This window comes from Lampetra fluviatilis, chromosome 28, assembly GCF_964198595.1.
Source record: "Lampetra fluviatilis chromosome 28, kcLamFluv1.1, whole genome shotgun sequence".
NCBI classification, from domain to species: Eukaryota; Metazoa; Chordata; class Hyperoartia; order Petromyzontiformes; family Petromyzontidae; genus Lampetra; species Lampetra fluviatilis.
In genome coordinates, this window is record NC_136302.1 from 13,006,916 (window position 1) to 13,226,144 (window position 219,229).

General features: G+C 48.0%; 4 protein-coding genes across 16 annotated transcripts; 1 reads left to right on the top strand and 3 right to left on the bottom strand.

The window, feature by feature from the left end:
• Nucleotides 1–39,368: 39,368 nt before the first annotated feature.
• LOC144942674 (uncharacterized) lies at nt 39,369–49,490 on the top strand. Its single transcript, XM_078869473.1, has 15 exons — nt 39,369–39,390; nt 39,997–40,184; nt 40,496–40,676; nt 40,798–41,019; nt 41,368–41,514; nt 42,303–42,487; nt 43,069–43,249; nt 44,042–44,263; nt 45,031–45,177; nt 45,974–46,158; nt 46,517–46,697; nt 47,298–47,513; nt 48,408–48,590; nt 49,000–49,115; nt 49,482–49,490. Exons 1-15 carry the CDS (start codon nt 39,369–39,371, stop codon nt 49,488–49,490), a joined length of 2,385 nt encoding a protein of 794 aa, XP_078725599.1.
• An 18,646-nt stretch (nt 49,491–68,136) lies between these two features.
• PGD (phosphogluconate dehydrogenase) lies at nt 68,137–77,832 on the bottom strand. The gene is made up of 13 exons (XM_078869801.1): nt 77,692–77,832; nt 74,799–74,874; nt 73,789–73,968; nt 73,267–73,332; nt 72,951–73,069; nt 72,783–72,852; nt 72,502–72,636; nt 71,217–71,406; nt 70,630–70,760; nt 70,177–70,310; nt 69,894–69,993; nt 69,590–69,712; nt 68,137–68,874 (listed from the first exon to the last, which is right to left on the bottom strand). The coding sequence occupies exons 1-13, from the start codon at nt 77,697–77,699 to the stop codon at nt 68,755–68,757; spliced, it is 1,452 nt and encodes a 483-aa protein (XP_078725927.1). The 5' UTR covers nt 77,700–77,832; the 3' UTR covers nt 68,137–68,754.
• Nucleotides 77,833–83,032: 5,200 nt separating this feature from the next.
• KIF1B (kinesin family member 1B) lies at nt 83,033–192,901 on the bottom strand. 13 transcript variants are annotated; one of them, XM_078869803.1, is made up of 50 exons: nt 192,732–192,895; nt 188,893–189,090; nt 140,460–140,536; nt 139,944–140,123; nt 139,282–139,347; nt 136,548–136,726; nt 136,016–136,127; nt 135,501–135,578; nt 134,900–134,965; nt 133,831–133,848; nt 133,120–133,198; nt 132,544–132,622; nt 131,515–131,657; nt 129,839–129,877; nt 128,665–128,948; nt 128,060–128,139; nt 127,234–127,309; nt 125,207–125,286; nt 124,756–124,862; nt 124,320–124,403; nt 123,600–123,780; nt 123,152–123,224; nt 114,629–114,731; nt 111,759–111,907; nt 110,864–111,061; nt 109,894–110,027; nt 108,561–108,959; nt 106,898–107,016; nt 105,215–105,300; nt 102,543–102,699; nt 101,958–102,120; nt 100,631–100,724; nt 100,228–100,346; nt 99,023–99,078; nt 97,589–97,697; nt 96,191–96,257; nt 95,329–95,413; nt 94,098–94,206; nt 93,658–93,684; nt 93,164–93,278; nt 92,553–92,686; nt 92,078–92,139; nt 90,965–91,110; nt 90,214–90,522; nt 89,438–89,509; nt 89,189–89,313; nt 88,487–88,651; nt 88,092–88,284; nt 86,941–87,059; nt 83,033–86,217 (listed from the first exon to the last, which is right to left on the bottom strand). In XM_078869803.1, the coding sequence occupies exons 2-50, from the start codon at nt 188,996–188,998 to the stop codon at nt 86,175–86,177; spliced, it is 5,844 nt and encodes a 1,947-aa protein (XP_078725929.1). In that variant the 5' UTR covers nt 188,999–189,090; nt 192,732–192,895; the 3' UTR covers nt 83,033–86,174. The 13 variants fall into 13 exon arrangements, with proteins under 13 accessions (XP_078725929.1, XP_078725928.1, XP_078725939.1 ...); XM_078869802.1 differs by having other exon boundaries at nt 109,894–110,031; nt 110,868–111,061; nt 192,732–192,894; XM_078869807.1 differs by having other exon boundaries at nt 83,034–86,217; nt 109,894–110,031; nt 110,868–111,061; nt 128,665–128,846; nt 192,732–192,894.
• Nucleotides 192,902–195,795: 2,894 nt separating this feature from the next.
• Nucleotides 195,796–218,711, bottom strand: LOC144942824 (endothelin-converting enzyme 2-like). Its single transcript, XM_078869817.1, has 18 exons — nt 218,463–218,711; nt 214,244–214,364; nt 213,687–213,914; nt 212,195–212,316; nt 211,468–211,617; nt 210,965–211,033; nt 210,329–210,496; nt 207,016–207,158; nt 205,115–205,229; nt 204,561–204,674; nt 204,245–204,343; nt 203,621–203,701; nt 202,098–202,201; nt 201,225–201,335; nt 200,698–200,765; nt 199,855–200,045; nt 198,190–198,285; nt 195,796–197,698 (listed from the first exon to the last, which is right to left on the bottom strand). The coding sequence occupies exons 1-18, from the start codon at nt 218,547–218,549 to the stop codon at nt 197,522–197,524; spliced, it is 2,244 nt and encodes a 747-aa protein (XP_078725943.1). The 5' UTR covers nt 218,550–218,711; the 3' UTR covers nt 195,796–197,521.
• Nucleotides 218,712–219,229: the final 518 nt, after the last annotated feature.

Genomic DNA, 219,229 nt, shown 5'->3' on the forward strand with positions numbered 1-219,229 from the left:
GACGGAACAAACGGAAGTCCCCGATTCAACAAATTACGACAGCACTTCGACACAAGGTCTGCGGCACAAAACAGCTGATACTCCATACACGCCCATATTTAAGGCCATGAGTGTTCTCAGTCGCGTAAAAAAATGCGGTTTCGCGGGTTGGGATGAGTGTTGAGAATTCTGCGGAATATTCAAGAGTTGTTTATATTTGGTGACATTCAGCATTCCACTATTTCATTCTTTAAATATACCCAACGAACACACAGACTTCCACCTCTTCCACAGTGAAGAACCCACCACACTCGTTTCTCCTGAATATATATGTAACCTCATCGCCGGTGGGTACACGCGTTGTTAGGAAGGCAGCTGCCGCTATAACGGCCAGGGATACATTGCATCGATGTGTAGCGCCATCCAAGGACCTTCGCGTGTTTTCAGAACTACACAACCTCAACACCAAATCTACGACGACGCTTATAAATCCCATCGCCCACACCTCTATACGTCTTTTGTGTGCAAAATTGAAAATTACATATTTGTAATGAGTGTTGCCTTGGTATTTGGCATGCTAGGGCAATTGGTGAGCGTGTGTTTGTACGCTCGCAAATTGAATTGGACATTGCCCACTCCTCACCCAGACGCGCGAACGAGACCAACCTCCCCTTAAAGCTCCGATCCCTCCACTGGCTCCAAAGAGAGTCTCAGATCAAGATGAAGATCGCCCCTACTATCTTCAAAACCTTCCAGGGAATTAGCCTTTCCCACCACTGCCATCCATCTTCTCCCCTCCATGCCCTCTCCACTCCATCAATCATGGCTTTACGTCAAACCCCCCAAGTTAAGATTCACTCGGTTGGGAGGTTGCCAATTCTCCTCTGCTATGACCGCAGTGTGGAACTCCCTCCCCCCGGCCATCCGTTCTACCGATTCCCCTTGCCCGTGTGCAAGTGGAGGGCCCAATGACTGAATGTCTGAATCCAAATTGTGCGTTACTGTGTGGTTCGGTTGTGCGCACACACCTCGGGATGTTCCCACACGAGCAATGGCAAAGACTGCCTGGTCTGCTACCACGTGTAGGTGGTTCGTGTTTGTACACAAGACTCGGCCGGCCAACGTGTTCCATGACGAATATTATCACCTTTAGTTAGTGAACAAGCATATCGTGCTTGCTTTTTCATGTGTATGTGACTAAAACTGGTGTGATGAAATCTCACGAATGGACTTGTAAATGCCTGTCTGGAAACATACGAAAATATTCTGCTTACAGCACTACCACTAAAATCTGATGCAAAAAAGCAACTTAAATTTATTATTTATTTTTGTTCGTATTTTTCCCCGTCACATTTATTACAAATGTTCTATCCGCTTCGTGAGATGCAGAATCCATTCGTAAATCTCACCAAGCAGTGCAGATCCCCGTGTATCAGAGAATGAACACAGCAAGTTATTTTGCAAAGAAATTTTCCTGAAAAATCCCTCAAGCGACATTTTTCAATTGTATTCGGTAGGGGGCGCATGACAGTCAAATTGATATTGTCTCAAAGCTGGAAATTGAGCCAAATTAAGAAACAATTCAAACTTTAAGCAGTTTTTTTGTGCAGTCATTGGTGATTTGGCAGAGCATATCAACTGACTACGCGTAAGAGCCCGGTTGAATCGTGATTATTCGCCTGGATTTGAACCCAGGATCTCAGCGAAACTGGCTCAGTGCTCTGAAATCCAATTCTCTGGGCCACCGATTTTTTTCGTTTTTGTGGACTAACATTTAGTTAATAGGTAGCGACTTGATCATGCATTGCTCTCTGGAACCAACAGACACAAAACTGACACCTTTCCTTTTGAAGGCATGACCTGAAGATGTACAGGAATATCTCTAAAACCCAGACTCATTGCGGAGAGACCCTTTCTAGTTATGAACGATGTCAACGACATGACAAACTAAGTAATTGAAACACATTCAATGTTAATTAATAGATTAATAATTAAAACCTTGTATATCTAATTAACACTTAATAAACGAGGAACAATTAGGTAATCGAGTTGGCCTGTGGCTGCATTTGCAGAAATAAACATTTGTGAACTTCTGCACTCATTTTATTCTACGTATTAATTTCCTTAAATCAACAGGAAAATTCGTAGTTCAAGCACTTCTGTATGCGGAATTGGGGTGGGGAAGGTTGACAAGTCACTGGTGCTTGTTTGAATAACTTGAAACAAGTTGTGAGTTAGCGGTTGTTTATCCCAGTTTTAAAAATTAAACACTGACAAGGCCATGACAACGTATAAGAAGATAGTGTTTGACGAGCAGGAATCCGCGGAACTTCCGTGAGGGTTTTCTGATGAGGAGCAGAGTGCTACTTATCAGTAAACTCTTCCACGCGCACACACAAAGACAAGTCCCCCGTAGAGCCGTTAACAGACTGTTGGGGCAAGTGATGTTAGCGAGTACCGATGAAGGACGGCACGGCACACGAGGAGGCGGGTGGCCAACACCACGCCCGGCCGCGTCTGTCTCCCTAGTGGCGATGCTTACACACCGCACTAGGTACTCATTTGAGGCGGAATCGACCTACGGGAGGCCCATGCCCGATTCAGCTATCATCACTGGTGTTGGCCGTGCGGGAATCGAATGTTCGTAGCGTAGCGCTAACCGCTACACTACCGCTCCCCACACAGACACACACCCGCGTACACACACTCTCAACACACACTCCTAGCGTTGACGTTAGGACTTATTACAGCCGGCTGAGGATGGCTCCGCCAAACCAAATAGTTCGACGGTTCGATTCGCCAGTGCGAGTAGGCGTATTATTATATAAGAAGATAAGATGATACGAGATATTATATAGATAAGAGAGATGTTTCCTCAGAGCCAACAAACACAGACTTCTCAACATTACAAACAGGTCCTAGCCCTACAGAAGATATAACTACATCACCAGCTATGATTATATTGTATTTTGAATAAATTTGACCAACTATCCGAACACATTTTCAATATTTCCCTAGAACCAACAGACACAGATGTCCCAACATTACCTACTGATGAACCTGGTCCGACTCCCACAGACGATTTAATATTATCACCAGGTATGAGCATCATGTTATTCATAACACATTTGATCAACTATCTGAACGCATAAAATATTTTAATAATTTTGAAATGTTTCCCCAGAACCAACAAATACAGACTTCACAATATTACCTACAGATGAACCTAGCCCTACGCCTATGGAAGATATAACATCACCAGGTATGATTATCACGTTGCTTTTATCCATGAATTTGACCAATTATCTGAAACTATAAAGTATTAAAACTATTTTCAATGTTTCCCTAGAACCAACAAATACAGACTTCACAACATTACCTACAGATGAACCTAGTTCTACCCCCACGGAAGATATAATATCACCAGGTATGATTATCATGTAGTTTATATCCATGAATTTGACCAATTATCTGAAACTATAAAGTATTCAAACAATTTTCAATGTTTCCCTAGAACCATCGGACACAGACTTCACAACATTACCTACAGATGAACCTAGTCCTACTCCTACAGAAGAATTAACATCCTCACCAGGTAGGATTATCATATTTGTATTATAAATACATTTGAGAAACTATCCGAACATACAAGATATTTCAATAATTTTCACTGTTTCCCTAGAAGCATCAGATACAGACTTCCCAACATCACCTACAGATGAACCTGAATCTACTCCTACAGAAGATGTAACATCACCAGGTATGATTATAAAGTTGTTTTCATCCATACATTTGACATTATCTGAACGTATAAGATATAAAAAAAAATGGTAAATGTTTCCCTAGAACCAACAAATACAGACTTCACAACATTACCTACAGATGAACCTAGTTCTACCCCCACGGAAGATATAATATCACCAGGTATGATTATCATGTAGTTTATATCCATGAATTTGACCAATTATCTGAAACTATAAAGTATTCAAACAATTTTCAATGTTTCCCTAGAACCATCGGACACAGACTTCACAACATTACCTACAGATGAACCTAGTCCTACTCCTACAGAAGAATTAACATCCTCACCAGGTAGGATTATCATATTTGTATTCTAAATACATTTGAGAAACTATCCGAACATACAAGATATTTCAATAATTTTCACTGTTTCCCTAGAAGCATCAGATACAGACTTCCCAACATCACCTACAGATGAACCTGAATCTACTCCTACAGAAGATGTTACATCACCAGGTATGATTATGAAGTTGTTTTCATCCATACATTTGACATTATCTGAACGTATAAGATATAAAAAAAATGGTAAATGTTTCCTCAGAACCAACAATCACAGAATTCCCAACATCACCTACAGATGAACCTGAATCTACTACTACAGAAGATATAATATCATCAACAGGTATGATTATCATGTTACTTTTATCCATGAATTTGACCAATTATCTGAAACTATAAAGTATTCAAACAATTTTCAATGTTTCCCTAGAACCATCGGACACAGACTTCACAACATTACCTACAGATGAACCTAGTCCTACCCCTACAGAAGAATTAACATCATCACCAGGTATCATTATCATATTTATATTCTTAATACATTTGAGAAACTATCCGAACATATAAGATATTTCAATAATTTTCACTGTTCCCTAGAACCATCAGACACAGACTTCCCAACATCACCTACAGATGAACCTGAATCTACTCCTACAGAAGATGTAACATCACCAGGTATGATTATGAAGTTGTTTTCATCCATACATTTGACATTATCTGAACGTATAAGATATATAATAATGGTAAATGTTTCCTCAGAACCGACAATCACAGAGTTCCCAACATCACCTACAGATGAACCTGAATCTACTACTACAGAAGATATAATATCATCAACAGGTATGATTATCATGTTACTTTTATCCATGAATTTGACCAATTATCTGAAACTATAAAGTATTACAACTATTTTCAATGTTTCCCTAGAAGCATCAGATACAGACTTCCCAACATCACCTACAGATGAACCTGAATCTACTCCTACAGAAGATGTAACATCATCACCAGGTATGATTATAAAGTTGTTTTCATCCATACATTTGACATTATCTGAACGTATAAGATATAAAAAAAATGGTAAATGTTTCCTCAGAACCAACAATCACAGAATTCCCAACATCACCTACAGATGAACCTGAATCTACTACTACAGAAGATATAATATCATCAACAGGTATGATTATCATGTTACTTTTATCCATGAATTTGACCAATTATCTGAAACTATAAAGTATTCAAACAATTTTCAATGTTTCCCTAGAACCATCGGACACAGACTTCACAACATTACCTACAGATGAACCTAGTCCTACCCCTACAGAAGAATTAACATCATCACCAGGTATCATTATCATATTTTTATTCTTAATACATTTGAGAAACTATCCGAACATATAAGATATTTCAATAATTTTCACTGTTCCCTAGAACCATCAGACACAGACTTCCCAACATCACCTACAGATGAACCTGAATCTACTCCTACAGAAGATGTAACATCACCAGGTATGATTATGAAGTTGTTTTCATCCATACATTTGACATTATCTGAACGTATAAGATATATAATAATGGTAAATGTTTCCTCAGAACCGACAATCACAGAGTTCCCAACATCACCTACAGATGAACCTGAATCTACTACTACAGAAGATATAATATCATCAACAGGTATGATTATCATGTTACTTTTATCCATGAATTTGACCAATTATCTGAAACTATAAAGTATTACAACTATTTTCAATGTTTCCCTAGAAGCATCAGATACAGACTTCCCAACATCACCTACAGATGAACCTGAATCTACTCCTACAGAAGATGTAACATCATCACCAGGTATGATTATAAAGTTGTTTTCATCCATACATTTGACATTATCTGAACGTATAAGATATAAAAAAAAATGGTAAATGTTTCCTCAGAACCAACAATCACAGAATTCCCAACATCACCTACAGATGAACCTGAATCTACTACTACAGAAGATATAATATCATCAACAGGTATGATTATCATGTTACTTTTATCCATGAATTTGACCAATTATCTGAAACTATAAAGTATTCAAACAATTTTCAATGTTTCCCTAGAACCATCGGACACAGACTTCACAACATTACCTACAGATGAACCTAGTCCTACCCCTACAGAAGAATTAACATCATCACCAGGTATCATTATCATATTTTTATTCTTAATACATTTGAGAAACTATCCGAACATATAAGATATTTCAATAATTTTCACTGTTCCCTAGAACCATCAGACACAGACTTCCCAACATCACCTACAGATGAACCTGAATCTACTCCTACAGAAGATGTAACATCACCAGGTATGATTATGAAGTTGTTTTCATCCATACATTTGACATTATCTGAACGTATAAGATATATAATAATGGTAAATGTTTCCTCAGAACCGACAATCACAGAGTTCCCAACATCACCTACAGATGAACCTGAATCTACTACTACAGAAGATATAATATCATCAACAGGTATGATTATCATGTTACTTTTATCCATGAATTTGACCAATTATCTGAAACTATAAAGTATTACAACTATTTTCAATGTTTCCCTAGAACCAACAAATACAGACTTCACAACATTACCTACAGATGAACCTAGTCCTACCCCTACAGAAGAATTAACATCTTCATCAGGTATGATTATCATATTTTTATTCTTAATACATTTGTAGTGAGTCAAACTGAGTCGCAGACGTTGTTCCTTTTAGAGGCAACACATTTATTGTAACACCGTAACACAAAGCGATAACAGCCTCTTTACCCGATACAGCCTAGGGTGGTGACCACCCAACTAACTAGGCTATAAAGAGGGGTTACTGCTACGAAGGGTCGGACCCTCACTCTGGTCTCCGACCACGTGGTTGCCTCGTAAGACGAAGAGCTTCCAGCATGAGACGTAGAACTTCCCGCTTGTAGGTGTTGAGCTTCCAGCTTGTAGAATGCAGCGACCCCGGTCCCTCCCAGGGACCCGCCTTATATCCCCCTACGGTCGGGGCCGCTCCGCCCTCGGCCCCGCCCGCCTTCTCGAGCATTCTCGTTCCCTCTCGATCCTTCTCAAGAGCTCTCCCTGGACACGTGATCACCCACTAGCCCACCCACCTGGGGCCCCTTGTGTGGACAATCTGGATCACGTGTCAACGGTGTCAACCAGAGTGCCATGGCCCGGGGCAACCTTGCCCCTGGGCTGACGCTCACCCACTCCCCCTCGTGGGAGCCCCCACCACACGATGTGCGTGGTGCCCGTACTATCCCAGTGCTCACCAAGCCCTAGTAGCGCTGGTATTATACACAGCCACCCACACGGTGCTGTCCACAATGTAGGAACATCAAACGGCATGGCCCTTCTGGGTGGTCACCATACAGTGACATCCCCCCAATGTCACTACACACTTGATAAACTATCCGAACATTTTAGATATTTCAATAATTTTCACTGTGTCCATAGAACCATCAGACACGGACTTCCCAACATCACCTACAGATGAACCTGAATCTACTCCTACCGAACATATAATATCATCAACAGGTATGATTATCACATTGCTTTTATCCAAGAATTTGACCAATTATCTGAATCTATAAGGTGTTAAAACTATTTTCAATGTTTTCCTAGAACCAACAAATACAGACTTCTCAACATTACCTACAGATGAACCTAGTCCTACTCCTACAGAAGAATTAACATCATCACCAGGTAGGATTATCATATTTTTATTCTTAATACATTTGATAAACTATCCGAACATATAAGATATTTCAATAATTTTCACTGTTTCCCTAGAACCATCAGACACAGACTTCCCAACATCACCTACAGATGAACCTGAATCTACTCCTACAGAAGATGTAACATCAACAGGTATGATTTTAAAGTTGTTTTCATCCATACATTTGACATTATCTGAACGTATAAGATATCAAAATAATAGTAAATGTTTCCTCAGAACCGACAATCACAGAGTTCCCAATATCACCTACAGATGAACCTGAATCTACTACTACAGAAGATATAATATCATCAACAGGTGTGATTATCATATTACTTTTATCCATGAATTTGACCAATTATCTGAAACTATAAAGTATTACAACTATTTTCAATGTTTCCCTAGAACCAACAAATACAGACTTCACAACAGTACCTACAGATGAACCTAGTCCTACCCCTACAGAAGAATTAACATCATCATCAGGTATGATTATCATATATTTATTCTTAATACATTTGTAGTGAGTCAAACTGAGTCGCAGACGTTGTTCCTTTTAGAGGCAACACATTTATTGTAACACCGTAACACAAAGCGATAACAGCCTCTTTACCCGATACAGCCTAGGGTGGTGACCACCCAACTAACTAGGCTATAAAGAGGGGTTACTGCTACGAAGGGTCGGACCCTCACTCTGGTCTCCGACCACGTGGTTGCCTCGTAAGACGAAGAGCTTCCAGCATGAGACGTAGAGCTTCCCGCTTGTAGGTGTTGAGCTTCCAGCTTGTAGAATGCAGCGACCCCGGTCCCTCCCAGGGACCCGCCTTATATCCCCCTACGGTCGGGTCCGCTCCACCGTCGGCCCTGCCCACCTTTTCGAGCATTCTCTCTCAATCCTTCTCTAGAGCTCTCCCTGGACACGTGGTCACCCACTAGCCCCCCCACCTGGGGCACCTTGTGTGGACTCTCCGGATCACGTGTCTATGGGGTCAACCAGAGTGCCATGGCCAGGGGCAACCCTGCCCCTGGGCTGACGCTCACCCACTCCCCCTCGTAGGAGCCCCCACCACATGCTGTGCGTGGTACCCGCACTATCCCAGTGCTCACTACACATTTGAGAAACTATCCGAACATATAAGATATTTCAATAATTTTCACTGTTTCCCTAGAACCATCAGACACAGACTTCCCAACATCACCTACAGATGAACCTGAATCTACTCCTACAGAAGATATAATATCATCAACAGGTATGATTATCATGTTACTTTTATCCATGAATTTGACCAATTATCTGAAACTATAAAGTATTACAACTATTTTCAATGTTTCCCTAGAACCAACAAATACATTCTTCACAACATTACCTACAGATGAACCTAGTCCTACCCCTACAGAAGAATTAACATCATCATCAGGTATGATTATCATATATTTATTCTTAATACATTTGTAGTGAGTCAAACTGAGTCGCAGACGTTGTTCCTTTTAGAGGCAACACATTTATTGTAACACCGTAACACAAAGCGATAACAGCCTCTTTACCCGATACAGCCTAGGGTGGTGACCACCCAACTAACTAGGCTATAAAGAGGGGTTACTGCTACGAAGGGTCGGACCCTCACTCTGGTCTCCGACCACGTGGTTGCCTCGTAAGACGAAGAGCTTCCAGCATGAGACGTAGAGCTTCCCGCTTGTAGGTGTTGAGCTTCCAGCTTGTAGAATGCAGCGACCCCGGTCCCTCCCAGGGACCCGCCTTATATCCCCCTACGGTCGGGGCCGCTCCGCCCTCGGCCCCGCCCGCCTTCTCGAGCATTCTCGTTCCCTCTCGATCCTTCTCAAGAGCTCTCCCTGGACACGTGATCACCCACTAGCCCACCCACCTGGGGCCCCTTGTGTGGACAATCTGGATCACGTGTCAACGGTGTCAACCAGAGTGCCATGGCCCGGGGCAACCTTGCCCCTGGGCTGACGCTCACCCACTCCCCCTCGTGGGAGCCCCCACCACACGATGTGTGTGGTGCCCGTACTATCCCAGTGCTCACCAAGCCCTAGTAGCGCTGGTATTATACACAGCCACCCACACGATGCTGTCCACAATGTAGGAACATCAAACGGCATGGCCCTTCTGGGCGGTCACCATATAGTGACATCCTCCCAATGTCACTACACACTTGATAAACTATCCGAACATTTTAGATATTTCAATAATTTTCACTTTCCACTAGAACCATCAGACACAGACTTCCCAACATTACCTACAGATGAACCTGAATCTACTCCTACAGAACATATAATATCATCAACAGGTATGATTATCACATTGCTTTTATCCATGAATTTTACCAATTATCTGAATCTATAAGGTGTTAAAACTATTTTCAATGTTTCCCTAGAACCAACAAATACAGACTTCTCAACATTACCTACAGATGAACCTAGTCCTACCCCTACGGAAGAATTAACATCATCACCAGGTAAGATTATCATATTTTTATTCTTAATACATTTGAGAAACTATCCGAACATATAAGATATTTCAATAATTTTCACTGTTCACTAGAACCATCAGACACAGACTTCCCAACATCACCTACAGATGAACCTGAATCTACTCCTACAGAAGATATAACATCAACAGGTATGATTATAAAGTTGTTTTCATCCATACATTTGACATTATCTGAACGTATAAGATATCAAAATAATGGTAAATGTTTCCTCAGAACCGACAATCACAGAGTTCCCAACATCACCTACAGATGAACCTGAATCTACTCCTACAGAAGATATAATATCATCAACAGGTATGATTATCATGTTACTTTTATCCATGAATTTGACCAATTATCTGAAACTATAAAGTATTACAACTATTTTCAATGTTTCCCTAGAACCAACAAATACAGACTTCACAACAGTACCTACAGATGAACCTAGTCCTACCCCTACAGAAGAATTAACATCATCATCAGGTATGATTATCATATATTTATTCTTAATACATTTCTAGTGAGTCAAACTGAGTCGCAGACGTTGTTCCTTTTAGAGGCAACACATTTATTGTAACACCGTAACACAAAGCGATAACAGCCTCTTTACCCGATACAGCCTAGGGTGGTGACCACCCAACTAACTAGGCTATAAAGAGGGGTTACTGCTACGAAGGGTCGGACCCTCACTCTGGTCTCCGACCACGTGGTTGCCTCGTAAGACGAAGAGCTTCCAGCATGAGACGTAGAGCTTCCCGCTTGTAGGTGTTGAGCTTCCAGCTTGTAGAATGCAGCGACCCCGGTCCCTCCCAGGGACCCGCCTTATATCCCCCTACGGTCGGGGCCGCTCCGCCCTCGGCCCCGCCCGCCTTCTCGAGCATTCTCGTTCCCTCTCGATCCTTCTCAAGAGCTCTCCCTGGACACGTGATCACCCACTAGCCCACCCACCTGGGGCCCCTTGTGTGGACAATCTGGATCACGTGTCAACGGTGTCAACCAGAGTGCCATGGCCCGGGGCAACCTTGCCCCTGGGCTGACGCTCACCCACTCCCCCTCGTGGGAGCCCCCACCACACGATGTGTGTGGTGCCCGTACTATCCCAGTGCTCACCAAGCCCTAGTAGCGCTGGTATTATACACAGCCACCCACACGATGCTGTCCACAATGTAGGAACATCAAACGGCATGGCCCTTCTGGGCGGTCACCATATAGTGACATCCTCCCAATGTCACTACACACTTGATAAACTATCCGAACATTTTAGATATTTCAATAATTTTCACTTTCCACTAGAACCATCAGACACAGACTTCCCAACATTACCTACAGATGAACCTGAATCTACTCCTACAGAACATATAATATCATCAACAGGTATGATTATCACATTGCTTTTATCCATGAATTTTACCAATTATCTGAATCTATAAGGTGTTAAAACTATTTTCAATGTTTTCCTAGAACCAACAAATACAGACTTCTCAACATTACCTACAGATGAACCTAGTCCTACCCCTACGGAAGAATTAACATCATCACCAGGTAAGATTATCATATTTTTATTCTTAATACATTTGAGAAACTATCCGAACATATAAGATATTTCAATAATTTTCACTGTTCACTAGAACCATCAGACACAGACTTCCCAACATCACCTACAGATGAACCTGAATCTACTCCTACAGAAGATATAACATCAACAGGTATGATTATAAAGTTGTTTTCATCCATACATTTGACATTATCTGAACGTATAAGATATCAAAATAATGGTAAATGTTTCCTCAGAACCGACAATCACAGAGTTCCCAACATCACCTACAGATGAACCTGAATCTACTCCTACAGAAGATATAATATCATCAACAGGTATGATTATCATGTTACTTTTATCCATGAATTTGACCAATTATCTGAAACTATAAAGTATTACAACTATTTTCAATGTTTCCCTAGAACCAACAAATACAGACTTCACAACAGTACCTACAGATGAACCTAGTCCTACCCCTACAGAAGAATTAACATCATCATCAGGTATGATTATCATATATTTATTCTTAATACATTTGTAGTGAGTCAAACTGAGTCGCAGACGTTGTTCCTTTTAGAGGCAACACATTTATTGTAACACCGTAACACAAAGCGATAACAGCCTCTTTACCCGATACAGCCTAGGGTGGTGACCACCCAACTAACTAGGCTATAAAGAGGGGTTACTGCTACGAAGGGTCGGACCCTCACTCTGGTCTCCGACCACGTGGTTGCCTCGTAAGACGAAGAGCTTCCAGCATGAGACGTAGAGCTTCCCGCTTGTAGGTGTTGAGCTTCCAGCTTGTAGAATGCAGCGACCCCGGTCCCTCCCAGGGACCCGCCTTATATCCCCCTACGGTCGGGGCCGCTCCGCCCTCGGCCCCGCCCGCCTTCTCGAGCATTCTCGTTCCCTCTCGATCCTTCTCAAGAGCTCTCCCTGGACACGTGATCACCCACTAGCCCACCCACCTGGGGCCCCTTGTGTGGACAATCTGGATCACGTGTCAACGGTGTCAACCAGAGTGCCATGGCCCGGGGCAACCTTGCCCCTGGGCTGACGCTCACCCACTCCCCCTCGTGGGAGCCTCCACCACACGATGTGCGTGGTGCCCGTACTATCCCAGTGCTCACCAAGCCCTAGTAGCGCTGGTATTATACACAGCCACCCACACGGTGCTGTCCACAATGTAGGAACATCAAACGGCATGGCCCTTCTGGGCGGTCACCATACAGTGACATCCCCCCAATGTCACTACACACTTGATAAACTATCCGAACATTTTAGATATTTCAATAATTTTCACTTTCCACTAGAACCATCAGACACAGACTTCCCAACATCACCTACAGATGAACCTGAATCTACTCCTACAGAACATATAATATCATCAACAGGTATGATTATCACATTGCTTTTATCCATGAATTTTACCAATTATCTGAATCTATAAGGTGTTAAAACTATTTTCAATGTTTCCCTAGAACCAACAAATACAGACTTCACAACATTACCTACAGATGAACCTAGTCCTACCCCTACGGAAGAATTAACATCATCATCAGGTATGATTATCATATTTTTATTCTTGATACATTTGTAGTGAGTCCAACTGAGTCGCAGACGTTGTTCCTTTTAGAGGCAACACATTTATTGTAACACCGTAACACAAAGCGATAACAGCCTCTTTACCCGATACAGCCTAGGGTGGTGACCACCCAACTAACTAGGCTATAAAGAGGGGTTACTGCTACGAAGGGTCGGACCCTCACTCTGGTCTCCGACCACGTGGTTGCCTCGTAAGACGAAGAGCTTCCAGCATGAGACGTAGAGCTTCCCGCTTGTAGGTGTTGAGCTTCCAGCTTGTAGAATGCAGCGACCCCGGTCCCTCCCAGGGACCCGCCTTATATCCCCCTACGGTCGGGGCCGCTCCGCCCTCGGCCCCGCCCGCCTTCTCGAGCATTCTCGTTCCCTCTCGATCCTTCTCAAGAGCTCTCCCTGGACACGTGATCACCCACTAGCCCACCCACCTGGGGCCCCTTGTGTGGACAATCTGGATCACGTGTCAACGGTGTCAACCAGAGTGCCATGGCCCGGGGCAACCTTGCCCCTGGGCTGACGCTCACCCACTCCCCCTCGTGGGAGCCTCCACCACACGATGTGCGTGGTGCCCGTACTATCCCAGTGCTCACCAAGCCCTAGTAGCGCTGGTATTATACACAGCCACCCACACGGTGCTGTCCACAATGTAGGAACATCAAACGGCATGGCCCTTCTGGGCGGTCACCATACAGTGACATCCCCCCAATGTCACTACACACTTGATAAACTATCCGAACATTTTAGATATTTCAATAATTTTCACTTTCCACTAGAACCATCAGACACAGACTTCCCAACATCACCTACAGATGAACCTGAATCTACTCCTACAGAACATATAATATCATCAACAGGTATGATTATCACATTGCTTTTATCCATGAATTTTACCAATTATCTGAATCTATAAGGTGTTAAAACTATTTTCAATGTTTCCCTAGAACCAACAAATACAGACTTCACAACATTACCTACAGATGAACCTAGTCCTACCCCTACGGAAGAATTAACATCATCATCAGGTATGATTATCATATTTTTATTCTTGATACATTTGTAGTGAGTCCAACTGAGTCGCAGACGTTGTTCCTTTTAGAGGCAACACTTTTATTGTAACACCGTAACACAAAGCGATAACAGCTTCTTTACCCGATACAGCCTAGGGTGGTGACCACCCAACTAACTAGGCTATAAAGAGGGGTTACTGCTACGAAGGGTCGGACCCTCACTCTGGTCTCTGACCACGTGGTTGCCTCGTAAGACAAAGAGCTTCCAGCATGAGACGTAGAGCTTCCCGCTTGTAGGTGTTGAGCTTCCAGCTTGTAGAATGCAGCGACCCCGGTCCCTCCCAGGGACCCGCCTTATATCCCCCTACGGTCGGGGCCGCTCCGCCCTCGGCCCCGCCCGCCTTCTCGAGCATTCTCGTTCCCTCTCGATCCTTCTCAAGAGCTCTCCCTGGACACGTGATCACCCACTAGCCCACCCACCTGGGGCCCCTTGTGTGGACAATCTGGATCACGTGTCAACGGTGTCAACCAGAGTGCCATGGCCCGGGGCAACCTTGCCCCTGGGCTGACGCTCACCCACTCCCCCTCGTGGGAGCCTCCACCACACGATGTGCGTGGTGCCCGTACTATCCCAGTGCTCACCAAGCCCTAGTAGCGCTGGTATTATACACAGCCACCCACACGGTGCTGTCCACAATGTAGGAACATCAAACGGCATGGCCCTTCTGGGCGGTCACCATACAGTGACATCCCCCCAATGTCACTACACACTTGATAAACTATCCGAACATTTTAGATATTTCAATAATTTTCACTTTCCACTAGAACCATCAGACACAGACTTCCCAACATCACCTACAGATGAACCTGAATCTACTCCTACAGAACATATAATATCATCAACAGGTATGATTATCACATTGCTTTTATCCATGAATTTTACCAATTATCTGAATCTATAAGGTGTTAAAACTATTTTCAATGTTTCCCTAGAACCAACAAATACAGACTTCACAACATTACCTACAGATGAACCTAGTCCTACCCCTACGGAAGAATTAACATCATCATCAGGTATGATTATCATATTTTTATTCTTGATACATTTGTAGTGAGTCCAACTGAGTCGCAGACGTTGTTCCTTTTAGAGGCAACACTTTTATTGTAACACCGTAACACAAAGCGATAACAGCTTCTTTACCCGATACAGCCTAGGGTTGTGACCACCCAGCTAATTAGGCTATACAGAGGAGTTACTGCTACGAAGGGTCGGACCCTCACTCTGGTCTCTGACCACGTGGTTGCCTCGTAAGACAAAGAGCTTCCAGCATGAGACGTAGAGCTTCCCGCTTGTAGGTGTTGAGCTTCCAGCTTGTAGAATGCAGCGACCCCGGTCCCTCCCAGGGACCCGCCTTATATCCCCCTACGGTCGGGTCCGCTCCACCGTCGGCCCTGCCCACCTTTTCGAGCATTCTCTCTCAATCCTTCTCTAGAGCTCTCCCTGGACACGTGATCACCCACTAGCCCCCCACCTGGGGCACCTTGTGTGGACTCTCCGGATCACGTGTCTATGGGGTCAACCAGAGTGCCATGGCCAGGGGCAACCCTGCCCCTGGGCTGACGCTCACCCACTCCCCCTCGTAGGAACCCCCACCACATGCTGTGCGTGGTACCCGCACTATCCCAGTGCTCACTACACATTTGATAAACTATCCGAACATATAACATATTTCAATAATTTTCACTGTTTCCCTAGAACCATCAGACACAGACTTCCCAACATCACCTACAGATGAACCTGAATCTACTCCTACAGAAGATGTAACATCAACAGGTATGATTATAAAGTTGTTTTCATCCATACATTTGACATTATCTGAACGTATAAGATATCAAAATAATGATAAATGTTTCCTCAGAACCGACAATCACAGAGTTCCCAACATCACCTCCAAATGAACCTGAATCTACTCCTACAGAAGATATAATATCATCAACAGGTATGATTATCACGTGGCTTTTATCCATGAATTTGACCAATTATCTGAAACTATAAAGTATTCAAACAATTTTCAATGTTTCTTTAGAACCAACAAATACAGACTTCACAACATTACTTACAGATGAACCTAGTCCTACCCCTACGGAACATATAACATCACCAGTTATGATTATAAAGTTGTTTTCATCCATACATTTGACATTATCTGAACGTATAAGATATTAAAATAATGGTAAATGTTTCCTCAGAACCGACAATCACAGAGTTCCCAACATCCCCTCCAGATGAACCTGAATCTACTCCTGCAGAAGATATGTCATCACCAGGTATGATTATCATGTTGCTTTTATCCATGGATTTGACCAATTATCTAAAACTATAAGGTATTAGAACAATTTTCAATGTAACACTGGCATAGACTAACTGTGAGTACTGTTTCATTACGCTATCATTTTAGTATCATTGGCATCATCACCTGCAACAACTGCCCAAGCTACAGCTACACAAACTACAGCTACCCCATCCACAGCTACAGCCGTGTCAACTACATTGCCGTCATCATCACCACGTGTAACAGCAGCACCAACTACAGCAGCACCATCTACAGCTGCACAATCAACAGCAACAGCTGTGTCAACTCCATCGCCGTCATCATCACCACGTGTAACAGCAGCACCAACTACAGCAGCACCAACTACAGCTGCACAATCAACAGCTGCACAATCCACAGCTGCACAATCCACAGCTACAATTCTGTCAACTCCAGATGAACCGAGTTCTACCCCTACGGAAGATGTAACATCACCAGGTATGATTATCATATTGGTTTTATCCGTGAATTTGACTAATCATCTGAAACTATAAGATATTAAAACAATTTTAAATGTAACACTGGCATAGACTAACTGTGAGTACTGTTTCATTACGCTATCATTTTAGTATCATTGGCATCATCACCTGCAACAACTGCTCAAGCTACGGCTACACAAACTACAGCTACCCCATCCACAGCTGCAGCTGTGTCAACTCCATTGCCACCATCATCACCACGTGTAACAGCAGCACTAACTACAGCAGCACCAACTACAGCTGCACAATCAACAGCTGTGTCAACTACATTGCCGTCATCATCACCACGTGTAACAGCAGCACTAACTACAGCAGCACCAACTACAGCTGCACAATCAACAGCTACAGCCGTGTCAACTCCATTGCCTTCATCATCACCACGTGTAACAGCAGCACCAACTGCAACTGCACAATCCACAGCTGCACAATCAACAGCCACAATTGTGTCAACTACATTGACAACATCATCACCAAGTGTAACAGCAGCACTAACTACAGCTGCACAATCAACAGCTGCAGCCGTGTCAACTACATTGACAACATCATCACCACGTACAACAGCTATGCAAACGACAGCTACCCCATCCACAGCTACAGCCGTGTCAACTCCATCGCCGTCATCATCACCACCTGTAACAGCAGCACTAACTACAGCCGTGTCCTCCGCTTTGCCATCGCTTCCGTCTACAACAGCTGCTAAATCCACAGCTGCCACAGCGGCAGCAGTGCCACCAGCTTCATCAGCCGTGGCACAGCCGACTAATACTCCCCTTGTACACAGCAGCGACAGCAGCACCGCGGTCTCAGGTAGGGGATGTATCTTGATTCGTTTTCGTGTTGTTCATCTCCTTCATTTATTCAAAATCCGAAGATTAATCCATTTAAGTTAAGATCATTACCGGTGAGTGTACAACACGTTTACTAAACAAAACAAATATAAGAGGGACATCTCTGTAAAATACAGTAGGGTATGGACACCGTGAGCAATTACTGAAGAAGGATCAGGAACAAAATGATGACTAAAAGTCACACAGAGCAGCTCGCAGTCATTTTAGAAAAGGACATTTGATGAAGATGTAACATACCACAGTACCTCAAGAAGAACGTTTTCAATCACTGTGTTGTACCCACTATGACCTAACGAATCAAACACGTGGACAACGTTAAAGTTATACACAAGTTCAACAATTATGACAAGTTGAAGCAGGCATATTTGCATGCTCGGAATTATACTGAGACAAAAATAAAGGCACGGGGATAAGGCAACAAACACGACTCATTTAAAGTGAGATACCTGAAAATTTGGGAACGTTTGAGAGCAGGTCACAGGCGGGCCTCTCTCGAGTCCATGCTCCACTCATCAGCTTCATATTGTAAGCGCTTAAGAGCTGGAAGCACAAATGACAGCAGCGCTCCAGTAATGTGATTGCTATTAAATTGGAGCGATCGTATTGAACGTGAAGGAGAGTGCGGGCTTAGGCAGGATGCGCCGTAGCTCGGAGAGACGATGGACGAGACTGGTGACGGAATGGCAGGAATCTGAGAACGCACCGGAGAGAGAGAGAGGAGGGCCACGGTGGAGATGGAGCGCTGAGATCCGCTCGTGTGCAAGCAGTGAAATGGATTGCAGCGTCGCAAGGCCATGGGGAGTCCTTATTTCAGCAGTTGATAGACAAATGGCTGATGATGATGATGATTAGATAAACACACACTGGTTGATGTCAATGAACTACTGTGTTTACACTGTGATGTAGGGGCGTACATTGACGAACCTTTAAACATTCCCATAAATTGTCCCTGAAATAGCGAATACCACAGTGTCACATCCATCATCATGATCACCAGCCTCGTCTTCCAAGGCCCTTCCATCTCACGCACTCTGTATCCAACGCCACTGGATTAACAGGAGGTGCTCCATCGGAGAGCACTCCTCGCACCTCCTGCCAATAGCTCGCGTGTGACCCATGACATTGGATACTGTGGCACGGTGGTTCGAGCAATGCGCTATGAACACAGCGTACTTGAGTTTGATTCCTGGCTTGGGCTAACATCTGTGGAGAGCCATATCTGTACTGGTCCTGGGTGCACGCCCTTCATCAGCCCACACTGGCCAACGTGATGAAGTATGGTCAAACAACCCCCATGGCCATAAGGAATGGGAAAGCCTTCACCGAGTAGTAGATTGAAAATTGTAATTTTCCATTATTATACTCTTTGGGTCTTTCGGTAAAGTCACGTAGATAGAAAAAAAAAGTTGTGTTTGTGTTTATATATCTGGATGGCTTCATGGACAAATCTTTGATGATAGGCAGTGGGTTTGCATAGTACTTTCGTGCCCATAGCGTTAAAACAATGGTCAGCCACGGCCGAGGTATTGGTCCTACCGTGTTTCAGATCTGCGTTATGTTCACGAACACGGTCCGAGACGTGTCGCTTAGTTTCCCCAATGTAACTACTGCCGCAGACACAGCTTAGTTTGTAGACACCGGGGTATTGCATGTCAGGGATCACATCCTTCACAGATGGGATCAGATCACGAATTTTATGTACTGTGTTGAATCGAACCTGGATCCTGTGTTTATTCATGATTTTGGAAATCTTTTTGGTAACCTCTATGGACGTGACTTTACCGAAAGACACAAAGAGTATGAATTCCTGCAGTCACGAAAGCTTTAAATCAAGATTTACCCATTATTATATTATACAGATGATGCAAAATGTCCTTAAGACGTTGCACCAACATTCCGATGATACCTCATGAAAACGGGGAGCCCAAAAACCGGTTCAGATATCACTCGCCACTGCTGTTAGCCATGACCAGGTATAGAACTGAGATATATATTAATAGCGCAAGGGCGCTAACCACTGCGCCCCCGCTTTATGACTACTTTGTTCCATTTCCGTGGCTGCGAGCATCTGTGCCCCACCTACCCAGCAGCAGCATCTGAGAACCCAGATAGTGGTGTCAGGTAACCGTGGCCTCGACCTTCTCGACTTCTGAAACCTCTTGAATGTTAAACAAATGCGGGGCACTTGGCGCCACATCCATTGTCACACTCACCTGTGCATACCTGTGCCCACCTGCGCACTCCGGCTCGTGTGAGGCAGCCAAGGCTGCAGACGAGTTCTGCATTGCTGGGACAGGTGCGGCTTGATGTGGCGCAAGCCACTCCAAGCCCAGTTGTGGCATCAGCAAAATCAGCAATGCGCACAATTCCAGCACAGCATTTATCAGCAAGAATTTTAATCCAGGAGCTTATTTCGTTTTCATTTTGTTCTGCACGAGAGTGGTCACAATATCTTGATTATCAGCCATCGTGGAAAAATGGGTGTTTTGTTGCCCCGGAGAGATTACAGATAACCAATACATAGTAAACAAAAGCGTTTCAAACAAAGAATTGTTCCGGCAATGAAAGTGTTACAAGAGTCGCTTCAAACTTTATTTACTTGTGATGCCTAGATTGCGATGGTGGGTCAGTCACAACAGTTAGAATGTTATCATGAGTACGAATTTGAATAAAAGTTTAAAACAACGCTCTGAAAAATTGGCCGAATGCCACACTTCATGGCATTTTAGTGACGCTTTCAACCTCATCATCAAATTCATCGATATCACCCCCATCGTCATCATTTTCTGCCACACAACCTTCAACTACAGCCACAGCCCCATCTTGGTCTCCCACAGCCGCCGTCAATTTGATGGGCGAAGTTGGTCCAGTGGACCATTGTCAACCATCAAAACATGTTCACAGACTACCATGCACCATTGACATGTTTATAAATTAAAGCCACTCTAAAATCACTGTAAAAGTGAATTCAGAGGCCACAAAAATGATTGGCTGGCTTTAAGGGCGCCGCGGTGGCGAGGTGTTAACTACCTTACCTGGTGTGCAGGAGGTCGTGGGTTCGTGCCACACCCTGACGCCTCCTGCTGTCTATTTGGGGTTTGCGTGTCTGTCTCCCCGTGGTGGCATGGATTTTTCTCCAGGTCCTCCGATTTCTCCTCCACATTTAGAAACATGCGATGATAATATTTGAGCTATGATTTGTGGCCAGGTCGCTTCTGAAAAAGAGCTAATAGCTCAGTGGACTTTACCTAGGGGAAAAAAAAAGTTTAGTTTTAGCTTATATTGACAATTGTTAATAGTTGCACGATGGGCATTTATAAAACATGGTGTTTGTGAAAAAACTGTGGTGCCTCAGCATTTTCATAGTCCACTTCCCACAGCGCTGCAGAGCGCAAAAGCGTGGACCACTGGCTTGGAGCCCCTACTCTAGCGATTCTAAAGCACCGCTCGGTACAAATCTAAATCTGCATCAACTACTGGACTTGTGGCATACAAAGTTACGCATCGTCGGCTCTTTAAAACCAATATTGCCTTCACCATCTAATCCAGCATTTAAATGACACGGCAACTGATATGTGTATTTAGCATTTATCATCCTGCATGGCCAGATTATTATAAAAAGCTATCAATCTCAAAAGTCTCAAAACCTCTTCCACAAATGCCCAATCTCATGTCTTCATATTGTGCATGCATGCCTTGTAGCAACCGAGTCTAAAGCTGCATGAACCAGACTCTTTCACGGCACTGCTGAGGTATGGGGTTTATCGTCTCTCGCGATCAAGGGAGGGCATTTGAGAGAAAGCATTTTCCCTTCCTGGCAAGGGTTGCTAAGAAATTAGAATCGAAACTCACAAGGGCAGTGCAGTGAAACGCTCAGGTTTCTAAAGCTGCCTTTGTATACCTCAAGAAAAACGCATATTTGTCTTGTGTCAAGTTGACCTTAAACATTGGACGCAATATTATTTTTGGAAATTGTGAAACACAGTAAATCCCATGTTGTGCTTGCTCATCTATACTAGTTTAGCTGGGCTGAACTGGATGGAGATATGCTACTCATAAGAGGTGACAATCTCAGAAAATATGTAACAATCTAACAACAAAAATTCGCCTGCTTTGCAACTCCGGTGAACGCGGTTGGCCACGTACGGTGAAAAATAAGTTCAACGTACGTACATACATACATACTTACACGCGTACTTACATGCATACAGACTTATCCCTGCAGATAAATCAACCACTCGGCCGTCTTGAGAGTGAAAAATTTCAACAGCATTAGATTAATACCAGTTTAATACTCGTGTCATATAGTAAACTGTGGACCCATATTACCATTTAGTGTCTCAAGAAAGACAGGCTAAACTTTTGACTTGAAACTTTCGTGACTGCAGGAATTCATATTCTTTGTTTGTTTTGGTAAAGTCACGTAGATGGAAAATAATAAGATAAAAATAATAACATTTATTCATGAAAACCAAAAACCCACAACGTTTCGGTCGCAGTCGTCGAAAAGGGGACCGACCTTTTTCTCTCCGCCTGATGACGACCGCCTGTGTTGCCATCGAAACGTCGTGAGTTTTTGGTTTTTATTATGATTATTTTAGTTATATTTTTCCTTTTTTTTCCATCTACGTGACTTTACCGAAAGAACCAAAGAAGATAAAGGCAGGCTTGTTTAAACAAATACAGGTGAAATACCAGAAGTGGATAGACAAGGACTCGCTTCGTTAGATATGGGCCTTAGTCCACTCTGGTCAATGCCAGGGCTACTGAAAGACAAGAAGGTGCCAAGCCATGTACTGTATTATTATAAAATACTTTTTACATTATGGTTTAATATTTTTGCTTAATGTCAATTTCGTATTCCAATGCCTCTCACTTGACTAAATGAAACGTGTTATTTTATATGTTTCTTTTTTATTTCAGTTACACAAGGAGTGACCAGTATCGCAAACCCCACCAACGAATCTAGCACTCTCCCCATAGCAACTGCCCCCATCACCAACACAACTACCCCTATCACCATGGTAACTGCCCCGATCACCAACACAACTACCCCTATCACCATGGTAACTGCCCCGATCACCAACACAACTACCCCTATCACCATGGTAACTGCCCCGATCAACACAACTACCCCTATCACCATGGTAACTGCCCCTATCACCATAACAACTACCCCTATCCCCATCGTAACTGCCCCAATGACCAATACAACTTCTCCTATCACCATGGAAACTGACCCTATCACCAACACAACTACTCCTATCACCATGGTAACTGCCCCAATCACCAACACAACTACTCCTATCACCATGGTAACTACCCCAATCACCAACACAACTACTCCTATCACCATGGTAACTGCCCCTATCACCAACACAACTTCTCCTGTCCACATTGTAACTGCCCCAATCACCAACACAACTACTCCTATCACCATGGTAACTACCCCAATCACCAACACAACTACTCTTATCACCATGGTAACTGCCCCTATCACCAACACAACTACTATCACTATGGTAACGGCCCCTATCACCAACACAACTACTCCTATCACCATGGTAACTACCCCAATCACCAACACAACTTCTCCTATCCCCATGGTAACTGTCCCTATCACAAACACAACTACTCCTATCAACATGGTAACTGCCCCAATCACCAACACAACTACTCTTATCACCATGGTAACTGCCCCTATCACCAACACAACCACTCCTATCAACATGGTAACTGCCCCTATCACCAATTCAACTTCTCCTGTCCCCATGGTAACTGCCCCTATCACCAACACAACTACTCTTATCACCATGGTAACTGCTCCTATCACCAACACAACTACTCCTATCAACATGGTAACTGCCCCAATCACCAACACAACTACTCTTATCACCATGGTAACTGCCCCTATCACCAACACAACCACTCCTATCACCATGGTAACTGCCCCTATCACCAACACAACCACTCCTATCAACATGGTAACTGCCCCTATCACCAATTCAACTTCTCCTGTCCCCAAGGTAACTGCCCCTATCACCAACACAACTACTCTTATCACCATGGTAACTGCTCCTATCACCAACACAACTTCTCCTGTCCCCATGGTAACTGCCCCAATCACCAACACAACTTCTCCTATTACCATGGTAACTGCCCCAATCACCAATACAACTTCTCCTATCCCCATGGTAACTGCCCCTATCACCAACACAACTTCTCCTATCAACATGGTAACTGCCCCTATCACCAACACAACTACTCCTATCCCCATGGTAACTGCCCCAATCACCAACACAACTTCTCCTATACCCATGGTAACTGCCCCTATCACCAACACAACTACTCCTATCACCATGGTAACTGCCCTAATCACCAATACAACTTCTCCTATCGCCATGGTAACTACCCCTATCACCAACACAACCACTCCTATCAACATGGTAACTGCCCCTATCACCAATACAACTACTCCTATTACCATGGTAACTGCCCCAATCACCAATACAACTTCTATCCCCATGGTAACTACCCCTATCACCAACACAACTACTCCTATCACCATGGTAACTGCCCCTATCACCAATTCAACTTCTCCTGTCGCCATGGTAACTGCCCCTATCACCAACACAACTACTCCTATCACCATGGTAACTGCCCCTATGACCAACACAACTTCTCCTGTCCCCATGGTAACTGCCCCAATCACCAACACAACTTCTATCACCATGGTAACTGCCCCAATCACCAATACAACTTCTCCTATCCCCATGGTAACTGCCCCTATCACCAATACAACTTCTGCTATCCCCATGGTAACTACCCCTATCACCAACACAACCACTCATATCAACATGGTAACTGCCCCTATCACCAATTCAACTTCTCCTGTCCCCATGGTAACTGCCCCTATCACCAACACAACCACTCCTACCATCATGGTCACTGCCCCTATGACCAACACAACTTCTCCTGTCCCCATGGTTACTGCCCCAATCACCAACACAACTTCTCCTATCATCATGGTAACTGCCCCTATCACCAATACAACTTCTCCTATCCCCATGGTAACTGCCCCAATCAACAACACAACTTCTCCTATCACCATGGTAACTGCCCCTATCACCAATACAACTTCTCCTATCACCATGGTAACTGCCCCAATCACCAATACAACTGCCCCTATCACCATCACAACTACCCCTATCACCAACACAGCTACCCCTGTCCCCAACACAACTACTCCTATCACCATGGTAACTGCCCCAATCACCAACACAACTATTACGACAGCCACTACTTCCGCGGAAATCTCTACCACAAGAAACTCTACGACAGCCACAAGCACCACGACTCCCTTGACAACGAATGCAACTGCGGCACAAGGTATTGAACATGTCCAGTTGAACACGTCACACTCATCAGCTGGAACATTCGCACCAATCCATCAGGCTCACAGCCTTCCACACTGCTCCACTCACTCGCTCGCAGTTGCATGCTGGGAAAAAGCAGTCACGGTTGCAGTCAGCGCTCCAGATATTGTGTTGGGTTTCTGGGTCATTCACCCTGCAATTTTAACTCTCAAAGTAATTTCCCTCTCAAATGAGATTAGAGGTGGTGCTTATCCCCTATTAGCTCTGAGCCAGTGGTGGAAATTCCACATTCCTATGGTGGGGGTGAGTCTATGCATAAGACGACCACTGTTAACTTCCCCCACATAGTGGTACTCGCTGGAGTGACCCCCGAGGGATGATGGGCTGAGTCATCACCCAACCAGGATTTGAACACGCAACCTTCCGTCGATTGCGAGCGGCTCGGTCTGCCACTGAGCCACCCAGCCAATGCGACACTTTGTGGGCGCGATGTAAAATATTCCGAGGTGAAACATGGCCTTGCCTGGCAGTCATGAATAACTTCAGGCACTAAGTCTGAACATTTTTTATCGCACACTCTCATGAGTCCAGTCCATTTTGATAAACGCCGTACAATCCGGTCGCGTAGCTAACGAGTGTGCAGCCGTTGTGACACACACAGAGAAGAGATGAATGCTCCTCACCATGCTGCTGTGAGGTGTTAGGAGTGGATTCGTGGCTAAATCTGCTTCTCATAGAACTGGCTGAAGCCATCAATGCCACATTATCTCCATGCAAGACATTGGATGGTATCTACTTATATGGCAGATTAGGAGACCAACACATGTGATGTGTCATTGAGCAATACACATTTCTGTGATACAAAAACCCACACCCTACCGCTAAAACATTCAGTCTGACAAATCAAAAGGATCAGAAACAAGCCCTCGGGTTTAACATTTTCCGGAATTGGCATTGTGTATCACCCCGAGACTCAAAGCTGAGCCGTTGATGGAATTGCGAGCAGAAGCTGTGTGTGCAGGGCGTTACCCAGTGGGGGTTAAATGTTTTCCTGTGTCCATCCATGCGTTCCAGACCAGGAATTGGCCGTGTTATGACGCATACAAATTCCTGCGGCTATGCATTGTGCCCCATGCCCTCTGAAGGCTCTCTAAGCCTGCACGCAGGCATCGTCATCATCAGCAGCCATGGTCTATCCACAGCTGGATGAATCCCTCCCTGCTTAGTATCACGGTTTTATGACACCAGAATCCATCTCACTCCTGCACGTGAGCTGATGTCATCGCCTTTTCTCTGTTGTGGTCGTCCTCTTGGGAGCGTTCTCGACTTTGACTGCCATTCTGTTACCAGTCTCATCCATCGGCCATCATCACTTCCAGCAATGTGTCCGAGCCAATCCCACTTATTCTCCTCAACAATGTGACATATCTGATTTGCGGTTGTTCCCTGGTCCACAAGTTCCGAAGTCTGTCTCTCGATTCCAAGCATGCATCTCTCCATGTTTTTTTACACCTTTCAGCTTTTATTCCATTTTCTTCATCTAATCTCAACACTTCTGATGCACATTGCGGTGGGTATTTTCTATGTATATATGTTAAACGTCTTTCGCGCGATACATAGCCAATAGGGCTAATCGGAGGTGCACTGATTGAAAAACTTCATTTTCAGCCATATTACTGTGTTACTTTTCATTGTGAAGTTCAGTTCTGTGATTTGAAAGGACACAAAACAAATCACATGACTCTTACAAATGTAAGCGCAACACTTAGGGAATGCGTAGTAACCCGTGCTTCTGTGGATGCTGCTCATGCATTGTTTCCTGCAGTGGAAAACCGGCTCTTTGCCTATGGATCACAAGTCGGAGATGTCCAGATGTCCCATGAAGGAAATGACTTTGTCTCACCGACTTTTAATATTCCATATGGATTTCCATTCGGACAAACATCCTACAATTACCTCTATGTGAGTTTTTTTTTCCAAACAAATCACGTTTCTCCTTTGTAAAACAAGTTTTACACATATGTCTGTGTTAAGGTAATTCTTACAGAATCATCGACTAAATTATCCTGAATGTGCCTGATATAGTCAGATCCCAGAAGCCAAGCAGAGTTGAACCTGGTTAGTACTTGGATGGGATACTGACCTCTATCTCTTGGTGAACAGGAAAAGTCAGTACAACAATGGATTCTAGTTTTCTATGGGTCTTTCGGTAAAGCCACGTAGATATAAAAATAATAATAAAAATATCACGACGTTTCGATCACAACACAAGCAATCGTCTTCAGGTGTGAGACAGAGAGGAAGCTGCTGAGACAAGGTCTCATATAGGCCTGAGATGGGTGCATCAATGTAGGTGGGTGGAGCTAGAGATGGTCCAACCACAGAGGCTAGGGCAGTGGCCTTTGTATTGTGAGAGATTAGCCTGTAAGGTTATTTTTCTATCTACGTGGCTTTACCGACAGACCTATAGAATATGTATTCCTGCAGTCACGAAAGCTTTAAGTCAAGATTTAATGTACTCTAGATTCAATCTTCGTGGAACTCTGCGGGTTATCTTCCTGCATCAGTGGGTTTACTCCTCACATGAAGCCAAACTCTCATTCATTGCATTGGCCAAACATTCCAATGTAGCATCACCCTCCTTAAACATTCTTAAGACTCAGCGAGGATTTCCTGGAATTTTAAAGGGTATTATTATTATTAATTCATGCACTGAGCTTTCAACCCACTGACCTAAGTTCAGTTTCTGGTGGTGGCTGACATCACCAGCGAGGGATATCTGGGCCGGTGCTGGACCCTCCACCTGTCTCGCAGAGCACTGACCAAAGTGGTGAAGTACGGCGGTGACAACCCTGACTGACACAACAAGGACAGTCCTTCATCCAGCAGTGGATTGACAAAGAGCTATAAATTACGGTTGTTAATTTACGATTTGATTGCTTAGGTTTATTCCGATGCTTTGTGATATTCGCACATGTCTGCTGCCAGGAGCGCGTTGCTCAACGTCTCGTTCTCATCCACAGTTCACGGACAATGGGGCCTTCATACTCCAGGACAAACGCCACGCTCCAAAGTTCCCCTTCCCCAACCCACCGTCCAGCGGCTTCCGAAGCAACAGCGCCAGCGCAATAATCGCGGTGTTTTGGGACGACGCAGACTTGTCCGCAGGGATTGGGAAAATCTACTACCAGGTACGGCAGCGGAACAATGCCTTGCATTGCGGTTGCGACCTTGGCAGCCCACGCTGAGCTCACGCACACACACAGCTCACAGACAACACAGCCTGCATTGCGTAAACACTTACACTTTTTTTGTACATTACATTATTACTTTAGAGTGTTCTTGCTACAGCAATCACAGTGTACGGATGTGTGTCTTTTTTGTTAATGTCAACAGGAATACAACTTAGACGGTTCTCAGAATCTAGTGCCGGACATAGTGACCACACTGAAAAATGTAATCGCGCGCGATTACAGTGCAGTAAACGCGTTTCAACCATCCTGGATCCTCAAAGTAACGTGGGATAATGTGCCGGCCGTGACAGAAAACGACAACTCGCAACACGTGCGTACACTCCTCGCGAAACATTCCACACTTTTGTGTCTGCGGCAATGAGTGTGTCACGAGTGGACTGAGCGGAGGATCACAGGTAAAGCGTCTCCCAGCAGGCCACCTGCAGGAGGAGGCCAGGTGGGTGAGGGGTCATTGCGCGCGACGAGCCCCGGCCCCGCCAAGATCGCGGGTTCGAGCCGCCCCTCATTAAACTGGCTTCGCGCGTCCAACGAGCTGATGGTGCTCTCAAAATGGGAAAGCGTGGCTGCACGAAAAAATGAAATCACATTTATTTACACTTTCACTTGATTTAGTTTTAGCGTTAAGGAATTGTCATATCAGCATTATTGACATGAAATGAACACTTCTTGAGAGGTGTGTAATAGGTGTGCCCCTACTGTGGAAAAAGAGCTCAATTGTAGGTCAGACGTTCTTTAACACATGGTGATGCACTGCTCGCTGCAAGAGTTCTCACAAGGGAAGTACGATGTGGTGTCAGTAGCACAATTGGAATATAATTCGGGATGAGAGAGAGCCCCTTGCTGGCACCTAGTGCTGTAGACTTGTCAGAGGACGGTGCCCTGGCGGGAGCGCGAGCAGACTGCTCGCTGTTCACTTACAAACATTGAAGGAAGCCTCTGATGGCACTTACACTCCTGTGATGGCACTTACACTCCTGTGGTGGCTATTACAGCACTGCAGGTTAAATTGTTCTGAGTTTATCGTTGATATTGCATGCACTATTGTTTGCCTTGGATATACACAGCACATTGTTTTTTTTTAACACAAAACAATAATTATATTTACAATTCACTAAATAATCCATTAACGTGATTGGCAGTTCACCTGCATTGGTGAGATACTGCGTGTCAAAACCGGTCCATATTTTGCTCGATTTAAACCAATGCGGCTAAAAACATTCACTTGCAGAAGGCCGTGTGGCTGGTGAAATGGGGACAGAAATACTTTTGTTTTTAATGCGGAGAGATGTCTATTGCGAGGTGTAATGTCAGCTTGTTTAGATTGTTTACAGTATTCGTAACGATGTCAAGTAAAATATTTGTGCAACTTCACGTGGCATCGAGTGTTGGTTGTGATGGAGTGGTGGCTCAGTGGTCTATGAACGTTGGTGTCTTGAGTTTGAGTCCTGACCACGACTCACATCAGTGGAGAGCGATATCTGAGCCAGTCTGGGGCCCCTCTTCCACGAACCTGCAATGACCAGGACGGTGAAGTATGATCAAACCATATCCATGGCTGACATGGCATGAGAGACCTTCATTTGGAATTGTATTGAGTTGTAAGTTCATTATTATTATTTATTACATATATCAATACATTAAATTAAAAATAAAGTTTCAGTTATACAGTTCGAACCTTTTAAGTTGTTTAATTTGTTTGAATTCTAATTACAGTATCATTCTCTGTTGTCATTTCCATACGATACACCTGCCAATTTAAACGTGAACTTAATATTTAAAGAGGAAAAAACTGCTTTTATATAATGCCTTAGTCACTGGAATGTAAAACACAGGCCATGACAGAGGCTGTTGGTCTGGAGAGGTAGTCCACGTGTGACGTGTCAGTGTAGTGCATCGACAATAAACGTCCCTTTGGCTGCATAGTTCTGAGCTGTGCATACGAAGGCAGAGAGAGAATGTTTCAAGAGCACAGGCAGATGCACGCAATAACAATAACTTTCAGCCCTTTGTCAATCCACTGCTGGATGAAGGCATCTCCTCGCTGCGTAAGTCATGACGGTTGTTTGACCACAGCTCACCATCGTGGTCAGTGCAGGATAGCGAGGTGGGGTGCATAGGGCCGCTTCGCCACTGATGCCAACCGGGGGCAGGAATCAAACTCAGGTTGCCTGACTCTTAGCGCAGTGCGCTGGCCATTACTGTCGGACGTATTCACCCCCTAGATTAGTGGATGTATCACTGCTGGTTCGGTAGACCCCCAAGCAAGGCCACTGGGTCCCCGTGCTCCCAGCCCCCCATGCCCCCCTCCGCAGGCTGTGAAACCACAATGCACACACGGATCACGTGTCCACGCCCCTTGTCAACGCGGTGTTAGTTAGGCATTCGTTTCATGTTGCGTGTCAGTGTGTTCTGTGTTAGAAAGGCATTCGTTTCATGTTGTGTTATGTTTGTGTTCATCGACCCCACAGACCAACACGTTTCAGGCCATTCTTGCAACAGATGGAGTGTTCTCTTTCTGCCTAAGCATCTTCCAGCACAACAGCATGAAGTGGCAACCGCTGAACAGGGACCCGAACCTGAACAAGGTTCTCATGGGTTACCACACGTGAGTAGTGCATACGGGCCTGGCGAGCGCGCCACGGTCATCTCGTGCGACAGCAACAAGCGACGGCTGCCACCGCTGCTGCTGCTGCTGCAGCACAGACGGGCACAGCAGCGTGGGGGCTAGACACCATGACACTCCCGATGACGACGACTATCATTGTTGTTTTGACGACCATCTGCTTGCCGCAGTTGAACCTCATTAAATGAAGCAAATTATTTGTCACTGGTGCATTGGCAGTGGCGCACAAAAGACACTAGCTCCACACATTCATCCATGGCACACCGTTCAAAGGAAAAGCGATGCGATGGGCATTGACCCTTCCTCATAGCATCTACATGAATGTTTAAAGAGGCCGGAGTGGTGCCGCCTCGTCTTGTTGTCTCGAGATGTCGTCACGTGGCAGTAACTTTTGGGGTTGCACTATCCTCTAAGCTGAGCTTCCTCTTTGCTGAATTTTAACGAGCCATCTGACTTTCTATGTTGTTACGCTTGACTTCATCGAGCTTGTCCTGATGATGTTTGATATCGTTTAAAGTGCAGCGCCACGTATCTAATTGCTACACAAGTTGATTTTAGAAATGTGTTCTTCAACTTCCTGGTGAGCTGAGTATCAATTGTCGTGTTGTTCAACACTCGTTCAGATGACCATTAATTAGTTTGGCTGTGTCGGGTGTACGTATGTACGTTGAACTTCTTTCGCACCATACATAGCGAACGGATTTGCTCCGATTAATTAATCTATCCTACGTTTTACTCACCCTCCCTCACCTCTCTCTCACCCATCTCTCACCCATCCTCACCGATCCTCACCCAAGGGGAATATACAACGTGTTCTACAACGACCCGATCATGACGAAGAGTGTTGCAGTGCGCTACAGCCCGGACAGCGTGGTGGGCAACACAGGTGGGTCGCCCTCGCTGAGCCTTCGGCTCGCCGCGCGTCATCAAAATCTGAAAGTGGCCCGGCTCAAATTAGCATTGAGCACAGCGGTGCTCTTCTCCAGCTCAGTACCCTGAGCCAGCGGTGGAAATTCTACATGCCTATGGCAGGGACGAGTCAATAAGTAAGACAGCCACTGTTGGCTTCCCCACAAATTGGTATATATTTTATTGACCTTGAATGGATGATGGGCCGAGTCAACCCCCAACCAGGATTTGAGCTCGAGGCCTTGTGATTGGGAGCTGCTCACTCTGCCGCTCACGCCAAGGTGCGGGTAAAACGGCCATGACTTACAGTATGTTGAATATTATTTGGGTCTTTCGGTAAAGCCACGTAGATAGAATCATGATCAATGTAGAGCGTTGTGGGATGTCATTAGTATGAATGGCACCGTATACAGTGAAATTGTTATTATTGACAAGACAAAACAGCCACAACCGATGCAAACGGTTTTCACAAGACCATGGCTTTGTGTCTTTTTCCTCTGGCAGGCCAAATGGGCACGTGGTTGTACCGACTGGAGACCAACAGCATGACCAACGTGAACAGCAAGCGGGATTGTCTGCGCTGGGTCAACACAGAGCAGAAGAGTAACCTTTGGTTCTGGAATCCATGTCCCTGCTCATACTGGCAAGGAAGGCTCGACTCTACGTTCATCAATGGGGACTTCATTCAAAACTATAACTTTCCCACCAAGCAGTTTGATGGTAATTAACGCAGTCAAATTATCTTCACCTCATTCCCATCAAGACTGATTTTTACGATTAATTTATTTTGTTTGATTGTTTTAGTCTCTTCTTCTTTAGCAATCCCTCAGAGTGTTGAGGTCGACAGTGTTCCATCGGTGTCTGCGGGTCTGAAGATTGGCGATCGTCAGACTCTGTCATCGCAGTGCTGGTGCCCCACGTGTTTCCCCGCAGGACGCGTGGCCCTGGCTCGCTCGCGTGGCCCTGGCACGCTCGCGTGGCCCTGGCTCGCTCGCGTGGCCCTGGCTCGCTCGCGTGGCCCTGGCTCGCTCGCGTCGCCCTGGCTCGCTCGCGTGGCCTGCGACGCGCTGCAGCTGCGCCTGCAGCTGCGCCTGCAGCACCCGTTTTTCCTCCTCCTGTTGTCGTCTTAAGAGTTTCGGTTTTGCTGAGATCCTGGGCAGTATTCTCTCACGAGCCAGTGTCATTGTTGCACTTCTTCACATTGGCCTTGAGGACGTCCTTAAAGCGCTTTTTCTGCCCTCCTCTTCCCCAATCTATCATTGTATAACTGGGGTGCAGCGGCGATTGTACGAGTGAGCGCACTGCGCTACGAACCTGGCGACCTGTGTTTGATTGCCAGCCATGGCTAACATCAGTTGTTGAGTGATAGCTGGCATCCCCAGAGCCCTCACCAACCCACACTCACCGGCGTGGTGAAGGACGCCGGAGCAACTCCCCCAACCGACGTCGCGGCACAGGGGAAGCCATCTAATAGGCGTTCACAATTCCTGCGAAGCCCAACGCTTTGGAGGTTTGCGTTTGAGATGACACGGGCGATCCGTTGGCCTTGAGATGATTTGGTGAGGTCGTCCGGTGAACCGCCGTGCTTTCCCCTCGTTGTCAGGCGCGGCGTACACGCTGCAGAGCGTGTGGCAGAACCCTGACGGATCGGGCGTGCGCTGTTACTACGATGTTCGTGGCTCCCTCATCACGGGCCAGCACGAGCGCTTACTGCCAACGCCCTGGGACCCGCCCAACAACCCCTGGTGGTTCTCCGACTACAGCTTGTTCTACTACTACTACAATGTGTACATCAGCCAGTGGCTGCCGCGCGAAGCCAACAAATACAAACGTAAGCTTCTCTTTTAGCGCAGCCACTGAGCGCAGCGCCAAGGGAACAATGTGTCACGTGGCCACCAACAGACGGAACTAGCAAGGTTGTGATAGGCAATGGTTAGAATGTTTCTTGAATTCAGCATGCTAATTATGAGGACTTGGGAAAAGAGATGATGGGAGGGATATCCAAAGTGCAGCTGTGTGAAGTGTAGTAGTGGGGTGGGTGAGTGAGTGAGTGGGTGAGTGGTGGATGAATGAATTAGTTGTGACCTTAAGTGTGGTGGTTGGGTGGGTGGGTGAGTGGGTGGATCAGTGAGTGTGTTGTTGTGACCTGCAGTGTGGTGGTTGAACACAGAGCACTTGAGGAAAAACAGTATGGTAGAGCGAGTCCCCAACATGGGTTGAGGAATCAATGAGTGAGGTTTACAGACACAAACAGGAACCATCGTAGTAGCAATAGAAGAGTGATGATTACGCTACTGACCGCCCTTGACTGTAGTAAATCAGCTACCGGTGGTGGCAGTGTGGGGTGGTGTTTATGAAGAAGCGGATTTACCGTGGCCGACGGCGATGATTCATATATTTTACAATCTCGCAACTAATGCACAGAAACGTATAACGTATATGTTGTTTTGTGTTCACTTAACGATTCTGTGAGCCCACACATTCAGCCGAACGTTGTTCACTGCTGCGCGACAGTCCAGGAGGTGCAGCCATATACCGACTGCTGCGTGAACTCGGGAGACAGCTCCTACTGCTCGCTCTACTACGAGAAGCGGCCTGCCGACTCCTGCTGGGGGTACAGGCCCCCCCGGTTTGGTGAGTGCTGCAAAAGCAGCCGGCCGTGTGGCTGACGGGACGTGTGGCTGACGGGACGTGTGGCTCACGGGACGTGTGGCTCACGGGATGTGAAATACACTCGAATTATTTTGGTGCGGGGCCAGCTGTGCGTGAGGCTTGCGGTCTTTACGTGTCATTTTTATTTTATTTGTGTTGTGTAGTTCTTGCCGTATGGGAAGTTCACCTTCACTGGTTTGGGCTGGCCTGGCTCTGCTGATAAGACATTGGGTGTCGAGACCGGTCCAGAGCTTTCCTTGTATTGAATCAATGTTGCCAAAATGTATGCACTAGTAGAAGGTCATGCTGCTAATGGGATGTGTAAAAAAATGTGGCAAGGCTGCACCGTTACCTTTGTTTTTGGACTTGCTGCTCAATGCCCGTTTCGTGTGAACGCTCGCGCCGCTGCGAAGGCTGGATGTATGGCGACCCGCACATCACGACCATGGATGGCGTGGGCTACACGTTCAACGGACTGGGCGAGTACGATCTTCTCATCGCCGACAATGGAAACGGGACCAAGTTCAGGATCCAGGGGCGCACGCAGCGCGCCGGCTTCAACCACACGTCCATGGCCACGAGCTTCGTGGCGCTGGTGGTGTGGCAGTTGGGCAGCCCCGCGGTGAGCGCCGAGCGCAGTGTTCCCGCGTGCTCCTTCACCCACGTTGAGGAATTTTCGCCACCTCAGCAACTCGACAAACTTGTTGGGGGGTTTTTTACGTTAAAAAAAACTTGACAAAGGCATTTTTTTTCATGTTGAAACGTGAGAACAGCACAATTGTCTGGCTGACTTGGCTCAGCTGAAGCCAGTCGTGCCTGCTCTTCAAGGTCCACATTGTGCCCAACCACCATTCACGCACCCACCTACTCAATTCCATAACTCACTCACCTGCAAAGACAAACATCCCCCGTGTAGCTTTCTCACAGATTGTCGGGGCAAGTGCTGTTACCGAGCACATATGAAGGCCGGCACAGCACACGAGGCGGTGGGTGGCTAGCTACATTTTTGCTGATGTTTACTACTTATTTGAGGCTGAGTCGACCTAGGGGAGGCCCAGGAACGGTTCAGATCATTGTCACCGTTGTTGGCCATGAGCAGGAATCGAACTCGAGTCGCCGGGTTCGTAGTGCAGTACGCTAACCAACGCCCCACCACTCCTCACACTCATTCACAAACCCACTCGCTCACCCCCTCAATCACCCCCTCGCGCACCCCCTCACCACACTGCAGGTCACAACTCTTCTCTTCCTGTTTCTTCCATCGCACTGCTCCACTTTGGAATGTTCTCATTTCCCAAAAAAATATATCATCTTGTCAATTGAAGAAACGTGTTCAGTCTTTTCTATTACAACTTTGCTGGGGCTGTTTGTTTCTGGCCGCTTAATGTGTTGGGCCTGTGGGTCCGTGCTCCGGTGGTGAGTTGAACAAAAGTAGATTTTTCTGCCCCCGCTGCTTCCACAATATCCACTGTAGGGTCGCGTTGCAGATTTAAGCATTCTGACAATCAGATTGAGGACAATTTAGGATCTCTTTTCAGATTGTGCGTGTACTCATGCAACAAGTCCTCGTGCTAACAAGAGAGACGTCGCCCAATGCCGCACGATATTTATTTCTGGAGGATAAAAGTGATTTCTACAGGATAAAAGTTTTTAGCTAAAATTGAGATCTTCCAAAATGTTGCGTCTTGGTCTAACTTGTGGATCTCTGCCTGCACCTAAAACCAGAGCCTACCCCAACAGCTCTGCACCTCACAGTCACAGTCAATTGTGTCTGTTAAATATTACAAGCTTTATAAAGTGCATAATTATTGTTACATATAATAGTTTACAGATACCTTCATCCATCCACTGCTGGATGAAAGCATCTCCAAGCTATGTTGATTGTATGACCATACTTCACCATACTGGTCAGTGCCCAGGACTGGTTCAGATCTCACTGGTCACTACTATTCGCCGTGACTGGGAATCAGACACAGGTCCGCGAGGTTTATATCCCTTGATTTAGCCCTAATACTAATAATCAATGATTTTAAATGGCAAAAAAGTTTCAATAATAATATTTTAGGCGCAATAACAATGTTCTTCATTGTTATTATGATTGCTTCCTTGCCCCCGCCAAATTTAGCAAGATATAAAATGCCCTTCAGCATTCTTCACCATGGCCACAGCTGCAGCAACCCCCAGTCTGCGTTGTCGAAAAAGCGCCATTGTGCAAATCGCTACATTGAGCGGCCGGATTCTTACTTGAGATGCCAATCCGCATGCTTTACGTTGTCAGGACAAGTCTCAGCTTGACAACCAGCTTCCTTTTAATCAACAGGTTGAATGGAAGTTGAATGTGGACAACACGACTTCCCTTTACCTGAATGGCGTTGTCTTCAACGTGACAGGTAAGTTTCCCTCTAACCACTTTTCCTGTAGCAAAGCAATTAGCCAACGGCAGAACACCAAGCCCGGCTGCCTTTGTCTTCCTCGTATCGATGTTTTACACCAGGTACTGTGCAAACATCTGTCAAAATTGTGTATAGATATACAAAGACAAAGATCTCCCATATAGCCTGAACAGACAGTAGGAGCAAGTGCTGTTACATATACACACAGCGGTGTCAATGTGTCTACCCCCGTAGGGAATCCCACGTCGATAAACGGGACCACGTTGATGGCGACCAACGGGAGCCTCCTGGCCTCGTTCTCGTCGGGCGCGTCCGTGACGGTCACGGCCACGGTCGGGGCCCTGCAGTTCCTCGTCTCCCTGCCGGAGGCCATGCGCGGCAGGACCACGGGGCTGCTCGGTGAGGAAAGCCGTCGCGATGGCAACGAGAGGATGCTGCGTTGAGAAAGGCCCCGGCAAGCGCGTGACAATCCAACACCCCCCTCCTTGCCGCGTGAAACCTTCTAGGAGTGTTCAACGGAAACAAGACCGATGACTTCCAGGCTTCCGACGGAACCATCCTGCCCTTCGACGGAACCACTCTTCCTTCAGAATCCAAGATATTTTACGAGTTTGGATCAACGTGTAAGTCCGTCTACGGTTTCGGGATCTTCAGACGCATGTTCATACGATTATTCGAGAAACCCCTTCATAAATCGGACCCTTATTTTCTCATAGACAGTTGAAACAGTAGAAACATCACTTGCCGATGTGTGTTTTTCGTTTATCAGCAATATTTAAAAGGGTTTAATCGGTAAAATTACACAAAACACTTGATCATACAAAAGCTCCACGCCAAGTCACATTGGAAACCAGACCGACTCTGTTCAAATTTGTTCAGAGTTGTGTCGATGATGCATCGTAAATCAATCCAGGGTGGCACTGTATAAAAGTTGTAAATGTGGATCATCGTAAATCAGACGGCGTGAATTAGAGGCCGCCTGTATATATATCCATGCCTGTCCCAGTAAGTCTAAGTGATTTGCTGCTCAAATGAGCATGTAGGGAGTGCTCACCTCCTGATAACATCACTGAGACAGGGGTGCAAATTCCACATTCCTATAGTGGGGTGAATCTGTCCATAGGACAACCACTTTTTACTTGATCTCGCAACCTTCCAATTGCGAGCCACCTGGTCTGAGGCATTTTAATTCGCTACAGCTCTCCAGATTCACACCACATTTGTCAATGCAAGCATCTGTCTGGTCAACTTTAATCAGCACCTGACGTTCATTTCCTCAGGGAAAGTGACTCCAAGCAGCTCCCTGTTTCAGTATGGAAGTGGAGAAAGCTGGGACATCTTCAACAACAACAACTTTGTTCCAACCTTCTACGAGCAGCTTCTCAGCGAGAGCAAAAACCTCGACACAATTGCAAGCACCTGCAAAGGCAACCAGGACTGCATATTCGACGTTCTAAGTACCGGCGACCTTGATTTCGGCAAAGCAACTGTACAAGCCTCGGATGCTTTTATAAGCGAAAACAAAATCATCAGTAAGTGCCCAACCTCCGTAGCATTGTCATTGTTTTAACGTTAAAGTGTATTGAGATAAACTCGTGGGCTTCATATGCAACATTGTGTTTGCCAGCAACAACAATAAAATCGCATTTGTCTGACGATGGCATTGGTTCTCTCGACAGGCAACTCGCCACCCAACATCACGGGACGCAACGTCATCCAAACGCGTCTGAACGAGGCCAGCAGCGTTCAGTTGACCGTCACGGACCCAAACGGGGATAATGTCAACATCAGTATTACCCCAACGTCTGCAGATCTCAATATATCAAGTACGAAAAGCACACACAAACAGGTTTTTCTACATCACACCCTAAGGGTGGGTGACTTATCACAAGCACGTGCAATTAATAGCCCATTATTTGCAAGTTAATTTGCATGTGTAATCTTATATGACGTTTACACAATGTGTTTACACGACCTGTGGCAATGGCCAAGTCTCAGACAAGAAAGATGTCTTTGTTATCCTCATGTCGCCCTTGCAAAAGAAATGTGACGTTTCAAAACGTCGTTGAACAAAGTCTGTGGTGGAATTCGATCATGTAATTATCACTCAGAAATTGTAGCCCACGGTCACAAATCTGTTCTTGGCAGCTGCTTGCTAGTGGTTCCACAAATGGCGATTGTGAAATCGTGGGAAGATAAACAAATGCTCTTGAATCCACCAACGATGCTGTTGACCACGACTCCCACGATGGCGCAGTGGTGACACTTGTGCCTCACAACAAGGGCCTGGGTTCAATTCCTGACTCGAGCCCGTGTTCTCTCCCCCTGTTATGCAGTTTGTCTGGTTTCTCTCATTTCCTCTCACAGAAATCACCATACCGTGCATTTAGCTGAGAGCTTCTATACATTCAATGCACACCTTTGCGTGTTGTTATGTCTGTTTGTTTCCCGGCCTGCGCACATTTTTCTGTCATGGGGTTTTTCGTCATTTACAGATTTGCATATTTTTTGGTGGTTTGCCAATTTATTGAAATGTAGATGCGCCCTCCTGAAAAATAGTATTCGGTCTCAGCATGGCTTACCTGGATATACGCATAATGATTATGACTATGACCGTCCTTATTTTACGTTGATGGTCGTGTGTCTCGCCAGGCGATGGCTTGGTGACGTGGCGGCCCACCTCGTCCAAAGAGGTGTTCGCTAGGGTCGTGGCCACGGATGGCGGCCTGGCCCCGACACTGATGGCGCTCAGCCTCACGCTGTGCAACTGCAGCGCCAAAAGCACCTGCCTCTACTCGGAACCACTGTACAGCGTGCAACACAACCAGTCCACCTTCCAAGTGAGAGCAGTATATTGTACAGCAGTCAGCGTTGTCTGATTGAGTTACGACAAGGAGTGACTTGTTAGTTACATAGACTACCGCTGTTGAAACCACATAGTTCGATTCTTGATTATAGTATTTGGCAATTACAGTACTTTGGCATTTTCAGTCAAAGACAAACACAAATAGCATACCATTAATCAGTCTTAATACAATAAGCAGTGTGTGTATGTGAATCAACTGCGTATTTTATTTGGAGGTGCACACAGCTCCGTTACTGAGGCCACGCGTTCTGCTGTCACGCTTGCTCCGTCTGGTCGACATGTCAGGTCGCCGGCTGCAACTGCTCGGACGGCTACGCTGGGCAGTTCTGTGAAGTGGACGTGGACGCCTGTGTGACCAACCCCTGCTACCCGGGCATCAACTGCACAGACCTGCCCCCTCCGTCTTTGGGCTACAAATGTGGTCCCTGCCCTGCGGGCTACACTGGCGATGGGGAGAAGTGTCTTGGCAAGTCGACAGAGAAGTCCCTTGTGGCCTGGCCTCTGATATCCACGAATGTGCAGGAGTGGTGTTGGATCTTTAAGTGACCGAATGTGACCCCGGGTTTTTTCTCTATGTATTTCGCCAGACATTGATGAGTGCAACGTCACGTCCCCTTGCGGTGGTCATGGAAGCTGCACCAACAGCCCAGGATCCTTCAACTGCAGCTGCTTCCCCGGCTACAGAGACCCTCCAACCTGCCGGGACATCGACGAGTGTGCGGAGAACACATCCATCTGCAACAACGCCACCGAAAACTGTCGCAACAAAGAAGGGAATTACAGCTGCTTCCCCAGGCCAGGCCTCCCAGGTACGGCTGCAGTACTCGCAACTGACAGGGAATCCTGAAGCACAACGTGAGCATAAGGGCAGCTATCGATGGAAACAGCACAATCCATCAGTAGCCTTGTGATCTGATGAAAGCGATTTGTTTTTTATGGAGCACCCTTTACATTTGTACTGATAAACACTTTAACTGCACTTTTTTATACGGTCCATTCTTGACACAACACTCTCACTGTCAAACGTTCAAACTCGACCAAATATGTTGCACTAAAGTAAAAATGTATTGTCTCATACATATGACGTGCATTGAAAGTCATGTCTAGCTCCCCATAAAAATACTGCTCTTCATCACGCTCCATCTTCTTCTAAACAGGCAACAAGCCGCCAACTATCAACGGAAGTACCGAGGTTCAAGCGCGGTTGAATGAGTCGACGATTCTACAGATCACGGTCGTGGATCCCGAGTCAGACCCCATCACCCTTACGATCACTCCAATCTCTTCAGACTTCACAATTTATGGTAAATATATCATTGTCATAAAACGTTTATCCACCGTGTTAGACAAACCTTCGTGGCAGAAAGAGTCGGAACTGTACTCTGGGTAACTGCTTCCCAGCCACGATGCATGTCTTCTTTTGTGTAATCACCATTGCCTGTTACCGGCTATGACATATGAATCATATAGATGAAAACTGACTAAGAAAATGGAACTAAAAGCTGATAGTTGCATAAATAAGTGTGGAGGGGTGTATGCTCAGGATTACACTAAGAAACAGTAAGTGGAACACACGGATAAGGGGCCAAATACAAATTAAAGAAATTAAAATGTTCAGCAAAATAAGTGGGTTGAGCAGGACCCATCATGGCTAGGAGGGACGATGGCCAAGAGATAAGACTGGTGATGGACGTGAGAAAGAGACCACCACGGAGATGGAGCAATGAGATCAGTGCAAGCGCAGTAGTGAGTGGGATTGTGGCATTGCAGAGCTGTGTGAGGTGGCAATGGCAGGTGAAGGCCTTCATCCGACAATGGAATGGTCGTGGTCAATGGATTTACTTGTTGATATAGATGTCTTCTTTGCAGTTGGGGCAGTCGTGAAAATAAAACCGACATATACCTATCAGTGTCTATACATTGTGTAAATATAAGATGTTCGTACATTAATTTAAAGGAAGCCCTACGTGGGCACAATTGCCAGTGCATGCGTACTGCAATCAGAACCCTGCCGCTGCCGTGCGTGAGGGACAGACCGCTAAACGATCGCCCTGACCACTCTCACCCTCCACGTGCGGTCGCTCTCCCCCAGCCAACGGCTCGGTGGGGTGGCGGCCCAGCTCCACGCGGGAGGCGTTGGTGTGGCTGGTGGCCTCGGACGGAGGGAGTTCATCGCGGGTGGCGCTCTCGCTCACCATGTGCAACTGCAGCCGGAACGCCGTTTGCAACTCATCGCAGCCACTGCTCAGCGGCTCCAACGACTCGCCATCGTTTCAGGTGCTGAGGCACCCCGAGGATGGTTGTTGATATTCTCACGTGGCCGTAGCGTACTCTCGTAAAGCCAACCACGTGCACTGTGAGATGTTGTTCTGCATTCACAGCGATCGTACCACTGACATGATGGGAATAACAAAAAACGATTACAGCTAAAGTGCATTCGATATGCACTGGTCGGTATAGGCTACTTATTTATATATATATACATGCCTTTATGCGTGTGACTGGGCGTGTTCTTCACTGTAGAAATGCATAGAATATACGTGCTAGATTTAGAATAAGTGTATGTACTCGCGTTGTTACGTGTGTGCTGTGTATGGGACAATCGACACCCGTGATAGCCTTGCGAACGATATGTTCGACCCCAAGTGATGATTACCCAGGTGAAATATTTTAATGAATAAAAACAAATACAATTACATAAAAATGAGAAACCACATTCACGTTTCCGAGAGGAGGCAGACAGACAACTGAAACGATGGAAAAAAAACATTCTCCCATTTCCAACCGGCCCTTGCACATCGGAGGTATATCAACATGTTCCCAATGGATGTGGCCTCTCTGCGCGCCCGTGGGTGTAGGTCGCGAGCTGCCTGTGCTCGAGCGGCTACGTTGGAACCTACTGTGACCAGGACTACGACGCCTGCGTGAAGAGCCCGTGTTTCTCCGGGGTGACCTGCACGGACCTGCCCGCGCCATCGCTGAACTTCACGTGCGGACCTTGTCCTGTCGGGTACAGCGGCAACGGGAGGTCCTGTCTGGGTAAGCAACATCACGTCGGCCTTGTGACGCGTCCCGGCGGGAGCGCATTCACCGCTTGTTGTAGAGGTTTGCGGCTCGAGCCCAGCGACCGCCCTGGTTAATACTGCGGTGTGCTTATTAAGCATAAAATGCTACATGCACCATCTGCTTCACAGTGGATGTTAAAGTTCCCCTCACATAATTCGAAATGAGTATGACATCGTGTGCCAACGTCATGGTCCAAATTGACCAAGTTAAAAAAATGACCTGCAAATGACTCAATTTGGATTACACGTAGCAAACGTGGCACCCTACTGGCAGGCAAATGCCTGTTTGCAGGCCAGGTGCTCAGTCACCTTATGCCCACATTGACCGCTGCCACTGGGGGTGCCCTTTTGAATGTTTGAGATGAGATGTGCTGTAACACGCTCTGGGTTGCCGCAGTGTAAAGGGCACTGGGTACAAAAATGAATATTAACGAAACCATATCGGCTGAAGTTCTTGGTAAAATAAATGATCTTACTCTCGCTGACGCACATATAGATTTGCAGATATACCAGATTCATAATAAATTGACACTGCCGGTAATAAATAGGTGCAGCATTTTATTTTGAAGGACATCTTCACGTACGAATCATGAAACACTTGTTATGGGGTTGACTTTAAAATCAATGATCGTTGATCTCAATTACGAGTCCAGCAGTTCACCTGCTTTGTGGCCTGGCCTCTGATATCCACGAATGTGCAGGAGTGGTGTTGGATATTTAAGTAACCGAATGTGACCCCGGGTATTTTCTCTATGTATTTTGTCAGACATTGATGAGTGCAACGTCACGTCCCCTTGCGGTGGTCATGGAAGCTGTACCAACAGCCCAGGATCCTTCAACTGCAGCTGCTTCCCCGGCTACAGAGACCCTCCCACCTGCCGGGACATCGACGAGTGTGCGGAGAACACGTTCATCTGCAACAACGTCACCGAAAACTGTCGCAACAATGAAGGGAATTACAGCTGCTTCCCCAGGCCAGGCCTCCCAGGTACGGCTGCAGTACTCGCAACTGACAGGGAATCCTGCAGCACAACGTGAGCATGAGGGCAGCTTTCGATGAAAACAGCACAATCCATCAGTGGCCTTGTGATCTGATCGCAGCGATTTGTTTTTGATGGAGCACCCTTCACACCGCAGCGTCTCAGAGCACCTTACACGCCATAAGTGGCTTGCATCTCATCTCCAACTTTTGTAAGGGCACCCCAAGTGGCAGCTGCTCATGTGGGCAGAAGATGACTGACCACCTGGTCTACAAACCGGCGTTGGTCTGCCAGTAGGATGGCGATGATTGCTATTTGTAATCCCATTTTAGTCATTTGGTAAATTTGAACCATGACGCCGGCACACAATGGTTGATTGACATCCGGCGATCTTAAACATTCACTGTGCAGCAGACAACTTGCCTTTTATGGTTCATACCACCGCATTAATAACCAGGGTGGCCTGTTGGAATCGAACCGTGAACCTCTGCAACAAGCAGTGAACGCGCTACCACTGAGCGACGTCATTGTCCCATGATATTTACATTAAACGTGCACGTAATTACAACATTTGTACTGATAAACGCTTTAACTGCACATATTTATATAGTCCATTCTTGAGACAACACTCTCACTGTCAAACGTTCAAAACCGATCAAATATGTTGCACTGAAGTAAAAATGTATTGTCTAACACATCAGACATGCGTTGTATGTCATGTCTAGCTCCCCATAAAAATACTGCTCTTCATCATGCTCCATCCTCTACTAAACAGGCAACAAGCCGCCAACTATCAACGGAAGTACCGAGGTTCAAGCGCGGTTGAATGAGTCGACGATTCTACAGATCACGGTCGTGGATCCCGAGTCAGACCCCATCACCCTGACGATCACTCCGAATTCTTCAGACTTCACAATTTACGGTAAATATATCATTGTCATAAAACGTTTATCCACCGTGTGTTAGACAAACCTTCGTGGTTGGAAGAGTCGGAACTGTACTCTGGGTAACTGCTTCCCAGCCATGATGCATGTCTTCTTTTGTGTAATCACCATTGCCTGTTACCGGCTATGACATATGAATCATAAAGATGAAAACTGACTAAGAAAATGAAACAAAAAGCTGATAGTTGCATAAATACGTGCGGAGGGGTGTATGCTCAGGAAGACACTAAGAGACGGGAAGTGGAACAAACAGATCAGGGGCCAAATACAAATTAAATACATCATATTTGATGTTCAGAAAAATAAGTGGGTTGAGCAGGACCCATCATGGCTAGGAGGGACGATGGCCAAGAGATAAGACTGGTGATGGACGTGAGAAAGAGACCACCACGGAGATGGAGCAATGAGATCAGTGCAAGCGCAGTAGTGAGTGGGATTGTGGCATTGCAGAGCTGTGTGAGGTGGCAATGGCAGGTGAAGGCCTTCATCCGACAATGGAATGGTCGTGGTTAATGAAATTACTTGTTGATGTAGATGTCTTCTTTGCAGTTGCGGCAGTCGTTAAATTAAACCGACATATATTTATCAGTGTCTATACATTGTGTAAATATAAGGTGTTCATAAATTAATTTAAAGGAAGCCCTACGTGGGCACAATTGCCAGTGCATGCGTACTGCAATCAGAACCCTGCCGCTGCCGTGCGTGAGGGACAGACAGCAGCTAAACGATCGCCCTGACCACTCTCACTCTCCACGTGCGGTCGCTCTCCCCCAGCCAACGGCTCGGTGGGGTGGCGGCCCAGCTCCACGCGGGAGGCGTTGGTGTGGCTGGTGGCCTCGGACGGAGGGAGTTCATCGCGGGTGGCGCTCTCGCTCACCGTGTGCAACTGCAGCCGGAACGCCGCTTGCAACTTCTCGCAGCCGCTGCTCAGCAGCTCCAACGACTCGGCATCGTTTCAGGTGCCACAGGACCTCGAGGATGGGTGTTGATATTCTCACGCGTGCTAGATTTAGAATAAGTGTGTGTACTCGCGTTGTTACGCGTGTGCTGTGTATGGGACAATCGACACCTGGGGATCGCCTTGCTAACGAGATGTTCGACCCCAAGTGATGATTACCCAGGTGAAATATTTTCATGAATTGAAACAAATACAATTACATAAAAATGAGAAACCACATTCACGTTTCCGAGAGGAGGCAGACAGACAACTGAAACGATGGAAAAAACATTTTCCCATTTCCAACCGGCCCTTGCACGTCGGAGGTATATCAACATGTTCCCAATGGATGTGGCCTCTCTGCGCGCCCGTGGGTGTAGGTCGCGAGCTGCCTGTGCTCGAGCGGCTACGTTGGAACCTACTGTGACCAGGACTACGACGCCTGCGTGAAGAGCCCGTGTTTCTCCGGGGTGACCTGCACGGACCTGCCCGCGCCATCGCTGAACTTCACGTGCGGACCTTGTCCTGTCGGGTACAGCGGCAACGGGAGGTCCTGTCTGGGTAAGCAACATCACGTCGGCCTTGTGAATGAGTTCTCAGCACTGCTTTTGGGCGCTCTGAGCCGGCGCAAGGAACTGGTGGATCCTACAGGGGAGCTGATTTGGACACCGGAATTTCCCTGATGTCGGGAGTTCAAGTGTTTACTTTTACCCCAACTGCTTCGCGCCGTGTTGACCGCGTACCCTGGATCGTGTTTGAGTTGTATCTTTGGCGTTTTCTTTGGTTCGTGTCATGTTCACCGCCAACCGTGGACCGTATGTGTATGTTGAACTTCTTTAGCACTGCACATAGCCAACCGTGCTAATGCTGGAGGGACAACTAAACACAAAAAGCATTTCTGAATGTTAGTGTGGCGGCGCTCTTTTCTCTCAAATGATGCTAAAATGTTGCTCTCAATGTTCAGCATTTTGAGGTGCAATTTGAATGTATGACACACCATCAAATAAACATCACAACATGTGCGCACTCCCAGAAGGATGTGTGGCGGATGGCATGTGTAAAACACCTTATTTTTGTCGATGCGGAGACACATGCGTGTGACGGAGGGGTTTGGTCTGCTCGAACGTGGCCCTCGCATCTTTCCTCTTCTCTTTGTGCCAGACGTTGACGAGTGCGACGGCACTTCGCTTTGTGGCGGAGGCGGAAGCTGCACCAACAGCCCGGGCTCCTTCACCTGCAGCTGCTTGCCCGGCTACAGGGGCCACTTGTGCATGGACGTGGACGAGTGTGTGGAGAGCCCAAATGTCTGCAACAGCAGCCAAAACTGCATGAACACGCTCGGCAGTTTCCTGTGCACCTGCAAGCTGGGCACATCAGGTCAGGCCCATGCGTTGATATCTTAAGTCTTACATTCATAAGTGCGCAACTCTTATAAGCCAGGTCATAACGAGTGTGCAATTGCAGCAAAATCATATCAGTGAGTCCTAACAACAACAACAACAACTTGTAATTGTAGAGCATCCATAAGGTAACAGGAGTCTCGGAGAACACAATCGCACAGGGAGATCGGAAGAAAATGGGAGGGAGCGAGCAAGAGCAAGGGAAGAAAGTTGCTTGCTCACCCACTCATTAATCCACTCACCCACACATTTACTCATCCACTCATTCGCTCACCTACTCGCGAATCCACTCACCCACCCACTCACCACTCACTCACCCACCCAATCACGAATCCACTCACCCACCCACTCACTCACCACTCACTTGCTCACTTACTCATCCACTCACTCGCTCACTCACCCACTCACGAATCCACTCACCCACCCACTCACTCGCTCACTCACTCACTAATCCACTTACTCATTCACCCGCTCACTTATCTACCCACTCGCTCGCTCACAAATTCACGAATCCACTTACTCACCCTCCCACTTGCTCATCAACCCACTCGCTCACTCACGAATCCACTTACTCGCCCACCTACTCGCTCATCCACCCACTCGCTCACTCAGCCATTCACTCAAAAACAGGAAGCAATTAAGGGAGTGTGACGGCTCGGGGTGAGAAAGAGGGTTTGAGGAGAGACGTGAATGCAGAGAGAGAGAGGGGGGGGGGCTGCATTGTTTACTGATAATGATGTTCCAGACGGCGACTTTCGTTAAAAGAGAACATAAATTACGAAGCGCTGTTGATGTGATTTTGCAATAACATAAAAATGTTGAGTCTGTTTGCAATTTCAATCCACGTGTGTGTTTTGTTTGTGTGGAGCAGGTAGCGACTGTACAGAGTCGCCGTGCCCCGGGCTGAGCTGCCCTGAGAGCTACTGCGATAACAACGGCACGTGCAGCGTCAACACGGCCACGTGCAGGCTGCAGTGCTCTTGTGGAGACAGCTACAGGGGAGACAGCTGCCAGAACGGCAAGGAGATCATTCAGGCCACGTTAAGATACACAGGTGACCGTGCGCACGCTGTACACTGCACGTGGGCAGAAAGGCGTCTGCGCTGGGCACGTACGATTCAGCCGTTTATACCGATTCTTATTCTCATGATACGTGCTACGAATGGTACCCAGAAGGATCGACCGGTTACCGTCTATGTCAGGGGTCCCCAACCCCCGGTCCGCGGACCGGTACCGGTCCGTGGCCTGTTAGGAACCGGGCGGCACAGCAGGAGGTGAGCGGTGGGCAAGCGAGCGAAGCTACATCATCTGCATTGACAGATGAAGCTTCATCATCTGCATTGACAGATGAAGCTTCATCATCTGTGTTGACAGCCGGTGATGAGGTCACAAGCAGTGGGGTTGGTGTGCTGTGGATGAACATGAACACGTTGCCAAAGTTCATCTCCTCCTCTTGCCCGCAGATCTGAAAGCGAAATACCGGCTTTTCTTGGAGTTCTTAAATAAAAATTACAGGAATGAGTTAAATGATACCACAAGTGATTACTACACAGTGCATGCCAAGAACCACACCAAGGCTGTGAGTATATTTCTGTGTAGTCTATGTTTCTGTAGCTTAGTTCTGAATGTGTTCTGTTCAATCTGCAGGATATTTGCTTGAGGCAATTTGCACTTATGGAATTAAGCTTTAATGATGAGACTGCATCCAGATCTTCAATGATATCTGTAAGCTGCTCACACAATCAACACAATTAACCCAAAAAAATCTCTATTATGGATCACACAATCATGTCTGGTTAAACCCAGGATGGGCTGTAGGCAGGTCAGCCTGAATGTTTTAAACTGGCACAGATGTTCCTTTAAAGGGCTTCACATTTCACAAGCATAGAGAAGTGAGGGCATAACTTTGGATGAGAACACCCTGGAGCTTCATTCGGACTGACAGGCCAAGTAGCTTCCACACAGCGTTACACGACTGATGAAATATAATGTCACTCAATCGATTCAGAGTGATGTTTCACAGGGGGGAACTGCTTCCTCAGAATGTTGACGTACGGCAGCCCCAATAGGGTCAACCTTGCCTTGCCCCGTGATGTGGCCACACGGAGCACACACGGAGCACACAAACCACCAGGCCCACCTTGCATGTTTACTCATTGCTACCTTCAGGAATGAAATGCACTATCTAGTAATTATCCTGTCCTGAAGATGCTTGGCAGAGTTTCAAGTGAAATGTCATATCGAATTGCAAAATACATATTCTAGCAAAGTAAATATTTGTCAATAGTATGATGGAGATGTTTCCCAAATTACAGCTGTGTCCATGTCGAAGAAAATATATGTGTTTAAACATCACTTGTCATCTACATTTGCATTGTTGCTGTTCAAAATGAAACGTGGCGAGTAAGTAAACCTTTCTTTCTGCAGGTTGCAGACAAACTGAGTGCAATTGAGATCTATGACAGCACAGCTCTCGCAGGCTTTAGGTAAGTGCTTTAAGCAAATACTTTGAGTACGATGTTTTACTTCCTGTCCTGAAGGCGAGCTTAAAATAATCTCATGATTTAACTTCTGGTTCTGCATGGATTTCATCCGGGTTCTCATAGCCAAAACATCCCGATGCTGAAAAAGTACTCAATTGCGATAACACATCGTAACATCGCCCCATATCGTGAAACTGCTGCAGACTGTGAAATGGAGCGCCTTCCTCCATGGACAGCCTTGCGCTATAAGAATGTCGCATCCACCACATGAACTCAGTTACTATTATTATTATTCTTGTTGTTCTGCTGTGCGTGTGAAACTGACTGCTGCGTTGTGTTTTTGTCCACACCAGTGGAACCAGTGGCTCGCAGCTGACAACCGTGATCATAGCCAGTTTCAAATATACGTCCCAAGCAAATGTGTTAACGATCTACAACGGCACACTCGAGCAACGCATTAATGCCTCGTTTAGCAAAAATAGAGTACTGGAACCCATCCACCTGAAAAATCTTACAGTGGAATCAATCGGTGAGTAGGGCTGTGTGACGTTGATATTCATGAAAAATTCAATCACTGACTTAGCAACAACAGTGTTATGAAACACATCGGCTTTCACAGTCAATGTTACGATTCACAGTGGATTTGTGAGTTAGGCAACGAAATTAACCAGCCACATTTGCATCGTTAAGACCCTCCACCACCTGAAATAGACAACCAGAATCAAATGGCTCACCGGCAAGTTGAGAGAACAATTCTCAAAACCATATTCAGCGATTAGATATGACGTTCGCTTGAGAATAGATTCGGGAAGTCGGAGTAGAGTTCTAAAATAGTCTGACATCCTGGATGTTTATTCTGACTTCCTGGATGTTTTAGTGAGGACGTTTGATGCATCCTCAAATGAAACGTCCTGTCTAGTTTCCAAATTAGGTTATGAAGATTGTTCTCCAACTTAGCGGTTGGTGAGCTGAAACACAACGACACGGCACGTTGAATGCTTGTACACATGACAATCTAATCTTGTTTGGTTATATCAGGTGGTGGAGGTCGCAACAACACAAATTTGGTCAGATCATCGCATGGCCTATGAATCATAATCATAAGGAACTCAACATCTAAATAAACTGTTCTTGGAGGATACATATTTTTTTTTAGTTTTCAGAGAACACACAAAAAAGTGAAAACAAATCAGATTTTTAGAAACATCTGTATTTACCGAAATGAATGGACCTTTGTGTACTGAACGGGACATGCCATTTCCTTAACGAACACAGCATGCAATTTAGAGAGTCTGTATTTACAAACATGAATGCAAAGTTGTGTTTCTATACTCATCATGAGTGCAGCCAACACGTCCCCCCAAATTAACCTGTCCCTCCCACCTCTCCTTTGCCACAGTTCCCAGAGACGTCCTCCTCAACTACTACAGCTGCGACACAGTCTTCAAAGGCTACGTTTTAATCTTAGACAGCGCACAGGGAGTCATCTGCAAGTCCCCGTGCAGCGACACCAACTACTGCAAAAACGGTGGCACCTGCCAGCACCTGGCAGCTGGAGTCCAGTGCACGTGAGTTATGGAATTCAGCATCATCAGCCATAATCAATCCACTGCTGGATGGAGACCTCCCCATTTCTTTACTGCAATGCAATGATCCATCTGCACACCAACCGATCTCATCGCTCCATATCCTCGGTAGACCTCTTCTCATACGTGCGTCCATTCGGATTGGAATTTGCGATGGAATTGTGCACATTTTTTTATGATAACGTTGTTGAATGCTGGTATGAAGGTTTATAACACAAAGTGTCCAGCAACATCGAGCACAATAGACAGTAAAGCAGATATATTTCTCGTGCGTTTATTGAAATAAGCTATATTATCGGCACTTGGGAAAAGAGAGGATGAGAGAGAGTTCCAAAGCTACCAACCAAGAGCATGGGTGATACAACAGCAGAAGAGGACATGTACATTTCTTAAACACAGTACAGATGAAAGGAAACAACCTAGGTCCTAGTGTCCATGAATTCCAGGCGTTAGACAAAGTGAGACACCTGTTATGCTGACAATCACATTGACATTAAGCAACACCGTTGGTTTGTTGTTGTTCTTCTTCTGACAGATGTCCTGCAAACTTCAACGGACAGTTTTGTGAGAATGATGTGACCGGAGTGAGCCGTGGAGTGTTCTTTGGCGTGCTGTTTGGAGTGCTGGGAGGACTGCTGCTGCTGCTACTGCTGGGGCTGCTGGCCTTCTGTCTCTGCAAGAAGCAAAAGGATTCACTCAACTCTGACAAGTAGGAACTCTTTTTGACGTCTCCAAAAGAACGTGTGCGAGCCTCCGTAACCCTCACAGGGCCTGCGTCGTTGGCACGACTCGCATCAATTGCGCGTCTATGCACGCCCCATTATTAAACAATTGTATTCGCCAAATATTTTTGTTTGCCGAGGCCATAAAATAATGCAAACATTCATTTTTTTACTTCAACGGAGCGGTATTTGCCCTAAAATATCAGCGCAGGGCAATGGTTTGAGCAAAGATGAAACTAAAATGGCCCCCTTGAGTGTCCTCTGCTTAAGCTGGCCCTACAGCCACACTGACAACCAAACACAATCGCTTTTGTTGCAGGTGCTGACTATTTCCATTGTGCATTGTTTCCAAACATGTTTGTTTCCTTTTTTACAGGCATGGCATTTTGAGGTCCTCTTCAAGAAGCTCCTACGTGCCCTGTGAGTATTATTTACCACGCCCTTGAAGAATGTGAATTCCGCATGACGTTTACATTTAGTTTGTTATTATTCACAACGTTGGTTGCACAGCTTGAGTTCTCATCACTTTCGTTTCCCCTGTAATAAAGCTTGGTGATTTTTTTTCTTCTTCTCCAGGGTTAACATCAATTAGCAACACCAATCTTGGCAGCAAACATCCGGTCATCCTCAAAAGCTGGAAAGCCAAACAAGAGCCCATCGATATCACCAAGAAGGTGAGTACTGCTGCATTCCGTGCTGACGACGAACATGAATTTATATCGAGTTCGTTTCATTCCAGCAGTGGGCACCTGTCCTAAACATAATACCATAGAGTGCAACAACAAGGCGTTCATGGGGAGGAAATCGAAGCTCCCAACAGGACGCAGGTGAACACTTTCCACTTAGCAAGACGATCGCACGTAGAGTAGAACTACATATTCAGCCTCAACTTGTGAAAATCTCTCAGTAAAACTCACTCGCACAATGTCTGCAACTGGTACAGCTGAAGTACATTCCATATGAACCGGTGGTGTGCGCCATTAAATGCTGTACATGTGTGTTGACTGGCTTTGATATTCACGCCCGGGACAGCCTTGCAAACGGGATGTGGCACCTCAAGGGATAATTACTCAAGTGAAATATTTTTTTTGCTAAACACAAATAAAGCATAACGCAATCCCTCTCGTGGTGTTCCCGCTGCGCAGATTGTCATCAAGCGGCCAACAGCAGTGCATCCCGAGCCAGTGTACAAGTCCTTCTGAGATCCGCGGGGAGTGTGCTGGGGGCGTCTCGAGATCTGGGCGGATCCGCAGTGATGCTACAGCTGCTGATCTCTGACGGCGATAATATTTTAAGAATTTGAACGCATTGAGACGCAACCGGCTCGCGTTTCTTAAACAAACCTGAGAGTAATACTTTGATCCATGCATCTTTGACAGCATCCTTGGTGACCTTGTTATCTTCAGCAAGACCACTATCAACCTTTGTATCACTTACGATTTACCGTTGCTTTGCATCATTTTATACATGTACACGTACGGCCCTTTGCCTTTTTATTTTACTGCTGGATGATGGCCTCCCCACGCCATACGGGTCGTGGGGGTTGTTTGAGCATTCTTCACCACGCTGGTTAAGGCAGGTTGCTGAAGCTGGAGAGAGAGAAGTGGAAGTATCGAGGTACAGTCTAAAATTTATTTTGGAATGGAATTTGGATCGTTGTACACACTCCCGAAGCTCCAGAACAACTCGTGCAGTTTTCAACATTGCGTCAGCTCAGACTTGTCACAACTCCAGCACCATTACTCAGATGCCGATTGTCAAAGTCAATCGATAATAAGTAAAATAACATAGTTACTGCTGACATAAGTATTAATAACACATTTATAACAAATGTAATCAACATTAAAACATTATTACCGCAGCCACAGCGTTGCAAAAGTGCGTGGAGCGACGACGTCACGCCGGACGCGTTGCACGGCGTTGTCTTCCTGACAGCTGATTGGCTGGTGGGAGTGACGACATTTCCCATGGCCACCTCTGGCGTGTCCACAGCATTGCCCTCTGACTCGGACTCGCTTAGTCACTTACATTTTGTCTGTACGTTTCCACTAACGGCATTACGGATCTTACTACAATCGCTGCCTGCCCAGATTGTATGAGCATTTTCTAAACTCGTGCCCCAGGTGACGAAGACTTGTTAACCTGACTATGCAACTATTATATTGATGCCTTGGAAGTACTGCACTTTAAGATAACACTGTTGCGCCGATGTTGAATACGGTAACCGTCAAATGTATGTTCATGTAATTCCGGTATATGTAAATGTACACATATATATGCTGAGACAGGCAGCCGATACGACACTGCACAGTTGTTGAGTGTATCCACTTTGTGATGGTGGTGGTGACATCACCACTGCATCTGTGGCAGGGTTTGTGTACAGCGGAATCACAAGTTGTGGTTCGAGGTCTCTGCCAGGTGGCAGATGAACTGGCGAAAAATAGTGGAGTGTTTGTATGTGTGGTTGCAGTGTACTGCGCGTCTTGTATGAATATGGTATACAGCCTATATAGTTTATGAGAAAAGAATACATAACACCATATTGTACTTTACCGCACTGGTCATTGCGAGTTGGAGAAGTGGGAAGGCCCAGGACGGGTTCTTGATATGATCGGCCAAGGATGTTGGCCAGTGGCTGGGAATCAAACTCAGGTTGCCGGGTTCAACGCACAGTGCACTAACCACTGTTCCACCACTCCACCCCCTCCCCAATGGTGACGCTTACACAGTGAACATACACACAAACATCGGTCACCTTTATTCCCAGTGCAACCAGCTAGATTCAAAACATAGTTCGCTCTGCAAGACCACCTCGGCTCCTCTGCTCGTGGAATACCCTTCAAACCCAGCCATCTTTAACCAGGAAAGTCTCGGTCACCTTTGAAGCGAGAGACACCTGCTGCTGAACTTTTCCTTTGCAGGTTCAAAGGCAAATTGCAGTCCATTTGCTCGATGGCAGGTGCAGCATCCTCCCGCTGGTATTCAAACAACCCCCATGTTATCCACTCATAAAACCAAACGTATACAATGCACATCCTGCACATATCTGTCCCTCTACATATACAACAACAGTATTTTTTGCACATTCCATAAGCCAGCCTTCTGGGAGTACATCATATTAGCAGCATTTGGCAACACAAGAAAACTCTAGACCTCTCCGCGCCATGACATGGGAGTTAGTTGACCATACTTCACCGTGCTGGTCAGTGCAGGTGGACAGGATGGTCGTAGAACAGTGGATGTGCTGCTTTGGCACCCACGTAGACACGAAGCTGCCGAGAACAACCCGGCATGCTTAGTGGTCAACCGATCCAAGCACTATCCAGGCTCAAGGCTGCTGAGCCTCTGGGGTCTGACGAGATTGGGAACATTCCTGGAGGTTTAGTCCGAGGCCCTTTGCCGTGATTCGGCAAATGCCAAACATGCAACTGGCACTTTTTAATTGGGGAAAGCATGTCAACCAATTATAACTGCAATTCAGATGAAAAACACTTGCTCACCTTTCTTGAAAAGGGATGCTATTTAATCGACACTGGGATGGTGATGGGAAATTCAGTTTCACTTCTTTGATGTAGTACATAATTAAGCTATATTTATGAAACCAATCAATAACAACCCTTAACATAAACACAGAATGTCTTTTTTTCGATTTTTATTTTGACTGAGATTTCCTAACTTGTGCAACAGCCTACATCATATAAAATTGGAGATTCAAAACAGTGAACTCGTTGGGTAGACTGATAATAATTCAACAATAACGTTCACAATCGACATTCGCTCTTTTCCTGGAAATCATGCCGCCTTGGATAATGATCACAAATGAATTATAGTCAACTGGGACAAGGGAAAAAGCAGTCCACGTGTCAGATTCAACACGATTTAACAACTTTAACACATGCCATTACAGTTAAAAACGTCAGTTGGTTTATATTCTAAATATTAACGTTGTAATTATCTGTCTATACCTTCATCGAGTCGGTGAAGTCTTCCTTGTGTCTCCATGCTTGCATCTGGTTCAGAAATACCGGCCTCGTTGCAGTTTTGGGATACAGTTTATCTACAATTAAGAACCAAAAGAAGTGATTGTGATGATGTGTTTTATTTCCAATTAAAAAGGGCTCGAGAAACATTTTAAACATGCGTAATCTTTTCTGAAACGTGCTTTCATATATCATCCATCATGCTCAATGTTACGCAACCGAATAAATTTGCAGATACAAATGCAAAACATAATTTTACCTTACAAAAACAATGGGTAAGTTGTGTAGCTCAGATACAGTTTGTTTTGTAAAATTGTGTAACCTCCACGAGCTTCGGCCAACAAGTTTAAGCACTCGCTGAACACATAACAAGGCACTGCGATGTGGATTCATTGTCAGAATAAGGGCAAGCTGGTCCCCACGCTCGGAAGTCGTTGTTGGACTCCAATTCTTAACATATACAACACAAATAAGTCACCATAATTTACGGGGTCTATTAAAATTTTTCTTGGAATGTACCACGGTCTGTACTCGTTTACCAAGAATAAAAAAAAATATTAGTTCCTTTCAAAGCAGTCGCCTCCCACACTGATTCTTCATCATCGCCACTGCCAGTGATGACGCCGTTTCGGGGAGCAGTGGTGGACGCGTTCAGCCAGAGTCTCTCTCGGTGGCCTCGCCACGTTTGCTATTAACCTTCTCGATATCTTCACAGCGATGTCCTGTCGGCACTTGCAAACGCACGGCGCGTTTGCAACATAGGCTGGGGTAACAATGGTGAGTTTCGGGGAGAGGGGGACTTCCAAAATGTAATGCGAATGCTGTCACCTGGTTCCTCTTTCTCCACGATGACTGCTACCGAACGCATACCGAGAGGGCTGGCTTTGTATCACACCGTGCAAACGTACGTTACGCTATTGCATAGGGAAATGCTGAGGGGGTACGGATGACTTGCCACATTCCATTCCTATCATATCTTCACTCGTCAAAATATCCCGGGAACCTTTGACTTGACCCCATCATCAATGACGTCCATATTACATCCACGGCTGTATGAAGCACTGCCCACATAATTTCCAACTCTCATGGCACAGTGCATCTCCCCGTGTGCGTGGGCTGATCTCACATCGCCAATTCTGCAGTGGTGGCTTCCCTCTTGGGCTTGTTATCGACTCCCAATCCGTCTCCAGTCTCATCGATCTTGGCACGTGTCCTGGTCAAGCCACCTTATCAATGGCAGAGCCAGAATTATCAGGTAGGGGGGGGCAACCCCTCCAGCAATGAAAAATGATAGGAGTTATTAGTAAGTAAGGACTTGTCCCTTGCTTCTTATTCGATGCGTGTGCGGCGATGGCACAGCCATCGATCGAGGGTCGAATTCGAACCGTGTGTGATCTGCATCGCGCTCACTGAAGGTGAATGCCTTCAGGGAAGTCGTGGACTGTATACGCAACGGCGCACAATTCTGAGTCACTTGTAACCGCTTAGCCGTTACTTATTGGCAATTATGGACTCAGACTATTGTCCTATCATCTCATAGAGTCCCTGGCACAATAATATGCTACACAGTAGCAGTGGGGGTCGCAAAATGCCGATTTATTACACCTCCGGTGACTGGGACCGTCTCACATTGACATGCTAATCTCTCACATTTACATTTCCGTACAAATTATCTAGCTCCGCCCACTTACCCTTGGGTTGAGCCCACCAACATCCTATATGAACTCTTGTTGCAGCAGCTCTTTCTCCTACGTCAGCAGTTCTCCTGTTGTATCTGTTCCACCTGATGACGGTCGCTTGTATTGCGATCGAAACGTCGTGATTTATTTTATTTTATACCTACGTGACTTTACCGAAAGAACCAAAGAGTATACTAAATATAGTAGTCAATTAAAATAACCCCCCTCCTCTGCCTCTGATCTCTGCGCCTGATGGGTTTAGTGATTACGTCATCTTTCTATATTTAAAACCGAAAGCAGGTGGATTGCTTCACTATTCTGGCACGCTGCCCGATGATGCTGGATGTAATTACCAGCGAAACGTCATATTCAAATTGTAAATGTTGTAAATTAACTCTCCAACACACCGGTGGGCTGAAGTAGTACACTACACTATATACTACACCACTGTACACTACACTATACACGACTATATACTATGCTATACACTACAGTATACACTACTATACACTATACTAGTAACTAATTGCCATTGTTTACGTGACAAACCTTACTGGCTGTGTCGGGTGGTGGAGGGTTACGACACATTTATACTTCCGCGATCTCACCCAAAAACCTTTATTATGAAAATAAAGTCAACTTCGTAACCAGAAAAATGAAGCGTGATACATCACAGATATCGGTAGGCTGCAGCGGGCTGCGCTATGAACCCGGCCAGTTTGATTCCCGGACATGACTAACATTGGTGGTGAACAATATCTGAACCGATTCCGAGCCTCCCCCCTCCTTCCCTTCAACAATCCACCTGATATCTGACACGGCACGGGCAGACCTTCACGAAGCTGTGGACTGACAAAGGGATGTCAAGCTGCGATGATCTCTTGATCTCGCTTGCCTCCTCTCCCCACTCTGGCTGTAGCTGCCCACGCAGTTCACGGGGTGCAGAGCCGCTGACATTCACGGGCGCTCGCCCGGTCCCAATTGTGACGGGACGCCGTTGTGACGTCACACCATTGTTGTGATGTGGCCAACGGCACGGTTGAGTTCCCGTGCGGCACCTTCAAGCAGCTGTTGGCCGGATGTGACGACCCCGTGCGTCTGTGGCCAAAGCGCAAGTGACGGAAGGGCAGTTTTTGTTTGCCACAACTGACGCATCAATGCAATCAATCACTCTACCAAACACACCTTTGTGATACCACAAAGCCTACGAATAAAGCTAAAACCCATAACAAAACCTAAATTACGTCAATCCCCATCTATTTTTTTTGGTTCAGCATTTGCTTTGGTGTATTTTATTATAATTTAGTTCCTCGCCTTTTTGCTCTTTACCTTCTTGGCATTTCGAGTTTCGTGTTGTATTGTTGTGCTTTGTCTTTTTTCCACTGCGTCCCAAAACATAAAAAATACAGCACTGCCCTCGGTGTCATTCACAGTGGAAATCCGCAATTAAAAATAAACATGACAGATACATCATTGCTTCTTGGTAGTAGAACAACAACATTTAGACAAGTTACATTCACCTCAACCCGTGTTGAATGCAGTCCATTTAAATGCATTCTCTAGATTGGGATGTTGGTAGATTTGTGTCGTGATAAACGACCCAGAGACAAAGCTACAATTCCAATCTTATAGGTGTAACCATTGCCACACTGGTGTTTACGCGTCTTTCTCTCAAGCTAAATAGTTGCCCCATGTCATCAAAGTCCATGAATTCATCACACATTTTAACTGGTATTTATATTAAATCAATGGAAGTATTATTTCACAAATAACGATATCCAATTTGATATCCATATCAATACCTCAATCTTTATGTGCTGCAGTGAAAGAATATTAGTTGAAATTATTTGTGTCTTTCGGTAAAGTCACGTAGATAGGTTAAATAAAATGTTTCTTTTATTTTTATTAATTTGAACCTATCTACGTGACTTTACCGAAAGACCCAAATAATATGAATTCCTGCAGTCACGAAAGCTTTAAGTCAAGATTTAATATTAGTTTATGTCCCAATGTATGCTCATGTCCAGAGGCGACAGGTGACATTGCGAATTAAATACAACTCCTATTCGTCTTCACTACCATTTTTGAAAACAGGAAGCAAGTTGCTTCTGACAGCGCTACTTAAAAAGAAACACTGAGAAATATGAGCAGGGGAAGAATGCGAAAGAAATGTCCCTTAAATAGACAGGTGAAATTCAAGACCAGAAACAAAAAAAGATTATTTTGACAGCCTGAAAATATATTTGGGAAAGCACGCGCAGGCACAAACTATGACAATCAACGATTCCTCTCATTCAATAATTTGCCACATTGATATTGATTACAGATACTGTTTGTGTGTCGGAGCACCACCAGAAAATAAACATAACTTTCTTACTGCTCATTAACCTACTCTTCATCTTTAACCATGCTCTCATTATTCATCGATAAAACTAAATCTAGAAACGTGATTTGTTGATGCTTAAAATGAAAAAGATATAACAGGCGACATTTTGGGCAATGGTCCTTCATATCACGAACATGGCGAGGCTAAGAGAGCCGGAGTGTGCGATGATGTGGAGAGCAGGTCGGAGTCTGAGTATGTTGGTTTGTATGACACAGATGTGGCTAGATTATCCCCTTGGATGGACAGTCTGTTGTCCATAAAGTAGACGCTGTCTTCTCCTATTAACCAAGTTTATTTTATTGCCAATGAACAATTGTGAACAACCATAATAGTGGTTTTTGGGTTAGATCGCGTAAATATATAATTGTGTCGTTAAACCCGCCACCACCCGACACAGCCAACTAGTAAGGGTTGTCACGTAAACAGAACGTGCCAATTCGTCACTAGTACAGCACACCGGTGTGTTGGAGAGCAAAGCTACGACATTTACAATCTGAGTACGACGTTTCGCCAGTAATTACAACTAGCTTCATCAGGCGACCGCTAGCTCCACGATCAATGTGGCAAGAGAGAGCACTGTTATCAGATATTATTATTATTATTACGTGTTTACCCACAGTTATCCGTAGATACACGTAGAGAACAAGACGATGCCTTTACAGCCACTTTCAGGTGACTCCTATTGCCTGCAAAACACAACAGTAGGACTCCTATTGCCTGCAGAACACAACAGTAGGACTCCTATTAGCTACAGAACACAACAGTAGGAATCCTATTGTCTACAGAACACAGCAGTAGGACTCCTATTGCCTACAGCACACAACAGTAGGACTCCTATTGCCTACAGCACACAACAGTAGGACTCCTATTGCCTGCAGAACACAACAGTAGGACTCCTTCCAGAGACGACAAGACCCCCCCATCCACCCCCATGGATAGATTGGAGGTAAGCAGCAGATATTAGGGGGTAACAGATATTCGAGCCACGGATAAGAGGAATGATGATGATGATGGTCGTGAGTTGTTTGATAGAGCGGCCCTCCAACACGCCACGGACTCTCAGAGCGCTTTACAACATCCCAGCACATTTGAAAGGGCACCCCCAGTGCCAGTTGTCCCTGTGTGCACAAGATTGCTCACCAAATGGCATGCAAATGAACATTAGTCTGCCAGTCAGGGCGCGGGGGGGGGGTTGCCTTGTGTGATTCCAATGGAGTAATTTGCGTTGTCGTCTTCAAATTTGGCAAATGTGGAGTCCATGCTACTGGCACACAATGGTCTATTATTATCAAAAGTCAGGGGACCTTTAACGTCCACTTGTGAAGCATAGACAAGTGATGTGTAAATACCTCCATGGTTAACACATACATCGTCACCACCGTAGGTCTACACCTATTTGTTTGCTTGGTTGTTATCGTGGCATTGCCCTTCGCGTGGCGCGTCACGTCCATTGGCCGAGGGGCGCAGACATCGACTGGCAGGCGGCTGTAACTTTGCGATGTTTGGTACACGCCTCCACACCGGTTCGGTGATGCTTATCTGAGACGCCTTTAAGGCAGTGAACTTTTACGATAATTCCCTGTGTTGCAATGACCGTGATCTTATCTCGGTTGAAAATAAATAAATAAATTATGTATGCATGCTACAAAAATCGGAACAATCTTCTCACTCTGTCTGCAGTAAGCATTGCTCTCCCCGTGTTGTGGACGGGAATTACATAAACACGTACACACGTGTGTTAAGAGTTCATTACAAACACGTGTTAACAATTAGTTATATACACGTGTGTTAAATATATGTAGTGACATCACTGGATGTCAACAGGCTGTAAGTGCCGTGCCGGCCCTACAGGACAGGGTGTGTGGGTGCCAACTGATTGTGTGAGGCCATGGCACTCTGGTTGACCCGGGACGACACGTAACCGGTTAAGTTGACAGAAGGGCCCCAAGAGGGGGCTGGGGGGTTTGTCACGTGATTGGGACCCAGATCCTTCCCGAGGATTCTGGAAGGTGGGCGTGGCCAAGGGCAGAGCCAGCCACGCCGCAGAGAATATCAGCCGGGTCCCGAGAGGGACCAGGGTTGTTGTTCATCCTGGAAGAAACCCTTCGTCTACGATCTTCATTCAAAGAGTCTCCAACACGTGGACCCGGGCCGAAGTCGTTGGTCCTGGTCCGTAGTAGCAGTTACGTTGTAACGAGTGTAGTTAGCCTGGTGGTCACCACCTTGGGTTAAATTTAGATTTGAAGTTTCCGTGACTGCAAGGATCCATACTCTTTGGTTCTTTCGGTAAAGTCATGTGGGTATAAAAAAAAATCACGACGTTTCGATCGCAACACAAGCAATCGTCAACAGGTGAGACAACTACAGCAAAAAAAACTGCTGAAGTAGGCGAGATAGCTGCCGTGACACGCGGTTATATTGGTATCGGCGGTGGGGGGGGGCAGAAAGTGGGGTTGTGGAGCTGAGAATTTCAACCGAGGAGATGGATGCAAATTTAGCAATATTGCGTTAGCCGACTCTCTGAGTTGCATTACATTTATGAATTTTATTTAGTCTGTTATCTAAGCTTCCTTGTCACATTTCTTTTCTCTCTCACCCAAGCCCTCTTTGAATGTTATCCCCACCCTCTCGCCCATTACGGCCTCCCCCCTCCTATATAATGCCTCGTCACAGAGGCAAGTTTATATCTTTCACCTGAGGACGATCGCTTGTTGTTGCGATCGAAACGTCGTGAGCTATTTATTTATTTTTCTATCTACGTTACTTTACCGAAATAACCTAAGAATATGAAATCCTGCAGTCACAAACGCTTATAATCAAGACACATTGCAATTCCTTACAGGTGAATCGCGTGCCAAGTGGCTGATTACTGATCTATTACATAATTGCATACACCCCCGCCTCTGATTTCGAAACCTGATGGGGTACAACGATGATGGCGTCATCCTGCACGATTTAAGACCGAAGCAGCTTCACTATTGTTAACACACGTGTGTTAACAATTGATTACATACACACGTGTGTTAACAATTGATTACATACACACGCGTGTTAACAATTGATTACATACACACGTGTGTTAACAATTGATTACATACACACGCGTGTTAACAATTGATTACATACACACGCGTGTTAACAATTGATTACATACACACGTGTGTTAACAATTGATTACATACACACGCGTGTTAACAATTGATTACATACACACGTGTGTTAACAATTGATTACATACACACGTGTGTTAACAATTGATTACATACACACGCGTGTTAACAATTGATTACATACACACGTGTGTTAACAATTGATTACATACACACGTGTGTTAACAATTGATTACATACACACGCGTGTTAACAATTGATTACATACACACGTGTGTTAACAATTGATTACATACACACGCGTGTTAACAATTGATTACATACACACGTGTGTTAACAATTGATTACATACACACGTGTGTTAACAATTGATTACATACACACGCGTGTTAACAATTGATTACATACACACGTGTGTTAACAATTGATTACATACACACGCGTGTTAACAATTGATTACATACACACGTGTGTTAACAATTGATTACATACACACGCGTGTTAACAATTGATTACATACACACGTGTGTTAACAATTGATTACATACACACGCGTGTTAACAATTGATTACATACACACGCGTGTTAACAATTGATTACATACACACGCGTGTTAACAATTGATTACATACACACGTGTGTTAACAATTGATTACATACACACGCGTGTTAACAATTGATTACATACACACGCGTGTTAACAATTGATTACATACACACGTGTTAATTGCCAATGGACATGGCGCGTCACGTCCTTTGGCCGAGGGGCGCAGACATCGACTGGCAGGCGGCTGTAACTTGGCGATGTTTGGCACACGCCTCCACACCGCTTCGAAGATGCTTATCTGAGACGCTTTTAAAGCAGTGAACTTTTGCGATAATTCCCTGTGTTGCAATGACCGTGATCTTATCTCGGTTGAAAATAAATAAATATGCATGCAAATAAAATCGGAACAATCTTCTCACTCTCCAGAAAGCATTGCTCTCCCCGTGTTGTGGACGGGCATTGCATAAGCACGTGTTAACAATTCGTTACATGCACACGCGTGTTAACAATTCATTACATGCACACGTGTGTTAACAATTCATTACATACACACGTGTGTATGTAATAGTTTATTACATACACACGTGTGTTAACAATTCGTTACATATACGTGTGTTAACCATTCATCACACACACACATGTGTTAACATTTCTGATAACAATATCCAAAACTACGTCTCGGAGGTGTTCTCACGATATTTTAGTAACTAGTGCCGTGTGTGACCAATTCCAACATTTAGGAAAGGCAATACAATAACAATGTACCGTACTTTTTCTATCGACTGCTGGGTGGAGGCCTTCCGACAACCCTCTCCCTGTTCCAGTCGAAGTGTGGTCACTCGTTGTGAACTCAAGTGTTCCTCTCACACGAGTACCGGCGTTGGTAGAAGATCGGGTTCATTGTCGTTCACTCGAACCGGTAGGAGCTCGTCTTGATGAACTATCTATTTTACGATGATATTACTGGTAACGCCACTTGTAAGGCGATTGAAGTTTTCTATTTGCTTGGAGGTGTTTTTTTTCTTCATTTTAGAGGCGCGCACACTGCTCCGTTGTTGTGACTTCGCTTAACTTAACTGTGTGATCGTCTTTCTCTCAAGCTAAATAGTTTCCCCATGTCCTCAAAGTGGCTAAATTCATCACACGAGTATTTATTTAAATGAAGTCAATGACTTGTATCTTGGTGACACTGATTTAAACGTTTTTGCGTCGGAAAATTGGTAATAAACCTTATACACTTTACAGAAGAAAAAAACCAAGATTTTCAACATTTCGTAGATACTTGTAGTGTTGATCTTAACTCTACTGGCATAATGAAATTCACAATGCACGTGGGTACAGGTTTGTGTACTTCATTGCATTGCGAAATAATTTCAACACGTTGTGTAAGTTTTCATTTTGCGTGCTTTGGGTTTGAAAGCAAACGTTGTGGGTGTGCCGTATGATGGTGACGCCGCTGCGTGTTTGAGGGTGGCGCTGCTACGTTGTGTGTGGTCGGGAATCACCATTGTCAACATCAGCCATGCTCTTTCCGCTGTTGGATTTGAAGGCTTCCCGAAGCCGTCGCTACTGAAGAATCCATCGAGCTTCCGCACACGAGACGATTTCATCGCTCCATCTCCACAATGGGCGGCCTCTCGGGCGCATTCTCTCCTTTGGCTGCCTACTCCTCTCGAGGAGAGGTCATCGTCACGCCTCGGCCTCTCACAGCCACGTCTCCTGGTCGAGCTCACCTTTGTTCAGTCTAAGTTGTGATGGCTTGAATTTCCTCGGGTGTGATATATACACGTTGTTGGATCTTCACTCTATTACAAAATAAAACCCTGTAGAAAGGAATGGTTGAATTTCGGAAGTGATCCATGGAGCCTGTGCCAGGTGACTGAGGCACACCGGCTCTCGGCTCTCACGATAACAGGTACTACAGGGCACGTACCAGCCCTTGCACAATCTCTGGAGGAGGTAGTCAAATACCGCTTCTGAAATCTATCCCGTGGGGTTTCACGTCCATTTTACAGACGCCAGGTGCCCTAACCGGGAATTTCCATTTCAAGTTCGACGCAGAAGCCGTGATTCGGCGGCGAGGAATGTAAAGGCAGTGGCATCTCGTCGCGCAGAGCTCGAACCCAGACAATGCCCCCTTCACCTGCCTGCCTCTCCAAACAAAAGTAAATATCCAAATCTATTTTTGGAAAACCCAGACGGCGTTCTAGGAGAACAGGTTCCTGGGAGAGGTCGGCAGGACTCTCCCAGGTCCTTGTGGCTGCGTCACGTGCCACAGATTCAGTCGCGCGTTCCGCAAACAGCGCGGAAAGCTGCAGAGATGGATTTTGTTGGCTTCACAAATTCACAAGCATCGGCAGCAAAATCAATCCCTTCTGGCTCTCGTGGCGCAGCTGCTCCTCTGCAGTTGTGACCTGGGCGCAGACAACCTGCAATGCGCTCGGGGGAGTCCTTTTAATTTGAGACGTTAGACCAGAGGCGCACACAATGGTCGTTGTGTGACTTTGTGCAATACCAACAGGCAACAACCGCACGTCCTTCGGAAATGACCATGCTTCGGTTCGTCCCCTCCCTGCAACCAGCCAGCCAGCAACACTTGCCACGCCGTATATACAATGCCTTTTTGAAATAATTGTGTAGGGCAGGGTCTCTACAACTGTTGCATACTTTACATTTTGCGTGCTTCAAGTTGTAAAGAAACACTCCGTATGTTTGCTCACCTGGGCGTGCGGGCTGCGATGATGCTGGCGAACGATATGTGCAATTATAGAGTGCCGGTATATTGTGTCTGCGTCCTAGCTACTATGTTGGTACACGAAGAAATGGAAACGTTTCTGGGAGTCAAGAGAACGACATGTTCTCGACATTGCATGCTCCGTATGCACGGGATGCCATTGAGAGTTCGGCTTGGGAGGGCGGCACCACCAAGGTGGTGAGGACAGAGCGACCACCACGGGAGGGTCTGGAAACACGAGGGGGAGCGGGTGAAGAGGTCTGCACCTTCATTGGGGGTCGGCATTAATAAATCTCGACTGCGATGTTTGTGTGGCATGTGATGTTCATGCATATGACTACAATGTGCCGTTCATGCGTTATTTTCACAGTTTAAAGCTACTTTTCATCCGCAACCCATTGTATTTCTTCTGTTCTACTCGTGGAAAGAGCAATTGAAGCTGAGTTTAAGGCTGGAGTTAGCAGATAAGTGCTGTCCTCTGCTGTTCCCATCGCGTCACTGCAGCTCGAACATTAAATCTGCGGTAAAAAAAATTTGACTTAACTTTCGTGACTGCAGGAATTCATATTCTTTGGTTCTTTCGATAAAGTCACGTAGAATTAAACATAAAATAACCACGACGTTTCGATCGCAACACAAGCGGCTGAAACGTCGTGGTTATTTTTATTCAACGTGACTTTACCGAAAGAACCAAATAATATTAAAACTGCGGTTAGCGTTGCTGGCTTCAATAATGTAGCCACACGTTGCCTGTTTCTGGTACGGCTTGTTCATGTGTGACTGATGTTTGAGTGACGTTTGATGTTCGTGTGACATGCGACGTTCATTCGTGGTCAAAGCGATTGGCGCTGGGTTTCAGGCTGGAGTTGGCGGACATGTGCTGCCCTCTGCCGTTCCCATCGCGTCATCTCAGCTGGGACATTAAAACTGCGTCCTCTTTGGTTCTTTCGGTAAAGGTACGTAGACAGCAAACTAACAATACAAATATTTAAAAAACCACTAATGTAGTACTCACCCAGCTTAATAACCATTGCTACAGTCTACATTATAGACTGCCAGTACTCACCCAGCTTAATAACCAGGCTACAATCCACATTATACAGTCAGTACACTCACCCAGTTTAATAACCAGGCTACAGTCTACATTATAGACTGCCACTACTCACCCAGCTTAATAACCAGGCTACAATCCACATTAGAGATTGCCAGTACACTCACTCCGGTTAAGAACCAGGCTACAGTCTGCATGAGTGGTTTTTATTATTTTTATTCACTTTTTTATTATTAGTTTTCTACATGACTTTACCGAAAGAACCAAAGAGTGATTTATACACATTGTGGGAGACCAGTCCATCAACCTTCCACAAATGAAGAGCGGTGCATTTTAAATTTATTGAGAGGAATGAGATGTAGAATATCCTTCACGTGAAATCAGTGCAATTAAACAGCAGTTCTGAAGCTCAAGTACTCGCACCCCTTGTTTTAAGCGTTCACCAGCCTACTCGGTGCAGGATGAGCATTAGACTCGTATCACGCTCCGATTGCCTAAATCAAGGCTGTAAAACTCAAGTGCTGTCGTGTTGTGACCCTCACCCTATCAATAACCAAACACTACAAACATCAAAAAACGCATCACACACATGTCAACACTTAACCAATGTAACTAAAAATATTCCTTGATTGTACGCACATTACAAATCACTTAATCCCATCCGTTTCCACCGTTTCCATTATGTTCAGAGAACCTTTATATTTGAGCAATTAAAACAAATGGGACCAACAAGAGGCTTACACTTGAGGCCAATGTGTGGCGGCTACCTTTGCTCATTCACCTCGTCACAGTTATATCCCTGGACAATGAAATGGTTTACGCAAGACTGCACATGGAACAAATTTACGAGAAGCCATCTAAGAAAATGAGAATTCTGCGCATGTTCTCCACAACTGCCGTCTCCACCAGACCGCTCGAGCAGCACGAGTGGCAGGAGGCCTCAAGCGTTGTACGCGGACGAAGAGACGGAGCCACCGTGGCCCGTCCAGTTGGTGTGCACGAAGCTTCCCGGTTTGCTCAGAAGTTCGTAGGTGTGGGCGCCAAAGTAGTCCCTCTGTGCCTGGGGAGATTACAAATTAAAACAAGATTTAGGAAACGCCAAGTCAAAATCAAACCATTGGCACATTTGGAAACTCGCGCCGTTCCTACAGCGCAAGGCTACCATGGAGGCTCTGTGCTTCAGTCGGCAGCAGTTGTGGGGCAGGAAGCAATGGAGCTGTGTCATCACAATCGAGTAGTGTGTGGGTACATTTAGAAATTTTGGGAAGTTTGGAACATGATGCTGACACAGAACGGCCCATTCTTTTCGAATGACATCACAGGAGTCTTTTTAACCCTTCACTATGAAGTAGATGTTGCATATTATTTACGGTGAATACACCCACAATATTACCAGGGCAGCCCATTGGGTTGAAACTGCAAACCACTAACAAACGGCGAATGTGTTACCACTGGCCCGCATCACCGCGCCATTCATTACTAAGCAGTGGATGTCAATTAAATAATGTTAATGGATATCCACCATTAAAAGGCTTCCCGATTATCATCTGCATTTGCAACAGTTGATCTGTGTTTACAAAACCAATTAAGTTTCTTTTGCATATTTTTATACTTTACGCGAGAATTTGCCCATTCACTTCTTACCCGTTATTGTTGAATAACTATCATGCACAACAATATCAATGAAAATGTAACGGTTCCAATGCAGAAAATAAATCATGTTATTGCAATGCTGCACAGCTTGTACAGCCGCACGCCTGTGAGGTGGGGACCACCTGAATGAGGTTGGCCGGCAGCACGCCCTGCCTGTAGCCGTCGTAAAACGCCAGGGCGGTGCTGAAGCAAGGCATTGGAATGCCAAGTTGAACCCCTGTTCCTACCACCCTGCGCCAAGACTCCTGCAGCACACGTACACATGTTCACACTTTCACATATACACGCGCACATACACACGATTGCGACCACAAGACTGCATCAGCAAGGCTCTCCAGATCACCTTGCTTAAGATTGTAAACAATTATATCGAAGGCATCAGGTTTTGATTGACTGCACCAATTATGATCTGCACACGAAACTAACCTGACAATCTTTAATAGCATCCTTGAAGAAGTCATCCAACAAGAGATTCTGTAATTTGGGGTTTCTGTCAAAAGCTTCCTTGATTTTCCCCAGGAACACGCTGTAGAAACACAATGAGGCCACAATCTTTACACTCAAACAAAAAAACAACAACCGCAAACTAACGTTAATGTTGCCAGCGTCACTCAACACAATCGCTGAAAAGACACAGAGTTTTACACAATCGCACAATGTTGTACAAAGGTCACCGTGTGTTCATTGTCCGTGGGGGTGAGTGGGTCACCTGCGAATAATGCATCCTCCACGCCACATGAGAGCAATGCCCCCATAGTTCAAAGACCAGCCAAATTCAACGGCAGCCTGCCGGAACAGCATGAAGCCCTGGGCATACGAGATGATCTTGGATGCATACAGGGCCTGCGAGACACACAAGAAACGTTTACTCTTAAAAAGAAGCAATGTATGTGTTAGTCAACTTGGCAGATATCATACGTGCTTGTCAAGCTACTGATTCTCGTTTGACAAGACACCAGTGATAAATGAAGATCACATTGAGCATGAAACAACATGTAAAGTGGTCTCTACTTTTGAAACCAATGCATATCATATAACCCGATTTTAAAACGCATACAAATTACTTGGGTTAAGGTGACCTCCAAATCCTTCAGAATGGCAGACACCGCGACCGATCTTGGAATCGGTGAAAGTGAGTCATGCTAAACGAGAGCGTACAGACCTTGCGGACGTCTTCAAGAAACTTCTTCTTGTCTCCCTTGAACTCCGTGCTCTTGGGGCCAGGGAGCAGCTGGCTGGCCACAACTCGCTCGTCCTTGAGGGCCGAGAGGCAGCGCGCAAACACCGACTCCCCTGCAATGGCGAGCGCACACGCGAAATGTAACGTTGCCGGCAGGCGGCGAATACAGAATAGTATCGTGAATACATGGAGGAGCTGGGCGTGCATGATATGGGCCAGTAATCCAGCGCTGTGTATAGAGGCAGCAGCGAGGGTTGCTGGATTGCACGCTGATGTTGTCAAACTCTTCCTGTGGGTGTCGCACATGTGCCCGGCTCGCCAGGGGAAGCCAGTACAGCAAGTGAACTAATCGCGATCTGTTTCCATCTGTACAGGGAAAGACTTTTGCCCCCTCACTTGTGTGGGTTTTCTCTGGGTGCATAAATATTCACCATTTAATGAGCTGAAAGCATCTTAAAATAAAAATTCAATGCAGGACAGTTCTGAAAGAAAGTCCTCCGACTCGTTCCGGACAGACGTACAGAGATAACGCTTTCGACCCCGGATGGAGAGCGTGAGTAGCCACTGACCGATGAGCGTGACGGGCACCCCGAACTCCAGCGAGGAGATCGCGGTCCACTTCCCAGTGCCCTTCTGCCCGGCTGAGTCGCGGATCTTGGGGACCAGCGGTTTCCCATCCGTATCACGGTACTTGAGAATGTTGGCGGTGATTTCAATTAGGAAGCTGTCCAACTCTGTTTTGTTCCACTCTTCGAATGCCTGTAAAAGACATCTCACTGCATTTTTTGGCTACTAACACTTGTTCACGGTTAAATTATTTTATTACAGTAGACTATTTTACTACAGCAGCAGTGTACAAAACTGTGAAAATATGTAAACACGGTAATAGAAAACCTTTGGTTGTAGAAAATCCAACATGTAGGGAATTTAGGTTATCACTCGAATTTGTGATCAGGAGCAAATGCCTGTCCACTGCTGGATCAAAGCCTCCCCAAGCCGTCCATTCCTCGTGGTCCTCATCACATGATGAGTCCTGTGCCCAGGGGGACCTTACTTTTCTTAACATATGGCGTTGCTGGTTCGCATTCGTTCACTGATCCTAGTGTAAATCTTTCTGTCTCTTGGTGTCATTTATCTAGAATCTAAATCTACTGGGAAATAAAGAACCTGCATAAATGCAATGAGTATTCTTGGATGCAACGGCCCCGAGATGGGATTACAAAATGAGCTGTGTATATAACCATTAAGCACTCCTCCCTTCATGGGTTCTAGGCCTACTTAAGCCCATTGTGACAGCGAGGAAATCCATGTCATTCCCAGCACGCACCTCTCCACAGTTGTCCGTGTGCAATCTCCTAAACATTCATACAATACAGATACTGACAATAAACCCAGGATGTCTTTTGGTTCATGAAATTCATTGTAATACAGAGGATTCACATTAAGAACTGTGGGATGTTTTTGTACAATTGACTGCGGTCAAAAAAATACAAAAATCCCCCGTATAGCCTTTAACAGACTGTTGGGGTAAGTGCTGTAAGCGAACATCTATTAAGGCCGGTATGGCACACGGAGGCAGGTGGCCAACACCATTCCAGGCCACCTTTGTCTCCCCAGTGCTGATGTTACAGACTGGACCAGGTACTCATTTCAGGCGTAAGCCGGGAACCGGTTCAAATATTCGCCACCGTTTATCGATCGTGAGCGTGAATTGAACTCGGGTCGCCAGCTCCCCACACGCACGTGTACGTACACACACACACACTTTGCAAAAAGGCAGAACTTCAAGATGCAGCGCATGGGAGGCGCGGTATAAATAATGAATGATAACTTATGATGGTGATGACATCGCACCTCCGCCATTTCATCGTGGTTCATCCCCAGCACGTCCTTCATCAGGTGGTAGGCCTCACAGATGAGCTGCATGTCACCGTACTCGATGCCGTTATGAACCATCTTCACAAAGTGGCCGGCCCCATCCTCCCCAACCTAAACAAAGGACGAGAGGCTCAGAAAACTAAAATAAAAACGCACTCTAGTTAACAAAACGTATGCAACTGAAATATGCCAATTGGTGTCTGTCCTGTATCGAGTGAGCTATCGATGGCTTCCTGTGGCGTCTTGAAGCTGCTCACCCAATCGCAGCAGGGCTCGCCCGTCCCGACTTTCGCTGCAATGCTCTGAAAGATGTCCTTAATGTGAGGCCTGGTGGGTAGACAAACGGCCGTCAGTTCCCAAGCGCCATCGCCTTGGGTGGCAACGCACGCAGTGCGCACCACCGTGTTCCAAGTGCACCACATTACCAGGCCTCGGCGCACCCTCCAGGCATGAGCGAGGGGCCGTAGCGAGCTCCCTCCTCGCCGCCGCTCACCCCGCTGCCCACGAACAGGAAGCCTTTGGACTTGAGGGCTTTGCACCTCCTCTGCGAGCGAAAGAAACCCACAGCGGTATGTTCAGCATCTCCTCGTGAAGTAACACGTTTAGGTGAAGCAAAATCTAAGTGAAGAATAAGGCATGACTCTGGATTTGGAGATTGTTACGCAACCGATAGATTCACAAATCAGGCACAATACAGAGGCTCATTCGACACCAAGCATGAAAAATGAAAATAATTCTTACATTGGTGTCGTTGTACTCGGAGTTCCCTCCGTCAATGATGATGTCACCTTTTTCCAACAGAGGTGTCTGCATAAAACAGTGAGAGTTATCAATCTGTCATGCATGTTCTTGTTTTCTGTGATTATCCAATTTTTTATCCCCAAATCTGCTATCAGCACCACATCACGAAACAAATATCCATTCAGATCTCTTACAGAGTAGTGTAACCCTTCGTGTTGGAGAAGGGCCCACAGACGTGGATATCACAGAGCTCTGGGTCACACACAACGGAGGCGAGTATTTCCCACCCAACTTGCGTAACGGTGATATTCGTGGCATGACCATCAAACCGTTTTGTTAACTCTGAGTTCTGGAAATTAGCTAAATTAAGTGCAGAATGAAATTAAACGATATAGATTTTTAGGCAGACATTGGAGAACACCAACTCAGTCCACGTTTTGCAATCAGCGTTTTTGTTTTTAATTTCCAGCTGATGTATCATACAAAGGGCGCGTTTGCTGAAGCGGCACCTCAGGAGCATACCAGCTTGTCAATGAAGTCATCCACGGCCTGCCCAGCCTTCACAAGCAGCACAATGCGACGCGGCTTCTTCAGTTTAGCCACCATCTCCTCCAGCGAGTGGGCACCCACCACCTTCGTGCCCTTAGCTTCATTGGCCAGGAACTCGTCCACTTTTGAAACTGTGCGGTTGAACGCACACACCTGTGGATGTCAGGCACACACAATGTCATCATCATCGCATCAGCAATGTCAAACGCTTGGTGTGTGGTCAACTGCCATGTGCAAGTAATTTGTGTTTGTACAAAGGGCTCCACCAACCAACTTGTCCAATGACTGTTTTTATATGCGTTACTGAACAAGCATTTGATGCTGAAAAAACTTGCGTGAAAAAAATCTCAAGGAAAGAGAGAATCTCTTATCCGTGGCTTCTCCATCACATCATTACTCGACTAATGCAACTTCTCCACTTAACACTCACTATCTTCAAGACCATCCATAGACTTGACCATCCTTAACCTCTCTCATCTCACTCTACTCCATGATATCTCCGCTCACACAATCAAGGATTTTTGTTGAAGCCCCCAGTCAACTCCGCTCAATGACAGAAGGTTGCTCATTCTCGTTTGCCTTCCATATTCCAGAACTCCTTTCTCCCATACTCTTTGGTTCTTTCGGTAAAGTCACGTAGGTAGAAAAATAATAGATCACGACGTTTCGATCCCAACACAAGCAATCGTCATCAGGTTGGACAACTACAGCAAGTAGGCGAGAGATCTGCCATGGCACGAGGTTATATAGACCTCAAGATGTAATTTTTTCCCGCTATGACCACCTTGCCCCTCTATAAAACAAACATCCACTATTTTTGCAGTGTCTTACTATATACGATTGAATTTAAATGCTAAATCCAAATTATATTGTATTTTATTTTACATTTAAAATCATCGTTGACCAAGTTGCAATAAAAATAAATAAATAAAAACGGATTACTGTCAAACACATGCGCTTCTCAATTGGCCCAGGCTGCTCACCACAAAGCCATGGTCGTTCATGTTCAGGACAATATTCTGGCCCATGACGGCCAGTCCAATCAGGGCTATATCAGCTCTGTAAAAGATAAACACAAGCCCACATTAACAAAATAGTGACAAGGAACATTTAACATAACAATTCCTTATTATAAGAAACCATGTGATGGAGATTACTGCCATTTCCAATTACTGTAATTCAAAATCATTCCCATTTCGGTGATAATAATTTTGGACGGCAGGCGCACAAACACTGCGTTAGCAGATCCACGTGATTAACTTCCATTGTCGCTGTGCAGTCAACTGCATGTGGGACGTGATGTCACCACTCATCGGATGTCCCCAGGGCTGATATTATTCAATTTAATTTGTAAAACTTTAATATCTGAATTCTATATATGAAGGTAAAGAACCATAAGCTGTCACCACAAAGACAAAGATCCCCCGTATAGCCTTAAGATACTGCTGGGGTAAGTGCTGTCCGTAAGTACCTACGAAGGCCGACAATATACGAGGGGGTGGTGTGTCGACGTTTCCCCAGCAGTAATGTTTCTCGCACCACACCAGGTACTAATTTAGCTCAGGACTAATTACAATCTTCGCCATTGTTTATTTTCCATGAACGGTAATTAAACTCGGGTCGCCGGGTTCCCTCCTACACCACCACACAAATACACACATTTGACTTTGCATGAGGTCCCACCTGTATGACCCTATCTGTACAGGACCGTGAATCACGTCAGGTCATCAGCAACGTGGGAGGGAGGAGCCAGGCTTGCCTCAAGGTTTTGTTTACAGAGTGGGGAGAAGGTGCAAAGGCACATGACCGACCGGCCAGTCACACCATCAAGCGGCCCCTGCTGCTGCTTTATCCCCGGGTCTCCTATATTTCAACACCTTTTTCAGGGATAATGGTGCAAGAGCCACATCACGGTTCATCGAATTTCGTGCGACAACATTGTATTAACTCAAACCTTTAAAAGTACCTCCAATTATGACAGTTGGCTACGTACGATGCGGAAGAAGTTCAACGTATACATAGCGCCCATTGGGAGCTATTTATTTTCCATGGGATTTTTTTACAGATTTAAATGACACACACTGGTGAATGCGTATGAAAGGAATTGATAGTTTACCAGCCTCTTTGTCAGTGCACTGTGGGACGGGGGCCTCCCCGTATGGGGGTGAAGCACACTTCACCACACTCGCCCGTGCAGGTTTGTAAAGGGGTAGGAGGGGAGTAGGCCTGGTTCACTGCTGTGCCGTGGCCGACAATCAAAGATCAATTCATGTCACAGTGCACAAACCACCTACAAGTTAATTACAGGCTCCAGAGTATTCTATACTGTATTCTCCCAATCTTGGCCCGCTAATGTTGTCACTAATTTATTACGGGAAGGATCTCTGCACCCCCCGCGGGATTAACGCCAGATTACCACGGCTCAGGCTCAGCGACGTGTGGGGAGAACAGATGAACTCGGGCCCCCAGTTCACATACGCTGACATGTTGACATGTCCATGCTGACATGTTAACATGTCAGCGTGTTAACTGACATGTTGACATGTCCATGCCGACATGTTAAACTCGTCTAAGCAACGCAATCGCGCTGTCACCATCATGGAACCTTCTCCGAGACCACCCAGATTCGCCGGGACGCCGCTGCTGGGCCAACAGAGCGGAGCCACGCGGACGTCCAGAATGAACTCCTCACTCGAGACCCAAACATGGTGCCTCCTGCTTTGACATTCCTCGACATCACCGGGAAATCATCAACAGTCAGAACACCAACACGCTAGTGCGCACATCTCCTTCACTGATGTGACATTAAAGACACAAGCCAGGGTAGTGCGATTGTGGCCAAGCAACCCAAACCGTGGGCCACAGTGAACCACTGGAGCAAGAGCAACACCGCAGATCGAACTCTCCTGATGCCCTCTCGTCGCAGCCAGCAGACCTCGCCAGCACAGGGAAACTATTGCCGGGGACTCAAGAACGACTTTATGAACACCCCGCCCACCCGCAGGACTGGGATGCGATGTTGCAGAGGCCAAAGTGGCTGCCATGAAAGCGTGCCGAATAAAAGTCAGATTTTGTATTTATCCGGTAGGAATCCGATGAGCTATGGAGCTCTTTGTCACAGATATACAGTCAGATCAGGTGATGAGAAAACAGCAACGGCAGCGAATGATGATGGCAAGCTCCCAACCCTTGCCACGTGCAGCGTGGATGTATGGATCTGTATCGAGAGAGAGGAACACGTGGATCGTAACGCACAGCATCGAATCACAGTCGGCAAGCCCAACAGAGCGCGACTCAACGATGAGTGAAACATCTTTATAGCTCATCGGATTCCTGCAGCGTAAATACAAATTCTGATTCTGACGTCACAGCCAATGTCAACGACTGCCCTCAACGTCCACGCGATTGTGAATCTCGCGTCACTGTCACAGGTCACAGGTGCGGCCCCACAACTTCCTGCTCACGCCACTGGCGGCACGAGGGGCTCAACTCGAGAGCGCGAAGTCGCCCACATGGCACCGGGGCCCACTCGACTCCCCACGCCGCCGTTAGAGATGCGACTACCCACGGCTTACCCCACCACCGCACGCCAACCGACTGCAGTGTACGTTGCCCATCAACACGCCTGGGTGTACAGGCGGTGAGGGGTGGGTGTTTTGAGGGATTGTAGAGACGCTCCCATTGGTTCAGCTGCCGCGGCGGGAGATCGAACGGGCAAGGAGATCGCGGCACCTCTGGGTGGCCAGGCCGGTGCGCGAACCGTGACGCCAGGACGGCTCCCACCGGCCACCGTGCAACGTTAACGCGCTTCACGTTAAACACGGAGGTGACCGACAACAGCGACAGCATTGGCGTTCACGCGGAGCGACGACTCACTCCGCCATGCTCCCGGATTCTCCGCCGATGCTCCCGGATTCTCCGCCGCTCGCTCCGGGCTGTCTCCCTGCTGCTGCTGCTGCCTTCCTCGCGGATTCTTCTCGCTGCTTCCGCGTCCAGGATCCCAGCCCAAGCGCGCATTCCCATTGGCCCAATGACAACAGCGCCGCGAGCCAATCACGCGCGAGTACGATGGGGCGGGGTGGTGCCAGGGTGGGGCGAGGGGTGGGACAGGGGGGGGCAAGTGGTGGGGCGAGGGGTGGGGCAGGGGGGGCGAGGGGTGGGGCAGGGGGGGGGCGAGGGGTGGGGCGAGGGGTGGGACAGGGGGGGCATCCATCGCGCGCCGGGCCCCACGAGGCTCCTGGAGGAGATGAAGCCACGGAGTGAATAAGATCAAAGCGGCTGTTGCTGCTACACTGTGGTGCAGTAGCGCCACAAGCCGAGTCAATGTGTGTATGTTGAACTTCGTTCGCACCGTGCGTAGCCAATTGCGCTAATCGGGGGTGCGGGGAAGGACACCAAACTAAACACAAAAGGCCGTTCTAAAGAAATGGGTTTACTGTGGCCGTGAAAGGAGATAAATGTGCTGTACTGTAGTAGGCGACGTTTCAGGCAATGGCCCTCGCTTTATGTGCTACTCAACTTCGCTAAAGTCACGTAGGTAGTATGAATCCTTGCAGTCACGAAAACTTCAAATCTAGACTTCGCCTATTATAGATGATACTTTTAAGGCCACGGTGTTATTGCAGAATGTGTAGATTTACTATGACTACCACACTCACTCAAAGTGAGTTCCTGCGCGAAACAGCATTGAGGCATCGGTGCTCATCTCCTGTTTACAGCCTCACAGAGTCAGAGGTGGAAATTCCACATCCCTCTGACGGGGGCGAGTCTCCATGACACAACCTCAGTTGGCTTCCCCAGGAAGTGTAACTCATCTCATAGAAGACACCCTGAGCAGGTTCTGAGCTGGCACCCTTCTCAGGACGAGCCACTCGCTCGGCGGCCGAACCTCCTGGCCACGTGATACGCGAGGGCGTTGCGCTCGGAGTCACCGATACAAGGTGGCGATAGAGCGGCACTTTCTCAAATGTTTACCGATGGCGATTGTTGACGGCAGATTTGGGTGAATGAAATCAGAGGTGAACGATAGGATGGGGATGCATTTGGGGAGCTGAATTTGATCTCGGCTAATGCGCAGCAGTGACATGGATTGTGGCATCAGGAGGGTCACGAGGGGTAGGGACCGTGTGGAGTGTGGATCCGCCTTCATGCATTGCCGATCAGAGCTGATGATCAAGACATTATAGAAATATGCAATGTCTTGTACCGAGCAATGTTGCCCCAGTGGAATGTTGTCATAGAATCAGACTCTGTATTGAACCTGGAGGAATCCGATGAGGTGTGAAGCTGCTTTCACAGATGTCCAGTCGGGGACGGGTCAGCAAGTCCAGTTGGGACGCGTCCATTCATTATTCAGCAACAATGAATTCAGTATTCCCGCACAATGCCAAGGATTTCCTTGGTGTCAATGCAAAACGCGAGTTAAATGTTTATTGCGTTCCGATGCAAATCGCACCCTCATGCACGTACACACAAGGAAACGCCAATACTGCAACAACCTTGACACGATGCATCGTAACCGGTAGAGAGAGAGGACTTCACTTCCTTTCGGCAGAGGAATTGGTTCACTGATGATGGTGATTGTAAAACGTGTGCTGAGCAGTAAACTTATAGCGAGGCAGATCTTAAGGCTGGCCCTGAATGAAACTAATCACCCTCGAGGTGTTACATTATTGAGCCCCAAAGATGGTTGTCAGAGTTGTCTAGTTATAATCGTTGACTGTGTGTGTGCCCAATATCAGCTCTGCACTTCTATAATCTAGACTCGAGAGCATCATTCAGATATGTAATCAATCAGTCTCAGCAGCCAATGCCTGGAGACCCCAAAAAGTGGAACGTCACTGATATTTACCAGATAAGCCATCCTGGATGTGTTTTTGTAATTCATATTTATGTCGGGGGCCCTCTTTAAATATCTGGGCATTTCGAGAGCTGCCCCTGCTTGGGACGTGTCTAGATCCGCCTCTGGACGGCCTGATCAGTGTCTCGAGTGGATTCACCATCACCAGTTACCACGCGCGGGTGATCGTGCAGCAGCTGTCCGTCAAGTCGCAACCACGTGGCGATGCAGGCCGCCTGCCGCACGCTCGGGACGCACCTTGCACACGAAATGTTCCATCTCGGGGGATTTTCCAGGTGATATGTTTGAATAAATACGTGAAGTCAACTTGTTATTTCCGTATTTCTAGACAAACAACACGCCTACTGCAGGAGGACAAGTTCGTGAAATGTTTAATTAATTAAGTAGTTGATAACAACAATGTGTGTGCGTGTGGTTTCCCTTCAAGGGCGCTGATTCTCTTCTCGCGTCTGGCCACAGCGCGTTCGGGAGCGAAATGCCAATGTCGAGGTCTACTAGCCACGACGAGAGGGCTTGAGCAGAGAGTTCGTGTCGGGTGCGAGGCGTTCGATTGCCGTCGTCTGACTCTCGTTGCAACATCGCCCCTGGGAGTGGCGGGCGTCATCGCGAATGCAGCCGACTCGACGTGACTTTGCAAATAGGGGCCGTGATTTGCTTAGCGAAGCCCTCGACAAATTCCCAACCAATTGGTCACCACCGCAATTGCGCAAGTACCCCTCGCCCTCCCCCCATGCTTTGCATTCGCTACGCCCACATTACCAATTGTGAGGGTCCAGTGAGTGTGAGATTAGCCTTTAAACATTACTGGGTGTGACTTCAGCGTCCGAAAACCCCAAAACCTCAAGCCCCCTAGGTAAAACACGCGTCTTGTGTCCGACTCGCGATTGATAGGATCTCCGCTCCTACGAGATGTGTTCAATATGCACACTGGACGTCTATGTTATTCTTTCGAATAGCAGGATGGAAAAGCACCCGTGTCGAAACGCGTTCGAGTCGAATGCGATTCTTTTTTCAACCGATCCGAGACGACGGCAGCAGCAGCAGCAGGAGGCGCTGTGTGGACGCGGCGTCAGGCGACGATGCGTTGTTTGGTGGCTTCACGACAGTGGCAGTTCGACGATCCTGAACATGACCATACTGATTCCGGCCAGGGCATGTGGAATATTCCCAACTGGCTCAGGAAGAGCACTGCCAAAAGCTTGCATACGCACGGATTTATGTTCTTGTATAAATAGAATTGCAGACGCCCCTGTTTACGCTGATCGTGGATAGCGTTTATTAAAAAGTGCAACGTCGTCAAAGCGAAACGAGATCCGACAACTCCAGTTCTGCTCCACCCCACCAATCGTACAGCCATTTCCCCCAAGCAATCAACACGCCCTGCGTATGCTGCCGCTCGTTAACATTAACTTGCTCATTAGCCACACACCTCTGCGAGGGGAGGCGCGAATGAAGAACACTGGACGTGGGAAATCACTGTGGGCTGCAGAGACTCTGGCTGCCCCCGCCGAGAGGGGTTCAAAGTTGAGACTTATAATAATGTTTACTTCTGCATTAGGATGGTTGGCCAACACGAATGACTGTACATCGTGCGTGTTCAGCTATGGGAGGAAACCGAGGAAGATGCATACTCCACGCAGAAAGTCTCCAGGGTGAGGAATCGAACCCAGGTGCTTATTACTGCGAGGCACGCGTCACCAAAGCGCGACCACGCAGCCGCCACAGGCACGGGGCTTGAGCAGGGCGCTTCGCCGAGGCTGGAGGCTGCTGCAGGGAGTCGTGCGCGTGGAAGGCAGCGGCTGCTGCTGCTACTCGTCCACTCCCCCACAGATCCGTGCACCCACTCGGCCTGGCCTGGCAGCCTCAGTCACGTGGCTGTAGCCTCAATGATCTCTGCGTTGCCGAGTGCAATGCGGTTTCACGGGAGCACTTCAACCTGCAGGCAGAAGCACGCTCATGTTTCGTACACACACACATGGGCTGTGTCCTGGGATATCCAACACGAGCGTCTTGTCACGAATGAGGAATTATGAAGCACGCTATGACATCATTGCAGTGATGCCACTGTACGGAGCTCTTGATGCTGATTTTCAATTATATTATTTTAGGAGCTTCAACCTGTTGTTATCCAGCCCAGGATGCATGTCCTAGGTACACAACACAAGAGCGGTTTGCTCTTTGGATTGTTCCCTTTAGGGTATAAGGTAACCCAGAATCCATCCGATGGAAACAGATGGGGATTAGTCCACCTGCTCTACTCCCAAGCCAGGGTATGGCACCGACGCCCACAGGAAAGGAGTTTCTGGACATCTGTGCGTTGATTCACCAACCCTGTCTGCCTCCACAGCGCTGGATTAGAGGCCATGTGCAGGGAAGCCACCGCCATCCAGCTTCATGTCCGTCAGAAATGTCGTGCACGGACTTTGTGAAAGGGCTGGATGGTCCTCGCTCAGAGTACGAGTTGAGAATATGCCAAGATCCGCAGCCCCCCCCCCCCCAACGTCATTATTGCAGCTCCAGTGTCTGTGGTGGCGTGGGATTTCACTGCTGCATCTGCTTCGTATTTTTTCCCCTTTTACTCCGGTTACATAAGCTGGATGGTTCGGAATATTATACTTGGGTGGATTAGAAATCAATCATCAGACGATCACACCACTCCTCACACGAGCCGTTGCGTTGTGCAATGGCGCTCAGCGGCTCATTGTTGAGAATGGCGAGCGTGGCGCTGCCGTGCCAGCAGGCAGATCGCGCGCAAGCAGGGCTTGCTGAATAATCAGCGAAGTACATTTGGTATGTGCGCCATTGGCATAATGCAAGGTTATCAGGAAAGTGCCGTGTTTCACAGTCCGCAGTAGTTTCACAGTAGGGGGGCAATGTTGCCGTGTGCAATCCAAATGGAATAATTTGGCTAATTTTTACTCTTTTTCTAATGTCACGGGATCTTTAACGTCCATTGTGAAGCAGATGGCGCACATTTCGCCGTTAATGCACCTCCAGTATTAACCAGAGCGGCCTCACGGCATCAAACCGCAAACCTCTGCAACCAGCAGTGAACGCGCTACTCCTCGGCCACGTCACCGCCCAAGTGTGGCCTGCTGACGTTACACGCCTCCAATATAACGCGGAAGGCAGGGTTGGTGGATCAGGTGGGGATGGGGTCTTCCACAAGATATGGATTTGTAGGGCAATCTGGTGCCACAGGAAGTAGCTTTCAAGCCACCTGTGCAAAGTACGAGCGTTCTCCCCTCATCGTGAGTGGCTTTCCAGACACTTGGTTTCTCGCACGTGCGAAACAGTCAGATCCATATAAAACAAAGCCATGGATCTCAATGGAATGTCTTTTTTTATCACTCCGATAAATGGTACAATTATACAAACAATTAAGTGACTCCCACAGACCGGTGTTCTGCGTTACACAAGAACCACAAGGTTTATTTTCTCGCTGATCATTTCCAGCACATGACTTTTTTAAGTTTGGTGACAAGGTCATGTGACAAGGTCAGTATCCGTCACTACAAGACAGCGTACAACACACGGACTGGCTATACAGACACCAGGTGAGGCGGCAGAAAGGACAGGTGCTGCTGCTGCTGCGGTTACTGCTGGACACGAGCCACTCCAGGCTACCACCCACCCATCAACTCCTAATGACGTTCACATCCATCTAAATATCAGTGGTGCTGCATAAGCATTTTTTTGGAAGCACAAATAAAAATAACGTAAGGTTAAACCAAGGAAGAACACGGAAAATAAAACCAAGTTACGGCCACAACACTGTCAACTTTGCACGGGTTTCCATTATCCCCCCCCCCCACTCTGGCGAGGGAGGAAATGGGGCCGAGTGTGTTTTAACCAAATGGCTACTACCTACTGCATGGGATACGACTACATCACTTCACATCTGAGCAAGCAGCACGGAGGCAGCAGAGCAATGCTGCTGCTGCTGCACCTTCTCGACCTAAGCCACCTGCGGTGCGCACACCCTCACCCAAAAGCTCGACAACCACACACAACAGGCATTCTTGATATTCATTTATGTACACACGAGGACACGAGTTCAGCCGGAGAGCGTGTGAACCTGGCGCAATGTGGATATGTCCGAATCGTTACGTGAATAATGGAATAACATCAGGGCTTACCTGAAATGTAAAAAGTGCTACATATTCTCAAACACGTGAATACAGATATGATTACAATTGACGCACTTCAGCTCGCCGCCGTGGATGTGCAGGGCCCTGTGCAGCAATCGTTAAGGCATCCCCCCTCCCCCCAAACGGAACTCCCCGGTTGTGACTTAAGCACAGTTAGACTCGAGTGAAACTGCCGAACCTAAAGGGCGAGGGGTGTAGAAGTTAAACGTTGCACTCGCGTTGCGGTCCGTCGAGTCCCAGATCGAACAGTGCGTCGTTCGGAGCGCTGCCGATCCACAGAACTTATCAGACTGCCGGATGAGTCTCCTCTTTGCTTGCTTCCGGGGCTCGATGAGGCGCCAAGTGAAAGTTCTGATCGATTTGCCTGTAGAGTAAATCAGCTGCGATCACACCCTTCGTTATACCACATCGCAGGGTTAGAACGCAGCAGCACGCGTGTGTGTACGAAGGTTTCCATGTTTACTCCAACATTACTGCAGGTGCCTTCAACATTTACCACCACAATAACTTGCACATGTTCTTCCTAAGCCGGATGATGCTGTACATGCATTTCAGTTGCTTTTATCCATGGGTTTCGGTTTACCTTTAACAACAAATTCACAAACACGCGTAAAAGTCATGCACTAAAGGTTGATTGGCCCAAGACATGACCTATACCTAGACACGGTGACAAGCGCCTTGGCTAATGTCAGCCAATGCACACAAGCAGAGACTCGTGTGTGTGTGTGTGTGCCATGCACTGGAGGTATTGTGGCCTAAAGCACACGCTGGGCCATGGCACAGCCATCAACTCCGTTCATATTTATTCGGATATAGCGTCAACATCGATACGCTGCGAAGATGCAGACTTGTGTTTTAGGCCGGTGTTAACCCTGTGACATTTTACCAGCAAGCCAGTGCAGTGGGCAGCGAGAGGCAATTACCATTGCCAGCCTGAGATATAAATTACACGATTTCACAGATGCCTTCCCTGCCCCACCCCTACAGTAAAGCAGCTCTCCTCTTTGCATAAATAACATCTCAATACACAACTACCAGTTATGAATAAGTACAGTAATTTTCTTAACACAATAAACAAGCATAAAACACAACATTTAAACCAATATAAAAATGTGCATGATGGTAGCCAGTTATACGTAGCTACGGAGATTCTGCAATGTGCAGAGTTTGGCTGCGATGATAAGGTGAACTGAAGAGCCATTGGAGATCCTCCCGACCCATCCCTAGAGAATGGCGCAGCATCTGGGAACCTGCATTATATGTCTGTGGAGCCCCAGAATCTGTATAGCAGGTTTTTAAATGTTATCAACATGTCATCTTATCAGAAGGTAATACAGCTTTACAAAATATCACCCACAAAGCCGTAAGTGTATTAATAGCGCAATTTAAAGCTAAGTTGTTTATTATCCGTATTTTAGTCTAATACTTTGCGGAGTGATACAGGTCGACTACGTATGATACTGTGATACTGTATATTTCAGCTTCCAGGAATGATAACAATAGGCAGGTGGTGGTTGCGGAACGTTAGACGTAGCTGTGCGATATCCGCACGTTGCGTTTTTAATAACATGAAGCCATCAGGCGACCGGCACCCCCCCCCCCCCCATCCGTGTGTGATTCAGCTCCTTCCAGGAAGCTCGAATCTCTACAACAGATCAATGGTGCACGTCACACGTCATGATTTCATAAATTCTGAAGGTTTCCACTTTAGGGGAATGGTTGGACGCATCAGAACTCAGCAGCAGCAACGATGCTGCGGCCCAAGCCCAAGTCTCGGAGCCAGAATTGAGACCTCGCGACTGCTGCGGCCCGAGAACCTCTCCGTGCAGAAGTCTGCGAGAGGCGCGTTGGTAAGCGTGATGGGGGAGAGCAGCCAAGCCCCTGTTACAAGCATTACCTTACAGCTGCTCACTCGGGCAGAGTGTGACACCACAAGCAGAGAACGTCACGCGTGGAGGCGACACGGGGGCACGGAACAGAACACGGCGGGGGTCGAGAGCAAAGCGTCCGGTTTCAATCCCACAGCCGAGCGCGCACGGTCAAAGGGAGTCCGGGGTAAAGGGACACAGCGGGGAAGGCGCTAAGGGACCACAGCCAAAAGGAGGATAAATCAAATAAATACATGAAAATTTAAAACGATTACAATTTGCTATATACAAACACAGTCTGCATAAACGACCAGACTTCCGAAGTGGGCTTTTATACACTGACCGCAAGCAAATGACTTTGCTGCAAAAGAACAAATAAATAGAAAATAAAGTGATCCGAGTTTAGTGCGGAGTGGTAGGAATGGTGGTCGGCAGACTGAGTTTTTTCTCCATTTGTTTTTCCCGTCGTTCGGTCGCAACTCAGAGTCTCAGCTGGAGCCCTTGGCCTCTTGACTGCTTGGATCTGTAGAACACGCTCACGGACGGAGGAGCACACAGTCATCAGGAGAAGAGACACGCTGGGCTATCACCCCCAGATATTGTTACGCAAACTCAGATTCTGCCATGAAAATATAGACCTGCTACTGCTCACTCAGAAAACATTTGTTAATTGTAAAAAAAATAACTTTATTCACGTGAGCCAAGGGTGAGGGCTCAGTTTTCAGTTGTATTTTGGTATCTGTGATGAAATCAGTGCAAGTAAAAACATGACTACACCTGTTCACTTAATTTTGCAAGTTGTAACTAATTCTAGACCAGTTTATCCCTGACCGACCATGGCCTTTAATAGTAACGAGCTCTCCTGGTGTGCTAGAGGCAGGGGAGCGCACCGCACGGACATCATCATCATGTGCTCTGCAATCTCACACTGCAGGGCTACAAAGCGTACATCAGATGACAGAACAGCAAGGTTACTACTGCCGACCCAGCTGTAAGGGTTATTCAGTGTTATCTATTCACATTTGTGAGTTTCATTAAAGAAACTGGACACTCATCTCAATGCAGGATCCTCTGAGAGATAACCTCGAGACTCATCGAGGCTCTCTAGCATAGACAAGGGCATAAACAATGCCCTCATCTCCGAGTCTGCAGACGAACGGAAGTTTGGCTGCACGGGCAAGGGCATCGTGGAGATATTCCGAGTGTAATCTGCCGTGCAGGCTGCGGTGGCAGGGGGGGCCCTCACCGGATGGTGCCGGCCAGGAGCGGGTTGAAGGCGTAGAGCCAGTCCTGCATCTCCTTGTCGTTGCACGCCTGCAGTAGCAGGCCGCGGTGCTGCGTGCACACCGCAAATGTGTTCGCCGTCTGCACCGACGGGCGCCACCATCGCCGCCGTGGGGAAAAGGGGCAAGAATCAGTTTCCCGCGGCAACTGGCACTTCTTCCACGGACTCGAAATTATTCACGACGGCCAGGGGAATCGCTCTCTCTCTCTCCTCAGAGCTGCTGGGAGACGCCCACAAGGCTAGACACCGGGATACTCGGCCAACACTATCCGTGCAACGGAGAGATTCAACAGGTAACCCCCATTCATCGAGTAAACATTCACAGAAAAATCCCACACCATGAAGATTAATATTATAGCAGCAGCACATACAAATTAAGGCCAGATTGGCTCAGCCTGTCCCATGGCAGACGTAGTGACGCGTGCATAAAATCCAGGGCTATCGGAGGCCTGGGTCAGTGAATCATGCAGACTTGTGATATTTCCAAACCCACCCGCTGGGTTGTGTGGGGGCCATGAGTTTAGCAGTACAGCAAGTGAGGTTGTGAATTAATTTTATACAACCATTGTGTTATCACACCACAGGCATGGGCTCTCTCTGGGTTCCACCACAACGATCTAGAATAATGAAACAATAATTGAAAATGATTTTGGCAAATAAATATTATCAAAGACTATGGGTCAAAGTTTTAATACCCATTCTGCAACACTGTGCAGTGCTCATCTCTACTAGTGGACCAGAGCCGGTTTTTGGAAAACACAGATTCCAATAAAAAAAATACCGGTTGTTTCTGCACCGTCATGGTGTGACAATGCATATGACACAACGGTACGATGAGACTCTTGAACATTGCGACAAATCTTTGTGCCATTTGCCAGGCAAATGCCTGGTGTCCCGGTAAAGGGCCCAGTCCTATCCTGGCCTTAGCCTGCCTCCCTGAGCCTTGCCCGAATTTCTCTCAGGGAAGGCATTCATCGCCCCATCACGTCACAAGATCCATCATCAATTTAAAGCGGAGTATTACACCTCAACGTGTCACCGCCCCGTACATCGCCCACTGCGCCCCGAGTCAGGTGCGTCATTGCGCTGGCGCCGTGCCGTTGGCCGCTCACCTTGAGCATGGCCTGCTGGTCCTCGCTGTACTCCACCTGCGCGTTGGACAGGTTGAGGACGCCCCTCTCCACGGGGTCCTTGTCGCTGTTGTAGATGTAGGCGTAGGGCCGGCGCACGGCCACAAAGCGCTTCAGCCACGAGTTGGTCTGCGGCTCCAGGAAGTGCAGGTAGCCCTTCTTGGACACGACGGGACTGGGAAGGGGCAGACGACAACATTGGGTGGCGTTAGCTCAGGGGTAATCTGGAAAAGGGAATCTTTCTCTGCACAGGCTCCAGTGTGCTTAGACACAGAGTTCATGCTTTGTACGCAAGTCTTTGATACGTAAGTTAAGTTATTCCCGATCACAGATCACTTGAGGTTTTTAGCGAAGGGGGCGATGGTTGCGGTGGAGACCTGGCTCGTATCTCCTCGATGTCCGGCACAAACTTGGCGATGGTCTTGTCGAGGTTCGGCTTGCTGGGGGAGCGACCGACGCGGTGCGGGGCCGGCAACACGAGGCTGGGAGCCACCTCGGTGTCCGGGGACGGGCTGGGCGTGCGCGACACCGCTTCCGGGGTCCTGCAGAAGCAGCAGCAGCAGCAGCAGGAGCAGCAGAAAATTACTCTGCGTCATAACAAACAGCAACCCAATGGCGTTAAACAATATGCTTGAATACTAATTAAAATAGTTACCATGTTACTTGGGTTAAAAGGTTCTTTATTTAATCAAGTATGAAGCCATTGTGACATATCACCCGTTTTCCAATGGAGACCCTAATGACCGTGATTACGCAGGAAGCCCTACGCCAGTTGTGGAAATTCAACCTTCCTATGGAAGCGGATACATTAGCTATTGGAAATCCACTGCTGACTTTCTCACAAAAAAGGAGAAACCATTTTACCGACCCTGGATGGATAATGGGTTGAGTCAGCCACCAACCAGGATTTGCAAACCGTTCGCTCCAGTGCCGGTCAACGACTCGTCAACGTGAAGACACGCTCGCCGAAGGTGATTGCGAGGCAGCTCGAGCCGTGGCAAGGACGCTCGGCCGCCCGGCTCTCACGGCTGGAGACGTCGCGGGCTATCGGCGGTGCCGGGCCATGGTGCGGTGCTCACCGCTGGTCCATGGAGCTGTAGCGCGTGTCGGCCAGGGAAGGGCAGGTGGAGGAGGGGGTGATGGTCGTGCTGCTGATGTCCGAGATGGAGAGGTCCCGCGTAAGGGTGGACGCCGTCTCCGACAGCTATGGTGGGGTGGGGGGGCGGTGGAAATCCGGCGTCAATGCCGGGAGGGGGAGGCAACGAGGGCGTGCTCGCGACAACGAGCAAGCTTGTGAAGCGAGGCTCGTGAGGGTCAGCTGGTCTCACCTTGTTATCACTGACACTGTTGAACACCTGGCTGAACTCTCGGTTGAAGGTGTGGGTCAGAATTCGCAGACACTGGAATGCACACATAGAAGATAAAGAGGCATTGCTTACGATTATGCTTGTGTCGTCTCATTCAGCAATCTGTCTATATCATATTCATGCAGCATAAATTGTGTATAAACTTTTGCTTAACCTACACATCTGGTGCTATGTGAGTCACGTGTAAAAGCAATCGTGAAACAAACTAAACGCATCTGAAGGCGCTTTTGTATTTTGCGCAGGTTAAAGGTATCTCGGGCATGAAGCATCATGGGAAATAAATATTAAGAGAGCTGCGATGCTAATTCTCGTTAGGTAGCGCACACAGCAGCCAGGGGTGGAATGCCGCCCGGCTCGTGGATCTCTTTCTCGTGCTTCTCCTCCGGCTGCGCAGCGCTCGCATCACCAAGGGCTGTGGTCATGAAATTTGAACCTTTTTAAACAGGTCCCGACATTGGTTTATTTATTTTCTCTCTAATTATCAACGACGAGTGTTTCAAGGGGGCGATCGCCCCCATCGTCCGCCCCTTGGATCCACCGCTGCACGTCGGCGAGAGGCCGACTTGGGGGCGACCGGGCCCGGGTGAGGGGGGGTGACGGGGGTGACGGGGGTGACGGGGGTGACGGGGGTGACGGGGGTGACGGGGGTGACGGGGGTGAGGGGGGTGACGGGGGTGAGGGGGGTGACGGGGGTGACGGGGGTGACGGGGGTGACGGGGGGCCGCGCGCGGCGCCACCTTGGCGGCGAGCTGCTTCTCGCGCTCCAGCAGCGTCTGCGTTAGCGGCGAGGCGTAGCCGCTGCTCTCGCTGGGCGTGGGCGTGTCCAGCGAGGGCGTGGCGGCCTCCTCTGCCGACGACGAGATGTGCGACGAGCAGCTGGTAGACGAGCTCATCATCCCGGCTGAGGCCGAGAGGGGGGACGAAGACGACGACAGGAACGAGTCGCAGCCACCGGCCGCCACGGCGCCCCCCGCAGCCGCCTGAGGCTTGTGGGCGCCGCCCTCCAGGCGCTCACGCAGCAGCAGGAAGTGACGCGTCTTCTCCACCTGCGCACGGCGGCACGCGGCGGGGCTCAGGGACTCGGAACGCGAGAGCGCGGGTTTGGACGAGTGAAGTGTCGCGCGTAGTTGCCACGGTCTGTGTGTGTGGTTAGTGACGCTTGATACTTTAAATCTGACATCTGAGCTCTTGAGTCTCTAATGTCACCCACAGGCAGAGGTGCCTTCACGTTGTGATTACAAATTCAGATGAAATGCAGAATACACGACACACAGACTTTCGAAAATAATTACATCGTAGAAGAAATTATAATTAAATACATAAATCAGTGCTGCAAGCTGCCTTCTCCAACCCACGCTGACCAGCACGGTGAAGTATGGTCAAATAGCGCCCACCACCAACACGGCAGACTGACTGGAGGCCTGTAAAGTACTATAATAATGAACATATTATTGACGGCAGGGATGGAGGGCGGTCGGCACTGCGCACCTCCTCCAGGTGGCTCAGGCGCTGCAGCTCCCACTGGTGGTCCAGGATGAGGCTGTCGCTCCGCGGCCTCCAGCCCGAGAGGTTCTCCTCCCCGCGCACGTATGCCACCGACGTGTCCAGCACGCGCCGCCTCCGCCTCTGCATGCCTGCGTGGATGCGCGAGCCACGTCACGACGGCGCAGCAGCCCCCCCCAAGTCAAACTGGGCCTCCGTGAGCTAATGCCGGAGCTCAAGTAAGTTACGCAGAAAAGCCTCAATGGGGTCTCGACTCCTCTTCAGGAAGGTGCTTCAGTTTTTTCAGGAGGGAAACAACGATTGATGTGTTTCACAATTAAGTGATTAATAAGTAATTTTTCAAATTTCCACAATGTTGCCCATAACACATCCGCAGCGATAACCAGGGCGGCCTGGCGGAGTGAAACCGCGAACATCTACAACAAGCAGCGGACGCTCGACCGCTGAACCGCATCACGGCCCCAGTGGGCTGAGTGGGTGGTGGCCCAGCTACAAGACCGGCCTGCCAGGTGATTGCCTGATAGGTCTACAGCCCAGTCCAATCCTGACCTGACTCCCTCTCTCCAAGCCTTGCCCCACTTACCCCAGTGACTCCTGCTGGCTGTCCTATGCAGATTCATGGTGGGGGGGGGGGTAGCAGGGAGTGCAGCTGTCGCCCCTTCATGATGGAGATTCATCATCATCAGGTCATCATTTAATATTACACTATCTCAAACCTTGTCCGTATAAAAAGGAATTATTATTTGGATGCAACATGAGAGGCATCTGATCCTTTAACTCATAAAATCAGGAAAGGGTGCCACAAGTTCAGTACCACCAAACCAACGGAACTGTGGTGCCAGCTGCACCACCTGCCTTGCCTACACATTTTCTAATTGTTAGACAACTTGACCCTATGAGCTTCCAAATATTGCTGTCAAATAAAATCAAAGTGATCTGCTTAACTCGTGGGTGAACAATGCGAGGTCGTTCGGCATGGGACTTCATGATCAGTCCGGAAAAAATCAAACAGCGCAAATGCCTCGGCCGCTTACTGCGGCACGATGCACCACACTCGCAGTGTGGCTGGGAAGGATCTGCCCGCGCAGTATCGCTCACCTGGGCTGCCATTGTCAGCCTGTCTGCAGAGGCTCAGCTCGTACAGCCCAGTGACTCGGTTACTGTCAAAAAGAAACAAACAACGACACAGAATTTTAGAGTCTTTATAAATTATGACGCAGAGTTCACGGCAAAACAACTGCCCTGCTTGCCGAGTGTTGTGTACAGCAATAATTATGTATTTAACACAGTGGCTGAGCAGTACGAGGGAAGAAGCAGAAATAAGAATTGTGACCTGCAGTGTGGTGGTGAGCAGGTGAGTGAGTGGGTAGATGGGTAGGTGAGTGATTGTGTTGTTGTGGTCTGCAGTGTGCTGGTTGAACACAGATTGAAGGAGACAGAATCCACAACATCTGTGAAGTGATGAGGAGGCGACTGACCACCGGTGATTGTGTGATTGGAGTGAATCGGTGATTGTGTTTGGTTACGAAGGGGACCTGTGCCTCTTGGTAAGTACTCGCCAACGCTCTCTCACCAGTCAGGCGAGCGGCTGTACCCACTGCCGAAGAGGCTGCGCAGGGAGCGCGGTGGCGTGATCTTGGCATCACGGGCGTAGAACACCATGCAGAAGTCCTTCGTGATCACAGCCGGCTGCGAGCAGTTTTCCATCTTCGAGAGGAATGCACCCACACACGTGCACAAACACGCACGCACACACGCACAAATACACGCACGCATGCACAAATACACACACGCATGCACACAGTGATCAATTCAGACCCTCGATGATGATGTAATTTTCATTGGGTTTGCAATAGGCCTCCAGGTTATTACTAGAGACAGGATTCGTATGGAAAGACTTGGCCTGCAACATAAAAAGATGGAATTTCCACTTCTGGTTTAGGGTTGCCAAAGGAGACATTGCATTCAACACCCATTTGAGTACTGTATTGGGAAAATATAAATATAACTTTTACTCTATTTACTTTGTTCATTAAAATCGTAAAGCAGCATTATATACTACAGCTTCATACATGTGTTTGCCATGAAGCCCTGAATCAACATTCACACAGCTGTGGACCAATGCTGTTTCTTGCGAGTCAACTGTGCCCAAGGATGCTGCTCTCCAGGCCCCAGACCCCTCACCTCCAGGTAGGCTGACAGGGTCATGTAGATCTTCTCCCCATAGGGAGTGACACGGTTCAGCTGCAGCGAGTTGTGGAGCGAGCTGTCCCACACGGCCTCGAAGCGAAAGAACGTCCTGCGGTAGCGGGGAACGACGCGGTCAGCAAGACGGCCGGCCGTCCGACGAGTCGGCACCGAGCAGAGCGGCCGCAGGTGTTAGTGTGCCGTGGTGTGCCGCGTGATGGTGTGGATGGCACAACATGACGTGTCTGGATTCCTTCAGACCTAATTTTATTTTACCCGTACTGCTCCTACACATGTACTGCCGCTGCTGCTGATGCGGCCTAAGATTTGGCGCGAACAAAGTTTTTGCGAAGCGTACCTTTAATAAAATACGAACACGGCAGCAAAACCAAATGCAAACTATAGAAGCAAAGTATGAAGCGAACTTGAAATGCAAGTGCTTGCGGGAAGCTTGCAACATGAATTGCGTAAGACGCACGACAGCACAATACCTAGGCATGTCGGAATCAAGACATTGCCTGCAAGAAATTAAACACAAACGTTAGTACCATCCTTGCGATGGAAAACAAAACATAAAAACACCAAAAAATGCAAAGCGTAAAACAAAAGACTCCGCGCATTACATAACACCGTGTGTAACACTTCTGTGCCCAAGATGACATTAACATGTGCCCTGCAATATATTCTTTAAAAAAATAAACAATTTGTATAACAGTATTTTTACAGTATATCTATTAGATACGTGTGCACTTTTTCCCCAACAAAGTAGAGTAAAAAAAAACTCCAAGTGAAAGGCATTCACCCAGACACTGCTCAAATTGTCAGCAGCTCTGAGTTTTGTTGGATGCACACAGCACAGGAGGAGTGTGGGAGCAAAGGCTCATGGGAGATTGGCAGGCGTGTGGGTGCACGTGGTCGGGTGCGGACGCACCTGTCGTCCCCAGCGGGGGAGATGTACTGGGAGGAGAGGATGTTCAGGGACAGAATCCCGGGGTCTGTGGCGGCGCTCTCCTCGAACTCGGGCGACGTGCGGATACGACCTGACCACCGCACACGCAACGCGCGCACGCACGTCCTCAAGCACAGCCGACTGCGACACAGGGACCCCTTCCCTCTGTCACTCCACACAATAGCAAGCACGTGTTTTTCTAGCAAGTGCCGGCATGTGCTCGTGACGACTGGAGAAAACCCCCTACGGACGCTGTCTTGCCAAACCAGGCCGGAGTTTGTTCCATTCCAACCTTCCTGCTCGTGAGCCAAGCGCTCTCACCTCCACGCCGTCTCTCATCTAAACAATGACTGAATCGCAGTACTCAGGTGTGATGAGCGTGCACCATTGAAGTGCACTTTGTGTAACCACCAGGTGAGATCTCCAGAGTCCAGGATAGAGGAGTCTCATTTGCAAGAGTGACCTGAGGGCAGAGGTCGCAATCGGGTACCCGATACCCGTACCCTACCCGATACCCGGCTACCCGTACCCGGCCGGGTACGGGTACCCGTTTGCGACCCTGGTGCGGCCGGGTACGGGTACGGGTGGGCCGTGAGTCACTGGTGAGTAACCGTTTGTCACTCTTTTCCCAACGTCTTGTCTCTTCTCACAATTCAAGTTCCTAGAATCAACCCACCCGCGCCTGCAACATGGCTTCATCCCAGAGGTCGCAATCGGGTACCCGTACCCTACCCGATACCCGGCCGGGTACGGGTAGCCGGGTATCGGGTAGAGTACGGGTACCTGATTGCGACCCTGGTGCGGCCGGGTACGGGTAAGGAATCAAAACCCGTTTGCGACCTCTGCCTGAGAGTGACCTGGGTCCCCACAAGGACAAAGGCTAAAGCATAAAAGAAGTGCCACGACACAGCATAAAGAAACCAGCAAAAACAACGTGTTACAAAATACATTAAAAAGACTGTCCAAACACACTTACTTTTATATACATTTTTTGTAAAATTAAGAAACATAAAAGGAAATATAGATTTTAGGTGATTTTTGCACAGGTGTGTAAACAGACAACAATTGTACAATAGCACCACACAGAATCGACGGCTCGCCATCACACTGTGATGAGACAGGAGAGTAACCAGGGCCGCCGCTTCTGAAGCAATGGCGTTCCAGGTGTTCAGGGCGCTAGTTAGCAAGAGGAGTGCCAGCTTCCCCGACTCACCGACGACGAGCTCGCGCACCTCCTTCCACTGCACCTCACTCTCCGTCTCGTGGATGATGGTCACCACGATGCGCCTCTGGATGCCCTGGTGGCGCGAGGGGGGGTGGCATGTGGTCATTAATACGATCCTGCCGCACCGTAGCATTCGATCGGCTACAACAGATTTTACACAATAATAATAGCTAATCAAAACAGACGGACGTGTGCGTTGAGAGAAGGGAGTAACGGATAGGAGTCTCTCAAGGTAGAGAGGAAAAAGAAATGGAGAGGTAAGAATGCAGACACTTTGCAGAGAAGGTCAAGGCCCTAAGCCTGTGTTTACAAAAAGATGGAGGGAAATTAAGATCATAGCAGGGAAAACCGGCTTCCCATTGAGTGGATGCTGACTGGTGGATTTCTCAGCATATTGGAAAATTCCTAAAGTGTCAGGCAGCGTGCGTCACGGTGAACTTATATTTAATTCCGAGTCCGGTACCCTCGTTAGTGGCCATGTAATAAATCACCCCTTGGCAGCTTGTCGAGTTGCCACAATTTATGTCAAGGATGTACGTCTTTGCGTTCTGTTTGGACTACCTCAATACATTGCCTCTGGTTTGTTGTCTGGTTTGTACCGTCTCATCGACTCAAATGGTCAAAATATAACATTGGCATATGATTTGCATGCCAACAGCAAACAGTCAATTATTACACGCACAATTTCATGCACGAGGGTCTAAACAGATTTAAATGATTAATCGAGAGTCGTTACACAGACACACGAGTGGGTGGATTCACCAGACAGGTTAGGCTGCTGCAGCGTTGAAATCTGCGCGAGCGCTTCCGCGATAGCGTCGGTGAGGTGATTGAGCAGCGCGACGCTCACCTGGTGGAGCAGGTAGACTCCATGGCAGGGGATCCCACTGCTGTGGTCCACCAATGCGGGGATGTACCTGCACACACAAGAGGGAGCGTCGATGACCATCGCTCGTACCGCAGCCGTCCGTCACGGCAGCTCCTCGCAGACACTGTGCTCTCAAACTCGCCAAACACGGGGCCTCGCATTCTGCTCAAGGGTACAGACTGCTTCTGACTCCGGGGAACACTGAATCAACCAGAGCTACAACTGAAACATAATTGTCTCTGAACCTATCATCATCATCATCATTACCATCAGCCGTGGTAAATCCAGCAAGGGATTAAGGTCTCCTGAAGTCACCACAACCTCTCACTATCCCGAGATGTTTTCCTTGGCTGCCACTGACCATCGTCCATCATCCCTTATAGCTGCAATGCGTCCTGCGGTTTGTTAGATGTTCTTAATCGACGTATCTTCTCTAATGCAGGTGGTCTGTCTTTAAATCCTGCATTTCTCCACGCTTCTTTGTGCACTGTATTTTTTTGTTATTAACCACGTTTTTGAAGCCATCGTCCCCAGTAAATGCTGAAGAGGAAGCTGGCACTGCCAAGCCAAATACTACTGTGAACAGGAATTATTAATGGATAGAGTCTGAAACAACAAAAACATGGCTCTCACTCTACATCACGTATTGCACTCAATTCAGCATCGATGCGTGGCCAACCAACTGCTGCCGCTACAAAAAGTAAAATATACAGAGAAGATAAAAAATGTACGGCGTGAAGGAACAACAATGGGCGGGTGTGAGGCTGGCCAGTGGGTCCCTTATGAATAATGTGAACGTGCGGGACGCGTCGCGCCTTCGTAACGTCCGCCGGAGAGTCGTGCGTTTGCGGCGCCCTAGGGAAGAGCGGCATGCGCTCCTCCGCGTAAACGTCTATGGCCCTTCCTGTTCTACCCACAGGTGCACTGCCTTCACTCTTGACGTTCCTACGACCGCAATTTATTTGCGAACGTTAACAGAGATTTGGAAATGTCCACCTTTGTAAAGTAATATGCGGTCCCCTTTTTGCAGTGGGAGCATTTCCTTTAACTTTTATGAAACCAGATCAGAATTAAACGAGTGCAGTGGGAGCAGTGTAAAGTGCAACGAACAAAAAACCTCGCCACCACCTTCAGCGCCAACACTGCCGTGTGGCATGACCACAGGACGCCGCGTAAATGAAGAATGCGGTGAGTAATGAAGGTCTCTCAGGGAACGCCAAACTGCGCTCGCTGTACCGCTCATGGAGGGCAGCGCTGAAATGGATAAGTGGCAACCGCTCAGGTGAAAGCAGATGGAAGGGGCGACGTGTACAGCATGGGCGCACGTGTGAGCGTGAGCGTGCGTCTGCCGAGCCGGCACGCGACAGCGAGGCTACTCACTCCCCAGTCGGCTCCAGCTCCGAGATCTCCACCCACAGCAGCAGGTCGTACTTGCAGTGGCACTGGCCCGTGTTGGGCTTGCTCACCGTGTTTAGCTTGGTGGCCGGCACTAGGAAGAGAGGGGGAGAAAGTCATCGTGCCCACCTGGAACGTCGTTGCCGACGGCCGCGGTGCCCACGGTGCCGCCGCCGGAACGCCGGAACGCCGGAACGCCGGGCGAGCGTCCCGCACCCTCTCCTCTGCGCGAGCGAAACCGCCATCGGGTCGGATCGATTTGCGCGGCCCGCCCGGTAGATTTTGCGGGCAGCCACTCGACGGTGGCCATTCCCCTCGGAATTAGCAAAGCGTACAAGCGCCTGCGGTGTTTACAGACGGCAATTGGTGGGCAAGGAGGGAACTGCTCATCGGCGCCAAGACGCCGGCACATCTCCTCTGACACTCCGCATCACTTCCGTAGTTGTCTCCCAGTCCGGGCTCTGCCGGTAACTATTTAAAATAGATTTTAATGTGTGGATTTATAAATACGACTGTTAACCGTCAACTTTGAGTTTTTTTTACAATGGTTTAACTTTTGGCGGGCGTCCCGTTACCATGGCGCTGCAGGATGACCGGCGGGGCTAGCAGCAGCATTAGCGGCGGGCGGCAGCGGCGCCGGCGAGGGCCGCACAGGGGACGCTTCGGGGCGGCGGCCGGAGGACCAGGGCCCACCGCTGGTGCCGGCGCCGTGGGCAGCGCCGGCTCCAAGCTGTCCAGCAGCCGGGCGGCGGCGGACACGGCGACGTGAGCCGAGAAAGCGTCCAGCACGCACGAGCTCACGCAGCCGGAAACCAGACACTTAACGAGCTCTATCTTTCTGTCGTGATCTGCAGGCGGCGGTGGCGATGGAGGCGGTGGTGGAGGTGGTGGCGGCGACGGAGGGTGGGTGCGGCCGAGGTGGAGGGTGATGAAGTGAGAGTGGGGGGTGCGGCGGGTTTGGGGGAGAAAGGAAAAAAAACGAGACAAACAAAAACATCCATGCGATGCGAGACCATGCGGGGAAACGGAAACACAAAAACGCAATGTTTGAAAATCAAAATAACGTTGGTTTGGAAGCATGAAGATACTAAACAAAATCATGGAGAGGTTTTTTTTGCAAATTAAATGTTCAAAGTAAGCATTTTGTATGAAAAAACCTTTACGCGAGACACGGTAGATGAAAATAATGTTTTTCCAATGATCCGTGAAGACTTTGTTATTACTCTGCTCTGCAGGCCCTCATCTACTCTGCTCTGCACGATCCACCTCAAGTGGAATCCTGGGACTGTCGACTATGCGGGTCCCCACACGACTACGCGTCGCCATCCTCACTGCTACCCCGCGGCCGGGGCGCTTCTGTTCCGCGCCGTGTGAGCCGGAACGCCGCGGAGCGCCCGGCGGGAGCAGCGAGTGGCCTACCTGGCTTGGAGAGCGGCATTGCCGGCGGGAAGTTGCGGCGGGAAGGCGGGATGGGGCTGCAACAACACGTTGAGAAAGCAACGTCAAAGAGGCATCCTGGGAGGCACTGCGCGAGATTCTGAGTGCGCGACTCCGTGTGCGCTACTCCGTGTGCGCGACTCCGTGTGCGCGACTCCGTGTGCGCGACTCCGTGTGCGCTGTCATGGGTCCGTATCGCCCCTCCAACTGCTGGAGCCGATATCAATTACTGTAATGTTTTAAAAAAATCTTTCTCCAATTTAATCCTAACCCTGGATTGTGACAATACATAGAATTTATCACTAACATACAACTCTTGTGTGTGCGTATCTGCTTGTGTATGCACGCCCGTGTGACCGTCTCTGTGTGTACACACACCCACGTCCTGATGTTTGTGTGTGGGGAGTTGTGGTGCAGCGCTATAAACCTGGCACTGCGCTATGAACCCGGCGACCCGGATTAGATTCCCGCTCACGGCCAACACCAGTGAAGATTATCTGAACCGGTCCCGGTCGACTCAGCCTCAAATGAGTACCTGGTGCGGTGTGTAAACATCGCCACTGGGGAGACAAAGGCGGTCGGGCATGGTGCTGGCCACCCACCCCCTCGTGTACCGCTCTGGCCTTCATAGGTGCTCGTGTTCCTTTGTGTACCCGTTTGCGTACACAAATCCATGACTGTGTACATGCTTGTGTATACATTTGCGTACACACCCATGTGCCAACATTTGAGTGTACAGGTTTGTGTACACACACCCATGTGGCTGTGTGTTTGTGTACACAGGCCCATGAGACTGTGTGTATGTGTTTGTGTACACAGGCCCATGAGACTGTGTGTACGTGTTTGTGTAAACAGGCCCATGAGACTGTGTACGTGTTAGTGTACACAGGCCCATGTGGCTGTGTGTTTGTGTACACACGCTCATGAGACTGTGTGTACGTGTTTGTGTACACAGGCCCATGTGGCTGTGTGTACGTGTTTGTGTACACAGGCCCATGTGGCTGTGTGTACGTGTTTGTGTACACAGGCCCATGAGACTGTGTACGTGTTTGTGTACACAGGCCCATGTGGCTGTGTGTACGTGTTTGTGTACACAGGCCCATGAGACTGAGTGTACGTGTTTGTGTATACAGGCCCATGTGGCTGTGTGTACGTGTTTGTGTACACAAGCCCACGTGTGCCCCCACCTGCTCAGCTCCCCGCTCTGGTTGTGCAGGGGGTGTTGCTGGTAGTGACCGAACACCTCGAACACAATCGGCTGGCTCTTGATGTACTCCACAAACGACTTGGTCACTTCCACGGCAATCTGCAACAGAGACCAGAACACTGAACAACACCCTTCGTCAACACCCGAGGGCCTCACTCTGTGTCCAGGCAACTGTTCAGGAAAGGGCAAATGTATTTACATTCATATTTATGTTTAGTTGTTTTTGCTCTAATCACCATTTGCACTTGATTCCATGGTAAAGCCTCTGTCATTTTGGTGACCCCAGATCTGTCACTCTTGTAAATGAGACGATTCTGAAAACCTCGCTATCCTTGTAACGACGATGACAATGACGTTGATGATGATGTGAGAGGTGTCCTCACATTCTGGACGTGATAGAAGGCGAGAGGCGGCAGGCCTCGTCCCGAGTTCTTGAGGGGCTCTGTGGAGAACGCCTCGTCGTGGCAGTGCAGGAAGCTGCCACACGGACCACAGTTTTCAAACCGATTACACGACGGAACACAATTTTAGTTCCTGGGTAGTAAGTGTCATTTCGTAATTGCTTATGCCTAAAAAGTATATAAAATGGCTATTATTCCCCACAAACTTTGATTCATATGTTGTTTTTTCTGACTTATTGTGAACGAAAAGACACAAATTCACCCGTTTTCTCATTGAAAATAGGTACATTTCAAAATATCACTGTCCTGGTCACAAAAGCAAAGTGTGTGGGGAATAATAGCCATTTTATGTACTTTCGAGGCATAAGCAATTAGGAAATAACACTTACTACCCAGGGACAAAAATTAAATTGTTACACAGTGTTATCTTTGAGCACATTCATATCTATATTCAACACGGTTGCTGAGCACAAGCCTTAGAGACCCAAAACGCCAAACGGCCAGGAACAAACAGCTCTATCAAAGTTGTAATCGATGAGTCAACTCGTTCATTGAATGGAGTACTCATGAGAGATTAGGAAAAAAGATGGGTGGGGATTCCAAAGAGGAGCAGTGGGTCAGTAGAAGCAGAACGAGAAGTGGTTTGCCCTGAAGTGTGGTGAGTGGTTGAGAGTGTTGGTTGTAACCTGCAGTGCGGTGGTTGAAAGCAATGCGGATGCGATGACAGATTCGGTGTCAACATGAGTGGAGGCATCAATGAGTCAAGTTCACAGGGACAGTCATGGATTAGGAGCCATCTGACTGCTGGTGAGCAAGTGACACAGGTGAAGTAATGTTTTAAAAATGTGATTTACCCATAGCTACTGTACGTTTGGTAATTTTCGCAGCGCTGAGTATTGGGCAGCAGAGAGCAGTGCAGCAGATGCATTGTTTACCGTCTGTTTACTGACATCAACGCAAAGCCCCCTTTCTCGTGGTCTGTGTGCCATGAAGATAGGCACATTCCTCGAGATATCACACAATAGATTTCCCTCTGATGGCCACAGTGTTATTGATAAATGTGTCGAGCTATTGAATGTTTTTTTACGGAGCACCCTTTACGTCAGGGCATCTCAGAGAGATGTACACACAATAAACAACAAACATTTTCAAAGTGCACCCTCAGTGGCAGCTGTCCCTGTGGGGCAAAACGCGACTCGGCATCTTGCCCGCGAGCAGCATTAGTCTACCGGGGGGGTGGGGGGGGCGACAATTGCCATGCGTGACCCCAGTCGAGCAGTTGTTGATGTTTGCCCGGCGCTCGGCTCACTTGAACTGGCAGAAGATGTCGGCGTACTCGGGCGGGATGCCCGAGGCCTGCAGCACCGTCACGCGAAACGTGAAGGTGCTGCCCAGCGCCAGGTGCTCGCCGGCGCACTCCGCCAGCGCGCCACGTAGCACCCGGGCGGGGCTGCCCAGCTCACTGCCCGACTCTGAAAGCAAACGTCGTTTTATTGTTCGTTATTATTGTTCTTGTTGGAAATGCCATTGTGTAAGAGTTGGCACATTTGACTTCATCGTATCCAACACGTCTCTGATCAATGTGGAGGAGTTGACCAAATAACCTACAGGGTTCCCTCTCTAGCGGAGGCCAGTTCACTGGCAGTGACATGAGTGAGCAATTGCAGGTTCGTGCCTTTACCTTTATTTAGTGTTATTATTATTATTATTGCAAAAGTGACCAACGTGGCAGTTAGTTTGTACGCTTCTTTGTATCATGAGTGAAGCTTCAAAGTTACACCCCAAGCCAGTCAATTCCATATTTCTATGGCATAAACAGTTATTTTTGTAGGACATCCGCTGCTGACGCTGGGTGCACAAATGTGACGTCACGGTGCGAGTGCACACTGCCGACCGGACTGGCTGCTGGCGACGTTGTTGTTGTTGTTTTCCTCCTCGTCCAGGGAGTCGGTGTCCATCGGGGGACCCTGCCCCTCCACCACACGCAGCTCCTCCTGCGAGGCGCCCACCTCCACCGGCAGCTCCTCCTGCAGGAAGGCCTCGCGGTCGCCCTGACGGCGGCAGAAATCACAACGTGACGTTTCCAGTGCACGTAGAGGAGCCGGGGCGAGATCCCAAGAGACCAGGAAAGAGTCACTTGCAAGAGCGACTGAACTGGGTCACCAACACGACAGCTCAAAGAGTAGCTGGTCTAAACGACAAAATGGCCACACGTTCACTTCTTTGAGCTTGTGATCTTTTGTACATGCAATGTTGCACAATTTTGCGTGTTGTTATATCTGGGTTTTTTTCCACCTGCACTCATGTTTCTGTTGTGATGGGTTTACTCATCAGATACAGATGTGGATTATTGTCATCTCTCACACCACCACCGCCACTGTATTTTTGTACACGGTAACGCTGTGCCAGGAAAGCAGCATGGGTGTTTGCGCGAGGACCTTCCAACAGCACAAGCACACAAACACATTTCTCGCATCTTGATGCCACAGGAGACTAGAGACCTCGGGCACTTAAGAACAGGTCGAGTGCTTTATTACAAGGCTCCTTCTTCTCTGCTGACTGGCGTCTCCACATACATCACAAGTAACCCATGGCAGCCATCGTAAAATGGCTCTTTAGCTTTGGACACAATAAAAGGGTGGACTTGAATATCCGCTGTATCGAAATGAAAATAAACATTGTCTGGCATTGATTTCGGGTAGATGATATGTAATAAGGATCGGTCTCAAGAACACGGGGCGATCATTTATCTCATGGGCTGAGCTATGGTCCTGGCGGTGGCAATATCCTGTTGTTGTGTATGTCTTTGATTAACAGGCAGCCCGGTCTGTCAGGGGCTTTGAGTGTCATTGCTTGTGATAAATGTTTGATGCGACGAGACGCAATGTCAAAATCACTTTGCTAGGATGTCCGATTAAGGCCGGGGGTTTGGACAAAAATAATTTGAGCTTCACCTTTTTCAGGACAAAGAAAAGGGTACAGTAATATTTTAACATATGAAGTTATGAATAAATTCATAAGAGAATATAAAATTGGATGAGCAATTTCTTTGCTTTATGAACATTTGGCTTTTGACATTGAGGGTCAGATTCAAACAATACATGTAAATAATGACAATAAATATTCTTAGCATTTCAGTTATTGTTTTATGTACAGGAATGGACTCTATTCGGCAAAGCACTCACAAATTGCATTTATAGAGCATCTCCACGTGGGCTGCATCCCCAGGGAATGTACACGGCTGGGGGACACGTGCATAAGCGAGACGCGTAACAAATGGGTATTGTTTATTTAGGAAATGCATCTCTGCCCCGTGGGGGAATATCACAAAGATGATGGTATGCAAGTAACAAAGTAATAGAAAGAGGCAGTAATAGTCTGCAGAGGGAAGGAAGATCTGCAGCATGGACCTGACCAGAGTGAGGGGCCTGACCAGAGTGAGGAACTCTGTCATGGAATTCCAGAGTACGGGGGCACCGCAGAGACGGAGCGACCACGAATGAGGATTGTCCCAATCCTGCATTCCCACGTTGCGTCTGCAATGCGAGGAGCGCAGCACGCGGTCCCCGTATTTGCTTAGCACCCGTGCCCAAGATCTCTGCCCCTACCCTTCACCGGCAGGGACCGCAGCCTTTGCCAAAACAAAGACGCGCAAAATTGCAAGGCATGCCCCTCGCGTGCATTCGCACCGCCCGGCTTGCCACGGGAGCTAGCCAGCGTTCACGTGCGTCGGAGGGTGGCCGCCTCCACTCTGCGTTGCCGCGGAGCGGCCCACAGGAAACGCAGCCCCTCGGTTTGCTCCCCACGGACTGCCATTAGGCCTAAAAGCTTCCCGGCTGCCCCTGGTAATCAGATTGACTTCATGAATTTAAAATGAACAACAGTAGTGCGCCTGTGCAATGAAAATTGATATTTTAAAATAAATAATTAAATACCCCTGATTCATAAAGGCAGCTTTAAATTACACTTCAATTTTTTGGTGTCAAAGAAGTAAATATACATCCAGGTGAATTAATGTGCAGCATATTAGGAGGATGACAGTGTGCAGTCTTGGACCATTAATTGTGCAGAGAATCCACCCCTCCTCCTTTGCACGTGACCTTTATTTTGGTCATTTATCTACAGCCCAATTCTGCAACCTTCATTATTTGGCAAATCGTTCCATAATATGCTGTCGTGTAATCCTATTGGTCATTGTAATGACTATATCTATAGGGTATTCATAGCAGATAATATAAATGAACCAATAAACGAGACGTTAGGAATCGATTCTTGAACGAAACTGTGGCCCTGCAAGGTGCCAATGCACGAGGTCTGTGGCGGGTGAATCGCTGCACACAAACCACCAGGCCCGGCGCCTCTCGGCTATGGGGGGCAGTAGAGCAGTAGAGCTGTTGTGTGCGCCACCACGACAACAATAAATCGCAAAGGAGTGCGACCTTGGGTGGTCCCCAAGGGACAGCTGCTGGTGCATGGGGCCCGGCTTGGCACCCATCAGCGCTGGCCCTGCACCGCCGCAAGGGAAGGACCTCACGGAGACGCCGCTCAATGCGTCGCCGATCTCACCTTGCGGAAATATTGGTCGTCAAACGATATCTTGGCCGTGCCCGACTGCCGCACACCGGAGCCGTAATCTGGAGCTTCGTCGTCCGCTGCCAAAACAAAAATCCACACTGAGCCCGACCATTCCAATGTGTTGACCAAATCCAGCTTTAGACGGAGTTTGTTGGATAAGTAGCCACATAGGCAGAATGAAGAGGTAATTTGGCCTCCTCCATCAAATTAGATAGATTTAGAAACCGCTTGGCTGAAACACACAAAGTGTCAAAGCAGTTTCCTGCGCAAATGAGCAATGGGGCAGTGCTCATCTCCTGTTTACAGTACAGGCTCAAGGCTCCCCATTGTGCAGGGGCAACAAAAACAGATTCTCATAATCAAATCCTCAGCATGACTTGTGACAATTCGTCAAATCACAGTGAATTGTTACACGACTATTATTAAGCATTGACAAGTAATATTGTGTATAATCACAGGACTGAGGGTAAATTGAAATAATTAATAATGTCCAGCCCTCTGCCCATTCACTGCTGGATGAAGGTCTCTCCACACGGTGTAGAACATCGGGGCTGTTTCACTATACTTCACCACACCGGTCAGTGCCAGGTGGTGAAAGGAGAAGGCGGGCCCAGGACCAGTTTAGAAATGACTCGACCACCGGCTGCAGCCGTGACCGGGAATCGTACTCGGGTTGCTGCATTCGTCACGCAGTGCACTCATTGCCGAGTCGCTCCTCTAACTAAACTAAACTTCGTGGATCGTGGCTCCTGAGAAAGCAAGTTTGTGAAGCTCATTAAGTTGTGATTCAATTCCTAAAACCGCTCCCCTAAAATGCACTGCAACAGCCATAACATATTCCGAAATGATTCTGCACACACGCACGATAAATGCGGCACTAAATTGCATAAACGGCTCATTAAAAGTAATCAGAGGCCCATAAAAGAAAATAGGTTTCAAGGCCATTACTTATGCATCTCATTAAAGAAGTCACCAAGCCGCACATTTTAAATTTTCACATTAACATGATGTTATTTTCACCCCATGGGTGAGGGCGCAAGGCTGAAGGTTCTGTGCAGATCATGCCAATTAGGAAATTTCAGACAAATGAAAGCTGTGCTGAAAAAAAATTCGTAGTTGTACAGTTTGACGCAATTTATCCGTAACAGTGCCAGAGCATTTACATCCAAGGGGCAGGACCACGCTGACAAACCATCAGATCCCAGCCACATGACGCTCACACGTGGAGGTTATAATGTCAATGCCTGCTCTATATAAACCAGGCACAATCACCCCGTGGGGCTCCAAGTTACACAGGTTGTATGCATGTTGGTTACCATTAAGGCAATTTAAAAGATTCACATCACCGAGTCAACTAACCCATCTGCAGGACGGTGTGCAGGCTGCACGTCGAGACATTTATTGTGAATTTGCTTTAGATGGTGGTGATGACGAGGACGAGGGAACCAATGATGGTGATAACGATTGTAATGGCAGTGGTGATGCTGACGATGGCAATAATGGTGATGACAGCGATGATGAACACGACTGAGATGATGAAAGCGATGACATCGGTGACGATGCCACTAACAATGAAAGTGACGACAGTAACGATCGACGATGGGACTGGATCTTCCCGAAGATGGCAGAGATGAGGACGATGCCGGGGACGCAAGAGGAGGCGGCGGGCCCCACCTGTGATAGCCTGCACGGCGACGCGCAGGAACCCCTTCACCTCCCCGCGCTCGTTAGCCACGGCGGCGGTGTGCACCAGCGGCACGGGGTAAAGCAGGTTGCTCAGGTACACGAACGCCCTGAGGGGGTGGATGCAGCGGGAGGTGGGGCGGACAGACGGAGGGCATAGGGGTCAGGACCAGCGGGTAGAAGCAGGTGGTACACCAGGCATTGGGGTGATGATAGGGGCAGCAGCGGATCACCAATTTAGCGAGCGCCGCGTCACCCACACAACAAATGCCCTTTTGTTCAGTTAATACATTTTTGTTCAAATTATGGTAATTAAGAAAGTAATAATCATGAGTAGGTACATTAAAACAACTAAGCAAAATGGGAAATGGCAGTCAAAAAGTAAACACAATAAATTTACGTTGCCAAATTATTATTATTATTCACCATCATAAGCACATTTTGTATTAACGCCAATCATACGGTTACCACCAAGAAGGAAGGCGCTGCTATGCTTGACAGACGAAGTCTGCACGAGTCTCACAGGAAAACGCGATGTCGCTATGCGTAATCGCAATTGAGTCATTTGCGGGTAAATTAAAAAATTGGTAAAAATGCGGACCGTGACGACGGCAAACGAAATTAATCCACAAGAGGAATGAGCATGGCATTTGGTGTGCAAAAAAACAAATGAAACAAAGCGGCCATGAAGATGAGGGTCAAACAACCGGAGGAGGGACCGGCCACAATCCACGGGAGCTCGGCATTCACGGCAAATGGAATTGTGCGACTCCACTGTGAGAACGCACGCAGGCGCCGGTGCGTGACAAAGCGCCCTTGGTTGAATTTCGATTTAAAGCTTTCGTGACTGCAGGGATTCATCTTCTTGGTTCTTTCGGTAAAGTCACCTGAGGATGGCTGCTTGCGTTGTGGCCGAAACGTCGTGAGAATTATTTTATTATGTTTTATTTTTATTATTTTATTATTTCCCTTCTACATGACTTTACCGAAAGAACCAATAAGACGCCCTTGGTTGGCTAAACAAAGTGTGGTGGAATGGATGGGGCCATCAACAACAAACAAAATATGAAAATCAACTGAAAAAAATTATAAAAGACAAAAGTCACAGTCAACAAAAAAAACACTTTATTTTTTATCAAATGTAAACGAACCAAAGACACAAAATAAAACTCAAACAGAAAATGTGTTTTATTTACAATGATTGAACTTAAAAACGAACACATGAATTGGATAATAATGTAATGGATTAAATTATCCCTTAGCAAGATGTATAAACACCTAAACATGTTTTTTTATAATTAATAAAATGAAGTGCTTTAAGTATTTCTTTAAAAAATTGTGAAAAAATTGGCATTTCCCCATTTTTGGCAGAAAAATAAGCAGGCTGTGATGTTACCCAAAAAGGAGTAGAAACTGCCTCTCCCAATGACACGTTTTATCGAGGAACGAGCAGCATCGCCCCACTGCTCACTCAGCCGAGAGCGGCATTGCGACGTGGCGACACAAGTTTGGCGATTCACCGCCGTCGATGGAGACATCGATCACTGGACAAGAGCAACCGCAAGCGGCAACAAGTGCAGCTGAGCGCGTGACCGCGACCTAGACGGGAGGCGCGGAGGGAGCACGGAGTGAGTGCGGCCGGAGGCCCACGGACCTCCCGAGGAGGCTGAACCACGGCGATCGGTCGTAGAACGGGTCGAGCTCCCCGTGCAGCAGGCCCGAGCCGGCGGCCCCCGACGGCCCGTCGAGCGGCCCGTCGTCCAGCGAGCTGGCCTCCGAGCCCGTCGTCTCGTCGTCCACGAACGCCTCGTCGTCCAACAGCTCCAGCGCCTCCTCGTCTTCGTCGTCGTCGATCCTGCGGCCGCGAGCGTCCCCGTCGCAGTCGGAGCTGCCGCGGCCGGCGCGGCCGGCGCGACCGGCGCCGCGGCCGCCACCGCCGCCCTCCTGCTCGTCGGCTAGCTCCGTGATGTCGGACTCCCCGCCCAGCGAGAAGGTGGGCGACGGCGTGAGGTCGGCCAGCCGCTCGCTCACACACGTGCTGAAGAGCGGCGAACTGGCGTCACCGTTTCATTCATTTCGAGCGGGGAGAGGGTGTCGTGTTTTTGTTTTTATAATAATTTGTGTTATATTTTTGTAATTAATTAAGATTTGATAATGAATATGTTTGTGATTTTTTTTGGTAAAAGCAATTTTTAAAATGTTTTTGTAATTAGTTAATTAGCACATTCATTTCATTTTGTGGATTTTGTGATTTTATAGTACAGTGCAAAGGGAAGAGTGGGGGGCATGGAAGGAGGGAGCGGTGTGAGTTTGGAGGTGTCGGGGCAGTGGTGGGGGGGTGAAGGAGGGGAATGAAAGGGAATCAGTGTGAAAATAGTGGCCTAAACGAGAAGCAGCAACAGGGAGTGTCATCGCTCACACAGGTTTAGACGCACACAGAAACGCAGGCGCCACCGCGTGCTTCAACAGCGGCCCGCTCGGTGCACTGGAATCCTTGTTGCCCGCGAAACACCGAGGCACTATCGGAGCGCGTCTGTGACGGACTCTGTGGCCGGCGTTGATGCAACGTTGATGCAACCCTGGCCGTGAAACACCGAGCTGGCCAGACCAATGGGGAGCAGACCTCTTTCCGTACAACATTGCAAAGCGGTGCGGAATTGGAGAACGCAATAGTTATGGCGGCCCAGTGGACCAAATCGTCAGAGGCAATCGCTTTTGTACGTAGAACCCATGCAAATGTTTTGAATCAAACCCAAGCACACATGGGGGGTCACACGAGGCCAACTACAACCTCTGGCAGAGACAGAGCCAGCACAGGAGCCAGCTGCACCACCGACAGCACTTGTCCCCGTCACCGCACCGCGACGCCCGACTCGCACGCCAGAAGCGTCGGTTCCTCGCGACGGCGCTCCGGGGAGCAGCAACCACAGGAGGCGTGAGCGTGGGGGGGGGGGGGTACAGCAGTAGCAGCAGCACGGGGCTCTCACCTGCCGACAAGCCGGAACCAGGGAAAGCGGTCGTAGAAGGGGTCGTGGCCCGTCATGCCGGGTTCCCCGTCCTCGGACGCGTTGGACGATATCTCCCCGGCGCGGTCGTACATCTCCCGCATCGTGCCCAGCCGCTGCCTGCCAACGCCAGTACGATGTGAACATCTCCGACATTGATTTAAATTGATATTGTTTACCCAGAAAAGCCACACAGTCCTTTTAAAGGGAGATTTTTGCCCATTACTAGTTTCATTGTATGTTTGTTTAGCCGTGGTAAACCCAAATGAAACCCATGCAGAAAAGGGAGAGAATATGCAAACACCTCAAAAAAAGGTGCTCATGGGAGGAACTAAACCCAGATCCTCATTGCTTAGAGGCACGGGTGTCACCACTGCGCCTCTGCATCGGGCGAGCGACACCTCTACACCCACCCCGACCTAGCCTTCACGACCGGGTGAACCATTATGATTTGGGGTCTCGTTTTTATTTTTCAAGTTATTCTACATCATGTGGGTTTTTTAATTTGCCTAAACGTAAGATTTTCATGCCATTTGCAGACAATTTGCACACATGACGAACCTGGCTGAGTAACTACACGCAGTGCCCCTAGGCGCCTGTAAAGGAGCACTACCGACTGAGCAGGGAGACGATCGTTTGACTTTCAAAACTATCCGAAACAAACACGAGGAGCTAAACACACAAGTCACTTTCTGACTTCCTAGATTTTATTCGGACTTCCTGCATTCTCTCCTGAAGATGCTTGGCACCTTTTCAAGTGAAACGTCGCGGATCTAATCGCCAAGTGCGGCTGTGAGAAACGTTCTTCACCTTATCATCGTGAGCTGAAACAATCATCAATGGCGCGTTAAACGCTTCTACACCACGTGACCATTTCACCTTTCTCTTTTCGGCCTGGCCTCGCATGGCCTGGCCTCACGTGGTCTATCATGGCCTGGCAAGGCGTGCCCACTCGCCGGAGCTTGTCGAGGCTCCAGTAGTGCGTCGCTCCGTTCTTCAAGTCCTGCACCTCCACGGCCACCACGGTGCGGGGGAATGGGCGGTCGCCGGTGTCGTCGCGGTCACGCTGGCGCGCCGCCTCCGGAGACAGCAGCTCGGAGGGCAGTGGCGAGTAGGCCGTGTCGGTCAGCAGCACGAACTGGAACTGCACCTGCACATGCGGTGCGCAGCAGCATGGACGCGCTCACTACTCGGACGTGACGCGGCTTTCACACGCGACGCTGTCCTGGCAGTGACGCGATGGACGGTGCAGCAAAGACTTTGTAACGATTGTAACACCGTGCGGTGTTAATTAGTGCTATGCTTGTTTACTCAGGGAAACCTCACCGAGTCTCAAGACTCTTTTTAAGGAGGTTCCTGCTCAGATAATCGCAACAGGGGGCGGCGATTACGATTGCCTTTTAAGTAAATTTGTGAGTGATTTTCATGAATGTGGCAAATTTTGGCCGCTGACGCTGGCAGTGTCATATTCTTCTTTGAATTACCTCACAGGATCTTTAACGTCCACTGTAACCACAGAGTACATTGATTTAAGATTAATACACCCGCAGTGTGCATCTCAGCGGTCTGCCGGATATGAACCACAAAGGTCTGGCAAACGAATGCCCACTTGCCGGCCGGGTGCCCAGTCACCTTGTGCTGCACAGGGACAGCAGCCACTGGGGTGCCCTTTCTAACGTTTGAGATGAGACGTCACGCAAGTGGCTTATCATGCGTAAAGCACGCCGAGACGCCCTGGCGAAGAGCAGGAGGACGATCAAAAGCCAATCATCCTCGTGGGCATCGTGGGCATCGCGGGCATCGTGGGCATCGCGGGCATCGCGGGCATCGTGGGCATCTCGACGTACCCTCTTCCTCAACTCCACGCTGATGGCGTTGGCCTCCTTGAGGAAGATGGCGTTTCCCCAGAGTTGGTCGCGCAGGGATGTAAACTGGTGGTACTTCCACTTGCGGAAGGCCCACAGCGCCAGGTTGAACTCGCCCTCCGTCCATTGAGCTGCCGACACAATGGGGCCATGGAGGGAAAACGCGCGTACGCACACATACGTCTACATAACAGGCACCGCTGCGGATTTAGAAAGCACACGATCCGCCAACGTTAGAATCCTGCTGCTGTCAAATCTCGGGTGGAGCACCCAGTTCCTCGCTCACTGCACTCGGCAGCATTCAAAGCAGCAGTCAGGGCGATCGATGATCCAGAACTCACCACTTCACTCTAGTCACTCACTTAGCGGCAGGCAGTCAGTCGCCTCCTCATCACTCTTACATCATTACCACTACCCTAGTTACTGTTCCGTGAGCCATCGCTCTACCAGGCTGACTGTCCATACCATGTTAACCACCACACCGCAGGTCACAACAACGCTTACCCACCCACCGACCCACCCACTCACCACACCGCAGATCACAGCACTGCTCTTTCTGCTTCTTCCCTCGCATTGATCCACTTTAGAAATTCACTCCCTTCAACTTTTACCAAGCTCTTATAATAACCTTTCTCCATTCAAAACATGTGTTAATACTTATCTATTACAACTCTGAAAGTGCTTTTTGTTCTGGCTGCCTGACATATTGGGCCTTTGGGCCTGTGGGCCTATGCTCTGTTGAAAAAAATTGGAATGCGGGCACCATATATTCTGGCATTTCCATGCACATACAGACACAAATTCACACAATCAGACATGCACACACAGACTGCTGGGGCAAGTGCTGTTAGTGAGCAAGTATGAAGTCCAGCACGGGCACACCATGGTCGGCTGCCTCTGTCTCCCAGTGCTTTTGTTTACACACCACACCAGGTACTTATTTAAGGCTGAGTTGGCCTTGGGGAGGCCCTGCACTGGTTGAGATATTTGCCACTGTTATGGGCCCTGAGTGATCGCCGGGTTCGCAGTGCAGCACTAATCACCGCTCCCTGTATATGTCCACACACACAAGAAAAAACGATGATTTTATGCGAGTAGCAAATCGTGGCTCCAGTATGAGAAGGAACTAATTAAGCTCACGGTTTCACATTCCAATCAAAATTTTTCAATTGTTTTTAAAAATTCTTTATAAAAGCCTAACTTGGCTTGTTGTTTTCCTGATGAATATTCTCATCAACAGTATTTAATCGTAACCTTCCCTTGTTTATGCAACTGTTTGTCTTGAATTGAATCACGTTTTTATGTTATGCTATTCTATTTTATCTTGCCATTGTAATGATCCCATGCGTTACTTTGAAGCGATTCTCCACTCGAGACGCGATGAAAGAACATCATCATCGTTAATCCATCAGCAGGCTGTACTTGAGTCCTAGAAACCAGACATGGACTAAGGTGCCTCCTCAAACTGGATTAAGGAGCAGACACTGGACTCGGTGATTGTCTGAAAGGTCACGGAAGGCCACGGGCACAAACACAAAGCACGGAGAGGAAAATGTAGCAACTCGGAGGATGAACGTCATTAAAGAGGCACAACCATAAATTCTGTTGCGCCTGGCATATGCAGCCTTGGCTGCTGTGTTGTCCCGAGGGGCCTTGTGCCTACATCTCCTCCCCATTCGCTTGGGCGTGGGAGGAAACGGGAGGCGAGGGTCCGAGTTTGGGGGAAGCAGAGGACGAGCTCCAGAAAAGAGGCGCATGCAGGGATTTACTGGAAACGCTCCGGGAATTGTCGACGGAACAAGGCCCGCGGGAAGCGATTTATGCGCACCTGCACGATGCCAACGGGAAACCGAACACCGCAACACCGTTGTGGGAAAATAATCAAACGACACGCGATTTCTGAGATGTATAAAATCGGGGACGTTAACATATAGCCAACGTGTGAAGCAAACGTAACGATCTGGCCACGTGTCGTTAAGTTCCTCGACCACCCAATGCAGCCAACAAAATTTAAAAGTTGTATGTACACAGCGTTTAACGCACCAGGTAATACTGTCTGGCTGTCACCTGATGAAGCTAGTTGTAATTACTGACGAAACGTCGTACTCAGATTGTAATATTGTGGCTTGGCTATCCTACACACACGTGTGTGCTGCACTAGTAACAAATTGGCACGTTCTCTTTACGTGACAAACCTTACTAATTGGCTGTCGGGTGGTGGCGGGTTTAACGACACATTATTATATTTACGCGATCTAACGCAAAAAACCTGTTTTGCCTCACTACTGAGTTAGCGAACAATTCTCACAACCTAGAATTTGAAATTCAATTATGAATCATAGTATTGGCTGTAATAACCTTTATCTCGCTGAAGCAGAGGGAGGGGAAGACATTTGAAGGGAAAGATGAGAGGAAGCAGGTGCTTGGTTCGTTGTGTAAATCAACTGAACACAATTCCTTTGTTTCCCCAGAAAAGCCTCACCGAGTCTCAGGACACTTTTTTATGGTTCTGCAAAGTTTCACAGTAAATTTGGACAATTGCTCTTTGCCAATTAAGTACTTTTGCAGTGTCATTTTTTTTATATGGACCACTCTTGCAAACACACAATGCCCTACTCTTCTTTGAATGATGTCAAATTGTGAATCAGGCGGTGCATAGTATTACTTTAATATACCTGCAGTAATAATAGCCAGGGCAGCCTGCCAGATTCAAACCGTGAATTTTACCAACAAGCGGCAAATGAGCTACCGCTGGGCCCAGCGCCACCAGGGCGGTGCACCCGGTGAGGCTACCAGAGGAAAGTAACCCGTGGCTTTGCGTCGCACCGCCGCAGAGGGGCGGGCTCACTCACCCTCGTCCTCCGCGTCATCGTCGTCCTCGTCGTCGAGGTGCGGATCCCCGGTCAGGTGCGTGTCCACCTGCCGCTGCAGCGCGAGCAGGCGGTTCTCGTATTCCTGACGCCATCCGTGCAGCGTGCGTACGAAAATACACCACAGGCGTAAAACATCCGCCACGGGCGCCGGGTGGGCGGCACGGAGCGAGAACAGGCGGCGCACGCCACCGCTGCCGTGCATGGGTTCGACCGTCACCGTCATCCGTGCGGCGCGGCCTGCTTGACCTGGCATCGCCACCGTGCTTTTGGCAATGTGGCACTTCCGAGGGAATGACTCACCCCGATGAGCATGGCAAAGCAAATTTGTTGAAGCTCAAATGGCTCTTTTATAGGATTCCATTAGGTGATGTGCCTAACCAGGAAATTAGTTCCAATCTGGGTATCGTTAGCAAAGAACATACGTGTGCATGTGTGTGTGTGTGGCAAGTGATGGCGAACGGAAGGTTTTGGAGCTGTTGCTTGAGTGAGTATGGATGGCGTACACTGTCGGAGAAACCAACACCTGTAGAAATGAACACAATGCGCGCTCGCCTCTCGTGCCTGCTCAATTTATTTAACCCCCAGCTCAACACGCGATGGTGCTCGCAGCGCCACCCTCACTCCCTCCCACGGAGACGACGCACAAACCATGCACGCTGGCACGGGACACGGGTGGACGGGGGGCGGGGAATGGCGGGGGGGGCACGAGTGGATGGGAACGATGCATTGTGGGGGGCAATGGACCCCACATATTTCTCCTTCGTTCCTCTCTTCTTAAGTGTGGGATGGTGACCCTGTAACAGGCCACCAGTGGTGATTCTGTTGAGGGGTCAGGGGGGACGACGTACCCCCAATATTAAGAGCAGCGCTCCCCCATTGCCCCCACCCCCTCCATATTGAGAGGCAATTCCACTGGGTGGCGGCTTGAGGGACACGCAATCTCGAGGTAAAGATCAGTCATCATGGCCAAAGCCACTGATGCCATCGCTTCCTTCCTTCTGTTAGATACCACACCAAATACACATTTTCCCCCTGACCAACTTTATTGAGGGCGATATTGGCACGTAAAATAAAGATTGATTGACCTCCAAGATCGGCTCCCTATACGCGAATAGAGGGGCACCCACTGCCCCCCCACCACCCATATTAGATGCCCCCTGCTGGTGCCTCCCCAGATGAACGCGTCATAGACTCGCCACTGCACGCCACGGCAACACACGGGGAAGACGTGCCACGGGGGGCACCACACAGAGAGGGGGGTTCCAGAAAGTTACGCACGCCGAACACCACAGACCACAGAAAACAACATGAGGATAGTCACGACGCGTGACTACGGTAACCGTGACTACAGCGCCACACAACAGTCCTGGGAGTGTCATAGAGATCTCCTTTGCATTTCCTGGATGATAAAACAAAATCTTTCCGGTCTTGTTTGTTCCATTTTTGTTGTTTATGAAATTTTAAATGTTGCATTTCATTCGCTAACGATCGTGGATAAGGCATTACAAAACACAAAAACTGTGTATCGTCTCCTTTGTTTATAGGTCGGATCCCAAAATGCCTAACGAGTCAAGAGGTTAGTGTTTAATGTTTCCTTCGTGTTCAGACTTACACTCAGCAGTCCGTCTCAACTGGACATCATTCCCGCACCTTGCTGCTCATCGCTGGGCACGATGGTCATCACAAGCCCTGCCTCGCGCGCCCCTTGCCCCCGTGCAAGTGGAGGGGCCGGATCACGCTTTTCCACAATTCATTCCCGACCCCACTCAACCGGTCAACATACCGCGCACACCTAACAATTCCGCTCCTTATGAACCGTAAAGTTTAAATCGGATGTGATTTTCCCAGTGCACCTGGATGGGACAAGGCCTTGATTTGGGAGTGGCAAGGGTGCCCGCTCAGGGCGTTGAGTGGACCGTCCAGGATTTGAGGTCCATTTCGACTCTTGCTTGCACATTCCCCAATACTCTCAAAGCACAATCGCACTAAGCTATAAAAACAAATAACAACCGTCATCTGCAACTCCCGCCGTCAATTCACGCCGCAGAAAAATATTGCAGTCGTTTGCGCATTTATAATTCAGCTCACACTCTGAAATGAAAAGTAAAAAAAAGTAAAACTGTTATGCTCCACCTAGTTAAAATCTAAAATGTGATTTAGCAGCAAATGAAGCTGACAAAAAGCACTACAGCAAAGATTGTCTTCACTCTCAACGCGTTCGCAAGTGCATTCTGTGTCGCCTTTTGCCTGGCACTACCGCTACACAAACCGTCCACAAGGCAGCCCAGCACCCGTCGACCTCACTGCAGCCCTTAGGGAGTTCACGCTCAGTGGCACTATGAACCGAACGATGCGCACGGCTTACAGGAGGCCAACTGTGCTGCGTTTTTATTTACTCGTGTCACCATCCACAGCCAACGCCTCGTGGAAACATGATCAACAATCCACTGCAGCTCATCATAGAGTTGGACAGGATTTGGGGCAATCTGGCTGTATGTACCGTGCATACAAACACACACAATACATGTGTATATACACAATTCACAATCTTGTTCTTGAGGCCAAGCTGTCTATCTCTAAATGGGTCCGTGAATGATATCCCACATGGAGGTGCGGCTCCTTCGGTTGACAAAGTTCAACGAGGTGGCCTGGCCAAGTTCTCGTCTTACAGCGCCCTCCTGCTAAACGGCACAAGGCTTGCCGATCTGCCCTCGCCGCCCGACGACTGCCCACTTGGCACAATGAATCGATGTGCACTGCTACCCATCGGTGAGCCCACCGCTAGCGGCCCCATGGGCCCTCAATGCGTTACGGTCAGAGAGTATAAAGTTATAGTGCATCAGTTTTAGAAACCGTAGATCAGGAAAGGCACATGGATCTTGTGAAACCGAGAAATGTTTGCCAATCCCCAAAATATGTTTGCAACTCAAACTTAAACATTTTTACACAGGTCGAACAATTTATGATAAATATATTTATAATATTTGTTTTAATCAGTATTGTAAAACAACAGTTTCTCAACTGTTTTTCCTTCCTACTCATTTAGTTTTGTCCACTTGTATACCAAGATTGTAAAAATTCCATGAACATGACAGAAGTCTAAGTTCATTGAAAGCATTACCCAGGGCCCTGCTTCCCAGAAAAGCCCCAGCAGCACAGCTTAAAGGGCTCACACCACGGCCCCGAGGCAAGATGAGCCACCCCAGTCTGCACCGACCTCCCAGGAGTAAACCTCAGGGCCGAGGGGGCTGGGCGACGACCACCAAGACCCGGTGCCGAGTAAGGACCCAGGGCAACGTCCGCTCTCCTCCACGAGCGCGGGACAATCCGGGGCAGAGAGCGGCACGTGCTTCCACGAGCGCCAGTGCAGTCGGGGCCACCGCGGCGACGCCAAAACCTGAGAGGTTTTGGCTTCCGTGCATCAGAGGGCGGTTGCTCGTTCGCCAGTGAGCGCCGGGCATTCAAGGCGACCGCGTTGCTCGCCGCGTCTTACGGCGCCGGCGCGGTTGGACCGGCAGAGGTACAGTAAGGCACGCGACGTGCATTGAGGTAGGAGTGTCCCTCCTAGTACCTGTGTACAAGAGACGGCGCGATGCAAACAAAGCAACTCGCCTGCACGTTTCCACTTCAACGAGCATTACCTGGGGTACTTTATAATAAAAAGAAATATGCAGCTGTAAATACTGGTAAACCTACTGTGTTGTGTATTGTGCAAGTCTACGAAATGCTTCTAAGTGACTGCAAATGCATCACTGTCAGCCCAGGCTTGGTGCAGTCGTGTTGTTGTTGTCGTTGTCATCATTGTTCATTTGGCTTTCGCTTATTTTGGCAGCAAACGCTGTGCAGAGCATGCCAGACCCTCCTCCCCATTGTGCAAACAAATATGGCATCCTTCCTGAACATGAACAAAAGCAAAATACTTAAGCTAAATCCAAAACATTTGTCTTGTTCTTGGGCTGTCTCATCTTTTTTCTCCTCCCTCCTCCACATCACCTGCCTTCTCTTCTTCCTCCTCCTGCACCGCCAGATGCTCGTCAACCCCAACGCGGCATCCTAGACGTCCGTTTCACGCGACACCTTCAGGTCTGGCGACGAGTACTGCCGGCGCATGCGCGGCGGCGTGGCGTACGCGCCGTGGGGGACGAACGGCCTCGCGGGGCCCCCGTTGCGAGGGGGGTAGCGCGCCGTCACTGCCGCCGGGGACTCGTTGTCCGACAAGTAGCCACACTCATAGCGGGGGCGGGGCGCGTGCCAGGCCTGCGCGTGATGGTGCTGCTTCTGCTGCTGCTTGTACGGCGGCGGCGGCGGAGGGGGGAAGTGTGGGTTCGAAAAGTCGATGGTGAAATCCCCACTGTTCCAGGAGCGCCGGTGCTGCTGGTGCGAGCGGTTGCTGGTGCGGCCAGAGAAGGAGTTTCTACGCCACGGCACCTGGTTCGGGTGGTGATGCTGGTGCTGCGGTAAGTTCGGCTGGTGCGGCACCAAGTTCTGGTACGGGTTGAAGGGCCTCTCCAACTGGTTGTAACCGTAGCCCCCTCTCGGGTGGATGTGGCTCTGGTGGGGCTGGTGGTGCTGGTAGCCCCGGTGGTAGGGGCGCCAGGCCTGCTGGTGGAACTGCTGATGCCTCTGCTGGCCGTGTGGCCGCTCCGCCGGCGGGTCCGCCGCATCGCCCCCCTCCTCCTTGGTGCCATCCTCAGTTTCTTTCTCGTCCTCATTCTCCTTCTCCGTTGTTTTGCCATAGCCTTTCTCTTCCATCCCCGCGGTCCACGACCGCCGTTGCTGGTGGCCGCTCCGGAACGGGAAGCGCAGCTTGTGGTTGTAGGGCGGGATGAAGCGGCCGTGCATCACGTAGTCCGGGGCGCCGCTCACGCTGCCGCTGCCGCTGCTGCTGCCGCTGCCACTGCCGGCGGTGGTCACCGGCCCGGTACTGCTCTGTCCCTGCTGCGCGCGCCGCAGTTTCTTCGCAATCTGCTGTTGCTGCAGGTTCTGCAGACGTTGCTGCTCCTGCTGCAGCCACCGCAGGCGGCCCCGTCTGAAGCCCGGGTCCTCTTCCATGAGCTTCACGATCCTCTCCTCGCGGCTCAGGCTGTCCTCACCGTCCTTCCCGTCGCCGTCATTTCCCTTCTCGTCCTCGACGGCCCCTAGGATCAGCTTGGCAATTTTCATGAGCTCCCGCTCCACCTTCTGCACGCCGTCGTCGTCGTCTTGCGCGCCGTCATCATCACCCCGGTCGTTATCGTCGTCTTCATCCCCGACGTCCCCGTTCTCGGACGGGTCCAGGCCGGGCAGCACCTTCTCCATCTTGATCATGCGGTCCCTCAGCCGCCGGATCTCCTCGTCCTTCATGTTGTTCTGCTGCTTCACCTCCTGCAGGATGTCCGACAGCTTCGTGATGTGCACCTTCAGGTCGTCCACGTCGCCCGGTGGGCGCACCACGCCGCCATTACCGCCGCCGGGCACGGCCACGCCGCCCGTGCCGGGCTCGGGGTCCTCGATCTTGTCGTCGCTGACGCCGACGGTGTCCCAGACGTCGCGGGCGACGGCGCGCCACGTGTCCTTCTCGTTGGGGTCCTTCTTGCCGTACATCCGGCAGAGCTCCTTCATCTTGACGATGGCCATGGCCTCGATCTCCTGGCGCGTGTGCCGGAAGTCGTTGAGCGCCACCTCGTAGCAGATCTCCTTGACCGCCTGGATCTTGAGGTCGGACATGGTGACCCACTTGGGGTCCTTGGAGATGCGGCGCCGCTGCGGGATCTGGTAGACGCGGAGCGGCTCGCGCCGCTTGCCGCTGCTGGGGAGGCCGCACTTGCGCACGATGGTCTGCAGCTTGCTGGCCGGGAGCTTCTCGCGCAAGGACGTGATGAGGCGCCAGCTCTCCTCGCACGAGCGCTTGTCGGAGTCGTCTCCGCTGTCAGAGTCTCCGTCCTTGCGGCGCACGGAGTCGCGCGCGGGGCGTTACGTCCGTTGGGCATCACGTTTAAATCGTTTGGAGGGTTCGCAATTGTTTTTGTTTCCGTGTTTTTACGTCATAATAAATTATGTTTATAGGACGGTTTTTGTTTGAGAGAGGGCCATATGGTGGTAGAGGGGGATGAAATGGCCCACCACCGACACCACAACACACACACAAAAAGAAAATTAAGTCAAAGAAATAACAAATTATAAGAAACAAAAAAACTATCACAAACAAAATCACACACGCACCAAACATAATTTGAGATTTTGAATAATAATAATAACAATTCCGTTTGTGCCACAAAGGGTAAATTAAATGACTCAATAAAAACTTAAATGAGTGATGGCCATATCCCAGAGCGATCTAAACGATCGGCAGGCTCAACGCAGGTGTGCGAGACGACCGTGTGGGGCGTGAGTGAGATCGGCGGTGAGACTGTTAGAGAGACGGTGGAGAGGAGGAGAGGCAGCTGCCACAGGATGTGAGCGAAGGTTGCAGCCGGCAACAGGAAGATTCGCCGCGGCAGTAACGTTCGTGACACTGGGCGGCAGCCACCACCCCCGCCCCCGCCAAGAGCAGGGCACAGCGCTGGCAGCGAGAACGTTAGTTTTGTTATTGTGCAGTGCGCGGCAGGAGACACGGAAGTGTGAGTGGGGAAACATTTATTATGAAAATTAAAACAAACAACCCAAGGCATGGCCGGGCTCAGGCCTGGCTGTGAGCCGAGTGAGCCGGCTCGGAGCAATGCTTAACTCGAGTCGGCTCTGAGCATGGTACGAGCCACGCTCAGGAATCCCCCGAGTTGAACCATGCCTGAGCAGCTTTACTCAAGCATCTTGGGAAGCAACTGAGCGGTTTGAGTCCGAGCATTAAGAAGCTGAGCCAGAGCCGAGCCGCAAGTCAGAATGCGACCCTTAGTGCCCATCATTTTAACAACTTAATCGAAGCAAACAAGTGATAATCATGGCCGAGTGACGAAGAGTACATCATTTTTTCCTTGCTTTTACAAATGAGCAGCATGACTTGTTTCCATGGTTACATATGCTCTGTTCACTTTCACAACACGCACATCACATGGCGTGTAAAATGCTCTCATCGTTTAGAGATTTTAATTAAAGTGTGTTCAAAGGCAATGTTGCCTCTGCAGAAACGATTTTGAATGCACATCTAGTTTACGCACAGTGTGCACAGTAATAAGATACCAATTTAACACATTTTGTACGTCGTATCAAATGCTAAAACTGCTAAGTTTACTGGTATTCTTGCTATTAAGCTTGTTTATCCAGGAATTTCAAGAGTTTTTTGAAGGTTTCTATGTGTAATACCATTTAAGTAATTTGTAGGTACTTTTTCAGCATTGGGATGTTTGACCGCTACCAGTTACACTGTATGATTTTAGCTATGGGATGAAACCAGAGAACGTAGAGGAAACCCATGCAGAGCAGGGAGTCAAACCCATGCAGAGCAGGGAGTCAAACCCATGAAGAGCAGGGAGTCAAACCCATGCAGAGCAGGGAGTCAAACCCATGCAGAGCAGGGAGTCAAACCCATGCAGAGCAGGGAGTCAAACCCATGCAGAGCAGGGAGTCAAACCCATGCAGAGCAGGGAGTCGAACCCAGAATCGTCTTGCTTTATTTTAGCCAGTGATGCCGTTTCCACAGGCAGTGTCAGCACCAGGGTCTTGGCGCAGTGTCGCCACGGCCCATTTGGGCAGTCTAGCAACCGAGTCGGCACATTTTACACTGGCCGTGGAAACAAGACATCAGGCTGTCACAGGCTCATTCACTGCCAACATAATTGGCAAAATGATTAAGAATCAAGCAGGGCAAGTGGAAGCGGACAGATTGTGAATGCCAAGTGCCTTGGTAGGCCGCGTGCTCATCGCAAATTGACAGCACCGCCGGCTCGCTAACAGACACTGTAAGCAATGAGACGCAAGCACCAAGAGCGTAACCAGTCCACGCACTCGCAGGGCAACGCACCACGCAACTCAGACTTAGCAGGTTATGAAAGCAAGCAAAAGATTTGGTCAGTGACATTCCGTTAAAATATGTGAGGGAGAAATTGTCTCAGCACACACGCGTCGCCTTCAATAAAAATGTATGGAGGCTAGTTGTGGTGGCTCAGGTTTTGCATCTTCATATATAAAATGTAAAACCTAAGTACTACTGTTGGTTTTAATTTAGCGTAATTCACACACTCACACCGCTTATATAGCGCCTTGTAGAATACTCGTGCAAGTACTGTTACAGTGTTCCCATGAAGGCCAGCACGGCACACACATATAGGGTGGTGTGGCCGATATCACACCTGGCTGACTTTGCCGAGGGCTGATGTTCATACAACTGTACCAGGTACTCATTTAAAACAGTCAGATTCAGATACCACATGCCATTAATGGCATTCCATAGGCCGGAACTGAACCCAGGCACTTGGGATTGCAGCGCAGTGTGCCAAGCACTCCACCACTGCTCCCCATCCACACCCCCACACACATACACACATCCAAACACGCGTGCATTGTATAAATACAAAGGTGGGCACTCACAAGTCTTTGCTGCTCCAAGAGAAGATCAGCCTCCTCCTTCTCCCGCTTGTACTGAAGCTCCATCTCCTGCAGCCTGGATACAGCAGCGTGCAAAACAGCACAGCGGCATTAGCGCTGGGACCTGCCCCGTGTCAGTGTGAAACGCTCTTAAACCACAGCAGCATCGGCCCTGACACCTGCCCTGCAGTGGCTCTGTGTCGGGAACACGCGACACCGAGGTGGCCCAACGGCTCAATGCACCGGTGCGCTCTCTTTGGGCACTCGCGTTGAGGTTCACTTCCGGCAGCCACGAACAACAGCGATTTCCTGCACAAATGAGCATCGCAAGGCACTGGTTGTCGTTTGTCATCTACAGCCAAGCCACAAGTGGCAATTGTGCATCCCTATGGCAGGGGCAAGTCTCTCCATAGGACAACTGCTGCTGACTTGCCCGCAAATTAGCACTCACCGCTTCTCCATCTCCTGCTTCATGTCGATGCCCTGCTTCTCCAGGAGTTCGCGCTGGGCAAACGACCAATCGACGGGCTCACACGGCGTCTCGGCCGACGGGGTGCGCTCCCTCTCGGCGCGTGCCTGCTCCGGGTGGTTGAAGCGGAACACGTGGCTCTTCCCCAAGATCAGCCGAGTTCCTGTAGCAGCAGCAACAACATTGTTGTTGTTATTGTTATTACGCTGAGTTCACCCAGGAAAGCTTCACCGCTTCAAGACAATTGTCAACCCAATTGACTATTTTGCAGGTAAATTTAAGGTATTGGAATGTTTAGCCAATACCAGTTACACTGTGGTTTCATTTTTATCTATGAGGGGAAACTAGAGGAAACAAACTCCACAAAGAGGCACCCCAGTCAGGAATTGAACCCTGAACCTTCTGACTTGAGGCATGAACATCACCACTGTGCCACCATGCTGCCCAAAGTGGGTTTAATATTCAAAGATCATTTCTGAGTTCACCGAGGATGGAATGGTGGCACAAGGCTGCAATTCGGCACTTGACCGGCAAGGGTTGGTGGATCAGTCTCCTCTCGAGAGCGCTCGAGTGCAAACGTAACACGCAGTGTGTCACCTCTGTCATGGTTTGTTGATCCGCAATCAATAACAAAAACAACCATTGCTTTATTTTCTCCAAAATCATAAATATAGATTCTTGGTTGAAAAATCTCAGGCTCACCCGAGCGCAGCACCATGGGCTCAGTGACATTCTTCCCATTGACGTACGTCTCCGCCCCCTCATACGGCTCCATCGTCACCACCACTGCAACGTGAGAACCACAACCATCGTCACCATCAACACGGCCACCACCATCATCGTCACCATCAACACGGCCACCACCATCATCATCATCAACATCACCACGGCCACCACCATCAACATCGTCACCATCACCGCCGCCACCACCATCATCATCATCAACATCACCACGGCCACCACCATCAACATCGTCACCATCACCGTCGCCACCACCATCAACATCAATAATCACCACCACCATCATCATCATGATCAACATGACCGCCACCACCTTCAACACCATCTATATCACCGCCACCATCCTCAGCATCCCGTGCACACACCACAGCGACCACGAGTGATCGGAGCGGCTCACCTTCACCCGTGATCTTGGTCTCGCTGCGGAAGATGCAGTGCTCCTCGCGGATATTGGGCCCGCTCAGCACAATGTCCTGCCGGTTCTCGGCACTGTCGCGACCCACCCTGCGCACGCGCACAGCCCCGTACGGGTACCCGCGTTATCGTGAACCTCGCGACTCCGGCACGAGATGCAGGAAATCGTGCGCGACATCACATTTGGTGCCAAGCGTGCAAGTGACATCGTATTAGTGATGTCACTTCTGGGATCAGAAACAAAACTTTTTCGTTGATGCAAATTTGACCAGAGCATTACGTGGCCTAACCTAAAAATCAACTATGAATGAGTTATTTGCATGCACAGATACCATGATGTTTCATTGCCATCTACAAAGATATGTCCATGGAGGAAATTAACCGATCGCTTTATTAACGATTATGGTAGTAGCGCTCTCAAACTCCGCACTCACCTTGTGATCCCGTCTTTAATGTAGTACAGGAGGCACTCCGACATCAGCGGGTCCTCGTTAAGGTTGACGAGATGTGGGGTCTGCCGGGCGGGTGTTGGAGGAACAGGGCACGCGGCAGCGGCGGCGGCGTCAGTGTCAGAACGCGCAGCGTTGTCTGTCTCTACGCTCCCCAGCAGAGCCTGCGCCTCTTTACCAAGCGCCGCGGTCGCAGGGCTAGTTTACGATCCACACAAGGCCACCCCCATCCCTTTGGTCTATCGATTAGGGAGCTTTAACAACACACAGAGGTGCGCTGCTCACAACCAGCAGGAAGGCACAACTCCCATCGTGTGTGTCATGTGATCACGACATTGCATGTGCAATGCTCTCATCGTTTACAGAAAGTTTATGTATACTCTGCATAAACAATGTTTAAAACATTTATACATAGTTAACACAGGCACAACTCCCATCATGTATGTCAACTGATCACCGCATTGCATGTACAATTCTGTCAGCCTTAACCAAACCACCAGCTCAAGAACTAAACTTGTGGTCGCATTGTTGTTTAGGCCAACGTCTGTTTCCGGCCTGCGCTCATTGTTCTGGAGCGATAGGTTTCTTATCATTTACACACAGCGTTGGGTTTAAATAAGAGTCACGAGTGACAATCTGCAACTGACATAGCATTGACTCGCAGTGACACACGGGGCTCCTGGCATGCTATGCATTAATTCGCCACAAAGGAGGTTGTGTCTGGTTGGTTGTGCATGCCCAAGGGAACATCACCGGAGCACTGCACGGCACGCAAGTTAGAGATGACACTCAGACATATCGAGGAGAGGGGGCTCCGTGATGGGAGTGGGGAAGGCTTAAATACATCTCTTGTGAAAGTGCTTTCCTCTCAAGAATTCAGGGCCCTGGTACGTGGCATTAGTTGGTTCGGGTCAGTTCGCCACTTTGCGTCGTCTACTCTGGGAAGCATTCAACAGTCGGCTGGGGAACAGGAGAGGTCAGACAACGACCCTGATTGATGACATTACAGTCCAAATAGTCCCCCTTTACCACACTCCCTTGATACAAGCCTTGCAGACAGTATTTTGCCATGTGTATCCATTTCATGCATATGTTCTGCATATACAATGAAGGATATCAAAATGGGGCCTTCATAATAGGGCTGCACCAGATTGAGATACAAATCAAATAACAACGGATGGGATTTTGAGCTCGATGATTCTCTCGAGAAGCGGGTTCCAAATGATGCCACTGTGGCCTTGGGCAGGTGCTGCTCACACGGAAAGGAGCCAGACTCCGTTGTATAACTCTGGCCGGACTCATTGCCCACTGCAGACAAAGTGCACCGCGAGCACACGCTCACCAACAGTGCGCTGCTGTCACTACCAGGGCCCCAAGGCAGGAAAGGAACACAGAGCTCAGCATTGGGGGTAAAGAATCTAGTTTGCAGATCTGGGGGAAAAAAGGACAGATTGATGCTCACAAAGGGTTAAGCAAGAGGGACATTTTAAAAGTAAAACTTCAGCACACTAACAAAAATCGCTTGAGCAACCAACCTTTTTAGGGGAAAATACCCCAACGGGGTCCGTAAACAGCTTGCACGGTCTCCCAGTGAAAAGCTGTCACAGGTAGTTTGGTTTGTTTGGCACATGGATTTGCAAGCATTTTCAGCATTAGGAGGGTTACAAGAGAACATTGGCATGAAACGAAAAATGAAATGTGAGATTAGTGAAAAGTTAATTGACAGAAAGCACACAATTGCGCAACACAAACATTGAAGCACGGTGCATCGCAACGCTGCTGCAGGCTTTTGTTAACACAAGCGGTATTCTCTCCTGCCACGTGGCACACTGCCACAAAACAAACGTCTCCAGCAACTAATAATGTCGAAGCAAAACAGTACCAATTGAAACGCACTCACACAAATGTGCAAAGTCAACCAATGAAAGCAGCAGCACCAAAAGCAATGCCGCAGAAGGCAACGTAACGGTAGCCCCGTGACCATGGAACTTGGTGCAGAACGAAGGAATCACCTTCTTGGGAGAGAAGACTCCGAGCGTGCCACCATCCTCGCGGATAGCCACTCCCATCTCCGCCAGCAGGGCCTCCCTGGAGCCGCAAACCGAAGTTGAAACAATCGCACAACACCAACCACGACAACGACATTACATTTACATAGTCCCCTGGACGTGCATCCCTCGCTTGTTATAGACGTTCGTCATTCGAATCTAGCAGGCCGTCCTGGTTATTACTGCGTTGCGTATTAACCATACAATTCTACATGTTTGCTTCACAGAGGACGTTAAAGATCCCATGATGTGATTTGAACTAAGTAGGCGATTGCATGTCAGCGTCATAGTCCAAATTTGCCAAAAAAAATGAATTACCTGCAGATTATTCAATTTGGATAACAAAAAGCAACATCGCCCCCGACTGTAACTACCACAGACACCCTTGCACGATAAGAATGGGGACAATACCAAATGAACTTAATTGTGATGACATATCTGTCAACCCATATGATTTACCCGTATTCTTGTATTGGGAAATTGAGTTCAGGTCCATACGGCGTACAGCTGTTTCAATACGGGCAAAAAAAAATGTTGTCTATTTGTTTGTATTTCTCCCTTGTGATGTGACTTTGTAGGATGAACGTTGAGATTTATAAAGGCGCAGGGTGACTAATAAGATCTGAATTGGTCTGTAATAATGTAGGGCACTGATAAGGGGTTACCAGGTATGTGATGATTACATTGCCTTTCAGGATCAGGACAGTGCACACACAAGTCTACTTCATGGTAGCCTTGTCACTGGGAAACAGGAGTCCTAACATGCAGGGGAGCAGCGACGAGCACGCACCTCTCGCTCTTGATCGCCTCCGTCCGTTTTAGTTTCTCTTCCCAAGTCACGTTCAGCTCAGCGATTATCTTCTCCGTTTCCTGTGAAGGACAAAACGAGCCGGTGGGAAAAAAAAAGTGTAAAACGGCTCCATCAGAGCTCAGCAACCAAACGCATCTCCCGTAGTGGCAGTGAAGGTGGAGCCACAGACTGAGTTGAGGTGTAGGAGGTGGTGTGATGCTCCATACACGATGAATCCCCTGCCGATAAGAAGACGACACCTGTCCAGGTGTGGCTACAGTGAGAGAATTTAGCTCAAATCAACCTCTCAAGACAAATCAAGTGATAAATGCCCTGTGGAAGTCAACATCGGTCGTCCTATTGAGGAGCCGACGTTCACCATGGTAATGTGGAATTTCCACTGGCTCATGGAGACAAGGGGCACCACTCGTCGCTCAAATGGGCGGAGAGACAATGTGACCGGAACTCGAACGTGGGGACGCTTCCGTCAAACCAAAACGACACACCAGCCTATAGCTCTCCCGTGGCGCCGCAAACTGGCGATCCGGCCACGCCACCGCCATCTCCCGAACGGTGGAGGCCGCGTACGCCGCGTACGCGCTCACCTTTAGCCTCTCGATGGCCTCCTCGCTGCCCGGCGCCGACATGATGCGCTCCTGCAGGGTGGCGGCCGTCACCGCGGCGGCGTTGGCGATGTTGATGAGGCCGGGCCCGCCGATGCCCAACTGCCCGCACAGCATGAGCGGGGAATTGGTGGAGGCGGCCAAGGGGGCGAGGGCAGTCGTGGCTGGGGAGAGAGCATCAGGGCGGTCACTGTCGGTGGCGCTAGCGTCGCCCGCGTCGCCCGCCACCTGCCCCTCGGTGTTATTGTTCTCAACGTCTTTCATGTCTGCCTCGGTCCGGGTTGGGGGGGGTGGAGACGGGATGAGGGAGGGCGGAGAAAAGGAAAAAATGGGAGGGGAGGAAAAAAGGAAGGGAGAAGAAAAAAAAGTATGTGAGAAAGGAGTTTGTAAAAATATGATTTTAACTGCAGATTAAATGTGGGTTGAGTACATTGGCATTACTTTCACACGGTGAGTTAATGCGAGTCTAAGGGATTGTCACATTAATCAACAATGACTACTAGCAGACAGGAAGTCAGCTTGTGGATTTGGATAGCCTATAGAAGTTCTTATTATAATTCGTGATAACTGGATGGGGTTTTTGCTCTTTAAGCGTATCCAAAGTTACATCAGCTGCGTGTTTTATGGCAAAAATAAAACAAAGAGCCAGGAATTAAGGGGAAGCAGTTGGGCAAACATGAAAGGCAAACAATAATGTGGCGGCATAACACCCCGCGCGAGAGCTTATCCACCATGAGTGCGATTTCAAGCAACATTTACTGCAACATTAGTGCCAGTTCAACAACAACGCGAGCTCATGGCCGTGCACAGGGAGCAAACCTTGAACCGGAACAGGGCGAGAAGGGTGTAGGGACAGCAGGCGGTAGTGAGGGGGGGTCAAAGCAGGCCACACGCACGTGTGTCACAAACTCGGGCCTGGGTCAGGGGCTCTCCAACCAAACCACCACGATCCGACACAGCTCTCCGCGTCCGGGCCACACGCCTGATCCTGATGCCCAGCGGGCGTACGGGATGCGCTAGGCTTGGCGGGCGCGAGGAGCCATGCGTGGACCGGGTCTGCGAGGGTCCGTGTTGGCAAAGCGCCAAAACTAGGCCGTGAGGCGGTGTGCACGAGGCAACGGGGAAGCGGGTTTTGGGGGAAGCCGACGATACACACATTTGGGTCCGCTTCCGATGTACGCGCACTCGGGGTCAACTGAGGGGCGGCATGAGACGGAGAGGACAGAGAGGGCACAGTCAGAAAGTCAAGGCAACAACCGCACACCACCACGCCACCTGCACACCACCCGGCACACGACTAACCACCAACACACCACCGCACGACCCAGCGCACCACAGCATCACAAGCTGCATCAACCAACAACCCCCACCTCCGCCAAACCAAACAAATGATCTGCACACCACCACCACACCCACAAAGCTGGAAGGCAGCCCTAAATAAAGTACATTTGTGAGAGACTCCTGCTGTTCACACCATGCAGGTGAAAATAATGACAGTGCAGCAATAAGTTAGTTGCATTGGGGGTGGTCACAATAAACCCCCACCCCTCTCTGACAAAGGGGAAAGACAAAGCAAAGCAGAGCTTCTGAAAGCTCTGGTCTTCACGAACTAGCGTGGTCCAACTTTTAGTTACAGCCAGTCCTCCTTTCACACAAATATGCCACATGCAGTGCTTGCAAACGCAGATGGGTGAGTAGGTGTGGATGCTTGACCGGAATGGAATCCAACGAATGGAGTTTGCGAACTGTTACGGTATACAACAGCTGAAGAGATAAACAGAACAGATTCACCATCGATTAAGGCCGGTTTATGACCGCAAGCTGGCTCTGTACATGTGCACCACATTTACATTAGAAAAGTAATAAACACAATTTATAATGTGCGCATATTTCGTGAATCGGAAGCAATGTTCGATCGAGAACTACAATTAAACTCAGCGCAATGCGTCGCCTCAACCTCAGTGCAATTAATGATTTTCTAAAATTGTTCTTATTCCTCAAATTATTACCATGTTGCGACACGCACGGTGAAGGGGGGGGGGGATAAATGACGGCGCCGCGTGCGATATTATATCTCGTGGCATTGCACACACAAGTGCCAAGGAGACTAACTGAAATATGCCAACCCCCCCTCCCGGCCACCCGCCCCCCCGGCTCTCACATCATCATCATCATCATCTTCTGCTTTTATTGTTGGGTAAATAAAGAGGGGCCACGTTGGGTCACTGCACCAAGCCTATCATTATGGGATATCCACGAGGCCCAGCGGAGGGCGTTCACCACCCGTGGCAAAGCTTTGCGGTTCGCATCCGGCAGGTCACCTTGGTTAATTCTGCGGCGTATATATATTTTTCATGATCATCTGGTTTCTGGTGGAACCGCTCACCATGTGGAAGCATACGTGAGGCACTGCCCATCTGGCTAACGTGAAAAGTATGACTCTTTAATCGTTTCTTACATTTTGCAAATATGAAACGGAATGATCATAAAAAATAGGCCAGACAATACTTTACCAGCATCTTCATTATTAACAACAATCTTACATTTGAGAAATATAGAGTGAATATTCAGGACCAAGGACCTCCCTCCTTCTGAGCTGGCAAGGCATAGTAGCAATGGAGGAAAAGAGAAAGTCTCCAACATTTCAGGTGGCGCTCATCTCCAATGGCAGCCGAGAGCCGATAGTGGAAAGTCCACATTTCTATGGCGGGGCTAGTCTCTCCACGGAAGACAGCAGTAAAGGATTTTCAAGCCGGTGCCATCGGCACCGTCGCTGGGGTTTTAACGAGCGAGTGTTGGCGCGTTGCGGAACGCAGGCGAGAAGCCACTCACGGTCGACGATGTCGCCTAGGCCCTGGGACAGCAGCAGCTCCTTGAGCCGCGCCACCTCCTCCTTGAGCTCGCGGATGAGTCGCGCGTTTGGATCCTCGTTGATCACCGCGTTGCACTTGATCTGCTTGGCTCGGTCTGCGTACCTGCACACACGCAACGGTGCCGGTGCTCACCGTCACCTCCGCTCCGTTCCAACTTTCCCATTAGAGAAGCCTCAGTGGGGAATGTCGACGGGAAGAGGAGTGGTGTTGTTGTTTTTATGCAATTTCTGAGCACAGGCCCAAAGGCCCAATGTGATGAGTGGCCAAAAAACATCAAGGATGGTGTGACAGGGTAGGGTAGCAGTGGGTTGAGAAGTTCAGCAGACCAACTCACTCAACCTCACTCTCCTTAAGGGAAAGCAAGAATGTGGACTCGAAACAAAAGACGTTTAATTGAGCAAAACTAACGGGGTTACATGGACAAACGCTGCATTACTCTTCGGCGTTGTTTCATTGATGAAAATTAAATCTTACATTCAAGATACATGTATAGATTCCTGTATGTAAAAAACTATTTGTTACAATTCTTCTTCATTGCATTTGACTAGGGTCGTGAACACCTGTGGTCACTAAAGATTCTGCAATTACAACGAACGTTGAGCAAATCTCAATTGTATCCAACTGTGACTGCACGTGAATCAAATCATGGCCCCAAACTGTCATCATAGACGAGTGGTCAAATGCTACTCGCTAGTTTCTCAAAGGAGACGCCACCTCCTCCTTCAGAGCCACAGACGCCCTCGTAAAAATGTCTACGCAAGTGGAGCCAGATAAGGTCTGGCACGAACTCCTGACCGCTCCCATCGACTCGTGACCGCTCGGTGCATGGAAGCGGTGCCGGCATGTGGGTAGCAGCAAGCTACCCAACCCAGTACTCCGCGTCCGGCTCGGGGCAGCCTCCCCCACTGCCTCTAGGCCGGGCGATGGGACGCATTTTGTGGCACGAAGAGAGGGAGGAGGGGGCGCAGCTGGGCCGCGCTGCCGCTACCTCAGCGTGCTGAGCGTCTCGTCGTAGTTGATGTCGGCTGGGCTGAGCGCTGCCACCATTGCCGTGCGGGAATTCCCTCCTGCACAAAGGAACAATTGAGCAAAACAATTTTTTTTATCATAAATGTATTAGCGACCACGTCTCATTCTCGGGGTTTAATGTACAGCCAGGAAGTCAGCTACAGATTGTTATTGATATTGTCGTTCAGCTTCTTTACCCAGGAAAGCCTCACTGAGTGTCAATAAACTTTATCAGGTCGGTGCTGCCATGTGGTTGCAGTAGAGAGTGATGTTGCTGCTATGTGTGATCCCAATTGAGTAATTTGAAGGTATTTTTTTGCATTGGGATGTTTGGCCAATACCATTAAAATGATACGGTATTGTAGCTGTACCAGACAGGGGGAAAACATGAATGCCAGACAAAAAGGGCGCCCGAGAAAGGAATCAAATCCAGACCCTTCTTGCTGTGGGGCACAAGCGTCAACTCTGCACCACCACCCTGCCGCCCGAGGCAATGAAGCGTGCTTGTGGAATCGGTGTGGCGAGAAGAAGCGTCTTACGAACGCGCCCCACTCACCCAGGTTCTCTCTCAAAAGCCAGGTGAGCACTGAGTCCCGGTAAGGGATGAAGTCCATCTTTTTCTTTTTCTTGCTTTGCTGTGGAAAAATAAACATCGGCGAAGATAAATCAACACGACCAGCAAAGCGACACCATGTAAGACAGGACATCATCATGTGACCACCTCAAACGTACGACCGCGGCATCAGCATGCGTTCCTCCAATCGGCAGCATTCTTCAGAGAAGAACTCCATACGTGTTTATCTTTTAAAATAACGTGGATTATCTTGTCTACTTGAATTTATTGCTAATTTTAAGATGTTGCGTGCCTCAGTTTCTCTCTCTGAGCCTCAGCCACTTCCAATAAACCCTGAGAATGCCAAGCATTAAAAAAAGTTCAAGAAAGCGTTCCCAGATTAAGTCAAGGTGCGGAATGCAATAACTGTGTCAAAATAAGTATATTTGCTTACGCAAAAATGATCACTGCAGTTGGTTGGTACAAAATCTCATCGCCATCAGAATATTAACGTGACCAGTGGGGTCAACGTAGTGGTGCTCCGTACTGGCGCTTCTCAGAAGGGGCCCCTATCCCTACTCTGCGGTGTCTCCGTGAGCGGCTGGACGCAAGAGATTCATACGGGGACTTCTACATTTACATTTCGATCGCTGACCGTAAAAAGATAAACAAACAGGACAGGTCTGCGGACCGGCAGGCAGGGCTTTGTGGTACCTTGATTGGTCCAGAATCCTAAGCGAGGGAGGCCGTGTGTGAAGCAAGCAAAAACACAAGAGCCAGTTACTCAGTTCATCAATTCATCTGTGCGGTGACAGCAAGAGCAGCCTCCAAACACCACCCAGGCACCAACATTAAAAACGTCATCGCACAAATGTCATTGTAATTCGTACAAAAAAACCCAGCACACAATAACAAGGTTGAGAGAGGAGTAAGATGGGTGGTATTGTGTTAGAGCAGTGGTTCGGACCCCGTGGGGCATGCTCCCCGATAGTCTTTAGGCTGCTGCATGGATAGAGAAAATATGCATGTGCGTGTTGAAGGTGAGCACCTTGTTTGACAAAAATATGAAAACACAACTTGGAACACAGGCCTTACCAACACAAAACACACTAATACACAACACTAGAGGTGTGGACATGTGATCTCCCTGTGTAATGTGGCTAAGTTGTGTTTATTGGGCGAGTGGAGAGGGGGGGATGGTACATCAGTCGTCTTGATTGGGGGGCCACCATTGCAAAAAGTTTTCAAACCGCTGTCTTAAGAGAAAATCCCACTTGGGATCCTTTCAGCTTGTCATCCATTGCATGATTGATAAAAAGATTACCACTTTAGGGGAAGTGAGCAATGGTTGTCTATAGGAACACTGGAAACTATCCACCATAGCCATTTGGAATTTCTACCACGGACCCACAGGCACCATTAGAGATGGATGAGTGCTGCCCCAGTGCTGCTTTTATCAGAATAATCTTCATTATTATTGTGATGATGCACGATCACACAAGTCTTCCGAGTAGGGGGCGATGTTGCTGTATGTAACCCTCGATCGAGGAATTTGTGGTGTCATTTTTCAAATTTGGACCGAATCGCCAGCACACAATGGCTGACTCGTTTCAAATGACGTCGGGGGATTGTTACGGTCCGCTGTGAAGCAGAGGGCGCGTTTTTGTTTGAAGATGCCCGCAGCATTTCCGGAAAAGGCGATAGCAACATCGGTGGCAACAACGCACAAAACCTTAGCCTGGCAAACGCAGCCTGATGGGCATCAAAGAAGCTCCTCACTCACCACTTCGGCCAGGGCGGAGATCACCTTGCCCAGCGTGGTGAGAGACTTGTTAATGTTAGCGCCTTCCTGTGTGCGGCAAGGCATTGGACGGGTGAGCAGAAACACGAGATGACCACGAACACTTGCACTTCAGGCTTGCTGATTATTATTTATTATTATTACTACAAGACATTTTTACCCAGAAAACTCTTAGAAAATCTCAGGACTCTTTTTCAGGAGGGTCCTGTCAAGTTTGCACAGGAGGGGACCATGTTGCTGCTGTGTGTAACGCCATCTAAGGTCATCTGTCAGCAGTGGGATGTTTGGCCAATACGAGTTACATTGTATGTATAAGTTTAGCTCTGGGAGAAAACCGTGAAGCCCAAAGGCAACCCAGGCAGAACAGGGGCAGAACATACAAACCCCACAAAGAAAGGCACCCCAGTAGGAAATCGTACCCAGGGCCTCCTTGCTGTGAGGCACGAGTGTTACCACTCTGCTGCCGCCGCCACCTTCCTGCCTAAGATGAGCACTGTAGAAGGTTGAGCTGCCCGGCAGGCGGTGCAGGAGGTGCCGTGTGCCGAGAGGGGCAGGACCACGCAGGGGCGTGGGTCTCTCTCACCTTGAGCCGAGTGCCCTTGGCTCCCGTGGAGTCGGCCCGCTCACTCCCGGCCAGGTCCACCAGGCTGATCTTGCTGACCTGCGCACATGAGACAAATCATCGCTCGCGGCGCCGTGGAGAACAGAAGCCACGAAATAAAACACGCGCACAACAATCAAATATGCACAGACACATAAGAGCACATGCCTATAAAAACCAAGACGTGCACGTGTAAATTGACACACACACATACACTCAAGTAAACTTATAAGCAAACGAACGCAAATGTAGATGCTCACGCAAATGTGCGTGTGTATTCCCGTGTGCACCTGGCCTGGCACAGGCGCCATGGTCCCGTCACTTAGTGGTGATCTTCAGTTGTGTTGGCTGTGTGCTCCCTGTGTGCTCGTTAACAGGCGTTCACTCGGAACACTTGTCCCACCAATTTGTTAAAAGTGATGCACGGAAGGATCTTTGTCTCTGGAGCCATGCGTGGGTGGAACCGCTCATGGGTGCAGCCTTGCGTGGACTCTCACCTTCTCGGTGCACAGGTCGGTCTCCACGTCGTGCCGCTTCTGCGTGAAGATGATGGTGAAGACGGCGTGCGAACGGCTGCTGGTCTCGTTCATATTGGTGGCGGCGACAGTTCTGCAGGGGAGGCAGACGCCACGTTCAGTCCCCGCCCCCCTCATCGAACCCAGCCTTCCCACCCGGCACGTAACACGCCATTCATTAATTCATGTCTGTCATTGCAGATTCATTCGGCATGGATAGTCACACAAACGCAAATCGTTTAAGTGATGACCTTTAAACGCCTTTAATTAATTCTGCTCGCGTTATTTCATTATTTAATCTGGTTTGTCTCGTGATGTTTTTCTGCAGAGGGATTGTGGAGAAGCTGCCCCTACATACCCTCGATGATACCACGTGCACGGAGATACAAACACGCGTGACCTGCACCTAACATAGATGCCATGCCGCCCTCTCCTCTGGCCACATCGACTCAAGCCTGGGCCTGGGCCAAGGGATGCGGGCCATAGTCACGCCCCGTGCCCGTGCATGCCCGACCTGGCCTTGTTGCCGGAGTCCATGAGGTCAGCAATGTCCGTGTAGGAGGTGACGGCCAGCTTTGACAGGTCCTCCACATAGGGCCCGAGCAGCGGGTGTTCCCGCACGCGCAGGTTGCCCTTGTTCTTGGGGTTGAGCAGGTCGCGCACGCGCTCGCAATAGATCTCCATGTAGCTCACCTGCGGGCGGCAGCGCGGCACCGTCACACAGTGGCCCCTCCCGCCCACCCACCCGTTGCCTTCTCCTGAGATGGCACCACCGTCGCGAACTCAACGTCACCGTAAACAGCGAGTGCGGCCCAGTGCCTGAACGTACGCATGCATCTCAACGGTCGTCCGTCAGTTGCTTGTGGCCTAAGCTAAGCAAGCGAGACGGATTGTCGCATCGAGACTGGTGATGGGGATGGCATTCCGAGAGCCTTCATCCAGCAGTGGATAGATCATGGCTGGAGATAATGATACAGTCAATGCCTAGCGACACTGCACGTGTTGTCACAAAATATTGAGAAACGAGGAGAATGTTTTGACAGTCAATGAAATTGTCATTTTGGCAAATTAAAAGAAAGTGCACCTAGCATGGCTCAAGCACCACTGAGTGGTGAATGGCAGTTGTTGTTGTGAGCTCCATTTGGCTTTCCAAGCTTCATCAGAGTTGAAGTTGCGCTGTTGAGGGTTACGTGCATGGATCAAAAAGGGCTGGCGTGACTTGAAATCCTTTAAACTTGTGACTAGCCTAAAACCCTCATCCACCAAATGTACTCAATTATGTATTAATATTATTAGAAACAAAATCAGCAGTCCAATGTTTTTAAATGCCAAAACAGCTTTCCATGACTGTCATCATGAGACAATAAAAATAATGTGATGCCATATAGATTTATTGATTGCACACTGAAACATTAATATGACTGAATATGTGAATTTGTTTGTGTTGACAAGGGAGCTTACAACCAAGTTGAGATCTCAGAGCCGTACGCATCGCACCAAGGCTGAATAACAACCTGTAACGATTCACGCCACCTGTCCACGTCCGCCCTGTGGTTTAATTGTCGCGATTCGGGGGTCACAAATGTTTGTTTACCCAGGAACAGCTTCATTAAGTCTCAAGACTCCTTTTCAGGAGGGTCCTGGTAAAAAAAATTAAAAGGCGGGTCATAATTGCTATGCGTTTCCCAATGAAGTAATTTGTAACTTTTCCAATTTGGTAAATTTAGGCCACAACGCCGGCACGCAATGGCCTATTCTTCTTTGAAAGACGTCACGGGATCTTTAACGTCCACCGTGAAGCGGACTGCACGTAATATTTTATGGTTACTACAATACCACAGTATTAGCCAGAGTGGCCTGCCGATTTCATACTACAATCTGCTGCGACAAGCAGGAACGAGCTACCGCTGGCCCATACCGCACTTCGAATCACGCAATATCTCGTTGATGCCGTCTTGTTTACAGTTGCCGTCAAATTGTTCTGCCTTGATTGTTCTGCCTAGTTCACTGCATAACCCTAAAGGCACATTTGCATACCATTAAATTAATTGGTAAATCATCGATTTTCAAATATAATGGATACCTGTATCACGAGTGCAAAGTCCACTTTAGTCGATGCTTGAGCCCGCCCAGTGTTTACGAGCTCAGTGCTCACGTTTCATTTCACATCCTCTTAGGTTTTTTCGGTAAAGTCACGTAGGTAAAAAATAAAATTGAAATTAATAAAAATAAAATAAAAATCACGACGTTTCGGAGGCAACAAAAGCTTCCGTCTTCAGGTGGAACCGTCACAGCACGATTGCTGTAATCGTGCTGTGACGGTTCCACGATTGCTGTAATCGTGCTGTGACGGTTCCACCTGAAGACGGAAGCTTGTGTTGCCTCCGAAACATCGTGATTTTTATTTTATTTTTATTAATTTAAATTTTATTTTTTATCTACGTGACTTTACCGAAAAAACCTAAGAGTATGAATCCTTGCAGTCACGAAAGCTTCAAATCTCGAATCATTTCACATCGTTTTGTCAGCATTCATTGAAATCCCTCTATTGTTTTTTCCAAACGAATGGAAATATAAAAAAAACAGCGTCGTGCCACTCAGCTGAAAGAAACACCAAATTAATGACATATAAGGCCGGCAGGGTGGCGCAGTAGTAACACTCTTGCCTCACGGTAAAAAGTGCCTGGGTTCGATTATCAACATGGGTGCCTTTTTGCTTTTGAGTCTGTATGTTCTCCCCGTGTTCTGTACGAGTTTCCTCTGGTTTTCTCCCATAACTAAAATCATACAATGCAACAGGTATTGCCCAAAACCTCCCAATACTGAAAAAAATACCTGAAAATTCCTCAATTGGGATTACAAAAAAAAATTAATTCTCAACTGCAAAAACTAGGCAGGACTCTGCTAAAAATTAGTCTTGCGACTCGGTCAGGTTTTCCTGGATAAAAAAAGTAAAAATAAACAGAAAGGAGAAGCACTTCACGTAAGTAACGATCTAACTCTTGATGTCTCGTGCGTCTGGTATGCGGGACTCAGTGTTTATGCTTCACGCCATCGTTCCTGCGACCTCACGAGGCAAAGATGCGGTTGGCCTGCGGGTGAATCCCAGCTGTCAGCTGCAGCTCAGAGCAATGAGCTAATCTGGCAGCTATGAGCCTCACCTGCACAGGTGCGACTGCTGAGCGCGGCGTGGTGGGATGGGTGGCACGGGGGGTAGGGGTGGGGGTAGGGGGGGGCGCTGTGCTCACCTCCACAGAGTAGGCCATGTCCGTGTTCCCATTGTCGTTTATGCGGAGGAAGAGGTCTTCACAAAGCTGCACACGAGAGACAACGCAGCGTGGTGGCGCAGTGGTGGCACTCGTGCCTCACAACAAGAAGGATCTGGGTTCAATTCCCGACTCGGGCGCATTTCTATGTGGACTTTGTATGTTCTCCTGTTTTATGCAGAGTGTGAGTATGCGAGTATTTGAGCATATGAATGTGTTTAGTGAATGTGTGAGTGGACGTGGCGCTGGCCACCCATCACCTCGTGTGCCGTGCCGGCTTTCATAGGCGCTGCTACAACCTGCTAACAGCACTTGCCCATGCACCCTGTTAGGGACTACACAGGGGATCTTTGCCTTTGTATTTGTATGGCGTTTGTATTCTCTCCCCCAGTTATGTATGGGTTTCCTCAGAATTCTCTGGTTTCCTCCCATAACCAAACATTGTATTTGTTAGGTGGCATAGGCATCTTAATACACAAATTTGGTCAGATCTTTACGCGGTCCAACGCAAACATTATTTACGGACGATAATATCGGCTGTGAAACTGTTCGTGTTAAGGCCGCATTCAGTGTAATCACTAGGCCGTTAACCCTGCCGATGCGTTGACGAAGGGCAAGTGTCACAGCTTGCAGCGAGGCCTCACCTGCGGGATGATGCCCTCCTGCCCCTTCTCCTGCTTGCCCATCATGGTGTAGGACTTCCCGGCGCCCGTCTGCCCATATGCGAAGATGCACACATTGTAGCCCTCGAAGGCGTGCTCCAACATCTCCTCCCCGATGTCATTGTACACCTGCTCCTGCGACGCAAAGTGCGAGTCGTCCGGCTGCGTAGAGAGGGCCCGGCGTGCATCACACGTGGAGAGGGAACGGCACGGCAAACAACACAATCATCATCACAGTAACGGCAGCGATTTTCATTTAATGCAGCCGCCCCCCTTTACGCTGCTGCGTCTTAGAGCGCTTCGCGTGCGAGAAGCAACTTGCATCCCATCCTACATTCACATTTGAAAGGGCACCCCCAGTGGCAGCAACATTGCTCCCCTACTGCCAGATTATATAGGCCTGTGAACTGTAGCGCCTTCGCGACAGCCCTGCGCCATTTTAACTGCGCAAATACCACATTGTGATTATGATGAGAAGAGGCGTACGGAGGAACACACCGTGGTGTGAGACCAGTACGAGTAGTCGAAGCTGAAAGTCTTTGGTGGCTCTTTGGGCTGCTTGGGATTGAGAATGGCTGTAAACGAGACAAAACAAAACAACATTTAACACAACAGCGGCGTCATTCCCATCATCATCATCATCTCCACATGCTGACATCGCCAACTCGTCGAGCAACCATTATTTTACGTCTGAGTGGAATATACAAACAACCAAAGTCGTCGTCCCCGTACGTTGTTTGTGTTAAAGGGTGTTTTTGTATATCCACTTCAAGAAATTCCAAAAATGCACAGCAATTCCACCCCCTATCTTTCCTCACAGCAGTCCCTGCTGAGCTAATTGCACATCGCGGAACGCATTAATAACCCAGCAATTTTGTTCGGCTTTCACAGCCACATATAAAAAAAGTGCTGCGCATACACTATTATTCACACTGATTCCCTGATATGAGCAAACCCGTAAGTAAACACGCCTTGCAGGAAGGATGTGTACACAAACACAAAGATTAGTTTTGATCAGGTGTCACATCCACTGCTATTACAGTTGGAAACATATCCCAGGGCCTTTACGTGGCACACAACAGATGGCATTGTGAGCAACGAGCACACGCCCCACAGCTGCCCCTCATACTGTAAGCGCCGCTATTTACTTTGGGTAAACATGGCCTTAACGTGGCAGCAAGACCTCATTATGACAAGACTGTTTGATGTTTATTCCTCATCTCTAATTTTCACACCAAACGCACTCGCTCGCGAAGCCACGCACGGAGCCGCGCTGCCAGAACGCTGCGTGCATCCACCAGAGCCAATCGAGTTGAGAGGCGTTCAGAAGCTCTCTGCACCACCGAATGGCTACGGGGCCCATCGGAAGAATTGCGGTGGTGCAGGTGGCTTCGATTAAACGCTGGGGAAATCGATACGTTCACTTCCAAACCAGCTCAGTGACAATGCCAGAATCTCGCATCAATAACCATCAAGCTGGCCACGTAACATACATGCTGATCAAATCACTAAACAGACAATACACATCCTTCACATATCCGTGCCACCCCATTAATACAAAAGCGCTTTTTTGCACATCTCAGCAGCCGCACGGCCTTCTGGAAGTGCATAATTTAAGCGGAGTTGGATCAACACGAGCAAACTGTCCCGGTCTGGACATTCCGTGTGTAATCGGCAGTCAGGCTTGCTTGAACCAATGCTGGTGAACTGCTAGATGTTTACAGGCAAGGCAATATACAAGATGATCGGTTTGTAGGCACAGGAATACCACAAACACCTTGACCTCTGCAGCGCACGGTTCAGCAGAAAGTTCTCAATGGTGATGCGAACCATCGTAGATGCGTGTGAGGAGTTGCGTGGCAATGAATTCAACGAATTTAAAGCAAATTAAAAAGTATGTTAAATTGTTTGACCCAGGAGACGTAAATTTAGAATCCATTTAAATCAGCCATTCCCAACATTCACAGAAGCCAGGGCAACACCAGCAACACCTTCTGGTGCTGCAATTTTATTTTTACAATCAAAACGGGGTCATAAATATCGGAAAAGCCATCATGTCATCAAGAAGGTCAAGCGCTCGGCGTCCCATAGTTGTCACGGAGCACAAAGGAGAAGCCTCGACGAACGTCCCTGCTCGGGTGCACGAGGCACGCCACGCGCAGCGCGCATTAAACACGGCGCGCTCCAGCTGGGAGCCACCAGCAGGACCCTGTCACGGCAGCCTGCACCGCAGCCGCTTTGCAGCGTTGACGTGACGACGCCGATTGACTCGCTCGCCGCTGGGCCGTCGTCTCCGTATCACTCTTCTATCGCTACTACCAAGGTCAATATTCCTGTGCACATCAATTGTTGAAATTCCTCCACCCATGTTGAGGACTTGCTCTACCAGCCACTGTCTCGTCTCATCTGCACTGTGTTCGACCACCACACTGCAGGTCACAATAACAAATTCGCCACTTACCCACTCACTCAGTCACCTAATTGCACTTCACAACACTTCTCTTTCTGCTTCTTCGCTCGCACTGCTCCTCTTTGGAATTCCCTCCCAACACCTCTTTCCCAAGTTTTGACAAAAATAACCTTGCTCAATTCAAGGAACATGTTCACTCTTATCTATGACAACTCTTACGGTGCTGTTTGTTGGTGGCCGCCTGGCCTTTTGGCCCTATGGGCCCCTGTGCTCAAAAGCTGCTGCTGTGTTCGCTGGCAGGGAAACGCGTGCGCACGAGGCAGCCCAGCAGACACGGTCGTGACGCGTACACACAGCGATCATCCTTGTGAGATATTTAAAAATAACATTTAGTGAAAACTACACCCAAATGTCGCACAAAATTAATTTCATTTGTTTTAAAGTAGTTTAACACGTAGGCTTTCGCGACCCAAAAACGTTGATTATGAATTGTTTTAAAGTAGGTTTCATGTACTGCTGATATCAATGAATTTGGAATGTTACTATTTTATATTTAATAGTCTCTCTCCAAAGTGTTCGGTTTCCATCATGTGCACCTTCGCCCTCATTGGCCGAGCTCTGGCTGCAGCGCCAGCAGCAGCAGCACTCGTGCCGATTGCCGCGAGAGAGGGGGGAGTGGGCGTGCGCACAGGAGCTGTGCATTCCCTCGTTCGTCACCAAATTGCTGATGAGGAGAGAATGTGATACGAGAAAGTGATGTATTATTTACGTATTTATTTAGAGTATTTAATTTTCCGAGACCAATATCATTATCCGCAAAACGTGTGCCCGTCATCTCAATCAGCCAGCAACATAACACCTGGGTCTGTCCCGTAACCTCCTGTGAGCAGCAAGCCTCCCACACTTCACATTAGGACTTAAAAGTGCAAGCGCTGTGGTGACGTTTATCGCCACTTGGTGGCAAATAGCGACTATTGTGTGCAGAGGTGGTGAAATTGTTCACACTGCTGCAATCCCAACCACTCGGATTCCATCCCTGCACGTGCGTAACAGATGGACGTTGGTGTCCGATCCCAGCCTGGGCCTCCACTCGAGCTCAGCACAGTGCCTGGCAGGCAGGGTGATGTCGCCACTGAGGAACAAAGGTTGCGGGCACTCCCTGCGTGAGGTGGTTTCCCAACGGTGCCTTCCCTGAACCTCGTAAACATTGAATTCATTCATACCCTTAATGTTTAATCAGGTGAAAGTCCATTGAGGAAAGAGGAGATAAGAATTGTCATTTATTCGGAACTTAGATACTCCAGTATCTCAAAGCATCCTTACATCTCAGCTCAAGCATTCCAATGCCCAGCTGTAGTTTATTTATTTAGCCGAGGGGGACCCCCAATGGCAGTTGTCTGTGTTCGGCGCAGGGTGACACGCAATGTGAGTGGACATGAGCCTGAAAGAGAAACTTCTAGGCTCTCTTACAGGTGATAAACACCAGCACAGCACAATAAAAAACTGAGTAAAAGCATACTACTTTTTGACTTAAAGCTTTCGTGACTGCAGGAATTCATATTCTTGGGTCTTTCGGTAAAGTCACGTAGATAGGTTCAAAGAAAATATAAAAAATAACAAAAAACTACGACGTTTCGATCACAACACAAGCAATCGTCATCAGTCGTCATCAGGAGAAAAAAGATTCGTGATCTGATCCCATCTGTTAAGGATGTGATCCCTGACATGCAATAAACTAAGCTGTGTCTGCGGCAGTAGTTACATTGGGGAAACTAAGCGACACGTCTCGGGCCGTGTTCGTGAACATAACGCAGATCTGAAACATGGTAGGACCAATACCTCGGCTGTGGCTGATCATTGTTTTAATGCGGTGGGCTCACGCGAAATTGATTTCTCTAAGACGAAGGTACTTTGCAAGCCCACTGGCTATCAACAAAGATTCGTTCATGAAGCCATCCATACATTTCGACAGACACAATTTCAACCGAGAAGATGGGTACAAACTGAGCAATCATTGGAAGGACGTTATTAACCAGTTTAAGTCATAACTGGCTGTGATGTTTTACATTAACAGGTTAAATGTCTCACACCAACACAGCCACCATCGCTTGTGTCCTTGATGTGGCAGTGACTCTGCGATCTTACATTGACATGCTAATTTCTCACTTTAACATCACTAGCCCCACCCACTTCGTTTATGACCCTTGGGCTACACACATTTCAAACCTTTAAAACAGACTGCCTCAGCAGCTTTTCTCCTGGTGCCGATCGCTTATTGCGATCGAAACGTCGTAGTTATTTGTTATTTTTGTTATTTTCTTTGAACCTATCTACGTGACTTTACCGAAAGACCGAAGAATATACAAACTACTTTTAAACATTTATCATATGCCTCGAGTTTCCTGGCTGGCTGCGCTCCCTCTCCACCCCAACAATTGCTGGGAAGCTGGCAAAATGGGATTTTCTGGGGAACAAATAATCGTTGAATTGAAACGATGGAAGACGTTCAGAAAACATTAAATAGATGGTGACACCGACAAGCCAGGAGTAATAAATACAGAAGACTGACCACATGGTCCACATGAAATTGCTCTAACTTTTCAATTTGTGCTCCAATTAATGTAATTATTTTGTCAGAATATTCTTTAAACCACAGAGATTATAAACACATCCGTCACAATACATATTATATTGGCATTGTATTATTACATTTAAAAGCATATTACTTTCAGTGCTGAGGACAGCATTTTGAAAAGAGTACGAACATGATTGCTGTTATTGTCTATTGCAGAGCGACGGGTTCTCTACTTGTGCAATATTAAAAACATCCATGAGAGGTTTTTTTTGGGTTAGATCGCGTAAATATATAAATGTGTCGTTAAATCCACCACCACCAGCACAGCCAACTAGTAAGGGTTGTCACGTAAACAGAACATGCCAATTCGTCCGATTGTATGTACTGTTTACAAAGTGTGTTAACAAATCCACACTGAGAAACACGATGATTGAGGGGTGTAAATTATTTTTTCAAAAGTGTATTTAAATAGAGGTACTGCAGGTAAATAGTTCAGTTTTAAAGCCATAGTTTAACAATACAACACTTGCCACCATCCTTCAAACCCATTGGTGAAAAAGAGCAAAGTTTGTGTTTACATTATAATGTAATGTTTATGCGAGAGCCGGGGGCTTATGGGACCCCAGGGTCCCGCCATAAGGTTCATATATGTACACACACGTGAGTGCACGTGTTTATTGTACACAATGTGGAGAGCAGTGGCACAGTGGTTAGCACACTAAATAATGAAAGCAGCACACATGAGTTTGATTGCCGACCTTGCTTTTATCATCAGTGGCACGGGATATCTGAACCAGTCCTGTAACTCCCCTACATCGACCAAGCCTCAAATGAAGTGTGCAAACATCAGCACTGGGGAGACAAAGGCGGTTGGGTATGGTACTGGCCACACCACCCCATCGAGGAAAATGACAGCCTTAATAGGTGCTCACTAACAGCCCCTGCCCTACCAGTCGTTGTAGGCTACACAGGGAATCTTTGTATTTGTTATATCCAGTAGTGCTCGTTTACAAGCCTTTAGATTGCCGAGTATATAAATTGCGCACATACGTGTGATTGTGTGGGTAAAATAATGCATAATTCATGTATTTACTCCTTGTGCTTGCAGAAGAGTGGCAGCATTGACAATGGCCCCACGCAGCACCTACATAAGCAGTGCCCTAGATTGATTGATTAAAACTTTCACTTCACAAAACCCAACAAAAGCAATCAGAGCCACTTGACCCTTCGTGGGACACACGGACGCTCACTTGCAAGTACGTTGAACTTCTTTCGCACGGTACGTAGCCAACCGTGCTGCACGTTATTATTTTGTTCCAATGTTTATTTTTATTGTTAGGGGCTGTCCATAAATTACGTCACGCACCTAGGGGGGGGGGGGTCAGACATTTGTGACGAGGGGGGGCGTTTGAGAAATGTGACGTCACATCAAAATGCGCAACTTTAAATAAATATAGAATTGTTATAACAACACTCATTTTGATCAATTTTCATTATTAACTATTTGATTATTTAAATTTACTAAGGTCACCTTTTATTTATTCCATGAAGGAGCATTTTGCTTCTCCATGGGAGAATGAAGAAGCTTACATTTTGAACATTCTTTTAATGATTGTTATTCAACATTTAGATTCTAATCATTCTACCAAGGCTTCTGCTTCGTTCTAATACGAAGTTTAAAGTATTTTTTTATAGTTATAATTACTTAGACGTAGAATCTTTTCAAGTGAATTTTATGCAAAATTTAAGCTTTCCAACGCCTCCTGTTTAATACGTGTTTCTCCTACAACATCAAAGTGCAGCGCCACATTAAATACGCACTACAATGACAATAGTTGAAAACGATTTGAAGCATGTTTTATTTTCAAAATGGAAATATGGTTTTGGGGGGGGCAGAACTTTGTGACGTCATATTTGAGGGGGGGTCTGACTTTTTGTGACGCTGTGTGACGAGGGGGGGGGTCAAAAATCGTCCAAAATCGCGTGACGTCATTTATGGACGGCCCCTTAAACTTATTTATCCACAAAAACATCGCCAAGTCCCTAGACACATTTTCAGGAGGGCCCTGAGAAGTTTTCGCAGGAGGGGGCGATCATTGCTCAGTGTTTCCCAATCAAACTATTCAAAACAAGTTATTAAATGTGAGATATTTCCTGAAAATGATTAGGTATACAATACACGCCCTTCTGCTGAACAATGCGGACTAAAGAACACTTCATGTCATTCAAGAAGAATCGGACATTGTGTGCCTGCGTCATGGTCCAAATTTGATACTTGACATGGCAACTGACTGTACTCAATTTGGATTACACGGAGCGGTCATTGCCCCCTACTGGGAAAACGTACCAGAACCCTGATGAAAAAGAGTGTTAAGACTCCGTGAAGCTCTCCTGTGTAAACAAGTATCACATTAATCACAACAAATGAGGCGTCCCCACCACATTCACCGTGTCCTATAATCATAACAAAGCAGAGTACTACTGTACAATCAACTCGAGAGCACTCAGCGCTACCCGTGCAACCACACGAGCAATCACAAGCCGGGGTCCTCGGTGCCGAGTCCATTTACATTCCCAGGGCTTTCGTGCGGGCATTTGACCGTGCGACGTGACCGCGTGGAAACCAAAACAAAAGTGAGAAAGAAATTGCTGCTGAGTGGCGACGATTTTTAAATCCGCTCTTTACCAACGAGAGGCTTTGTGCGATTTGGAAGCGCATGCACAGGGGGACAAAGCAACACGATTTCAATCGTTTCTGATGACAGCGCCCCGTTCACTTCAAAGATGGATTCGTTTTCAAAAGAGTCAGCTCTCAGGTCTGCACCCGGCTGCTGCCGGCGTTGCGTGAGCCGGAGCACACACAGCTGCTTTGGGTTATTAATAGCCTCTCAACTTCAAACAGATACTCCCGGAGCCAACACAATCCTCAAATCCCGCCAACAGCGTCGCCAAGCAAGGCCTGCGCAGGCAACAGCAGCCCCACAGACTCGAAGGTATTGCCTCCGATGATGATGATGTAGACACGCATCATAAACACGGTTCAAAATGTGTGGCAAAACCTTCCCATCACCCGACAAACTAATTTACGTGCTATGGGGCCGTCCATAAATTACATCACGCGATTTTGGCCGATTTTTGACCCCCCCCGTCACACGACGTCACAAAAGGTCAGACCCCACCTCAAATGTGACGTCACAAAGCTCTGCCCCCCCCCCCAAACCATATTTCCATTTTTAAAATAAAACATGCTTCAAATCGCTTTAAACGATTGTCATTGTAGTGCGTATTTAATGTGGCGCTGCACTTTGATGTTGTAGGAGAAAACACGTATTAAAAAGGAGGCGTTGGAAAGCTTAAATTTAGCATAAAATTAACTTGAAAATATTCAATATTATATTGAAATTATCTTATAACTATAAAATATGAAAAGTAATTAACAAAAAAAATACTTGAAACTTTGTAGTAGAACAAAGCAAAATGGAGAGTACAATTATAACAATCACATAATCATTCCACAGAATGAAAAGCCCTGGTAGAATCATTATAATCAAAATGTTTAATAACAATCATTAAAAAAATGTACAAAATGTAAGCTTCTCCATTCTCTCATGGAGAAGCAAAATGCTCCTTCATGGAATAAATAAAAGGTGACCTTAGTAAATTAAAATAATCAAATAGTTAATAATGAAAATTAATCAAAATTAGTGTTGTTATAACAATTCTATATTTATGTAAAGTTGCGCATTTTTATGTGCCGTCACATTTCTCAAACTCCCCCCCCCTCATCACACATCGTCACAAATGTCTGACACCCCCCCCCCCCTAGGTGCGTGACGTCATTTATGGACGGCCCCTATGTATACGAGCGTTTAAACGCACCAATTATCATTGTTTCAGCTCAACCAACGGTGAGCTGGAGAGTACTTTGGCCAGAACAATGAGGCCCAAATCTAAATTCTGAATCACAATACTGTGATCACTAATTATGTATATACCCATCAATGCATTTCAATTTTAACCACTAAACTAACAATGACGACTACTTTGTTGGAAGTCAATCATGGTGGTTATCTGGAGAAAAAGGTACCGTGCCATATTAATGTAAAATTTCCATCACTGACTCAGAGCAACCAATTAATACGAGCCATGCCCTACGTTCGTTTAAGCCAAAAATACTTTGATCTTTTGAGTTGAATCATCTGCAGCCACGCTCTATCTGCTGCTGGATGAAGGACTCTACAAGCTCCATCTCCCACAGTCTTGTGATGTAACAATCCATCCAGGACCTGCAGGAAGCATCTCTGTGGTGGAGATTATTTGGCGTTCCCTGCATTGGCTGCCACTCCCTCGAGTCTCGACCACCGGCTATCATCCTTGCTTTTCGCGGTGCATTCTGCCAGAGCCCGCTGACTTTTTAAATAATGTAATCTTGCCTATGTTCTCTTATCCACGGGTCTCTCTTCCTCCTTTCTCACCATGCTTCTTTTCAAATTTAGTTCCTTCCTCTTTGTAAATATATAATCATCTCACGAGGAAGTCACGTGCCACGTAAAGAAGTGTCGTGTTTAAACGGCCAAGGTAACAGACGAACGCTGCTGTCGCTGTAGGGAATTACTTTGTGCAGACGCTGTCCCTTCTCCCCCGCTCCCTCTCGCACTCCCTCTCACTCCCGGACATTCCGGGCACGGAGCCCATCCCTGCACATGAGCGTTAGCAGTGGAAAATTACACTCTCCATTCCCACAGCCAGGCTGTGCTGCTGAATGGGCCTCACGATACCCAGGTACAGAGATCTGGCCCAATGCTTCCACTCGAGTCTGTGGCCGCACGAGTATGGCGTACCATCAGAGCGGCCTCGTCTTTTCGTCCACTCCATTGCATTTCCGATGGGGAGGTGACATGGCCCAGCGGTGGAGCGTTCGCCATTTGTTGCAGGAATTCGCGGTCCAAAACTGGCAGGCCCCCCTGATTAATACTACGTAAGCGGCGTCTGCTTCTCAGTTGACGATAAAAATCCCGTGACTTTATTCAAAACGTGCAGGCAATCGTGCGCCGGGGACAAGATAAAACGTTTCCAAATTCTAAAAAAGTACCAGTAAACGACGCAATTGAAAAACACATAACAGCATTGCCGCCTACTGCAAAACTACTGCAGCCCATGTCTGTGAAATAAAGTGGCTTCCTTCGTGATGATAGCCTTGCATTATGAATGGTGCAAATACGAAATGCACGAATGATTCTAATTGAGAGTGGTTCACGGGCTAGCTTGTTTTTAAGCAGCAAGATGGGCATTTATTTCGGATTTATTTTTAGATAACAAATCTGCTGATTATAGGCTCGAGTGATAAATAAACCAGGGTGGCAGGAAATGAGCAGGAAGCAATTGAATGCCACTCTCGTGACACTGAAACAATGCCTTGTTGCTGTGCAGCAGAAGCAGCAACACTAAATAAATGGGTTGATCAGCGAGTCGTGTGATCGATGGGGCGGACTTCAGTGTTGTCTTCCCGGGACTTACAGCGTCCCTCAATTTCCCGGGAATGTGCGGCCTGCCGCGTGGAGCTATTGGACTGTTGGCCTTTGCTGCCCCTGTCAGTGCGGCGGGGTCGCGTTACAGAGACATTCACCTTTAGCCGATGTTCACCCACAAGGTTTTTTAAATCTTCAAGCAAGCACTCCCACGTGCGCGTCCCTCCTTGCCCCTGCAATTCACTGGCGGTAAGCGTGCAGTAAGTCCACACAGAAAGTAATCCCGGGGTGATACAGCCAATACATTTCAAGGACAAGAGAAAATGGAAGCAGTAAAATATATAGACTGTATATACACACACACCCACACACTCGTGTGTGTGTGTATCAAGTGAGTTAAGTTGACCGATACAGAGGCGTCTTTCTCTGAGATGTAAACCAGGTCAATAAAGGATATTATGACATTAAGCCTGAGACACAATTAAGCTAAACAAATATAAAAAAATATTTGCTCAGTAGAATCGTGAACCCAGCCAGGTGGCTCAGCAGTGGAGCTAGCAGCTCACAATCGCAAGATCGCAAATTCAAATCCTGGTTGGGGGGTTAACTCGGCCCATCGTCTCTCCAGGGCCAATAAAATAGGCACCACTTTGTCGGGAAGTCACCGGCGGTTGTCATACGGAGACACTCGCCCCCGCCATAGCAATGTGAAAATGTGACCACTCGTTCAGGTCCGTAAACCGAAGATGCTGTGTGTAATCCCAATTGAGTAACTTGCTGTGTAATTTGTAGAATTTAGCAAACTTGGACCAAAACACCAGCACACAATGTCCCCCTCGTTTCAAATAACGTCAGAGAATCTCTAACATCTAGTGTGAATCAAGACATCACGCAGTATTTTAAGGTTAATACGCACCGCAGTATTCACCATAATATGCACCGCAGTATTACCCAGGGTGGCCTGCCGAGCCCGAACCGCAAACCTCCGCAACAAGCGGCGAATGCGCCGACACTGGGCTGTGTCACCGCCCCGATAACAGCCAAGCCGCTGGAAGGGGTCGCCACTTAACAAACAGAGCGGCGAGCGAGGCACACGCCGTCCCCGTCTATATTTAAGTCCACGCCGCCGCCACGTTGCGTGCAACTCACAAGCAGCTGCTCGCGCGGCCCGCTGAGCCGGCCGCACACTCATTGTCATGACGAACATCGCAGTGTGACATTTCAAGGCACACGTGGTCTGTGAGTAACCCACTCTTTTTAGCTGCCTGCATAATCACGTTAAAATGTGTTGCTGATTGGGAAGGAGGGGGGCAGTAAAGCAAGTGAGGTCGGAAAATGTCTGTGCGTATCTTCCTGAGGTATACCCTCTTCAGCATGGGTTTTTCTGGGGACTCCCATTTACTGTGTAAATACTCAATGGAAATACATTCAAATGCAAAGCCCTCCTGAAAAGGTCTCGAGTCTTTCCTGCATACATAAAGAAATACATTTATTGTTTAAATATTAAATTCTTAATTTTTTTTATATAGCAATGTTAAATGATAATCGGATGCTGCTATGATGGTGAGCACAATGGACTTGCCATCCAGGGATCACTGGTTTAACGCCATCTCCCAGCACCCAACCAAAACAATTGGCGCTGGGAGGAGGGAGGGAGGCGGAGGGCACGGCCGCACGGCAAGCCACCCCGTTTAGTGATTGAAATACGCCACATGCCGTTCGCAGCTCAGGGTGACCCAGTCCCAGGTCGATGGGGAGCGTTTGTAAAATTTTACAGCCAAGACGAATCTCGCGCTCGCTAAATCAGTGCCTCCAAGCATTTGGAGCGGCTCTTGAAACACCTTGGGGCCCTCTGTACAGGGTTCAAAGTTCATGGCGCGGCACACAACGCGCACCGACGGGAGTTTCTTCGGCATCGTGACCGCTGCAACGTTTCACCAGACGTGGCTGAGTAAGCGGACACGCGGGACTTATGGCGTGCATCAATATGATGAACTCCCACCGCCGGCATGAGCCAGCAGGCAACCGTGTGAAAGGGCCCATCAGGAGCGGTCGGTCATGTGGCTTCCGAAAACGACACCGGTCGTTCGCCAGGACAAACCTGTGACACGGCATGAGCCAGAGGCAGATACAATATAAACGTATGGAACTTGTGTATTTAAATACACGGCATGTGCTATTAAATGACAGTCTAATGAATATGAAACAATGATTGAGAGAAAGTCCAACTTCCTGGATTGTGCCCTGAAGATGTTTGGCACAGTTGTAAGTGAAACGTAGTATCCAATTGTTAAATTAAGCGCCTTCGAATAATGGCACTAACAAATCAAGATAAGACAAGACATTGCTGTTTGTTGCTGACCGCTTGACATTTGGGGCATTTGTTCAGCAACCGTGTTAAAATAAACTGCATTAAGTGAGCGTGTGCCTGTGTGAGATTCCAGATGAATTGATTGGCTAAAAGCCTTGAGAGCTGAGCGATAGGGTCGTGACGCATCTCTCCGTGTGCTCCGTGCTGGGATTACGATATTGCCAGTTATCGACCGTCCACTTTCTCCAGGCAGTCATTGCAACCGGAGATTGTTACCATGGCTTCATTTGAGCGTTTTAAAAATTTATCGGAATTTAAATAGTCAGTTTGATTCAAAAACATGCGATAAATGGAAAGTGTGGCATATATTGTACGTAAAGCACCACATGTATTGAATTAAGTTTAGACGTTAGAAAATTCATGAATTATGTACTTTATCATGTGTACAGATAAGGTTTTGAACCTCAAGAGAGGCCATGCTAGGAAATGGCGACTCCGGCCCCCGCATATCACGAGACCCATGGCAGGAAATTCTGCCCGACACTGAGCGCGAGGAGGGCCCGGCGTGCCGCGAGACGTCAGCTGGCAGCAGGCGCGAAGGCCGCGGCTCTCTCATAACGCGGCCGCGCTATGGGAGAGCAGGAAACCGCTCGTTTCAGCGGCTATCAGGAGCACCTTGTAGCTGTGCCAGGCCACGCGGCCTGGGCCGGCGCCGTCGCCGCTCTGTGCGTGAAACCGCCACGTTCTGGGCAGGCGTCCGCTTGTGGCCGGTGCCCAAGGCAGGAGAAATGCCTCGCGTGGCGCTTCTATCCATTTTAAACTTAGCCCCTCATGGGTAGCGCGTTTAGGTGCCATGCGGGTTAAAAAAGAACAGTAGAGAGACAGGAGAGGAGGAGAGATGGAGAGGTATGGATGTGCCCCTACGCCCCGTCATGTTATTTCTATAGTTTTAACTTCAGTTGACTATGTGGCTCAAACCCATTCTGCATCCGCCCCGAGGTGCAAAGAAACAAGTGAGGATTTGTGGGTAAAAGGCGAGGTGACAGACATGCCACAAACCTTCTTGTACACACATTCTGTGGCCCTGCGTGAAGATGTCCAATGAAGTAATGAAGAATAACAAACTCCGTGAATGGAGGCAATTACAAACAAAAATACAGCAAGACACTATTGTTTCTTTTTTCCGAATTATTCAAACTTGGGAAAACAATTTTAATTCCCAACATCCTTGCAAACGTGCATCCTATCTCACGACCTGATTTTTAAACAGTTGTGGTCTGCACGACCCAGTACAATTTGGCTTCCGTCAAGGCAATTCTAATTAAGCTTCTCTACTGCGTGTCGGCGGCAGGCTGGCGCAGTATTAACACTCGTGCCTCACAGCGAAAGGGGTCTGGGTTCAATTCCTGACTCGGGTGCCTTTCTGTGTGGGTATCCTTCGGTATCTCTGGTTTTCTCCCATAAGGAAACAAAAACAATGTATCTGCAGTTGGCCAAATATGGCAATGCTGAAAAATGACCTGCAAATGACAAAATTTGGTGTAACACGTACGGACATCACCCCTTACCAGTAACAAAAATAATAAAATTACCTCCTTCTCTACTCGTATTGTGGGTCACTCTCAATCTTAGTTCTCCTCGACAGCACTGATCCAGTGACGGACATTCCACATAATTCCTGAAATGGAGGCCAGCAACTCCACGAGCACAACGACAGTGGTACTCGACTTAACAAAACCCTCAAAGGATGATGGTCTGAATTAACCCCAGACAGGGAGAGCAACTTGACAGGAGTCAAGGACACCGGACCAACAAAAACACAAAGAGAAAAGTGCCATGCTTCCCAATTCTGATGTCAAACAATAAGAGCCTACACCTGACTGTTTCATCATGTCCATACCATTCATCCACCACACAGGTCACAATAACACACGCACACACCCACCCACTCACCACACAGTACGTCACAACACCTATCTCTCTGCTTCTGCGATCACACTGCTCAACCACTTTGGAATTGCTCAATTCAGGGAACGTGCCGACTCTTATCCATGATAAGTTTGACAGCGCTGTTTGTTGCTGGCCGCGTGGCGTTTTGGGTTTTTTGCCTTGTGCTCAACAACAGTGCTGTTGTTGTTGTTGGCGACCGTGGCGGTGACGGCCACGGTGCACCTGAGGGTACAGTAAAGGGGGAGCTCGTCACGAGGAATAATCCCGCGCGGCAGCCAGCGGCTCGCGGAGAATGCATCCTCCCCCGCGGTGTCATAATTAGCCGTGTGCACTGGCCCCGCACGCATGACTATATATAGCGGGGACGAGAAGGGCCACCATCCTCCTCCTCGACGCGCGCCTCGCCAGATTCCAAACACGGAGCGCCGCCGCCACCACCGCTGTGGTGCTGCACAACAAAACAAAATGGAAGGCAGGCGGACAAGGCGGCAGGCGGGGAGCAGGACAGCAGGAGCTACGCACGGGTCGGGGTTAATGAACCGCGCCGTTAACAATGCAGCGCCACACAGTTTTTAACAAAGAGTGTGATTTGAGTTTGGCAAGCAAGCAGACAACAGAGCATAATTTTAGGTCTAAAAAAATACTCATTATCCAAAAGTCGTGTTTAATGAATGGGATAAATTATTCGACCGTAAACAATGTGCTGCGACTATCGCGATTCCAAATCTAGGATAAACAATGATGCAGTAAAACATATGTATCTGCTTTACCAAATAGGCCTGGTTAGGCGGATACATTTTTGAAGGTAAAATTCCTTTGAGTTATTTGGCGTATGTGAGGAAACCTGAAAAAAAGCCCATACATACAAGGGAAGGCCACTCAAAATACAGACATCTAGGCCATCGACCTTCTTACCGTACTGGTCATTGTTTGTAATTGAGAAAATAATAAAAACAAAGGACACTTGCTCAGGCCACACACTGGGTCACCCAAATATACGACGTGCAACAGGCCGCCGGCTCCCAGGTGATCTGCACAGGGGCCCGGTGGCCTGGCACAAGTCAGTGGCGAGAGGTGGGGGCGTGCGGCGGGGAGATAAGGCGCCAGGAACTCATCCGCACATCGTCGCGCACGTCACGCGATCAGGCATGAGGCATGCATGTGCTTGCAAAGCCCTCGTGCTCCTCGTTAGATGAAACCTCATCGCAGCGTGTTTTCTTTGACAGGCACGACTCTCGCCCACCGGCTCCATGGACACGCTGCGCTACCCCAACAGGCCCCACTCCCCCCTCACCTACCCCCCATCACTCACCCGCCCCCCACCTTTTGCAATGCAGCTGCTTGGATTCATCCAGACGGAAGGAGCCCTCTGCCCCGGTCTTAATTTCACATCACATTTCATCTGCATTGCTGGAATTCGCAAGGAGCAGGAAGAGCCTTGAGCATGCTGCCTGCGTCACTCTGGTTGGGACAGAGGCCTCCGGGAGCCATCTGGGCCCATGCCCATTTGAACGTCTCTCGTGAACGAACGCCTCCCGAACGTCCGTGTGCGAGTTTGAGCCAAGCGAAATACGATTAAATATGTATCAAAATCAAAGCTAGTGAGCTTAATTATGCATGGACTGGGCCATCCACTGCATGTGGTCAGAGCTCCTGTCGCCATGGAAACCATAAGGAGGGGAGAGGGAAGGGCCAATGGCGTGGCTCCGGGGTTGCCACGGAAACGGAATGAGTGCCGAAGGCTGAGGAACGTTAATGGGCTCAACGAGGTCAGCCGAGGAGCCTCTTGTATCCGATACCATAATGGAGAATTAAACCCCGGGGCTGGAGCGTCGCCGTATGTTTTCACAAGGAAATAAAACGGTTTTCCATGAACGTATTTCTCTACCGCCCGATGGTAGTGCTGACAAAAGGGCCAATGTGTCGATTCCCCCAGCACAAAGTCTCGCTGAAACACAACGCACGGCGTGCCCCACTCTCCTCTCGTGTGGGGCGTTATTTTAGATTTCTGGTCGACATCTGGAGGAGAATTTATGCGGCCGCCGTCTGGTTTTCCTGAGGGATCAATCAGGCGACGTGCGCTGCACATTGTAAACAGGGCCTTAAAATCGCAGCTTGCGATAGGAGACATTTGTAATTCCGGTCTGCTTGCGCGGCACAGAAGAGTACGTACTGATCTCGCCTAGAACACCGAAGTAAATTCTGTCCTGATCCTAACAGGCGCGGAGCAGGGAATGAGAGTCTGTGTGTGTAACCACGTGGGGAGAGGTGTCACGGTGGATGGCACACTGTGCTGTGATCCCAACGACCTGAGTTCAATCCCTAGATGATGATGTGAACAGTAAGCTGTACTTCCCATTACCCTGTGGCTCCTCCAGAACGACACAACACGACTGATATTCTCCACGGTGACGTGAACGATGATGTTGTGTCATGAGAGGCAGGCCGGGATCTACCTATCGAGTGGAGCTGCGCCTCTAAAGTAGAGTGCACAAATTCCACGCGGAGCTGCAGCAGCAGCAGTGGCCAGGGCTGTAAACACAGCCCCACACTTCCCATTCTGAACATTCCTTCAGTCACTGCAAGCCACCCTGCACACAACCCGAACCACATTTTTCTTACAGCACTTACAGATGTGGCCACCTACATGTACCTTCATTATAAATCCCAAGTGTAAGTTGTGCTATTATTATTTTTTACGATGCTTGTTTACCCAGGGAAGCTCAGGTAAACAAGCAGAGTCCTGGCAAGTTATTCAAAGGAGTGGGCGAGACAATTGCTCTCATTTTCCCAATGAAGTCATTTGCAGGTAATTTCTCGAATTCGGAACATGACGCCAGTGGACAACAGTGGGCCCTTCTGCGAATGACATCAAGGCATTTTAGCCTCCGTTGTGAAATGATTTTGAATTCAATAACAACCAAGGCAATTATTTGGGAAAGTTTTGTATGCTCTGAATTCAGTCCGCACAGGCAAACTGCCACCACATAGACAAGGAAATATCGAGCTTAGGAACGCCCCCAGCATCTGTCTTCCAAACAAAATCCCATTGTTTCAATGGAGAACAAAATTATTTGTCACTTGCAGCTTACAATGCTATATACAGTGTATTTTAAATTATGAAAATATACATGTAAGCAATGAAAGGTGTAAAAACACAACTGAAATTTCGGAATGTCACAAGCCAATTCTGGAAGGCATAAGCGGTGCGTGCACGGTGCAGGACTTCACTGGGGCCTGCCTCGCACGCGGCATGGAGACAGCGCCGCTGCTATTGGCGACACGGCGGCATCTCTCTGCACCGCTGCTCAACGTTTCCATCTTCACTCAAAAGATTTTAATTTTTTCCCTATTGATTCAACTTTGTTTTTAGGATGTATAAGAGAGACAAAAAATCATTCAATAACCACACACAATAATAACTAATGCAACTTCTGCTGGCTTTTCTCAGTTGTGCAGATTAGATACAGGAATCCAGGCTGCCCTTGCAAGAGAGACAATTTTGTGCCTATTTGGCGTTTGAACATATTAACACCTCCTGTATTATTTCCGGAAAGGTGAAGTCGATTCTTTTTTTTCATCAAAGCCAAGTGTGTTAAAGGATCGTTTTTTATGTCCATCTCTTCGCAGGGTTTAGCAGAGCAGGTTCGGGCGGCCCAAACATTGGAGGGAAAGTGGGGCGGGTTGGGCGCGTGAGACGGGCCCTCTGACGCTGGTACCACGCTCTCTGAGCGATGCATCACACGGAGCGATCAAACGCCCTCGTTCTCCCAGCGCACGCCTCCCCCCCCCAATTGCACCAGCTCAACCATGCCGACACCCGTGTTGGGTGGCTCCACAATTTCGAAATTACATTTCAGGCAGTTTAAAGATGCAGGTTATCACGAGTCGTATAATGCTTGGAAGGGCACAGGAATCATGAAGTGGCTTTCTTGCAGAAACAAAAGCATGTTATGCCCAGTGCAGACCTATCATGATGTCTAACACAAAACATAATTAATCTAAATATCATGCACAATATTCAAAGACTTCCCCAGTGAATTCGACAAGTTGCTTCTGCATAGATGTGCACATCTATGATGTTCTGGAACGTTACATGGGAATCTACATCCGACCGCTAATGCACCACAGAAAGGTCTGTTTGTGTTGGTGGCGCCCGTTATGTAATTTACGCATATTTCATGACCGCCCACTGATAAAAGAAGCAAATTATCCACGTGCTACACATAAGACAATATAATTTGAGTTTGAATCAAATCTAAATGGGAATCTCAACACATTGAAAAGAGCGAAACAAAGGAAAGTAGTCATTATTACCACGAACACAATTTATAATTCAAGCCGACCTCGGGAAGGGCCCGGAGGCATGACACATGCAGAGCAGAGCGCAGCAGCCTCGCCTTCCAGAACAGCCTCGATTATCGATCTCTGGATAAAGGTGAAGAGGAAGTGGAGAGGGAGGGAGCCGTGGGGGAGCGAGGGGAGGCGGGCACGGCTCGACGTGGACCCGCTGTGAGTCACCCAGCAACACTATCTTTTCATGGAGAGGCAGAAGATGGAGGAGAACAGTGGGGGAGTGAGGGGCAGCGGGGCAGAGCGCTGCGCATCGCTCCGCATCGCTCGCCATCATCGCTCCGCATCGCTCTGCATTGCAAGCCAATCCCAGTGAGGAAAATCCTGCTGGCTGCTCTGTGCACAAATGCATTTGCATTTCATGAATACATTACAAATCACTCGGCCGATTGATTTGCAACGCGGTATGTGTGGGTTGATTTTTCAGCATCCGAAGAAAATTTACTGCTAAGTTGTTTTAATAACCTTAAGTGCAACCACACGGTGACAATGGGCCCTTCACATTTTAATGGAAAATGTAAACTGTTCCGTACCTGTAATGTATTCGGAGGATAATTGGCTGTAAATATGAAACAATCTGTCCATGCTAACAATATTCAAGATGACATTTCAGATTAATTGTTTTGCTTTGTTTGCAAGGCCGAGCCTGTATTATTTAAATTCACGCTCATACTGTTATTTCTTAGAAGAACAGAATTCTACGTCAATGCAAATTTCGTTTTTAACTTTGTTAAAACAATCGAGTCGTGTGGGGGCGGCAACGGTCGGGCAATCATTAATGGGGGAACGCACGGAGCGCTGGCGCTGTGACGCACACACGGACTGGATGCACCGGCACACAGTCGCTCTGACGCCAGCGCTCGTCACCGAAATAAAAAAACGATTAGTCACCAACGTCGGCCTTGCACTGCCGCCCATCGGCGTGCGCGACGGCCACGCCACGCATGCACGCCGAGTAATTGAACGCGTGCGCGCGTTTAAGCTCATGCATAATTGCGCAGCCCGTCCGCTCGTTTGTGGGCTCAGGGGTTCCCGTGGGACTTGCGCGCGCGCGCACGCACGCACGCCTTTAGAGACACGACACTCTGGGCACCGTCACCACCGCACCGCGTGGGCAGGGAAACATTATATTTCGCTTGATTCTATGTTTACTTCTCAGAAACGCTCAGTTACAGGATGCGCCACAGAGGCACCTGTGTGCGCGTGCTGTTTTTGTGAATCACGTGGACTCATGAGGACTTCCCACGTGGATGGCACCGACTGGCAAGAGGAAGAACAAGGATTTCTGGATAATGGGGTCATCTCGCAGGCTGCTGCTGGGGCGAGCCAGCATGCACAATAGTTGCTGCTGCGCGTTGGCGGCGACGTAGCTGGCCTATCGGATCCAACCGGCATGTGAACGAACATTCCTGTACGGGTGCCAGCGGCAGTCGCAGGTTCATGCAACCACAGTCCCTACATAAACGAATACCAACACAGCACCTTGACGGCACAGCAGCCCATGCACATCTCTGCCGATATTGATTATTATTTCAATGCGCGAACGCTGCGCTGTTCTCCAACTATTTTTAATCACTGCACCGAGCGCGGAAAATCATTATTCTGTATCCACCAAGGTCTGAGTATTATATTTTATGAGTCCAAGGAATATGAGAAGGAGCATATCTGCACTAATGTCAAAAAGCCAGTGTTTGGAAATTCCACATTCTAGTGGTAGGAATCAGTCCCACCATATGACAAATCACCATTGTGGTCATAGGCAGAGTATGATGACATTATAGATTCATGTCACAATAAGAGATCATTGTATATAAATGTGATAGAATAACCAGCAGGTGCGGTGAGAGCGTCCCCCCTTCGTGAGTGCCAATCTTGAGGGTTGAGGGCAAGCGGTGTGCATCGCGAGTGTCCGGCTGCCATGGCCGCATTTGTAAAATGGCAACGGGAGGCGCCCGTGACCGGCGGCGTCTGCGGAGCTCGGTCGATGACGGCGAGCGAGGGGCCCTCCCGGTGGCATCGCGCGCGTTAACGAGCGCCAGGCGTGCCGCCGTGCCGCTATTCGGAACGTCTCATCCCCAGTTGCGTTTTACATTACCGCGTGAATGCCAGCGCGCGCACAACGACCACGTGCACTTTAACCCAGGACTTTACAAACTGATCTGGCCTGGTAGTGATATGGCCAGAACTCCAGACTTAATTATCGGAATATTGTAAAGTTCAAATCTAGGTCAGGGTGTTGACTCGGCCCATCATTATCGCCAACATTCTTCATCCGGGTTAAATTAAATAGGTGCCAATTTGTGAGAGATCAACAGTGCAGACTGACCTAACCATAGAAATGTGGAATATCGTTTTGCTAATAAAATACTTTTTGGAAAAAAAGAAACGTGGAATATCCACCAACGGCAACTATCACACCAGCAACCTTCACCAACAATAGATGCCGGAACATTTTTTTTTTTGTAAACAAAACTCCACCATTCGATGATGCTTCAGCACAATATGCCATAACAGCTATCAGAGTAAATGTGTTGCTAGTAAAGACTGCTTCCTCTCATACTGCCCCAGTGTGCCAGGGCCTCGAGGGCACAGACAGATGTGCAGGATGCCAACACTCAATTCACCATGGAGACGCCCGGACTTGAATTCATTCATTACAAAAATACACACGGGAAGTGGAAGGCACGAACGAGTAGCCTCTAAACCTCCTGCTGTTCCGGGCTTTAATTAACCAGCTGTAGCAGCTGCTACGGGTAGCATGGAAGGACACACATAGGAGAAATACAGTAAGGTTTAACAGGGGAAAAGATTTTACATTTCCTACATCGGGAGCAGAGGAGGGCAGCAACGCGTGACAGATACGGGCACGCACGACTGGGCCGATGCAGGTGGGATAAGAAAGCCCTTATACTTTTAAGTCGTTTCCCCCTCAAATGAGCATTGGTGCAGTGCTCATTTCCAATTTACAGCTTTGAGCCATTGCTGAAAATTCCATATTACAATGTTGGGGTGAGTCTATCCTTGGGACAACTACTTTTGACAGTTCAAGAAATGAAAAGAAACAACAGAGACACGTATATGTTTAGCTACATCACACCATGTATTTTTTCCACATAAAGGCAGTATAAATGGCAACACAAAGCAATGAAGAGGCTACGATGTCGGTCTCCATTGCAACTTTATGAAGGGAAGCTGCAGTATCTCTCCCCGCTGCGGGACCAGCAAGCTGCTGGGGCCGCGACGCCGAATGAAAGCGGGCGACACGCGGCGCCACGGTCAGCTGTTTCTGGCTGGGCGAACGCAATCAAACGCCCATCGGGCACAATCAAGGGCTCTTCCTCCCAACAGAGGGCTTTGTTTATGCAGCGCCTTATTTATTTATATCCTCGGCTCCTGGCTCACTTTCACTTTTTGCCACTGTGCCCGCCTCACCACGACCGCCCTCCTCTCCCTCGTCTGCGGGGGAGCGAGTCAGCGCATCTCCCCGCGGGTGCCGTCATCGCGTAGGAGCCGAGCTAACGGGCGATTTACTGCAGCGCTTAAAGCCTCGCATCCATCGCTGGACGAGCTCAGGGCTAGGGGGCGATGGGGTCGGGGAAGGGGGCGGCACGGAGAGAGTGCAGAGAGTAGACGGACGGATGCTTTACGGCCACGTAGCCACCGGCAGAGAGAATAAAATCGATCAAGCTCGCTTGCTCGGTGAGACTGTCACAAACCCCACGGTTGCGTGGCATGCAAAGCTGCAAGCGGCCATCAGAGCGTTTTCCCAAAATGTGACACGAACACAACAAAATGTCACCAGCAGAAAACAAACAGTTGCTCTCTGCAGCCGCCACCTTTAAGCTCTCAAACAAAAAGTGTCCTTGATTTATTCCAACAGGCGATGACTTGCATCTCTATCACGAGTGTGAATCACTGGCTGACAAATGTGTACTGACGTTGAAGTTATTAAACCTCTTGACAGTATTGGATGTGAGAATACACAGTTTAACACGTAGGCTTTATTATGAAGAATACACACACTCGGACATTGCGGATTGTTTTTTCTGACTTCCAGAATGCTGCCCCCACTCACGAGACTTTACGCAGTTTCAGGCAAAACAAAGCGCATCTAATCGGTAAATTTGGCTGCAAGAGTTGGGGGCCGTCCATAAATTACGTCACGCGATTTTGGACGATTTTTGACCCCCCCCCTCGTCACACGACGTCACAAAAAGTCAGACCCCCCCTCAAATATGACGTCACAAAGCTCTGCCCCCCCCCCCCAAACATATTTCAATTTTTTTAAATAAAACTTGCTTCAAATCGCTTTAAACTATTGTCATTGTAGTGCGTATTTAATGTGGCGCTGTTGTAGGAGTGTTGTTATAACCCCCCCCCCCTCGTCACACATCGTCACAAATGTCTGACACCCCCCTAGGTGCGTGACGTCATTTATGGACGGCCCCTTGTCCTTCCACTCACCGGTGTGAGCTGAAGCGATACAAGCGGTGCGTTAAGCACTTGCACGCCGTGACAATTTAATTTGTTTTGTTACGTCAGGCAGTGGAGGGTCTTTATGACACGGATTTGACAACAGCTCATTACGTGGCCTAACTCTATTAATAAATTATGAACCATATTCTTGGTTGAAAAAACTTGCGTAAAGTTAAATGTACTTTTCGCATTCTATTTTGCAAATCCTTCACCATTCCATCTCTGATGTGAGGTTGACATGAAATCGCAGTTGCCTCCCGCATTCAGGCGCAATGATGCAGCAGGAAGGAGGACTGAGAGCTCTGCTGCTGCTGCTGCACTTATGGAGCGCGTCAAGAACGTTCTCTACGCCCCACCTCCAACCACCACCAAGCAACCGCCCAGCAAACCATGAATATTACATGGCGTCTCGAGTATTCTCTCGAAAAAACTAACGGGTCAAGGGTTAAAGTCACCTCCCTGCCCGGGCCCCACGAGCGCACACGCGTGCCGCTCGTTTGACCTCTGCCGCGATCGTCCGGAGCCGTCCCATTTGAAGTTTAATTTGCGTTCCGCCATAGGCACGTGCCGGACCAAAAGCCACCATCAAACGCGAGAGAGCCGTACAGCACCGGGCCTTCGCAAGTGCCAGCACAGCTGTGGATCAATGTGGACCATTTAAGAGATGTAAGTGGCACATTTAAATGTACACGCATGTGTCCGTTGCCATGTACAAAGAATCTCCACTCGTATAAAACCGTGAACAGATGCACAACTCCGCAAATGAACCCAGTGTGTAGAGAGGGGAACGGCGTGGCTGCCGATCAGAATGTTGTCCATGTCCCGTGGACCACCGCTGGGTACACGCTGTGCCGCAATCGGTGCCAGCGAGCGTGGCACCAGGACTGCGGATTCAGCAGGAGCGGAAACACCGCAAGGCGCCACCGTATTCCCAGAAATGGTGCCAGAAACACAAGCACACGCACACACAAACACACACACACACAAGCACAAACACATGCACACGCACACACACACGAGCACAAAAACACACATGCACAAACACATGCACACGCACACACACAAAGATCCCCCGTGTAGCCTTACCAGACTGCTCAGGCAAATGCTGTTAGCAAGCACAGATGAAGGCCAGCACAGCACACGAGGGGGTGAGTAGGCAGCACCACGCACGGGCGCATTTGCCTCCCAAGTAACGATATTTACACCACACGAGGCACTCCTTTGAGGCTGAGTCGACCTAGGGGAGGCCCAGGAGTGGTTCAGATATATTCGTCACCTAGTTTGACCATGACTAGGAATTTAATTCTGGTCGTTGAGTTCATAGAGCAGCGCACTAAACACTAGAATAACGCTCCCCGTAACACACACAATCACAAAGACAAACACGTGTATACAAGCGCACAGGCACACAACAACAAAAGCCGCTATTTTCTACTAGATAATGGTGATATCACCACTGCTCGTGCCAGGCTAAGTGCACTTTGAGGCCTTCACCTGACGTCAGGAAAGCTCGCTGATAGGGAGGTCATGGGACAGCCCCATGTGTTACGAGACGACAGAGATGACTGGCAGATGATGCACCACCTCTCCACTGTGCCACCCTGCTGGGCTTTGTGTGAGTCCCACCACCCGCCATCAAACTGTTTAAGCAAGCCTGACTGCTGATGAGACACTGAATGTCAAGATCGCTTGTGTTGAACAAAAGCTGCTGAAATTATTCACTGCCAGAAGGCCATGTGGTCGATGGGATGTGCAAAACATATTTGTAAGTTTTCTGTGAAGGAGGTGAATTGTCTGCTCATTTATTTTGTCACTTACATTCTCAACAAGGACACGGAAAAAGAAAAGATGTGGTAAAAAACATTCCTATTTTCAAACAACATTTTGTAGAATCAGTATGAATAATACAACAAATGCAGACGTGCACACAGGAACGAATGCATCCGGTTGCGCACACATGTCCATACAAGAGCACCACAGACAGCACAAATATTAACACGCAAACACTTGCATGCACGCGGATAGTTACAGACGTCAACACAATCTAACAATCAAACTTCCTCGCACAAACGTTCACCCAAAAATGTGCCAGTGTTTATATTTTCCATTTGCTTCGTCAAAAAAACTCTACATTGGCCGATGACGTGGTCTTAATTGGCTGTTTAATCATTTGCTTCATCCGAGCCATTAGGTGATCGAACGCATTGATTTTGCGCGATCATATTTTCTGGTGCTTGCATTGCTTAGCCCGATGTGCTCTGCAGCTGCCTATGTGGCCGGGTCCTCTACTCTGTGATTTATGACTCATCGGCTATTTATAGCGCGTGTGTGGAGAAGCGGCGTTTGAGAAGGCGAAGAGGAGCGAGGGATCCGGCGTCCAGGACGCGGTTCCTGCGACGCTCCCCATCAACGCGGCCACGCGAACCGCGGCGCTCGCTCGGGCCGAGTCACCAGGCCCACGCTCTCGGCTCACCTCGGCCTCGAATACTCCGGCTCGAGCCGCTCGGCTGCGTCCACTGACGCAGGAGCTCGGCTCGGCTCACGGGAATCCTGAGCGTGATACCGTGGCTAAGAGCCAGTTCAAGTAAAGCGAGGGTTTGAGCCGGCTCACTTGAGCCAGACCCGAGCCCGAGCCAAGCCGTGACGCAGAATACGGTCCTTCCAGTCCAAGGCTCGGCATGAATAGCCATGGCAACCTTCAAGTCCATTGTGACATGCTGTACAATACGTGACGTCGTGATTATCCCAGAGGAAACTGCTCTATGACAAATGCAAGTCGCCATTATATGGCAGGGAGCGTGCATATATAGAAACAATATATGACTTCGGGATCAACAACTATACAACATCTTCTTGGTTCTTTCGGTAAAGTCACGTAGAAGGGAAATAATAATGAGACGCTCATTCAGACACTGTCTTTCCGACAGACCTGTTCTTCACTTGAGGACGGCTGCTTGCATTGTGGCCGAAACGTCGTGAGAATTGTATTTTATTATGTTTTATTTTATTTTATTATTTTCCTTCTACGTGACTTTACTGAAAGAACCAAGAAGATGAATCCCTGTAGTCACGAAAGCTTTAAATCGAAACTATACAACAGTCTTATGTGAAAACTTGACAATGCAAAGTAGCAATTGTCAAAAGTCAAAGTGATGTCCTGCTCAAGTGAGCATTGAGGCAGTGGTCATGTTGGGCCATTGGTGGAAATTACACATCCATATGGCAGGGGGCGAGTCTTTCCATAAGACAACCACTGTTGACTGTCCCACTAAGCGGTATTAATTTTTATCAACCTTGGAGGGATGATGGGAAGAGTCAACCCCCCACTGCGAGCCATTCACTCTGCCACATAGCCACCTTGGCCGGCAGCTGTAACATCCACTCAATACAAACATCAGTTCCTGTGAAGCGCTTAATCTAATCTTACGGTAATGAAACGCTATTGAAATACTAAATATAATTATTAAAACCATTTTTGTATCAAGGTGAGACAAAAAAAGATATGGTTTCAAAAACCAAATAGACTGAAACACAAAAGGTAATCTTCACGAATCACAATATCCGGCGGCACGCACAGAGACGCACACCACCGTCACACCGCACACGTCACACACACACACCGTCTCACACACACACCGTCACACCGCGCACACCGTCACACACACACACCACCGTCACACCGTGCACACCGTCACACACACACACCACCGTCACACCGCACACGCTGCACCAGCGCCACGGCACCACCGGAGCGACACCGCGTGGCTCGTTCAAGTGGCTGGAGAGAAAAACTGGGTTCGGCCGTGGAGGAGATGGAGAGGCAGGACAAGCGATCCTCCCGCTGTGAGGGTGCCTTTGTGAGTGGAGTTTCTCTGTTCTGCCCGTGTGAGTTTGTAAATGTATGAGTGTGTGTGTAAGTGCGTGAGTGTTATGCGTGTGCGAATGTCAGTGTGTTCTGCATAGGTTTCCTCCGGGTTCTCCGGTTTCCTCCCATTGCTAAAAAGACACACACGATGTGATTGGTATTGGCAAAACATTCCAATGCAGGACCCTCGTGAGTCGTCTTCAGACTGGGTAAACAAGTAATTGCTAAAATACCCTGACAGCATTTCGTTGCCTGCTTGTGACCCACCTGCCTGATAATATCATACAAAGCCCTTGCCTGCTTCAGAGGCCTGAGCTGGGAGTCAGTTGAGGTGTCCGCCGAGCGTGAATAAATGGCTAATCAGGTGAAGCGGGTTGATGACCCGAGCCCAGTCACCATGGACTGTACAAATAAAACATCACATTAACCTTGACTTCTCACTGTTCTATGGCTCTAACAAATGTTGGTTTTGTTGATATCCTATCAACGATTTTGCAGGGCATTAAAAGGTGGGCCCATGATGCAACGGCAGATGCGATGTCCACTTCCGGTTGAAGGTCAACTCAACCCATCATCCGTTCAGGGTGAATAAAATTAGTGTCACTTTGTACGAAGTAAAAAGTGGTTTTCCTTTGAGGAGAAACTGGTTCCCTGCAGGGGGAAATGGAATTTCCACCTCTAGCTTTAACGTGCCCAGGAAGACGTCAACCACAGAGGTCAAGGATGGATGGTGCGTGAGATGGTGACGGCGTGGGGAGGCCTTCATCCAGAAGTGGACTGATCACGGCTGATGATGGATGAAGGGTGCGCGTAGGGTTTGTTATCTGTGCAAGCCGCATCTGTACCCCGAGATGCGCCTTTCGTGCTCCTCTCTCCCAAGATACTCAACAGCGCTTGCACGCCTGTGCCGAGCGTCGCTGCATTGGGCCAGGGCTGGTGGGTTGGGCGTGCGCTCTGACGCGAATCAATTTCCTACAGCCTGATAAATAATGAACCACAAAGGAATAAACAGGGCGTCTCCGCCCGACGATGTCAGACAACCGCCACACCTCGTACCTCCTCCACAGAGCCACTGTGAAAACAATGTGCCCATTAATCCAGACTCCCACGCCGCTTTATCGCACCTGGCTATTTCATTCACAAGTTTGGCCTTTCGAAACATTTTTCTTTGCCTCTCGAAGCCACAATTTATGAGCCACCGTCTTCGATACGCAGTGAAACGTTATTCGCCAACGGAAGACAAATGAATTATTTATTAACTTTAATGCAATTGCCTGGGCAGTGTTCGGCGGTTCCCTTGGCTTCGCAGCGGCTTTGTGCAATATAAACCGACTTGCGGCGTTTGGGCTTGCGACTGTGTATTATAGAACACGTCTTGTAAACACGCTTACGCCCTCCGCACACGTAGCGACCTGAAATGCGGACATTTTGATGAGCACGGACATTGTGAGCTTCCCACGGCAAATGACGTCCAGTCTCTCCAACTTGTCTCTGCTGTGAAGATGGAACAGACGTTTTGGAGAGCGGCGGTGTCAAGCCGCACGGTCGCTTGCTAAACACTCGGCACCAGGACTTTGGCTCCATGCCATCGATCCTCCCGGCTCTCGGAAACGACACTCGATAAAAAACCTTTTTAAACACAACGTTTGGACGCTTCATAGGTCTAAATCTGAAGTGTTCATTCCAAGCAAGTTCCAAATTTATTCTTATAATTATTACGATACTTGGTGACCAAGGAAAGCCTCACCAAGTCTCTGGACTCGTTTTAAAGATGATCCTGCCACGTTTTTGCAGTAGGAGGTGATGTTGCTGCTCTGTTCATAATAAAGGACTTTGGGTTAGATCGCGTAAGTATAAATGCGTCGTAACCCTCCACTACCCGACACAGCCAGTAAGGTTTGTCACATATACAACGCGCCAATTAGTTACTACTTCAGCCCACCGGTGTTGGAGAGTAAATCATCAACATTTCCATTTTGGTAACGTCAGACTGCACACAATTTGAAAACGACGTTACCAGCTAAATGTATTTTAAATTGTAAATGTTGTGGATTTACTCACCAACACACCGGTGGGCTAAAACAGTAAGTAATTGGCTCGTTGTTTACGTGACAAACCTTACTGGCTGTGTTGGGTGGTGGAGGGTTACGACACATTTATACTTACACGATCTAAACCAAAAACCTTTATTATGAATAATATTGGTCGCGAAAGCCGAGGTGTTTGCTGCTCTGTGTTCTCCCATTTTAGTGATTTGCAGGTAATTTTCAGCATTTGCATTTTTGGCCAATACCAGATACAATGCATATGTTTTATTTAGCTCTCGGATGAAACTGCAGATCCTGGAGGAAGCCCATGCAGGACAGGGGCATAACAGACAAACTCGACACACAAAGCCACCCGAGTCAAGAATCTAACCCAGACACTCCTTGCTGCGAGACACGGGCATTACCACTGCATCACCCTGCTGCTCAAGTAAGACCTGTATTTGCATGATAGATGCCTTTAATTATAACAGTAATAATAATTAACAGACAACACTCACTGTAAATGACGAGAAAGTGTGCACGCTGGACACCATGAGAATTCATAACATGAGTTGTGATGCATCGCAAACAGCAGGAACGCACGACTCCAATCCGTCGCGTGACCATCACACAATGCGAGTACGATGCATTGGTGGATCACAAAGGATGGCGACGGTGTGAGGCCTTCAGCCAGCAGTGGACAGACCATAGCTCATGAATGCGATAGTTATAGGCATGTTTATGCCAATATGGATTCTTGCTGCTTCATTTCATTATACTTTTGTACCATAAATATTTAATGGCTTGCAACAAAATACCATGACCATGAAATTAAAGCCAATGAGATGAAGCTACTCAGCCCTGGGCAATTTCCATTATGGCCAATGACGTGAAATAAACAAACAAAAAATATATCACCAATCACTAAGCGCCACCGGCTATCACTTACAAGCAGCTGTCACCTCGCACACATCCCACACGAAGCGCTTGTTTTGAAAGGCAAAGCAATCTGGTGCATTTTCGACCTGATGTCCATTCAGAAATTGAAGCGGTTTTCAACTTAAAAATAAATATTGGAGAACAAAGCAGCCCTTTCCCTCTGGCCCACGTGGTGCCTGGCAGAGTTCACATGGAGAGTTCTGGTGGAGGCGTTTAAGATGCGGCGCCACGATGCGCCCAGGGACCTGTGCAAACTCGTTAGGTGGCACACGCAAAGAGGCTCGTGCGCTCTCCGCTTGTGCTCCTCGCCGTTGTTTAGAGCCTTCTGCTCAAAACACTTCGTACATTTGCTCTTGCATTCCAGATTCGATTCCATCTTCCAGCGTGGCTGTTGAAACAATGGGGCAAGTTCCTCCAATCCCTCCCCACATGGCCTCTGACCACCTAGCAGTATAAATGGGTTCGCCGCGGCTAGCTTTTGGCAAATCGCGTGTGGCGTGATAAAGTGTGGGTATGCCAACCTCATGAGACGACCAAGTCATATTTCTCAGCTCCTAATTGTGAGCCTTCAGAGTGGCTATTGCTCGAGCTTGTTTGCTTCTGAGGAAAACGTCGTTCAGGTCATCAAACGCACACAGACACCAGAACCTTGCATTCTGAACGCAAGGAAGCCCCGGATAATTGTGCAGCAACAAGCTCCGGAACACGGCCACCCCCCGCTCACAATCTCTGCTTTCAGTTGCCTCATTCTTATATTTTCCATTCCCATCCTCATTCATTCTGTCCTTTAACAATAAAGAGGCCTTCACTGCAGTCTTGGCGTGTTACAGACGACCTGTGTGAGCAGCACAAAGGGCCGTTGTGGGAATGGTCCCTGGGATATTCCATAGGAATTTCTGAGGTCAAGTTAAAAGAACAACTCTGACTTGGGATATGCTTTGTTTATATTCACGAGACTTTGTCAATAACAACAAAACACAATTCTACAGTTTCAGCGCTGCTTGCAAACTACACCACAATTTTGGCTCATCAACAACTTTCTCTTGCTTACCACTGACACCGCTCACAAATCTCGGCACCCACGATCCAAACAAATCCACTACCCCCACCTAACCTTGACCTTGCGCGACCCTGAACTCGCCCCCCTTACACCCCCACGCACCTCCGATTAGCATGGTTGGCTATGTACGGTGCAAAAGAAGTTCAACATACATCAAACGGACAATAATAATCACCACCATCAGTGTTTTAGACAGCACCACATATGCAAACTGCATCTCACAATGCTGTACAATTCCGCAGCAAAGGGGCGTATAGATTGAGATGTTCTCAGCCAATTAATGATGAGTATTTACACAAATGTGAAATATATGGAAAATATGATGGCTCTTGACTTTGAATGCTCATTGATTTTGCTGTAACACGTTTTGAAAAACGTAAATGTTTTTTTACTTTTACCGCACTTGTGTGTGCAGTCTTCTAAAAGAGAGTTTATCCGACTGCCCTTTTAACCAACTGGAGATCCAAACGACACGGCGCTCTGTCCTAGGCCACGGCGCCTGTTTGACACGCACGCTGTATTGAACCATCCTCTGTAGACTGTACTTTATTACCCAAAGCAAACATCCCACGTGCAGAAAAGCTGCATGCGGCTAAATGGAGTTACCGTGCGTGAAGTAATACTCTGCAAAAACAAGCGGGACCTTTAAACAAACAGCAGGCCGAGCGCGCTTATTGCCAGCAATCGCTCGCTCACGCCACTGTTGGCGGAGGGGATTTGGGCGACTCTTCCATCCTCGCCGTACGCTCACCACGCGTGTCGGAACAAGGGGGCGTGCACACACTTTGTCCCCATGCACACCACTTGCCAGTCGACTGGCTGCTGCTGCTGCGGTGTATGCCCATTTATACTGCTGCTGCTGGGTGGACAGAGGCAGGGTGGGAGATTTGAAAAGCCTGCACGGTTGCTTTAACTACCGCGCCGGGAGCTGGAATCGAGCCGACGCACTCCGGATTGCAACCCCAGCGTGCCCTACACCGTCGACACGCGCACTAAACACACACAATAAAGACGCACGCCGCGAGCACTGAGCAACAACGCTCACAAAAATGCCGTCTCTTTTAAAACGCCAGAGGCAAAAAACAAGTGGTGTGTTGCACGTTGCAGTGAAGCAAATAGGACACTCAGTTTCACGCGACGCACCATAAGCGAGCAAGAAGAGACACCGCCTCCATACGTCATCTCCATACGTTATCTCCATGCGTTATCTCCATGCGTTATCTCGCCCACGTGGCAAGGCGGGCGCTTGCCACGAGAGAAAAGCGTGAAGTGGTCAAATTACACCGCAGGACAAATGCGAGTTGGTAACGGCGAGGACCACATCTGGAACGAGGCGAATCGCAAAAGGGCAGCGCTGGACCGTTGGCGGGGGAGAGGAATGAGGGAGGAGCCGGGCTCGGCTTTCCTGTCCGTGTCAAATCTGGGGTGGAGCACCCAGTTCCTACACCTCACTGCACCCGATAGAATTCCACACAAAGCAGTCCGGGTGATTGATAATCCAGCGCTCATCGATTCACTCCATTTGCTTACACACTGGCAGCCAGTCGCCCCCTTATCACTCTTCTATCACTGCAACTGTGAACTTCACAAATTGAATGCTTCACCCATGTTAAGGACTTCATCTACCAGACACTGACTTTCATTGCATCCAGTGTTTTCAACCACCACCTGACAGGTCACGGCCACACGCACACTCACTCACTCACTCGCCACACTGCAGATCACCTCACTTCTCTTTTTGCTTTGTCCCTCACACTGATCCGCTTAAAAATTCCCGCCCATTGTTTTTTTCCCCCAAGATCTTTCAATAACCTCACACAGTTCAAGTGACGCCTGTTTGTTGTGGCCGTTTTGGTCCTTTGGGCCTTTGCTCAGCAACTGTCTGAGAGCTCCAACTGTGACCCTCGCTCTGACAGACGGAGCCACGAGGGGCCACTGAGAAGGCAGCAGACAATCCAGACCCCCCCCACGGTGCCCGTCCTCGCAATGTGAATAAGAACCACCCAGGCGCAGCGGTGAGAGTCGATCAACCAACGAGGCAGGCAGGGGTTAGTGGATGAGATAGAGATGGAGCTCGAGTAAGAAACACACCTGCAGGACCGCGAGGTGCTGATATGGGAAAGTATATGGAAAGAATGTGCATTCTTTCCACATATCTCCCATTGCACACATCCCATCAGCCACACAACATTCTGGGAGGTTATATTTGAGCAGAATTGGTTTATTAAAAGCAAATTGTGGACCGCTTTCAACAAACCTGATGAGATACTGAATATCGAATCCGATTCAGAATTTTCTTGAGGCATTGCTGCTGAAATTATGCACTCTCAGAAAGGTGTGATTTTACACAATATTTTACACAATATATCCAGGTAGTTTTCTTGGCGTGCTACACGTAATAATGTATATTTTGAGTATTTCACACATCAGCAGTTTCCCACCTGGATACATTGCAATGAAGGGACCGGGTTAACGTATGAAGCTGATGCTCACCTTGGCATTAGGAAACCCAAACAACGCATTTATGTGGACGCGATAAATGAGTGAGAATGCACAATGGAGCCACTCGTGCAAAAACAAGAGCGCGCGTGTTTACTTCAAACACCCACCAAGCTATAATCAGTGCGTGGCCTGCAGATTGCAGAGCAATTACCGCGATGGTGAACGCACAAATGGAGTGATGACTGCTGCTGTATGAACCACAAGAATCCTGCGCCGGCCGCTTCACGGTCGACGCGAACGATCCCCCATTGGAAACGTGTTGGCGTCACCGTCCAAATTTGCCAAATATGATAAGTTACACCACAAGTTTACTCAATTGGGATTACACATGGCAATACCAGCCCCTACTGGCAGATGATAGCCACCTGTGAAACATAGCGCCTTCGTGATCAGCCCTACGCCACGAGAATGGTACAAATCGCAACTGTACTGAAGTAGGATTAATCTTTATTAATCTATCGCCCTCGAACCAATGACAAACATGACCTATTTAGTCATACTTTAATTATAATCTTTTACGCTGCTGCTGAGATGAGACTTTAAAACTCCACCTGGTTCCCTGTTGCATCTCGCTTGCACGGAGCACAAAAGCAACCTTTAAAGCCCTTTGGAAGGCATCATCCTGGTCAACTGTAATAAGCTCCCTAACAAGGCCCCTCATAAAATTATAATGGAAATTACATTTCCTTTGATAAGAGAATGGTCAAATAACCGTCACGACTGACACAACATGGGGAGGCCTTGATCAGGCAGTGAATTGACAGCTGTAAATTATTATTAGTTATCAACAACATGGCTATTGTTTGTTACAATGCGCCGCCATCATGTACATCAAACGATTGATTTTCAGCGCGTTAAAAAAAAAAAGATCGTTAAATAGACGGAAATTTTCGTACTGTCGTTTCAAATTGAAAGTAAATGGAAAAAATAAATTCTGCTGCAGCAGTCGGTCTAAATTACACCTCGATTCATCCATCTGACGTTTCAAATTGCTGCATGCGAGTCGCGGGGCTGGTACGCAAGCACCACGCTTTACAATCCCACCACATTCGCGTTTTGGCAAAAACGTGAATTTTTCATCTTGAATCGGCGAGGGGCTCCAGACAGACAGCGCGACCGCGTCGGAATCCTAATGAACAGCTCTCACACCTCCTGTGAAATGGCGGCTTCCCTTCCGCAGTGCGTTACACGCTCCTATGCGCCACACCCAGCCCCACGCTGGACAATCCAACCTCCACGTAATGTTACACATCTATTCACAGCTACGACACGCAAAGCACAGCAGAGCATATGGCTCGTAACGTGACATTGCTGATCCCAGGCCCCAGAGCCAGTACCCAAGGCCTCCTGTCATCACTGCCACTCAACCTCCACTCAGTGGGTGGTCGCTGCTTCTCCTCTGCTACCCCTAATGATAATAATAATTATTGTGAACTCTCCTTTTGCCCGTCCAAGGACGGGTGTATTGCAGAGAAATCTGAAACTTGCAAGCGAAAAGCAGATCGCGACGTGATATTCATTGCACCCATTCATGTGCAATGTGTAAGGGCACGGTAACACAGACCTTTTTCATGTAAAGGTTAAAATCCCTTGTTCATCATGACGTCCTTTTTACTTCTATGTCTCAACAGCGTCCCGGAGATCGCGTGACGTGAGGGTTCTGCCTTTGTCGTGAGGGTTGTAAGTTGACGCTGAGGGAGGAGGAGGCGCCTCGTCCCCCCATGTGGAGTGACGTCACCCGCTAATTCTTATTAATGGAGGGGTGTCCATTTGGAGGACGTCACCCACTCATGATTATTAATGAGGGGCGGGTCCATGTGGAGGGCGTAACCTGTTCATGATTATTAATGAGGGGGGCTAGTCGACATGGGAGTGACGTCACACGCATTACTCACTGACATTCTTGGGTATAGTAGTAAATTTGGTATTTGCGCCATTCTTGTCGGGCAATGATCCCACAAAAGGAATTGTTTCACAGACACAGGCCGCGGTAGTTTCACAGTAGTAGGGGTGCGATGTTGCTATGTGTTATCCCAATTGAGGTAATTTTTCTAATTTGGCAAATTTGGACTATGGCACTAGCACACAATGGCCCACTAACTCTAACCCTACTCATATCGAATTACATAATGGGATGTATAATATCCACACGCAGACGGCGTGTATTTTATGGTTAGTACACCTGCAGTTTAACACGTAGGCTTTCGAGACCAAAATTATTCATAATAACCCTACACCACCCGACACAGCCAATTAGTAAGGGATTTGTCACGTAAACCAAGCGCCAATTAGTTACTACTTCAGCCCAACAGTTACAATTTGAGTACAATGTTTCGCTGGTAATTACGACCAACATCATCGGGCGATTTGCCAGGATGTAATTACCAGCGAAACGTCGAACTACTCAAATTGTAATGGTTGTGGATTTACTCTCCAACACACCGGTGGGCTGAAGTAGTAACTAATTGGCACGTTTTGTTTACGAGACAAATCCCTTACTAATTGGCTGTGTTGGGTGGTGGAGAGTTACGACGCATTTATACTTACGTGATCTAACCCAAAAACCTTTATTATGAATACACCTGCATTTGAACCGCAAATGTCTGCAAAACACGGCAAACAAATCAAGGCAAGCATTGGACAAGAGGGTGACGTGGCTAGCCCCACGGCCACACAGCCGCCATTGTCTCCCATTGCTATTCACATACACGCACCAGGTAAGCATCTCATTTATCTTTGCATAGGAGGGCCAATATCTAAGAGTGGGTCCTTGCATATACACATCTGGCAGCTCAGCACAATTGCGTTAAGTAAGCCTGACTGCTAATGAGAAGGTCGTGTGGCCAATTGAATGCATAACAAAAAACTACAAATTTTTACATGGAGGGACAGATATGGGAACGAGGCATAGTCAGCTTATTTGCGTTAGCATTGTAATCAGGGAGGGGGGGGAGAGAGAATACGGACGGGGGGTGTGCATACACTTGTTAATTTATATTTTGTTGTCAGCATCAGGACTTGAGCGGAATCGGCTCTCGATTTTGGAATTGAGTCACGACGTGGAGGATCCAGGAAGCTCGGCAAGGTCACAGGGGTGATTGGTCATCGCGCGCGGCACACGGCACCCTTCTGATTGAGCACGTGACCCGTGCTGCCGTGGCGGCTAACGAGGTGAACAATGAATGAGCTTCTAACAGGCGCGGCGGCTGTCAATACTCACCTGCACTGGCACAGTTTATTAAACAGCGCAAATTAATTGAGGGGCGGCTCGTTGTTTTCTAATATTTGGAGAGTGTGAAAACTGAGAGACAGAGGTCAAGTCATGCACCCAGGCAGTACTCTTGCTGGGGAATGTATCCGCGTGTGTAACGTGTGTTAATACAAAGCAGGGTGACAGCACAACACTAATTTACTAATAACTTATTTTGTTTGATGCATTAGCTCAACAGTTACCTTTTCATGTAGTTACTAATCATCGTATCTTAGCCATTTTTACATGTATATAATTTAACGCATTTACAAAGAGTATAATTGACGATGACATGCTTGATGCTCCAGCTGACGTGATGTCGAGTGGTGGCTTGTGTGAGCAGTGGCTGTACTAATATAATTGTAATAAGTGAGTGCATCCGGTATTTACGCCATTCGCATAGCAACAACGAAGCTACTATGCTTTACAGACAGTCTGCCAGAAAGGGGTGATGTGCAATTGAGCAATATGCGGGTCATTTTTCAAATTTGGGAAATTTAGACCATGACAGTGACACACAATGGTCTGATAATTTTAATGAAATTACAGGATCTCTAACCTTCACTGTGAACAAGACAATTAATGCACCTGCAGTGTTACCAGGGTGGCCTAATGAATTCAAACCGCGAACTTCTGCACCAAGGGGCGAACACGCTACCATAAGGCCGCGTCACTGCCCCAGTGGTGATGGCTGCGCTCACCGTGACACACTCTGCCCTGCAAAGGAAGAAAAGTGAGCGCGTGTGGCTAGCAGGACAGACACTAGGAGTATAACTTATGCTGTAAATTGTAATAATGCTGCTTTAATTAAACTACATTTAAAATAGGCAAAGACTTTTCGTGGAAAAAAATATGCGTAATGATAATGCCATCGCCACAAGCGTCCAAACTGTAGCATGATCACAAATTCAAATTCTCACGATAATTGTTTTTAATTGGAAATATCGGTAGCTCATGAAAACATGGAGGCACGTTCTATGCAGGCTCTTTATCTTTCCGTGAGGAACGGCAGCCTTTCAATTAGCTAATCGAAGGGACCCTTCATACGAATTTCCATAAATCCATTATGATAAATGCCCTGGCACAATCGTAATTGCTTGACCAGCGAGCTGCCTACGGAACACGGCGGTGCGTTAGCGACCACGTCACCAATCGGCCCCAAGACCGTCGGGCCCCTTCTCTGCGCCAGGACTGAACAAACGTGCGGCTCCGATCTCCGCGGCGGACATCACGCGTCCATGCCGCACGCCAGGGGGCCGGCGGGCATCATCGATGGCCAACTGCTATCACGGACAAATGCGGGGCTGGAAGAAAGAAGACCGCTCTCGCTAATAACGGCCTCGTCTCCAGCGCACTCAAAACAAAACGGATTGTTGTTTGGGCGCGTTGCCACGCCGTGGCCACCGCTTGCCAATGCCGTGGGAGCTATTTGCGACAGTGGCGTTAATATTGCAACGTGGAGTGATACTCGGCAAGTAACGACGACGTTGACAGGAACCCTGTTTGTCCTGCCGTGTCGCTTCCGCCCGCGGCACTGCGCACACAAGCCATTTGTTTGTTCAGTTTTCCGAGAAAAGGTGACAATATATAAAATTCCTTATTAAATAAATTTTATTGTTTTTCCTATTTTCAAGAATGATTTAAATTTCCTACGTTTTTTTTTATATTTTAATTATTATTGCTTGCTATTCTCTCGGATGTATCCATTTACCACCTTTTATTATTTTCAATTTTGTTAATTTTTTCTGCGAGTGAAAGGCACAATACAGAAATAAAGATTGATAAATTAATATAAGAACAACACAAATGTGACGCTCGCACGAACACCACCGCCCAGCGCGGTCACGGGCGCAGGGCGACTGCCACGGAGCCGCTGATGTCATCGCCGCGCGGTCGCCACGGCAACGCATCTCGAGTCCGTCACGAGCGCGCACAGGAAACGCAATCGGAGCCACCCCTTCAGGTCCGCCCGGTGAATGAATGAACGTCTTTAAATTAAACATCCTTTAAGAAGGATTAAAACCCTGTTTCAGAATTGTTGCATTATTATAAAGAGGGAGAACAAAATATATACACGTATCTTACACACACAATGTGAATATTCTCAAAATACAGGATTATTTTTGGGAACAGCGTTGAAATGTACGCAGTGACATTTAATGCAATAAAAAATACATGAAGGCGTTGTAAATAGAAAATTCCATAGACATACTCTGTGCTTCTGTAACAGCAGGGGTTTGCTCTCAATTACTGGATTCTAGGTTGGAAAGATCACCAGTCGCCATGGCACCCAGACACTGCCAAATATCTAAATAAAAGCCCAGATTTGCCAACAGCAATCCCGGCAGGGGGCTTGCAAGGGCCAAGGCGTTGGTCGAGGGGTGACGTTGCCGTGGGGGTCACGTCAGCTGCGTCACATTTGGTGCGGGAAACGCCGACTGGAGAGTGTCACAACTCGTTCACATCGATTCGTGGTTTACATGATCTCTGCCACTTACCTCAGAAAATCCAAGCAGGTAGCCATTGTAGTAAGATGCGAAATTCCGTAAAATAAAACGTCAGCAAAAGTTCAAAGGGAATGTGAGTTCGAGTGACATGGCAACGCTTTGGGCGTGGCAGCGGTTGCTAGGGACGATGACGGCACCAACCAATCAACTGCCAGGAAGACAACCCCATGCAAGATGGCCACCATGAATTCACCCATGCAAGATGGCCGGCATGACATCATCGTTCTATGTGCATTAGCCAGTCTGTTGCAGAGGTAATTATATTGATGTTATTGATGGTGCTTATACTTGTTATTAACGATATTATCAGTCGTTAATAGTAGGTTGTACAAGTGTTTAATGCGCCGATTATTATTTCAGATCACTGGTAACATGAACAATTCTCACAATCAAATTTAGCAATTGGGTACTATGTTAAACTTCAAGGAAATGGGATTTTAGAATGTTAATAAAATATCATGTTATTATTATTTAGCCATCCCAATGCTGAACATTTATCTGCAAATCACGCAATTAGGCTTACACAACAACAACATCGGCCCTACTTCGAAAGCGTGGCAGGACCTTCCTGAGAAAGAGTTTTGACACTCCATGGGGCATTCTCCTTGACAAACAGGCATACTAGTAACAAATACTAATGTAATAACAACACACAGTTGTTGCGAGTCACCTACAGAGGGCATTGCGGGCGGCAGCAAAGCAGGATGCTGGACACCCAAGAGCACCACGACGAACCCGCGTGCCCTCGCCCGCCGTGCCGCACACACGCAGCGCCACGCTCCCAGCCACGCGCGCCGACGATCCACACGTCACGTGCAAAGCCCTCACTGATCTACACGTTTCCTACCGACTGAAGGCTGCCATTGAGTGCATCGTTATTTTGAGTGAGCAGACATTTTCTACGCCCGTCTCAAATTCATATTGAACAGAAGGTCGCATGTCTCTGGCGCATCCGTCTGCTTCTGAACATTTCATTTTGGATATTAGGATACTGCAAAAATACTACATCAGGACCGTTTTTAGTTGTCGCATTACGTGTTTGGCAGGAATTTTATTTATTGGCACACGTGGGCTAAGTGTCCGTCTGAAGCCAACATTTTTACATTGTAATCTGCACTGCATTTCATCTAAACGTTACATAACCTACGTGGATCAGCAGGAGGACGCAGAGAGATGCCTGCCCAAATGCGAGCGCCTCTAGCCAGACACCTCCAGCCAGGCACAGGGACGTGGGGTTGGCCTAAATAGGGCGGGCAGCGAGCCCGAGCGGGACACGTTTGACAGAGCTGTTCCAAGCAGTTCTGCGATAGCGTGGCAAAACGAGTAAAACCCTCGTCTGACACACACACAAAGAGAAAGATACCCCATAGAGCCTTTAACTATTGGGGCAAGTGCTGTTCGCGAGCACCTATGAAGGCCGGCATGGCACAAGAGGGTTGCTGGTGGCCAACACCATCCCCAGGAAGCTGGCCTTTGTCTCCTCAATGCTATTGTTCATGCACTGCATCAGGTCCTAATTTGAGGCCAGTCGACCTTAGCGGAGGCCCAGGATCGGTTCAGTTATTTTTCATCGACGTTGGACATGAGCAGGAATCAAACTGGGGTTGCCGGGTTCATAGAGCGGGGCGCTAACTACGACCGCTCCCCATATCTCCACACGAATGCTCCAGCACAAGTTTCACTCGTGAACGTACAACTGGTTGCCATACTCGCCCCGCAAAAATGTGGCATGCGCTGGCGTGAATAATCCATTTTGTGAGGGTATCCCATTACGGTCAGGCTGTCTGCATTAGGTCCGCTCGGGGCGATTATGATGCCATGCCGTATTTACCAATTAAATCGGACAAAAACGTATATATATTTTTATTTTATTATTTCCCTTCTACGTGGCTTTACCGAAAGAACCAAGAATATGAATCCCTGCAGTCACAAAAGCTTTAAATCAAAAATGAAACACATAGCGAACAGTGTAGGACAGTATATCCACACTTAACGATAGGACCCAGTGATCAGTGAGATTGTTTATTAAACGTGTTGCCTCCGCTAAAAAGTGTGTGCGCCTCAGTAATTACACACTACAAAGGCAAAGTAAAGCAATGTAGAGCTTGGTTCAGAAAACCATCAAGCAGCGGAGCTCCTTAAAGCTGCGTCAAATGCTATATATTATTTTTTACATAGTTGCGGAGTACAGCTCACCGGCCCAAAACATCAAATAGCCAGCGACAAACAGTACTATTAAAGTTGTCATAGACAAGAGTTAACACGTTTCTTGAAATGACCGAGGTTGGTGGTTATGGTTGAGGAGTGTGGTGGATGAGACAAAACAGTCGGTCTGGTCGGCTGTGTCCTCAACATGAAAGGAGGAATCAATTAGCACCGGGTGTTACAGCATTTGTCCTTGTAAGGAGCTCAACGGAAATGATTATCAACCATAGCCACCCTCCTGGGAAATTGGTAAATCCTCTTTAAAAACTACCAACCACCCACCAAGCCTGTCGTCTAACACCGTTTATATGGCTTCACGGCATTAATAGCGAAGTGTGCATGTGTTGGCGTGTGATTTTACATCACACACACGCTGAGCAGTGGGTTATTGTGGTCTGCAATAACCTGTGCATGGCCTCGGGAAAATAAATATCTTTCAATAAACCGTAGAAAATGTAATTCATAATGGGTGCAAAGCATGTGCATGCACTTTGTGTAGAGATGTTTGTATTTTGAGAATGCATTGCAATCTCTTTTGGTCGTGGTTTTGATTCATCAAGACATCTAATCCCTTAATGTCATCTTTGCCGCAGCATTTGCTCCAGTACACATCACCCCTGATGCCAATATTCCTCTATTAATGCCACTGGCTGGCCAACGGACAGCCTTTTTGTGTTTTGACTCATGCCTATGTACCCAGCGATATCTAACTTGAACCCGTGCAGATACACGCGCTTCGCGTGCTGCCCTGCCATCATTAGATCCCCCAACGTCATTCACAAGAGCCACCGTCAGGGTCCAAATTTGCCAAATATGAAAATGACACCACAAATTACTCAATTGGGACTCTACACAACAATCATTGCCCCCTTCTGGCACCAGACTAATGCCCAGGTCGCTTTTGGAATTGAGCCTTACTCTGACCTATTGATTTCTCAAGTGGTTAAAAAAGATAAACAAATCATATATGTACCTATGTACACAGGATACACGTTATTATGTGGACTACAGGCTGCATTCGTACAATGCTAGTTGATACAGCTGTGGTGTCCGATGCGGCAGCAAGATGTCCGAACGCCGCGGCACAACACACCAAGAGCATGGTCGCCCCGGTGAGCAGCACTGCCTTCTGGTTGTACAGTATTGCTAGTTAGTGCCTCTGTTGGGGGTTATCCCCACTATCACATGTCAATACAATAATGGCATGCTTGAGAAGCCAGCCAACGAGAGTGGTTAAGCAACAATGCTTCTCATAACTACCTGCACAGCAATGGAATCAAACGAAAATAAAAAGCTGCAACAGCTTTTATTCCCATGTGCACGAACCGAACATCATTATACATGGTGTGACAACATGTCAGCATTACTGACACATTTGTGACACTTATTTTTGTGTTAGTTTCTATTTGTTTCATTGATATTTGATCTATTTTGCATTGGATAAATTCATTTCAAATTTACAAATGCAAATGTCTTCACTCCATGACACCTCTGACAATTCAGTTAATTGAGTAAGTTCAGTATTCACACCACATTTATGGTGCAAGGCTATCGTCACAAAGGCGCTGCTGTGTTTGTCTACGGTAATTTCACAGTAGGGAGCAACGTCGCTTTGCATATTCCCATTCCGAGTAATTTGCTGGTAAATTAAGGATAACAGCATCTTAAACGTTCACCACGATGCAGACGGTGGGTAGTATTTTGCGGTTAATACACCCGCAGAATTAACCAGGGTGACCTCCCGGTTACCAAACCGCAAACCTCTGCAACAAGCGGCGAACGCACTACCGCTACACCGCATCACCACCGCGGGGAAACGTGCCAAAAACAACGTAAGGTAGAAATGCTCTTGAAATGAACAAATGTTTCACAACGGTGGCTGTGCGGCATCGCGTGAATATGCACGCAGTGCCTTCCCAACGCGGAATGTGCAGCTGGGGCGAATTCCACGGATCCTTAGGATTCAATACATTCCCGCGAAACCACTGCACTGTAAACACGGAGAGTGACGCTCGGTGCTCGAGCCGGATCGCCTTCTCCACTCGGCTGTCTCGAGCCGGGTCGCCTCCTCCACTCAGCCGTCTCTCCACACTAACAGACGACAGTTCTTCTACTGACATCCAATGGCCGCGTGGCCTTCTGGGAGTGCGTACTCTGAGCAAGCATTGGCTTTCAATCAAGCAAACTCTGGACAGGTTTAAACATTCAATGTCTTATCAGCAGTCAAAACTGCCAGACATTTGTAAGCAAGGACCCTCTCTTAGATATGGGTCCTAGTTCAACAAAAATGGTTAAATACCAAGCCACAAGGTTTCAGCAATTGAAATCGTGATGGAGCTTCTGAATTAATACTGTGATATTCAAACAGACATTCATCTGCTGGCAACATGTTCTTGTGGCATGCAGAAAATCGTCGTTGTTATTACAAAGTAACATGATAGGTCTCAAATTGCACACTGAAACTGTATGCCTAATGCAAACTAAGACAATACGTCCACAGAATTACAGCAAATCCAAACGGCTTTGAAAATAGAGTTATGCGAAGCTGATCCGTGATGGAGAGAGGTGGAGAGATTAAGGCCTGGTCTTTATTAATACCAGAGACTCCATTCATTGCTACAATAATTAGAATCAACTTCACTTATATGGCATTGCTTATATTCCTGGGTAAAATAAAGCGCCTTGCAACACATCTCATTTAAACATTCTAAAGGCACCCCTAGCAGGAAGCTGTCCCTGTGCGGCACAAGGTAATGTTTTAGAATTTTTACGAGTTTTGATCATGAGGCCGACACCCAATGGCCTGCTCTTGTGAATAACGTCAGGTGATATTCAAGTAGTTTCATGGTTAATATGCCCGCAAAAATGACGGAAGAAGAGTGATGTTTCATATGCATCTGTCTACCTAAAAGTCAGTTTGCATCGAACCTTCATGAATGATACAGTATAAGCGTACACCAATTAAACACCATGTATTTTTGTATTTGTTAAGTACAACTAATATTTCACAAAGGTAGAAAACCACTGCAATGTTATGGGCTGACAAACACCGTTAAAAACACAGCAGCAGGTTTCAAGCAACTGGCGGGGTGTGCAGTCCACGCGGCGCTTGCGAGTGAGCCCGGGTGGCACAGCGGGCACGAGCGCCAGCAGGAGACAAGCCGCCACACCCCACCACATCTACTTTCCCTCTGCCTAGGACATGCAACGACATTTTGGCAAGAGGATTAGGACTGAGAGTGGGGCTGTTCCAGAGGCTAAAGTTAACTCTTCTCCCACTGGGTCCGTCACTCACCACCGCGCAAGGCCACGCTACAGCTCCCACCGCACAGCTGCCATGCTGCCCGGGAGCGGGCCTGAGCCACTGACAGAAGGCCGGGCAGCGGTACCACCTCCTCCTGCATCACTTTGGAGTAGTAGTACCTGTACTGTAGTTGTTGGGTTGCGGAACACGTACAGCATTCCAACCACCAACACCACGCTGCAGATCACAACAACACTTCTCATCCTGCGTCTTCACGCTACTCCACTTTAGAATTCCCTCCCACCTTCTCTTTTTCCAAGCATGTATGATAATGATAACCTTGCTCAACTCAAGTAACGTGTTAAACTGTTATCCAGTACAATTTTGATGAGTGCTTTTTGTTGCTGGACACTTGGCATTTTGGGTCTTTGGACCTGTGCTTGGCAACGGTTTTTAAATAAATATATTCATGTATACATGGGTGTTTACAGCGTTCACGCGTAGGAATAAAAATGTATTTTCATAATACAATGATTTCTGTGCAGCAGCATTCACGAAAGTCGCATCTCAGAATGCTTTAGAACTTGTAATGTCCACAGTTTCCGCAGAGGTGCAGGAAGCCAAGAGGTGGGAAGGCAGCCACAACCGGCACCAATAACTACAGAAGCTCTGTGTTCCTATAGAGATGTTTGGCCAGCTCCATGCATATGCTTGTGATACCTGCATCAAACTGTGCATGTGAGAAATGTATCTTTATGATTTATGTACAGTGTCAGATTATGTTATACTGAGGCTAATGGTGTGACCCAAACTGTACAAATGAGACAGAAACAACAATATGTGATACAAATAAATCAGTGTGAAATTAAATAATCAAGTCTGGAACTGAATCATGGCCCGGAGTCATGACAACTCATTCAATCGCTAGAGGGTCAACTCCGCATTCCAATTTACTACGGCACACCCGGGAAATGAAAACAGATTCAGCATTAGTTGGTTTTGCCTGCAATGGGGCAGCACTTGTCTCCATCAGCAGCCCTGAGCCAGTGGTGGACATTCCACACTCCCATGGCAGAGGCCATTCACTGTTGAATGACCACAAACTGCAAAAAATAAATGCCAAGTTGATCCACGAATGAGAGTTGAACTCACAATATTCTGACTGAGAGTTCATATAAGTGCAAGTAAACACGTTAAAAGATGTTGAGCCTGCGACATTATAACGTTCCATCTCACTACCATGGGACTGCGTGGTCGTGAAGAGTTAAAAACCACATGGGTTTCCTGTGGCTGTTTCTCTTCCCGAGCACAGATAACATTGGCTGCTTCTCACCTTTCACAAACACTGCCGAAATTCTAATTCACTGCTGCCTCCTCTTCGCGTGGCTATTTGTGATGTGTGCTTAGTAACTAAGATGGAGGGAAGTAAATATTCCTGTTGCCAGCGCAAGGTGGATGAAACGTGGCAAAATCAAATGGAAATGGTGAGCATGGGTTTCCTAGCAACAAGTGTGTAGGTGCTTGATAAATGATCGCAAAGTAAACATTCATTTTAAAAATGTGAAATGGCATACATCGTCACTAATTGTATGACGGTAAATTACAAGGCCCGACAGCCACGAGCAATCGAGAAGAAATGTCTGAGCAGACGACAGATAATTCCAAGCCGAGCCAATTGGTAATTACAGCAAATGAGGACAACCCAGGTGGGTCACCACAACCTTTGTCCACAATTTAAACATTTTCCCCTTCTAAATTTGTCAAGTTAGGGTGCAGCTCCTCCACTACACTTGCAACGATATAATTTATTTTTCTCACCAGAGTGCCCAATTTTGCTGGCTCATTGCCTGAGCAGCCATTTCTGAGCAGTGGGCTACTTGCAGGCTTGCCTTGCACACAAGGTACCGTTAACCCCTTCGTGTGGCGCCCGGTAGGGCGGCCGACACCGGTATCGTTACCAGAGCGCGTATTGCTGCGTTAAAGAGGCCGTGTCAACGGTGTTTATAATGGGATCGAAGCTGAGAACGGGGCAGCAGGACGCGGCCATGAAAGGCAACGAAGCCTATGCTGCTGATGAGACTGAAGAGAGGCAAAACGGCAAAAGGCTGCTACATTAGATTTAGCCACCAACACAATCAGATGCAAAAACTGAATATCATATGCGAAAGCATCCCCATGCACAAAAGAGCATAGGCCAGTCCTCTCCTTCTTTGCCATTCCTAGGTTAGCTGCATAAAAATTCCATGTTCCTATGAAAGGGACCAATATATTCACATTCCTTGACTTGGATTTGAACTTGTACCCTTCCTGTGGCACAGCACCTCTGGCCCAGACGCTGATTACATGCTACAGATAAGCGAGAGGCAGCGCGAAGAGGTTTCAGGTTCACAGTTGCGGAGAGTCTGGAATCTAACGGCTGCTCCATTAGCATGCTGCCACAAACGTGTTCTAAAACACTGCAGTGACGCGGAGGGAAACGCCACAAAGACTCGTGCTGCATCATCCCAACCACCATCCTTCCATTTCCCCACTCCCTAGCAGTCTCCCCCCACCCTAGCCAAGCCCACCCCACCAAAAACAGCCACGCCAAATTAAATTAGCAGAGGCCGTGCAAGTCAGTGCTGCCAAGCCCCACTGATCAATCAGCTGCCGCGAGACTGCCGGCCCAGCACTCTACAAGATTGCACAAAATGGACGCCCGTGCCAGCGTTCCTTTGGCCATCCCGACAATGGCAATGTCGCATTCGCTGGCACAGCTTGCTACGGCAGATACTGTACGCTAGCACCACATTTAATTTAAAATTTAGGAAGACACAGGAGATGGTGGAAAGTTTCACAAGGAAAAAAGCGGCCCCGAATATGGTTTCCAGTTATTGTGTCAGTATTTCTGCACAGCGAGCGGAACACAGAGGAGATGAATAGCACTTTTTCAAATGGGATTTTTCAAACACCGTAAATATCTCTCACTTACCGGAAATACCAACCCTGGCTTGCTGCAAGTGAACAAGCAAGCCGCTTAGCACCAAGCTATACAAGTCACACATTCGACACAGCAACGTCCTGTTGCACGCTCAAAACCCAATTCCCCATCTGAAAAAAAACATCCACGACTCCAGAAAATGTTGAAAACGATGCCAACTACTGTTTTGCTGCGTTGAGTATTTTCGCGCCTTGCAAGTTACATATGTGTATAGAATACACCACAAGGCGGTAAGTGCTAGATGTAAAATAACTGCAGAAAGTTAAAAGCAAATATCTCATTTGATAAAAGTACATTTTTGGGTTAAGCCGTGTAATGAGCTGGCCAAATGCGTGTTGTCAAGTCCTTCCACCACCCAACACAGCAAAACACATTTCAATAGTCACGAGCACAAGCAATTAATGTGTCAATAATTATTCTTTAAGCGCATCGGTAATTTTAAGAGCAAGTCTTGATTGATTGAATTCTCACAAGCAAATTCAGCAATTAGAATATAAAATGTTCTTGGCTATGTCAGGTGGTAGAAGCTTTTATTTAGCACAAATTTGGACAGGTCATTTACCTGACCTTAGTCCAAAACTCAATTATGAATCAAAACCCTAGGAGCTGAATCTATCATTCATTCTTAAAATTCACAAAAGCTCCGATGGACATCAATGAGGCTCCGAGCCGGGGAAAGCTAACACCAAGAGCTCATTCCACCAGGGCCTTCCAGACGCCAGTTGCATCGTGCCACGCGTATGGATTTGTAAACGCGAGCCCGAGCTGTGGCAGAGCAGATCCCCGCGTACACGATCACACCGACTCACTCGTGGTTTTTCCAATCATCTGGATGATGCACTTGGAGTCGCGGCTCGTCTCCCGGTTGTTAAACGGCCGCACCCGCACGGCCACTTTCACCGATGCCCCCGCCATCTTGGGCCACGTAGCCAGGCGCGGGGTCGCACTCGTAGTCGGCCGCGGTGGCAGTGGCGTTGGCGGGAGGCTTGAGGAGAAGCCTTTCAATCCTGCGGCGGGAACGGGGGATGAGAAATTTTACTCGATGAGCTTCATCTGCAACATTCTGCAAATTTTACGATACAAAATCAAACCACAAAAGTATGTGATTTGGTGCAAATAACCGAAAAATCACACTTTTAAATTGCTCTGTAGTGTACCCATCCTTAACAAACTTGCAAACATTCTAGTGGAATTAAAATGACAATAAAGTACTGTGCATTTAAAACACTTTGGTGCAACTATTTTCAACAAGAAAATATTCACACCTCCGATTAGCACGGTTGGCTACATATGGTGTGAAAGAAGTTCAACATACATACAGAAAACTAAATGGCCAACAAGCATGCTCCACAATTCTGTTTGTCTAATTTTGAGATTTTTGATTATTCATTTTTTTATGCAGGTTTTATGGCCAGAAAATCGACACCCAGACAGTGAGCCATCTGACAACTCAGCAACATCTAAATAACTGAGCCAAGGTAAGACATCAGATTGATAGATACGTGACCAAGGACCCAAACATAGCGCGCCTCACCCACAACCAGATGACATACTACGACATTTGGGAGATTCCAGGGCCCAGTGGTCACGTATGTAGCTTGCTGCAAAAGGTTCACGATTCAAAAATTACCAGGCTACCCTGGTTCACACTGCTACTTAATCACATAGAATGCACCGTATGCTTCACATTAGACGTTAACACTCCCATGACATCAATAGAAGAAATATAGGCCACGTTTGAAAAAGGAATCACAAAATTACTTATTTGGGAATCACATAGCAATAGCTGCCCCCCTCTTGTGAAAACCTAGCAGGACCCTCCTAAAGCGTTTCGAGACTGGCTAAACTATCAGTCAAAATAATAATCACATACGTGAGCATACACCCTGCCAGCAAACATCCATCTCACCTACAGACACCGAGTATGCAACTATAGTAATCGAGCACCCAGATGTGGCTGTCAGGGAGACACCTGACCCACCCTCGCAAAAAAGCCAACGTTGTTTCATGTGTCTCGATGGGTTCCATTCATCTCCTGGTTAAATTATGCATTAGAACTGACTCACTGGTATACCCAACAGTTCTCCAACACCAAGCGATCCAGGTGGAGCATACAGGCTGCTGCTGCACTGTAGATACAGTGGGTGTCCATGCGTGTGTGTGGAACGGATTCCCAGAGCAGCGGGAGTGGAATGCAGTCCACGCGTGCAGCAGCAGCAGCGTTGTAATTACAGGGCGCGTGTGAGGCACAGCCACAGCGTGCACACGGCCACCGCTGGCACAAATGCTCTCGGCTGCCACGGCACGATCGTGAAATATCGGTGGGACTGGCATTCGGCAAGTCCGGCTCCCTCCATCTCCCCACTGCTAATCGGTGCTCAAACGACCAACTCCCCAGGTCAGAGATGGATCGAGAAACTCCTCATGAGGTGGGGGTGGCCACGGAATATCAATCATTAATGGACAACACATTCAATATATTTTCTTTCAAGAAATATCAACAAAATACCAATTGCCAGGGTATCAAGGAGGGGGGGGGGGGCAATCACCTCCATCACTCCTACCTTGGATTTACCTCTACATCAGGAACTCCCCATTTTAGTTTGAGTCAACATAGTGGCAGTCCATAAATAATTACCAATTTCCGATCGTTTTGTGCGTAGCCAGGAACCGAACCTGAACAGCGAGAATAATGGTGCATGCAGTTCGCTGACCACTGCGCCATCAAGCACACACATCTATCAAGCAAAGTACACAAATTAGCAATGTAGACAGGTGAATTACACAGGCACACATCAACCACGCAGACTGATCAACTGCAGACACGCGTTAACCACACTGACACATGCCCCACGGTGGCTAGGAGATGTTAACTACCTCGCCTGGCATACAGGAGGCCGTGGGTTCGATCCCGACCCTGACCGCCTACTGCTGTATATTTTGAGTTTGTATGTTCTCCTCGTGGTCGTGTAGATTTTTTTCCGGGTCCTCCGGTTTTTCCTTCCACGTTTAGAAACATGCGTTTAGAGTATATGGCTGCTATAAATTCGCACATGATAAGCTATCATTTGTGGCCAGATCACCTCTGAAGAAGAGTTATATAGCTCAGTAGGCCTTACCTGGTAAAATAAAACATTTAGTTTACATGCGTAACCGCACGGACACACGTTACATCCACATACATCAACATGAAGCACGCAACCTCGAGACATCCCAGACACTGAATACGATGATGTCATACAGAAAAAAACGCATCGCTTTATTAAGATGATGCTGATGATCAACCATCACGCAGACGAAATGCACTACAAAGCACATTTAGTGGCGAAAAATAAACAAGTCAAAATGATATCAAATGAGCATTGAGGCGTTGGTGATGATCTCCTGTTTACAGCCCAAAACCAGTTATTGAAATTCCACATTCATATGGCCGGGGGCGAGTTTATCCGTTGACTGTTTGACTTCCTCACAACGTGGTACTGAATTTATCAACCCCGGAAGGATGATGTGCCGATTTAACCCACACCCAGGATTTCAATTAGCAATCTTCCGACTGCGAGCTTCTCGCTCTACCGGCGAGTCGCCAGAGCAATATAAACGATGTCCACCGTCGATCTGTATAGATCATAGACTGTAGACAGACTGCATCGAGTACATATTCAGCGGTGCGTTATCTAATGCCTGCAGCCACGTTCGTTGACGCACATGACTCCACATTCGCTGCCCGCTCTGTGCGCGTTCTCGGGGAATGAATGACTCGCGACAGAGGCAGGTGGCTTCCAGAACCAGCCCAGGTCCTTGTCTCTCTCCCTCTGCCAGGGAGATGGTGGATTCATCTTGGTGATGAACATCAATCTCCATCTGCGTGATGGGCCGGGCACGGATGGGGCTGGCTGCTGGAGGTGGGGAACCCACAACAATGAGGCTACGCCCAGAATTTACCGATGGAATTTTACGTGGAAAAATGTGAAACGAAAATTGGAAAATAAATCTGGATTCGCGTTGAGGATAGGAAAAGGAAGGGCGGTGTGGGGGGTTTTTCCTTCCATGGTTAAAACAACAAACAGCGCAACGATTTCACCCCCACAGCGGAATGTTGTTTACCACCGCACCGCACGATGCGGTGCGGTTAGGGGATGACGGGGAGGTTAGTCGCGGTATACTTTGGAGTGATGATGTGGTGTGTGATGATGTGGTGTGGTTGGGTATGGTGGGGTGCGGTTCAACGTGGTGAGGTGTGGTATGATGACGTGGTCTATTGCGGTGTGACGGCGTGGTAAGGTGAAGTATGGTCTTTTCATGCCGCACTCAATGGGCGTGGAGCCGCTATCCGCGAGAGGTAACGGTGGGTGGGGAGCCAATTCTCGCCCAGAGCGGGACCACGACCCGTGGCACCCCTCAAGCCGCTGTCATCTCCCGCCTGACGGGGCCACCAGAGGCGGGAGGTGACAGCGGCAGGGGCGAGACGCGGCGTCGAGACGAGCTGAGGACAAGGGGCGCGTTAGGAACACGGCCACGGGCCACGGAATGAGATGGAGGCCGGCCGGCAGGCATGGGCGCTGCATAGCCCCCAGCGAGAGACAGAGGCAGGAGAGAGAGACAGGGATGATGATGATGATGCTGCTGCAGGGAGAGAGGAGAGACTCACCTTCCAGAGGCCGGTCCCCACCCGCCCTGCGTGTCCGCGCGTCGCTCGCCGCGGCGTCTCTGCGAGCCCGCGGACCCGGCCCGGGGCTTCTGGGCGGGGTGGTGGGTTCGGTGGTGCCGGGAGGAGGAGGAGGAGGCGGCGCTGTTGCAAAGAAGAAGCGGCAGGGAGCTGGGAGACGGCAGCGAAGGGGATGGGGGCGGGGAGAGGGGGCGGAGCAGAGGGAGGGAGGGGGGAGGAGCTTCGCGGGTGATCGTGGTGATGGTGACGGTGGTGGGTGGTGACGGTGGTGGACGGTGGTGGAGGGTGGGGGAGATGGGCGGCAGTGGTGGTGGTGACGGTGGTGGTGGGTGGTGGCTGTGGGAGTGGGTGGAGACCTGCTGGAGGCGACGAGGGCCGCTCGAGCAGCAGCGCTGTGGGCGGGCAGTGCACAGCACAGACAGCAGATCAGCTGATTAAACTCCCCCACTCGCCCCCCCACTCGCCCCCCCCCCCTCGCCCCCCCCCCCACTCGCCCCCCCCCACTCGCCCCCCACTCTCTGCAAGCGCCAGCAGAGGCGCTGTGTTGCTGATGATTTCAGCTCCGAGGCGGGGGGGGGCAATCGCTTCCTCCAACCCCGACAATGATGTTTGCTATTGACGAGAGGAAGTGCAGTGACTGTGTTTTATCGTTAATGTTGTCGGGGGCCCAATGCGACCACCACGACGACCCCCACCTCGTCCCCGCTGGGGAGCGCCTCGCCCGCTCTGAGTGGGGAGGGGGCGCTGCTACAGCGGGGCCCGCGTCAGCGAATGTGGGGGGGGGTGGTGACGTCAGTGTCCGCTGTGGTTACTGTGCGAAAGGGGCCGTCCATAAATGACGTCACGCACCTAGGGGGGGGGGGTCAGACATTTGTGACGATGTGTGACGAGGGGGGGGGGAGTACGAGGGGGGGGGTTGAGGAATGCGACGTCACATCAAAATGCGCAATTTTAAATAATAGTTTAAAGCGATTTGAAGCTTGTTTTATTTTCAAAATGGAAATATGGTTTTGGGGGGGGGCAGAGCTTTGTGACGTCATATTTGAGGGGGGGAGGGGTCTGACCTATTGTGACGCCGTGTGACGAGGGGGGGTCAAATATCGTCCAAAATCACGTGACGTCATTTATGGACGGCCCCAAATGCCATTTCCCGAAACGTCCATTTCTGTTGTTTGTATCTTCGAGAGCCACAGCGTTGACAACCGAGCCGAGCGAATTGTTCCGCAAGCTGAGGCAGATTCATCAGCAGCAGCATCGTCATCGTCACTGCGCAAGGGCGGCCATCGCGGGCGGTGAGGTCAGGGAGCGATGACGGCATCGTTTTGGTTGCAGGACAATGACATCTTAATGCGGGAGTTGTGGCGTCATCGCGCGGGTGCCGCGAGCGATGACGGCATGCGGTGCGTCACCGCGAAGCGCAGGTGGAGGCGTCACGTGATCACGAATGCGGCGGTGACGTCGTGCCAACTGCAACAGCAGTGCGAGAGCTGTGGGAGTGCGTTCACGTTGTTCATCTTCCCAGCAGGATGGACGATGTCGTTAACTTGCCTGTGCTTTCTAATCCACGTGTTCCTCTTTCTGTCTCAGTGCAACGCCAACCCATAAAGTTGCCGTTGCACCAACGAAATTTTCAGTTTTCCATTTGTCTGTGTTTCTGATGTCATAGGGAGTTTCGGTTGTTTCATTTAGGCACAGGCAAACCCCATTGGGCAATGAAAGCTCATTTTCGATGGGAACCTGGATACAGAAAGGTGATTACAGAAAAAAACATTGAAATAAAACGTAGCCAAGTTCCCAATAGGTCACCCATCAACATGGTACACAATAAGGGGCCGTCCATAAATGACGTCACACACCTAGGGGTGGGGAGGGGGGGTCAGACTTTTGTGACAATGTGTGATGAGGGGGGGAGGGTTTGAGAAATAAATATAAACAATAGAATTGTTATCACTAATTTTGTTTAATTTTCATTATTAACTATTTGATTATTTAAATTTACTAAGGTCACCTTTTATTTATTCCATGAAGGAGCATTTTGCTTCTCCAAGGGAGAATGGAGAAGCATACATTTTGTAAATTTTTTGAATGATTATTAAACATTTTGATTTTAATGATTCTACCAGGGCTTTTCATTCTGTGGAATGAATATGTGATTGTTATAATTGTACTCTCCATTTGCTTCGTTCTACTACAAAGTTTCAAGTATTTTTTATAGTTATAATTACTTTTAATGTTATAATTATAAGAGAATTTTATTATAATATTCTGAACATCTGCAGTTTTAGTTAGACGTTGAATATTTTCAGGTGAATTTTATGCTAAATTTCAGCTTTCCAACGCCTCCTTTTCAATAAATGTTTTCTCCTACATCAGAGTGCAGCGCCACATTAAATACGCACTACAATGACAATCGTTTAAAGCGATTTGAAGCATGTTTTATTTTCAAAATGGAAATATGGTTTGGGGGGGGGCAGTGCTTTATGACGTCATATTTGAGGGGGTCTGACTTTTTGTGACGCCGTGTGACGAGGGGGGGAGGATCAAAACCGGCCAAAATCGCGTGACGTCATTTATGGACGGCCCATAAACACAACGCTAATATAACCCATCACATACAAAAACAACCATAACTTAAATCCTTGCAAAGCATAGCAATCAATTGCACATATACTTTAGAGCCTCAAAAGTGATCTAAATAGAACGATGGTGGTGAGCTTTTGATCCCAAACGTTTTCGCTCGGTATTTCCAGAGACAGCCGCCACACGAAAGGGAAGAGCTTCTAAGGATACGGGAATTTGTGTGGGAGGTTAAATTATCTAGAAAGAAGATATGTCGCTGACTTTTTTGGAACACTTTTGATGAAGATGGCTCAATGTCGTTCCCTGCGTAGACCACGGGGAGCTGATGAGAGTTCAAATAAAGTTTACATTGATGGGTTCTGCAGGGGGCCAAGTGGAGTGGGGGTGTTGGACAATGGTAGCAGTGCTTGTTGAGCCCTGAGCCGACACCAAGTCTGTAAATAGCATCACAATAGTCCAATCGTAGTCGGGGTGGATTGCAAAGTTTATTTCTGTACAGGAGCAGGAGCAATCATCAAAACAATCCCGAGGACGGACACAAGTCGGAGAGCGCTACAGAAGCCACGCAAAGGCATTTTTATTATCTTGCAACCCCTCAAGAAGATGAAGCCCCAGAGATCCATTCTCCTAGCACGCCGTTGGAAATAAAATGTTTAAAACGTAGAATCAAGGAGCTCATGATGTTACATGTTCCCACATGTTCCCCGAGATCACGACTAAATTCAGTGAGATCACATGACTCAGAGAAGTGGTTGGTAATGCGACTACTGTACCTCTATCTTACACGTGTATTGTTCAATGTAATGGCATTATACAGTGCATTGTAATGTACAGGAATTAACAATAACCGGCCCAAATCAGTTCTGCACACGCAAAATATTTTACGTCATGCACCACACGTAAAAAATGATAAATATATTTTGTATTAATTACTCGACATCTTTACCTGTCCCCTTATCGTAACATTGCAGCAGCATTAGTGCATCAACTCACATTCTGATCATCGTTTCATCTCAGAGTGAGGTTTCTTAACCAGAATTAAACACAGGTAACCCCAGAGGCCACTTTGAATCGCAACGTTTTACAAAAGTGTGCAGCGGCCACGTAAATACATTTCATATCTCGACGTGCAACTAACACTGGGCAGGAAGCTCGGCGGTTGAGTGAGCGACTCGCACCTGAGGACGATTGCTTGTGTGGCGATCGAAACGTCGTGATCTATTATTTTTTCTTTGCAAAAGATATGAACCTGCAACAGATAAGCGAAGGCCTTGTACAGGAGCCGGCTCAGCAAAGAGGCTGTGAGTTGATGGTGTATTACGTAATGTCGTAAAGCTGCGCGTACTGGTGGTTGATTGCCACCTACTGATGACCGTATTCCACAACTCGCAGTTTAGACACGCCATCTCTATTGACAGCAGTGGTTCTCAGAGGTTATTGAATGGCGACCCCCTATCAAGACGACTTGTCCCCCGCCCTCCACTCGCATGCCAGTGTGCACATCAGTGTGATCTGCACACGTGTGACATGTGGCTTGGCTTCAGCAGAACATCTCGGGGCCTCCCAGGTTTGTGGAAGAAGCAACGCGCGCTCGTTCTGTGGTGCCGTTCTCCATTCGAATTTCAAATTATTCCTGGACGTTAACCAGGCCACAGCCGAGCGCCACTCTCCCCCCCCCGCCCTCCCAAAAGGCTAGGGAGTGCCCCACCGGTTGAGAACAGCTGATTTGATTTGGACCCTGGCCAAGCCACTACGCTATCTAATCTGGTGCTGGGCCCACTTCCCGTCATCAAACGTTCACTTTAAATGGTGACAACAAAAACGGACAAAACATTTGCACAAAGCGAAGTCTTACTTTTAAAAAGTAACCCAACCTAAATGTGGAATTGCATTTAGAAGCAGCCATAGCAATAATACATCCCTTAGAGAATGTTAAATTGTCAGATATTTTAAAATGTGTGTGTGTGCGCAAGACCTGGGGACCAAAAGAACAAAGCTGTATACATTATGTAGCAACTCTCAAAGCAACGATGCAAATTACAGAAAACCCATGTGATTGTGTAAAGCTGGGAGAGGGTGGGGGAGGGGCGCTTCAACCAATCGCGTTGCTGGTTTCGTTTGGTTGTTTCAAAAACCCGGCTCTACGATCAGTGCGATTGTCGCGTCCGAGAGCGCCGGGTGGCCGGGCCGCGTCACCAGATCTGGCACTTTTTCTCGGGGTTCATGGCCGAGCCCAATTTGCAGCCGAAGTGTCGGGCGAACTCGGCGGAGTTGGAGAGCGCCCCCTTGATGCGCAGTCGCGGGGGGCTGTGGTTGTCCGTCACGAAGCTCTCCTGCAGCGCCTGGGGGGTCTGCACCGAGCACCACGTCTGCGAATGGCGGCACGACAAAGCAGAACGACCCGAGATGCGCCCAATCTCGCGCCCAATCTCATCACATCTCCCTCCCACCATCTCTTTTCCCAAGCTCTTATCGAACTTTGCTCTATTCACGAAACCTTTTGACTTATCTATGACAGATTTCATAGTGCTGTTTGTTGCTGGCCGCTTTCTTGCTTGCTTGGCACTTGCATGAGAGACTGGGATTATCAGGTGTCGCAGGCCTGGCCTATTGGGTAGCTAGGAGATGGCAGTACAGTGTGTATTATCGAATCGATCTGTGCGAGTATTAACCCATCGTACGCTGGGTTTTTACCTGAATACTTTTGGGTTCCTCCCACCAGGAAGCAGCACACACATCCTGTGTGAGTGGCCGCCACAAACAAAATCACAACGAAGTTCGAACCACTAGAGTGACGCCATCTCAGGCGGTACCGACGAGTGGAGTGTGCGGTCTGGGCTCGCTGGCTCCCAAGGGGCACCTGGGCGAAGGCAATGAAGAACAGCTGCTGGTTGGTCAGGTTCATGGCCGGCAGCGACTGTTCCTTCCCATTGGTCTCGACCCACTGCTCGTAGGCCTGCAGCGACACAGAGACAAAGATCCCCCCCACTGTAGCCTAAACAGACTGCTGAGGCAAGTGCTGTTAGAGAGCATCTATTGAGGCCGACTTGGCACACGAGGGCCTGGAGTGGCCAACAACACGTCTGGCCACCTTTGTGTGCGATCCGATAGATACGCAACACCAGGTGCTCATCGAATGTTGCAGCTCGCCTGATCGTTCGGAAGTGGAAATTTTATCTGATCTAAACCTCGAGCTCCACTGGCTGCCTATCACACAAAAGTCTGCATCAATCCGCTCCGTCCTCTCTTTCTGAGCAGTATGTCCCAGCCTCAATGAACTCCAATCAATGCCATCTACGATCCACAGCCCATGGTGATCCTGCTGCTGCTGCTGGACCCATACGCAAACCTTGTGCAGCAAGACGACCAGTAAAGTTTCACCAGTCTCCAGCACGGAGGCCTCGACCCAGTTACCGGCCGCAGATGTTCAGGATCCTTCCTTGAGTCTAAGTTAGTTTTGCAACAGACTTAAAGCAGTGTTGTTCTAAAGAGATCACACTGTGTAATTAGTGAGGGGCATTCTTGGACTGGACTCATAAGACTACGCAAAAACAAATGTTCATACTTACTCTTTGGTTCTTTCGGTAAAGTCACGTAGATAGAAAATGAATAGGTCACGACGTACATAATCCTTCTCTAGCTCCGCCCACTTACCCTTGGGTTGGGCCCACCAAAATCCTGTAGAAACTCTTGTTGCAGCAGCTCTTTCTCCTACGTCAGCAGTTCGCCTGCTGTTTGTTTCACCTGATGACGGTTGCTTGTGTTGCGATCGAAACGTCGTGATCTATTAATTTTCTATCTACGTGATTTTACCGAAAGAACCAAAGAGTATGGATTCCTGCAGTCACGAAAGCTTCAAATCAAGATACATACTTACTGCCTATACCTCAGGAGGCCAAGAACATAACACAAACAAATATATAGATATGCAAAAATATATTACATAACATTCAAATTCTCCACAATCAGGATATGTGGGGCAGTGTTCTTCTCCATAGGTGGCCCTGAGCAGTGGTGGAATTTCCACATTCCTATGTTGCAGGTCAGTCAGCCAAGTGGCTCAGCGGCACAGCAAGCGGCTTGCAAACGGAAGGTCGTGAGTTCAATTCTTTGTTGGGGTTGACTCAGCCTATCATCCCTCCCGCTAGGGTCTTTAATACGAGTTCCACTTTGTGGGTCAAGTTAATGGTTGTCTTAATTAAAGACTAGCCCCTGCCATAGGTATGTGGAATTTCCACAACTGGCTCAGGTCTATAAACAGGAAATAAGCACTGCCTCAATGCTTACATTAGCAGGAAATCACTGACTCTTATTCTGATTCTCTCCTCTGTACTCTTCCCACAAAGTGGTATTTACTTTTAAGACCAAGGAAAGATGGCATGACGAGTAGGCCTCGGGTTGGGAATTCGGAATGTTACGATCATGGGTAGTGCTCTGCCCCAGCGAATTCCTGATAGGGGGCCACAAAGTTGCTATGCCGTGAAAGAGCACGGACTCCGCACGGGCAGACGAGGACGCGACGCACCTGGAAGGCGATGTGCAGGCCTCCATTGTCGGCGATGTTCTCCCCGAGGGTGCGGTGCCCGTCCACGTGCCGCCCCTGCTCCTCGTAGGCCCCATACTGCCGCTCCATGCAGCCGGCCTTCTCCTCAAACTGCTTCCGCGTGCCGGCCTCCCACCACTCTTTCAGGTTGCCATTGTAGTTGTAGCGGCTGCCTGCCGTGCGCAACAACGAAATGGTTTGTTGGGCTGGCAATAAGGGATGTGTAGGGGAGTAATGATTCAGCCTAGCAGCCTCCAGTGGCTGGAGGGGAGAAACTCATTACGCACAACGTATACAAACGTGATTGTCTAGATGCGATACTTATGGCCGAGTCGACGCGTTGTGGCACTCCTGCCGGCAATGGCTGCAAAATAAATTAAAAGCCACAACCTCTAACCCCACAACCCTCTCCCCTTGCTCGTGTATTTTTTCAACTGGACACAGGCACGAAGCCATACTTTTTCCTCTTCGCAATCATTGGTGTTTCTATTTGGTGCTCACATAGTTTGCATTTGCAGAACGATGAATATATATTTTGAATTGCATTCACGTGCAGTGTTCCGAGTTAGGCTGCCCGTTTGATATTTCTTCTCTCGAGCTTTTACCGCACACTCCTGCTGCGGGCATCTTCAGACGTAGGCATCATTTACACCTGAAGGTGCCCAAAGTAAGTCATGTGTGGCAAGAGAGGACACCAATGCGCTGCCCAACTTGAAAAATCGCACACGGATTAAAAGCAGCTGAGAAAACTGTCACGTACAATACATTCAACTCTCATGTACAGTACATTAATGGTGTTATTCTTGTGATGGTGGTGAAAAATACCTTTATCATCAAAGGCGTGTGTGAGCTCATGTCCAATCACTGTGCCGATGCTTCCGTAATTGATGAACCTGTACGCACACGAGTGGAGTAGAGAGTGATGAGGCTGTCAAAAGGGGACTTTTTATTTTAATAATAATGTCAACTTGTAGCGTGCCACTGCCATGCAGTATTTGATCGTTCTCCACTAGGCAGGATGACTCAGAGGTGCTCGGAGGAACCACAGACAAGCGAAAGGCAGCAGCCACGCAGTGAGCCGGCACCAACAGTTGCCCAAGCTCTGTGGTCCTCTATATATGAAGATGTTTGGAGCCAAATAATGAGTATTTATAGATGTGGGAGGAAACTGGGGCACACTAGGAAAACGCACTCGAGCAAGGGGGCAACAGTCCCTCCCACTCAGGTGGAACAAAAAGAGATTAGTACGTACTTGCTGTCCCGCCTGCCATGGCGAGCCAGAGTATGGCACCTTGACGCCCCCTAGGTGGGAAACCCGCCCAGGAGGTGTCCTGATCAATAGTCACACGCACATGGGAGCGGCCTTGTCGTAGAAGGGCTCTTGCAGAATCCCCGCGGGAAACACCATGCTGTTCTCTGTAGGCGTGTAGTACGCGTTGACGGTCGGCGGCGTGATGCGCCAGCTGCAATGGACGGGAGGGTCAGAAGTCAACAGGGCACAGGGCTCATTCCTGATCCATTGGTGTAAATTCCACATTTCTATTGCGGGTATCATAGGGCCAGGAACAACCGGTAACAGTAAGGCTGCTAAACAATTACAGCATGCAACAGTTTGGCCCAGATTTGCCCCAACAAGGGGAGTGTTGAATTTCCACCACTGTCTCAAGGCCACCTTCAGAAATTCTCACCCAATGGATGTTTGAAGAGACGATTTTACTTTTATAATTATCTAGATTATCCACATGTTGTGCAGTATGTGCACAACCAATGGGCACAAGCATGGATTAACCACAACCCTATTGTAATAAACAATACAGTAATAATGTAGTACATTTGGTATGTGCACCAGTCTTACAGTGCAAGGCTGTCACAAAGAGGGCAATGTTGCTATGTTTATCCCAAATGAGTAATTTGCAGCGTAAATTTCCAAATTTGAAGCACGGTCCCGGCAGAAATGGCTTGCTCTTTTGGAACAACCTCACAGGGACTTAACACCCACCGTGTAGCAGACGCCGCGCAGTATTTGTGGTTGATACACCCGCAGTGTTAGCCAGGGCAGCCTGCCGGATTCAAACCGCGAACCTTTTCTGTAAGCGGCGAGCGCGCCACCACTACAGGTGTGTGTTTTCAATTGTAAGACAGGTGGGGACCATGCAATGCCGTCTAACGCGGGCGTGTGCCGATCACAGCCTGGAAAAGGGTGCCGTGCGGAAAGACAGACGCACGTGTCGGTGTTGCGGCCAAAGCGAAGCAAGTCCCTCCATCCCTCCACATCGAACAGGTAGCTGCTCAGCACGTTCTGGAAATAGCTGCCGTTCACAAGGTTCAGCTGCAAAACAGAAGGAATTTACTCTGAAAAACGTTGTGGTGGGCGTATAAATTCGGAGGCCCTGGGTTAAATATTCATGGTTGATTCGTGCGCAGCGTCATTCATGCAAGATGCGTTTCAAAGTGCCGGTGAATTTGTTACGCATGCAGTTTTTGCACGGAGGTGCGGAAAACTGCAGACAGCAGTGGGAAGGCAGCTCGAACTGGTGCCAACAATTTCCCAATGTTTGTAGTTCTATATTGGGATGGTTGGTCAACTCCATGAAGAAGTGTTTATACTTGTGGGAAGAAACCTCACGCGTATGAGGGGGATAATAACATCTCAATCCCCGTACAGATGGGAATTAACCCACTTGTTGCACTGCCATCAGGAGATGGCGACCCAGGATGATTACGGGTAGGGAGGGGTAATCATGAACGTCACCCTTGCACCTACAACTCAAAACACAGTTCCCAATGTGGAACCTCCAACAATAGCAACAGTAGCAACAACAATTGCAACAATAGCAAAAACTATTTTGATGCATCAAGACCCTTTAGATGCATGTATTCCTCCAGAATAAATAACGATTCTTATTCTATGAACCAGCGATGGGATAAAAGTTAGATTAAGGATCAAAGCCAGTTGGATATCTATATATTTGTGAATGTGTGTCTGTTCAAAATGTTTAGCGTACTTCCCGACATGCAATAAAACTTGAACTCTGCCATGTGGGTACTTTCCAAACTGTACTCCATGCAAAAATTAAAAAATACATTTGTTATTGTTTTTTTGGGGGGGGGGGGGGGCGCAATAATGCATATTTTTTGCACGGCAAGTAAGCTGTGACGTCACATCTGTCATGTGACCCGCGCATGTGCAGTGGTTAGCGCGCTGCGCTACAAACCCGGCGACCCGAGTTCGATTCCCACTCACGGCCACCACCGGTGACGATAATTTCAACCGGTCCTGGGCCTCCCCTAGGTCGACTCAGCCTCAAACGAGTAACTGGTGTGGTGTGCGCTGGCTTCGCCAGCTCATTTTGTGCTGCTCAAACGGTGCTCATCTGTTTACAGCCCTTAGCCAATGGTGGAAATTCCACATTCATATGGCAGTGGTGAGTTTATCCAAAGGGCAACCACTGTTGACTTCCGCACCAGGATTTAAACTCACAACCTTCTGACTCTGAGCAACGCGCTCCACCACTGAGCCTCCTGGCAGCGTTATCAGTCATTGACTCGGCCCATCATCCCTCTGGGATCAGTAAAATTGGTACCACTTCGTGGACAGGAACGTGACATTTCCACTGCTGGCTCAGGGCTGACAACGAAGGTGAGGATTGCCTCATGTGGGTTGGAGCAAAGAAGCACTGTGACTCGACTTGTACATCAATTTCCGATTGTGGCATCTCCTCCACGGCAGTGCGCATATCAACTGCACCTTGATATAGATGCTGTCCAATTTCGCAGCATCGTCCAGCAAGAGATGTGAATATCCGACTTTATCTCGCATGGAGTTGGACTGCAGAGAAAATAAAGGTACAAAACAATACAAAGCAAGGAATAATATATTCAAAATTATTATTTGCATTTATATCACGCCCATAGCAAAACAAAATGTCCCAGTGACAGCTGTGCCAGTGCAGCACACGGTGGCCCAGCACCGGGCTGCGAGCGCCCACTCGTCAGCAGGGGCTGGTGATTGCCGTGTGTATCCCGATCCAGTCGCTTGGAGACAGCCTGGCATGAGGCACACCCACTAGCCTCCCATCATCATCCACAAGGGACGCATGTGGGGCCATATACGGCAGTATTATGCAATTGCTCTTCAGCAGTAACTACCCAGCAAGGCGCCCAAGTTGAGAATCGAACCCAGGGACGTCTTGCTGTGAGGGACGAGTGCTTTCACTGCGCCGCTGCCACCCACTTCTCCTGGCTGCAAGAGTAGTGGACTCGGTGCGTTTGTCACAACACAAACAGTTCTGTGGCCCTACAGTCGGGGTCAAGATAACGATGAGCGAAACAAATGTCGTGTACAAGTCGTTTATGAATCGCATCGCCTCACCTTCTCCAAAGCCGCACTCCTGGTGACATTGTCCATCCAGCTGAGGGTATCCAGGTTCTTGTTGAACGCCGATCGTGTGGATTCAATAATTTTTTCCACCTGTTCTCACGCAGACGCCATGCGGTTCGATAAACCTCAATGTAAAGCAGTCGGGTTGCTTCAACAATCACCGATTCACTCCAGTGACTCTGTCACGAGTAGTCTGTCACCTCCTGATCACTGTTATTTCACTACCGTGTACAGATATTTCTCTATTCATCGAAAAAAAATCCATCTCTTAGTGATTGGTCCTACCAGACACACACCACGCTCTCACCTGTATCGTTTGATCCACGTCGAAGTAGCGCTTCACATACAGGGCTCCAAGGCCCATGCCGATGATTCTGTCCGTCTCTAAAACGCACTTCTGCCACCGAGGAACAAATCCGCCCTAGAAAAGCAAACGAAGCAAGTCAAAGTTGCAACACAGGATGAAAGAGCTTTCAATGTGTAAATACACACCTTATACTTGTGAGACAGCCCTGGACACAAGGCCCAGGGGTCGAGAGCACAGAAACCGATTGCAATATTTGTCTTAAGTCATGAATGCTGCAAGTGTAGAAATATCTGAAATGTTGTAATGGAAAACCAATCAAAATTCAAAGGTCGTATGGGTGTCCGAGTGATATGATTGGGGTATGGCAGTGATTGCTAGGAATGACGTCATCAATCCCACTGCGCCAGCCAATCAGCTGCCAGGAAGACAACCCCATGCAACATGACCCGCGTGAGATCGCTCGATGCGCTTCAGCCGATTTGTGGCGGAGATAAGTATATTGATGATCACCATCAAGAAGTAAGACCCTTGCAGTACTCTTTAACTCGGCCTACCTTCTCTGTTCCAAAGATGACATCCTTCAGCTTGTTCCTAACAGTCTCGAATTGGCTGCCCAGACTTGGGACCAGCTTCTGCGCGACGCGCCACACCACGTAGTTGTTGAGCACTCTGGTCAAGGCAGAGAGAGGTCAGCCGAGTCCACACTCCATACCCTTGGCCCAACGACTGAGAAATAATCATCTATAATACCTTTGCCTTTATATACCTTTGCTTAAATGCCTCAGCAACTCACAGCACCTTACATCACATCTCATCTCAAACATTTGAAGGGCACCCCCAGTGGCAGCTATCCCTCTGTGGTACACGGTGACACAGCACTGATCTGCATGTGGGCATTAGCTTGCCAGTCGGGAGTGGTGATTTCTCTACACAATCCAGAGATATTTGTGGGTAATTTAGAAATTTGGATCACGACACCAGTACACAGTGACCAACTTTTTATGACCTAATGGGATCTTTCAGATTCACGGTGATGCGAACGGCATGCATTTTATGGGTAGAACACCCGCTGGATAACCAGAGCAGCCTGTCGGATCCAATGGTCTACCAGACTGACTGTTTCATGTCATCCATTCTGTTTTCATCCACCACACTGCAGGTCACAACAACTCACTCAATTACCACACTGCAGGTCACAACAACTCACTCACTCACTCAATTACCACACTGCAGGTCACAACAACTCACTCAATTACCACACTGCAGGTCACAACAACTCACTCACTCACTCAATTACCACACTGCAGGTCACAACAACTCACTCATTTACCACACTGCAGGTCACAACAACTCACTCACTCACTCAATTACCACACTGCAGGTCACAACAACTCACTCACTCAATTACCACACTGCAGGTCACAACAACTCACTCACTCACTCAATTACCACACTGCAGGTCACAACAACTCACTCACTCACTCAATTACCACACTGCAGGTCACAACAACTCACTCAATTACCACACTGCAGGTCACAACAACTCACTCAATTACCACACTGCAGGTCACAACAACTCACTCATTTACCACACTGCAGGTCACAACAACTCACTCAATTACCACACTGCAGGTCACAACAACTCACTCAATTACCACACTGCAGGTCACAACAACTCACTCAATTACCACACTGCAGGTCACAACAACTCACTCACTCACTCAATTACCACACTGCAAGTCACAACAACTCACTCACTCACTCAATTACCACACTGCAGGTCACAACAACTCACTCACTCACTCAATTACCACACTGCAAGTCACAACAACTCACTCACTCACTCAATTACCACACTGCAGGTCACAACAACTCACTCACTCACTCAATTACCACACTGCAAGTCACAACAACTCACTCACTCACTCAATTACCACACTTCAAGTCACAACAACTCACTCACTCACTCAATTACCACACTGCAAGTCACAACAACTCACTCACTCACTCAATTACCACACTGCAAGTCACAACAACTCACTCACTCAATTACCACACTGCAAGTCACAACAACTCACTCACTCACTCAATTACCACACTGCAAGTAACAATGCTTCTCTTTCTGCTTCTTCCCTCTTATTACTCCACTTTAAAACACCTTCCCATTGTCTCTACTCCCCATCAACCTTGCTCAATTAAAAAAGTGAAGAACCTTTTCTGTTACAATTTCATTATGATGTTTGTTGTTAGACATTTCTTTTACACAATTGCTCAGCCTAGGCCCAAAGGCTGAACATGTAACATGGCCGGCAGCACGCTATGAAGAATTATGACTTGAGGTTTCGGATCTTTAGACCTGTACTCAACCACTGAGTTTACAACTAAATACACAAGCTTTTGTTGCAATATTAACAGTAAGTGAAAATAATGAGCGGTGTTGGGTGTAGCTGCTTACTCGAGCGGCGTGCGTTTGCAGAGAGCCGTGATATTTCGAAAGTAGCTCTCAGAAAACACGATAATGGTGTCCGATGGTTCCATTATGAACGGGTAGAAAACGACCTTCAGGTAGGCCACCCAGTTGATGAAGGGCGACAGGATCTGCACCAAAAAAATGCACGCAGGCAGCGGAAAATGTAAACATTGGACCCTGAACAACATAGTCACACCCAATGTGACGCACAAGAAAGTGATGAATGAGTGTACTCAGATTGTAAATGTTATGGATTTGCTCTCCAGCACACCGGTGTGCTGTACTAGTAACGAATTGGCATGTTCTGTTTACGTGACAAACCTTACTAATTGGCTGTGTCGGGTGGTGGCGGGTTTAACGACACATTTATATTTACGTGATATAACCCAAAAAAATCGATATTATGGATGATATTGGTCGCGAAAGCCTACGCCTAAAGTGAATGAATGTAGTTCGAATAGTGGTGCAGTTGGAAACTTAACTTCTATTAATAACACTGTGTAGCAATTACTGTATCGAATTACACTAACACAATTTTTGTTCCTGGATAGTAAGTGTAATTTCCTAATTGCTTATGCCTCAAAAGTACAGAAAATGGCTATTATTCCCCACAAACTTTGCTTTTGTGACCAGGACAGTGATATTTGGAAATGTACCTATTTTCCAGAACATTCCAGATAGATTCAGTGCTGAGTAAACTTAGAGTAACTTCTAGAACATTCTAGAACTTTCGAGTAATATAAATAGTCGTATAAATACAGGGGCCTTGAGCCCAGCAGTTCAGTTTAGTTCCAGCCGCCTAAGTGGATACATATCTGCATTTTTCTGAGATGGCATCAAAAGGCTGCAAGCATGCGACAGACGCATTTTGCTACGTCTGCGGCCAATTTATCAAGACAAGAGCGAAAAAGTACTCTGTGGAATCTCTTACACATTAGTCAAGGGTGAAATAAATGTATTTTTGTAGGATGGTACAGAGGGGAAAAGAGAGCCATGAAGTTCGCTATCCCAATAAATTGGCGGGAACCCACTGACCACTCAAGCAACTGCTACTTCTGCATGGTGGACCCTTCCAAACGTCGGACTGGCAAGAATGCACCTGCTATCACGTATCAGGACCTTCCTTCATCCATCACCCCGGTGCCACACTGCCATGAGCTCCCTGTACCCACTCCTCCGGAGAGAAAGCAGCCGTTTATAGAAGAGAGCAGCATGTCAGAGAGCGAGGAAGACGTAGATCCAGAATGACAATTTCAGAGGCGGAGCAGAGGAGAGAAACCCATACTCCCCCAACCAAAAATACCTCAATGACTTGATTAGAGATCTTGGTCTCACCAAGTCCAATGCCGAGCTTTTGACGTCGAGGCTCAAGCAGTGGAACTTGTTGGATGAAAGTGTGCAAGTCGCAGATCGGAGGAAGCGTCACCAACCTTTTTGCAAGTTCTTCACCCGTCAAGATGGGCTCTGCTTCTGCCACATTGTGACCAGTCTGTTCGAGGCAATCGGAATCGCCTGTAACCAGAATGAGTGGCGCCTCTTCATTGACAGCTCATCCAGGAGCCTCAAAGCCGTTCTGCTCCATAATGGTAACAAATACCCGTCTCTTCCCCTGGCTCACTCGGTGTACCTCAAATGGTGGCATTCTTGATGGGTCTCCAAGGCAGTTTTACCAAGTTTCCCTGCTATCTTTGCCTTTGGGACAGCAGGGACACCAAGGCGCACTACCACAGGCGGAACTGGCCACAGCGGACCAAGTTCTCTGTGGGGTGGCACAACGTCAAGTGGGAGACACTGGTGGACCCCGGGAAGGTGCTGATGCCACCACTGCACATCAAATTGGGCCTTATGAAACAATTTGTCAGCGCTGTAGATAAGGAGTCGGCAGCCTTCAAGTACCTTCAAGACTTCTTCCCTAAGCTGTCTGAGGCAAAGGTCAAAGCCGGTGTCTTTGTCAGACCACAGATAAAGAAGATCCTGGAGTGCAACGAATTCCCCAAGAAGCTCGCTAGTAAGGAGAAAGCGGCTTGGGACAGCTTTTTCGCAGTGGTTCGTGGCTTGCTGGGCAATTACAAGGTCGAAAACTATGTGGAGCTGGTTGAGAGTGGTGAAGAACTATGGCACAATGGGCTGTAGGATGGCCCTCAAAGTCCATGTCCTTGATGCTCATCTTGATAAATTCAAGGAGAACATGGGAGCACTCGGAGGAGCAAGGCGAGCGCTTCCACCAGGATATACTGGACATTGAACGCCGCTACCAAGGACAGTACAACGAGAACATGATGGGAGACTACATTTGGGGGCTGATTCGTGAAAGTGATTAACAATATAATCGTAAATCTCGAAAAACTACTCACTTCTAAATCTTTTGTAGTCATTTGTGTATTACTTTAGTATAAATACATGTTAATTTTTATTCATGTTGTTTTTTTGCAGACTTTATGTGAACGAAAAGACACATTCGCCCATATTCTCATTAAAAATAGGTCAATTTCAAAATATCACTGTCCTGGTCACAAAAGCAAAGTTTGTGGGGAATAAAAGCCATTTTCTATACTTTTTAGGCATTAGCAATTACGAAATAACACTTACTACCCAGGAACAAAATTGTGTTTGTGTAATTCGATACAGTAATTTCAAGTATTTAATAGTAATATTACACTTTTTTAATTGTGCCAAACAAGATGGAATAGTTTGATTCAAGAATAATTTAAATATCAAATGATAGGTAATTGACAGCTTCATGCCAGGCATTCATCACACTATCGGTAGTAACATGCGCGAGAATATTACTTAGAAGTCAAATACATTTCCTGCTGAAATAAATATTCAGGTGATGCTCATCTCCTGTTTACAGCCCTGAGCCAGTTGTGGAAATTCCATAATCCTATGGTGGGGAGGCGAGTCTATGCATAGGACACCCACTGTTGTATGTATGTTGAACTTCTCTCGCACCGTAGGTAGCCAAACGTCCTAATCGGAGGTTGCCTTCCCCATAGATGGGTTAGGTCCACCCCAAACCACGATTTGAACTTTGAACCTTTCGATTGTAAGCTACTCGCTCCAATGCTGAGCCACTTGGCCGAATTCATAAAAAATATATTATTAATGTGGATCTGCCTGACGCCAAATTTCCCATGATTCTGTGACAGTGAAAAACATCACGAGTGATCAATAGACCACCTAGAACTGGGTTCTCCAATGATCACTGCAGAGCTGCAAAGCCTTCAGGCCACGACCCTCTGCGGAGGTGTAGCAGAGTGGCCATGCGTGCCAATCGCAGCGCGATCAGGGCAGCTACCTGCAGATCGCTGACGTTCATGACCCGCATGGTGCTGTTGGGTGTGGAGATGACCGCGAGCTGCCTTTCGAAATCCAGCACGTCCCGCATCGCGTGGCGCGTGGCGTTCTCCTCGCCACCCAAGAGCAGGGAGAGGTCCTGCATGTACTCCAGGTAGGCCTCTTGGATCTATCACACAGGGAGAAATTGCGAGATTCTCTGTTGCTGATGAAGGTCAAGACATCATTGTGGTCAATGCCGCCGATAACGACCACATCTCACCATCGCTTCCTTCCACGATTCCACCTAACCTCCCAGGGTCTGACTCTGCTCTTAAAGTCTCGTCATCACCACCGCCATCTGCAGTCTTTAAGTCTTCCCTTTGCTACACAGTCGACACATCCTTAAAGGAGCACTACTTTAGTGTCGAGATCACCACTGCCGTCTTAGTTGCGGACTTCTGGATACCATGCCCTCCTCCACCCTGCACACGTGTCCCATCCATCACAACCTCCTCTACAATATTTCCTTGCCTCATTCTATTCAAAAGCATCTCAAGCGATGACTCGCATCCGAACACTGTGCTCCCTCTGTACATTTTTCAAATGCCGTTCTTCCCTCTAGGGCTACAGGCCAACTGCTAGGTGCTCAACAGACCTTGATGTTCTCCTCGGTGTTGCTGATGTAGTAATCCCTTGATGGCAAAACAAGATTGGGCTGAGCCAGCTGAAAGAACAAACGCAGCAAATTAGAAACCACAGACTATGGAACCTGCACACGGAGTAATCATGAGCGCAATGGACTCGCAGTTCAGCAGTCGCTGATTCGATTTCATCACAATGGGGCAAGGTTATTAAATCTCCCCCACCGCTTCTCTCCACCCAGCGGTGTAAATGGGTACCACCGCAGCCAGTCGATCGGTGGGTTGCGTGTGATGCGGTCAAGTGTGGGTACGCCCACCTCTTCTGATACCTTCTCAATGTATGTGAGCATATGTCCCGCTTGCTTGTTGCACAGGGTCTAGAGGTGCAGTTGCATTTAAACCACAACATAAACACGATTGGTAAATTATAGTTTGTGAGCTGTGTGCCCGGGCCACAGGAAGAGGCACAATCTGCATCAGGCAGCTGGTGCCAGGAGGCCGACAGCGTCGTCAGCACCTGCAAGGAGACCCTCTGGGAGTCCACGGGGTTGTCGTCGATACTCAGCTCGAACAAACATCCCAAGGTGAAGTTCTTCGTCACATCCTGCAAGACGTTCTGCAGGTTCATGCTGCGGTTCCACCGGCCCGAGATGTTCCAGCCACCAAGCTGCTCGCGCACACACCCACCCAGATGGTCTGTTGAGGACTCGGCTCATAAGAGACCGACTGGTTCGTCTCATCCACTAGACTGTGTTCAACCACCATGCTGCAGATTGTAACAGCACTTACTTGCCCACTCACTCACCACACTGCAGGTCACCTCACTTCTCTTCCAAGTTCTTCCCTCGCACTGCTCCAGTTTGGAATTCTGTCCCCCCCACCCCCACCAATTGTTTTGTTTCCCAGGTTCTTATAACCTTGCTCAATAGAAATGTTTTATCTCTGAACTATTACAACTTTGATAGTGCTGTTTGTTGCTGGACACTTTGCATTTTGGGCCTTTCAGCCCGTGCTCAACAACTGCGTAAAAAAGAATAAATGCTGCAAAGCCATGTAGGTGGCAGTGATCAGAAAATTCAAGGTTCCATTATAAAGTCAAAGGAGAAACATCACGACGATCCGATCAGAGTGGAGCCATGCTCATCACCACTGCTGGAAATGAACGGTGCGACAATGCATCATCAATTAACATTGACGCTTCTGCTCAATGTGTACAAGGACTTTCTCAATGTGCATGTGAGGACCTTCTCAATGACATCCACTAGCGGCTGGGCCCCGGCTTTCTCTATCGCGTCCATATCCATGCAGGACTGATAGAAGCACTGTGATTTCTGCTCCGACTGGCTCTCTTTCGTTCCGTTGGTCTCTGTAATCACAACACAAACGGCACCGGCACCTTCGTCACGTTTACCTGCATTTACCTCACTTCGATAAAGTCAACTCATTTAATGTAACCACCCCGGAGGGATGATGTGCCGCGCCGACACCTGGCATGCAGTTGAACTCAGTTGTTATCTTCTCATTGCGAGTCCAGTGAGCTCTGACATCAGTGCCGCATAAGTTTAGTAAAAGCTACAGGAACATGGATGTTTAAAAACATATATTCTTAGAATATCCGTAATAATAAATCCCTAAATTCCTCATTGCAATACATTTCAATGACCAAATCACAATAAATGTCTCTCATCTCGTCAGATCCAGGAAGCTCAACCAAGAGGAACCTGGCTAATGCTCAGATGAGACAGTGCATGCCAACACCAGCTGTTGAAAGCTTGGCCTACAAGATGGCCAGCAGAGGGCAGTGCAGCACCGGTTATTAAATTTGTCTGCATGTTATCCCACCTGTGTGTGATCCCCTTGAGTACAGTATTACCTAGTTATTCGTGAGAGATACGTTCTGGAGATCCTTGTACATAAAACATTTTGCGGATAACGATACTGGCCTACAAATATCATATGTGCAACGTCTGCAGATGCTTCTAAAGCTTCGATAAGTTATCTCTCTCTCATCTCTTTGTCATCACTTTCTCTCATTACTTCCCCGCATCATATTCTCTCTCATCACTTTATCTCATCATTTTATTTCTCGCTGTCGATGCAGTCATGTAGAGTTCCAAATGTGATCTGCGAAAAGCCAAAATCGCGGATAGCAAGTTCGCGAATAACGAGGGAATACCGTAGAACCTTTCTCCAGGTATCCTGGTTTCCACCCATATGCCAAACACACTTCAATGGCCACACACCCCAATTCTGTGGGTCTATTAACCGTAAAATAATGCCCGTCTGCCTCATAAATTCATAATGTGCAGTTTTTGTTATGATTCCGAGGCGTGGGAAACCACAGACGAGTAGGAAGGCGGCCAGAACCAGTGCCAATATTTGCCAAAGCTCTGTGGCCCAATATCAGGATGTTTGGCCAACTCCATTAATGAGTGTTTTAAAGTGGGAGTAAACCAGGGTACACAGAAATAACTCACACGTGCAAGGGAGGCAAGACGCGATCCCTGTATAGGCGGAACAGAGATTAAATTAACCTGGATGTGTAATGCCTGGCAAGTCTGGCAGCCCAGTGCGTGGGAGTTTCAAGAATGCGTGTGATCCACCGACTGTCGCTGATGCCGCAGAGCTACATCAGAGGCGTGCGCTCCCAGCCTCCTATCCAAATGCACTAAACAATCGGCTTCGGTTTGCAAAGCAATCTGTGTCAGTGGAGCGACTGCGAGATGCGCCACTTGCCAAGGACGCCCTTTAGTCGCTGCAGGTTCTCGCGCTCCAGGACATCCATGGGGTTCGAGGAGGCTTGACCGTTGGGCAAAGGGTTCATCTCGATCCAGCCTCCGCAAGCGTAGGAGTAGAAGTCGTTGCAGGGGTCCGCAGAGAGGTCGAGGGAGCTCAGCACGCGGCTGGCGATGTGCACGCACTCCCGCGTCGTGCACACGCTAGGCTTCCCCGGCGGCTCTGGGACTGGGAGATAAAAACACGGAGCCGGTCACTCATTGTGGCGTGCGTGTGGTGGCAGTCTGCGGCTCCTCCGTCTTGACTCTACCACAGGTGGTTTTCCATTTCCACTTACATATGAAAGAATAAGTGCTGCCCCCTAAAAAAGGAATGTACCACAGCAGTTTTATTGTGTATTTCCGCTCACCTTGTGAATGCAGCACCGGCCTCATATGAGACTGGAATTGTGCATGCATCGCTGTAAAGGCCCTCTCGCTCCCCATGGGGGTGCTCTATGCTCTATGCTCAGGCCCAAGCCCTCGCTCAACTCCCGTGGTGATGACACGTGTCCCCACCTGGCAGCTGGTTCTGCACGACGAGGGTGACGACACAGCACAGCAGCGTGAGGGCGAGCACGAGCACCGTCACGAGCAGCCCCTTCTCCCTCCTCCCCTGTGGCCAGAAGCTCCTCCTCCCCTAAAGGCAGTGGCAGCAAGGTCACAGAGTGTTCGGTCCAAGTTCACCGGCTCAGCACACGTTTCTTTTGGCACCAGAGTCAACATCTAGCCATGCCCGTGCACGTTCAGGTGAGGTGCTCATCTCCACTGGTGATCATGATCCAATGGTGGAAATTTCACATTCCTTTTGTGGGGCCTAGCCTAATCGTAGGACCATCACTGTTGAGTTCCATGATGTCCTACTCCTTTTATGTTATGTGTTACAATATTTCACCTGGAGAATCCCTTGAGATAGAACATCTCATTGGCAAGGGTGTCCAGAGTGTAAATTGCCATATTCAACATTGGAAGGGTTAATCTGCTCTTTTACAAGATTTGAACTCGCAAAGTTCTGACTGCGAGTTAAGCAATCTGCCACAGTGCCTCTAGCGAAGATGTATGTCTCGGTAAAAATGTATCCAAAGTAAAAATCTGTTAAACCTGTCTGCCCAGACAAGATTAAAATATAATCTGGAAGAATCTAAAAAAAATTACTTAAAGCTTTCGTGACTACAGGAATTCATATTATTTGGGTCTTTCAGTAAAGCCACGGAGATATTAAAATAATTAAATTAATAGAAGAATAACAATATCACGTTTCTATCGCAACACAAGCAATCGTCATCAGGTGAAAATATAGCGGGAGAGCTGCTGAGGAAGAAAAAATATATGGCGGGAGCGCTGCTAGGGCAGGGTGTTATAAAGGTTTGAGATGGGTGTAGCCCAAGGGTCAGTGGGCAGGGCTAGAGATGAAATTTGCATGTCAATGTAAGATCGGAGAAATCTTGACAAACGAAGCTGTGGGGGTGGCCATTGTGTTGTGAGAGATTAGCATGTCAATGTAAGAACTTGTTTGTAGAATGTTTCATTCCAGGTGAAGTAAGTGTTGGTGAGGCAGTGTCTAACCAGGGCTGGTACATCAGCATTCAGTCCTTGTTGGACCAAATCTTCAATGATTGGAATGGTGTCAGGCACAGGAACTTTGGTAAACAAAGATACCACGTAGAAACTGACAAGCAAATCACCTGGAGATAGTGAGATGTTCTTAATTGAAGATATCAAGTGAGCTGAGTTAAGTACAGCTGAGGTGGTCTTACCAGTGAATGGTTGCAAGGTCTCAGATAGAAATTGGGCCAGTTTGTAGGCGGGTGAGCCAATGGTAGAGACGAAAGGACGGAGTGGTGTACCTTCTTTATGGATTTTTGGTAAGCCATAAAATCTGGGTGGTCTAGCAGCAGAGGGTTTAAATAAAGGTCACGTGACTCAATCCTGTGGCCAAATGAGTCATACCAACATCAGCAACGAGACAATGCCATTTCAATTACTGATTTAAAAAAATATATCAAATAAACATGGTTGAAAACAACAGCATCGAATTGCAAGTCTTTCGCTGTGTTGCATTTGCTCACAACGAGACTTCACAAGCTCGTTCCCTTGGACAGCCAACACGAGTCAAGCTGACTTCCTTCAGGCTCCAGAGGCCATGGCCAACTCAAGTTGGCTTTAAATAAAAGTGGCACCGTCGAATTGGTCACTTGAGTCACCACGTGAACTTGGCAGGTCCTTTTCAAATGTACTTGAGAATTAAATGTAAAGGCGACATTTCTGAATAAAGTTAATGCAAATGTCCCATCACGCATGATCAGGATTTTGCCAATGCAGCTCCCTGGCTTTGGAACGCTTTGCCTTGTTAACAAGAAAATATAAACCGTTGAATATGTAAGTCTGTCTTTAAAACTCATCTCTTTAAACTGACCTATACCCTCTAATTCTGGTCGTTTTCCCTTCTTGTGTTTACCCCCTATCTTCCAGACTCAGCACATTGGTATCTACTGATGAAATGCGCATTACAAATGTAAATTTCATTTAATTACACTAAATAATATCGCTTTAGGTGGATTGCCACCCCAAATGAATGCACTTTTGTAAAAACAAATGTATCCCCGCATCTCGTCTTATATGGTGTTTGTCGCGTTGGTTAGAGTTCGTAGAGGCCATTGGAAATCCCCTAAACTCCCCGTGGTAAACAGCCAACATGACACCCCACAATAGGTGATTTGTTTTTAGCACTGCCCATATCCACCAACCAGCACAGCCGTGACCATCACGATACCACTGCGGCTGTGTACAGGTGGCTTATGCTGCGATCCACCTTTACTCACAATCATTCAGGACATTTTTGATGGCGGGCAGGCCCGGGTAAAGCTGGCCACGAGTCAGTCATTTTCTATTCACCTTGGGGTGTAACAGGGATGTCCTGTGGCCTCTACACGCTTTAACATCTTTGGCCACGCAGTTGCAGAAGTTTTGCATGGCTGGACCGGAGGAATTTCGATCTCATACAGATACGTGGGGCCATAACTTCAGCAACATTGTTCAATACAAGCAAACGCTAGACCTGATTTGACATTGTCTCATTAGCAGAGCTGGCTTGCTTGAACCAACGCTGGGAAACTTCCAGAGGTTTACAAGCAAGGGCTTAGCTATGGCTCCTAGTTCCACGCAAAACTACAATATACAATAAACAACGCAACAAAGTTACGTCCAACGAAGCTGAATGATGTGACTGTGTAACCGGCGAGAATACAGTGCAGGTATCCCTCGATTTTTACGAAAAGGATGGATTCTTCAAAAACACGCGTAAAAAAATGAGGGATATGTTTCGGACAGTCATTCCAACGCTACTCCTAACCTAAAATATACAACTATATCACTTTTCACAATAAAAAAAAAAGAATCATAATAAAGCACATCAATATTAAAACGATTGAATAATTAAAAACAAATTAACCTTTTGAGGGCACTCGCCGACAGATCTGCATGTTGGCGTGACTGTCAGGGCGGTGTGGAGGCGTTGCGCCTCCTCCTCCTGTTGCTGGTGCCCTGAGCCTCCCGCGTGCCGCATTCTTTGGACTCACGGCACGGGCCGCGTGACATTTCGTGAACGCAAAAATTAAATTTCGAAAATCGAAAAGTGCCCATAATTCGTCAATTTCTGAAACCAAACGTTCGCCAATCGAAGTCTGTCCTTGACACGAGGGCAGTTAAACATCAGCGAGACGTCCTCCATCAGGGAGTCGTCCTCCATCAGGGAGACGTCCTCCATCAGGGAGACGTCCTGCTTATCAGGGAGACGTCCTCCATCAGGGAGACGTCCTCCATCAGAGAGACGTCCTCCTTCAGGGAGACGTCCTCCTTCAGGGAGACGTCCTCCATCAGGGAGACGTCCTCCTTCAGAGAGACGTCCTCCTTCAGGGAGACGTCCTCCATCAGGGAGACGTCCTCCATCAAGGAGACGTCCTCCATCAGGGAGACGTCCTCCATCAGGGAGACGTCCTCCTTCAGAGAGACGTCCTCCATCAGGGAGACGTCCTCCATCAGGGAGACGTCCTCCATCAAGGAGACGTCCTCCATCAGAGAGACGTCCTCCATCAGGGAGACGTCCTTCTTCCTCTGGGGGCTAAGTCGACTCGCGCGGGGATTTCCTGAGCAGCAGCAGCTCAATCCTCTCATCGCCACCGCCGCCAACCACGCAAAGTGCCGATGAGACGCGATGTCAAAACCGGTCGTCTGCTTGCATTAACCCGATCCCGCTGAAAGAGATCACTCCCAGAAGGCCATTGTGGTCAACGGAGCGTGTTACTGTGTTACAATCTCCGCTCTGGCACGACTGGGGTTGTGTAGGGAGACACGGCGGAGCGGTGGCGCTGTGGTTAACTCACTGCGCCACGAGTTTCTGCCTCCCGCTGACGGCCCCCGGGGCTCTAACATCACTGGGTGAGCCACCGCGGTGAAGTATGGTCAACACGACATGTGTGTGGGGGGTCTGCAATGCCATTCCTTCCGATATTCCAAAGCCATTGGAGCTATCCACTTTTAAATATCGACTGAAAAGTAATTTCTTCAGAACGTATTTCTGTGTTTAGTTGTCCGTCCCCGGTTAACACGGTTGGCTACGTACTATGCGGAAGAAGTTAAACATATACAGTGCATGGGTTTAATATCACGAGTGGATCGGCAGGACTGCGAGTTATTATTGAATACAAACGCAGATGTCTGAGTGACACTTTGCACTCACCACGGTGTCCACGCTCAGCTCCGACTCGGGGAACCGCGCGACGTCGTCGTCGACCGAGAGCATCGCCTCGTCATCCTCCATGTCCATGGCGGCAATGTCCGTGTGAGGAGCAGGAGGAGGGGGGTGACGCGTGGAACGAGGAGATCCTCTCTCCTCACCTCCAGCTGCACGGCTCTCAGCGGACACCAAGCGTCAAACGTCACTCGCGGAAACAGCCTCGCTCACTCGCCACCCCCAGCGCCACCCCCAGCACCACCGTCACCTCCCCCAGCACCACCCCCACCACCGTCACCGCCGCCACTAAAACAGAACTGAAACTCCGGCTCGCACGAGCAGTGCCACAACACGGAATGGGAGTTCGTCAGTAACCACCGCCTCCGTGACGAGTTAGCTACCAGCACTGCCACGATGACCCAGTACCAACACCACCTCCAGAACTAATCAGCGGACACAAGTGACGAGAAGACAAAACACCGCCGCCTCCAGTTGCAGTCGGCGCACAACGACGCGGCCGCCGCGGCGAGCACGGAACGCCTCTCGCGTCTCGTGGCTGTCACGCCCCGTGGACCACGGGATTTGTAATGTGTGAGAATTGTTATACAGTCGTAGTTCCAGTGTGTTGTTTAATTAAATATATACACATAACCCGGGCTATGGATTAATTAAGCTGTACACTGTACATGTCTTTTCAAATTCGTTTCTTAGTCCCATTGTCCTGGTGCTGAGACGTGGCGGTCCACAACCTCCCTGGGCCTGGCCACAGACTC

Coding starts and splice junctions, on each gene's coding strand:
- LOC144942674 (XM_078869473.1), top strand. CDS start 39,369: ATGTCGCCCTTGCAAAAGAAAT. Junction 40,185..40,495: donor ACAACCAGTCCACCTTCCAA/GTGAGAGCAGTA, acceptor TCGACATGTCAG/GTCGCCGGCTGCAACTGCTC. Junction 41,020..41,367: donor CCCCAGGCCAGGCCTCCCAG/GTACGGCTGCAG, acceptor TCTTCTAAACAG/GCAACAAGCCGCCAACTATC.
- LOC144942824 (XM_078869817.1), bottom strand. CDS start 218,549: ATGGACATGGAGGATGACGAGGCGATGCTCTCGGTCGACGACGACGTC. Junction 210,497..210,964: donor ACACCGAGGAGAACATCAAG/GTCTGTTGAGCA, acceptor CCTGTGTGATAG/ATCCAAGAGGCCTACCTGGA. Junction 200,766..201,224: donor TACGACAAGGCCGCTCCCAT/GTGCGTGTGACT, acceptor GTGTGCGTACAG/GTTCATCAATTACGGAAGCA.
- KIF1B (XM_078869803.1), bottom strand. CDS start 188,998: ATGGCGGGGGCATCGGTGAAAGTGGCCGTGCGGGTGCGGCCGTTTAAC. Junction 110,028..110,863: donor GCCTCGACAAGCTCCGGCGA/GTGGGCACGCCT, acceptor GTTGGCAGGCAG/CGGCTGGGCACGATGCGGGA. Junction 97,698..99,022: donor AATGCCGCTCTCCAAGCCAG/GTAGGCCACTCG, acceptor CTCTCTTCCTAG/TGCCGGCCACCAAGCTAAAC.
- PGD (XM_078869801.1), bottom strand. Junction 69,994..70,176: donor GGAGGATGCATTATTCGCAG/GTGACCCACTCA, acceptor GTGTTTCTACAG/CGTGTTCCTGGGGAAAATCA. Junction 68,875..69,589: donor TGCCGGCCAACCTCATTCAG/GTGGTCCCCACC, acceptor TAATCTCCCCAG/GCACAGAGGGACTACTTTGG.